Below are 243,793 nucleotides of genomic sequence, written 5' to 3'. Positions count from 1 at the left end.
ATAAAACTATATTATGAAATTTATAATTAACTAGCTTGAGACATGACTATTTTATTATTCATAAAATCATATAAAATAAAATAAAAAACTAAATACGATTATGAAAATAAATAAATAAAAGATATTTAAAAAAATGGGTTACAAAACAAAATTTATCAATCCATCGCACGTGTTAAATGGCCCAGGAACACGCTGCTATATGTAGGAGCCTCCCCAAATTTAATTTAATTGGAGCTATGTGATTGAATAGTTAGATTTATAGGCCGAATTTTAAAAAACTTTAAATTTAAAGCCTACCTTTAACGGTGGGATGTCATTTTGTAACGTTGGATCTCCACTCTACTCTATTAGTCATAAAAGTTGTAGGAATATGATCATTGCCCAATACCTTTTTCCTTTTGGTTAAGCCGGTGATTGTCTTTTAATTTTATACCGTTTAAATTCCCATGTTAAAATTTATTATTACTGTCTTCCTATTATATTACAATAATTTTTTTACTAATTAGTAATTATTATTTGACAAAATGTGTCTCAGAAAACATTGAAAACAATATTAGCACAAATAAAGGTATGATTAATTACACTTTGGCTAACAGTTTGATTGGATGATGAAATGAACAGTAAGTTACTGTTTAAAATGTTAATATTTGGCTCATTCTTAAACAAAGGTTGAAAATGAAAATGTTAATTCTAATTTAGGAAGAATTATAAAATATTAAAGAGTTGTGGGCCATTTTTGTAAAAAGGAATAAGTTCAAATTGAAAATGGGCGGTCTGGTTTCGAACTTTCAAGTTCAGCCGCTATTCTGTTAGCTTCAGCTTTCAAACTTTACTTGCTCTCGCAGATACTGTCTTCATCTCTCTCTTTTTCTTCTTTGGCTCCTCAGCGCAACAAAATCAAAAAAGCTATCTGTTTCATTTTTGTTGGAGACAAACCCATGAATTCCAGAATCTTAACCTTCTGCGCTTAGAACCACAGCTTGAGAATGTCGTCCAGTTCTCGAAATCCAAATCCACAAAATGAAGCAAATGAGAATCAATTTGAGAACTCGCAGAATTCAGCTCATTTGCCACCAACGAGAGCACCTCTAAACACAATTCCAGATCCATCTCAGTACCGCAGAGATATTTATGATTCCGATTTCGATTCTAAAGATAAACTCGAGACAGCTCCAGCTGGTAGGTTAATTGGAACTTATGGAACACCTAGGGTCTCAACGCGTCAAGGGAAACAGCTTTCAGCGAGGAGTGGGTCAAGAGCTTCTCTAGGTGGTTATTCTAGAAGTGCTACACATTTTACTAAGGGAAAAGATGCGAGCTCTACTCACAGGCTTTCAAGAGGGCTTGCTGTTGATTTTTCAGCTGAAACTCCGCATTTTGACCTTGATAAAGATCCCTCATTTTGGGCGGATCATAATGTACAGGTAGCTTTCTCCACTATTAATTTGTTTGAGGATTTGAAAATTTACATCACACATATATAATTGGGAGGAGGTCTTTTCTGCGTCAGGTTTTGATTAGAATTCGTCCACTCAGTAACATGGAGGCTGTTTCACAAGGTTATGGTCGCTGTTTGAAACAAGAAAGCTCACAGACCTTACTGTGGCTTGGTCATCCCGAGACTAGATTCACCTTTGATCACATAGCTTCCGAGACCATATCACAGGTTCTACCTTTCATGCCACTTAATAGTTCAAGCTTCTTCTTACATCAAGCCGGTCACACTAATGAAGAATCTAAAATCAGTATTGTTTTCTTTTATTTTCTTATGTTTTATTGATGCTAAAGCTAAAGATACTGATGGTGCATTTATTTTGATATAGGAGAAGTTATTCAGGGTTATTGGACTACCTATGGTGGAAAATTGCATGTCTGGGTACAATAGCTGTATGTTTGCTTATGGTCAGGTAAAGATTGTGTATACTTAGTGGGGCTTGAAATTTGGGCCAATCATAATTTTCGAGGTGTTTGTTGCAGACAGGTAGTGGCAAAACCTATACCATGATGGGTGAAATTAATCAGATAGAAGACAAACTCAGCGAAGATTGTGGGATTACCGCTCGTATATTTGAATATTTATTTTCAAGGATAAAAATGGTAGTTTATTAGGTTCCATGGTTCTTTTATTTTATTTCATTTTTATATATTTCGTGTTGAGTCAAGTGGGGTGGACGTTTATGTTAATATGACGCACTTTTTTAGGAAGAAGAAAGTAGGAGAAATGAGAAACTGAGGTTCAGTTGCAAATGTTCTTTTCTGGAGATATACAATGAGCAGATAACAGATCTGCTGGAGCCTTCATCGACCAATTTGCAAGTAATTCAAGTTTTTCAATTTATTTAACGTTTAGGTTTCTTAGTATGTTCGCATGCAATAAATTGTAATACTTTGATGCTTTATTATCATAGCTTAGAGAAGATTCAAGGAAAGGTGTATATGTTGAAAACCTTACAGAATATAACGTGAAGACTGTTAATGATGTCACCAAGCTTCTGTCACAGGTATGCAATATTTATGCTCTATTGATCGTCTACTATGAATTGTTTGGACTTCACTGATTGGTTTTGTTTCTATGTGTACAGGGTGCTGCGAACAGGAAAATGGCAGCAACCAACATGAACAGTGAGAGCAGCCGTTCGCACAGCGTGTTCACTTGTATCATTGAAAGCTGGTGGGAGAAAGATTCCATGACCCACTTTAGGTTTGCAAGGTTAAATTTAGTAGACTTGGCTGGTTCTGAAAGGTGAAGTTCTTTCGCTTTTACTATGACCAGTTCACATCTATGTTTTTCAAAGCTTGACTAAGTTTTTAATCAATCAGGCAGAAAAGCTCTGGTGCCGAAGGAGGTCGTCTAAAAGAAGCAGCAAATATTAACAAATCTTTATCAACTCTAGGGTAAGAACATGACATGCCTGTTCCTCAGAGATTGCTTTGAAGTGATAGCAGCATTTAGCACTCTGTGCTTTTGGCTTTCTTGATATGTAGTCATATTTTCTTTATAAAAGCAAGCATGCCTACTCCAGCTTGGAAAAAGAGAAGTATTGAAGATATGGACCATTATCAAAGTTTCAACTAATAATAATTTCAAGATAAATATTAAAAATGCAATTAGGTTATCATCATAAAATATAGGGAGTGGATTGAGGAAATCTTTAAATGACTGAGGAACATTTAAGTGATGCACCATATCAGACTTTTGTATGATTTAGTTACAGACATTAACTTTGCGCAAGTAATTGGAGCTATTATATGGTAAAAGTCTACAAAACTTCCAAAGCTTTTCCTAGACTTTCAGTTCTTAAATGTTCCTTGTAACTGATACTGTAATTATAAATGGTTGAGAAATTTATGCTGCCTTTTACTTGTTATCAAAAAGACTATGACGGGCTATCCTTGAGAATTAGACCTAGAAGGCATACTGAAAGCTAACAGGTGAAACCCTCCTTATTGTTGAGTAAGATGACAGGTTTTCTAGTTTACTTTTCCTCCTTTTCATATCTCATGCAATTATACTGAAGTTACAGACTTATGTTAACTTGAATTCTCTGCTTCAGATTGGTGATAATGTCTTTGGTTGATTTAGCACATGGAAAACATAGGCATGTTCCCTACAGAGATTCTCGGCTTACATTTCTACTTCAGGTTAAATATAGATATAATTTACAGATATCTATATGTTCAACATTTTTCTATTTAAAATTTTGCTATTTCACCATAAAAGACTTATACTTTTATGTTTCTATGCAGGATTCTCTGGGTGGCAACTCAAAAACGACAATTATAGCAAATATCAGCCCATCTATGTGGTGAGTGCCAACTTTAAATTTTCCTTGCATGAAATCCTTATAACTTTTTGTTAAACTTCTTTATGGTGGCATTGTTCCTTTCCTTGCAGCTCTGCTCATGAAACGCTAAGCACTTTGAAATTTGCCCAACGTGCCAAACTCATCCAAAATAATGTACTTAACCTTGAGCTTGGTCTATGTTTCAATTTTCATTTAAATTAACTTACGTTTTGTTCCTTTTATCTCTATTCATTGCATAGGCTAAAGTGAACGAAGATGCTTCAGGTGATGTCGGTACTCTTCAGCGACAAATTCAACTGTTGAAGGTAAATGCTAACTAACCTTTTGCTGGAAACCTGCTGGTTAGAACTGAAACATTATCCATACTCATGCAGGACCAACTGTCCTTTCTTAGAAAGCATCATAACCTCTCGATGCCTGTATCTAGTTGTGTGACAAATTTTGAAGAATCCAGTTTGGCTTGTAATCCCCAAATAATTAATTCAGCAAAAGAAGAAAGAGTAGCTGACAACCACAATTTAGCTAATATTGCATATGAGAAGGTAAGTCCTCCATGTTCTCCTTTGAATATTTCCAAGATTTGATTATCCAAGGAAGTCTGTGATATTTTCCTGGGGAAGGAGTTCTAATATCTACTTGTCAGATGAAATCCATGGAAGCTGCTTTAGTTGGTGCACTTAGGAGAGAAAAGATGGCACAAAAGGAACGCAAGAAGTTAGAGGCAGAAATTGAGCATGTAAACCAATTTGTATGTGGGCTTATAACTTGCAATTTTACATTTCTTTTGTGAAATTTTAGGAGAATATTTATCAAGTAACTTGCAGCTTTATAGGATTATAAGCAAAATGGTTGCTTGCAATGGGTTAATACGTAGTTGAGTCATCATTTGCAGGTTTGCCAAAGGGAGGAAGAGCTGCAGCGAACCAAAATGATGCTAAGACTTCGAGAGGCAAAAATCAAGCATCTGGAGTCTTTAGTGGATGGTTCATTGCCTGCTGATAATTTTCTCATGGACGAAAACAAAGCTTTAAAGGAAGAGATTATGTTACTTCAAGCAAGAATTGACAAAAATCCTGAATTGACCCGTTTTGCTTTGGAGAATTTAAGACTTCTTGAGCAGCTTCATGTGTAAATACCATGGATGATATGTTGATTTTCTAAATGAATTTCTCTTTATGCCCTTTCTGGGTTTTCATAACTCACTGTGCATATGATTTACTTCAGGTTCCAGAATTATTATGAGCAAGGAGAACGAGAGACATTAGTGGCTGAAACCTCAGAATTACGTGAGCAGGTTGTTCGAGTACCTTCTTCCTCTTTTTCTTCTTTTTGAAATGGCTTCATGGATCCTGTGGGGGAAGCCTTCAATTTTTGAATCTTTGATATGCAGCTCTTGGACATGCTTGAAAGAAAGCTTGAGTTCTCCTCCAGATATGAGAATCAGGTAGAAATAAATTTTTGAATATCTTTTGCAGCTTTTACTTTGTTAACGCTCACGTGTCTAATATGTATTACAATATTGAGAGAGCAGGATGATGCTATTCTAGAAGAGTTGGTGGAATGCAGAAAGATGAATTCCAAACTGATGAGGTAATATTTTTAATCAACTTGCTTTCCATTGCAATGTTTTGTCTCTTGGCAGCATAGTTTCTCCGTTCTCTCATTCTCCTTCTACAGGAGCAAGAAAAGGACTTTCTATTAATACTTCTTTGATGCCTTCTGAGACTTTCTCTTTGATAAATATAATTTAATACCATCATTGTACTTTAGAAATTTTCTTGCAAACTGCCCAAATAGGTTGATACGCTAATGATTATTTTTCCTTTGCCACCTATACATGAAAGGTGTTAGATGATAATTGCTTATTGATATTAGTCCAGTTAATGGATGTTGGCATGTCAGTCATATTGCAACCTTTTTCATAGGCTATTCATCACGATCATCTCAATGTTCTTTGCCAATATTCCTTGTATTCCTTCTTTGTGCTGTAACAATCTGAAAACCAACCTTAATTATGATTTCCATTTGAATGTTACTTTGGCTTATGCCTGCAGAGAAGTTGAAGACCTAAAAGCAGAACTGAAAAAGTACTCGAGCTGTACTCAAGCTGCTTTTGATACTGTAAGTATCCCTAATAAATTATTTGGACTGACTGATGCGATGGCTCGGCCCTCAGCACTATGTGGTTAATGTTTGACAACGTTGCAGGTAAGAGATTCTTTTTCAGAGGATGCCAAGGAAATTAGACATTCAGATAAAAACTCATTGGTGAGTATTCATGTTTTGCTTATACTTGGTATGCAAATTATTTGGAAAATGTTGTTTGCTGTTGGATATGATGCTGTGATAAGGTTTGGGTGGTGAAAGACAATAATAAGTATTGGCCTATTATTTTCCTTATTTTGGTGGTTGCCTATTGGTCACCGTTTTACAGGTCGACACTGTATACACTGAAAGCGACTCTGGAGATGAGCTGGCATCTGACAGCCAGGCATTTCAAGGCAAGCTGGAAAAACTGACTAAAGACCTTGAGCAGGCTAGGTTACTTAACTGCAAATATCAAGAGGATCAGGCATCACAGTTATCTCACCAGCATCAAGTCGAACTAATCCGTGAACAGGTTGAGACAGAGACCACAAGAACAATTCTTCATTTACATGAGGAGGTTACTAGTCTTCAATCAGAGCTTAATGGGAAATTATGTTGCATGACCCACGAAAACATGAAACTAAGAAACAGCATAGAAGCTAAAGAGGAAGAAATACAGATGCTTTGTGGGGAGTGGGAAAGGGCAACATTTGAGCTAACAAGTTTCCTTATAGAAGGTTCAAAATCCCTTGAAGATGCCTCAGGTCAGATTGAAAATATGGTTTTTTCATTTCCTCGAGTAAATGTTTTTATTAGAGAACATGTTGAGAGGGCTGCCAGAGCTTGCATTGACAAGGAAGAAACAATTTTACGGCTAGAGAAAAGTGTGGAAGATGCTCAGAAGATGGTGATGGAGATGGAGCTGAAGTTAAATTCTTTGAAGGAAGCAACAATAGCTTTGAATGAATTTCCACAATCAGATAGTGATCAAAGCATAGAAGAGACAATCAACTTACGCATGCTGTTGAAGGAGAAGATCAACATGATTAAGCTGCTAGAGCGTCAACTTAAATGCAAAGAGGATTGCATTTTGGAAGCAGAAAAACGTGCTGATGCTGCATTCCTGGTTGTGAAATGGCTATCTGGTTGTGACAAGGTTTCTCCTAGTAACAACTTTGGAAGAGGTACCCTCACTATGGAAGATATCAAGCTTCAAGTTGGATTGGAAAGTTTAATTATCGAGTCTGAAAATGCTATCAATGAAACTTGTATGGGTGTACAGGTGCATATAGCAGCAATGCAAAGAGATATTTTTGAAGCTTCTACGACATACATGAACTGCATTCACAACTTGGTGAATGAAATCCAAGAGATGAAGAGTAAGTGTATGGAATTAAAAGAGCATCGTATCAGCTCTCAGTCTTCTACATTCAAATTGCAAGCATTAGAATCACTTAGATTTCAACATTTTGAGAGCGAGCATATTCTGCATTCGTTAAGAGATGAGCTCGCTAAGGTGAATGACAGGCTTAAAATCATAGAGGATTCTATTAGCAGAAAAGTAAGAGCATATCGCTATCCGTTAACGGAAGAATATTTAGCAGAAGCAGATAATCGGAGTCCTGATAATTCTCTGTCAAGCTATTCCACATTAGATTCTGATTTTTCAAATGAAATTGTTTCTCCGGATAAGTTAAGTGGACTTTCACATACTTGCTGCTCTGAATTTTCTGGGGAGATAACTGAACAGATGGTTAACCTGAAATTTCAAATGGGCTCATCAGTTGAACCTGGATCAGAAGATTTGAAGGAGCTGTTGAAAAAGTCACATGGGGATGAAGCGTTGAAATTCTGCTTAAGAATGGAATTGAATTTGGCATTTGATGCTTTCAACAAACTCTATGCTCATTTAACCACAATTCTTGATGAGAATAATATTGTGGATATTTCCCATCCAGGAGGTACAGTTCTGATATAATTAATCTCAAACATTTATTAAGTATTGTTAAAGTAAACCTTAATCCACTAATGTGTGGCAGGGATGAAGAAATGTTTTGGGTTGATGATGGAGATTGCTGAAGCCTCCGATCCTAATAATGGAAAGGTACACATTGATTTTGACCAACAAACTTTTTGAATTTTATTTGTGGTTTTTATACTATTATCAAAATGGATATGTGCAAATATAGATTTTGTGCTTTGATAACTTTTAGAAGAATAGCAAAATCACTAACCTTTAATTATGGAATATCTTCAACTGTGTAGGTAGCTTCTAATGATAAGGTTAATCATGCGAGCACTTTCTTTTGCAAATTTGAGGAAGCTCGTGCAACAATGAAGGAAGCTGATCATATGTTGAATGCATTGCTAAAAGAAAATGAAAATGCAAAAGGATTGAATTATAAGTGGAAGCAGGCTAGTGAGCAACTGATGGTGGAGAAATCACACTTGATTGAAGAAAATGAGCAACTTAAGGCTTTAATAAATTTGAAAGAAGAAGAGAACAAATTACAGCTGGACGAGAACTTTCACGGTCTACTAGAAGTAGCAAAGTCTATTTCTACTATTGAGGGATGTTTTCTGCAAATGGAAAGAGAAGTGGATGACAATTATAAGGTCCTATATTCAGATCTCTTATGCATGGGAAAAGAGATGCTTCAATTCATTTGCAACTCAAGATCATTGTTAGAAGATATATTCTCTGAGATAATGGAGAAGGAATTTGCTCACTCTGTCGTATATCAATGTGTTGTAGGAGAGATTAATCACAAAATTCCAAGGTTTGGTGTACAATCTGAAATCCCGTCATTTGGACAACAAGAATGCCATATAAATATTTCACAGAACGTTTGCACTAGTAGTCAAGATGATATTATTATTACTAATAAGAAGGTTGCAGAGGCAGAGGAACTGATCTCAGACTTGGAAGAGGGAGGGCTGGGTCTATCATATGAAGATATGATGTATGAGAAATTATCCCTGAAGAAAGAACTAGAAAGGAAAGAAATTTTATTGAACGGTTTGCTTTTTGATTTTAGTTTGCTTCAAGAAGCAGCCTCGGAAAGAAAGGATATAAAAGATGAAACTGAAAAGCTAATTTTAGCTATGAGTGAAGTTCGACATGAGCTAGAGATGAAAACAAGTCAGTTTGATAACCTGTTGGTTCGGTATGGAAAAGTTGAAGGCCATCTGGCGGATACAGAAAATGCTTTGTCTATATCAAATTCTGATCTTGCGCATGCTAAGGAAAGAATAGATACTTTGTCAGACCAAAATGCTGAGTTAAGAATGCTTCTAAAAGATCTCTATCTCAAAAAATCTGAAGCTGAAGAACAACTGGAAGAACAAAAGGAGATTATTAGAGTTCTGGAAAAGGAAATCATTCACTTAACTTCATCTGTTGAGCAAAAAATATGTTCTTCAGTTGAAGACATGAAAGAAGAATTGAGGAATGCCACTAATGAGAGAGATCAACTCCAGGAAGAAATTTGTTCTTTGAATGATCAGCTTGAGATGGCCTATGCATTAGCTGATGAAAAAGAAGCTATCGCTGTTGAATCTCGACAGGTATGTACATAACAAGTCATTCTTTGCAAAGATCAAAGATGGATGTTGATGAATATTAAATGTACATCTTAAATTTTCTAGGAATCGGAGGCAAGTAAGATTTATGCTGAACAAAAGGAAGAGGAGGTCAAGATCTTAGAAAATTCTGTTGAAGAGCTTGAGTCTACCATCAATGTGTTGGAGAAAAAGGTTAGTGTATTTTTTTTCTTTTTAATTTTATGTTGGAAAGTAGCTGAATTCACAAATTTAAAACTTTACGTACATGATGTACAAACTAAACTAGTAAATATTGTGCTTAGTGAAATTCTGTTGCGCATTTGGATGTATAGGCTGCTGAAATGCGATGTTTCTTTCTATCAGGTGTATGAAATGGATGAGGAGGTAGAAAGACATCGAATGATTAGAGAGTCATTAGAACTGGAACTCCAAGATTTAAGACAGAGATTGTTGACGGTTGAAAACTTCACTGACATTGTGGATTCTGGAAATACAATTTCTGTACAGATCGAAGATCCCATATCTAGGTCCGGATTTCTGCTTTCTTTATCTACAACACTGTTTCTTGGTCGCCTATCGTAGGATTTTAATGTGTTCTTTTCAGGCATTTAAATACTAAATCATTGGAACTCCACGAGGCACATAATCAGATAAGACTTCTCAAGAGGGACATTGCAGAAAAGGATGAAGAGGTGTGGTCTTGATCAGCTGCTAATTTATAGCCTTCAATTAAATGATATGCTGGCTGCTATACCTTTATACAATCTATTAACCAAGTTTTCAGTAATGCAAATCTGTACATATTATGTAGATCAAGCAGTGCAAAGAGTACATCTCCGAGCTCGTATTGCATTCTGAAGCCCAGGCATCACAGTACCAAGAGAAGGTAGTTTTCCATCAACAGACCACATTAATTATGCATTAACATGGAAAATTGTGGAATAGGAAGCCTTAATATTGTCTAAGTTTGATCTGTGCCTTTCAACACGGTCTCAAGAACACCATTTGATTGGCTCTGGATTATGATAAACAGGAATTTATATAATTGAAATTCTGTTGATATCATTATCTTGACTTCTGTCACATAATTTGGGATTGGATATTCAATACATATCTCCTCGGTTTATGCTAAAAGTGAAACCAAATACCTGAAATACTTCATTTCAGAACACGGTGTCAGATTCCACATACTATAGGTTTAGAAGATGCTCTCGTACTAATGAAATACGTTTGGGAAGTTGATTGTAGTATTCTCATAAATGTGCCAACTATTAATATAAATAAATTTTGTCCACACACTTTGAACAGTACAAGAATTTGGAAGCCATGGTACATGAGGTTAGGACAAATTCGGTGAGTTCAGCATCAGCAGCAGCAACATTGGATAAAAGTGAGAAAAGCTCCGTGAGGACAAGGGGCTCAAGCTCACCATTCCGATGCATTTCAAATTTGGTCCAGCAGATGAATTTAGAGAAGGATCATGAATTATCAGTGGCAAAGCTTCGTGTAGAAGAGCTAGAAGCAATGCTGGCTAGTCGGCAAAAGGAGGTTAATTAGCTACTATCACGACTTTCTTTTATTAATTTATTTTTATGTGGTCCTAGTTATATAATGTGATTAAAGATAAGTATTTCTTAACCAAGTTTATAATGTAAGGTTGCAATTCTCATAGACAATCCAACCTTTAGGATTTCTAAAATATCATAATTATGACGTTATGAAAATCGTACGTGAACAAGATTCTCAAATGCGGTTCGTACTTGGGGCTTTGGCTACCTTCGTTTATTTGTCTTCAGGTTGATTCTTGATGCCAAGCCAGATTGATCCTGAATCCTGCTCTTTTGAACTGTTAACACGTGTGCATATACACACTCATTGATCCATTCTGACGCTATTAATACTGGATCAGGTATGCGTGCTACATGCAAGACTGGCTGCAGCAGAAAGCATGACACATGATGTCATTCGTGATTTACTCGGGGTCCAATTGGACATGAACAATTATGCAGTAAGGTTCTAGCCATCAACTTTAGAAGTTACAATATTTGATAGCTGCATTGCTTGACATTATTCATTCTTGTTTGCATATTCTAGAACATAATTGACCAGCTCCAAGTTCAAAAATTAGTGGAGGCAGCTCATCAGCATACAGAAGAGTTCAATGCAAAGGTATAATCACCTCTAGGATGTTATTGATATTTATTTGATCAAAATAGAATTTTGATTGTTTTTATTTTCATCATGTTAGGAGCAAGAAATCCTTAACTTAAGGAGACAAATTAATGATCTCATGGAGGAAAAAGAGAGGTCAGTCTTTCATCCACATTTTGAAACCAAGTTTAAGTGATCTTGTCTTCCATTTATTGCAATCACTTCATGAAAATATTAAAGATATAGAAATCTATTTTTATGAGATAAACATTTTAAAAAAGACGTTTAAAAAAATATTGTGAGTGAAGATACCCCGCAATCTTGCACTTCATTTGTCTCAACTGTCAGATGCAACTTGTGACTGCAGCTGCATATCAGAAACAAATGCGAAAGTAGCAGATCTACTTGCTGCTGAGATGAGACTGGAGCAACTTCAGGACCGGGATCAGTTGCTTTCTGCACAAAACGAAATGTTGAAGGTGTGGATAATTAAGACATATTCCTGTAAAAATAGGATGTTACTGAAGAGCAAGTAGCTTTTAGTGAAGTTCTATTCATGTTTTCTGCTATATTTTTTTCTTGTAGATGGACAAAACCAACCTTCTGAAGAGAGTTGCAGAGCTGGATGAAATGGTGAAAACCCTTTTAGGAACACAAAGTACCCGACAGCAAATTCAACGAACAAAAACTAAGGCATGTGACTATATTGCTGCTGATTTAGTGCATTGACTAGTTCCTGAGTTAAAAGAGTTTCTCATGATTTAACAGGAGAAGGGTACGCTGACGATGGAGAATGGCAATTTAACTAAGAGGCTAGCACACTCCGAAAAGCTTCTTTCCCTTGTTAATAATGAACTTGCGCAGTATCGCAAATCTGGTGGCAATTATCCACACTTCGACTATGGACACAGCTCCAGTTCTAGAAGATGATATTTACAGCAAGCAGAGGGGAGGGGTAAAACAAGAGAGACGAATGTTCTAAGGCCCGGGGTGGCATGTGAAAATCTTGCAACCGTCTGATAGCCAAAATACCAGAAAGCAACACAATATAATAACTGGATTCTTCCACTGCCTCCAGGTTTTCGTATGACAATCATAAATTCTGCACAACAATTTGTATAGTTGTTTCCTGTAAATGTTTTTACATTATTTTCTCTTGAAAGTTTGTCCACAAGTTGAGCTGTTAATTCCTGTTCGTAAATGTTTCCTCTTGACCGTACTATGGCAAAGCAACTTCATTGTTCTATACACGAAACTTTCTGCTTTAATTATTGGATCGTTACAAACAAAACTCGGAGAGCTTTTGGAAAACTACAAACAGCCCATTGATCAATCCAACCAATTAACACGCAAGAGTCATCATAGTTTCCAATGCAAAGCCCAGGATGAAAGCAGCAGAATGTACTTGCCATGGGCATGTTTAAATTGCAGACAATTTCAAGGCTGGAACAAGTGAAAAATAAAGGGGAATAACAGATCTCAAAGAATGAGACCTACAAAATATTTTCCATATACTTTGGTAGAAATCATGATAGTACCATTTGCAGGCTTCTAAACTGCTATGACCTTGTCACATTCGATAAAAGAAAAACCATTTTTTTTCCGCTACTCTATACCAGCTATTAAATATTGACTAGCGTTAAAAAGAAAACGACATTTACAGTGCAACTTTCCCACTCATTTGCCCCCCAACCATCCCGCCCCTATATAATATATGTTAGAATATAGTTATCAAATAATAATCACTTCTCCCTCTATGAACTATGCAGCTGCTTGATTCAATCTAATACTGACCAAAACAAATTGGATCTTTGATCAGGTATGAAGGCGTTCCCTATTCTCCCCTATTGTAAATATTCATCTTGCCGTGATATGCTAATCCCTTCATCACTCATCTGTTAAACACAATATAGCAGTGAATTTTCAAACAATCCATCAGATCAAACAAGAAAAATAAGAAGAGTGCGGCCCATAATTGCACGTGGGAGAGAAAAGAAGAGAGAACTGTTATGTCATGTATTAAATTACGATGTGAAATCTAGATGCTAGAGTTTTGCATATCAAACCTCATTATCTTATAATCCTTCTATAAGTTGGTACCAAAGATAGGAATGATAATGACAACTAATATGAGAGGTTGTTGCAGCTATATTGAAGTTTGATTCTGCAAGCACTGCAAAATTATCTTATTACCTTGAGTTTCTCAGATTTTGTAACTAGCCTCATGTATTGGTCACGTGCTGCAGGGTCACGAGCCATTGACTGGACCCTTGCTAGAGCCTTCTCAACTCCAGCATACTTCTGTTTGCGGCTTATTCTCAGAAACTCATATTCATCACTTCTGTCAGTTTCTGTTGTCACATCCCCAGTTGTCTTTTCCACATGAAATCCTCGCAGACCAGATCTTTTACGCCTCCAACGGAGTATTGCCTTTTCAACAATACTGACAGACCAAATAACTTTTTTATACTGCTTCCGTACTTTACGTCCCCTCACATGAGCCTGAAAGCAAAAGGCTCTATACTTGAGATGGGCACCACTGAGATTTCAACTCAATTGTTGATGTCAGAAGGGAAAAGGAGCTAAGTAAAAGAAAAGAGTTAAGGAAGAAAAAATGCAATTATGTAAATCAGGAATAGATCGACTAAACTAAAACTGCTAGAAAAAGATGACTTCACAAACTCAGACAAACACACATTTTAGGAACTATTGTCAAAACTTATGAAACTGCTGAAAGACACCATATATGTATCAGTACCTGAATTTTTACTATTCGATTTCGTATCTTCAGAAATTCTTTTCTTCCCTTCCAGCCACGATACTTTTGTTGGATCTTTACAGCTGCAGAGTGCAAATAATCTTCAAAATGACGACTCCTTTGATCTTTGTTCAAAGAACCTAGAGCAGCCAGGTCAAGTGAAACTTCAGAATCATCAGTTCCCTTAGGCAATTGCCTATACTGGAAGGAATATGACCGGAAGGTTGCTTGAATAAGAGCTGCTGCAAGAGCTGATTTTCGAACAGCAGCAAGAGATCCTTTCAAGGACAGCTGATCATCTACTCTCCCATTTGATGGAAGGGCAACAAGGGCTGCTGCAAGCTCAGTAGCCTGTTCTGCTGCAATGGTCGCATCAACACTATTTGTAGCATTTTCATTAATATTTAATGATGAAAGCTGCCTAGTTAAAAATGCCTCAGCCAAATATCCAGCTATTCCTTTATGCCCTTGATTTGATGCTAAATCAGCTGCAACTCTCCCACCAGGAAATGCTGGAGTCGGATCATCAACAGCAGTTGGATCCACCCCTAGGCTAACAAGTGCAATGACAGTCTCTTCTCTGAAAGGAGCAGAAATATACATAAAATAGAAATTTTAAATATATACTCATATAAGAACTTTTAACCATGTAAATAAAAATTAAGACTACCAAACACAAATTAAAATAAAAGGAACTCTCCATAATAAGATCTCCATGCTGTGTGAAGAAATCAGTACTCAGTAAAAAGAGTCTAGCAGGTTCAGGGATATAAGTTTGTAATGGCAGGAAAACCTAAGATAATCATTAAATCACAATGATCATTACAAACCAAAGTCAACTCAACTAAGTCTTAATCCCAAGCTAATTGGGGTTGGCTATATGAAATTTCTTTCTTCACTCCCAACAATTTTGGGTTACATCTCCCAAAAGATGTAAGACCACTAGATCATCTCATACGACTTATCTCCATGTTAGTTTAGGTCAACCTCTTCCTTGCTTCACTCCACCACCAACCTTAATATGGCTTAACTTTATAAAGTATAAATAAGTCTGCAGGTTACTCGCCCAAACCATCTCAATCTCTCAACTTCTCCTCAGTGGGAGCCATCACCACCTTTTCCTTAATACAGTCATACTGATGACTGAACAATTATTTCAACTTAAAGAAGAATCACGAAAAGAAGAGAACTCAGCATAGCAGTCTGACCTCCCAAAATATGATGCCCAGTGAAGTGCTGTTCTTCCTTGTGCATCCCTGAAATTGGGATTGTTACTGACAGCAACTATGAGGCCCATGGCCCATTCATAGCCAAGACTAGCAGCCAAGTGCATTACTCCTTGGCCTTCATCATCCAACACATCTAGCCCTTTACCTTCATGAACTTTACAGACCAGCCATTCACAAAGCTTGTCCTTTAGCAAACTATGGATCAATTCATCTCTAGAATTGGTACAATTAACTTCAGAAACTGTACAGTCCTCTCTGATCCTTGTATAATCTTTGTTGCTATAGTTTCTTATTGAATATAAGGTACTTCTGAGCCGCTTACATTTGTTGCACCCCTCAGAGGAGCAATTTAACCATTTTCTCTCAGGGCCCAAATATAACAACTTAGCTAGACGAACTTGAAGCTGCAGTTCCTCCTGTTGCACACTCCTGACAGACAGAGAAGCAATGCTTGAAGGATTGTCACGGTATTCAAATTCCCTCACCTCGCTGCATGCTAACCTGTTCCGGCAGGTGATGTAGAATGGGACTCTCCCAGAAACATGTAAAGGGGCTTGACATTTGACAACATTATTTGTAAGAACTTCAGCAGAAACTTCAATTTCACCAAACATACAGCCCCATTTTCTCTCACTAGAAAATTTCTTGCTTCCCAAGAATGTACCAATGATTAGAACCTAAAGAAAAAATTTTAAGAAAAAGAAAAGGCACAGCCATTAGATGTCAGTGTAATTTGAAGATCACAACTCCAACAAACAGCTTGCAGTAAGGAAATAGTGAAAAGCAGTTTATCACAAAAAAAAAAAAGAGAGAGCCCCAAGGAAACACACCTTTGTTTCTACACCAGAATAAGCCCAGTCTGGTGAAAAATCATGAATGCTAAATAACTGTTCCTGGGAAAGAGATGGACCCAATGATTCAATATCTAACTGCATGTGGTGTGATAAACTAGAAACTTCTTTTTCTTCATTCTCAGCACCCAGTGTATTCCAATAATTGCCAGAGTCAGACGCCATCAAAGAATCATCACAATCACCACCAATTTCTTTATCCATCCATCTACCAAAACTATCAAGTTTCTTTAGCTCTCCTAATTCACTATCGTTTGCACTGCCATCTTCAGGTTGGAGAAAATAATCATCATTCTGAGTGCCAGAAAAATTAAGAAAACGAGGAGGAATCAAGTTGAAATCATGCTCCTGCAATGCAAAAGAAGTTTAAGGCTACTAGTCCACCTCAAATTAAACTATATATGCTATGCCTTTAATATCTAGTTATATAACGAAAGTAATCAATGAAGAAACTGAACTACCAAAGATAAATGTTAGGAAAAATTAAATGAAACTAAAATGCGAACAACAGACCTGAATTATTTTCTGATGAACTGCTGCTACTGCATCATCATCCATGTTAGAGATCAATCTACCCCCAATAGTCACAGTATCTGGACCATTACTGTCTAATCTGGGATCTCTTAACTTATGAGTAATAAAGTCAGCTCCACTATGTTCCCCAACACACGATTTCTGGTCCTGCACATGATCCGCACTTTTGCTGGAGCTAGGAATTTCAGGCCACAGAGATGATTCAGTGCGTTGACCAAATTTAGATCCAATAAACCATGATTCAGGAGGATTCCTTGAAATCATAGGAAATCCTGAAACAACAAAAGCCGAATTAAATAGGTTAAGATGCAAAAATTACTTTGGAAAACACATCAATAAGAAGTAATAAATCGCCTTCTTGCATCAATAATGAAGTTTGACCTTACACATTAGATATAAATTATGCAAATATTGGGTTCACATCAAAAGAAAAGTAAAAACAGTAGCTCAAAGAACTGAAAGGGAGAAAATGCAGTCAACCCCAGGATAATATATGATAGAAGCTGAAAAACTATACTAACTACTTCAATTTAAACATGCTCATTCACACTTCACAAATGAAAGAAGAGATGACATCAATCTGCTCATAAAACCTTACACTTTTAAATAAATTTAGGACATATGTTTGGATTCAACAACTACAAATGAAGTATTGACACCATGAAATGCACCCTACCTTCTACATCAGTTCCAAGTAAAGAACCATAGACAGGTTCAGTGAGAGGAGAGGCTCGTAGATTATCCCTAGAGTCCACATCCTCAGACTCTGAAGATAATGTTTGGCCATTCCAGTCAACTCTGTTTGGACTTGATGCATAAGAAGTCTGACCTGTAAAAGCAGGTGAGGCTGTTTGTGCAAGGGAAGGAGCAGAACTGGGTTGAGAGCTATCAACCTGTGCACTTGGTTCTGAGAGCAAATGAGATACACCAGACCTGTATCCCTGCAGCATGTTATAGTAAGTATTATGATTATTCCAGTTATCCGTTATATGATTCACAAGTCCTGAGACCAACTAAACTCATTTCTAACACAACATTGTGCACAAAGCAGACCAAAATGAAATGTACATAACAAATTTTCGCTCATCATTCACACATCAGAGCTTTCATTTTAAAATTCCAAACTGCAATATCAGAGAATCTGCATACACCATAATTATATAATACATGTGTGCACACACAGATACACACATCTGCAGATAGAGAAGAATAGAAAGATGAAGAAGATAGATCAGTGCAAGGAATTACCTCTTTTACTTCTCTGTAGTGCACAAGTACAATATGCTCTAACTTCCTGAAAAGCCAGATTTAAATTACACAAAGTTACAAAGGAAAAGAAGATAAAGAATAAAAATGCAAGAATGCAAACAGGAAGTGTTTATCATTAAAAAAGTACATAAAAGAACACTCCTAGATTTTCAAGGCCATGAAAACTTCCTAAGCCTCAATATTACTATTGAGACAACTTGAGCAGATCCAAAGAAAAATTGAACTTTAAAAATCAGCAAATTTGATTGTGCCACTAACCCATCAAGCATCCAATAACAACGCCGCTGGAAATTGTTATTATCCTCCCCATGGGCATAGTAGCAATGAAGAACATCCACACTGCCAGCCTACAAAAGCGCTAAACAATTAAACAATTACCAAAAGCCAATCTAAGCAGCTCTGTCTATAGTGAAGGAAATACTAAAGCTTGAAAAGCAAGAGATTGAGACCAACATATTACAAGAATGCATGTAAAATGAACTTGATAGGGAATCTTAAACAGTACATCATATTACTACATAAAAAAGCCACAAAGATGGTAATCATTATTGTGTTATGCCATCTGAAGAAAAGATAGCCTCAAGATGACCTCAAGACAATTAATATAATTTATATTTACTGCTTTATAACTTTACATAACTTATATCAACACTCTCACTCAATCCAAATCAACCATTACATGTTGGAAAAAGTTAATAATCCATTTTTCCAAGTAGGAACTATTTATATTTTGTTACTTTGACGTGCACAGAATGCTACTGACATCTTGTATACCTGCTAAGGCAATTCATGAAAACAAGAGTTTCTGATTTTGACAAGAAAAAGAAAAAGACATTCCATCACATTTCCTATGTTTATAATAGCATTTATCAACATTATTCTTAATTCCTCAGTAACTAGCACCAATCTCCGTGGAACTTTCAGACATGTGCTGAGGTTTCTACTAGTGGCTTTCTATTAGGAAACCAGACATCTTAGAAAATGCTAGGATTCTAATATTCTAAAATTCAAATAGTTTCAGACTACATATAGTGAACCACATTCCCTAGAATCCTCAGCAGTAGAAGCTGATGCTTGGACACATAAAATCAAGTTGGAAAGTAAAAAATATTAACTCGACCCTTAAAATAGTATCGAGCAGCAGGTAGAAAAAATCAAAACTTTCTACAAAAGCAAATGAGTCTAGAAATAGATGGCCCTTGAAGACTCCCGAAATACAACACTTAGGACTAACAAACCAAAAAAAATATAGATGAACTTACAAATAACAAATTGAACAGCACACCTTCAACTTTTCATGAGCTTCTCTAACAGTTTTTCCATCTTTTTTCTTCCTCCAATTGTGCCCATCTTTACGAAAATATCGAAGTGCTTTTCGATCAAACAGGAACAACGAACCAGCTAAAAAACAAATATAATTCAGTTGCTGTTTGCATGTACGAACAGAAATAGTTGATATCATCTCTCTAAAAGGAATAGTTATCAACTAGTAATATATGATCACAAAGTAACAGATGTGCAAGTATAAGTAAGAGAGAGCAGCCCTTGTCTCCAGTTGACACCTTTCTAGAACGTGCAATCTATTTGAAAGAGCCACACATAAAGAATTGCCCTGTAAGAGTGGGTGATAATGCATCCTCAATCCTTGGTATCTTTTTTCTTAATTAAAAAGTCCATGGATAATCTGGCACCCTCAACGTGACTCTGGAAGATGTGGGATCTAAGCTATTTATACTCCGTTAAGAGTTCGAAACAAAATCCAATGCCCAGAATCTACTGCATGAGAACATAATAATGATATTCCTAAATACTGGATTAAGTCTGAACGTACTATCACGGTCCATTCCCCATTTTACAGTATAAGTTTAATTTTAATTATTTATTATTTATTTTTAGAAAGCTATATAACACCTCAAAGTTTGTCTCAGAAAAGTGAAAAAGGAGAATAACAATCAGGATCCAATTAAAAATATTCGTGCAAAAATATCCCCCAAAAGAAATAGGATTGCATAAGAAGTAAATGAAAACCTGATGGCCTAACAGGTGGCTCTGGAGATAACTTAAACAACTGGTAGTTGTTAAAAATTTCTAAGATTTCATTCGGCCGGAGCCAACGGTGTTTTGATTCCTCCAATATCTGCTTTAAGTCTGCTAAATTTCAAAAAAAAAAAAAATTCAAAAGTTGGAACTTACAACCATGGAAAACAAATATACTCACTACAGCAAAATACAAAACAATAACCAGGTCATCTTCACAATGAAGTGAAAGATAAGCTTCCATACAAAGTCAAAGTATATGTTTAAAAGCCACATTTGACAGCAATTACAACTACCTAACATGTCAAAGTCTTGTTCTTTTTTCCCCTTCTATAGGATAAACTCAAATGAAAAGATAACCCGTAAAGCAAGTCCATACATAAAAGATATTAAATTGTGCGTCCTACGGTATTCAAAATGCAAGTGAGCAGCTTTTACATATTAAAACTTTAGAGCCAATCACAGAACACAACACTCGAAAAAGATTTTTTTTTTTTTTAAAGAAAAGGAGAGAAAGAAGGCTTTTTGTTGTTCTACCATCAAATATTTTGGTTTTCAGGTTAAAATTCGTGCATGTGAAGCAACTGAGAACTGTGTGTTACAGGAGATACATTCTTGGTGACAAAATTTAAAGAGAAAAAAAAAACAAAGACTAATGATACAATACAATGCATCAAAAAGAAAAACAGAACAGCAGCATAAAAAGTTTAAAAAAAAAAAGGGAAAAAAGAAAGGGAGGGGAGCACTAACCAAGTGGTTGATTGGGAAGGTATCTTCTAGTATCAGCCATTAAAAATAAACCCTAAGTTTCTTGTCAATTGCATAGACGGGCGCATAAGAAAAGAAGAACCTGTATTTATAAAAAAATAGATACAGGGGAAGACAAATTTTTGGGAACAAAGGAAAGAAAGGAGAAAGAGGGAAAAAAAGAAAAAAAAGATGAAGAAAGAAAGGGAAGATTTTGGAGAATCAAAAGAAACCCTAAAAATCAGAACAATAGAATTGATTGATTCTTGTATAAGAGAAGAAAAGAGAAAGAGGAGAAACAACCTTGAAATGTGAGAGATTGGGAGCGTGAAATCACTAAATTAATTAATTAGTAAAAGAAATAAAAAGATATATTAGAAAAAAAAGGTCAAAGTCTGATAACTTGTGTCCACACTGGAACGAAGGGAAACAGAGACGGATGACAATGGCATAAGGAAAAGTTATGTTTCTTAAATCTTTCGATTCCTATATAATAAACATCCTAATTCTCCTGTTCCTTTTTTCTTGCCGTCAATATGTTTATGTAATAAGCATAAAATTTATATAATATAAATTAAATTTCTTTATATTCTTTGTACTTAATTTATGTATTAGTAGTTTAATATAATAGTTAATATAGGTCTGTAATTACATTTAATATAATTTATAAATTATGTGAATGTTTTAATATTATAAGTAATATAATATTCTTTTTAAATTTATAAGGAAATACATTATTAAATAGGTGAGTAAAAAAGCACTAATGACAAAAGAGGATTGAGTTTTTATAATATTATTGTATAAAATAATAGTAAATTAATTATTCTTTGATTTTTTTAAATTTTTAAATTTTATTAATATAATAATATAAAAATTATATTAAAAATATTTATTAAATAATTTTAGTTATTATATAATTTACTATTATAATTGATATTACTATTTTTAAAATTAAATATTTATCATATAATCAAAAAATAGATTAATTATTAAATATAATATTAAGAATATGATATAAAATATTATTTTATAGAATTATATAATTTTATTTAATTAAAATATAATATTAAAATATAATTAATATACTAATTTTATAATAAAAATTATAATTAAAAATTATTTATTAGTTAGTATAATATTAAAATATAATAAATATTTACTATTGTTTAATATGAAATACAATTTAATTAAGAAATTAATAAAAAATTATAAAATTAAACATAAATTTAAATCTTATACTAAAAAAGATTTAAGTTCTAAAAATATATATATATATATAGATTATTAGACTTATAGTAAGAATATATTTTTTTCATCTGACGTATGAATGACTCGCACAATCTACAATCATGTAATACCACTGGTGGGGTTGGCCCATGGATATTTAGGAGAAACCCATTCGTACAAATTAGCTTCTTCGTTGGATTGGTGTGGAGTAATGCCTAATTATTCTTAATAATGTTAAATTAGAAAGTTCCATTCGTCAACACAAACTGTCCTCCTCTTCGCAACTATTGTTACCTCTGAATGCTACCTTTTTTCTTTTCTTCTTCTTCTTCTTCTTCAAGTATGGCAGCATTTGGTGTAGAGAAAATCCCATCGAAGAGCAAACTAGCTAGCCCAACAACATCTCGTGAAAAAGCATGAATATGAATGAATGGAATGAATGAATGGAAAGGACACCCATTAGCAATTAACTATTGGTGAACTTATTAGGAAGAACTAAAACCTTATACAACAAACACACTTCACCAAGATAATGAGTAGGAGGAGTTCTTGTAAACCAATTTCAAACAACCATGAGCAACCCTTTTAAAAACACTGTTTCCTCTAAATATGCAGATGAAAAGAGAAAAAAAATAAAATAAAATCTCACATTCATCAATTGTACAGCTTTACTGGAACCTATTTGGAAAGCGCACTCATTATCTTGGATATCCATTTGAAGATCTGCATAACTGTCGAGAAAATGAAAAGCTCAACAACAACAATAAGACATTCATATAGAATTAAAAGAGACAGAAAAAGACTTTGGGATCAAATTGTGACATACAATTGAGGATGATCAAGATTAATACTTCTTTTGCAATACATCAGTATATAAAAGAATAAAAGCATAACATAAAAAGAAAATTAGCTGATAAAATAGCATCAGTAGTAATATGCATGGATGGAAAAGAAAACGAAAGAGAAAAAGAAATATGCTTATCCATGATGAGCAAACAATATACATTCAACGCAGTTCAACAGAAATAATAAGTGTAAGGAGAAACCTATAATACTACTTTTGCATCTAACCTTCTACCATGAAGCTGGTTCAGTAAATGAACAACTTCACTCATCACCGGTCTATCCATTTGTATTTCATTGGTACACATAGAAGCAATGCTAAAATACCCTTTCACGTTCTCTTCATTTAATCCTTGTTTACACATTTTAGAATCTAATATTTCCACATGTCTATCTTGCTCCAGCATTTTCCTTGCCCATACAATTAACCCCACTTCCCGTCCTTCTAAAACCACTGGCAAATTGGGCCTTTCACCTGTTGCGATTTCAATCATTAATATCCCAAAACTGAACACATCCGCCCTCACCGTGGCTACCGTCACTCCCTCCTTGTACTCCGGCGGCATATACCCCATGGTGCCGGCAACTTGGGTAGACACGTGCGAATGCGATGCGTCGATTGCACGTGCAAGTCCAAAGTCTGCAATATGGGCTTCAAACTCCCCATCCAATAAAACATTGCTGGCTTTGATATCTCTGTGTATGATAGGAGTGTCGAGCTGATGCAAATATGCAAGACCGTTAGCTATGCCCATTACGATTTTAATCCTCATCTCCCAAGATAATGGCGATTTAGTCAACGGTTCATTATCAGTCGACGTCTCATGCAACCACTGATCGAGGTTGCCTTTCTCAATAAATTCATAAATCAAGACTCTGTCCACACCCGAAATGCAGTAGCCGAGAATTCGCACGATGTTTGGGTGATGTAGCTTACCTAATGTTTCCATCTCGGCCCGGAATTCCCGAAAACCTTGAAAAGCGTCCGGGTCAAGTTTCTTGATGGCGACGGTGGTGCCATCAGATAGAGTAGCTTTGTAAACGAAACCAAAGCTGCCATCTCCGATGATCAAACCCGGGGAGAAGTTATTGGTAGCGAGTTTAAGCTCATCCATGGAGATCCGATTCAGATTAGGGTCGAAAGTGGCGCTTTCATCGATGGTAACAGAGGAGAGCTGAGGATTGGGTACGGTCCGATTACCGTTGAAACCGCGGATTTGGTGGTGGAGGCGTTGGTTATTGTTGTTGAAACGGCGATGCTTGGAGGACTTGGAAATGAGATAGATGAAAGCAAAGAGAAGTGTAACGAAGAAGAAACTAGCGGTTGCTGCAAGGACTAGTTGGACGGTGGAATTCATTTTGGAAAGTGAGGTTCTTTTGTAAGAGAGAAGGAAGGGGAAAATTAGAAATTGATTAAGAAGCCGCCATTAAAGGATGAGGAGGAGGATGCAAAGCCCTGCCCAAACCTAAATTTCTACATGTGGCGTAGAGTTTAATATTCATCAATTATTATTTTCATCTATGTATCAGTATAACAAGGTCTCAATTTTTAAATTAAATTAAATTAAATATGGATGTTACATTGTGGAAGAAGTCATACGTTGTATAGCTGAGTCAACGGGTAAATATCGTGTGGAGTGTGGTAGATGATGACAGGATCCAATCGTGACCGTTTGGGTAAGATAACGGGCTCCACAGTAATCGGCAGTCCATGATAATTTGGGTTATTAGTCAAAGTAGACGAAACAATTTGACTCTCATATCTTTAACAAAATGAAGAATGATGATGCGGTGCACCTACACGCACACACCACCATGATCATCAAGTCACATATATATTTATTATTATTAATTTTAATTAGTAATCTATATTAATTATTGAACATTAAAATATAAAATATTACTGATATAATTTATTTATTTTTGTTATATACAAGGAAAGTAAAAGTAAAAGGAAGGGAAAATCAATTTTAATTAATTGAAAACTAGTGGTAAATTAAAACCTGAAAAACTATTTATTGGAATGGAAATTGGTAGAACCATTTATCCAAAACTAGTGGAGGAAGCCGCATATAGTTTACAGACCCATCAATCAAGGTATCAGTTCAAAGACTAAAATATTGGTAGGCTAATTATTTCTCATTTGATCCATTTAGTATTGACCTAACAAGAAACAGAGGATGCATTTCAAAAGGTTTGGCCAGAGGCGATGCAGCAATAAAGTTACTTTAATGTGATCTGAATTCATGGTTTCCTTGAACCGCACGGAGTCTAGACTCCGAAGCCCACAACGCAGGAAGCTTGGTTCTGCAGACAACCTTGTCGAGAAATGCTGGACATCCTAGTATTTGTCACTAGACTTCCTCTTCAGGCTTTTGGCCTGCCTTCAATGATTCATCCTTGGTAAAAAGGAAAAGAATAACTTTTAGAGTATGACCATATTCAAAATATTCATCTGAGTCTTTTCTGAACCACACCACTCAATTTGAACTGGGCTATCCGTAAAATGACATTTCAGGCAACAGAATCTCCAACATTTTTAGCAACTATTGACAGAGAAGAACAGAAAACTAAAGAATAGAACTTCAACCAACCTTGGTACAAATATAAATATAATGAACATCAGGATTTTTTCCAAGTGCCGCTTCCACCGAGCTTCCATCATCATTAAGTGGAACAGGATTTGTCAACTCCCACACTGGATGTTCAGAGTCTCCCCCTGACAAAAGCTTTTCTGCACATTACTAGCAGCAACAAGATCATTACAAATTCTTGACTTGTTACTATTTAGAAGCCCAAACAAGAAAAAAAAAAAAGAAAAAAGAAAAGAAGGTCACCAGGACAAGCAACTAATTGGTCTGCCATATAATGATGAATGCAGTACACTTGGTGCATTATAATGTTTTCCTTTATTTTTTTTTAAAAGAATAATTTCTGTTCATTTGGAAGTTTTCTAAATGTAATCTGTTTTAAATGTCAAGGTTAGGTAGCAGTGAATTAAGTTGCATGTAAACAGAAAAATCCAAACCAGATCATTTTGGGTTTCTTTGGTCTATACTGTCATAAAGCGCATTATTCCATTACTTATTCAGTTTATAACCAACAAGAGGAATGTTGCATGTGGATAATGGTTTTAAACACCTAATACATAGGAAGGAGTATACTGAACCTATCACGTGAAGTTTAATCGTCCACAAGCATGATTCTTTCAACAAGCATAGGCGATAAACTGGAGCTCCATATGTAACCTGCAAATTATGGCAGACTAGTCAAGGGATGAAAGGAGAAAAGGCCAAAAAGCACATCATGTTTTCTTAGAGTAGTTCCACGGGGGAAGTCATTATATTTACCAGGATATATACTCCTTTATCCTTCAGGACCCTATAGTGTGTCATCAACTGCTTCAATATATGGTGAACAGATCAAGAAGAAAAACAAAAACAAAATTATGAAATAACTCGAGCAGTGGCGTTCATAGTGTATCATTTTACCTCCAAACGTCTTCAAGCATCAAGGTGGCATTTTGTCGTGAATTATTTCCACACTGGAAAAGTAAAGTGAGCTAAAAATAAGTATCTATTCAGACAAAACATAAATGACAGCTAAATTAATGCAACACTCACCAAGATAGAGTCTAGAGTTCCTGTAAAACCAATTTGAAACAAACATGAGCAACCGTGCTTCAAGATTATTTTCTGTACATAAAAGAGATAATGCCATCATTAGAGAAGGTACCTTTATCAATAACAGCATCAAAGGAACCTGTTTGAAAAGCACTCATCTCACGAACATCCATTTGAATATCTGCATAATTATTGAGAAAATTAAAAAAACAACAGCAACAAGAAGGAAATTCAATAATAATAATAATAATAATAATAATAATAATAATAATCATGGTTAAAATTGGATAATAATAGTCATGGTTAAAATTGGAAAGAGGAGCAAATACATTTTAGTTGAGGACGATTAGAATATTTGTTATTCATAGCTTCAATAACAACAGACGATATGTCAATGTTTACCACATCGTCATATCCATCGTCCACCATGCCGTCGCTAAATGCTGCAATCACAACATATTAATTTATTAATTTCAAATTACAGAACAATTAAACTATAACAGATCTCATTATATATATTATATATATATTTTCTTTTTCTTGAGAGAGCAAAAGAAAACCAAAAAGCAATTGAATAGAAAGGGAAAGAATTTAGAGAGAGAGATCTGAGAAAGGAGATGGTGATAGGAGGTGGGACCTGAGTTGCCGCATCCCACGACGAGGATTCGAGGATGGTGATGGCGAGGAATGTAGAGATTGATGAGAGGAGCCAAAGAAGAATATTTTTGGTACCAATCGAAGGGTCCTGATTCATTTGCGTATCTGTTGTCCCAGTACCATGATTCACCGTATGCCTGCGTCGATGTTCCCATTGTCATTTGCTGGCTATTGTCTTCTTCTTTTCCAAATTTTTAGAGAAAGAGAAGAGAGCTACTTACACTAATTGCTCATTAATTACTTCGTCCCTGTCAACTGAAAAAGCGTTTGAAGGATATTATGGTCATTTTCTTACTCTTATAAATAAGGCTACAAAGCGCTGTCGTTTCAATTGTTCATTTTTTAACGCTCAAAAATGAAAAAACAAAAACCTCTGCTGAAAATCGCAGATCCATACGTCGTCTGCGTGATTTGAAGCTACTGCAGTAGCAAAGTTTCAAAAGGTGAGTTTTGTTTATTTAATTATGTTATTGTTCTTGGATTTTGATGGTTTTCTTTGCTTACGATAGATAATGGGAAGTTGGTTTTGTAAAAGATTTAGGTCAGATGGATATAATCTCCCAATTACAAGAGCAAGTGGATACAATAGCATCTCTTGCATTCAATACGATTGGGACGCTGCAAAGAGATGCTCCTCCAGTGCGTCTCTCTCCAAATTACCCGGAACCACCGGCTAGTAATCCTGCTGAGGATATTGCTGACCAACCTAAGTTAATGAGTGCTGCTCTTGTCAAGGCTGCTAAGCAGGTACCAAATATTTTCTTACAACAATTACTCCCATTCCATTTCTAACTGCTATATATCGTCGATTAATATTCCTTATTATTTTCTTTTGTATACAATCAACCAACTCCCGAATGTTCCTTATGCAGTTTGACGCTCTGGTGGCGGCACTTCCATTGGCTGAAGGAGGCGAGGAAGCTCAACTGAAAAGGATTGCGGAACTGCAGGTGCGGAAGCTCTGCCTAATCCAAGGTTCCTCTAGTTTCTCTTCTTGTTTTAAAGGGTTTGTTTGTGATCCATTATCCAGGCTGAAAATGATGCTGTAGGCCAGGAACTCCAAAGGCAACTTGAAGCTGCAGGTAAATTTTCCAGAGCTCAATGTTATATTTATTTTACTTTTTCAATATCCTTTAGGGTATCTCTGATCATGAGATCAAATTTCATACCAAATATTTCTTCTAGTCCTAAAATAAGCAAACAACAAACAGACAAATAGATACAATAAATAGAAGGATGTCTTATCAGGCTCCAGTTATTGACAACCATGCATACACTTGCGCGCTTGCCCACATGCGTGAACATGCATGGTACTCTGTCACAAAGAATCTGCAAGACCATGGTTCCCCTATCATTGAACAAGAGAAGGCAAGGAGAAAAGCAAGGAAAAAAAAAAAAAAGAAATTGTAAGGGAGATTTTATATTTCACGGGTGCCATTGAATATTTGACATGATTTAAGTTTCTATTGCTTTAGGCATATGTGTTATTGAAGTGACAAAATGTTGAAAAAGTAATGACCCGTGCTAGTATTTCTTGCGTCTTAGCTTTTCTTCTGTTTACTTCTTCTCTTCATTCTATATCTGAGGAATCTATTATCTTGATGTGTTTTTTGGTGGTTCTAGAGAAGGAATTGAAGCAGGTCCAGGAGCTGTTTAGCCAAGCAACAGATAATTGCTTGAACTTGAAGAAGCCAGATTAATGATGGCGCATCACATTTCTCATTGTCGGGTATTTGGCAATCAAACAATTGGCACAGCTGGATAAATTTCGATTATTGCAGAAGTAGGCTGGTCCTGGAGATGGATCTATTTTTGGGCATCAAAGTAGTCTGTGTATTGCAGAATCATGTTAGATCACATAGGTTTATGTTTAGACCAGTTGATATATCATATATGAGTCAAAAGATTCAGCTTTTGCTATTATATCTTACTTCTCTTCTGGGAACCTTTTCTTATTGGTTCCTCTCTGAATCTCTCTTGTTTGTTCCTCCCCTTTTTGTTTATTTATTTATCTTTTTTTATAATTACTTTCTATTGAGCACAATATGCTAACCATTTGTCTTGAGATATGTGTGCCTTCTAGTGTAGGCAGTAAAGCCTTGGAACGCACTGTATTGTGAGGGCTAACATGACTTATTAGAAGACTTGGCTTATCAGAAGATTAAATGATAGGACTAATTTTGGCTTATTGATAGGAGGGTAGGAGCTGTATTATCCTGAAGGAAGTCAAATTTGTCTATTGTTGGCCAAACTCGCAGAGTACATTTGCTTCTTTTGAAGAATCTGATGTGTTAAAAAACTTGAATAAAAATTCCTCAAATGGGTGTGAAAAGGAGTAATGGAGTTCCAACACCCGCATGTAAACTAAAGACATTGCATTATCTGCAGAATTGAACTCGTTGAGAGTTTAAACCTATTACAAAGAAGCCTATTGTCATGGTCTGTCTTCCCTGAGCCCGTGATGCTATGCTAAGTTGCCAGAGAGATAATGGTCTCCGCATTTGCAATGTTGGAGCTACTATCTCTTCTTCTTCCCACCCTTCCCAGACTTGGATGTTCCAGCATTTGACGTAGAAGCAGACTCCTGCTTCTTAGTCCTCCCAGGGTGCCTGGGCACCAACTCAGCAACATGGAGCATTAGCTGTTTTCCTGCAATAAAACCAAAGCATTAATACATGTATATACATAGAGAGAGAGGTGTTCTCAGTGAGAATCCTTTACCATTCTTTCTTTTTAAGAAAATGCGCAACAAAACTAGGCATCTCATTTAATTCCCTTCCACTTTTCCTTCAAATGGAAGGAACAATATACCATGAACCATGAGTTGTTTGCGACCAAGTTTCTTAAACATAAGAAAGAAAGGCCAAAAGGAAACTAAAAGTGTAAATATCTAAAGGATTTATCATGAAAGATATGTAAAGATAATTTAGCAACTTCACACCCTTAAACTGTATATTTTTTGAATGATACTTGCAGTATATCACATATCAAATCTCAACCATTTTATACATACTAGAATAATCACTTCTACATCAGTTCAACTGGATGCGAATTAGAAACATAAAATAAAGACGTGTCTTCAATGGCCTAACAAATGGAAGCTCATGAACCAAGAAGCAACTTGCAAGAAGAACGAACAATTACTGTTCCTTGCAATGAAAAAATACTGTTCCATTGCTCTTCTTTTTCGCAGGAGAGCAATGAATTTGTCTTTGAAGGAACCTAATTGAAATTAAACAAGCGATTGCAGTCTATCCCAAGAAAAGATACTGGGAGAAGTAACAAGCAGAATTTATACTTGAGAATTAACAGATTAAGCTTCATAGTGTCAGTTACAACCTCAGGCAAAGGAAAACCAGCAGCAGATATTCCATCTCACAAAAATAAAATGGCTTTAGAAAAATTAATATTAGCCTAGTATAAATGGAAAAATAAACCAAAAGGACAATCACACGCAACATTACACTCTCATACAACAAAACTTCTAATATACTGATGTTTTCGGCTCCTCTCAGAAGTCTTGCGCATATCAACCATAATAGTGCAAACTAATTACTGGCAGACAACAATGTAGGCACCATAATACTTAAATAGCCAACAATTTCAAATTGGAAAACCTTCATAATAAGAAAAAGAATGATAAAAAAGTGTACTCACTGGTAGGAATGGCTGGATTATACAAAGTTCCATCTTCCCTTTTCAGCAACACTCTCACCCTCCCTATTTGCATGAAATCACGGGGATATGCTTTGTCAATCTAAAACATGACAATTACAGTCAGTATCTGAAAAAAAAGCCACTAGTTATTTAAAGCAAAGACATCGCCAAAATTAAAACCTCAATGGCAAAAGGGAGTTTGAGATGGCTGCAGCAATCACCAATCTCAACACAAGTAGGATTTTCGCAAGCTTTAGTAGTGCAAATTCGCCTGCCTTGAGCAATCGTTTTCTTGGAGTTGATGTAAACAGGATACAAAACTACCCATTTCTTTATATTGGGGATACTTCCATCCGCCATATCTACGATCGAATTCTTACGAAAAGAAAAAAGTAAAAATTAAGTCATTTATTCTTCATCACATCATAGAGATATCTTCTCATGTGCAATCATTCAAGTTTTGGCAATGGTAATTACATTAGAATTAAAATTAAGAGATGATTGTAATTTCAGTGACTAAATTCGTAAACAGAAATTTTGTGCGAGATCGGGGACCAGTAATTTGCGAGAGAAAACAAGTAAATATGAAGCTGCCAATATAAAATGATAAAAGAAAAAAAAAAAAAACCTAACTAAAAGACATACCTTAACTCTTGAATTCTCAAAAGAATGGATATCAGAAGAGAAGAAGAAAAAAAAAGACTTGCTCGAGGAGACGATGACTGACGTATTTTTGGTTGTTCTTGGGGTTGAAATTATAAACTCCGATCTACGGCTGTTAGTGACTATTTCTTCTTCTTTTTTTTTTTTTTTTTTTTCTGAAGGAGTTAGTGACTATTTAAATCGAAAAGGATATAGTACACAAAATAAAAATAAAAATAAAAATAAAAATAAAAATAAAGTAAGATATAGTCAGGGCATGAAACGGTGTGTTTTGAAGACTGACAGTGGAGGAAGAAACGAAAACAGCAAAAAAAGAAAAGAGAGAGAAACTTGTTGAAGTTGCAGAATTTCAATTCACCTAACGATCAATCTATTAGAAAAGACTGCTAGCTTAAAAAATGGAGATGAATTAGATGGATAATATTATTACGCTTATTTGCTCTTATCGTGTATATAGCGTGAGTAACAAACAACACGAATTTGATGATGGAGCAACACGCATGCTTCGATTGCCTTCAACACCGAATCAAATCCGATTTCTCGGACCACCTCCTCTTCTCTTATGGCCTATCTGATTCTCCTCTCCCTCTCGGCTCCTCTGCTGTTGTCCAGGTTTCTATATATTCCTCCTTTCCCTCCCTACCTCTGATTATGTATGAATTTTACTTTTAGTAATTTTGCGCTGAAATTGGAGCAGATTCCAAATTCTAATGGGGAGGCCTCCACTTCATCTTCTTACTTCATATTGGAGCAGTTACCGAGTCACCGATACCATTGCTTAGCTAAATACGTGTAAGTGATTCTTTTAGTAATGCATGATTAATATTATGCTAATGCTTAATGGCATTCCCGAGTATAAGCTTGATTTTATCTCACATATTTCTACTAACCTTTCTTTTCTTTTCTTTTCTTTTTTATAAAACCTCCGAGTATGGTTAGGTTTATGAATGTTTGCTTTTCTGAATGTCATTATCTCTTTGGCAGTGGTGAACTTATCGCACAAGATAATGAAGACAGTGACAGTCATGGGATTGGTGATATGTCTTTATCTCAAGTAAGCCAAGATCCTGCTAAGCTCAATAATCAAACTATGTCAGATTCTCCATTAGACCAATCTTCATTTTTGCTGAATGGTGATAGAAAAGCATCTATAGATACAGTTGGATCTGAAAATTCTACCTGTACGCATTCCAAGAGCTTTTCATGCTCCCGTATAATCAGTGCGTTGGCCCCAGTAGCTCATATTGCTACTTGCTCCAACAGTGTCTTTGAGAGGATTGCTTCTAATTTTTTGTCTGGCGATGTGGAAGACCATGTGATGCACTCACTTAATCTCTTGATTGAAGGAAAAGCTTCAGGGCGAGACTGTGTGAATTTTCTTCGTCTACTTGGGATACCATCTTTTGATGACAGTAGCATCCCTGGCTGCCTCAGGCATCCAAATATAGTTCCTATTCTTGGCTACCTTAAAACAGCCAGGAATGTTTACTCTGTGATGCCAAAAACTCCTTATACCTTGGAAAATATTTTATATTTCTGCCCAAGTGCCTTAAAGTCTGAGTGGCATATAAGATTTTTGGTGTATCAGCTGCTTTCTGCCCTTGTTTGCTTACATGGTTTAGGGGTTCATCATGGTAAGATACATCCATCTAATCTAATGCTAACTGATTTATGCTGGTTTTGGCTACGCATTTGTAATAAGCCAAAATCAGGATATACTTTAAGTTTAAATGAACGTGCTGCCTCAGCAAGAATATGTTGCTGCATGGATGACTGTTCCTCTCAAGGACTCTATGCAGATTTAAAGCTTTCTTTATCTCTGGACTGGCATTCACAATTTGATCTATGGTGGAAGGGAGAGCTGAGTAATTTTGAGTATCTACTTATCTTAAACAAATTGGCTGGTAGAAGATGGGGAGATCATGCATTTCATACGGTAGTGCCATGGGTAATAGACTTTAGCACAAAACCAGATGACAATTCTGATTTAGGATGGAGGGACTTGAGCAAAAGCAAATGGCGGTTGGCAAAAGGTGATGAACAGTTGGACTTCACCTATTTAACTTCTGAGATGCCACATCATGTATCAGATGAATGCCTTTCTGAGTTAGCTGTCTGCAGTTATAAAGCTAGGAGGTTACCCTTGAGTGTTCTACGTCTGGCTGTTCGTTCAGTCTATGAACCTAATGAATATCCTTCTAATATGTTAAGATTGTACCAGTGGACGCCTGATGAGTGCATCCCAGAGTTCTATTGTGATCCTCAAATTTTTTATTCTCTGCATTCTGGCATGACCGATCTGGCAGTACCATCATGGGCAGGTAGTCCAGAGGAGTTCATTAAACTGCATCGAGATGCCTTAGAAAGTGAGCATGTTTCAAGCCAAATTCATCACTGGATTGACATTACCTTTGGCTACAAAATGTCTGGACAGGCAGCTGTGGCTGCAAAGAACGTTATGCTGCCTTCATCAGAACCCATGATGCCAAGGTCAGTAGGACGTCGTCAGCTCTTTACTCGACCACATCCTGCACGTCTAGGTTCTGCAAGGAAGAAACATTATGGGGTGATAAATGAAGTAGAGGGTAAGACACCTCCTCTTTTTCAAGCTTCTTATTTAGAAAAATTAGAAGAAGCATCTGCTTTTTCTGAACATGCTACTCATTTGAGTCCTCAGTATTGCTATGATCCAAAAAGCATTAAGAAGGTTATCTGTTTTGCTGAAGAATCAGCAGTTGAGAGTAGTGATAAAAGCATCTATAAGCCACCCGAAACTATTAAAAGCCATGGATTGCCATCTGATGTTAATTTGAGTTATCTTCTTGAGCATATTGAGGTGGATATTGAAGGTTCCATAGGATACCAAGAGTTCTTGCTTTGGAGACAAAAACCATCATATTCAAGTAAATTTTCTGAAGATTTTGCGAAGGACATGTTTTCTGTTGGTTGTGTCTTGGCGGAACTTTATTTGAAGAAGCCACTCTTCAATTCAACCTCATTAGCTACATATACTGAAAGTGGTGTTTTACCTGAATCCATGCTGGAACTTCCTCCCCATGCTAAAGTTCTAGTTGAAGCCTGCATCCAGAAGGAATGGGATAGGTCTTTGTTTTTATTTTTTTCGTTTTTTATCATAATATTCTAATCTATACAGTTGAAGATATTTATTCTTAAATTGTTAATGGATTTCATTTCATTTGTCTTGTTTTATCAGCTTTTGTGTCTGAGTGTGCCTGAATGTTTTCTTCATCCTTCTAAATAATTAGGAGACCGTCGGCCAAATGTGTTCTGGAATCACCTTATTTTCCCGCAACAGTCAGATCGTCCTATTTGTTTATTGCACCGCTGCAGCTTCTAGCAAATGATGGATCTCGTCTTCAATATGCTGCAAATTTTGCAAAACAAGGAGCCCTGAAAGCAATGGGTGCATTTGCAGCTGAAATGTGTGCCCCCTTTTGTTTACCTCTTGTAGTAAACACTCAGTTTGATACTGAAGCTGAATGGGCTTATGTTCTGCTGAAAGAATTTATAAAATGTTTGACACCAAAGGCAGTGAAGAAATTGGTCTTGCCAGCCATCCAGAAGATTCTACAGGCTAGTTGCGAATTCCATCATTACTGTATATAATTATCATTTCTTTTACTTCTAACTAATTGAGACATTTAATTCAGGCCACAGGTTATTCACATTTAAAGGTATTGCTTCTCCAAGGTTCGTTTGTGCAAGAGATTTGGAATCTCATGGGTAAACAAGCATATTTGGAAACAATACATCCTTTAGTTATATCAAATCTGTATATTGCTCCTCATAAGAGTTCAGCTGCTGTTGCTTCTGTTCTGCTGATTGGTACAAGTGAAGAACTCGGTGTACCTATCACAGTCAGTCAGGTGAATTTTTTAATTTTTCAAAGAGGAAAGGTCAAATTATTAAAGTTTTGGATCTTGTGCTACGGTCAAGAAGGACCAAGTATTAAAATATTTGCATGCAGGTGCATGATCATGCATACTAAAGATAAGTCCAGCCAAATATTTAATTTCTTTTTGCAGTTATAACTTACCATTGTGTTTTGGTCTTGATCCAGACAATCTTGCCTTTGATTCACTGCTTTGGGAAAGGACTCTGTCCTGATGGAATTGATGTGCTGGTTAGAATTGGTATTTTCAGTTCATTAGTTGGTGGGACTAATGTCCTTTATGAAATTGACATGTTCGCTTTACTAAGCTATCTTTCTGCTTGATTTTTCAGGTGGCCTTTTAGGCGAGAGCTTCATTATCAGACAGGTGCTACCATTGCTTAAACAAGTTGTTCGTTCTTGTGTCAGTATTTCATTTATGAACAAGCCCGAGCCGGTTCAGAGTTGGAGTGCTTTAGCACTGATTGATTGCTTAAGCACGTTAGATGGTCTAGTTGCATTCTTGCCAAGCGAGGTGGTTGCAAAGGAACTGATTGAAGTATGGATATTGTTTTTAGTCTTCATTCACTGTGTTTACATTCTTAATGAAGACTTGGTCAACAACTTAAAAAATAACAGTACATCTTTGATCATTCAGGATAGGAGTTGTTTACATGTTACTGTTCTTATGCAGACCAACTTGGAAATTCCAGTGCTTCAGGTAGTCTACAATATTGTTCCCTTAATCATGCAGTTCTTCTTTCTTGTATTGTGAAGGCTGTTATAGCATATTTATTTGAAATGCCATGGAGTTATTCCCCAACTAAATATATTGGAATGATTTGTCTTGATTGTTTAATTTTATCTTTTTTACAATTTGATTTTAATTAAGTAATGATAAAATTCTTTCCCTCTTTAAATCAGGTTCTTTTGCTAATTTGTCTACTGGCATAACTTGTATTCATTCCTTTTCTATTCATGATATAGCATGCCAACTTTTGTTTTCTGCTACAATTACATTGAGCAATGCAATATATTCTTTGCCAGGTTGCCGCTACAACTCTCATGTCAGTTTGTCAGCAAATTGGACCAGAATTAACAGCATCACATGTTCTGCCGCAACTCAAAGAGCTATTTGATGAGCTTGCTTTCTCACAGGAAACATCAAGTGACTTTGGTTTTTTAAGAAAAAACTTAAGGACTTCCAAGTCCAAAGTAGAGGGGGAGGCTCAAGTTGAAAGCCGTATGGACCTTGTGTGGGTGCTATTCATATTGATTATTATGGCCTTGCAAAAACCTAACCTTGTCTAAAACTGCTTACACAAATAAATGCCATCATATGTCTTGCTTTTATCTTAACTTGTTTTCGTATTTCCTAATTTTCAGGTTACTTTTGTATCCTTCTTTTGCATCTCTCCTTGGGATTGAGAAACTTCGTCAGTGTTGTGCCACATGGTTGCTTCTCGAGCAATTTCTTTTACGATATCATAATTGGAAGGTATGATGCTGTCATGCTTCTAATATCAGTGTGAAATTGTTAGTGTTCAGGTCCATGTGTCGCAAACTGTTGCATATTATTTCACTCTTACATCATAACCTGGTATGGTTCAGTGGGAACATTCAGGAGAGTCATCTCGAAGTGGAGCTGAAAATATAACTGCTAAAAGGCCTTCTTTTAACAAGACCTCAACATCTGACTATAACCCTGCTAAGCTATTGCTTAATGGGGTAGGATGGTCGGTTCCACAATCCCAAGGAACTAAAGGTTCCAAAAACTTGATACTTCAGAGACGGTATGATGGCATCCATCATAGTTCAGCTAGAAGTCATTTAGCAGCCTCAAACCTTTCAAAGCGTGAACCCTGGTTTTGGTTTCCTAGTCCAGCCGGCAGCTGGGATGGGCCTGAATTCCTTGGGCGTGTTGGAGGTCTGAAAGATGAACTTCCCTGGAAGATTAGGGCATCTATTCTATATTCAATCCGTGCCCATCATGGAGCATTAAGATCTTTAGCTGTTAGCCAAGATGAGTGTATGGTCTTCACTGCAGGCATTGGCCCAGGTTTCAAAGGAACTGTTCAAAAGTGGGAACTTTCAAGAATAAATTGTATATCTGGCTATTATGGTCATGAGGAGGTTTGTATCTTATTATGTGCTTAAATTGTTGCTTTCATACTGTAAAATAAGCCATTGAATCACAAAAAAACTCATATGTATGCCTTTGCAATACATGCAATGTGCAGTAGGGAAAGTTACACACACATACATATACCCAAAAAGCTCATTTTTAAACTGATTCACTTAAAAGTATTGTGGTCCTTGTGTAACGTGGATGCCTCTGCATTGTATTTTGTCTGTGAAAGGCAGGTCTATAAAATACAAAAACAAGCCTGCTATCAATTCTTTTGCTCCCTTTTCAGATAGTGTCTCCAATCTTTTCTCGTTTTATGTCATAATTTTAGTTTCAATGTTCCTTGAATGTTCATTAACATTTGTTTAACTTTCAGCTTTTGACTGTTGTCTATCACTCCTAAAGCTGATATGTTTTTATTTTTTAAATAATTGTGCCATGGATATGACTCTAATATCTTGGATAACTCTTAGGTGGTGAACGACATTTGTGTATTGTCATCCAGTGGAAGGATAGCATCGTGTGATGGAACTATTCATGTCTGGAATAGCAGAACAGGGAAAGTGCTATCAGTTTTTGCTGAACCGTCAGCTGATTCCGCACATCTTGCAAGCCCTTCATCCTCTGCATCAAAGTTTAATGTTGATAATCCCAATATGCTGAATTCCAACACATTATCAGGAGGATTATTAACTAGTGCATTTGATGGGAGCTTATACACTTGTATGCACCATTTAGAATCTCTTGAAATGCTTGTAGTTGGCACTGGAAATGGTTCTCTCAGGTGAATTCCTACCTTTTTCCATTAAAATTTCATCTAGAGCTGATTCGAAAAGAAAAAAGAGGATCTTATTCTAATGCAGTTAAATTTTGTTGAAACATTATTCAATTATACAGGTTTATTGATGTTGCCCAGGGTCGAAATCTTCATCTATGGAGGGGTGAAACTATTGAATCTGCTTTTCCTTCTCTTGTCTCTGCCATATGCTCATGTGGATCTGACAAAACTCCAGCAGATGGAACTTTTGCATCATCATCGTGGATTGCATCTGGACTAAGTTCTGGTCATTGCAGAATATTTGATGTGAGAAGTGGAAATGTTGTTGCCTCTTGGAGGGCTCATGATGGATATGTTACAAAGGTATGCCTAAATTTCTAGTGAAAAAATGCTTTGAATTTGATGGGAAATTGTTTTCACATGTTGTGTGTATAGTTGGCTGCACCAGAGGACCATTTGCTTGTTTCCAGTTCTCTCGACAGGACTCTGCGAATTTGGGACCTTAGAAGGTAATTTGATTCTTTTTTATTTCAACATATGAAAGCTCTATAGTCCGTTCCTGTAAAATTATGTATTATTCTGGAGCTTAATTACTTCATTTCATGTCAATTCTTAGGACAATTTAAACTTCAAATGCGCTCGATGAAGGTTTAACAATATTAGTTAGGAGCTCTATGCCTTAGGATCTTTATGCATTAAGTGTTTCTTTTCCACATATACCTGCTATTAGAGCTTTATCCTATGTACCAAAGACACAAGTCTATGATCAGTTATTTGTGCTAGGCCTAGACATCTCCTACCTTTTTCGTGATAGCACTTGTGATGATTTATTTTTCTGCAAACTATGCTGCTTTTAATAGCCTGTTCTCGAATGTGCTATTTGTGTGATAAAATGTGCTGAAATTTTTCCAATCTAACTGTGTAATATAATTATGCAGGAATTGGCCACCACAGCCCACTGTATTTAAAGGTCATACAGATGGGGTATCTGGTTTCTGTGTATGGGGACAAGACGTTATTTCTATTTCCAAAAATAAGATCGGCCTTTCCACTTTGTCTAGATCTGCTGAAGAAGTATGTAATGAGTGTTTTCCTTTGAACCATGTTCCTTGTAAGCACATAACCTGCATAAGAACCATGAATACATATTGCTCACGGTGTTGGCCGCCAGGCCCTCTACTAACTAAAAGGAAAGGGGAATGTTAAAAATGATGGATAGTATTCGAGTAGAGTTAGTAATAAAGAATCACATGGACATATTCTTGACATCTATACAGTCATAGAAACATTCATACCATTGTTTCAGGGCTATTTCTGACTGAGACTTGAGTTCTTATGGGTCTCATCCGCCCATTTTCTGAGGGAAAAGAAATGTTCTGATCTTTTTAGTGGAAAGTATACTGTAATACTCTGCCTTTTCCAGGCTTTCTCTTTCTTCTTGAGTTGATTTTGATTACAGCTGTGTGAATACCATGTGGCAGGACGGGCAGCAGCAGGTTGTGCCGCAGAAACTCTATGCAGCTGATCATGGAATGAAAAATTTGTCAGTATTATCAAGTATAAGTATTCTACCGTTCTCAAGATTGTTTGTTGTTGGAACAGAAGATGGGTACTTGAGAATATGCTGCTAGATGTGCATTCAAGCCAAAAACAAGTTATAGCTTTTGTAATTAGGAGGCTTGAGTTTAAAATTGATTTTGTATATGAACAAGGTTCATTTGCATCTTCGGTTGATGTGATGAGAGAAGTAATTCAAAAATTAAAATACAAAGTGCAATTGTTTTGGCTCTGATTTTAAGGCACCTTTCCGGCATTGGCCATTCTCATCAGGCAAGAAATTCTAGAAGGCCATCAGCATCTATGACTGAAGTTTCCAAGATTTACCTTCTACTGCATTGGAGTGTCCTTTTGGGGGGCTGAGGAGAGCCATAGCGTTTTGATGGCATCAGCCATGGTGGAGTGGAGACTATATAGTCTTCTCTAGGCATGCTCGATGGAGATGAATATCTGGGATTTCTAAAGATTGATTCGGTAAGATATCTGTTGAACTTGGATAACAATCAGTATGCTTCCTGTTGTAATCAGTTAGCTGTTTGTAATTGGGTTCCGTCTTGAGCTTTTTATCCCAAACCAATAAAGCAGAATTTAATCTCTTAGAAAGAAACAAATGAAATGCTAAGTTTATTATTTGTTAGTAGTCCAATTAAATAACACCGTTAACGGTGCTTCATTTTCTATCAACCAGTTTTGGGACTCATTTTTCTCAAAAGAGTCTCCATTAAGATAATCATCACGTGGACTCCTTCATTTTCACATTTTGTATATATTTTAAAAAGAATAGTAAAATAAGAAAGGTGTTATTGGTCAACAAATTTGAATAGACCTCGCTATTATCAATTGGGTGTTTTTTGTACCTTTGAAAAGTGAAATTGAGCGAAATTAAAGTATGAAGACTTAATTATAGATCCCCAATTAATTCAGGGGTTTCACTGTTATTATTGACGATGAGCTAATTCAAAACGACTCGTAGTTTATCATCCAGCTCCAGCAAGAGTGTCGAATTCGAGACTGCCATTTGACTCCTGCTTGGCCTGACCTGACCTCAAAGTAACGTAAATTGATACCAGTATCTGTCTGTCTGTCTCATTCGAAAATCTAAAGCCTCTCAATGATGAGTGGTGAAAACTTGGAGTTTGATGCGTTAAGTGGCTCTTTAACTAATCTCAAAGTTGAAGCAGAAGAACATTCTTCTTCTTCTTCTTCTTCTTCTTCTTCTTCATCTCCCGCCCAACAGGTTGATGTTACTGCCGTCGATGGCGGCGGCTTGCAGATCAACTGTTTCACTGAAATCGTCGATGACGTTACTCTTCATTACCAAATCATACGCTTTCCCAAACAGGTTCGTACTTGATATTACTATTCTTCTCTCGCTCTATATCTCTCTGCTGTTGACCTCTATATACCTAAAATGAATAACAAGAGAAAGAAAAAAAAAAAACACTACTCTATTACTGATTGGTTTCGATTGTAGATGTATGCATGGATTAGCTGCAGTTCTGCTAAATTAGGCCACTTGTACGCTGCTGCTGCTACGCGGCCTGTAAGTTCCTTAAAAAAAATAAAATAATTCTTCTCCATTGTTAATTAATTATTTATTTTTTTAAGAGAATTAATTACTTTTAATGCATCTAAATTGATCATCCGTGGCAGAATAATACGGTGAGTGTTGCGTGCTTGCTTGGAGGAGCTTCTGATAATACAGGATCTGGCATTGCTCGACGATTAGGTAACGAGTGTCAATTTTAATCATTTGCATCAAATTTCACGGGCTTTGTTTTCTGAAATTAATTTCGTGCTCGTTTACAGTGTTAAAGACTGGCCTCAATGTAATCATCGCTTGCAATATTCCTAAGAACATTCCTATGCTTGAGGTTCTGCTCTCTCTTTCTTTATCTTTCTCTGTCACATTACGCACTCATACACTCACATGTGGCTTTATTTGAAGAAGCCTTTCTGTTGCTTAATTTGCCTAATTTTAGGTTCATTTCTTTTTCCGTTTCCGTTAGGTAAATGCTGAGAGAAAATTGGTGGAGAAGCTGACTTATCTGGGGTATACAAAGCCAAAATCCAAAGGATTATATGCTTAGTAGAGAGCTACACGGATCCTGCAAAATGATGAAACTTATAGCCCTTCTTACAGTGGTTCATGTTGCTAGATAGTCCAAGATAGATATCAAGTTAGTGAGCTGTGACAGATAAAGCTTCAATGTTTTGCTGCTGGTTTGAATAGTCCAGAACTAGATCATAGGAATCAAATACAATTCTTCTAATGTTACTTCAAGACATCTGTGGTTGATTTTCTGGAGGACTCTAGTTCTAGCTTTCTCAGCTTTCATTATGAGCATTATCTTACGAACTATCCTGTGCTAAATTTCCAAAATGCCAGGAGAAATTAAAATATAATACAATTTGTTTCGCTTTTGGTTCTCTGCTATTCATATGATTTGCTTTTCTGTTTGCGGGTGCCGTGTGTTACTGAATTGATGAAATGTCGCTGTCTAGAACGTTTGTAATTGATGCTGTACTTTGGGGGGCTAATATGTTAGAGGTTTGAGGTTGGACTTGGACGATCCATATTGAACCTCGATGCTTCAATAAAACTTGTGAGAATGGAAGTGGAATTTCAGTTTTAATTATGCTTGCTTCTGTTTGAGTGTAATTAGAGATGCATTAATTTGCTGCAGGGTATTCTCAGATTGCATGGTCTGCAAGGGAATGGTACAATAAAAATATATTCTCCATACTTCCTTAATAAACGTTGTATTTGCAAGCAGGGAATGGATTCTATTTCAAATTTCTACTGGCAAAGTTTCAAAGTTTGGAATAACTCTTCTCTCTGTTATACAAATAGGAAGATTGAATGTCCAGTTCTGTTGTGTTCGCTTTTCATTTGTACCCACACTTTTTGGAAAATTCGCTCCATGGCCGCCAATGCTGTCAGTATCTGTAGCGCCCTAGCCAGTATGCAAACTAACCTTCCCTGCCCCTTTCTCTCTGTTCCTCGCGTGGCTAAAATCTTCTTCTGTGACCAAACTTTTATCTAATAACCATGCATTCGCACCATTAAGGAAGCTTAGTTTTTCTCAATAGGAATTACCATATGTTTTGGCTGTTTTCTAGTCTTGAATGACGAATTGATCATAGTTTTACTAAAAATAAAGCTTTTCTTTAACTTCAGACAGTCAAACTCCTTTTTCTTTTACGGATGAACAGATGCACTGAAGCATATAAATCATTATGACTGCTAATATTAATTGTTCATTTGTTATCATATAGGAGTTTCTACCATGTCAGATGCATCTCCGACTCATTACACTGTCAAAATACAACTATTTTCATTACTTGCAGTGGAGAAATACGAATCAGGGAGTTTTGAAGCTGGAGGCTACAAATGGTACATTTTATTATTAAAACATTTTTAATCTAACTGTAGGTTTAGGAGTCAGCGGGTGTCTACAGAATGTTTCCTCCTTTTTCCTAGTTTAGCTGTATTAGACTACTTGTTTTCTGACAGGAAATTGGTTCTCTACCCAAAAGGAAATAAAAGCAAGAACGTGATGGAGCATCTCTCTCTTTATATAGCAATGGCAGATTCAAGTAATCTCCAACTTGGTTGGGAAGTTCATGTAGTATTTCGCTTGTTTTTGCTCGACCAGATCAGGGACAACTACTTGATACTTCCAGGCATTTTTCTTTCTGTATCATTATTTTTCAGATAGAAATTCTAGCAGTTGAGCGATTTTAGCATCATCAACGTTCTGAGCATTAATTACTCTCATAAATTGAATGGAAAATAAGAATTTGATGCTTTAAGTGATCAATATTTGGATTTTAGCAACTTACTGATTAGTTGATCTCATTTTTGAACTCAGATTCTTCAGGGAAGGAATGTCGCTTCCATGGGTTCAGGCTAGAATGGGGTTTTGATCAATTGATTCCGCTTGCCACATTAAAGGATACAAAAAATGGATACCTTGTTGAAGACACCTGTGTGTTTGGAGCAGAGGTTTTCGTCCGCAAGGAGAGTTGCACTGGGAAAGGGGAGTGCTTGTCAATGATAAAGTCATCTTCTACTTCCAAGAATCTCTGGAGGTTTGAAAACTTCTCAAAGCTGGATGCAGAATGTAACGACTCAAAAACATTCGTTGCTGGTGATCAAAGATGGTAACTTATGATGAAAGGAAACCCTAGTGCTCCCAAGTAAGAACATCTAGAATCATTAAAACTAAGCTTTTCTTATTGTTTCTTTTTTGGTTCAGGAAGATACAGCTCTATCCCAAGGGCAAAGGCCTTGGATCTGGAACCCACCTTTCTCTGTTTCTGGCCTTGGCAGATTTGACAGCCATTACTCCTGGCTTTAAAATACTGGCAGACTTCACTTTGCGCATCCTGGACCAAAGCAGAGGTTCTCACCTTTTTGGTAAAGGTATTGGCTAAATGATCTCGTTAACCATGTACCATTTTTATGCGTTCAAATACTGCTCCAAAATCCAAGCAGATACTGGATGGAAAGAGCTCTGAGTTTTCGTTTTTCTCTTGGCAGCAAATTTCTGGTTTAGTGCCTCAAGCTCGGTATGTGGGTGGTCAAGATTCTACCCACTTGATCAACTTTATGCGTCAAGTAATGCGTATCTCTTCAAGGACACTTGCTTAGGGGAAGCAGAGATCACTGTACTCGGAATCACAGATGAACTTTAAAGGGTCCCATTTGTTTTAGTTTCATTACTTGCAAAGGAATTGACTGGCATTATTAAATGCTTCATTGTTCAGATAGACAATTGGTAGACATTTCATGTAAGAGTGTGATATAAACAAGTGAATATCTCAAAATAAAAAATTTAAATTTAATTCGTTTATCTTTTAAAAGAATAAAACTCATTTCAAAACCTATATTGTCAATTCCGCAAATTGTACAAAACTTGAACTGAATTCTGATCAAATAGATTATTATCATAACCCAAAAAGCAATTGCTTCTTGTACAAAGCGATTGACGAGATGGCCAATTGGTGGTACTGTTCCAGAGAACACAAAATTCAGCAGGAATTCAATTAGAGGTTGATTCTGTTCCAGATTTTTCATCAATCGAAAAGCAATTGTTATATTTATTTGTTCAAGCAAAGATATGTATTCTCAGCAACTTTCAATAAGTTTGGAATAAAAACCTCTCTTGCTTCTTACTAATTAATAGGAAACTAGTTTTACATGTATGTACTTTCTTTTTTTTCTGGTGAAGTTGTGACCATGTCTGGTGATGTCGCCCGAGCTGGTGCGCCTCCTCTCTTTTTCTTTGATTTAGAACAAAACTCGCTTTTATTTTCTGTATATTTTCTCTGATAATCAATCTTTACTAACATTGTTCTCTTCCGCATTTCAGTTCTTATTGTAAAGTGCTGTAATATTGTTCTTGTTGTTATGATTTACGGTATTTTCTTTCTTTCTATATCAGATGAAGTATCATCCTATTACGGGTCCGAATACCAAATTTTTCGTTACTTGTAAACGCGAGAAGTAGATTTGAATTTGCAGAGTTTGAAGCTGAAGGCTTCAAATGGTACATTCTCTTGCTTGTACATTGTTGTTCTGAATTGCTTCCTGCCTTTGTCATTATCTTCAGATTCCCTGAAACTGTACTGCTCTATGGAAATGTGATCTTTGGCTTTCATTTTCCCTTTCGAGATCTATAGCTTGTTCTGTTTCTTTTTTAAAATGCATTAATTTTTAGTATATGCCTTGCTGACAGGAAATTGGTGCTCTACCCAATAGGAAACAAGAGCAAGGATGTGAAACGACACATCTCTCTCTACTTAGCACTGGCAGATAGACCTGTTCATGGGCTGGGCCTGACTTGATTTTGGACAAGCTCGAACCCGTCCAGGCCGAAATTTTTTTAATATCTCTGAGCCCAAGCCCGAGCCCGAAATTTTTTGAAAAGCCCGGCCCGGCCCGGCCAATTATTAAACCTGTCCAAAATTGCAGTTACATTTAGATTTAAGGTTTTGTTTTATTTAATATATTATTAATAACAATAAAATTATAAATAGAAATAATAGGTAGCTAAGTGGTATATAGCATTTAATTATAAGTTGAAGGTCACATGTTCGAGTGCTAGGTATGATATTTCTTCTTTTCCAACTAAACTAGACATTGGGCCGAGCCGGGCCGGGCTTGAATTTTTATATAAATCCTAAGCCCGACCCGAGGAGTACGGGCTTTTTATGGGTTCGGGCCAGGCCAGGCTTATACACAAAAATTATTGTCCAAGCTCGGCCCGAAGAGTGCGGGCTTGGGCGAGCCAGGTGGGTACCCAGGCCCATGAACAGGTATACTAGCAGACAACATTGAGCCTGATGACGCAATCCATGCGGTTTTTCGGTTGTATTTGCTTGATTAGAAAAATTGCAATGACCTGATACTTACAAGTAAGTAACTTCTATGCCATCACTTTGCAAAGAATTATTACTTTTTAGTTTCTTGTACTTTTGGAGCAAAGGTTGTATCTGTCGATAAAAAAAACAGAAAACTATAGGCAAAGTGGAGGCATTGTCGATCACGTGGATGGATAAACCCTCTATTGCTACTCATAAATGAAAGATTCACCAATTCATGGATAAGTTAAAGGAAAAACGTCCAAGCAATGCAGCAGCTGAAATCCATCATTGTCTGCAGCTAGATTGGTATTTTTTGTTTTCCTTTTTCTTCATCTAGATTGTTTATTTTTTTGAATACTTTATGTGTAAATAGGGCATATGCTCAACAAGTACCATTAAAAGTAGGCATTGCAAGAGCCAGCATACGTCTAATATGGTTTTTGGGTGCAAAACGATGTGCATTTCATCTGTGGTTTTTTTATTGTCAGGAATATACAGTTCTATACTAAGAAAAAATGAGGACAATGAGGTAATCGACCTTTCTCTGTATTTGACTTTGGCTAATACCATCAACTTCAATATATGCGCAGAGGTCACACTACACGTCCTGAATCTGTCAGACGGAAACTGATGTCCTACTAAAGGTGGAACATGAACTGCATCCTTGCTCCTTTACTAGGGTTTGCTCTTTCTTGGTCCCTGACTCGTAAAAAAGACATTGCCGACGTTATCCTTTGCCTCTTGCAGATAATTTCTGATTCAGTCCCTCCAACACTAAACAAGGATGGCCAACGTTTCATGATTTGGATTGGTTGGAAAAATATGAAGATTTTAAGAATTTGAGTATTTACTATATGATTGAAAATTCTGAAGATCTTTACAATTTGTTGGTTGTTATATACATGTAGAAATCCTACTCTAACGGTTGCATTAATGAATATTTCTCAATGTGGTAAAAGTAGAAATGACCTTTCCTGCTTTTGCAGGAAAGGTTGCTCCTTTTTCCCATGCAGGTCTGTGATGAGAAGTCTGCATAAGCAATCTGGCTTGTGCAGCCTCTGAGACCACTTTTTCTAACTTTTCTTTTCTTCTTTCAACACTCCCCGTGAAGTGGTATCATCTCCCCCTGAAGGAATTGACCTTGAGACTGAAGCAGACTCCCTTTGAGGTGAAAGATCTTGAACAGGACTGCTAAGATGAAAATTAGAGTTAGGCGGAAAAACTAGCGTGCATGGCCCATGAGAGTTTGGAAGGTCATGATGGGTTGGATTGGAATAGTAGGATCATAACACTTGTACCCTTTTTGAGTGGAAGAATATCCTAGAAAGAGGGTTTTAACAGAGCTTTTATCGAGTTTGTGATGATGTTTGATATGAACATAACATACACAGCTAAAAACCCTAATGTGCCTTAATTCGATTTTTCGACCTCTGAGAACTTCGAGAGGACTCATATGATTTAGCGTAGGTGTAGAAAGTCTGTTGATGAGATAAGCAGCAGTGAGGAGGGCATCCGACCAAAACATAAACGAAACATTTTTTTGAAAAAGGAGAGTGCGGAGACATTAAGAAGATGACAATTTTTACGTTCAGAAACACCATTTTGTTCAGGTGTATTAACACAGGTGGTTTGATGCACAATGCCTTTTTGTGTAAAAAATGCAGAAAAATTTTGGTTGATGTATTTTGTGTCGTTGTCAGAGCGGAAGATTTTTAAGTGGGCATTATATTGATTTTGAATGAAATGAAAGAATTCTTGGAATCGAGAAAAAATTTCATTTTTGCCTTTTAGTAAGTAGACCTAGGTAGTATGAGTATAATCATTAATAAATGTGACAAAGTATCGAAAATGATTATAAGAATCTACGAGGGCAGGTCCCCAAACATCAGAGTAAATTAAATCAAAAGGTTTTTCGGACTTACTTGAAGATAAAGAAAAAGATAAACGAGTATGTTTCAAAAATTTGCACACATCACAGTTGTTAGAATTTATTTTATAATAACACAGTTTGTTTAAAACATTATCGGAGGGATGTCCAAAACTCTGGTGCATAAGCATGCCTTGATTAGGATTGGTTGACAGAAGACAATTCTTTAGAGGATGATGAAGATAGTAGAGACCATTTTCTAGTTTTTCTTCACCAATCGTTATTCCGGAAACTCGATCCTAAAATATGAATGAGAAAGGTGAGAAAATGGCATTGCAGTTTAAATCACGAGTAATTTTTCCAACAGATAAAATTAGATTTAAAATCAGGCAAAAATAAAATATTTTTAATGTTTGAGTCAAGTAAATTAGAGGTGCCAAATCTATGAATTTTGACTTTGTCCCCATTTGCAACAGTTACATGATGGGAATTAGGAATAGAATTGAATTTGTTAAAATTTTTTGGATCCCAAGTCATGTGATCTATTGCTCCTGAGTCAATAATCTAAGCATTTTGACAGAGTTTAGAAAATTTTTGAAAAGAATTTAAGGCAGTTTGGACCGAACCTAACCCATTAGGTTGAGTGGACCCCAACCCATTGGGTTGGAGAACTAGGGCTTGAAGTTGGGCTAACATTTCTGCCATTTTGGCCTGGTGGGCCTGAGGAGCCTGGTGGGCCTGGTCCGTTTGAACTTGGTGGGCCTGATGGGAGCTCGCTCTAGAGGCATAGTGACCGGGTCGGGTCGGGTCGGATCAATGCATTCGGAGTCGGGTTGCTCCCTTGGGTCGGGTTGATGTAACCCTAGGGAGTCGAGTCGGGGCGTCATATAATTTCTCGCATATGACGCCCAACCCCCATATTCTCCTTTCTCCCTAGGGTTTTCTTCTACCCGTCTTCTCCCTCCTTTCTTCAGCCCGTCCGCGCCGCTCCCCTTTTCCCAGCCTCGAGCTGGCCGAAGATGTGGTTGTAGGTACCAGCACTGGGCACGATGGTGACCTTGCTTTTTACAGTGGTCACATCGATCGCCTGTGCCTGTTCCTCCCTGCGTCCGGCTTCCTTCGTTGGCATTGGGGCGATGCGAAGCAAAGGCTTGATTCTCTGCGAGTTCAAGAGAGGCCGAGGGATTCATTAGATTCCTTCGCGTCTCCTCGAGCTGCATAGTTGCAATAACAGTGTCGATATTTGGCAGTTCAGGGGACAGGAGGATTTAAGACCTCAAGCTCTTGTAGCTTGAGTCCAATCCTCCTAGGTAAGTAAATACGAGGTCATTCTCGGCTCTTTTTTGAATTTCTACTGCGTCTGTTGAAAGAAGTAAGTAATTGAAACTCTTCCCATCGCGTTAATATTTATGTGGCATATTGTGAGCTTGATTTTGTGCTTTGAGTGATTCTTGCCAGTTCCTGTTTAAGATTAAAAATATGGGCAAAGTTCTGTTGATGACCATATAGGCCCTTTACCTTGTCCCATATTGCTTTTGATGATTCCAGCAACATACAGAGCCTGGAAATTTGAGACTCCATAGTGCTGCTAAGCAACGACATGACCATGTGGTCTGTCGTTTGCCATTCTTCGATTTTTTCTACTTCTTCTTCTGTCGGGGCTTCTGGTCTTGTTGGTTTGGGTTTGAGTTTAGTCCCTGTTACAAACCCTAATCTCCTTCTGCCACTAGGCCTGATGTAAACAGACTTTGACCACTCGAAGTAATTTTGATTACCTCTCAAAATTATATTGGTTAATCTGTTATCATTTTGGGACATGATGAATTTCCAAAATGAATTCTGAGAAAAGACTGTGAATTTGGTTTTTGTTTGCTTTGGTTGTTACTTTACAGGTTTGAATCCTGCTCTGATACCATGAAGATTTTAAGAATCTGAGTATATACTATATGATTGAAAATTTTGAAGATCTTTACAATTTATTGGTTGCTATATACATGTAGAAATCCTACTCTAACGGTTGCATTAACGGATATTTTTCAATGTGGTAAAAGTAGAAGTGACCTTTCCTGCAAACTCCTTTTTCCCACGCAGGTCTGTGATGAGAAGTCTGCACAAGCAATCTGGCGACCACTTTTTCTGACTTCTTTTCTTCTTTCAACAAAATGCATTGTTCATAAGGAAGCAGATACTTGCATGGTGGAAGCACATGTCAAAATGCTAGCAACTGCTGAAGCAGGAATGCTATTTAAGTGCTCAAGCACAACCACAATAAGGAGAAACCCTCTCTCACAACATCGTATAGAGGAATTCAAGAAAAGTGACAAATTTCCTTTCCAATTAATAAAGAAAGAATAAACATTAAATTACTGCAGCACCCAGTGATAAAATACAGAGAATGGTGCAGTTTTGCTAACAGGAGCAATGTGAATTCTCTTGTGTCCATTAATGCACAAGGTGTGATTTACAGAATATTTCATAAATACATTTATTTACAGAATATAGTGTTGAGCCACCCAGACCCAGGCATGTCATGCCTAGAATTATTCACAGCGACAAAGACAGACACCAAATACTAAGGAGAAACGATGATTTAGTTCAGCCAAAGGTCTTCTCGCTGCTGTAATACATATAGAGGAACCCGTCATCATCCTTGTAAGATTCATACACTGAATCCATAAGGCTTGCTGTTATCAATTCACGTCACTTGTAAGCAAGCCACCAATATCCGACAGAAAATGATTGAGATGATGAATGGAATGGCAATTTTACCTGTTGGAGGCAATGTGTTCTTTACAAATACAAACAGAGCTTTTCCAGGAGCCAAATGCAGCCTACCACTTAAGATGTGGATGAATTGCCCGACAGACGTAGCTCGGGGAACTAGATATCTGTAAATAATAAGTGAGAGAACAAGATATATGTACCAAGAGAGAATTATGCCAATACCAAAACTAAAACTCAGACATCGCATGATTGGCGACCTTACATAATCAAACATGCAGTATGTTAAATGTATGACAGAAAGAAAGGACCTACTTTCTTTTCTCCATTTCAGGCAGGTCCGTCTTTGAATATCTTTCTATAATCACCTGCAATATTAACAATAAATATGCAATATTATTTATTTATTTTTTAAAAAGGGACATTAAGACAACCGTGATGAGGTGGAACAGGGAATCGATTAGGGTTGATATGAATTGCACTACAAAACACGCTGTTGAAGTCAAAATATTTGTGGTTGCTTCGTAAATCATAACGCCAAGTTGAATTTACAAAGTCAGCACATGCGATGGCGAAAGAAACAAGTTATGAAAAGAAAGTAAAATTCCCTAACTGCCAATTCCACGCTTTAAATTCTTATAAGAAGAATGATTTTGATCCTGGGCCAGAGGCAATTTGATATCCAAGTATTTCTAGAAAAACCAACAACAGATAATCATCATAACATAAATACCATAAAGAAAAACAAAAATTGAAATTTGAAAACCAATCAGGACAGACGGTATAAAATTAAAAGGAAAAAAGAAAAAGATTCCGACAGCAGCAATAGAACTAAGAGTAAAATGAGTCGTTATATAAAGATATTCAGGACTGGGTAAAAAATCTAAAAGTGGTAAAAGTGAAAAGACATTATTATGGTGTAATTGTAAAAGTATAAAAAAGAGAGGAGGAGGTTACAGGGACTCGGCCTGGGTATTTGGCAATGATAGTATTTGATTCTTGGAGTCTTTGCTCTGCATTCAGATAACGTAGTAATTAACAACCAGAGGTGGATAGATGAGAACAAACATATGCAGCGATAGAGAAAGAGGGGTACGAACCGAATGCTTGGAAAGACTTAGCTTTACCCATTGCAATTGAGAGTAGAAGAAAATTGGAGGGGGCGACAGAAAGCTTGGAAGATGAGAAATGTTTACTGATAGAAGGAGAAGAAATATTAAAAGTTTTAGTTGCAACCGGATATTTTCTGTTTGTTTCCTTCCTTCAAGCGGCGTGATGGACTTTTACTTGTTGGGCCTACAGCCCAATTGTTAAGAAAAATATGGGCCTCAGTGAAGTCTATTACTGATCTTAGTGTGTTACGTATTGTCTTGAAGAATAAACGTGGCTACCATTTAACACGTTTATAAGTAATAATAATAATAATAATCGTATTTAGGTTAAAATTAGTAATTTGGAAAGAGAAGCTGCCTGACCTGTGTTTTGAGGTTAATTTACAATTCACTCCTTCTCCTTTTCTTTTCTTCTTTAAATAAAAAAGAAAACCAACTTGAAATTAGACCACCGCCACCCACTGGCGACTGCCCCTCCCCCTCCAAAAACAAAACCCCGATTCGACGGCTAAGATTCAACACCAACCCCCAAATCTATCAACCATTAGCTAACTAATGGAAATGAATGTAGCCGATATTACGCATTTGGGGGTCCTTCTTCATTCTCCTATAAATTCTCCCCCTTCCCTTTTGAACTCACCGCCTCATTCTTCTCTCTCTCTCCCTTGTCTATAGTGTTCTTTATACGAGGTATCTTTCCTGTTGTTTGTTTGCATTTCCTGTTACATCTTTGTTCCCCTTCCTCAAATTTAATGTCTAATTTCTCTTTTACTTAGTCATTTCCATTGCTTTTTTCTTTTCTTTCTTTCTTTTCACTTTTTATTCCGAGATTTTTCTTTCTCTCTCCGCTTCTTTTCATTCTTTCGCTGTCTTAAAAGGGCTAATTTAATTTTGTTTTTGTCTTCTTTTTCACGAGCAGAGCAGCAGAAGTAATGGAGACCTTTCTATTCACATCTGAATCAGTGAACGAGGGACACCCGGACAAGCTCTGCGATCAGGTCTCCGACGCAATTCTCGATGCTTGTTTGGCTCAGGACCCTGACAGCAGGGTCGCTTGCGAAACTTGCACCAAGACCGACATGGTCATGGTTTTTGGAGAGATCACTGCCGAGGCTACTGTAGATTATGAGAAGATTGTTCGCGACACTTGCAGATCTATTGGATTTACTTCTGATGACGTCGGCCTTGACGCTGACAGTTGCAAGGTTCTCGTTAATATTGAGCAGCAGAGTCCTGATATTGCTCAGGGTGTCCACGGTCACCTCACTAAGCGTCCCGAGGAAATTGGTGCTGGTGATCAAGGTCATATGTTTGGTTATGCGACTGACGAGACTCCTGAATTGATGCCTTTGAGCCATGTTTTAGCTACCAAGCTTGGCGCCCGTCTCACTGAGGTTCGCAAGAATGGAACTTGCCCCTGGTTGAGGCCTGATGGCAAAACCCAAGTTACTGTTGAGTACTATAATGACCATGGTGCTATGGTTCCTGTACGAGTTCACACTGTCCTCATCTCTACTCAGCATGATGAGACTGTCACAAATGACGAGATTGCTGCTGATCTCAAGGAGCATGTCATCAAGCCTGTCATTCCTGAAGAGTATTTGGATGAAAAGAGTATCTTCCATCTTAACCCATCAGGACGTTTTGTCATTGGCGGTCCTCATGGTGATGCTGGTCTCACTGGCCGTAAGATCATTATTGACACCTATGGTGGATGGGGTGCCCATGGAGGTGGTGCTTTCTCCGGGAAAGATCCGACCAAGGTTGACAGGAGTGGAGCCTACATTGTCAGGCAGGCTGCAAAGAGCATTGTAGCTAATGGGCTCGCTAGAAGGTGCATTGTTCAGGTTTCTTATGCCATTGGCGTTCCTGAGCCTTTGTCTGTATTTGTAGACACTTATGGAACTGGAAAGATTCCTGACAAAGAGATTCTCAAGATCGTAAAGGAGAACTTTGATTTCAGGCCTGGTATGATTTCAATCAACCTTGATCTCAAGAGAGGTGGCAATGGCAGGTTTTTGAAGACAGCTGCATATGGACACTTTGGCAGGGATGATCCAGATTTCACTTGGGAGGTGGTCAAGCCCCTCAAGTGGGAAAAAACTGAAGCTTAATTCTGAGGTCTCTTTGCCAGTTCCTGATATATTATACCTTACTCATTTGCCGCTTCTCTATTATTAGAATTTACCAATCGAGTATTAGGATTTTTTTTTTTTCCCCTTTTGTGTTTGTTTGAGAGCAGTCATTAGAACAAATGAGAAAAGATACCTTCTTTCTGCCTCTGAGCTAGAGGTAGTAAAGACATGTAAAAGAGAAAGGATTGGCAGCAGAGCTGCAACATGTGAAATGCCGTTTAATACTTTGATATTAAAAGAAATTGTTTTGTTTAGCTTTTTGTATGTGGTGCCTCTGTTTACTGTTTTTCGGTTGAGATCCTTGAAGGAGATAATGGCTGGTTCTGTAAAGTTCATTTATTTAACACACTCGCGGTTGTGTTCAATTGTAGTTGATAACTTTCATTCACATTGCTCACCTGTTTGGAAAGGCATATGAAGTGTATTTTGCAATATCTTTTCACACAATCAACCATTTTAACTGTCTGAAAATCCTTCTTTAATGGAAACTAGCCCTGCTGTGTTGTCATGCCTGCTATAGAATGCAGGCTTGTCAAGCCTCATTTTGTTTCTGAAGCTGGTGATTTCTACAAAGTTGAAGCTACTAGCTGCTTCTTCAGAGTGTGCCAGTTTGATAATGCACAGGGATGAATCCAAGGGAGTCATTTTCTGATATTACAGTGATTTCTGTTTTGTCCGAATCTTTGGACTCTTACTTGCATGTGTCACAGAAGATATGTTTGAATGGCCCAGCCTCACAAAGAAGCTCATGATCTTTGTGACAGAATATTATAGACTGATGCACGTGTTGCCGAAAGGCAATGAAGCCTGCCACACAATTGTCGGTTATCAAATATTTGCTTTTATCATGCACATGGATGAAGGGGACCTTAAAGATGTAGAAATATATATGATGGCCACATGCAAATTAAGCTGTACACTGAGAAGGTAGCAATATGACTTGAAGATTTGTGCCCTGTCGATGTCAATTATGTTTTACCTTAAGAAGAAGAAAACCAACCAGCTGTCCTGAAAGACTCAAGTAGCACAGAGAAGCTTCTTGCTGTCTCTTTTTGTGTATAATGTGTATGAAGAGAACACCGCAGCAGAACTTGCAATGACCAACTTTATTCGCATATGAGCTTTAATGATGAGGTTTGCCCAGAGTTAAAATTGGGGATACCGTTTTCTAATTGTTATAATTATCTGCAGACATTAACTGAAAGCATTATGGCAGGTGTGCATCTGGCAATAATTTGATTGTTGTTAGAGCATTATTATAACATAAGATTTCCATACATGTATGATAGCCCACCTCCCTGCTCCTGTGGACTACCTACTGTACTACTAATGTGTAATCATAACTTATAGCACTACCTTTTTTATTATACATATTTATTTTAAGCAAGGGCTTTGCAAAGTTAAAAGGAAAAAAGGGTAGTGGGCTTTGAATTGCACTTCAAATGCCAGGGACTTACCTATTTGGTACTTGGGTCCTATGATGTTAGCAAGCATTGGCAACAACTGATCCGTATTGCAAAGCTGATAGACGCATGGGCCATGGGCAGGAATGTAGGATCTCAACACCTCTTCCCGCTATTATTATTCTATTATTGTTTAGCTAATTAAAACTCAAAACTCTTGAACAAAATTGTGCTGAAACCTCGGTAGTGTGAATAATAAATGAGGCTTGGTGATAGACCCCAAAAAGAAAGTCATGAGTGGACTAACCAACCAATTTTACATTCTGTATTTACATATGATATCTCAACTTTTAATCGCTATTTTGTTAAATTAAAATGATATTACATTTCTGTCCACTGCTATTATTTGGTTCCATATCTCTCTTTCTGCTTTAACGTTTTCACCTTTCCCTTAATTTTTCTTTTGTCGGAATTAGCTTCTTGTTTATTGAATAGATCTTTTGATTATTGGCTTTGATTATAGACTGATTATAGTTTTCTATATTGGCTGATTTAGTTTTCTATATATATTAATTTCTGTATAAGCTCATTGTTATTTCCTTATAATAGAATTGTTTCCTAATTTAACTCATGATTAGAAAGACGTAAATTGCTTCCTAATTTAGCTCATGATTAGGAAGATGTAAATGTGTACATATTTCTTCTTCTTTAGTGATAGAATATGACAATATATCATTTACAAAATTTCATTAGTTCAACACGGTATCAGAGCAGTGTTTGCTCCTGAATGTTGTATCTTCAAACCACTACCATTTTTTTTTCTTTCTTACTTGAAAAAAATATTCAGTAATCTAAATGGTTGAGATTACTACTAATCCCATTATTCCAGCTACATAAACTAACCGAACACCACCAATAATCATCCATCAAGATAATTTTATATTTCCTATTAGTATTATACTTGATGAAACGAACTACCCACTATGGTCTAAACTCATGGACATGCGTATTGGGTCTTGAAATAAGACTGGATATCTCATTGGAGAAACGAAGAAACCACCACTTGAAGATCCTAGTTATGCAACATGGATCATTGAAAATCACAAAGTGAAAAGCTGGCTTATTGAATCAATGAATCCATTATTGATGCAACGGTTTATTTGTCTCTCAACTGCTAAAAAAATCTAGGAAGCAATAGTTAAGACCTTCTATGACGGATCATATGAGACTTGTCTTTTTGAATTGAATATGAAGTTCTTCTCTACTATACAAAATGGTAGACCACTGTCCATATACTATAACAAACTTATTGCTATTTTTCAGGAAATAGATCATCGAATGATCTCTCAAGAAGGAATAATTGAAGGGCTGGTCCAAATGTATTCTGCAATGTCTAGGCTTCGGGTCTATATCTTTTTGAGTGGGCTTGATCCTGATTTTGATTAAGTTCGTGGCGAAATTCTACGAAAGGATCCCAAACTCGATCTAAAAAGTACTTATACATATGTCAGAAGAGATTGCCAGCAAAAACTTATAATGGGAGGATTTAGAATCATATCTGAAAGTTCAGCTATGGTTTCCAAAAGAACTCAACCAGCAATGTCACCTGGCTTAGTAAAAGATCGGAGTACCAAGTCTAATTTTTTTATTTGTAGTCATTATGGTGAAACAGGACATTCAAAATAAAAATGCTATGAGATTGTTGGCTATCCTGAATGGAGGGACTTCTCAAAGAAACCAAGAAAGAAGGTTGCAGCAAAGATTATGATGACAGACACATAAGTAGTCAAATAAAATCTAGAGAATAAATCACAACCAATAGCAAATGTCACTCACTCGGGTATTGTTGGTAAAATAAATGCTTTTTCTACAACTTCTAAGAATATTACTTGGATTATTGATACAGGTACATATGATCATATGACTAGAGATTCAAAACAATTAAAATGCATTCGCCCATCGCCTCAATCAGTTGTATCTATAGTTAATGGTGGTACTTCTCTAATTACTAACAAGGATCTGTCATCTTATTGACTACCCTTATTCTAGATACTGTCTCGATTGTTCCATCTCTTGAATATAATCTTTTATCAGTTAGCCAAATAACATGTTCTCTTGCTTGTACTATAATTTTCTGGCTTTCTTTTTGTGTTTTTCAAGATATTCTGACCCAGAGGATTCTTGGTTATGGTGTTAAAAGGAACATAATCTATTACTTAGATTTGACCAAAAAAAGAAAAGAAAAAATTAGTCATGCTTGTCAAACGAGTAGTAGAGATAAAGCTCAAGCAACTATTTGGTTATGGCATCGAAGATTGGAACATGTTTCACTTGGATATCTAAATAAATTGCAACTGCATATCTTTTCTAATTTGAATGTTTTAAATTTTATTTTTGATGTTTGTGAACTGGCCAAAAGTCATCGTATTTCTTATTTGCCGAGTTTGAATAAATGTTTTAAACCTTTTATGATTATACATTTTGATGAATGGGATCTTGTAAAGGTTCCTTTTTTTTCTAAAGCATATTATTTTGTTACATTCATTAATGAGTGCACTAGGGTGACATGGGTATCCCTACCTCATAAGAAAGGTGATGTATCTATAGCTTTTCAGGAATTCCATAATATGGTGAGCATTCAATATCAAAGGCAAATTCGTGTCTGGCAAATAGCCATTGCATTAGAATTCTTGGATACTGCTTGTGGAAAGTTCTTAAGCAAACAAGGGATTTGTCATCATACTTCGAATACCTATACTCTGTAACAAAATAGCTTGACAGAGAGAAAAAAATAAGCAGATTATGAAAATTGTTTGTGCCTCTCTCTTTAATATGAAGATGCTTCATTTTTACTGGGGGGAAGCAGTGAAATCTACTGTATATCTAATTAATCGATTTTCTTTTCGAGTAATTGATTTTCAAACTTCTCAACAAAAGATGCAAACTTTCTTCTTTCAGCCGCATGTCCCAAATCTTGAACCTAGGATATTTGGTTGTACAGTATATATAACGACCCGGAACCAGATCATATGAGATATTGTCTGCTTTGGCCCCCACTGGCCTCACGGTTTTATCCCTTTGGCGGGTTTGAGAACTCCCCAGAAGGTCCCCCATCCTAGAATTTCTCTGAACCAAGTACGTTTAACTTTGGAGTTCCTACAACTCCATGGCCAAACAACCAAAAGGTGCCTCATGTGATAAGTTCTAACTCTTTACATATATATGTTATCAATCATTTCCCACCCCATTTTGATGTGCAATTCGATTCATTCATGTACATTCGTACCTTAAAGTGTTGCCATCTTAGAAGTCTGCTAAAAGCCGCTCCTTGTCCAGGCATCCTATCTTTGCCCCAGCGTCCACTTCCTGCCCTCGTTGGACTGCCTCTCCAGGCGAAGCTATCATAGTATATATCCACATTCTAAAGGTACTACAAAACAAACTTGATCCCTGCACAAAAAGATGTGTATTTGTTAGTTACTCGGACTTTCAAAATGGTTATTGTTGCTATGATCCACTCACAGAAAGAATACATGTGACCTTGGATGTGTCCTTTTGTGAATCAGAACCATATTATTCTGAAATGGTCGATACTCAGTCTCAGGGGGAGATTCTTAACAAGGAAACTCTATCACAAGAAAATCTGATATATTTTCCACTTCTAGAAGAAATGAGTGAAAGTTTTTGGCATAATAATCAACAAGTTCTTGAAGAAGGGAGGGATGAAGAGTTATTAGTTTCTTTTGGAGACTCACAATTTCCAATATATTCTACAAAATTGCCACCATCTGAAGAGTCATTCATTTTAACACCATTGGCTGAAGAATCATCTCAAAATGTCTTGGATATAAATACTTCCATCAGGTAAACCCAAGTCCTATATTTGATGAGTTTAATGAAATAAACATCTCTACTGAAAATTTCCTTTCTAGATATCCAAGATCAAATAAAGGTATACCAAAGAAACATTATGAACCTGATCTTAGAACCAATGTTAGATATCCAATTGATAATTACCCTTCAACACATAGATTGTCTAGTTTATATGCACTTGTTACTAATCAATTATCCCAAGTATCTATTCCTAGTAGTTTTCAGGATGCCTTAACAGATCCAAAGTGGACAAAAACAATGAATGAAGAAATGGAGGCTTTAAAAAGAATTGTACATGGGATCTCGTTCCATTACCCAAAGGAAAAAAGACAGTTAGTTGCAGATGGGTTTACACCGTCAAACTCAAATCAGATGGAAGCATTGACAGATATAAGGCAAGGTTACTCGCGAAGGGTTTTACACAGAAGTACAGAGTATATTATCAAGAGACTTTCGCACCAGTGGCCAAACTCAACACAATTCGTATTCTAATTTCTGTATCAGCAAATCGAGATTGGCTTTTGCATCAATTTGATGTTAAAAATACTTTTCTTAATGGAGATTTAGAAGAAGAAGTCTACATGGAGCTACCACCAGGAGTAAAACATAATACTTCATATAAAGGTGAAGTTTGTAAGCTGAAAAAGGCATTGTACGACCTTAAACAATCACCTCGAGCTTGGTTTGCGAGGTTCACTTCAACAATGAAGACATTCGGTTACAAACAAAGTAATGCTGACCATACTTTATTTATCAAACATAAAAAAGGGAGGTAACAGCTTTAATAGTGTATGTTGATGATATGATCTTCACTAGAGATGATCCTTATGAAATGAAGTTGTTGCAGGAATATTTGGCTAGTGAATTTGAAATGAAGAATCTTGGGCATCTTAAATATTTCTTAAGAATTGAGATAATAAGATCAGAAAAAGGTTTTCCTTTCATAAAGGAAGTACGTTCTTGATTTGTTGACTGAAACCAGAATGCTTGATTGCAAACTAGTTGAAACGCCGATAGAGGTAAATTATAAACTCAGTTTGTTCTCAAAACAAGTTCCAACAGATGTGGGATGTTATCAACGACTGGTTGAAAGATTAATCTATTTGACTCACATAAGACCCGACATAGCATATGCTGTGAATGTTATGAGTCAATTCATGCATACACTTAGTGAAGAACATATGAACACAGTATACTGGATCTTGAGGTACCTAAAGGGGACTCCGGGCAAAGGGTTGTTATTCTCAAAAAATGGCAGCTTGTACATTGCAAGATTACACCGATGCTGATTCTGTCACGACCCACTCTGTGGACCCGTGACCGGCACTAAGGAATGGGTAGGCTTAAGGCCACCGAATCTCGTATTAAGACTGACACTCACTAACTCAAACCAACCTCAACTCAAATTTTACTATTATTAATACCACAATTTACAGTACATTAAATTTTACACAATTAAATCGGTCACTGAAGAATTAGGGCGAGACCCGGGCTATAGAAAATTACCAACGATATCCCTACTATTACTACTGCGGAGAATCTAAGATTTACCAATTTACATACCAAATCAAACACCACCCGATGATGAAGGAGTCGGGTTACTGAATAAGAGTCGCGGGAAGACTAACAGTCACGAAGAGTGAGTTAAAATCAAGTAATCTAGAGACTATTACAGTCTTCACAGAAAATATTAATTATTCGAATCAGTATATCAAACCATACACGTAAATATAACTCATATTATAATCATACCATAATAAATAAATAAATAAATAAATAAAATATATTTTTACTTTTACGGGACGAGTGGCTCAATAGAACCCTAACCCCAAATTCTAGTAGCCTTTCGGCTCTCTTAATCCAACAGGTTTGGCGCCCAGAGAGCAAGCTCGATCAGGGTCCTTACCTCCAGCCTGAACACTTGAATTCCAAATAAGCCAGCGCCCAGAGAGCGTTGCTCGATCAGGGACCTTAACTCCGGCAATCAACCGAACTCAGCCCAGAGAGCAATGCTCGATCAGGGCAAACAAATCCATAGTAATCTTATGTATGATCATTACTGGTGCGCACGCGGTCCTGATGTAACCCACCAGGTGGTATGTTCTATGAAAACCATATTTTCCAAAACGCAATCATCACATTTGATAAATATCATTGTCTAATGAAATCATTCGTGTCGAAAAATAAAGATTAAAAATCTAGGGTAAGGCAACATGCAATTCATGTCGAAAAATAATAGTATCTGTATTATTATAACGTTACTAATAATAATATTTATATTATATTTAATAATTAATAATCAAGTAAAATTCTTTATATTGCGATAATAATAATCATATTAAGCATAAATTTCTAAAATAGCATATTAAAATCAGACTTAGCAATAGTGCAATGATTAAATGACTCTAACTCACCGAATTGGGCGACCTCCTAGCTCTGCTCCGATGCCTCGATTGGAGCGAGCCGAACAGACAGATCATCTAATCACGGAAAACAATTTATCAAAATGCTGAAACAATCGATCATTAATCCTAGGTCTAGACTCCTAGGACTGACTATCTAAGAATCTCGACTCGGGAGAATTCTACCGAAAATCCGGCAGAATCTCCCCTACGACACGGACACTACCCCCCGTAAAAACGGGTCCAGGACCTGCCAGAAAAACACTTCAAATATTCAACAATTTAAACAACGGGAGTCGAGTCCCCAAACTTCACTATTTTCCGACAAAACACGAGGCGCAACCGAGGACAATTATTTTTCACTCATAAATATCATCAAATACTCAATATAAGCCAGTAGACACAATTCTAAATCAAAGAATTTCCAAGATCAACGACCAGAGAAAATTACCGAGACGCTCGATCTTTCGGTTGACTCGCCTCCGGCCGCTGGAGTCCGATCGACGATCCGAACACACCATCGGACTCACAATGACACGCTGATGACGATCCCCGCTTCTGATTTTTCGATCTGACACCCGATTGTCCGGAGAGATTTACGGACGATCTCGGCCGTCGATTTGCAAACGAAGTCCGATCGCCACGAAACCGGTGCCAATGCGAAGCTTGAGCTATGGAGAGTCGGGATATGTCCTCCGATCATCCATAGCTCGCTGGAGCTCGCCGGAAAAGCCCAAAAACCTCTGCTGCCTTCATTTTCTCTCTCCACCGTGAACCTCCGTTTTCGGCCACCATTATCGACACCGCCGCCGCCTAAACAAAGCTAAGGCCAAGAGGAGTCGATTGCCACCTGACTCGGCTGCCAACGCTGCCGGAAATGGCCGAAAACACGCCTGCCGCTCTTCCCGCCTCGCCTCGCCCGCCACACGCCGCTGGGCCTCTGGCCGCCACCGACCCCCTCCTTTTTCTTCTTCCGCTTCCTCTCTCTCTCTCTCCCCTTCCTTCTTCCCCGATTTTCTTTCCCTTCAATATCGACATTAGGCCCCCGAACTTTTCCTTATTACAATTTGGTCCCTCAACTTTCTTAATTACTTACAATTTCATCCAGCAGAACTCCAATTTAACCCCTAAACTTTCTTTTAGCCTTTCAATTTAGCCCCTAACTATTCAATTTGGGCCAAATTAGAATTATTGAAAATACATAATTACATAAATACCCCTGACCGACATATTTATTTATAAAAATACCAAACTCACAAATTTCCATTAGAACCCCATAAAAAAATAAAATTATACTTTTAATCCTTATCCAAAAATAATTCTCCAATTAAGTCCTAACACAAAATTAATTTAAATAATAAATTTCCAACTTAAAATTTAATAACACTAATCAATTAAAAAACCAATTTTTCCAAAATTCTTTATAAAAACATCCTTTACAATTTCTTCCAAAATTTTCCAATATATATTATTTTATTTATACATATACATATACCTATACATTGGGAAAAAATTAGAATAACCAAAAATATATTCTACCTTTCAAATAATTTACTTAATTAATTCTTAAAATTTCAACTAATTGGTTATAGAATAATAATTCATTTAATTGACTAATATTAAAATTTCCATTAAATTATTTCAAATTAAACCAAATAAAAATAAAATAAAATAAATTAAATAAATAAATACTCATTATTAAATATATAAAAATTCCGGGTATTACAAATTCGGCAGATGATCAATCAACAAGACGATATACTTCAGGCTACTTTACTTTTGTAGAAGGAAACCTGATTACTTGAAGAAGTAAGAAATAAAAAGTTGTGGCACGATCAAGTGCGGAAGCTAAATTCAGAGGAATGACATATGGTTTATGTGAGTTATCGTGGATTCAAACTATCCTACAATCTCTCGAGGTAGATAATGCAAATCTAATAAAACTTTATTGCAATAACAAGACTGCCTTTGAGATTGCCTAAAATCCCATACAACACGATCATACTAAACATGTTGAAGTTGATCGCCACTTCATCAAAGAAAAGCTTGACCAAAAAGATTATACAGTTTTGATTTCTATGCTCAAAACAACAACTAGCTGATATACTAACTAAAGCAGTATCTGGGAAGATTTTCCATGATATGGTTAACAAGTTGGGCATGATAGATATCTACACACCAACTTGTGGGGAAGTGTCGGAATTAGCTCCTTGATTATAGAATAAATCTCTTGATTATAAGCTGATTATAGTTTCATGTATTAACTGATTTAGTTTTCTGTATAGGCTGATTCCTGTATAAATTGATTTAGTTTTCTATATAAACTGATTCCTATATAGGCTGATTTAGTTTCCTGTATAAACTGATTGTTATTTTCTTAGAATAGAATTACTTTCTAATTTACCTCATGATTAGAAAGATATAAATTACTTCCTAATTTAACTCCTGATTAGAAAGATGTAAATGTATATATATTTTCTTTCCTTTACATATAGAATATGACACAAAATTCATTAGTTGAACATTTTCTTTCTAAAAATCTATATAATGTAACAGTCCCTTCAATTTCAGCTTCCACGCCAAAATCAATTATGACAGACACCCATCTCTTCTCAAAGTCCAGTACTCCACTTTCTTTTTTCACCTTTTCTTTTTCCTCCTTCCATGATAATCGTGGTTTCCTTTTTGTCTTTGTGTTTAAAGCGTAGTCCATTATGCTAAAGACTAATAGGTTTCATCTGCACCCATGCTCCCATCAATGACTCAAAAACGTTCCTTTATCTGCAGTCTGGAAAAAACAATAGCACCAAACGAGGACTTAAATTTAACAAGACCAAATAGTAAACAAAAAAAAATTACAGTTCAATGGTTACATTTTTTAAGTCCCTTCTCAGATACTAGAATTGTGATACCCACGAGGAGGTTATTTAGGCAAGCTCTTTGAAGGCCTGCTCAGAAAACAAATTAGCCAGCATATTAATACAGATAGAGCTAACAACTTTAGCAACTCCAAGTCATGATGATACGGATGTAGGTTCAGTTACAGAGGAGGATGAGGAACTTCACTTGCTGTGGGCTGCAATCGAGAGATTACCAACCTTTAAAAGGCTTAGGACTTCAATCTTTGATTTTAATCATGGCAATGAAGGAAGGAATGGAAAGGAAGTTGAAGGAAAGAGGACCAATGATGTTACTAAGCTTGGTGCAGTTGAAAGGCATCTCTTCATTGAAAAGCTCATCAATCACATTCAGAGTGATCATCTTCTGTTGCTGCAGAAACTTAGAGACAGGATTGACAGGTACTTCATTTTAACAACTTGTGGCAAGTAGTTTTGGAAAATGTTGGAGGCATATCGGACTCATGTTTATAATATTTTACTGCCAATACTTTTAACTATTAGCAGTTCCTCCACTACTTTGCGAGAACATTGATCTTTTACAGCCTAGCCTATGAACTAAAAAAAAATTGATTGTTTTCTTGTGATCAGGCCCTGGAGACAGCATCTTTTGAATTAAATTCATGCTATTGTTTTTTTTTTTTTTTTTTATTTCCTTTGTTAAGCCTAAAAGCATCACTCTGTGTAAGCTTGAGCTTCCTGCAAACTTCTACTGCAACCAAGCTCAGTATTGTTTTTCAATTTTTTAAAGTCCTCGACGGCCTTTCTGAACTAACATATGACTTTGTTTCCAGAGTGAATGTGAAATTACCTACTGTGGAGGTGAGATACAAGGATATGTCATTAGAAGGAGAATGCGAGATAGTTCAGGGGAAGCCTCTCCCTACACTATGGAACTGTGCTGTGAGCTTTCTATCAGTAAGTGAATTTTCTTACTGTTCTTAACATTTGAGACGTTCAGACCTTTCTATTCTAACAAGTCAATGAATGCAAAAATGACTTGGAACAGTTTTTCACAAAGGTCGTCAGGAGCAAGCCTCATGAAACCAACATAAGCATTCTGAAAGATGTTAGTGGCGTCATCAAACCGTCGAGGTAATACAAGTACATTCGTTTATCTTTCAGCAGTAGGTCTTATTGGATAGAGATATAAAACTATTCTTAGTTTTTCACCTAATACCTTAAACTTTTGGGTGGGTTCTGTTCTTTGACAGGGTATCAAAGCTTCTATGATCAAACAAGTTTAGAGTTTCATATTATATAATAAATATTTCACCACACCATCAAGGCCAAGTGTGAACTCGCGTACGGGGGTATATTAGGGTTGTAAAAACTACTCTTGGAGTCTTGCCTAACAGCTAAAATTTGTTGCTAGAATCGTTTTTGACATTATTTGGATTAGTCTCCCAGAATTCCGGGGCAATGGAACATTGTCCTTCTGAAAATATGCAACTATATGTATTGTTCGGAAGGAAATGACAACAGAAAGAACTCTTGATAAAAATATGTGCATATGCACTCAATCTAAAGTGTAACAGAAATCTCAAGTTATTATTTATGGGAAATGGATAAGAAATGTTGCTGATGGAAGGTTTGTTGTGCAGGCTTACCCTTCTTCTCGGTCCCCCTGGATCTGGAAAAACCACCTTATTATTGGCTCTTTCGGGAAACCTAGATCAGTCTCTCAAGGTCAGTGTTTCAGTTGTGAACTTGATAAATGTAATATTATCAACAAAACCTGAAAAAGAATCGGAATTCATGTAAACAAGAATCTGTCATAATCATGAGATCCCATGTGATGGGTCATAGATATAAGCTTTTTCCACGTAAAAGCTAAGAATCATGAGAAGAAGAGTAGAAAAAGATACAATATCTTGAAATGCAACTTCATGAAGTCCTTCACTGCTTTCTTACAGATCAAGGGGGAAATCTCCTATAATGGTTACAAGCTAGATCAGTTTGTCCCTCAGAAAAATCAGCCTACATAAGTCAATATGATTTACACATACCTGAGATGACCGTGAGGGAAACTATCGATTTTTCAGCTCGATGCCAGGGTGTTGGAAGCGGAGCAGGTAATGCACTTTTTTTCTTTTCCTCTACTTGTCCATTATCAGCACTTTTCTGCAATCATTTCATTACAAGTTAAGCTTCAACTTCCAATGCTGTCTATGAAGAAGTAATGATGGAGGTAAGCATTGAGAAAAAGAAGCAGGAATTGTTCCAGATCCAGATGTGGGTACCTATATGAAGGTAATCATGCATAGGTAACACTAGACCGATTATTCCATTAAAATTTTAGGTGGTTATTACAGAAGGTCATAATTCGGCAGGCAATTTCGGCTGAGGGACAGAAAAGAAACCTCCAGACAGACTATGTTTTGAAGGTAATCATTATAGTATGCATAATATAGATAATTAAGCAAGTTATATATTTTCCATATTGACACCAAAGCCAACATTCTGGTCTCTTAGATCCTTGGATTGGACGTTTGCGCTGATATAATGGTTGGTAGTGCACTGAGAGAAGAGGTATTTCAGGTGGTCAAAAGAAAAGACTAACAACAGGTAACTGTAATCACTGCTTTTGTTTGTTACTCTGTTCTTCTTAGACATCCACAAATACGGTGAAGCTTCCTCTCAGTCCACGTAAGGAAGATGGGGAAGAGGACTTACTATAGAAATTTAATTTGGCAGGAGAGATGATTGTTGGTCCCACAAAAGCCCCATTTATGGATGAAATATCGACTGGCTTAGACAGCTCCACAACTTTTCAGATAGTTACATGCCTTCAGCAATTGGTGCACATTACAGATTCAACTGCATTAATTTCACTTCTTTAGCCAGCACCTGAAACTTTCAATCTCTTTGATGATGTAATATTGATGGCTGCGGGGAAGATTGTTTATCATGGTCCACGCGGTCATGCACTTCAATTTTTTGAGGACTGTGGTTTCAAGTGCCCACAAAGAAAGGGTGCTGCAGACTTCCTTCAGCAGGTGGGGAAACCTCTGTTTATTTTGCCCTACTGTTTGCATATTTCTCATCTTAATTTCAACCATTTATAGGTTATCTCAAAGAAGGATCAAGAACAGTATTGGTGCCGGACTGACCTTCCTTACAGTAATGTTTCAGTAGATCAATTCTGTCAGATGTTCAGAGCAAGTTATCTAGAGGAGAAACTAGATGAGAACTCTCTAAACCATATGATAAATCCCATTTGGCATCTACTCCTTGAGCAAATTAGAGTTATTCAAAGCTTGCATGGCTAGGGAGCTGCTTTTCATGAAAAGGAACACATTTGTTTATGTTTTCAAAACTGCACAAGTTAGTATTTGCTCGAATGACTGCATTTTGTTGTGATTCTAGAGCTTAACTGTCAACTACTTGTAACTTGCACTGTCTGAATTGCCTCATCCAACAGCTCATTTTGGCAAGCGTTTATGACAATGACCGTATTTCTACGCACCCAGATGGCAGTGGACTTGATGAGTGCAAACTACTTGATGGCTTCTATGTACTATGCACTCGTCAGACTCTTCACCAATGGGGTTACAGAGCTGTCCTTGACTATTATTAGGCTTCCTGTGGTCTACAAACAAAGATCATTCTACTTGTACCCAGCATGGGCTTACTCCATTCCAGCTTCTATCGTAAGGATTCCATTTTCTCTTCTCGACTCTCTTCTCTGGACAAGTATTACTTACTATGTCACTGGGTATACCCCTGGAATAAGGAGGTGAGAATGCTTATCATTTGACTGTAACTGAGAATGCTAGATAATAATTTTCTTTAATACAGAGTAGTTCATAATCTCTTGTGGGGTTTTAGGTTTTTCTTTTCTTTCTGCTGTTTGCTCTGCATCTAGCGTCAACATCACTGTGTCGTTTCATTGCCTCTATTTTCCAGACTATGGTACTTGCAACAACTATTGGTTCTGTGACCTTTGTTCTAATGTTCTTGTTTGGAGGTTTCATTCTTCCACGACGTAAGCTAGTTCGCGACTCCTTTTTGTTGTTAATTTGAAGGGATACATAGTACACTACTTATATGTTCTTTCTGCAGCCGCTTTACCAGCTTGGTTAAGGTGGGGTTCCTGGATTTCCCCCATGACATATAGAGAAATTGGTATATCACTTAATGAATTCCTTGCTCCTCATTGGCAATAGGTGCACTATGAATGGAATGGCCCACCTTTTCTTGTCACTTGATACTGGACATGGATATTCTAATAGCTGTGCTTCATTCTTAATTGCAGGTATCCAAAGGAAACTGTACCTTGGGAAGGGAGGTTCTGATTAGCCATGGTTTGGACTTTGATGGCTACTTCTATTGGATATCACTTGGGGCATTGCTTGGCTTCACCGTGCTTTTTGATCTCGGATTTAGCTTAGCCTTGACTTACTTGAAACGTAAGCCTCATTAGTTAATAAAAATGGGTAAATTTAAGAGCTAAATGATAATCATAAGCTAAGGTTTAAGAATTTTACAAATACAGCTCCAAAGATGTCTGGAGCTATTATTTCAAGAAAGAAGCTTTCTCAACTGCTAGGAAGAGAAGGTCATAAGTGTAGCGCACAGCAAGGTAAAGAATCAGCTCCTTCTAGTATTGTACAGACAAACGCAGAGACAAGAAAACTGTTGAAGAAAATAGAATAGGGTCAGGGACATGGTCTCAAGACTGCACAAGCTGGATTGCTTGTGCAGGCTTCTCATCCCTGACCAAAGGTGAAAGGGAAAGGTCACTTCTACCTTCCCTTCTTAGAAAGTAGCCATTAGAACATGTACCAAGCATCAGTGTATATATTCTCATCTCACTTGTAAAATGAACTAAGAGTTCATAATCTTTTGTAATTAATCATCATAGTTCAACAATCCAAAATTCTACATGGTATCAGAGCTGGTATAGCCAGTCATCACCTACCAAGCCACAAATTTCACATTCCAGCATTCAAAAACAATGGCTCACAACAAAACCACCAAAATCACCAACATTGTGCTGCAAGGCAGTCACAACTATTTTGAGTGGTCAAAATCAATTTTCATTGCCCTCAGTGCTAGAAAAAAAATTGGATACATCACAGGTAGCAAACAAAAACCAAAATCAGTAATCCTAGAAGCACCAACAGAAGAAGAATTAGAGAAAATAGAGGAGTGGCAATCATCTGACCATTTGGTCATGTCCATGCTCACCAACGCAATGGAAAGTAAAATTGCTCGGCTGTGTATCCTTATGGAGACATCAAAAGCAATGTGGAAAAAAATAAAGACTCTCTAGGCCATCAAAATAACTTCGCAAACATTTTCAAGCTAAAGCAGGAATTGTCCCAGATCGCTTAAGGGACCAAAAATTCCATAGAATACTCGACAGAAATACTAACCAAGTAGGAGGAGTTACAAAACTACCTCCCACCATCAAATGATCCGAAAGAATTACAGAGAAGAGCGGAACATGATTTAATTTACACTTACCTGAGGGGTCTGGATTCAAGCTATGAGGGCTTGTTATCGCAGATCCTGCTTGCCCCTCAACTGCCCTCAATCGAAGCCGTAATATACGATTCAGCGTGAGGAAACCAGAAGGAACTCGATGAACGATGTTCCAGAAACTACCGATAATCAGGCCTACTCCACCCGCCGCGACCAAGATCGACAGAGGGGAGGAGTCAGCACCATCGAACGATGTGACCCTTTGTAAAGCGGGGTCACTGGCACCTCCACCCTCAACTGCGACCAGCACGGGGGTGGGAAGGTCCGGGAGCCTGAAAGAAATGAGGAAGAAGGTTCGGAGAAATGAGGGATGAAAACCCTAGGAGAAGGGGTGCGTTTCTGGGGCGTCATATGCCGAAAATTATATGACGCCCCGACCCGAAACCTGACCCGGCTACATAGGGCTCCACCGAGCCAAAACCCGACCCGACTCAGAAACCCGATCCAACCACTCAACCCGGCCTTAGCAACCCTTAGATCAGGTCCATTCATCTTCATCTGGGCTTGGCCCAGGTTTGCCCATGTATCTACAACTGGGCTGGGCCCTAGTTTGCTTTAGGCCCATCTGCCTTCTTCAATACAACCTGCCTACCAGGCCCATCCGACTCAGCAGGCCCGTCAGGCCTAAATACAGGACATTGTGTCCCAGCTCCAAGCCTTGGCCCAGCAACCACACGGGTTCGGACCCTCTCAACCCGATGGGTCAGGTTCGGTTCAATTTAATTTTCAATCGCTTAAAAATAATACTAGATCTAATCAAAATGTCTGGATTATTGACTCAGGTGCTACTGATCACATGACTTGGGATCCTGCAAAATTACAAAAAAATTGCTAGAGTAGAGATTCCCAGCATGTGACAGTGGCCAATGGAAATCAAGTTAAAATTCAAAGATATGGCACCTCAAACTTATTTAATTCCTCTCTTTCGAATATTTTACTTTTGCCTGATTTTAAATCTAATCTGTTATCTGTTGGTAAGATCACTCGCGACTTAAATTGTAATGTTATTTTCTCACCATCCTCAGTCATTTTTTAGGATCGAATTTCCGGGAAGACGGTTGGTGAAGGATACCTAGAAAATGGCCTATACTATTTTTCTGATCCTCCCCAGAAATGCTTAGCATCCACCAAAACCCCCAAGACATGCTCATGCATCGGAGGCTTGGGCATCCCTCCGATCATGTTCTCAACAAATTATTTTGTTTCAACTTGGATTCTAGCCATTGGGATATATGCAAATTTTCTAAGCACACTCGGCTACCATTTTCCTTGTCTTCAAGCATGTCTGAAAAAGCTTTTGAATTAATACATTCCGATGTTTGGGGACCTGCCCCTGTTACCTCATATAATCATTTTCAATATTTTGTTACCTTTATTGATGATTATTCTCGCACTACCTGGCTCTATTTATTAAAAGGCAAAAATGAAGCTTTTTCACAATTCCAAGAGTTTTACCATTTTATCAAAAACCAGTATAATGCACACTTAAAAAATTTTCTCTCCGATAATGGTACGGAGTACATAAATCAAAATTTCTCTACCTTTTTAAACAACATGGCATTACTCATCAAACCACCTGTGTTAATACTCCCGAGCAAAACGACATTTCTGAGCGAAAGAATCGCCATCTCCTCAATGTCACCCGTACTCTCTTGTTCCAATATAATGTTCCCTCTATTTTTTGGTCGGATGCCCTCCTAACTGCTACCTACCTTATTAATAGACTATCCTCTGTCACCTTAAATCATATGAGCCCCTTGGAGGTCCTTAAAGGTCGGAAGATTGACTTAGGTAACCTACGGGTCTTGGGGTGCGTGTGCTATGTCCACGTCACTCGCCAACACAAACTTGACAATAGCTCGGTTAAAACACTTTTCCTCGGATATTCCTCCACCCAAAAAGGATACAAGTGTTATGATCCGTTGACTCACAAAACCTATGTCTCTCGGGATGTCACCTTCCTCGAGACTGAGTCCTACTATATCAACCCCACCAGTGTTGACTTTTATTCCCTTTTTCTGCTTAACTCTGATATTTCTCTTAGTAGCTTTAATCAATGTCCCCTCCAGGAGCAGCCACCTGTCGTCTCAAGGCTAATTCCTTCAGGGGGAGATAGCCTCTCACAAGAAGCCCTATGTCACGAAGTCACAGAAGAAGCAATTGCCTTGAGACGCTCTAGTCGACAAACCAGACCGCCTGTGAAATTTAGAGACTTTGTGTCTCATACGGTGACGTATCCTATTCAGAATTTTATTTCATATAATGTTGTATCTAACCAATATCGCAATTATCTATGTCAGATCTCAAATCACTCTGAACCTACACGCTTCTACGAAGCTAATGCCGATCCTAAGTGGTGTAAGGCTATGGAAGAAGAACTTCTAGCCCTTGAAAAGAATGGCACATGGAGCATTGTATCCCTTCCATCAAATAAAAAACCAGTGGGATGCAAGTGGATATACAAGATCAAGTACAATAGTGATGGAACTATTGACAGATACAAGGCCAGACTTGTAGCCCAAGGCTTCACTCAAACCTATGGAGTTGATTATCAAGAGACTTTCGCTCCAGTGGCCAAGATGAACACAGTTAAGATCTTACTCTCAATAGCAATCAATCAAGGCTGGAACCTATTCCAAATGGATGTCAAGAACGCCTTTCTTTAAGAAAATTTAGCAAAAGAAGTTTACATGACTATTCCCCCTGGATATAAGTCAAACTCAGACTCCTCCCTGGTATATAAGCTCAAGAAAGCAATCTATGGCCTGAAATAATCTCCAAGGGCATGGTATGCTAAACTCAGCTATTTTTTGTTAAGCATTAATTTTAATAAGTGTGATTCTGATTCATCCATGTTTGTTAGACACACTCACACCTACACCGTTATTCTTTTGGTATATGTTGATAACATCATAATAACTGGGAACGATAATCAAGAGATAGAGAATGTCAAACAAAGTCTAAAAAAGGAATTTGACATTAAAAACCTAGGCCAGCTATCATACTTCCTAGGTATAGAAATAGCAAAATCCAGCAAAGGTTTATTCCTATCCCAAAGGAAATATACCCTTGATCTATTAAAGAAAACTGAAAAAATAGGAGCTAAACCTGCCATCACCCCAATGGAAAACAAAATTAAACTCAATTTAGAAGACGGAGAACCTCTGATCAACATAGGACACTATCAGCGTTTAGTAGGAAAATTGATTTATTTAACTGTCACTAGACCTGACATTTCTTTTGCAGTTAGTGTGATAAGTCAGTTTATGCATGCCCCTCGCACTAGCCATCTAGAAGCCATTGATCGGATCCTCAGATACCTTAAAGGAACACCCGGACAAAGAATCTGGATGAAGAGAAATAACTCTACTAATACAGTCGGTTTCTCGGATGCGGATTGGGCTGGAAGCTGTGATAGAAAGTCAACCACTGGATTCTGTGTATTCGTCGGAGAAAACTTGGTAACATGGAAAAGCAAAAAATAGAGCATAGTTGCTAGATCGAGTGCCGAAGCTGAATACCGTACAATGGCATCCACGGCTAGCGAACTCATTTGGATCAAGCAAGTTCTCAAGACATGAAAGTTGAAATCAAGGAGCCTATGAAAATATTTTGTGACAATCAAGCTGCCCGGCACATAGCTTCGAATCCAGTGTTTCACGAAAGGACCAAGCACATTGAAGTCAATTGTCATTTCATCAGAGCAAATGTTCAAAAAGGGGAAATTGAAACGCCTTATGTCAAGAGTCAAGATCAATTAGCAGACATATTTACAAAAGCTCTTGACAAACAGAATCATCAGTCAATTCTCAGCAAGATGGGTTCAATAAACCTATATGAACCCAGCTTGAGGGGGAGTGTTGAAGAAAATAGAATAGGGTCAGGGGACACGGTCTCAGAGACTGCACAAGTTGGATTGCTTGTGCAGGCTTCTCATCCCTGACCAAAGGTGAAAGGGAGCATTTGCAGGAAAGGTCACTTCTACCTTCCCTTCTCAGAAAGTAGCCGTTAGAACATGAACCAAGCATCAGTGTATATATTCTCATCTCACTTGTAAAATAAACTAAGAATTCCTAATCTTTTGTAATTAATCATCATAGTTCAACAATCCAAAATTCCACAAAAACCTAGTAAGACAGAACTCTATCTCAATCCAATTTCAAAGTAATGAGAAATAAGTTTCACATGCAATTAATATGCAGTTGGTTATATAGGTAGGATGGTTCTGCCATTTGAGCCATTAACAATGACCTTTAAGGACGTGCAGTATTTTGTTGATACCCCTCCAGTAAGTAAAACTACAGATCAACATCCATTTCTTAATAGGCTGTGCCTTGAAAGAAGAAGTTAATAAGCATTATCGACTTCCCTACTGCTCAGGAAATGAGAAAGCATGGCTTCCCCGAGAAGAAACTTCAATTACTTCGCGATATTACAGGAGCATTTAGGCCTGGAGTGCTCACAGCTTTGATGGGTATCAGCAGGGCGGGGAAAACAACTCTCATGGATGTTCTTTCTGGAAGGAAAACTGGAGGTACCGTTGAAGGAGAGATAAGAATAGGAGGGCATCCGAAAGTCCAGAACACCTTCGCAAGAATATCAGGTTACTGTGAGCAGAATGATATACATTCTCCACAGATCACTGTAGAATAATCCATAGTTTGTGATTGCCACCAGAAATTGGTGAAGACACAAAATCTTTATGCTATTCTCTTCACATATAGGAGCAATGCTCTCCTTTAACTTATGAACAGTACAAAAACAACTTGTTTTCTTTTTATCTCATTTGAGCATTAACATTGCACTCACGGCAGTCCCTACTTGTCCATCATGCAGAGATTTGTGGAAGAAGTCATTGAAGCAATCGAGTTAGAAGACATACGGGATTCTTTAGTAGGAATTCCAGGACAAAGTGGCCTCTCCACCGAAAAGCGTAAAGGACTAACAATTGTAGTGGAGCTTGTTTCTAATCCATCAATAATATTTATGGACGAACCAACATCAGGTTTAGATGCCAGAGAATCTGCTATTGTATTGCGGGCAGAGAAGAATGTAGTTGCCACTGGAAGGACAATTGTTTGTACCATCCTCCAGCCAAGCATTGATGTCTTTGAGGCCTTTGATGAGGTAGCTTAAGCAACAAATTCTGTCACGAGGAAGAACAAGATTTTTTTTAAATGCTGTATCACCAATTTAGATTTAGTCAGTGATTGACAAAGGAATTTGTTTAATCAGTTGATTCTAGTGAAAGGGGAGGATAGATTATTTATACTGGAATGCTTGGTCACCATTCAAGTAAGCTCATTGAATATTTTGAGGTATTGTCACTGTGACAGCTCTAAGCTTCTTTACAAATTCTAGTTGTTCTAATCATGTTATGCCTGTTCTTTTAATCTCTCTTTCCTTTGTTCTGGTTTGCATGTGTGCATAATACAATTGTAACTGGATTGACTGAGGCCTCACCTTTCTCTTTCACAAGTCCTTCGTCAATTTGCAGTCAGATTTGAAAAAAGTCGCTGATTTTGATGTCTTGATTACTAGCAGAGCATTCCAGGTGTATCAAAGATCAAAAACAATTATAATCCAGCAACATGGATGTTGGAAGTTACTTCTGCAGCAATGGAAGAAAAACTTGGTCTGGATTTTGGCAGGATTTACAAGGGATCACCTGAATACCAGTGAGTATATTTCATTCAGATAAATTCGATCTTTGGAAACTGATATTGCATGACAGATTTCAGCGGAATTTTGCTCCACAGGGTTTTACATGACAAGCGCCAAATGTCTAGATAATAATCACTAAACAGCTTCATACTTCTCTTTTCATGACAAGGAAACCATTGAGTTGGTAAAACAGCTAAGTGAACCGCCAATAGGTTCAAAAGACCTGCACTTTTCCACTCCTTTTCCGCAGAGCAGCTGGGTGCAGTTCATGGCATGCTTATGGAAGCAACGCCTGTCGTATTGGAGAAGTCCGGAATACAACGTGGTGCGGTTTATCTTTATGATTGTTGCATCACTAATATTTGCAATAGTCTCTTGGCAGAAGGGGCAGAAAATGTAAGTCTTATCTTTCCACAAGTTATAATCAGAAAGCCGCATGAATGACTTGAAGAGCTTAAAAGATTTTTTTCTTTTATTTTCTTTTATTCCTTATGTGAAGAGGCACCGAGCAAGATTTGATCAATATACTTGGATCCACGTACATTGCTGTCATATTTTTAGGGATAAACAACTGTTCAACAGTTTTACCATATGTGGCAACTGAGCGAACCGTACTGTACCGTGAAAAATTTGCTGGAGTGTACTCCGCATGGGCTTATTCATTTGCACAGGTTCAACCACAGTCCCATAATGTTGAAAGTGTTGCTTATTTTTCGTTGCTTAAAATTCTTACAGGTAAGCTTTCTGATTTTTGCAGGTGACAATTGAATTCCTTACGTAATATTGCAATCTGTTGTGTATGTTGTGGTCACATATCCAACAATTGGATATCACTTATCAGCTTACAAGGTATTTTGGTACTTGTATACAACGTTCTGTACCTTCCTATATTTTGTATATCTGGGGATGCTGCTAGTCTCAGTCACACCAAATGTACAAGTAGCATCTACATTGGCTTCTACATTCTACATGATAGGGCATAAATAATTATATTTATTGTATTTAATTCCTTTGCGATTTGGTTGAATAATTTACTTAATTGTGAAAATTCTGTTTATTCTCACTTAGGTGATGAAATATCAAGGATGGAACAAAATCCAGCCTAAAGACATGTTTTAAGTCATCATTTATAAAAAACCAAGTCTTTTGGAGGAAGTGCAGAAATCTGCATAGAAGATCACTGTCGACAAGGTGTGACCATGCCTTACAGCTAATGAGCTCTGCAGAAATCTGTGCAGAAGACTACTATCAACAAGGCGTGACCACGCCTTGCGTCCCATGAGCTGCTAAAAGATATGAAAGAGAGCTTCGAAATTTTCAAAGATTAATTTGTAGTGGACCTATCCGTAGTTAATTTCTTTTATTTTTGGAAGTGTTAGAATAATAGAACTTTCTTCCATGTATTTAGGGTTTTAATTTATTTAGATCACTCTTAATCTTATCCTTCCTTATAGGGATAAGATTAAATAGGAAGCATATTTCTTTTTGATAAGGATTCTACTATTAGGGTTTAGGGTTTTACTTCCTATATAAGGACGGCTAGATGTTTTGAGCTGAGAATTCATATTTTTATTCTTCTTCTACTCTCTACAATTCTTGTGAATTCTTACTCCACCATGAATGGCTAAGTTCTTAGTTTCTAATTCAAGAGTGAATAAATTCCAATTGTGATTTTGTGAGGCTTTGTACTTAACAGAAATCTTCTTTAATTCAAGTATTCTTTATTTCTTGTTCTTATTATTTATGAATTATTGATATTGATTGAACTGACGACTCAACTTTGATATTGATTTTTCTATTGCTAACTTTGAGTTTGTGATCCGTAATTGTCATAAACGATTGACACAAATAGCAAGGAGTTGGCTCATGTGTGTGTGATTACGGCTTATTCGAGTTACATAGCTTGCATGATAGGCTCTAGGGAAATAAAGGAACAAGATTATTTCAATTGCAGTTATCTCAATTAAATTAATGTTGGTTTAGTCATTCTCATTATTCTTAATGCTATCATTAAGTTGATATGGAACGCTATCGTGCCTAGTTGACTAATGGTAAGTTTTGATTTGGATGTTGGGTTCGAGTCAATTATATTAGGAGAATTACACTTGTTGCGGGTTTTTCGAATAAGTAGACTAAGTACTCGAATAGAAGAATTGATATTTTAGCCTATGATCATGATTACAATTGGATGAAATTAGCACTCTTGAATTGGAAATTTGTTAAGATTGATTTTATTTACTTTAATATTCAGCCTTCATCATTTTCTGCTTATTTATAATTTTCATTCAAACATTCGAAACCCCCTTTTTATTTTACTTTAAGAAGCTATTCACAGTGGTTCCCTTGGAATTCGACCTGGTTTCACTATTTCTACAAGTTAGTTTAGGAAAATCAGTAATTTATTTTGAAGGGCTTCGACAACCCGTTCAAATTTGGCGTCGTTGCCGGGGAGCCTATTTTAGTTTCTCATTGATTAATTTATTTGTTTATGACTCGTTCTTCTCAAGATATTGATTTGTAGTTTAATCCTGAAATTGAGAAGACAGCGCGTCGATTAAGAAAGGAGACTAAGTAAAGAAAAAGTTGTCTCATATAGGAGTTGGAGATAGATTTGGCTATTGGTGACACGTCTATCTTTCAATAAGTTACAGAAAACATGGCGAACAGAACTCTCAAAGAGCTAGCTGCACCGGATTTAAATCAACAACCTTTATGCATTACATTTCCTAATATTGCAGTTGATTTTGAATTAAAATCTGGTTTAATTCACTTACTCCTTTCTTTTCGTGGATGTGCAGGTGAAGATCCTCATAAACACTTGAAAGAATTCTATATTGTATGCTCCGGAATGAAACCACATGGTGTGACTGAAGAGCAAATAAATCTTAGAGCTTTTCCCTTTTCTTTGAAGGATAAAGCAAAAGATTGGCTCTATTATCTACCTTCCGGTTCAATAACAACATGGAACGAGATGAAAAGATTGTTCTTAGACAAGTTTTTCCCTGCAACAAGAGCTGCCAACATCAGAAAAGAAATTTGTGGCATAACACAGTTCACTGGAGAAACGTTGTATGAGTATTGGGAAAGGTTCAAGGAACTATGTGCTAAATGCCCACATCATCAAATCTCTCCGCAACTCCTAATCCAATATTTTTATGAAGGATTATTGCCAATGGATAGGAGCATGATTGATGCAGCAAGTGGTGGAGCTTTGGTAGATAAGACGCCTGAAGAAACCAAGCAATTAATTTCAAACATGGCCGAAAATACTCAGTAATTTGGTACAAGGGCTGATGGAGCTACAAGGCGAGTTAATGAGGTAAGCATTAAAAATCTTGAAAATCAAATTTCTGATTTAACTGCTTTGGTTCGTCAAATGGTTGTAGGGTAATTACAAATGGCAAAAGTCTGTGGAATATGTTCGTTGCAAGGACATCCAACCGATATGTGTCCAACATTGCAACAAGACTCCATGCAAGAAGCTAATCCTCTAGGTGGATTTACTCGTCAATCTCAAAGGAAGTATGACCCCTTTTTCTAATCATTACAATCCTAGATGGAGAGATCACCCGAATTTGAGCTGTGGGAACCAAGGAGGACAACAAAAGTATCCTTCCCAAAATTTCAATAGACAACCTCAAGCTTCTAATTCAGGTATGTCCTTGGAAGATATTGTTAAAAATCTTGCTAATAATAATCTTCAATTTCAATAGAAAACAAGGTCAAGCATTCAGAATTTAGGCAATCAAATAACTCAATTGGCTACGTCAGTTAGTAAATTAGAGGCCCAAAATTCTGAAAAACTACCTTCACAACCAGAAATAAATCCAAAGGAGAATATTAGTGCAATTTCTCTAAGAAGTGGAAAGGAGATTCCTTCAGGCTCGATTCCACTTAAGGAAAGTGAACTTAGCAAGGAAAATGAAGAAGAAGCTTCTTCCAAGACATCACGTAGGGTAAAATTTGATCCTCCCCTATCTCTTTCATCTCACACTCCATTGCCTCCTTTTCCTAGCAGATTAGCAAAACCAAAAGAAGATGAGCAAGAAAATGAGATCTTGGATACATTTAGGAAGGTGGAGATAAATATCCCATTATTGGATGCTATCAAACAAATCTCTAAATATGCAAAGTTCTTGAAGGAATTGTGCACCAACAAAAAAAGAATGAAGGAAAATGAGAAAGTAGTGGTAAGTAGGAATGTGTCAGCAATCTTGCAAAAGAATATGCCAGAAAAATGCAAAGATCTAGGTATGTTTTCATTACCTTGTGTTATTGGTAATACGAAAATTGAGCGTGCCATATTAAATTTGGGAGCTTCCATTAATGTCATGCCATTTTCTATTTATCAAGATTTAAAACTAAACGACTTGCAAAAAACTGGTGTAGTGATTCAATTAGCTGATCGTTCTTTCATTCATCCCCTTGGATTTGTTGAAGATGTTTTGGTGCAGGTTAATGAGCTCATATTTCCTGTCGACTTTTACATTTTGGAAATGAATGGTAATTCTTCATCAAAATCAGCTTCGATTTTGTTAGGACTACCATTCATGAAAACTACCAAGACAAAGATCAATGTAAATGAGGGTACTCTCTCCGTAGAGTTTGATAGAGAGATTGTTAAATTTAATATTTTTGATGCAATTAAATACCCTAATGATGTACATTCTCTTTTCCATATTGATGTAATTGATCCAATTGTGCAGGAAATTTTTGCAGAAGAAAGTGTTGGTGACAAACAGGAATTAGATGAAAATTCCAATTTTGAAGGAAATGATTATGAGATTGGTGAAGAAGAACTATTCTCAGCAACAATATCTGAACCCACAAATCTCAATGCTAAGATATCTAATACTAATGACAAAACGTTACCTTCAATTGTGCAGGCACCAAAACTAGAGCTGAAAGCCTTACCGGATCACCTAAAATACGTGTATTTAGGTGACAAGGAAAAATTACTTATTATCATCTCAAAAGGACTAACAATGAAACAGGAAAGAAGATTGATTGAAGCTTTGAAGGAATACAAGGTTGCAATTGGTTGGACGTTGGCTGACATAAAAGGCATTAGTCCATCAATTTGCATGCACAGGATTTTGCTAGAGGATAATGCTAAACCATCAAGGGAACCACAAAGGAGACTAAACCCAGCCATGAAAGAAGTTGTCATGAAAGAGATACTCAAGCTATTAGATGCAGGTATAATCTACCCAATCTCATATAGTAAATGGGTAAGTCCAATTCATGTTGTCCCTAAGAAAACTAGAATGACTGTGGTAAGGAATTCAGACAATAAACTTGTACCAATGCGTGTGCAAAATAGTTGGAGAATGTGTATAGATTTCAGGAAGCTTAATCAAGTAACTAGAAAAGATCATTTTCCCCTACCTTTCATTGATCAAATGTTAGAACGATTAGCGGGAAAATCTTTCTTCTGTTTTCTTGATGGCTTTTCAGGATTCTATCAAATTCCTATCGCACAGGAAGATCAAGAAAAAACAACATTCACTTATCCTTTCGGAACCTGTGCTTTTAGACGAATGCCTTTTGGCCTCTGTAATGCTCTAGGTACGTTTCAAAGATGCATGATGAGTAGTTTTTCTGAATATATTGAGAAATGCATTGAAGTGTTTATGGATGACTTTACTGTGTATGGGGATTCATTTGATGAATGCTTAGAAAATTTAACCAAAGTTTTAAGGAGATGTATAGAGACAAACTTGGTTTTAAATTATGAGAAATGTCATTTTATGGTCACCCAAGGCATTGTATTAGGGCATGTGGTCTCCTCTAAGGGTATAGAAGTTGATAAGGCAAAAGTAGACATAATTGCAAACTTACCATACCCTACCAATGTTAGGGAAGTGCGTTCTTTTTTAGGGCATGCAGGATTTTATCGCAGATTTATCAAGGATTTTTCCAAGATCGCTTTACCATTGACAAATTTACTACAAAAAGAAGTTCAATTCGAGTTTGGGAAAGAATGCAGAGAGGCATTTGTAAAACTCAAAGATTTGTTGACAAGCACACCTATTATTCAACACCTAGATGGGATTTGCCTTTTGAAATCATGTGCGACGCAAGCAATTATACAGTGGGAGCAGTTCTAGGACAGCGGATTGAGAGGAAAAGTCATGTCATCTATTATGCTTCCAGGACGTTAAATTTCGCACAATGCAATTACTCTACTACAGAAAATGAGCTTTTATCAATTGTCTTTACTTTAGATAAATTTCGATCTTATGTGCTTGGTTCTAAAGTTATTGTGTATTCTGATCATGCAGCTTTGAAGTATCTTTTAGCAAAGAAAGAATCAAAACCAAGGCTAATTTGATGGATTCTGCTTCTTCAAGAATTTAACTTGAACATCAAAGATGGAAAAGGAGAGGAAAATTCTGTTGCGGACCATTTGAGTAGGTTGATAAGGGAAGAAGATGACCTCCCTTCAATGACAATTTTCCTTATGAACATTTGTTCCAACTCAAAGGTATGATTCCTTGGTACGCAGACATGGTAAATTACTTAGTCACAAGAAATCTACCTCATTGTCTTAGTAAGTCTAGGAAGGCAAAGATAAAGAGTGAATCTAAGTATTATGTTTGGGATGAACCCTTCTTATGGAAATTTTGTTTCGATCAAGTGATTAGGAGATGTGTGCCTGAAAATGAATTCCAATCTATTTTAACCTTTAGCCATGATTATGCATGTGGCGGACACTTTGGACCTAAACGGACTGCTAGGAAAATCTTAGATTGTGGTTTATATTGGGAAACTTTGTTTAAAGATGCATATCAATTTTGCAAAAGTTGTGAGAGATGTCAAAAAGTAGGAGCACTAACTCGAAAGAATGAAATGCCTCAAATTCCGATTCTCATTTGTGAAATATTTAATGTGTGAGGGATCGATTTTATGGGTCCTCTACCCTCTTCTTGTGGTTTTTCATATATACTTTTGGCGGTAGATTATGTATCAAAATGGGTGGAAGCTAAAGCCACTAGAACTGATGATTCTCAAACTGTTGTAGGTTTTATCAAGGCTAACATCTTTAACAGGTTTGGAATTCCAAGAGCAATCGTTAGTGACCAGGGAACTCATTTTTGCAATAGATCGGTTGCAGCTTTGATGAAGAAGTATGGAGTAAATCATAGAACAGCCACCACATATCATCCTCAAACCAATGGACAAGCCGAAGTTTCCAATAGAGAAGTCAAATCCATCTTGGAAAAAACGGTGAATCCGGGAATAAAGGATTGGAGCCTTCGTTTAGATGATGCTCTTTGGGCATACCGCACAGCTTATAAAACTCCCATAGGAATGTTCCCTTATCGGATAGTCTTCGGAATAGCATGTCACTTACTGGTAAAAATTGAGCATAAGGCCTATTGGGCAGTTCGGCAATGCAACATGAACATGGATAAAGCAGGAATGTCTAGGCTACTACAATTGCAAGAATTAGAGAAGTTGTGATTAGATGCATATGAGAATTCGAGAATTTATAAAGAGAAGTCCAAATTACTCCACGACAATATTCTTATAAGGAAATAATTTAAGATTGGTCAAAAAGTATTGTTATATAATTCTTGATTGAAGCTTATGGCTGGTAAGTTTCGTTCTCGATGGCTCGGTCTATTTGTTGTTATTAATGTGTTCCCCTATGGTGCAGTGGAAATTAAAAGCTTGGATTTGAACAAAATTTTCAAAGTAAATGGTTATAGATTGAAAATATTCCAAGAGGGCGAAATTGTTCTATGTCTCGATAATTTTCCCCTGGATTACTCCACTTATCTAGATGACTAAGACGTTCCCTCACTCCGTCGAGCAAAACGACTTTAAACGAATTGCGCTATTGGGAGGCAACCCAAATTTCTTATTTATTTATTTTTTACTTTTTATTTTCTTTCATTTATTTTATTTTATTTTCTTTTTTTTAATGAAAAAGTTCATTTTTCTTGGCAGGAGGCAAAATTTGGATAAAGCGTGACCACGCCTTGTTTCCACACATCTTCTGTTCTATTTTATATACATATATATAAAATAAAAATCTACTGTTACTCATACAGAAGCTCGCTTCTTACAAGGCGTGACCACGCCTTGTTTCAAGCTGTCTTCTATTTCGTTTTAAAAAACTGCACCCAAAAAAAAAAAATACAGAAGCTCGCTCTTTACAAAACGTGACCACGCCTTACTTCACATAATCTTTTATCCATTTTTTTTAAAATTATTTTTTTTTTCAGAAAAAAAAGAGATAGTGCGAAGGTTCCCCAACAAATCCTATTGCTTCCCTTTATCTTTTTTCCTCTGTGTAGCAACAACGACTATTCACAAACCGATCATGGTACGCCTTAAGACTACCGCTTGAAAGAGAACCTCCACTCACCGGCGAAGTAAAGCGACATCCTCCAATTTCGGCGACGCGACTGCAGCTCCTCAAACAAAACATAGCGAAGCAGACCACCCTTTAAACGCGACCGCCATTCCTCAACCAAACCCTAACAATGTAGATCCACCTACGGAGATGATACCTTGAGAGTCTAACACGACAGTCTCGCCCGACATCAGCGAATCCACAGCCCCACCCACTGTCGACGCAAGAGTTCGTCCAGAAAAAGCAACGGCAGTCGCTCGGAACGACAGAAAAATCTCATTTAGGGGAACTCGCCTAGGGAAAGGGAAAGCTGTCCTACCACCATCGGAAGACGAATAACTAGATTTTTGAAATTCACTACTAAAGCGAGAAAGGACAGGTACGCCGATGTACGAAAGCGAGCGATTTACCCAGGTAAGTATGTCGACACCCATTCTCTTGAGACATTGGATATAAAACAGGATTTTGATACTTTGATAGCTAGTATGTGGTGGAAAGCCTTAGTGACTGTTAGATACCCCACATTTGTTGAATTGATTAGAGAATTTTACACAACCTTTCAGTTTGAGACACCAGAGATTTTCACATTTAATAGTCTTGGGGTTGTGTGATATAGACTCCTAGGCAATGAATTTAAGCAATCCATTACTGAATTCAATTTGACCCTAGGATTTATTGACACTGAATTTTCTCTAACCAGTCAATACAAAAGCTCTGCCATAGATTTTGTTGATAATTTTGATCAGGCAAAACTTTGGAAGACCATGTCTTCTGACCCAATGCATTACGATCCTAGCAACTCCAAAGGTGGGTATCTTAATAAACCTGAATGGGTTTACATGCAACGATTTTTAGCATTCAACTTTTCTGATAGAAAAGACACAGCCAATGTATGTACAAAAGTTGAACTTTATTTTATTTGGTCCATGTTGCATAATAACGCAATCAATTTGGGTTTTTGGTTGGCTTCACAGTTCAAATTTGTGCTGACTCGTAAAAAGTATTTATGCTTAGGCTTTTTAATTACTCATTTGGCTGTTCGCCTTCAATTGCTTGATCTCGATAATACTAACTTACATATTGCCTCCGAGATGGAACCATTGGACATCGCCTGCTTGATAAAGATGCACGTGCTTGTGGAGCATAATGGGGCGTACTCTTTCCAAAGGCCTTCTTCGCATGGTCAAGGCGATCCTCCAAGATCTAGGAAACGATATTGCCCAGCAAGCAGTCCTCGCGATCCAGAGGGTTCCACTGAACCAGATTTTGAAGCTCGATTGGACAAGATGGAATGACAAATTTCAAAGATGGAGAGAAATTTAAACGCCTTAATGAAACACTGGGGAGTTCAACCCCCCTGCCCTCCATCACTATAGATTACTCCACCCAAGTGGCTCGCAAATAAGGGGAGTTTCATATTTCTTTTCATTTCTTTTATGAGCCATTTTCTTTTTGATACATTGAGGACAATGTATAGTTTAGGTGTGGGGGAGGAATATGATAATTACATGATTTCCTTTTCTTTTTGAAAATATTTTTTTATGCTTATAATTAGGTATGCTTTAATTCATATGTGCTACTTTTTCTTTTGCAACCTTGAGTTTTATTTTGATAACCTGGAATACCATGTAAGTTAGAAATACATTTTTGGTTTGAATTTCAATGCATGAAAGGGGATAAGCATGATTAGTGTTTCTTTAAAACTATCTGAAGGTATCTCATTAGTTTATTGATTGAAAAATGCACAGGACTTGATACAAATATAAACATTCAAGTGATCTTTTGAGCCAAAGAGCAGTTCATTATATTTTGCTCTAATTATTTTTTTTATTGAGTGTTATCAAACTAGTATGATTATTCTAGAACTTGCTTCTGAATTTTTGTTGAGACCACATTTTTGGATTGATGCTTTAATATGATAAGGGCAATTAGGATTAACCTATTCTTAGACTCTTAAAATATATATCCTATTGATTTCTCTTTTAGTTAGCCACTTTGAGCCTATTTTTCATTTTTTTTATTTTTAACACATGTTGTTTAACCCAAGACCTTTCGTTTGCTACCTCTATTTTTCTACTCTTGTCAAAACAAGAAGGGAAGTGTTGCATGGTACAAATGAATCAAAAAAACAGAAGAGACAAAACAAACAAAAAAAGAGAAAAAGAAAAAAAAAAGAAGGAAAGAAAAGAAGAAAAAAAGTAAGAAAAGAAAGTTGATATTTATTCCTTTCATAAAAGAGGATAATTGGAGAATTTTTCATCAAATATATTGAATTGAATTATTACATGTTATTTCTTCAAGATTTTTAGTGCTAATATAAAATGTAGGAATAAATTTTTAAAGTTTTTGTAGTATGTTTCATGGATGTGGAATAAGTTATCATGCAAGAATCTAATCTTTTTGTCTTCATTATGAAACATCTCAGCTCTTCTTTTATCACACCCTTTTCTAAGCTCCATTACAACCCTTGTAAAATCCCTTTGATTTTTGCATCTAATTCATATATAGTGGTGGAGACTTTATTCATTAGCAAGCCTATGGTAATAACATGCTATGTTTTGATTCTGAGAGTAAATGCACCCTAAACACTTTGAGAGTATTGAGTGAAACCATGTGAGGGTGTTAAGTCTTGTTGCTTTGATTTTGATGAATTATTGAGATACTTGTTCTTTTTCCAAAATTTATCCTATGAGTGCTAATCTCTTGATTGTCATTATTATTCAGCTCATTAATGTATGTTTAACTTATTTGGTATTTGAGGAGATTAAAAGAGATGAAAGGAAGGTTAAAAGGAGAATTGGTATGTTGAATTGAGGTATGCTTGAGGATAAGCATAAATTAGGTGCGGGAGAATTTGATAGGTCATAAATAGTTATATTTATTGTGTTTAATTCCCTTGTGATTTGGTTGAATAATGTACTTAATTGTGGAAATTCTGTTTATTCTGACTTAGGTGATGAAATAACAAGGATGGAGCAAAATCCAGCCTAAAGACATGTTTTAAGTCATCATTTATCAAAAATCAAGTCTTTTGGAGGAAGTGCAGAAATCTGCATAGAAGAACATCACGACAAGGCAGTATGAGCTCTGCAGAAATCATGCAAAGACTCATCAACAAGGCGTGACCACGCCTTGCGTCTCATGAGCTGCTAAAAGATGTGAAAGAGAGCTTAGAAATATTCAGAGATTAATTTGTGGTGGACCTATCCCTAGTTAATTTCCTTTATTTTTGGAAGTGTTAGATTAATAAAACTTTGGAAGTGTTAGATTAATAAAACTTTCTTCTATGTATTTAGGGTTTTAATTTATTTAGATCACTCTTAATCTTATCCTTCCTTATAAGGATAAGATTAAATAGGAAGCATATTTCTTTTTGATAAGGATTCTACTATTAGGGTTTAAGGTTTTACTTCTTATATAAGGACGGCTAGATACTTTGAGCTGAGAATTCATATTCTTATTCTTCTTCTACTCTCTACATTCTTGTGAATTCTTACTTCACCATGAGTGGCTAAGTTCTTAGTTTCTAATTCAAGAGTGAATAAATTTCAATTGTGATTTTGTGAGGCTTTGTGCTTAACAGAATTCTTCTTTAATTCAAGTATTCTTTATTTCTTGTTCTTATTATTTATGAATTATTGATATTAATTGAACTGACGACTCAACTTTGATATTGATTTTTCTATTGCTAAACTTTGAGTTTGTGATCCGTAATTGTCATGAACGATTAACACAAATAGCAAGGAGCTAGCTCATGTGTGTGTGATTACGGCTTATTCGAATTATATAGCTTGCATGATAGGCTCTAAGGAAATAAAGGAACAAGATTATTTCAATTGCAGTTATTTCAATTAAATTAATGTTGGTTTAGTCATTCTCATTATTTTTAATGCTATCATTAAGTTGATATGGAACGTTATCGTGCCCAGTTGACTAATGGTAAGTTTTGATTTGGATGTTGGGTTCGAGTCAATTATATTAGGAAAATTACACTTGTTGCGGCTTTTTCGAATAAGTAGACTAAGTACTCGAATAAAAGAATTGATATTTTAATATATGATCATGATTACAATTGGATGAAATTAGCACTTTTGAATTGGAAATTTGTTAAGATTGATTTTATTTACTTTAATATTCAGCCTTCATCATTTTCCGCTTATTTATAATTTTGATTCAAACATTCGAAACCCCCTTTTTATTTTACTTTGAGAATTATTCACATTGGTTCCCTTGGGATTCGACCTGGTTTCACTATTTCTACAAGTTGGTTTAGGAAAATTAGTAATTTATTTTGAAGGGCTTCGACAACCCGTTCACTGCACTATAATAAATCAGTTTTCAGGCTTCCTTATACCTGGAAAGGTAAATCCTTTATAGTCTTCCTCAAACAGTCAAATAATTGAGGATTCAATGATAATCTTCTTATATTGATTTCATATGCAATTTCTGTGCACAGGAAATGCCAAAGTGGTGGATTTGGTGCTATTACCTTTGCCCACATCATGATCCCTAAATGGCCTTTCACACCACAGTATGGAGACGTAGACAAAGAGATAGTCATGTTTGGGGAGGTCAAGACAGTTAGTTCCTTTCTAAGAGATTATATGGTTTTGGGCATGATGATTTGGGTATAGTGGCTGTTGTTCTCGTTGCTTTTCTGGTAGCTCTTGCATCTCTCTTTGCATATTGCATAGGAAAATTAAATTACCAAAGGAGGTGAAAGGAAGAAATGGTAAGAACGGAACGTATTGCTTGTATGGTCATACAGCTGCATTTCTGAGACTTTCAGGAAAGGAATTACTAGATCAGACGACAGGAACTTAGGAGAAACAACAAGGTACTGTTCATGTTCGATTCGGTAAGCGCCTGAATAACTGCACCTCTCGAGCATATGCACAAAGTCCACAATCTTTCATTCTGAATTTTGCGGTTTCTCTGTTCTTTTTTGCAAAGAAATAGAGTTGCAAGGTTGCTTTCTTTAAACTGATGGTGTTTTGGTAGCAGAACCTGATGTTGCTTACTGAATGACCTTAATGCTTAACATGCCTATCTGTTTTAAATCAGACAAACATATATTGACTATTCTTTTCCACGTTTCTTTCTTTTCTGTTTCTATGCAAATATTAACCTGTAGAGATTGAAATGAAACCTGAAGGTCCCAGTTTCACCCCCAAAAAAAAAAAAAAAGAAAGCGAGCACAATTCATGATATAATAAACCAGATTGCACAATCCAAATATGTTGAGTACATGATTACAAGAAATTTACCTTCTCTGAAAGTTGATTTTTCCTATAAAATATGCAAACAAAGAAGCAAAAATAAAAGGGAAGATAATAAGTACAACACCAACAACGCCCAAAAGGTTGTGGTAAAAGCCGAAGTAATCTTCTAAAAATGCTGAAACAGTTTTGTTTTCGCCGAATGCTGATATCTCTTTGTTGACATCTCCAAATTGCGAGGTGAGCAGACCATTTAGCACCCAAGATGTAGGACACATGTAGTACAGCCAAATCCACCATTTTGGAATCCGCTGCGAAAACACAATCATTCAATCAGTTTCTTTAATCTTTAATTCTTTAAAGGTTGCTTCTCTACTTATATATTAGTCTTCCAGAAAGAAGTAGAAATTTGAAGCAGATGGAGTTCCCCTTACAAGTAGTATAAAAATAAATGAATTGGTTGCTTTAGTTTGAAGATGATTAGAAAGCTTACTGGTCTTGGTACAACCAAGCCGGAGAATAAAACCAGCACTGCGTATGAGAAGGATGCTAGAATTGAAGCCACTTGAATATTTGGTGTCAAAGATACTATAAGCCTTCCCATGTAGTTGAAAGATAGCAATGAACAGAACACGGCATAAAATGCCCAGAATATCTTGTAGGCAGACATGGAATAACCAACCATGGGATAAGTGATCACCACATAAATAATTGCTATAGCGAACATGTATGGTAACTCTACCAGCACCTAAAAAACCAACAACCAACAATACTGAAGCAATTAGACAAGTATAGATATTGACAACTAATTTCAGGTGATGACCGGAAAACGTTGAAAAGACTTTGTCAGGACTTAAACAAACCAGCATGAGAGTTATGCACCTGTGCAAATGAATATGCCCATGGAGAATACATTCCTGCAAACTTTTCCCGATACATAACAGTCCGCTCTGTAACAACATATGGTAAGGCTGTTGAGCAATTGTTTATACCAAAGAAGATTACTGCAGCGTACATTGAGCCAAATATAATGAGCAGGTCTTGCTGGTTGTTTCTGCAAAATATTTAACAACAAGAGTAACTGTTATATTAGAGGAAGAAGAAGAAGAAGAAAAAAGTAAAAAACCTTCATAAAATTGAGATTACAATTAGTGGGAACAAACAAAAAACAAGAAAGAAAAATAGGACAGTTAGACTTGAAGCTAATAAAGTTCAGAAGAAGGTAGAAAGAAACATGAATTATGGCTACAATTTCATGGTGTTCCTAGCAAAAACAAAAAAAAAAAAAAAAGAAATAAGAATGTATTGTCTAACATTTTCTTTCCCTGCTGCCAGAACAGCGCACCAAATATGATAGATCCAGCAATCATAAAAACAATGCGCGTCAGATTGTAGGAAGGATTTCTCCAATATGACAAGTGATGTTTCCACAAGCAAGCTTTAAATTGCTCCCAACCATTTTGTGGGAAACGAGTCGAAAATTGCAATTCCTTTGAACCAGGCATCGGTTTTTGCAGTTGCTTAATCAATTCTTTATTCTCCCTGCAGTCAAACAGCAATAGAGTTTCCATCACTCATGAGCTTCGAAGGAACTCAAAGCAGGCAAGACTTCTTAGACATGCTTCCAGTACTGGACCATCAAAGTGCATCATAGTCATTTGCACTTACTTGTATAAGGTGGACTCTTCATAAATTTGTGCAAAATCTACTCCCAGTTCAGCCTCTGCAGATTTAGAAGTAACCTCTAACATCCATGTTGCTGGATTATAGTTGTCCTTAATCTTTGGCACCCCAGGAACATTCTATGCAACAAAGAGAGAATTTTAATCAAGATTGAAATATAAGATTTCTATCAGTAACCAGAAAACAATAGTGTAAAAGACAAAGTATTAGGATAACCAACCTCAAAATATTCAATGACCCTGCTAGAACGTTGGCCCAATGGCCCAGAATAGATAATGCGGCCTCCAATTTTCAATAGAATCAACTGCAAGAGAATCAGATGCATCAATAGGTTGTACATTTATAACCAAAAGGAACTAAGGCGTATTGTTTACCTCATCAAATGCCTCGAAGATATCAATACTTGGCTGGTGGATGGTGCAAACAACTGTTCTTCCTGTTTCAACTACATTCTTCGCTGCTCTCATTACAATTGCAGCTGCTCTTGCATCTAAACCTGTAGTTGGCTCATCCATAAAGATGATAGATGGATTAGATACAAGCTCCACAGCTATAGTTAATCTTTTACGCTGCTCAGTAGATAATCCACTAATTCCTGGCATGCCTACTAGAGAATCCTTAATTTCATCAAGCTCAATAGTTTCAAGGACTTCATTGACAAATTCCTGAGAGAAGAGTTGCAAAAAATGTCAGTGCGATTTAGTCTTTTTTCTAACTAGGTCTAGGAAAGAATTACTACTTGAGCTCTGGAAAGATATCATACAGATTTAGTTTTTGGATCAGTCTCGGATGGGAGCCGTAACCATGCAGAATATATCACAGATTCTTCTACAGTTATTTGCGGGGAATGTATGTCGGTTTGCTCAACATAACCTGATATCCTAGCAAATGTATCCTGAACCTTCGGGTATCCACCTATTCTTATATCTCCATTAATAGTGCCACCCGTTTTCCTTCCACTAAGAACATCCATAAGAGTTGTCTTCCCAGCTCCACTAACACCCATCAATGCCGTGAGATTACCAGGTCTGAATGCACCAGTAATGTCAGTAAGAAGCTGGAGCTTCTTCTGTGCAAAACCTCGCTTTCTCATTGCCTAAGACAGAAGGATAGAAATTTGAATTATTTCTTCTTATGCTTCATGGATGCCAGGAATTTAACAGATTAAACTAAATATATCATGATTACCGAAGGCGTGTCAACATAGTACTGCAGATCCTGAAATGTCATAGCAAGGGGTTCAAAAGGTAAAACCATCCTGCCTGCAAAGTTTATGAATGGCGCCACTTAAAAAATGCATGTAACAAACATTTTATCTCTGCACCAAACTATTATACCACAAATAACCTGGAAAAAATCACCCGCTGTTCTAATGTTCTCTAAGAAAAATTTAAAATTTCCAACCAGATTATAAAGAGAATGCTCACCGTTTTTAGGTCCTGTATTAGGCATAATACGGGCATCACTGAGTCTCCTGTCTTTGTCAACGTGATTATTATCTACTTGTTCTTGCAGTTTATTGTACTTTTCATAAGAAATAATAGCACGAGTTCTTCCAGGAGCTGCATGAGTACCAATGACTTCAGTTAACAGGGATACATTACTCTGTAGATTTTTATTCAAAATGGCTAATAAGCAGTGAAGATGAACTTACGTTTCAAGAAGGTTAATGCTAATGTAAAACCAATGTTGAAAAGCACTGTCAATCCTAACAGGGCACCAACTGATATCCAGTAAAAGTAACCAAGATAGTTTAATCCATGACTTTCTAGTGTTTGTTGCCCTATGGTTGAGTTGGCGGACACAATCTGCGGTAGAATAGAAAAGGAAATGAAATGTGCAGCATATAATTACTTAACTATTGACTCCTGCAAGAGGACATTAAATTCCTAGTTCCAAGATATTAAATTTTACCTGTTGCCATCGAGGAGCAAGAAACTCATTCACACCCAATCCTATCTCTCCATATGCCAATGGGCAAATCCAAAATCCCCAGTCCAACCAAGGAGGCATAGAGGCTGAAACCGGATTAACAGGTAAGCAACATTGTCATTTAAGAAATCTGTTGGAACGAGAAAGAGCTAAAGAAATAAGGTACTTACGTTTTGGGATTATGTAACCACCAAATAGTACATTAATCACTATAAAGAGACTGCCAATCGTTACTGAAGCAACCCCGGTTTGGAAAATTGATGCAATAAGGCGAAACATGGATATTGATGTTAGATGTACCATGAAAAGAAGAAGCAACTGTCGAAAGAACCTAAAAGAAGACACAGCAAAAATGGGCATTAGAAGATAGTTAGCATGCTTAAAGAAAATCAGATTTCAATTCTTTGCAAATCCAAAAAGTGGCAGCAGCCACTTTTAACTTTACAACTGGGACGCACCTTCCAGCCTCAGGGCTGAAACCAATAACATAGTAAGTGAGAGATGTCCAAACAAAAGCTTCCAAGAATGAAAGTGGAAGTTTCAGAATAGTAGCAGGAATCACATAAGCCCAAGCAGGGTAAAAGCACAGCTCTTTCTGTTTATAGAAAACTGCAAGTCTTGAAACAGTCATCTGCAACTCTGGCAATCCATCAACAAGTAAAAGGAGGAGTGCATAGAATATAGCACCCATGTAATCATTTGCATGGAGCACATCAACACCCAATCTAGTACGTAATAGAACTGTCATTGTTATTGCTGAAATTGTCACTAGCTGCAAAAGAAAGAATAAAGATCGAAGTGAATTTAAATGAGAAGGGACTATACATAAGCTGATTGTTTATGGGTAGAGTGTAGTGGGTTCTCAAAAATAAAGGAAGCTACCTGTGCAGTTTTGAACACATATACAAAATAATTTCTCTTCATTAAAAGAAATTCCCTCCTGGTGCAAGCTTTAAACAGTTCCAGTTTTGGTAATGAGTATTTTTTGAAGGATAAAGCACTCTTGTGGCATTCAGATCTATCAAATGGCTTTGAAAGTTCCTCATTTAACTTCTGGCCGAAATGAGATTCTTTGAATTTCTTAACAAATAAGTCCACAGAAACATAATCGTACGCTTGGTCTGTCCGGCACCAATATTGTCCTTGATCTTTTCTGGAGATAACCTGGAGAAAAATAAAATGATAATGCAGCTTCTCTTACTAGTTAAATCTGAGCAAATGTGAAACTTCAGAAAGCGTACCTCTTGAAGGAAGTCAGCAACAGCTTTTCTTGGAGGGCACCTGAATCCACAGTCCTCAAAGAAATTACAAATACTACTGCGTGGGCCATTATATACAATCTTCCCTTCTGCCATCAGAATGACATCATCAAATAGATCAAAGGTCTCTGGTGCTGGCTGAAGAAGTGAAACCAAGGCTGTAGCATCAGTAATATGCACCAAATGCTGCAGACAAGATACAATCTGGAAAGTGGTGGAGCTGTCTAAGCCGTTTGATATTTCATCCATGAATAGTGCTTTTGTAGGTCCCACGATCATCTCGCCTGCAAACAGACTTGTATTCAGCATAACATCACCAACAGTATGCCTAATCTAGAAGATTTTCATAAACTACCTGTAGTCAATCTTTTCTTCTGACCACCAGAGATACCCCTTTTCATCGCATCCCCGACCATTGTGTCAGCACACATGTCAAGCCCAAGAATCTGAAAGAAATAGGATAGCAAATAAATCTCCAGACAATACATCTTCAACAAAAAGCCTGGACAGTAAACTTCAGACCTAGTAAACTACCTTCAAAATGTAATCTGTCTGAAGGTTACTTTTCAGTCCTTCAATTGATACTGCCTGTCATGGAGAGAGAAAATCATAAGATAGGCATGGAAGGTATGCAGTCGATTATGCATGGAGTATGATTTCTCCATAAACTCTCACTTAATTTCAGTTTCAAATAGAACAAATTTTTCTTTTTGACAATTTTGAGAACTTTTGACCTTATTAGGAAACAAAAGAAGAAAAATCTGAGACATGGTTAAATGGGTACCTTCATGTAAGCATCTACATCAGGATCTGGGACTATCCCTGCCTGCTTCTCTCTTCTACTGACTTCAGTCATGATCTCTTTCGTGCAAGAACAACAAATTGATGTCGGAAGATATTAATGGGGGAAGTAGATATTAACTCTAACAATTCACAATAAAGACACCAACTTCTGATTGAAACTACCCGTCCACTTTTTCTCACTGACTTAAAATGGGGCTTTACAAATTAAAGCAAGAAATTGCAGTTTGTTTTGCTTACCAGCTCGACTACCAATGCCCTGACATTGAGCAGAGAAATCAATTACTTCCCTGACAGTCATTTCTGGAATATGCAGATCATGTTGGCTGATATAAGCTGAGGTCTTCTGGGGAACGAACTCGTCCAATCTGTATCCATTGTAAGATATTTCTCCTCCGACCTGTTCGACAATTAATAGTAGTTTTGTGAAGAAGGCTTAATTGTTGTTTTAGTTCTTGCAGTAAAGTTTTTTCCTTCAATCATATGTAAAACTAAAGCAACCTTAAGAGAATGGCTCAATCTTCCAGAAAGGGCTAACAACAACGTGGTTTTGCCACAGCCTGGAGGACCAAGCAATAAAGTTATCCTGCAACCACGAAGAAGCAGCAGCAATTTGGTTAATAACCGTTTGTTATTCTGTAATTTTAGCATGCAATCAAATTTTTTTAAAAAAATAAAGAAATTCAACTCAGTAAAACTAATTGCAGGTGTAAGGTACCTTCTTGGCTTAATAATGCCATTGACATCTTTTAGGATGCTAATCTTGGCTTCTTGCCTTGACCAAGGTAGAGTGATAAACTCCTGTGACAAGCAGACAGCCCAAATGGAATTAGCACTTGATCAGTATGTGAAAGATATATTCACTTTCTATTGTTAAGTTAGAAACCAGTCACTTCAATGTAGAACTTTTTACTTGAAAGATCCAACGTGTTGTGACAAGGAAATTTTAATTTCTTTTAAAATTTTCTTGTTACTTACAGAAAGCACACTCCTAGCAGTGTTCCAAAGAGTTGGGAGAGGCCTTCCATGAACCACCTTGCACTCTGCTTCAACACACAGATTTCTGTATCTCACTTCCACAGTGGGCAACTGTACACCAACTCTAGAAAAAAGAAAAAAAGCAATTATACTGACTGTAATGTATAGCTAGTATCTGAATGCAGCAGGTTTCTAGCCCAGGAGTAGTGCAGTAATCAGTGTATGCATGAGACGACCCTTGTCCACACTTCATATTACTGACTATTTGTTGATAAACAGACTTTAAAATGACAGAAGAGAAGGGACATTACGTATTCTGCGAATTAAACATAGTTAATATGTAGAACTATACTATCTGCATATCTTTCAGAAAGGGTTAATAGGAAGATTACCTGTCAATCCTTTTTCTAAGTTTCTTCAATAATCGCAGATTATCATGATCAACGTGTTTGATGAGTTTCTCGATGAACATTTGGCGCTCTTGAGCCCCTAGTTTGGCAACATCCACAATTCTTTTCCCTTTACTATCTGAGCCATCTGTTTCCTCGAATAGAGCAGTAGTAATCCGTCTAAGAGTGGGTAATCTTTCAACAGCAGCCCATTGCAACTGAGTTTGTTCATCATTATCTTCAGCCACAGATGAAATACTGCGGAAACTTGAAACATGACTTCTGAATGATGATCTTATGCTTCTTCCCAACTCTGCTAACTCAATCCTGAATGACTCTATTTCATCAGGACCTACAAGCTGAGCCATTGTTGGAGAAGCTGATAGAATGATAGATACATGTGAATATGACTGACTGCAAGCCACCCCTTAAATACACTGAACTCTCTCAAGTTGATGAGGCAATGAAATGCATCATAAGTTCTTTGTTGTAGCAAGCAGGCAAGCAAGCAAATTGCAGCTAAGCATGCTGTCAGTAGGCATTTACTTTTTTGGGTTTTTTAAAAGAAAAATGAAGGCACTTAAGGCAATGGATCATGTTGAAAATTGTCAAACCCATTATTATATTAGATATAAGGCGGCAAGATCAGCCCAAAATACTAATTAATTAAAATAATGTGAATTTGTCAATTTCAATTATTTATTAACCAAGGGACTCCTCCTCTCTCATGCCATTCAATTCAATCATTATGTATGAACAGAAACAAACTATTACCCATGAAGAGCATCTTTTGGGTCTTTTAATTGTTAGGTATTAGATTTGACAAGAGGAATTTTGTTTATATTCTGTAATCAAAGTATATGACTTTATAATTGCACCACAAGCAAAAGATTTATTTATTTATTTTTTTCTGTTGTTTTTGAAGGAAAAGGAGACTCTGCAGCAAAAACAAACTGCAAAGTAATTTAATTGATGGAAATTAAAGCAGGCACATTGGGCTACAATTGCTAAACTATTTGCTCCATATGGGCCAGCCCTTTAAGGACTAAGGAGGGAGGCTGCTTCCAATTTCATTTTGATTTTAACAAGTTTTGTTTGAAAAAACTTAGGGTTTGCAGAATGAAGAAATTGGACACAGATATTACTTCATGGATTATGGAGCTCCTTGTACGAAAAGAACTACACGAGCCCCTAGTCAAAAAATTCCTTACGAATCCACATCTTCCCCTCGATAACGACAATCTCCGTTTGAAAAAGACTTTGCTTTTAAGGTCAATCGATTCCCAAATAAGTGATGGCTCTGTCTCCGAAACCATCCTGGACTCGCTTGAGGCTATCGAAGAACTGGACCGGGAGAATCATATTATAATCACTGATTCTATGAAAGCAGCTTATTGCGCGGTTGCTGTGGAATGCACCGTGAAGTACCTGTGGGGAAACCAACATAAGAGCCGCAGCCAAGGGAAGTATGTGGAGGCGGTGAAAAGGATTTGGAGAGATAGAATTCAGAATTTGGAGATGGCAAAGAAGAGCGACTTAGTTACCGATGAGTTGAGGAAGTCTAGACAGAAAATGGAGGCGGTGCTTTTGGATTCCCATAGGTACAAGTCGCTGAAGGAGCTTAATACACGAAATGTTGCTTTGCTTTTAACTGGAGATTATATACATGAGGCAATGGCCTTAATGGGACCTTCTTTTCTTGAATTGGTTGCCAGAACTGAGAGGGAAGCTAAAGAAAAGGAAGTGAGGGTTCAGAAGGAAAACAAAGAAAATGAGTTTATGGCTGAGGGCGAGATGGCTCAAAGGGAAAAAGAAGAAATGGAAGTTGGGGCTGAGAGAGAGAATAAAGAGAAGGAATTGAGGGCTGAGATGGCAAAAGAAAAGGATTTGAGAGCTGAAAGGAAGAAGAAAGATAATGAAGTACGGGAAGGAATGACTGCGATGGAAGAGAGACATAAGGAATTGATGGAAGCAAGTACCGAAATAAGGGAGAAAGAAAAGGAAGGCTGCAGCGCACAAGTAGTTGACTGCAGCTCTGATGCAGTTCCTGAATTCGATGCAGATGGTCTTGCCGGGCAGGAAATTCCAGCATTGGCTAACTCAAGTAGCACGCTGAGCATTGCTGATAAGCTAGGTGAGCTGTTCTTTAACATTTTTGGTTTTTAGTTTTTAGTTTGTCCATTTGTTGCTTTTTAACTGTTTGATACTTTGATAAATTTATTTGAGTATTGCTGGCTTTAATCATGCTTCGCTGGGGCTTCTATTAATTTATTAAGACTATGTAAGCATTAGGATCAAAGTTATGTGTTCATTGACATGAATTGGGGTCTGTTTTCTGTGAACCCAATTAAACGTCCACATTGAATTTTGTTGATTTTCTTTTATATTATGTGTTCAGATTTCTTGGACATTACATGTTGAACTTATACATATGGTTTGAAAACGCTATTGTTCATATCAATGAAATTAACTTTTTGAATTTGAATTTCAACCAAAGGAGCTTCTGAAACTGAAACTCTTGTGCCAAGAGGATTGGCACAGTACTTACTCTTCTCAAGAATTGTCTGATTATTGATGAGTAAGTTTGTTTCCATGTTCTCTTTCTTCATCCAGAAATTCAGAGGAAGATGGCGCTCCAAAAGCATAAACATATTGCTGTACGCCGGCGCAACAAAGGACAAGCTCGGATTACTGATTCCGACGAACTGGACTTGGAGGTTGCTTCTAGCAAATTTGATACTCTGTCTACTCCTGAAGTGAAGCGAACACAGGAAATGCTTAATTCTAGCTTTTCAGAATTGCAAGCAGCAGTGGACGACCCTCTCCCCAATGCTTTACATGTAGCTGATACTGTAATTGCTGAAATAGAGAGAAAAAACCCAACCAAGGAGGCTTTGGTAGAAACGCAAAAGGGTAAAGATGTAGACGCATCCAATCCATCTACAAATGCTGTAACAACTGAAATGTCAAGTCGAAATGTTATAGATGTAGATGCATGCAATCCGTCTACAAATGCTGTAACAACTGAAATGGCAAGTCAAAATGTTATAGATGTAGATGCATCCAATCTGTCTGCAAATGCTGTAACAACTGAAATGGCAAGTCGAATGACGAGTAATGAGCCACTGGTAGAAAACCTCAAGTTGAAAGACATACATAGACATGAGAAGGATGCTACAAAACCTAGCTTAATGGATCGCAACAATACTGCTCATACCTATGAGGTATCGGGTTTTTTCCTTCTATTTTTATCTTCAAATTCCATTGTAACTGAGACTAATTTTCTCTCACTGTATGAGGTTTGTCTTTGTGCATGTATTAATATCTGTATAATTGTTTGCTTCTAAATGATAAAAGAAGGGACACGACTTTGGTCTCTTGTAAAGAGTCACAAGAACTGAAACAAAATTTGTAATCTTATTGACTCCTCCCCCTTTGTTGTTTAAATTGTTCTTTTCTGATTTCATTGTGAAAAAGTTTGTTCTGGTTCATGCTTACAAGGATTACGAGGAAGCAAAATCTTCTCTTTCGAATACGGTCACTTCATATTTGTATTGCATACTTTGTAGGGCCTAATTGTGTCTTATTGTGAGTTTTGTACAGTGGAATGATTCAATTGATGACTCGTCAGAAGGAAGAATCAATCGCTCTATCCGCTTAGACAGCCCAAAGAGAAAAGATGTGTCTCCATTGAGAAAGTATGAGATCCAGCATTTTGCTAAAAGAAGGATAAAGAGAAGGTGGAGTGTGGAGGAGGAAGATGCCTTGAGAGAGGGTGTACAGAAGTATGCAATTAACTGTATTATTTCTAAAAATTTAGGAATCATCTTTCTTTTGTTATTTTTATCAATTTCCATTATTTTATAATGTAGGTATGGTAGAGGGAATTGGAAAGTGATATTGAGCTCCAAACGTGACATATTTGTGGGGAGAACAGAGGTAATATACTTAGTACTGTATGTGCAACTTCTCTACATGATTTGTAAAGTTTTGATCTATGCTCTAATATTCAACATTTTACAATAATTGTTGTAGGTTGATCTGAAAGATAAATGGAGAAACATGATGAGATGATGGAATGTGGATAATGGAGTATATAAACCCTGTACAGCTTTTGGTCATCTTCTCACCCATAGTTGCAGCCTGCATGTATATAGATGTATGCTTTTGAATGTCCACGTATGGTCTTGGGTATGTGAAATTACATGTCAATGAAACGCATGGACTCCATATTAAATCACTAACTGTAGTTTATGTTAGATTGGTATGTGAGGAGAAGAAACTGATGTTCTTTTTGTAAGCTTACATGGATTGTATGACAAATGTAAAAAGTAAATTATTTTGACAATGATTAGGTGCTGGATCGCACCTTCTATTCAGGTTGTTCTGAGTTTATTTTGTTGGCTGAATGTCATTGGAATCTCTAGTGATCGTGTTTGTCACCTTAACAAAATGAGCCCAGTTTACTCGATATAATTGTTAATGTTGTGAAGATCTGAGCTAAACAAGTAAACTCATTAGATGCCTCATTTTTTCGTTGAGATAATAATTTCAGAAACTGTTGATAATAATTTGAGAAAAGAAAAGAAGTTGAGTATTATCCTATCTTTAATTTGTAATAATTGATCAAAGTTTATGGTTGGCATTGGAATGTCTGAAGCAAGAACTCAATCTATTTTAACATGCAGAGGATGTTGATTTAATATTCTCTTGCAAGTTAAAAGAGAAGAAACTCCAAAACAGTTAACATCAAAAATGAAAAACTCGTAGCATATGTATGGACACTGTTGAATTATGTCTGGTACAACTCATCTTGATAACATCAATCTTATGCATAACAGACTTTTGAAGCAATTTACAAGGACATGCAATCAGAGAGGATACAGTAACCAAATGTTAAGCCTAGGGTTTAATCTACTCTTCCACAAAACAAGTTTGATAGTAGACAAGCAGTAGTTGTGCTAGAAGTTGTCAACCAGAAACAACCTGTTCAGTTAAAAGAGGCATCACATGAGCAACCATCCCCTGTTTCTCCTGCTCCAAATAATAGACCTTGTCATTCATGCCTTCCCTCTTGTATGCCTCCACCATGATAGAGTAGGTTGTTGAATCTGGTTGACATTGATTATCTTTCATTCGCTTAAAAACTCTCTCCATCTCCATCAAATCCTCTGCCTTGGCACATGCGGATATAATTGCATTATAGAATGTGGTATTCTCCGGTATTTCAAACTTTGTAGCCAACTGCACGCTGCTAATTACCTTGTGGAACAGACCTGCGTTGGCATATCCATTGATAAGGCAACAAAATGTCTTGGTGTCTGCTTTCATGCCCTCTGCTCGCATCTGATCAAATGTATACTCCATGTGTTTCACATCCCCCGCCACTGCAAAAGCTTCAATCACATTGTTGTAAGTTGAGGTCGTCCAGGGAAATTGAAGCTTGCGCATAAACTCCATCACCGATGACATCTTATCATACATCCGTTTCTTTCCATAAGCACCAATCAAAATGTTGAAAGTGCGAGTTTCCGGTTCAATTCCAAAACTACGGAACTTCTCATACCATTTCTCCATCAAATCAATCTGACCCTTGTTACCAAACACGCTGAGGATGATGTTCATAGTCCAAACATCAGGTTTGCACTCGGTACTCTCTAACATCCCAGAGAGCACCCGCTCCATCTGATCATACATCCCAGCCTTCCCATATCCACTTAAAACTATATTTTGTGTGACTGTATTAGGAGTGATCAATCTTTCACCCATTTCTTGATATAAAGCCTCAACCAACTCAAATCTCGAAGCATCAACACAAGCCTTGAGTAAGGTGCTATAGGTGTAAACATCAGGCAGGCAACGAGGGAGAGTTTTCATTTGTTGAAGAATGGAGAAAGCCTCATCAGTAAGATGGTTGCGGCAATAAGCTGCAAGCAATGCAGTGTAAAGTTCAGCTGTAGGTTCAATTCCTTCTTCGACCATTTCGTCGAAAAGTTGATGGGCACGTTGGGGCTGGCCAGTTCTGCCCAAGAGAACCAGGAGTTTCATGTAAGTTCCTTCTTTTGGATGATAGAAAGGTTGTTCTTTTAGCATCTCAAACACCTATAAAATCCAAATTGAGAGAAAAGATATCAACTTGGGAGTAAATTCATGTAATTGAACAAAAGTGAAGCACAAATTGAAATAAAGAACAGTTTTAAAAGAGAGATGGGGAACCTCGAGGGCTTGGAACCACTGCTTCTTGAGAATGCGGTCGGACAAGGCTTCAGTAACAGTGTTGACCCAGGCCTTAGCTTTGTTCTTGCGGTCCAGTTTCTTTTTAATATTTTTGATTGGGGTTCTTCTGGGAGGTGAAGTTTCGGTAAATCCAGGGAATTCACCTTGCTTCCAGTGCTTCTTTTTAGGTGAAGTAGAAGTTGGAGCATACGCGCATAGAACAAGAGTGTGTTTAGGTTGATGGGATCTGGGTTTAGTATTACAGTTGTTGTTGCTTTGAGCAAGTGTGGAAGGAAGGATAGAAGAAGAGAAGGAGAGGGACAGTGAGGATGATGATGATGCCATTTCTCTCTCTCTCTCTCTCTCTCTCAAGTCTCAGCTGAGTCACTCAGACAGACACTATGGAAGTGCACAAGTAGAATTTGTAAAATGACATCTCCATCCTTTTAACTTGATTAATTATTTTCTTAATCATTGTAAATAAATAATTCGTTTGGCCCTATTCCTTTTCTTTTTCAGTAACTGTTTTTTATACTTTAAAATGGTAAATTTTTAATATTTTTTAAGAAGATAGCAGTTATTAACTAAAAGAAATATACTTTTCTCAATCAAATTACATTTCAATCATCTCTTTATTGTTAGACTTGTATCAATTTGGATAATGAGGCTCCATTTAGTAATTGTGTAATGTTGGCCATTGCTCATGACAAATAATCTTTGATTTCTTCTTTCCCACTTTTAACTATGAACTTGCAATGTGAAAAGAAAGCACCTTTTTTCTAATACAAACAGTGGAAATGGGAAAATTTTGATAAGATAAAACGTTCCATCTACTTCTGCTGCATAACATTTCCCAGTGAAACTGATTTTAATACATTTACATTAACATGTAAATTCATACACATCATTAGCACTTCTACCTTATTTTTTCTCGGGAAAAAGAAAAGAAGAAAATTGTCCGACCTACACTAGACTAGTTTAGTAATGCTACCGCTGGGCAACTTAATACACACTCGTACACCTCAACTCGACCCGTACTTCACTAGCTCCCACCTGAAAGGCTGGAACACATATAGAACTTCAGGAGAGCTCTTGAAGAGCAGAGCCACACACACACACACAGCAGCAATGGCCACCATTGACAGCATTGCTGGCCTGTACACCAGCGATGTTCTTGACTGGCCACGGGCCAGCTTTTGTTCGCATAACCGGCAATGCCGCTTCGTTGTGTTCATTTCCATCCTGCCTATTTGCAAGCCATAAAACTTTGATGATTTAAGCCCATCTTTCTGTTTGGTGTTGCAATCCACGAGGGTTCTAGGGATATCAAGCACCACATGCCCATTTTCTGATTTTGTGTTGATCTTTCTCTGGATTAGATGGATATAAGAGTAGTGACCTCTAAGGCATGCATAATCATTTGGTGTCAAGCCTGTACTGTCACGAGCTCTTCTCCATGCTTCAATTCCCACCTAGACAAGGCACACCAATATCAGTAGGGCATAACATGCCCAAAAGAAGAGAGGGACAAAGATTTAGTGCAAAAACAATAGGATTCATTAAGAAACATTGTGCATACAAATCCAGGATCATCCGTTAAAGCATCCAGTATATTCTCTGATCCATCTCTGATGGCAGCAACATGAAGAGGAGTCAACCCACCAGGTCCGACATCATCAGGCTTAAATATAAAGCTTTTATAGCCCCCATCAACTTCTTGCCTTTGTTCTAGCCCTGATCTACCAAATTCTTTATCTGGGACGTATCTTAATAGTAACTCAACCATAGATCTGCAATTTCTCTGCACAGCTCGATGGAGCAGACCCATATCTAGCAATGCAAGCTCAATCGAAGAATGCTCTCCTGTATCTACAGTTCCATCAAACAGAATGGCGAGGAGTTTTTTCACCACAGCACACCAATCATGATCCATGGAAAACTCTATAAGCCACTTGTACCGTCTGAAAGGGAAAAGATCTAAGTTGGGATATAAATCACCCAGTCTAAACTTCAAGCGACTTCTATGCAGAAGCCAGCCCATTTCATTTACAAAGTCCAGTGCTTGATTCTTGGCTTCTATTCTCTCAGTGTTTTTATGCATGCCATCAGCAGTTTCAGGCACCTCAAGTGCCTCCTCCAGCAAACAGATCTCAGAACACACTTCTTTCTCTGCAACTATAAAGGGAAAGAAGCTGCTACTAAGACCATGGTCTTCAACCTGACAGGAATAAGTACCCACAAATTCTCAAAATGAGCATACAAAGACATGCATGCATAAAAGACTAAAAAGAAAAAGTGATAGTAACATTTATCTCTTGTTTGCTACTTAGCTTAAGCCTCTTCTATTACCTACATATACAAATTTTTTCTTGGTTGTAAACTATGTCATGGATTCCAAAATTGAGTTGGAATACACTGCTGAACAAGTTTTTGTGTGTATTTGATAAATGACAACATTTTACATTCATATCTAGCTTGCAAAAAGTACAGAGAGAGACAAACACTGGCAGGGCACATTAAAATTATACTAGTTACAAAACAAACAACCTACTTTCTTCAAGATGAGGGACTTCAGGTCCATTTAAAGTTTATGTTTAAAAGTATAAATAGGGCTTTGATAAAGGACAAAAAAGGAGTGGTAAATATTTTACCCAAATGAACATCCTACAAACGTGTAATTCATTCATTGCTAGAAGTTGATTTCCTGACATAATTCCTAATTAGCACCCATTATGCTTTTTAGCCTTTACGGATGGACCATGAAATTGTACAACCCGGGACCCCAAGATTTCAGATCAAAACAACTAAGCCAATAAATTGCACTGTATAGCACAAGTGATCAGGCATTGAGTTAAATCATAGTATTCATTTTATTAAAGAACTACAATACCTCAACGAAGCCTCTCCCAATTATGTTTGGTATAGAGCAAGGGAAGGTCAAGCATTGAAGCTTGTTATGCTCATTGGTTGTATCAGCACCGTCCATCAAGTCACGAGATGTTTCCTGCACCAGATACTTTCCTTCTAGAGCACACAATAACCTGGAGCCAGAAGTGAATTGACTTCATTGCATGGTAACATTAATAGTTCAAAGGATTTCTATCAATAAGTGTCTACTTTTTAGATTAGACAACAATAAATGCTTTTTTCAGAAACCAACAAGACAAAATGAGTCTTAGATTTTCCAAGAAAGAAAAAAAAAAAGGAAAGAGAAATACATAAAGAAGATTAGAAAACCTGGTCGAAGGCCGAAAAATATTGAAGCCCTTGACTGTAAAATCAGTTCTCTCAGATAAAGTCACTGCAATAGGTTTGATGCTTGAGATCCTGCAATGTTTATGGCTCTTTAGAGGTAAGGGTGTGTCCAAAACAACTTGACCTACAACACAGATATCGCAAATCAAAATGCCTCGTAAAAATATTGCCTCTTCCATTTCAAATGTCATACGCCAGAAACACTTGAACAAGCATGCACAAAGTGAGAAGGAACAGACCATTATAAATGAAGGATACACAATGCTGCACCCTAGCATAAACCCATCCTGTCCTCCAAAAAGAGTCGGTGGATCCATCAAGAAGCTTACTCAACCTGGCACCCAGATCAATGCAGATCTGCATGTGACAATGGTTACTAAAAAACCATCTGTAATGAGGATAAGCAATTCACATTTCTGGTGGTAGCATGGAAACATACCTCCTCCCATTCAGGTTTTCCCAAACGAAGATAGATTGTTAATATTATACACCCGGGCCGTATGTAGCTCTCTATGTCAGTAGGACTATGTGATAACCAATCAAGTATCTAGAGATGCACCCAAATTACAGAATTAAAACATACAAGGGGAAGACCATCTTAGAAATTTTAGCTGATAATTAGTTCAGGAAATACCTGAGTCCGCAGAGTGATAGGAAAATCATTTGGGTCTTTACCAAAGAGTTTGAAAACAATTCTGTCCGTGCAACTCTGACAATAGGTAAAAAAGAGAAGTCAATAGATGAGATCCTTGAGGCATATGTAACATTCAAAGCAATAAGCTTTACCACCTATTATTATTTCCATATCAAACACCTGTTTATAGATTCCTTTTAAAATCTCTAGAATCCACTCAGTGTTTTAATTAAGAAATTAGAAAAAATAAAATAAATAAAAATGCCATAACTCCACTTTTCACTACTGGGCTCACAACAGAGCATGAAGTAAAAACTTCCAAATATCGTTCAGTAAATCCAGAGTCATAGAAGGTCTTAATCATTGCCAAATGTGTTATAATTAAGTTGGCAGCAAATAATGCACAAAATCTAGAACGAAAAAATAGCAGATTTATGGCGATGAGATGTAACTTATTTGTTTTAGCATCTGTTCCATAATTATCTTCAAGAAAAACTTCAGATTCATATAAGAAAAGGCATTAAACACACAGAAGAAAGTTGAGCCTGTCGGTGTAATAAAACAACCATCAAAAGAGACCTTGTGCATGAGTGTAGAACCAGAAATCCACTACATGCTACAACTCAGAGAATCAAAGGATCCAGAAACACTTATGTGGAAAGATGTGCAATCTTGTAAAAAGAACATATACCTGAGCCTCTCCACTGGAACTAGATGGTGACTGGGAAGAAGTTGAGTCTGAGTTTCCACTCATCTGTGGCAGACTTCTCTTATGAAAGCCAGACTGTAGCCATAGAGGGCAATTGATAGACCCTGTCCCAGGAATTAAAGGGGCAGGAGACAGCTCTAGGTTCCCTGCAGAGTCTTGTGACCCATCATACACATTGTTCAAGTCAATGTTATTGAACTTTATCCTTCCAACTGCAGCCTTTGGTTCTTTTATTTTGGCTGGAAAATCGCATCTTGATGGGAAAAACTTTGTTGACGTTGAACTTGGCATAGGTTGCGGAGTTCCATCCCATACACTTTTCTGTGCCAAATCCGAAACTGGTACTGCCCCACCTTGGCCCAAAGGCCTCACTATGTCCTCAGAACTTTTACAAGCCATCGTAGAAGGCCCAGCAGATTCAAAACCAGTTGTAATCTTGTCTGACCCTTTTCCAAGAGTCCCAGCAGTTTTCCCAGCATTTTCTAAAGCTTGAGACTCCTGCAGGACTTTAGATATACTCCCTTCACTAGTTGCACCAGCAAGACTGGCTAGGTTCCTTAATAGATGAGAAAGCAGATCCTGATTCTTTTCTTGATCAGAGCTGTTTGCTGCAATTTATACAAGAAAGCACATGTGGGGTTAAACACAATTGATAATTATGATGCCAAGGAAAAAAAGGAGAACTTGCATAGAAATTAACCAACTACATTAATATATAACTTCATTACACGGTGCTAGACATCATCACGCTTTGTTTCAAGATCACAAGCCCTGCCCAGAGAGAAAGAAAGATAGTGCTTATATATTCATGCTATTCGCATATGTACAGTTGGATTTTACAACACCAAACTCCCAACTAATTTCAAGTTTTCATAATAAAGTTATCTCAACTTGCTAAGAGAAGAATCTACTTAGGTAAACCAAACTTTTTTTTTTTTTTTAAAAAAAAAGAAGGAAACAAGAATGCTGCAAGAGAAAAGAAATCATTAAGCGCCTGGAAAACCCTGAATTTGAATTTAATTATCATGCTTCCAAGTGGAATGGTATACTTGTCACACGATAATTAGAAGACCACATTAAGATGAACTTCTCCAATCAGCAGCAATACTTAAAAGGGGATATTTTAACAATGATAGAACCTATAAACCACCTCCTGAACTCCGATAGTTCCCGAAAAAGATGCAAGCCTATCTTGCTGATAATAAGAGAGCTTCAATTCAAAGAACTTAAAACTTGCAAACAAAGATTAAAATCATGAAGGCAAGATTTACTTCGTTAGAAAAAGCAGAGTTGAATCTCCAATGACTATTCCTCTCTCCAAAAATCCTTAGTTTCCAGCCATAAACACTAAATTAATGAAGCAGAACTTGCACTCCAAGTTACAGAATTTCTCCCCTTTCCTATAGTTAAAGAATGACCAAGAAGCAGGATAAAATGTGAACTTCTCATTTCTTCAAAAAGCAAACAACCGAAAGGAGGCACCATAGCTCTCAAATAAAAGCACAAAACAAGAGCATCAACACTTTCCCTACAACTCAACCTACTGACAACCAAATACTGTTAACCTCCCAATACTTAGTCATAAACTTACATCCTAAATTCACTGCATATATGACATCCAATCTTGATCATGAAGCTATTGTTAACTCCACATTGTGGAAACCAAAGGCATTTTGCTTAGCTTTCATCGTAATACTGAGAGAAGTTCGTGGATCTATGATCTCATACTATCATGTCAATAAACATTACTAGTATTAATATCTACTGAAGAGTGAACCAAAAGAGTCATGCCATAACAACTGCTTACAGAATCGAATTTCATAAGACAAGCATAAGTGCATAAATAAACCCAATACTTAAAGAAAGTCTTTTGAAGAAAAAGACCACTGTCATTTTAGCATCTTGGTAAAACGGTCAAACAAGTGAACCTGATTAAAGGTGTACGTACAGTGCAAATTGGAAAGAATCCTCAGAAGACTTATCAATAGATAGCTACTACCCTTTTCATCATTCAAGGAAGCTCCATTTACTACATTCTCAGGATGCGTCTTCCTCCTCCGTCTGTTGTGGCCAGCCAAACGCCTACGACAGCTTCTTTTCCCTTCATCAAACTCTTGAAGAACATGAAACCTGCCCATGAGTATAACCAAATTGCATCCAATTGGAACAGAAGAAATACATCTTTACCTAATGTAATTATATCCCAAAGGGCAACTAGTAGAAACAGAGCAACCAAATCGAGACGGAAAAAGAAACTACAAGCACTGTTATGTACGATTTTTTTTCCTTATGCACGTAGTGGGTAACTAAAGCTATTATAATGATCTGCTTCGAGATTTACAAGATTCAAAGATGTTAGATAACTGTACAGCCTACTGACCTGCTACATTGCTGGCAAAACCGCTGCATAACATTTCCTACCAGCGCTTTACTGGCCTTGGAATGCATGTCACAGACCTTGTGCCGTCGGTGATAATCCTTAGCATTACTGAGATCAGCACTACAGTCCTCCACCTGACAAACAGCACGATTTGAAGCATTCCCAATAAATTTTGTCTTCTTCCCACATTTTGCATCTTCATCCACAATTGGATAGGCTTGACCACCAAGCTTCAGAATAAGGGACCCAGCCTCATCAGCAGGCAAGTCTTCATCTTCAACAACCACAACCCTCCTTCTCTTCTCCAATTCTCTCTTTCCTTTCTCATTGTCCAAGTCATTATTATTGTCAGAACCAGAAGCTGAGGTGTTAAATAAACCTCCATTCTGGGGAATTTCGGCACCGACAGGAAACAACTGCTTGTTCCTACAGTCAGATGGCACGGAATTCAATGGACTAGCTGTAAAAAGATCGCCGTCCCATTTCCAGTCATTTAAATCCCAGTCTAGACTCTTTTTCCCAGCTGCCTTCATATCCGACACTACTGGCCCATAGAAATGGTGAGACTTTCCTCTTACTTTAGCTTCCATTTGTCGAAGGCCCAGAACATTAATTTTTTTCAGGAAAAAAATTAAAGAAAAAGAAGAAAATAGCAACGACCCAGTTCAACTAGATTAAGAAATAAGAACCCAGGGCAGTACAGAATCCGAATTTGAATATCAGCTTAAATGATTACTAAAATTAAATCTTAGCCATCCTCTCTATAGCACCCAGGAAATAAACGATAACAACCAGAACATCCATGAATCCACACGAGAGTTGCCCACAAGACATAGCCACTTGAATTACCTTTTTAACACCTCAAATTCAACGGAAAATCCAATCTTCGATTCCATCATCCCAAATTCCTTATTTAAGAAACCAAGACAACAGCTTCTTTAACTCCAGAAGTAGGATTACATAAATACAAACAAAGTGCAGAAAAAGAGAAGAGAGGAGCTGCAGAGAGAGGGTAAGTTGGTGAGATTGCGTCTGAGAGAGAGAGAACATAGAGTGGAAATTAGGCAAAAGTTAGGAAAGAGAGGGTAACCCGTAATGTAATGTGTGAAAGGAATGCGTTTTTCAATGTCAATAAGAAGAGTACACTTTTTGTAACCAAAATTAAAAGAAAAAAGAAAAAGAGTACACTTTCCATTTATTTTATTTAATGATGCCAATTTTCTTTCGGAATCTATAGCCCCCACACCCGTGTCTTTCGCTCTCACTGTAAAAATCCCACCATTTTTGTCGTTTGTTTACTTATGTGCCAAGAATCTATTCGTTCTAACATCTTTCACTCTCTTCTGTCTCTTTAATCTTACTGGTTCGGTGGTTCCTCGGAGCATATGGTCAGGATGAAACAATTAACGAATCTATTTCCCAACGCTTTCACTATAAAACATTTGACGGCAAAAGAAGTTAAAAGTAAGAAAAACAGAAAATTTACAGTGGGAAAGGTGAAAGCTTTATGCTCAGTAGCGAGTACTGCTACTACTACTAGTAGCAAACTTATTTTACCTGCACCTTCCAATTCAATTAGATAGCATCAGATAGGAATCTGGACAATTTGATTAAGACCATTCAATTACTGCAAATGGACCCTTGGGACCCTTCTTTTCTTTCTGACTATTCTTTTATTATTATCGGTTAAGTGGGTCCATTTGAGTTGGATGGATTCTTGAGTAAATGTGGTCTACTGTTGGCATACAAATGTACAGGTATGGACCTGAAGTTGAATTTGACCCTGTTTCTTTTTCAAGTTTTGACCAATTGAGAGAGGCAGATTATGGCCTTCTAGTATACTGTAGTAGTATAATTTCAAGCAAATGCTTTATACCGACTGAAAATGGAAGAGAAACACGGAAATAAATGACTTTTGAAGAATTCCAGAAGGAGGTTAGGTCAGGCACTGATTTTGGGCTTCTGTAGTTTGTTTTACTTGACACGTAAAGAGAGAGGCTTTTTGGCGATTTTGCAAAAACTAACTGTAGGTTAAGCTAAAGTCATATTTCATAAAATCAACCGACTTAATACTTATAATAACATCGTTAAGATTTGAGTGTCTATTTTCTTGATTATTTATTATTAATAATTTATATTTATATATACCCTTATTATTTTATATTGAAGGTGAAGGAATGCAGCTATAGGGAAAGAAACTGCCATTTTCCAATTCCATGACATTCTAACATATGTTTCTTTATCCTAGTTTTACGGGAAGATGTCAATTTTTAAGGTACAAACAAGAGAGAAGGTGAGTTGAAGAAGCATATCTATTGTCGGAATCGATGTTTGGTCACTGTAACAGTAGTAGTTTTGTTCTTACTCATTTCCTTTTCCTTGGCGGTTTACCTATTCCATTCAAACCTTCTAATCGGAGGTTAATGTTCATGGGCAATGATTAAGGAGACGCATGCATGGACTTGGACCAGGCGATATGTGAGTTCTTCTGTTCTTGATTAAACTGGTCAAAGGAATCCAACCGAACCATTGCTAATTTTCCTATAATTAATCCTTGCATTTATCAAAAGGATTTCAATTTCCAATTATAGATTGAATGGTGAAAAATTGAAAGTGATTACAGAGGTATAGTATGGCAAAATCAACTATTTAGAGACCCACCAATTGTGCACAGCAGAAACAGATTAGATAATTAATTAGTGATTGTGAATCTTGCATGGGGGGGAAGGCAAAAGAAAGATAGGAACGAACCCAAAAGTCACAAGTGCTGAAGAAGATTGAAAGTACAGCCATATACATGTCAAAATTGATGAACAGGGGTTGGAGTTGAAAAGGAGCACCGCGTGGACCCTTCATATCATATCATATTATATTTATATATTCATCACCTGAAGCACTGACTGAATGTGAAAAAGGAATTTATCATTATTTCTCGTATTAAACTAAACTACCATCATCGGTTTGCATGCGGCATAAACCTTCTTTACTAATGGTAATTATCTGAATCTAATATTGGATCATGATATGGTCCCGGGGCATCGATCGTGTGATACTGTATAGGTTTGAATTTGGATGGTGGTTGTTGCTAAATATGAACCAATTATTTAAAATTTTGAGTTATTTTCACTGCATATATATATGTTAATAGAATCTTATATTGGTGTACAGTGGTGACCATTCACTTTCGCACAAGTTCAATAAAAATGGTGCAGGTTCACCAGGTGATTCGCAAAACCTTGTTACTTTAGTATATCATGTCACAAACCCTACCCTACTAGAAACAAAGGGTGGTTTTTGCTAATGCTAATGGTTCATACAGCGACCCTCGAAAACAAACATATATACCGACCGACAGTTCCAAGTCTGACACGATCGAGTTGCATGCATTGCAAGAACAAATTCCTTCAATTTTTTATCATTCTAGTAATGCTACTGGAGCAAAACCAAACATGCATGCGAACCAAACAAATTCATTGTTTCCATGCCTCCATCTCTCTCAACCTCATCTATATATGATGCCAACAGAATTATACTGCAAGCAACTTCCCATGAAATTGGCAGGTTATTATGAGAATATATACCTTTCGCCCTGAAAATGGACCCGAAATTAAGTCTATTACATGTTCAAGGCACGTCTCCTTTGCGCTTTCTTCAATATCCCCTTTTTTTCTATTTTATATATATAGATATATTAGCCTCATTTTGATGCAGGACTTGGCTACTTGCCCTAAAGGCTATTCAATGAATTTTATACAATTTAGGGTAATCATCAGGTGAAGGTTCTATCTGGATAAATCTCTATCATTATTATTTCAACAACAGCTTCCATTCCTGTGATATAAATTTTTCAAAACAAAGTTGGAACAAGTAAATGAATGTGTGCTTAAAATATCTGTCTCTAATTTGTCTTCTTTGGCATTAGAATTTCAGCTAAATTCTCATCTGAATCTCCGACTCAGTTGTTTGTGCTCTTTCTTTTTTTGTCTGTGTGTGTGTGTGTGGAATGAATAAATTGCAGAATTTTAAACATAACCACATCAGCGCTTACGACCAGAAGAAACAAACAAAAAACCTGTCGCTAACAACAACAAACACCATTTCCAAATCCCTGAAATCTCCAAGTTTGATTGCAAAACCTCAACTATCAGGAGAAGCCTACTGAAAGCATGAACATTTCTAGCCTGCAACAGAAGGGTGTTCTCCTAACTTTGCTTTGCAAATTCCTGCCTGCAGCTTTCCTTGAGAATCAACAGACCCCTCTTGACAATTGCATAGCCCTTGTTCAAATATTGCGAGCCATCAATACCTCCTGCCAAACATACACTGAGAAATAGAAAAACTCAAAGAATAGGAGATTATTGTTTTAAACCCCAGTTCCACACCAGCACCATGCATTCTCATTATCATGTACAATCCCCCATTTCATAAATTTGTCCTCCGTTGCCAGCTAATTCTACATTGCCAACCAGCATATGAAACTATGTATTGGAGTGTGCATAGATCCCCACAGAAACTTGAACAAAGAAACACTCCCCTTTTCTCCTGATACGTTTCCAAGCACTGGTTAGAGGAAACACAGCACAAGGAGTAAGTTTCCATAAGATCTGATCCTCCACATGCTCCGGAATCTGCCATTACAAGCTCTCATTTGATCAGCGTACTCATCAAGGGCCTCAAGAATTTGCCAACCTTTGCTATTACACTAATGAGCAACCTTACTATTTATGTGAATATCAGCATCACTTTAAATTAATACTTGGACATCTGTCTAAAATAGCTGCATCATTGGCCAAGGTTCATGCCAAAAACACACAGAAGATATTGACTTAGCTAACCAACTGCAGTCATCATTGGGTTTTTAGTTATATCCCAGAAGATAAGTTGCATAATCTCGTCTTCCACAAGCCCATTTGACCCACAAAATTTCTCAATTATATTACTCAATCGTGCTTGTAGTTGTACTAAAAGGATTTCACCCAAAAGAGAAATAATTCATGAACATTGAGTAGAAACGTCCGGAAGCAGACAAATACATTCTCATTTACAAAAGGATATATAAATATATATAATGCATGCAAGTATGGGTATCGGCCGGACAGAGTGAGTGAGAGCAGGGCGCTGATGCTGCAGCTGCGACACCCAATCTTCTAAAGAAAAAAGGAGCCGTCCTGGCAAGCCTTCATTCTCATATCATCTGTTCAATGCGCCACCAAGAGTGGCTTACACTTTCTCATGTCTAACTGCTTCTGCTTTTGATTAGCTGCTACCTTTCTGTCGTAACATCAAACGCCAAATACACACTCACACCATGGAAACGACCAAGTGCCCTAATAACAAGTTGCTTGCTAGAAAGAACATTACTTTTGTATATTTTTTTCTCATGTAATCAACTGCTTTTCATTTTTCTTCTCATGTTTTTAATTTGTACTATTGATCAAGTACGATCCTTTTAAACTAAATCCCCATGACCCAAAAGAAAATTAGAGAAAAATTAACTCAAAAGTATAGAAACCAAAATCGCCAAGATCTGTACACACCACTCCTGGTTAGGGTGTCCTTTTACAAGCCAACTTTCAGACACAAACTAATCTTCTCTACACAATCTACAAGTAATCACTAATATGTAAAAAAAAAAAAAAAAAAAAGAAGTATTCAGAACGCCCCATCCTTCAAATGCCTTGGTTTAGCTTCCTCCCCTCAACTGCAGCTGATATGGACATCCCAAGGCTTTGGATGACCAAAAGAATTGTGTAATGAAATTCATTTACTTGTGCATATACGAATCACGTTCCATATCTACACCTGATTTCCCCTTCTACTTTCTGTCTTCAAATCTGGAATGTCACTCTTATCATTATCAGAATTCTCCTTTTGAGACTCTGCATCCATAATTGCTGACTGATTCTTTCGGCGTCTTCGATCCTGAAATTTCCATCCAGAAGGCATTTTAAGGTAATCTTATCACCATCTCATAAATTCAAATTCCACATCACACAGCATTCCATAGATGCAAGAATATCCATGTTTGACAAAAAAAACTGTGAAAGAAGGGATTTTTATTTAATTTTTAGTTGTCCAATAAAATCAGCAAGCTACTCTTATATATTTCCCATACTTAAGCTAAAATAGGTTAACTTGGTTTGAACAAAGTGAATTTCAGAACCAAACCTCTCTGGGTATAGTATATGCCTCTGATTCAAGCATTCGAACTGCTTGGCTCATCTTTGGTCTTTTTTCAGCATCTGGATCAACACATCTTAAAGCGGTTAGAAGAGCTCGCTTAAGAGCACTTGTTGATGGTCTTGTCTCAATCATTGGGTCTACAACCTCTTCTGAACGTCTTCTTGCAACCATCATCTTCAACCACTCGACCAAATTTACCTGAAAGATCCACTCAATAGTATCATTTCAACAAAGCCATTGTACATGTTTCACATTCATATATAAGCAGGACACACTACTGCGTGATTAAATAAATGGAGTTTATGAATACCGCAGAGGCATTATTTGTTCCACCAATGCATGGAAAGAGCAACCTAAAGTTTAAAGCATTTAGTCAAGCAAAGCTAATATGATATACCAGATTCAATTAATGAAAACGTGTGAATTGCTGCGCAGCAGAAAGAGGTCTAATCAATTACCTCATTCTCAGGGCGACCATAATCAACTGGATCTCTTCCAGTAATTGCTTCTAATAACACAACTCCAAAGCTATAAACATCACTTTTCTCATTCAGAAGACCAGAATTGGCATATTCAGGAGCAACATAACTGAACCATCATTCAATAAAATGAACATTAGCATATACATAACTGAATAAATATGAAAAGAGAAGATAAAGAAAAAAACCAACAGTGGTTGACTAGCTTCAGTTATGCAATAGACCTCAGACACAACAACCTGATATTAAAATGATTGGAAGAAAAGTACTTACCCAAATGTACCCATGACTCTAGTTGTTATATGACTTTTTCCAGCACCCAGCAATTTGGCCAGACCAAAATCAGATATCTTAGCTTCAAAATTGTTATCAATTAATATGTTGCTTGATTTTATGTCTCGGTGCACCACCTTTGGTTCAATGGCTTCATGCAAATAAGCCAGCCTGAAGCATGTAATCATGATTGAAAATGGATACAAAGCAACATAAGTTCAAAAAACTTAGGCTAATATGGATGAACTTACGCCTTAGCAGTGCCAAGTAGAATTTTCATGCGAGCCTCCCAAGTAAGATAGCCATGCTGGCGCATGCCCCCATGAAGCCATTGCTCTAAATTGCCATTGTTGACATACTCATATACCAACATCCTGAGATTTGTCCAGAAGAATAACAAATGAGTAAATGCAGAACATATAAACATGGTCCCCATAGAAAAAAGTTTCCAGATTGTTCTTTTTTAAACTACCAGTGAAAAGAACAGATTTTTTTTGGAGCTTCAATGATTAGATACATGCAGCCAAGTCAAAACATTTTTCTCTAGAGTTTCATGAGTAAGTAGTCCTTGGAAAAATGAAAGATATTCAACAACTTTTAAAAATCTTGGTCCTAGATGGTAAGTTTTAGAAAACAAATTTAAAGGATATGTGTGTATGCTTTGAGTAGAAGATCCAAGCTATCATCATAACTCCGTTGACTTAAACTCTTCTATAAAGAGGCCCAATCAAAAACTTGCTACTTTTGTTCCTAAATCTAAGAAAGAACATCAAAGGATATCAGACCTCTGGGTCCCTTCAATGCAATACCCCAGAAGTCGAACTAGGTTTTTATGTCGCACATGACCAATGGCCTCTACTTCCACTCTAAAATCTATATCAGCTTGTCCCCTGTAAGAAAATATAGCAAGAAAGAAAAAAGACTGTCAAACAAACTTGTCATATGGAGATGGTCGAAGCAGTACCCTTAAGAGATTAAGATATCATATAGCTTGAAGATAAACATGTATGCAACTTACGGATTGTTAAGGAGCTTCTTGACAGCCACAGGTGTACCATTCATCAGATGGCCCTGATATACAACTCCATATCCACCATCGCCTATGATATTATCCTTGGAAAACCGGTTTGTTGCGACTTGTAGATCTCTGAGGGTAAACCAATGACCCCAACCCAAGTGTGAAAATTCAGGCAGACCAGAAAGGGGTGAAGGGGCAGTCAAGGGATGTGAAGAAGGTCTGTAGGAAGAAGCTGTGCATGTGGCTCCCCCTTCTCCTAATTGAGACCCAACTCCATCTTTGTCAACGTGAGTGAAGGAACCTGACTGGCTGCTATCATCACCATTTTCTAATTGAATCAATACTTTTTCTGATTCTTTGTCACTAAATTTATCATTAAGGCTAAGAAAACCACCATTATTTGCTGAATTTTGATCAATACCAATCTCTTTAATTTCTTCTGAAACCTTGGGTCTTTGACTAACAGGAAGCATGCTGTTTCTCCGAGTTTTCTTTCTGAAAGTGAGCCACAGTGAAACCACCATGATCACCGCACAAACCACTCCTAGACAAATTACAAGTAATACCCACAACTGTATACCAACGTATTGTTTAGTTAGACTTTTCTTAAGATCGGATGCCATTTTCTGCTGATGCCAAATCAAACCTGCAGAGTAGAAAGCAAAAAAGAGAATTGAAAACACAGAAGTCCACATACCCACCAATTCAAAGACTCGCACTTTTTCTATATCTCAAAATAAGATAGTAGCAAATTATATTGCTCAAACTATAATCCAACTCCGAAATCAACATTTAAGCAATTAAAGCCTTTCTAACACCTGATTATGAGTTGTGAAACAAAACCCAGTACCAGAAAAAAGAAGCAGCAAACAACATATGAGAAAATGATGATCCCCGCAAGAAATGGCCCGTGCGGCAGGGATATAGAAAGGGAGAAAATAGAAGGAACACAGACACAATTACATGTAAATATTGAATGAATTGCATAAAGATCATGCTGAAAAAGGGAAAAGAATTAAATGTTGGAAAACGACATTATGAGTAATTCAAAAATATAGAAGAAAGCTCAAAGCAAGCAACAGAAAGTTGGTGAAAACATAATCAAGCGAGAAACCTGAATGTGAAGCGGTGCTTGGTCCTATATCAAGAGAGTCTTGTGCTCTGCAGACAATAAACAGAAAAAGCAAAAACTAAAGTAGAGAAGCGTGTAAAGAGGGAAAACGAAGAAGGGAAAAAAGAAGGGACATTGTGAAGAATGAGGAAAAGGAAGAGGGTGTTTTGGGGTTGGGCTGGGGGTTTATAAAAATTGGGAAAGAAGAAAGGTGGAGTTGTCAGGAGTAGGTGATGAGGAAAGACATGCTTTACATTACATACATATTTTTCTTATTACTGTTTGCTGCTACTATTTATAAATTCGGTGACACGAGAGAGAGAGAGAGAAGCATCATCATCATCATCATCATCAAATCAAATATCATTTTGTATTAGAAGAAGAAGCTTTCCTTGTTGCTTCTTCACTTGTTCTTTTTATTATTTAAGCAAAAACTCAATTAAAGTTATCATTGTGTTTTAAAGAGAATATAAAATGATAATTAATTTATGCTTGTTTTCTTTTGTTTGTTCAGTCAAACACTTGAGGAAAAAAAATTGTCAAAAAAAGAAAAAGGAGATGATGAATTGATGAGAAAGGGAATGGAAAGGAAGATGTATTTGGTAGTGAATTGAACAAAAAAATTAATCAGCAGAGCAGTGAAAGAAATGGAGTGGAGTGGACAGCATAATAACCTGGTTTTGCTTAAATTGGTGGGGAGGATGTCCCACTAACACTTGCAATGGTGGAAGGAATGTAATGGAGAATCAAAAAACAAAAAGGACCTTTGTAAAAATAGAAAATACATTAACAAAATGAGAAGGATGGCAATGTCAAATTTGTTACTGTGTATGTGAAAATAATAATAATAATAATTTATGTTATGTGTTAGGTGTGTTTTACAAGAATTAAACACATTAGAAAAGAAAATTCCTATTACTGATAGAAACGAATGGCACCAAAATAAGTCGGAAATAAATATTTTGAAATGGGTCCATTGCCTCCTCAACCGCATACAATACAAATTCAGATTTCATATTTTAGATTTCCAATCCTCTTTTTTTCCTTTTTTTTTAAGTGACATACTCTTACCCACTGCCCATTTAAGTTCTTTAACATCATATTAAGCCTTCATAATAATAAAATAATTTCTCCAATTTTATTGATAATAAACAATTGTGCATATTTCAAGTCTAATATATATTTTTGTATTTAAAATAATTAAATATGAGATAAAAATAAAAATTGATTAAAATCCAGTTTAAAAATTCTATAGAAAATAGAAGTGATGTCTTCTTTGTTATCAAAATATAAATATGATTAATAGGTCTCGCTAAAATCAAAAGGTAGACTTTACTTACTTTTCCTAAATGTTATAACCGTAGTCATGGAATTTCAGAAGAAAGAAAGAAAGAAGGAAGGAGGAAGAATAATATAGAAAAAAAAAATAGTAATGAAAAGAATAAGAAAGACCAGAGAATAATTTTTCATTTATAATCATAACATAAATACAACCAACTATTTATGCATTACAGAATATAAAATGTCTAATACAAAGATGACAAATATAATGTGCAGTTGTTCTCTCTTTCTAATTGTTATTCTTGAATTTCTTGCTCCAAACTTTGTATTGATTTCTCTCAATTCTGTTGCATAGTTGTCCTATTCTGTAGCACTTTTGCCACCTCATCGTTCTTATGATTGTCTGCTAATTAAGCTATATTAATCAATAATAAGCTGTAGTTTTGATCTTTTGTATGGGCCACAATCATAATATTACCCTCTTGTTGAAGATCTTTCTTGTCCTCAAGGTAGGATTCTAAAAATTGATTGGAAATAAATGACAAGTCTTCCTATGTAGTGTCTAATAGATCTAGGCTAGTCCATTACACCAAAACTTGATGAAATTATTATCTCTTGCGTCGAATGTCGTGATGCTGCAATATAGCTAAAGGAAAAATCTTCACTTGGCCTTGTTGGTCACATAAAGGAAGGTGTGGAGATACTGATGCATTGGGTTTGATAGCTAACTTAAGTAGTTAAACATGGAAGACCGAGTGGATACGTGAGTCATTAGGAAGCTCCAATTTATAAGCTACCGTACCCACCTTCTCAAAGATTGGATATGGACCATAATACTTGGCAGTTAACTTTAATAATTTACGAATAACAACTGATGATTACCTGTATGGTTGTAGCTTGAGATAAACTAAGTCACCTCGTGAAAATTCATGCTCCGTACGATGTTTATCTTCCATTTGCTTCATACGATTATGTGACAAGTACCAGCTGGTCACGAAGGAGGCTGACCATGTGTTGACGTTAAAGTAGGAATTCCTCAATAGTTGGAACCACATAATCTAAGTCTGGAACTTCTGAAAAATGGGAAGGAGAAAACCCGTACAAAGACTGAAATGGAGTAACACCTAAAGAAGAGTGAAAATTGATTTTGTACCACCATTCAGCCAAGCTTAACCATTTATGCCAATTCCCAGGTTTATGAAAACACATATAGCGTAAATATGTCTCCAGGTAGTGGTTAACACGCTCGATTTGACCGTCAGTTTTAGGATAGTATGTTGTGCTCCTATGCAGCTTGGTTCCCAACAATCTGAATAATTCCTGCCAAAAGATATTGATAAAAACCTTATCTTTATCAGAGACAATGTTGGTGGGCATTCCATGTAATCTGAAAATGTTATCAAGGAAGATTTTGACTATTTTTGGTGCAGCATAAGGGTGAGTAAGACTGATAAAATGAGTTGTCTTAGTGAAGCGATCCACCACCACCAAAATTGCATCTTTATTCTCAAATCGTGGTATTAATCAATAAAATCCATGGTTATGTGAGTCCATGTTTGGTGCAGCACCGGAAGAGGCTGTAGTAATCTCGGATATACAATTGATTCATTTTTGCACCTTTGACAAGTATCACATTGTTTAACCCAATCTTCTACACTTTGTTTCATACCACTCCAATAAAAGTGAGCCTTGAGGCGTTGATAAGTGGCATGTATACCCAAATGTCCCCAATAGGTAAGTCATGCATCGTTTGAAGGATTTTGCTACGAAGTTCATGCCTTTGCCCAATGATAATCTTGCCCTTATATCGAATAACTCTCCCATATAGAGAAAATGGTGGCTTAGCATTAGAATTGACTGTAAAACAGTGATAAGCTCTTGAGCCTTAGAATCACCTTCATAAGAATCTGTAATGTCCTTCAACCAATCTGGTACCACTACAAAAGTAATGCCATATGAAGAACCCAAGGAATGCTCTCTCTGAGATAAAGCATCACCGGCCTTGTTATCCATTCCTTTTTTTATAGCTGATAACATAATCCAACCAGAGCAATTTAATTATGCCTTTGTGTCTGCACATAGGTGTGAAGTTTATGCTAGAGAAGGTGTTTTATGCTTTCATGATCAGTCTTAATGATAAATTGAGCATGTTCAAGGTAATACGCCATTTAGTTACAGTAAATACAATGATCACTAACTCCTTCTCGTATATAGATTAGGCTTAGTTCCTTAGGCTAAGAGATTTGCTTATATAGGCAATGGGTCATCGTTGTTGCATGAGGATTGCCCCAATACCCTTATCACTTGCATCTGTCTCCACTTTAAATGGCAATGAAAAATTAACCATAGCCAACACTAGAGCTGTGGTCATGGCTTGCTTAAGGGCTTGAAAAACTTGTTGGGATTTTTTGGACCAGATAAAACAACACTTATGTAACAACTTCGTTAACAGTTTACTCATTAGACCATAGTTTTGAATAAATTTTTTGTAGTAGCCCGTAAGGCCCAACAAACCTCTTAAGGCCTTTAAAGTAGTTAAAGTTGGCCAATAGAGCATGGTTTCTATTTTGGCTGGGTCAGTTTGTACCCCTTTCTCCTGAAATAATATGGCCTAAATACTCTACTTGAGCTTGCCTAAAAACACACTTTGACATCTTTGCATAGAGTTGTTGCTCTCTTAGCAATTGAAACACAATAGACAATTGATGCAGGTGATCTAAAGTTGTTTTACTATAAACCAATATATCATCGAAAAACAGCAAGACAAAATCTCGTAAACAATGAGCAAAAACCCAGTTCATGAGAGCTTGAAAGGTAGCAAGAGTGTTTATGAAGCCAAATGGCATCACTATGAATTCGTAATGCCCAATGATGTGTCTTGAAAGCTATTTTAAAAGCATCATCCTTCTATATTTGGATTTGATGATAGCCTGCTCGTAAATCAATCTTCAAAAAATAATAAGCTTTATGAAGTTCATCAAGTAAATCTTCTATAATAGGAATTGAGAACTTGTCCTTGATGGTTCTGGTATTTAGTTATAGTAAACGTAAAAACACCATAACCCATCTTTCTCTTTAACAAAAAAGTAAATGGGATGTTGTTGTGGTTAATAATTCTCGTTTTAAGCATTTCATTAACTTGTTTTTCAATTTCGGTTTTCTAGAAATGTGGGTGCTGATAGGGTCTGAGGTTGATTAGTTCTGTGTTTGGTTTGAGGGGAATAATATGGTCTTGTAGTCTTGCGGGTGGTAGTTGGGTGGGTGTTTAGAATATATCAGTATATTGGTTCAGAAGGTTATGCAATTAAATTTTGAACTCTAACACTCCATGAGATTGCGAGCACTATAAATCATCACTTTCAACAACAACAGAGAACAAACAGCCCATTAGTTCATTAAAATGCTTAAAGAATTCAGTAAATTTCTTATAGCTCATCAACTCGAGTGAAGCTTCTTCGGTCACTCCTGTCAATTTCACTTGTTTCCCTTCTTTTTGGAAAGATAACTTAGGATGTTGAAAGTCAAAGATTATTAGGCTGTACTATTATATCCAGTCGACCCCCAAAACCATATTATGGCCACTTAGCTTAAGAACCCTCATGTCGGTATAAAACTTGTTTCCTTGCATCTCCCACATCAATTGAAGGCATTTGCCACAACTCTACATATGCTGTCCATTGGCAACTGTTACACTGAAAGATGAGGCCTTCACAATTCTAGCCTTTATATCCTTAGCCACACCATCATCGATAAGACTATGTATGCTGTCACTATCAATAAGAATCACTAATTATTTTATGCCAATGGTACCTTTAATTTTGATTGTATTGGCCGATGCACTTCCATCAACTGCGTGCATAGAAAGCTCCACATCCATGGTTTCCTTTAGTTCATCAACGCGTGAATACTTTTCGCATTCCTCCACATCATCACCTCCCATCATTAATAAGGTTTTATTTTTGCATTGATGGCCAGGAAAGAGTCGTTTACCCAACTATAGTTTTACTTTTTTTTTTTTTAATGAATTGCAAGTTAAGAGGGGATATGATAACTCACGTGCCTTTAAATGTAAATATGAAGCATATAGAGGTAATAAAGGAAAAGAAGAGAGTTTCGTTATTAGAAAGTTTGGATGAAAGAGAAAGTCTTTTTGTAAGTATTAATGCATTTTCATATTTGGAAAGAATTCATTGAAAATCGAAGTGCCATATATCATTAATTAATACTATTTCTTTGAAACATTCAAATACTTCCCTTCCATTGGAAACTAAATAACAATGTATATGTCATCCAACAAATTCTCCACAGAAGAGGATTAGGTCAAGTGAAACCTCCGACCATCATAAATAATTATGTTAGTCAATTAGTTTGGTTCTGCCAATTAATTATCATATTTTATTCCAGAGCTGTTGTTTAATGTATCAATATTGCCGGGGACCTCGCCGGCGGCCTTCTTTTTCTCTCATTCGGTTTGGGCTTAAATGCTCTAGCCCAACACGACGTGCCGTCCAGCCTAACCTAATCAAATCCAACAACCAAGTATCAGACTTTGGATTTCCTCTTTCTTTTTTTTTTTAACATCATAATAATAAATTGGAGCGGAAGCACACAGCATACACTCTCGCTCCCTCTCCCATTTTTCCAAATCAGAATCTCAATTGCTTCAACCCAACTTATTTGTTACTCTCTCTTTCCTTCCTTCCCATTATTACCCTTTCAGATTCCCACTGCTTCTTCAGTTGATCTGCAGGTTAACCTACCTCTTCTTCTTCTTCTTCTTCTTCCTACCTTTCCTTTATCATTAGATCCGATCAGTCTCTCTATCCTTTTTCTTTTAAAACATAGATTTATTCAAACATCTTACTTTCGTTTATTGGTCAACTGAGAGGTCCGTAGGTTTAGTTTTATTATTATTGGATTTGCTTGCCCGCAATGTCGGTGCTCTACTTGGTTTTTTAGTTATATTATATTATCGCATTTTTCTATTTTATTTTTAGCTGCTTTCAGTATTGTTTTCTACTTGTTTTAATCACTGATTTTTGGCTTTCGATTTCGTTTTCAGGTATCGCATTTCCGTCTCCTTATCTAATTTTGTCCTCAGGGACTGGGACTCAGCTGTGGCATACGTCTCTACTGGAGAAGCTTATTAAACTCGGTCCGTTTGGATTTAGATTAATACCATTGAAACTTGTGTGCTCTGTTTTATGAAGACATTGATACAGTATCTATAGCAAGGCTTTTGGTGTGTGTAAACAACAGCCAAAATGATCATCAACAAGCCTCTCGTTTTGACTTATCTCTACCTTTTGATCTACATTCTGCTCTCTTCCACCGTAATCTTGTATAACAAGGTCATTCTCTCACCTCGCCTTTCATTTTCTTTATTTCTTTTTTATATTGTCAATCTCTTGAGGTTCTCTAGTTTGTACTTGTAGTGATTTTGTGCATCAGCCATGAAACTGAATATGGTTGTATTGTTTGAGAATTCCTTCAATGTTGAGTCTCAAGCCTTCAATAGAAGCTAGGGAAGCTCTTTGTATAATCAGCCACTCGCTGATTCTTGATAGGAATTTAGGCTACTCATTTTTAATCTTACGATCAGTTGTTTGTTTCTTCACTACCTGACCCGCACCAGGAATTGGGTTCCTGCTTAAGTAAGACAGCAATTAATCTAGATTTTGTATTTCTTTAAATTTCCCCCCTTTTTTTTTAATGCAATCGTGTACTTTTCTGTGTGGTATGATGATTCGTATGGTGTTTAAGCTGTAACTTCTATGTTTAATTTTATATTGAACTGCTTCTTCACACTTGTCTTTTTAAATTTTGTTGCAGTGGGTCCTTTCACCAAAATATTTCAACTTTCCTTTACCCATCACTCTCACAATGATCCATATGGCGTTTTCAGGGGTAGTCGCCTTTTTTCTTGTTCGTGTATTCAAGGTTTGGCTTCTCTCATAATCTCAATACCTTGACTCATTCCTTTTATCACATGATGGTTTTTGCTCCAAGATATTTTCTATCAACTCGATTCATTTATAATCAAGGGAATCTCTTCCTTATCAAAGTACCTAGTTAAACTTCTCTTATGGTTTTTAGTGCTCCTACCTGTAGGATTTGAATCTTTTAAATGCAACAGTATGTTATTGTAATTAGTCGAATTTGTCTTAACAAAGTTCAGGGTGTCATGGTTTTGTCTTACAAAGTTCAGGTATTATAGTTCTTATTCCTCCATGAAATAACTAATGACTTTTAACAAATCAACAATATAACGCATGGCATTTGTTCTTGTTGTACTTTTTAGTAATGTGGAGATGAAAGCACTCTTTCCTATTTTCTTAACTTTTTCCTACATCAATGTTTTGAGAATAAATATCTACCGGATGTACTTGGTTGCTATAAAATGTGTTCCATTTAGCTATATATGCCGTTAAATTTTTGACATGGCTTGGAGGGTTACAGTACTGTCATATTGGACTCTGTCTGCAACCCGTGCTGCAAATGTACTGTTATATCTATGATGAACAATACTCCGCTGCCTGACCAAAGTAAAGTATTGAAAGCTATGTGCTTGCTCTATAGACTTTCTTTTGCTGTTCTTTATGTCTGTATACTGAAGTTTATGTTGTGCCTTCCCCCTTCCTTTTCATGAACAGGTCGTTGCACCAGTGAAGATGACTTTTGAAATGCAAGTGATGTCGTTTTTCCCCTTAAAAACGTTTGTTATTCTTATTTTGTTGTAACTTTCATTTGTTCAATTGCTCTTTCTTGAAACTCTTATCTTGTTGTTACAGATATGCAACATGTGTAGTACCAATAAGTGCCTTCTTTGCTGCAAGTCTTTGGTAAGAACTTAAACGTGGTAGAACTGGACTTTCTCTTATTGAAATTGGGAGAGGAGTGCTATAAAAAGTGCGTGTTTCTGATATCAGAATAATGGGTTCTACTGTGTCTTATTAGTTTCAACGATCTAGTATGTTAAATGAGGAAGCAACAAAGTGCTGAATGCCTTTATGAAGATAAGAGTAATTCTATTTGTTTAGGCAGTTATTCTACATGGTTTAGGCAGTTATTCTATATGGTTTAGGCAGATAGGTTATTGCTTTCCTGTCAGTCTTATGACAGCTTTGTGCTTCATGTGTCTGCATATATGAACAGGTGGACAGTAAGTGGTTCATAATGGTTTGTCTGGAGTTGGACCAAGCTTGGGCATTTCTCAGTTGTGATGACAGCCTTTGTCTAACATAATCCACAGGCTCCTGCCTTTTGCAAATACCTTCCTTTTCTTATAATGGGCTTTATGGAATTTGTAATCCATTGCCATGTAGTTTTGTCCATTGGAGAAAATGTGTGTGAAATTTGCAAAGGCATTCCTTTGGCACATGAAAGTGATTATTATTTGGTTTGGTTGTGGTGCTTTTTGCTTGTAATCACCTTTTCACTGTGGTCATTTTGGGGAATGTGAGGATAGCTATTCCATGAACAGTGGGTTGACTATTTGTTACTTATTTGTGGAATAGCTATCTTAGACCCATTCCACGTTGTATAGCTATCCTAGTCCCGTACAGTCCTATGAACCAAAGAAAGCATGTATATTTTGTTATTCATGAGTCAAAACCACATCAAATTGGCATTTTTATGATTTTAAATTACTTGTCTTTACAGGTTTGGTAACACTGCTTATTTGTACATTTCGGTGGCCTTCATCCAGATGCTTAAAGCTTTGAGTATGTTGATACAAAGGCAGAACAGTTTTCATTTTGTGATTCACTTCTTTAATATGCCAAGTAGGTACTTATAATTATTGAATTGGGATCTTGCAGTGCCAGTGGCGACTTTTATCATGGCTGTTATGTGTGGCACTGACAAAGCAAGATGTGATGTATTCTTAAACATGCTGCTGGTCAGTGTTGGAGTTGTCATCTCCTCATATGGGGAAATTCATTTTAATGTTGTTGGCACAGTTTACCAAGTCACTGGAATCTTTGCAGAAGCACTTAGGCTGGTTTTAACCCAAGTTCTTCTTCAGAAAAAAGGCTTGACCCTAAATCCTGTTACCAGCTTATATTACATAGCTCCATGCAGGTAATTTGCAATCGTTATTTTGTGATGTTTGTGGGTGATTAATTTCTGGGCATCATATTTGTTATACCAAGAGTTTACCCTCATCTCAAACCCTTTTTTTTTTTTTTTTCTCTTCTCTGTGCAGCTTTGTCTTTTTGTTTGTGCCTTGGTATTTATTGGAGAAGTCTGAGATGGAAGTTTCACAGATTCAGTTCAATTTCTGGATCTTCTTCTCCAATGCTCTTTCTGCACTGGCCTTGAACTTCTCAATATTTTTAGTGATTGGTAGAACTGGAGCAGTTACCATAAGGGTTGCTGGTGTTCTAAAAGACTGGATACTGATAGCCCTATCGACTATTATATTTCCAGAGTCCACAATAACGGGGCTAAATATAACTGGCTATGCAATTGGTATTTCTCTATTCATTTGGAACTTTAGAAGTTTTTCATCAGATTCCGGAAGTTTGATTTTAACTTCACTTCTTCTCTTCTTTCAGCGCTTTGTGGTGTTGTTATGTACAATTACTTGAAGGTTAAGGATGTACGTGCCTCTCAGCTGCCTGAAACTATTCCAGAAAGAATTACAAAGGTTAATCTTCTTGTTAGTTATTGATGTTTGAAACTTGCTTTGTTAATACTTCTCATAATTAGATGACTCTCTTGTAAGGTGTTCGTTAATTGACTCGTCTGAAAACTCCATAAAGGAAATATCAATGAGTTTAAGTTGGTAGTCTAGTAAAATTGCAATCATGCAATTGGACAATCGCCACCTTGCTCATTAAAATTCCAAACAACGTGCTGTAGCTGGTTTCATTGTGAAATGTGCCCCCATTTACCATTGCATCTTCTATTGACAATTATGACAACTGTATTGGTTATGACAGGATTGGAAGTTGGAGAAGAAGTCATCTGATATATTCACTCCTACCAACAACAGTGATAACAATGGAGTTGGTGGAGGTGGTATTTCTTCTGACTTAAAGGTTGACGAAGAAGCTCCTCTAATATCATCAAGGCTGTCGCACATCGGTCGTTCACAACTAAGCAACCATGCTGCATGATTTTTGGATGTCCAGTAAAAGATGTGGAACATTTTTATATCTTGAAAGAGAGAAGAAGCAAAACAGCAAAAGGAAGCCAGTTATAGCACGGTGTGCATCCTCATAACATCCAGAGATATATATATATATATATATATTTTTTTTTTCGATTACTTGTTGTCTCCTCCATTACACTATCATCTCCACCATGCAAAAGTGAATGGGCAAGTAAATTGTAACTATATATAGTACACGGACGCATCATTTTCTTGTTATAGTTGCAGATGGTAGCTTAGGACCCAATTTCTGGGTGAACAAGCTCACCTTGATGTAATCATTTGGATACTGTCTTTTTTTGGCTAGTCTATGACTATAGGTCTTTTGTCCAGCTGAACTAGAGTCGGATGTTGGGAGCAGCGGTTCATAACTTTGTTATTTTTCTTTTGCAATTAAAATTGCTCAATCTTAAGCGTTGGATTATTCGCTTCCATTTTAATTTATACATTAGATGTGCTCATGGTTCTTGCCCCACTCTTCCCAAGAGACTACCCTGCTTCAATGACCAAGTCTCTTTTATGGTTGTGTACTGTTATTTCAGCATATACATCTGTTTGCAAAATTGATCAATGTAGAGAAGCAGAAGGCCCTAAAACTATTCTGCCATACTTTAGCCATGCTTTTGCAATTGCTAATAAGACCTTACCTTGTATTGATGAATGCCACCCGGAACTTGCAAGACAGGTTGAGCTTTCAATCATCTATCATAGTTTAATTTCGCCAGCCAAACGGTCTGGCACAATAATAAGTTTTTTTTGGGCAAATGAGAATAAAATTAAAGAGAAGATAATTTCAATTTGACCAATCTAATGCCTCCACATGAACCTTAGATTATAGCACATCACTAGCAAATGAGAGTTCTGCGCATACATAAATTTCAAAGTGTGTAATAATCCCATAATAGGTAATGTACAGACTTTGGTTTCACATTTCACATCACAGTATATTATTACTACACTTTGTAGCTTTCCTCCTTAACACAGCAAGTCCAAAACATGCAATAGGTTTACACAAAGAACCATGGCATAACATTCAAATCAATGCAAAAAGCCTTCACATATGATTTACACAGATGATCACAAACGGGATATGCACATCTCAGGTGAGAAATGAATTGGAAAAAATAAAAAAAAAAAAAGAGGGAGAGATAGAAAACAAGGCCCGCAAGTAGCAATCTTCCCACTACTCCACAGAAAATCATAAAAATTTAGTGGGACAAACTACTTTCTCTTTGAAATGATATCCTATGCAACATGTTCCACATCCCTTAGATACAATAGCCTTCTTGAGGGGGCTGGAGGTGCCAATCCAGGAATGTCCCTTATATCTTTGTTGTTAGGGTTGACTATCTGGAGACAGTAACAAGAATGCAATTAGATAATATAACTTGTGCAGACATCACATTCCCAAAACGCAGTTAGACAAAGGCAAAAATTTGTAAATTGTATTGTGTCCACTGCCTTAAGTCATCTACCATCCTCGGGCAAATCGTAAGTCATCTACCACTGAACTCAAGTCTTCTATAATCCTTCATTTGCTCAATAGCTTCTATGATCCACCGCCAACAAGCACCATTAAGGTTTCTTCAGCATAAAAAATGACACTCCACCTTTTCTACAATCATTTATATGCTTGGACGCTTTACAGTTATTAACAACTTCAATACGAGCAAAACTTTTGCAAATGCTTGTACCTTCCACTGCTTGCAGCTAATTATTCCTGCACTTCTTTCATTTCATAATGCACAGCAGTCATACACACCCTTCCCCACCCACTTGCCCACCCAAAAGAGGATGTACAAATTTCAATGACATTCATTTAGTTTTCCATATTAAAGATATTACTGAAGAATAACTTTGGAAGAACTGTTAGAATTTGGTCCAGCAAGTCACAAGTCAAGGAAAAACTAAAGGCCTAAAAAACCTTAATATATGAAGTGAAGAGGATACCTTCACAACGATAATGGCTATAACACCACAGACAACGAGGAATAGAAATAGCATTATACATTTATCAGTGGCCACCTGAAGAAAAAGCCCAAAGAAAGAGAGGCTAGTGATGAATAAAATAAGAAGAAGAAAAAAAAAAGAAGCAGCAGCCTTGAGAGGACGTGGAAAAATCAACTAACCTGCCTCCCAATTTCCTTCACTAGCTGTGAGGCCTTCTTAATTGAGAACTGAATTGTATCCAGCTCATTAACAATGCGTCCCATTTGTTCAGTCTGTCATTTTGGATTAGCACACAGAATCCTACATTTATGAGGGAGAAAAGGGACGAGGCAACTAAGAAACACCAATGACTGATGGATGATACTTACTTGGCCTTTCAAGCTAACAGCAGTTTGAGTTCCCACTTCGATTGTTTGTTGAACAACCTAAGGACCAATTCTTCAGAACAAAATATAGATAGAAGGAATATTTAAAGAAAACATGTCCATGAAGCTATTTACCTTATTAGAGCGTTCAATAGCTTGATCTGTCTCGTCCATTGTCTTCATGCCAGCATCAATAAGCTCTTGATTTGACATTTCTATATAGAAGGAACATAGCATCATAAGGCTGATCTGACTGATCTGACTTTTTTTCTTTTGTTTATGAAATCAAGTACAAAAATTAGCATAAATGTGCTAGAATATAAGATGGATATATTCTTCATGACATTTTATCCTTATTTATCCATTTGAAGTTGGTGCAAACTTTTTGTATATAAACTGTTGAATTATAGTTTTGTTTGAGGTGTTCTGTGAGTAAGGGGCAACAAATTTAGGATTTTTCTAAAAGTCTTTTTGTAGCTGACTAAAGTGTGTATAACTCTCTTTCAAACATAATACCTTCCACTCATGCCTGACATTGATTATAGCTTTGGTCAAGAATCTTAACTACAAAAATACAAGTCTAAGAATTGGGCAGAGATAAGGTCGGCGTACGCAGGCAATCAAAATAATAGCTAAGTGGTTGACAGAAAACAAGTTAATCAGCTTGATGTGTTAGTAGCCTTACCACACCAACTAAACAATGTACAGAAACTGAATGCAATTGCAGAGGGAGCAAAAACACAGTTTTACCTGATGCCAATTGAACATTTTCTTCGGCTAAAGGTTCACTGGCCCCAGGTCCCACATCAAAAAGTTCAATTTTCTTGTTACCAAGGGTATTCATATAGCTGCAGTCCCACCATATAGAGTCAGGAATATGAAGTTCAAAAGCAGCCATAAGACATCATAAGCCCAATAAATTTCTCTTTCCTTCTCATTTTTGAAAAGTAAGCCAATTCAATATTGTGAATTAAATTCAAAATCGTACAAGTTTGTTACACTTCTGTAACTAAATTCAAAATCATCCTACACTAGTAAGAGCCAAATTCTTATATATATATAAAAAAGAGTGCTTCCTTCAAATGAAATCATTGGCATCATCATAGGACACAATTGCATTCTATATAAAATCAACATCCAACTAGGGACCTCCAATTGTTGGACTTACGTTTTCCTCAATGCCACATAGGAATTCAGGTCTTTTATCTGCACAAGATAAAGGAGAGGAATTGAATTTACAAAATATAAATGCAGAAACGGAAAAGTAAAATAATGTGATTAGAGAGAAAAATAAGGAGTGAAATAAGTGACCATGGATTGCTTCTCATCGTTGAGTTGCTTATTAACTTCAGGAGGATTTTTGCTCTCCTCATCTTTAATTTCACGATCAAACTCTTTAATCAATCTGATGGAGTTAATTGAATAAAAAAAAAGTACTGAGAAGAAAACTATAGAAAGCAAGAAATGTAGGAGATATGAAAGGAAAAGAAAAAAAAAAAAAGAGGAAGAAGAAGAAGCAAGGGATAAGAACCTTTTACACTCCCTCATTTTGGCAGTGAGTTCCTCAAGCTGCTTAGTTTGTCTGTTGGAATCTTTGATTTTATCCAGCCTCTGAAACCCATTTCTGAAGATATTGATCGAGCAGAGTTAGGGTAAAATACTGATCGAGGATACACGGCAAGTAATAAGGCGAAAAAAGAAGAAGAAAAGAGGCAGGTGAAAGATCTGGAGAAGTAAGAAAAAGAAAAAAAGAAAACATACGAAAGAGCTCGAAGATTGTCCTTAATTTCACCATGGATCTGCTCCAACTGGGGGCTCATCTGCAAGTCGGCAGCCATATCTGTTGGAGTTGGAAGTATTGCTGCTGAGATAAGGCAACGGATCTGGTTTCGTGAATCTGTAGTTCAAAACTCCATCATAGTTTTCTTTCAAAAGATATGCGATGATTGGGAGAAATCGGAGAGGGAACCCTAAGCAAAGAAAAGGTTGTAATAGAAAAGAGTTACAGAAGCAAAAAGAAAGTGAGAGAAATTGGGGGGAAATATAATTAGAAATAATTCAGAGAGAAAAGCTGGAAAAAGAGAAAGAACCGCTGTCTGTCTGGTAACACATACATACCTTCTTCATCATTATATTATTATTATTACTTTGTTGTTAACAAACAGTAACAGTTGCTTACTCCGATTTTAATTTTTTTTATTTTTATATGAAAAGAAAAAAAGAAATTCTTTTTGGTCATCGAATGTCTGAAAAAGGAGCCCTTAGAGCAAAGAGATTCTTTTTGGACTATTTTCCTACCTTTTCTTCTTCTTCTTCTTCTTTTAAATAATAATTGGTACGTTTTTCTAATTTACTAAAAAGAATTTCTTTTTTCTTTTCATATAAAAAAATAGCAGCAAAGCTCGTCATGCTTATGCTAAAATGGAAGTTCTACAAATACATGAAATTCTTTTCTTGCCATCTAAATTTCAATACCCATAGAAATCATATTACTTAATTATGCCTCATTTTTTGTTTCTTTATCTAACCAATGCATATAAATTATAAGGGCAAGAATGCACCTTTTTCTAAAAAAGAAAAGGGTTATTGGGATGATAATGAGTGAAACTTGAAAGATGAAGTTGGAAATGAAGTTAGAATATGGATCCTTCCTTCTTTACCATCAGGCAATTCCTTTTGCTGGTGTTGTTGAATACCGGGTGTAAACAGTGTTCCGTGTTCTATAATTGGTTGGTGGTTTTTAGGTTTAAGGTACATTGGTTTTATATTTGTAGAAAGAAAGAAGAAGTGGCATTTGGCTGTTATTGTAGAAGGAGAGAAGTAGTTAAGAAATGGGTGCTTTTTCTTTTTAGAATTGGAGCAAGCGGTAGGGAAATTGAAGGCAATGATATCTATGGTAGAAAATAAAGACCTCTTGTGCGCAACTGCGACTGCAACTGCAACTGGAACACATGCAAGTGAATTTGTGACTCACGCCCAAACCGCTCTTCTTTTGTCTGTTTCTCGCGCTGACGGTTTCCTATGTTTTTACACGTAACCTATTCCTTTGGATTGCGATTGCGATTGCCATTTGCCAACCACAGGGATTTCTCAGAACAATTGCTCTCTCTCTCTCTCTCTCTGCTTTTTCTTACGATTGTCATTGTCATTAATTAATCAGTAAATGCTTTTATTATTTTATCTGCCTCTGCTGCTAATATCCCAGCCAGGGTTAAAAAAAACTAACCCAACCCAACCCTTTAGGTTTAGACTTTAGAATCGGATAGCCCCAGCCCAAAGCAAGAAAATAGTAAAAGAAGCCTCCTCCCCTTCCCCCACTTGTCGTATTATTTATTTATACATCTATCTCTTCTGCCATGTCTGCTGTTTTATAATTATTATATGTACTTTGCCATTATCTAGCTTTGCATGCTGTTAGAGCTCGAGGAGGTGGTGGTGGAGGAAGCTCCCAGCAGCAGCTATGGCGGCTAAGAAGGCCTTTGAGTCTTTATCTAAGAGCTTTATACAAGAGGTTCAGAGATGGGGATGTATGAAGCAGACTGGGGTCAGTTTGAGGTACATGATGGAGTTTGGCTCCAGGCCTACTTCTAAGAATTTGTTGATTTCTGCTCAGTTTCTTCATAAGGAATTGCCTATTCGAATTGCTCGCCGAGTTATTGATCTCCAGTCTCTCCCTTATGGTTTATCTGATAAACCCGCTGTTTTAAAGGTACTTCCTTTTCTTTTCTTTTATTTTTTTCCCTTTTCCTTTTCCTGATGACTTATGATCTAACTATGTCTATTTATCTATTTTTTAATCATCGCAATTTTAGACCTTTCTTTCTCATATTCATGTGTGCATTCGGATTTTTCAATTTGGGATTTTTTGGAATTTGTTTCGGTAGACTTTTTGGGTTCTTACAGCTTAATATTATACTATTTTAACTCTGATTTTCTTATACCTCGCCATAATCCGGGCCTTGGAGAAACTAACAGCTCCTTTTCTTTTCTAATTAATATTTTAATTATTTTGACATGTGATATCGCTTGTTTTAAGAAATAAAGAAACAGAGAAAATCTGCATTTGGCTTTTTAATTTTCACTATTTAATTACTTCCTCCTCTTTTTATCTCCATTTACAAGGAGACTTTACTAAATAATGTGCATTTTTCTCCTGGTTTTTGTTCCCGTGTTATTGTTAGGTCTGGGTTTGGGAAGCACGTTACTCTCCTAGAGTTTCACTTGCTTGTTTAGCATTTTAAAAGTAGGACCTCTGTGCATTTGGAATTCAGAACTCAACTTCGCTCTTTTTGGGTTTCAGAAGCAGGGAACAACTAGTACTTTTGCCTCTACTTTAACGAGTTTCTTGGATTTATGTCCAGTCCTATAAAATTAACACTTTTTTTTTCTTTCTTGGAATATAATCATTAAACCTTAACTTATTATTCTAAGGTGCGAGATTGGTATCTGGATTCTTTCCGTGATCTTAGATCCTTTCCTGATATCAAGGACTCAAATGATGAGAAGGACTTTACTCAAATGATTAAGGCAATTAAGGTCAGACACAACAACGTGGTCCCTATGATGGCCTTAGGTGTTCAACAGTTGAAGAAAGGCATGGATCCTAAGATTGTTTATGAAGATCTTGATGAGATTCATAACTTTTTGGATAGGTTTTACATGTCTAGAATTGGAATCAGAATGCTCATTGGTTAGTATGACCCTTTTTTTTTTGTCTTGTACACAATTGTCACTCGTTGCTTAATTGTCCATGTTCACTTTGTTTATACTTTCTTATTGGTTTTCAGTGCTGTCCCTAAACTTCCTGTATAACTGCTTCCTTTAAAAACAATTCTATCAGGGCAGCATGTGGAGTTGCACAATCCCAACCCCCCTCCTCATTGCATAGGTTATATTCATACAAAAATGTCTCCTGTCGAGGTAGCCCGAAATGCCACTGAGGACGCCCGTGCTATCTGTCTGCGGGAATATGGTAGTGCTCCCAATGTTAGTATTTATGGTGATCCCAGCTTCACTTTCCCGTGAGTTGATTTTTCTCACTTAGTTTGAGCTTGCTCCTTGTAATCCCCACTGATTATTTTTCGTAATTCAAGAAAGGTATATTTCATTTCTAATTTCTTACCAGCACTTGCTTTCTCCAAAAATTATTCACTCCCCGCCTCTCATAAGTTCTGTGGGTATCACATACATTTAAAAGGGAGGGAGCGGAGTTGCTGTATTTGCCATAACTTTACACCACCCACCCCCTCTCAGAACATTTCTATTATTAATTTGCTATTGGCATTGTTTTTATACTTTGGGTTTCCTTTCAACAGACTGTTTCCTTGACACCAACCCCCACCCCCACCCCCCGCACCCACCCCCCTCAATCTCTTTTTTGCTTTATCTATCGATCTTCTTGTTGTAACAGGTATGTTCCAGCACACTTGCATCTTATGGTGTTTGAGTTGGTCAAGAATTCCTTGCGTGCTGTGCAAGAACGCTACATGGACTCTGACAAAGTAGCCCCTCCTGTACGATTAATAGTCGCTGAAGGAATTGAGGATGTCACTATCAAGGTATACCTGTCTTGTACTATATTTTATTAGTGAGTTTTCACATCTATCTGTCAGTTTTTTTCTGTGTGCCTCCACTTTTTATCCTTTTCTGCTCCACTGTTTGAATGCAACTGTGTAGGACCTGTGCTGCACAACGACCTTAATGCTTATATGTTAATAAGTTGGTCTTACTGGTTCTGTAGGTATCAGATGAAGGGGGTGGTATTCCAAGAAGTGGTCTTCCCAAAATTTTCACATACCTTTACAGTACCGCAAAAAACCCACTGGATGAGCATGCTGATCTTGGAACAGCTGATACAGTAACAATGGCTGGATATGGATATGGGCTACCAATTAGCCGCTTGTATGCTCGGTATTTTGGAGGCGATCTGCAAGTTATTTCTATGGAAGGATATGGTTAGTTGGCTAGTCTTTGATACTGCTTGGAGTGCTTAGGAACTTGTATGGCTGTTAATATTGAATCACAGATTATTCTATTATGTGTCTTTGTATGGTTGCATCTTAATGTTTAATAGGTGTAACAAGTTAAACAATGCTAGCTTATTCAATCCCAAAACAAGTAAGTCGGCGTTAAATTTTAGGTTCGATCGTATTATCTCAATGTCTTAGGATATATTCTCATCTAGAAATTATGGTTGTTTCCCAAAATTCAAGATTTAGTAGAACAGGGGGTCATTACCAAAGTAGGTGCTATATGAGAGCTTTTGTTATGAGAAAAGCACATGACTGAGTCATGACGTTTTGTGATGGTGCTGGAGATTAGGAAGTCTCCTGAAAATTTTGATAGCTAATAATCCTCGTGGTTGGATTGGGAGTTACCATTCATTATTAGAGCAGATGCGAAAAGAAGTTACGGCATACCTAAACCTATTTTTATTTTCTATTGTTTCCTTAGATGATTACCTTAACCCATGCTTAATTGGCATAAATGCAGTGCATTGGGAACTTGAAAAGCCTAAGAGGCATTTGATGAATATATACAAACCTCTAATTTGCAAGCCTATTATAGCCCATGAATTTGGAATTATTTCTACTTGTTAAAATGTGGAAAAGAAGATGCAACTGAGTTTGGAATATTAATGCAGCTTCATCCTGTAAAAGTTGGTGTTAATCTCATTTTTTATTTACCTGTTTGCTCACATAGGAAGTATACATATGTGAGGTATGCTTGTGTATCTTTATTCCTTGCTTTCAGTCGTTTCTTTCGCCCAGTCCACCAACTGTTTGTGTTGTATGCTTGCAGGTACTGATGCATATCTTCATTTGCTGCGACTGGGAGATTCACAAGAGCCCCTGCCATGAGTGTTCAACTTCAGAGTTGACCTTACCGAACTTCTCAGAATTGACCATGCAATTCTCTCTTCTCTCTCTTTCTTTTTTCCCTTCCTTTTCAATAGTAGGAGGAGTATCCGTCATTGATGAAATTTGAACCGCAGTATATATTTGAAGGATGCGACATGTTGATTCTTCAGTCTAACAAATTGGCAGTCCTTGAGCATACTTGAATTGCTCTTATATATCTAGTAGCTTCAGCAGTCGTTCATTTGTTTTATTTTACAAGCCCGATTATTCATGGCGTGTCTCACTACTTGCAACTTAGCAGAGGGTTTTAAAAAAAGCATTGACAGTAGGGTTCATAGCATGAAGATGATTGCAGCACACAACTTTCTGTCAGCGTTTAGATAAATTATGTTCTGCTATAAAAAATAATTTGCATATTATTAAGACAAGCAATGCTGTTATGGCTCATACCATATTATATTAATTATGTTCTGACAGTCGATTGAAATTTAACTAGATACACAAAACGGCAAAGGCAGATGCTGATAGATCAAAATCTGAGGTACCCCTGTTCGGTAGTGCTCTAAAAATGTAAACTCATTGAGACTGGTTAATGGTTTACTGATATATATCAGTGCCTTCTGTCCTTGGCTCGCTTCCTGGAATGACGACCCTTTATCTTCCACCTCTCATTTCCACCTGGTCCATCTTGTTCTTCAATCTCTCGAACCTTGCGCTTTCTGTAACATGATGCAGCACACAAAACAAGGTGACTAACACTGCTGTAGCGAAAATTAGCAAAATAGAAAAGAAAAACAATTACTGTAGCAATTACAACTATCAGCAGCAACCTAAAAAACGAACTATCTTCCAAAGAACCAAGATTCCCTTTTTTATTCCAATCGCATTTCTTAATAAAACAAAAAAACTAGCAGTGCCTTTTTTCCCCCCTAGTTGCTAATTCGGTAGTCCATTGTCACGATACTCCAAGCATTTCAGACTAATCATGCTTTCCTGGTGATATAATATATATATATTTTATGAAGCAAATACAATAAAGCACCATAGACTGTAACAAGTCCATCACACACTATCCATATCTCACCTGTAAGCCGCAAGAGTACGATCAGAAAGGATCTCCTCGGCAAGGGTTGGCTTCCTCTCCTTTTTAGTCAGCCTACCTGAGAAGTAATCTGTAGCTGACTCTACAACTGTGCCAACCTTGTGAAATGGGAAAGCAATCAAATGGGTTGGCAATTAAACCATTTGCCATTATTGGTTTAGATGATGGAGACCATAAAGCTACCTGAAAATACTTGGGCAGCGCTTTTGATTTAAGTTCAGACTTCTTGTAGTGTCTCTTTGGATCGAGAACGCTCCTCAGCTGTATCATCAAGCAAACAATTGAAGTTAATACTTGCCTGGTAGACTATCATGTAAATTAACAGGGTATTTAGATTCCTTAAAAGTCAAACAAACATGCTCTTGTAAAGCCAAACAAACACAAGAACAGTTATATATATATATATATATATATAAAACATGAATAGGAATAAAGCAGAGGAACTAAAGAAGGAGGAGCACAGCGAATAACAAAGAATAAGAATAATAAGAGTGGAGGGTATGGCACCTTGAGTAGTTGAAGATCTTTTTTCAGCTCTGGCGTCATAGTTGGTGCAGGCATATCAAACCTAATAGTAAAGAATTCAGAAATCAAAACTATAAATACCAAAATGTTAGAAAAGGAAAAATAAAAATAAAGAAAGGAAAGATACCAATTCTTGCCAAGAGTGTCTTTGGCTTGGGATTTGAGTAACTTATTGAACTTGGCAGGATTGTTTGGAGGGACAAAGAGTCCATCAATAAGCTCTGCATTGGATTTCCAAAGAGCGCTGCTTTCAGGTTGGTGTTTGGACTTTGTTTTGTTATTACTAAAATCAGTCGAAGATGAAAGAGACGGCAACTTTGGCTCCCAGGATAGCCCAATCACAGGTTTCTTCTCTTCCATTCGCATCGCGAAATCAACTTGCTTCTTTAATTCATACAAAATAGTGAACGACAGCCGGAGACAGAAAGAGAGGATTAAACTAGGGTTTACTAGGATTAGGGGTTTGGAGAAGGAAGGAAGCTCTCTGGAATTTAGATTGTTTTTTTTTTTTTTTTTAATTTAAAAAAAATGGAATGGGCTGCGAGTCCTTTAGTAGCCCAACCCAATTAGACTCATCAGGATGCTGTTTTGTTTGGCATTATTCTGAGTAAGGCCCAGTATCTGAAATTTTCTTTTTTTAGTTTATTAATTGTGAGATTTATCATTTTCTATTTCTTGATTTTAGTTTCTATTTGTGAAATTCAAAATGGTTTTTCTATAATTGTTTTAGTTGAAAAGAAAAAGTGAGAAAATTTAAGAAAGAACAACTTTCTTTTAATGAAATATCAAAAGAGATATAGATGTCTTAAAAAAAGTGGACAACAAAAACCATGTAGGGTTGACAAAGTAACAAGCTTTTTGAAACATGTTTTGTGGGTCAGCATTGGATATGGATCACAGCAATTCCCCAAAATAGATTCACAAGACAAAAAAAGGAGGACTACCAATTTTACAGTAAATTTTGACTATCAAATATTCAGTATAGTGTGGTATAGTAACTTCTTCTTTTCACGTAAAAATTCAGTCCTATAGACCTAATATTTAGTCACTCAAATTATCATCAAAAAAGTTGTGATCATCTTCCTCTTCGTCGTCATCATCCTCAGTGGTACCACCGCCATTAGCAGGATTAACATCCAACTGTTCCACATCTGCCATCGTCACCAGCTCAAGACTTCCCTTTTGAGGCTCCAGAATTGCATCATCGTAATCGATCAAATCATCTTCACATCTGCCTTCATACGTTCCTCCGTTTTCACTGTAATGGATTTCCTATAACGCAAATGAGCAAAATATGTCAAAAACCACACCCACTTCGTCTAAGCAAACAAATATTGATTCAAATTTCAAACATTCAACTTTTAGTAAAGAGTAAGACAACTCAAACTACACTCTTTCAAGCTCCAAGTAGAAAGCAAGAGGAATTTAACTTCTTTTTATCATTCAAACACATCGCATTGGACCCTGTGATAGATACCTCATCTTCTTGAAAGGAATGCTTTTCTGCTTCCACAATCCAGTCATTTAGCAAGCGTTCTGGTAGCAAACCATCCAGTGACATGGAGCTGCCATCAATGCCCCTCCTTTTCTTTAATTGGCATTCTCTAAGTCTCAGGTTGTAATGAACAAACACAAGGTCATCTAACTTTTTCTGGGCAAATCGATTCTGCCTCTGGCCATGGATCTGATCATATATGCTCCAAGAATGTTCACAACCAAAGGAGGAACATGTCTGACTCAGTACCCGCACAGCTATTCGCTGCAGCTCTAAGCAGCTTATTCCATGCTGTTGCCACCATGCAGCTGATATGATAGCACGAATAACCAGTTCAAAAATAGAGACCACATTAAGAGAGAGTATTACATCCATGATTTAAAGTATAAGTTTCTCAGTTACTCAAATTCCAACATGCCAATCTAATGAATCACCTGGGTCGAGCTCTGTTCTTGTGTTGACCGCCAAATCAGTTCCAAAATCGCCTTTTGCAGAATTATAATCAGAAATCTGAGATATCATGTGTCAGCATTGTTGGAAAAGGCAAACATCAAGTTATTAAATTAAGCAAATCAAATGTAACCTCAAGATTCTTACCTGCTTGGATGCAGAAATCTTTCTCATGTTGTCTGGCTCCAGCCGATGGATGCATTCATTTAGTCCTCGCATCACCTCTGAATGCTGCAGTTACAAGTGATCTTTTAGTTAGCCAAACCAAAAAAATATGAAAATTAAGAAAAAATGAATCATGATTCTCCCCTACTGCTAGAAAATCAGAACGATATCTGTATGATGGATTCAAGAAGTAAGCAGCCATGTATAAAGGGTGGTGCAACCATGAGCTCCAGTGATTCTCCAGCACACTCCAGAATGGTCCATACTTGCGTGCGTCATCTCCATGAATGGATTTAATTGCAAGCTTAACCCGACACATGTCATTATACATGTAGGGCATTGATGAATTTTCACCAGTATAAACCTTTTGAAGCACTTGCATGACTGGATCTACTGATTTGCTAACATATTGCACCTTCTTCCAAAATGTAGCATTTGCTACAATCTTTTCTACCTCTTTTCCCTCATCTGACTTGGAGAACCTAGAGGAAGTCCATTTACTTGATTGAAACAATCTTTTTAGGCTAGTCCTATGGTCCAGCAAACTTTGCAAAGTTGCAAAGCTAGAGGCACATCGAGTAGCAGCTGGCCTCAGAAGTTCCTGCCCCTGGGTAAATTCTTTCATAAAATTTAGCACCCAGGTACAATTGTAAATGAGCTTTGTAATCTTTTGGCCCTTCCCTATGCACTCTCCTACACACTTGATCTTAAGAAAGTCTTCAAGGATTTGATCAAGACAATAGGTGGCACATGGTGTCCAGAATAAATTGCTTCTCTTCTCCTGAAGCATCTTTCCAGCAGCTTTATAGCTGGGAGTATTCTCAGTGATTACCTACAAGAAGAGACGAGAGGGCAGAAAAAATGCAAGTTAGCCATGTGCATATCATTTTCAAGAATGACGAGCTACCTCAGAATTTGAATGAGCCAAGTCTGCTGTTACCTGCACTACATTTTCCTCGCCCATCTCTTCCACCACTTTATCCAATAGCTTAAACAGACTAGAAGCATCTTCTAGCATATTACTGGCATCAACTGAAGCAACAAAGTATACACCATGGGGGCAAGAAACTAAAAGATTGATCAATGTCCTATCCTCAACATCTACCCAACTATCAGCCAATATAGAACAACCAGTGACAGCCCAGGATGCCTTATACTCGAATAGGTAGTTTTTAATAGTTGCAATTTCCTCCTGTAGGAAGCGACCAGATATCACCTGGCTCCGAGGACCAACCAAACCCTGTCCGTATTGAGCAACCAATTCCAGCATCTTATGGAAGTACAGAGAGTTTGCTGCTTGCAAGGGAACTCCCGCATGGTAAAAGAATTTGCAAATTGCAGAAATTACCTCCTTGCGAGATTTTCTGCAGGACCTAGTTTTCACCTTTAATTGTTTGCAAGAAGATGGGATCAGACTATTTGGTGTATTTAGGAAAACGGAATCCAATCTTGACTTCTTACATAATGATTCAGAAGCATTGCTGGAAGACATCCCCTTGTAAGTTATTCTCAAGTCCTTGCCCAATCTTTTGTCCCCAATTACCATTCTTTCCTTGCTCTTATGAAAAAGAGCATCTTGTTCTGGCTCATCCTCTTCATCTTCGTTATCAGACTGCTTATAGAAAGTAGAAATGGGCTTGGTATCAGGTTGTCTCGGTCTCCTGCCCGTACGGTGCCATTTCATGTTTTCTTTTATTTTAAGGTATACCTCCTCAGGAGCATTTTTACAAGGTGCTACTTCTCCAGGAATTCTAGCTAGATGTTGTTTAAATCGGTTAATACCTCCACTAACTACTTTATCACAATAATTACACTTGACCTTTTTCTTCCTCTCATCCTGAGCAACACCGTGTTCCCAACCGGGATCAACATATCCTAGTGAGCGCACCGGTGTCAAATTTACCACCAAACTCCCATCACCTATCAATTGTTTCCCTTTGCTTTTGAAGCCAGGATGCTCCTCTTCATCATCATATTGGTAATTAAAGTAAGACTGTCCATCATCTTGAGAATGTTTTGCTCTTTTACTGGAACGACTTCCCTCCAAATTTGCTTTCATTCTAAGGTAGACTTCTTCTGGAGCCTTATCACAGTAAGTAACCTCACCAGAGACTCGAGCTAAATGTTGCTTTAACCTATATATCCCACCACTAACTACCTTTCCACAATAGTTGCATTTGACCTTCTTCTTCCTCTCATCTTGAGCAACACCATGCTCCCACCCCGGATCAACAATTGCACAGGAGCGGAGTGGGGCCATAGTTCAACCATTCATGAAATTTTGCTGCAATCAGATAAGTTCTGATCATGAGAAACGCTAAGGCTAGTAAAAATTAATATGAAATATAAACCTTGTCACGAAAATAACATGTCCTGTACAGCATTCAGCATTAAGAACCAGTTCTTTCTTTGACCTTCATAGGATAATGTACATTTAGTAAGGGAATATGCTAAAAACATTGAAAAAGAAAAACAAAAGGAAAAAACCTAACAGTAACGTGAAGGAGCTAGAGGTTATTCCACAGACGAAAATGAATAATTTAAGCATTGTGATAAGATCTTTGACAGTTCACTTGTAGCATAAAAAAGTTATCAACTTCACTGGTAAAGGAGAAAGTTAATAATTAATTGCGACAACAAAATGCTGACTAATAGAGCAAGAAAATAATTTCGGGTATTTTGATAAAATTAAGAAAAGCGAAAGAAAGAAACTTTCAGGTAGGAGGATGATAGCCATGGTTGCATACCAGCTGAAGAATCGAATCGAACGCCTAACTGTGAATTTGGGTCAAATTTTTTTTCTTGAACTTAAATTTGATAGGTCAAATGTGTGTTTATTTTTTCTTCTGGAAGGGGTGGGGAGTGGTTTCTAAAATTGATAAAAGAAAGAGAAAGGAGGGAAAATGGAGAAAGGAAATCGATGAGAGGTAAGTGATGAGAGATGAGCTGTGCCGAATCGCGATTCGCGAGTCGCGAGTGGGGTTGGCTCGTTCATATGCCTGCCTCAATTTTTCTGTTCAATCCTAAACCCAACTTCTTTTTTTACTTTTTCTTCTTTTATTAATTACAATTTACAAATGCATCCCAATAATAAAAAAAAAAAAAGTGCCCTTAACTTCAACGGTGCGCATTGCCCTTTTCTTTTCTTTTTCCTATTTAAAAGATATAATTTCCTTTTTTTTTTTCTTTTTCCTTCAGAATGTTTTCATCGATAAAAGTTTTTTGTGTTCGTCTCAGAATCGTCAAATAGACCGAGTTTGCCCAATGAGTCTGGCACCGCCTAAATCTCATGGCATTGACTCGGCAACTCATCTGTTATACAACTTTTGTGAATTGAAACTTGAAGAGGAGGTTCATTTACATTAATTTCATAGTTGAATTCAACAGCAAAGAGAGTGTTACTGTTATATACCCATTGTATGAATTTATGAGCACAATTCATGCTAAGCAGTACTCTTTTTCTCTATTATTACCAATAATCCTTACATGAACAGTCTCCCCTTTTAAAATGGTGAAACCTATGCCTATCTCTTATGATAATTTCTCTATCAAACACCTCTGATATAAGTTTGCTTGCTCTATGACAGTCTTTGCAGATGCGCAAATTTTTTGAGATGCGAAGAGTTTCTCCAGCTTTAGTCTTCAGCAATCCAAATGCAATCGCTAGTTTCTCACTGTGGTACTGCAAAGGGTTCTCCTTCTTCTCTTCATCAAGGTCATGCAGCACTTCATTCTTGTCAGACGTATAGCCTGCTGATTTTATACGTTCCAGCATCTCATCAACTTTGGCATATATTTCTTTAGATTCAGGATGACACCTTTCGCCAGCAGTGAATTCGTTTACAGTGCCTTCTAACTCGATGCTGGAAAAGCCTGGAGTCTTCTTCACTCCCCTATCATTCATCAGTTTTCTCACATTAGCGAGATCTTCCCATTTACCTGCATCGGCATACAAGTTAGCCAATAGCACATAGCGCCCACTATTTTCAGGTTCAAGTTCAACCACTCTTTTCCCTATTTCCTCTCCCAACTCCATGTTTCCATGATTCTTGCAGGCTCCGAATAGAGCACCTAGCACAGTTGCATCAGGACACATAGGCATCTCATTAATAGCCTTTCTTGCTTCGTCCAGCATGCCAGCTCTCCCAAGCAAGTCAATCATGCATCCGAAATGCTCAACTCTGGGCTCAATTCCATGAACCTCGGTCATGTAAGAAAAATAAAAACGTCCCTCCTCAACTAAACCTGAATGAGCACATGCACTAAGAAGATTCACAAAAGTGATTCTATCAGGAGCTAGCATCTCCTTCTCCATCTCCTTAAATAGCTCAATTGCAGCCTCTCCTTTACCATGCATTGCCAGTCCTCCAATCATGCAATTCCATGAAGAAATCCCTTTATGAGGCAACCCTTTGAAAACTTCAAGAGCCTTCTCCAAGCTACCACATTTGCAGTACATATCAATGATCGCGGTTGCAAGTTTTGAGTCCTTCTCGATTCCCTTCTTCTCAATGTAACCATGTATCCACTTTCCTTGCTCTAGAGCACCTAATCCTGTGCAAGCTGACAGCATGGTGGCTGCCACAAACTTGTCCAAGACGACCCCCTCTGCTCTCATTCTATCAAATAGAGCAAACGATTCGTGAAACCTGTTGCCCTGTACATATGCAGCAATCATCGCATTCCAAGAAGCAGAATTCCTTTCAGGCATAGACTGAAAAACTCGAAAAGCCTCGTCAACAAGTCCCCACTGAGAATACCCAGAAATCAAGGTAGTCCAAGAGATGAAATTTTGCTCAGGCATGCTATAAAGAACGCACCTTGCTTCCTCAAAAGCTTGAAACCGGGCATACATATGAATCAAATTGTTCAGAGAAATCACATGAGCTCCAAACCCCAATTTCAGAACATGGGCATGAATTTGCTTCCCTAGTTGAATATCATCATGGATGCAACAAGCTCTGATAACAGAAGGAAAAGTGAAGTCGTTGGGGAAAACGGAGTGTTGCAGCATATGAGAGTAAAGAAGAATGCTGTTTGTGGGTGACAGGTGTTGTAGGTAGGCTTTAATGATGGTGTTATAAAAGAATGCATCTGGATTAGGAATTGAGTCAAACAACTTGATGGCATAAGCCAAATCCCGATTGTTGGAGAGGGCAGAGAAGTTGATGAGTTGGGTCATGACATGTTTATCGGCGGAGAGGCCAAGTCGAATGATCTGGGAATGATATTGCCTGAGGTCAGGCATGGTCGAGCAATTTAGTTGAAGTGGCGAAGAGCTGCTGGGCGTGTATGAAGACAGGGGAGTAACTTGAAGGAGACGGGAGGCGGCGGTGACGTTCAGCATGTTTAGAGGGAGTGGCAGCAGTGACTCTTATCCTTGGTTCTCTGCCGCACATGCTCTGCTCAAAGAATATCTACTTAATTAGTATATAGTAACCCAAACTAAGAATATATAATCAGCGAGCACAAAGACAAAAGTATGTTCTTGAATCTTTGATAATCCTTTTTAACTGAGAAAAAACATACGTAAAAATAAACCATTTTATTTTAAGAAATAGATAGCAGCATTCTTTCTTCTTGTAACTAAAATTATTGTGCCTTTGATAAGGTTAATGTTTCATAAAGGAAGAAGCAAAATAAAAAGAAGTTGTCGACTCCCTCTCCCTCTTTTTTTTTTTTCTTTCTTTTTAATTATATTATCTACAGAGTGAGAGAGCCAAAAATAGCCTCTGGATTTTGACGAGTGAGAACTCATTTCGGGAAATTGTTGGACAGGCTACAAAAATAACTGTTATCTAACAACCATCAATTGTAACTTTTGTATTAAAAAACAAGTCAAACTGATATAAGATATAAAGACTATTTCCTTATCCTCCTTAATCATTCCCATCATCACTTGATTCAAGATTGTTATCAAGAATCAGATATAAGACTAAAAACAAAAATAAAAAAGGTTGTTAAATTAACATGACAATAGCGAAGGTTATAGTCGGAGGAATCTCCATTATCCTTGTTGTAGGCGTATGCATCGTTCTCATTGCAGGCTTAAGCAATAACACAGACACCTCTGCACCTGATGAGAATGACGACAACAAAATCCTGTCCGCCACCTCAATGGCTGTTGCTGCATTCTGTAACCAAACTGATCACAAGCACCGATGTGTTGACAGTGTCTTTTCCGTTGCCCGCAACCAAAGCGCCACCTTTAATGATTTTCTCAAAGCTGCCATTAGCTATACCATCGAACATGTCAAGTTGGCGATGGACACTGCTGCAACCATTGGCAAAGATGCAAAGGATTCCACCCAAAAAATGGCCGTGGAGGACTGCCAGGAACTATTGCAATTTGCCATTGGTGAGCTGCAAGACTCCCTCTTAACTGTGAAGAATAGCAGCTTCGACGCTGTCAAAGAAAGGGAGGCTGACCTTAAAAACTGGCTCAGTGCCGTCATGTCATACAAAGAAACATGCCTTGACGGCCTCAATGACACTAACCTTCACAAGCCCATGTCAGATGGCCTCGTCAATGCCACTGAGTTAACAAGCAACGCCTTGGCCATTGTTTCTGCTATTTCAGACATAGGAAATGCCTTCAGAATCCCATCCAACCTCAACGCAAGTGCAACTCGACGACTCATGGAAGCAGAGGATGATGGATTTCCATTTCCTACATGGATGCCAAATGCTGACAGGAAACTCTTGGGAAGCGCAACCAATGCCAATGTAAAGCCTAATGCCATCGTAGCTCAGGATGGCAGCGGCCAATATAAAACTATCGCTGCCGCCCTTGCTGCCTACCCAAAGGATCTCGTAGGAAGATACATTATTAATGTAAAAGCTGGGGTGTATGATGAGTATATTACAATCAACAAGGATCAAGTCAATGTGTTTATATATGGAGACGGGCCACGGAAGACAACCGTCACCGGAGATAAATGCAACAAAAAAGGGTTTAGCACCTTCAAGACTGCCTCCTTTTGTGAGTTTGATTTTTCCTTTCCTCTTTAGCAATTCACAGTTTTCCAATTCACTAGAATGACTTTGGATAAATACTTTACTATGCCGGCATACCATGCAGCGGCTGTTGGAGATGGGTTTATGGCCAAATCAATAGGTTTTCAGAACACAGCCGGAGCAAAAGGAGGCCAGGCGGTGGCTCTTCGCATCCAGTCAGACAGGGCAGCTTTGTATAATTGCAGAATGGATGGACATCAAGACACCTTGTATCAACATGCCCACCGCCAATTCTACCGAAACTGTGTGATTTCAGGAACGGTTGATTTCATCTTTGGTGATGCTACTGCCGTCATTCAGAACTCCTTGATCATTATCAGGACGCCCGATCCTGGACAGAGGAACGCAGTTACCGCTCATGGAAGAGCAGACAAGCGTGAATCCACTGGTTTAGTCATACAAAATTGCCGAATTCTTCCAGAGCAAAGTCTATTCCCTGTGATATCTGAGTTCCCATCATACTTGGGGAGGCCTTGGAAGCAGTATGCCAGAACAGTAATAATGGAATCTGAAATTGGGAGCGTAATCCAACCGGCTGGCTGGCTAGAATGGACAGGAAATTTGTATCTGGACACCTTGTTTTATGCGGAATATGGAAACCGGGGCCCAGGTGCCAACACAAATCTGAGAGTAAAATGGAAAGGATACCATGTGTTAACTGATAAAAGTGAAGTTACTCAGTTCACAGCTGGTCCATTTCTCCAAGGAGACCAGTGGTTGCAAGCAACTGGTTTTCCTTATTTACTTGGCCTTAAAAGCCCTTGAAAACAAAATTCTTGTAAGATAATGTGAGGGACGGTCTTTGATTGCCACCCCAACCCAACTCAGCAGTCATTATGATTAGAATAATTACTAGAGTCATCACCCGTTGTTATTAACAACACATAAAATGCAACTGAAAACAATAAAATCTCCCTATTTAAAGGGAAATCTCAATCAATACAAACATTTATTTATGATACTGAAGGACCCATGAAAGACCAATCAATTAAATACAATAGAAATTGCAGTCCTTCCTGACTAGTGTTCATTGATTTCATACTTAATATTACATATGGCATGAGGCAGTTTGAGTTGAAGGACAGTAAAGTTAAGATGGGGACCTAAACAAAAGCACCGGCTTTCTTTTTTCCTTTTTTTTTTTTTTCTTAAACCCGAGAAATAGTTTTTATATATTCTGGAAGAGAGAAACTCAGCAAGTTTTTATGGAATAGAAAGTGGTTATCTCGTCTACAGAAAGCAGCTTCCAAAGATCCCACACCAATTATATGTATATATATGCTTATGAATCAATTCAATGCAGCATCATTATGAAAGAAGAGAATATTAGCAATGAATGATGAAATAGAAATTCAGAAAAGAGAAAGGGGTTGAGAAAGAGACGGCCAGATTGAGTAGAGAATGAATATTTAAATCCTAATTCTAAAGACAAAAAGAAAAACAACTTGTTTTACAAGAACACTATGCAACCGATTGGGCCAAGCTTTCTTCAAAGAAAATTAACAGAAAACGGATTAGCAATTACAACCAAACCCCGAAGGAAGGCAGGCTTGTTGGGTTTGGGACTGATTTGTTGATTGATCTAAAAGGAGCACTCCATCCGCTTACTGAGTTTATGAGCAGAGTGTTTGAGTTTGTCTTGAGCAGACAAGAAGGCGAGTCTTTCCAGAGCTTCTCGAGCTCTCTTCTTAGCCAAAGTAGCCTCCTTCACTCTCCTCTCGGCTTCAAGCCTAGCCAAAGCAGCAGCTTTGGCCATGGAGACAGCAGCAATTTTGGCAGCAGCAACGAGGGCTCTAGCGGAGTCGATATCAATGGAAACGTCATCGTCGTGGGGGAGATTGAAGAAGGAAAAATTAGGGGAGGAGCAAGGAGGGCAGAGAAAGGGAGAGGTGTTATGAAATGGAGGAAGGCAGGAGAGGTGAGAGATGGAAGGGCATTTGAGGCACATGACGCGCTCCTCAGGAGCAGGAACAAGAAGAGAGTCGTGGTCGTAGACATGGAAGCAGAAGGGGCAGAAAAGGCCTTGGTGTGTCTTTAGGATGCAATTGGTGCAGAGGCGACGGTATGCTGCTCTGTGACGGACGTTGTGAAGTAGCCACCGGTTCTCCCCACCGCAACCCCCGCATTGGAGTCGCTGCTGCATAGTTTAGCCGATGCTGATGAGGAGGCCCACCACCAAAGAGGGAGAGATAGGTTAGGGTTTCGAACACAGAAAATAGGGTTTCCGATTCCGATGGAATGAATGGAAGGAGGACAATCGTCTAATAAACTAACAGTGGGGAAAATGAGAGAGAGCCTTCATTTCCTTCAACGCTTAACTATATTATTATTTTATTTACTAATTTCGGATCGGATATCTCAACGCCCTTTCCCTTCTATTTCATCCTTTCAATTATCACGTTTAGTCTTATTTATATTATATATTTCAAAATAATACCAAATGTTTTTATTAGATTAAATACTACTAAAATAAATTAAATTTTTTAATGTCTATAAAAATAAAAAAATTATTTTAATTTAAATAAAATATTTTTCTCTTTGCTTGCTCAGAGGGCATGGTGGCAGGGCAACCAAATTGCAGAATTTAACAGAGTTTGAGTTGAGATAGGCAAGGCAAGTTTGTGATTCAATTCACTCTGCTGCCGCTCAGTGAATGCATTCATTATGCGAAATTCAATCACATTCAAAAACCATGAATCACCAAAAATTATACTTTCAATAAATTAAAAAAAAGAAAAAAAAGAAACTGCCTACAGAATCATCCAACTTTTGAAGCTTCCCCTATTTATTTCAAACAGTAATAATGGTGAAAATAGGACATGCCTTCCAACCAAAATTAAAACGAAATATGCCTCACCAGCAGAAATACAAATTCTCTTTCATGCCTTTCAGGAATTCATTCTATAACTAACTGGAATCAACTGTTTTCTCTAGCAGCCCCCCCACCCCCCCATTAATCCGCTACCATAAATGGATCCATCTCTCCAAGATCAGCTATTAGAGGTTCTGTTGTCTCCTCATCTTCTGCCCTCAAGTACGTAGGAAAAGGAAGTTTTGAGATATCTGGCTTCTTGTACACTGCATCTTTTATAAACACGAAATTCCCTTCTGCACCAGGTACCTGTAAATCATTCATTCAACTCACAATAAAAACTTCCGTAATAACCACTGCACTACACTATTGCGTAATAAACCAATCCTTTCTTAAACAACCCCAGTTGAAAGCTCCTGCCTTTTGTTAATTTTTTCAACATCCCATCAAGAAATCTTCAAATTGCTCCTATAACATGATAATATAGTGAAATTACATTTGTGTTCTGAAAACATTTTACAGAAATTGCGTCCTCTCTTCTTTTAGAATTTTAAGCATGACTACAGGTTAAGTAAATTTGGTAAGAAACCACACCTGCCCTCTCACCCACATCATATTCCTTGTCGGATCTATTTTGTATACCCATACATTTTTAACCGTCCTCTGCACCCCACCCATGCGCCCAGGCATCTTTTTGCCTTTGAATACCTGCCAAAAGCCAAAATTCCACCTTCAGAGTTCCATCCAGATATACAAATAATGCAATACACTCGATGGAACTATAAGCACATGCTGTCCTGAACAAATTAAAATGAACAGTTTATGACATATGACTAGTGAAATACGTTGGTTAGTCCATACCAGAAATATTGCTTTGGCCAAATGCAAAGGAGGCAAGTGAGTGAAAGAAGTCCAGCAATATTTAAAATGTCGAACAATTAAAAGAATCAATGCTATCACTAGCAGTGATTGAAAAAATTCTATCCTAGATTGCAAGGAAATATAAAAGGGAAATGCGACACAACATAGAGACACGAGATTCTCTAAAAAAATTTTAGGACATGAAACACTAGGAAAACATTACATTAAATATGTAACAAAAGTATTATCATCAGTAATATAATATCATAACTCTAAAATAAAATAAAATAATTAAAAAAACAAATGCCTATAAGTCATACCAATATCCTTAAATATTAATTGAAATATAATTATCTATGAGAAATTAAAATCTAAAAGAAAAGTGACTTTCCTCATGCGAATTGCATTGCCATAGAACGTTTCCCCCTCCTTTTCCTATTTTCTTACCCTTGGTAACATATTTTCACAAGGGTTCAAATACATCTTCACTAAATGAGGACACAACAACTAGTACCATTATCATTGCACCAGCCATAAGCACCAATTAAGAAAATAAATACTTGCAAGCTAAGGATAGTAAATTCTTTAATATATATATATATATATACAAAGAGAGAGTTTTAAGATGTAAACTAACTAGGAATATGACCTTTTTTTCTGAAAAAAGCAAGACATAAACATTAAACAAAATGCACAGAGCATGCTAGAAACTCAAATCCACTCTTAAAAAGTTTGAACCTAAACTGCAAAAATAAATCACTCTATCCCATTAGTCTTCATCGCATCAAAGCATGGAAATGGTCAGAATCTATGCGAAAGTCATGTAACAGGCAATTTATGAGTTTAGAACCAGAACGAAAACAGATAGCATCTCATCAATAAGATAACAAGAAGCATAACCATTTAATGGTTCAGAAGTTTAAAGAAAGAGATACACACCTTACCAGGAGCATCCCTCTGACCAGTAGAACCGCCACTTCGATGTGACAATGAAGCACCATGAGTTGCTGGCATTCCTTTAAATCCATGTCTTTTCATACCACCCTGGACACAGAAAACAAAGCAATAAGATATGTCAAAGGCAATAAGAAAGCACGGTATTAGGAGTAAGAGGAAGAGGGAGGGGGACCTGAAAGCCTTTTCCTCGAGTGATTCCGGTGATATCAACGAATTGACCGGGAACAAAATGGCGAACGCCGAGGGAAGTACCAACAGGTATAAGAGCATCTTCAGTGACAGGAAACTCCCTCAGTTTTCTCTTCAAGGGAACATTATGAGCTCTGAAATGACCCACTTCAGGCTTTGTCAAATGCTTTGCCTTCTTATGCCCATAACCAATCTGACTAGCACCAGATAACAGTGATCATTCTAATGAAGCAGAAGATGAAATATAGAGAAAAAGATGACGTTTTTTTAAATACCTGGAGGGCAAAAATGCCTTCTTTTTCAACAGTTTTAACCTGAGTGACAATGTTATCGTCGACCCAAAGGACAGTGATGGGAACTCTCTCGCCCCATTTATCCCAAAGAGCAGTCATTCCACACTTGAGAGCAATAATTCCAGTTCGCTTAGAATGAGGGGTCATGATTCCGGGTTTCGCCTCAAGGATCCGAGCCTCTTCTTGGATCTGGGAGCCATCGATTAAAGAATCGATACTGAATCTTCTACTAAAGAAAAAGGGTGGGGATGGGGTTTTATTAGAGAGTGAAAGAAGCTGGTTAAAACGAGAAATGAGGCCTCTCGATAGGGCCGACGACATCGCTAAAATCTAATGAATTTTATGCGGAGGAAGAGACACTCTTCTGTTAGTAGTAATACAAATAACAGTGACGATAACAATAATCCTAAAAAGCAATGGGAAGGAAGAGAGAAAGAGAGCGGAGAAGTTCGTTTTTGTTTTTTGTTTTTTCTTTTCCTAGTGTCTCTAGGGTTTTAGAATCGCCTGCTGCAGCATTGGCAAAGGGAAAGACTAAAACGACGTCGTTCCTTTCAACTGAGAAAGAGCTGCTATCTCTTCAAGAAAACGACAACGTATTGGAAAAAACAAAAAAGAAAAACAAAAAAAAAAAAGAAAAATCTTACTGCCACTAACAGTTGGAGACAAAGACACGTAGGACGTTATCAACGAAAACTAGCAGTAGCAGGCAGTTGGACCGACCGGCCGGCGGACCAACTGTTTGAGTTGAGTGTGGGATTGATGATGGAGCTGAGTCCTCCCCAACCACCGCGCCTCTCGACGATTAATATAAAAAGTCAAAAAGAAAACGTAGTAAGGGTATGGGGAGTGAAGCAGAAGAGCAGCAGAAGAAGAAGAGAGAGACAGAGATGTGAATGTAAAGGTCAGATGGGGGGTGGGAAGATGGTAGTGGAGCTGGTTGGAGCTTTCAACGAGCTCACCGAGAGGATGAACGTGCTCTCAACCAGTTCCTCACGTTTACTCTTCAAGTCTCTCAAGCTCTCTATTCCTATTCTTCATCATTTGCCTCTCTTACCTGATGGTCGCTCTCCTCTTTCTAAGGCCTTGTCTGTTGCTCTTCTTCTCGCCCATCTTCAGGTACCTCCTCTCCAATTACTCTACTATTTCTATGTCTATCTCTTCCTCTATGATCTGTTTCTACCTTCTCATTGCTTCAATTTCAATCAACATATCAGCTCTTTTCACTTTCCATCACCAACTTATTTTCCTTTTAAAATCTACTTCAACACTCTGATTACCTGCTTGGGAAAGTTCAAACCTTCTTCTTCTTCTTCTTCTTCTTCCTTTCCTTTTTTTGGGCGTTTCTGTTCTTCTCCGTTGCTGCTCTTTTGAATTATTTAATTAAGCTTCTATGTTTTACATCATTTCTACAAATCTATAACTGGAGCATATGCCCATAGCCAAATCAAACGATTGGGTGACTCCTGTAGTCACAAATGAATTTTCCTTAGTTTTCTTTCTTCTTAGCTTACTTGCCGAATCATTTTAGCTTTTCCTTCTATTTCTCCTTTTCTTGATCTACTTTACTTCTTTGTTAGCTGCTATAATTAGGACTGTTAGAATAAACAAAATTTCAATGTTGCAGATGGATGCAGAAGTTATTTCGGCTAGCATCTTGATACAAGTTTTTGAGGCCGGTGCAATATCCATACGTGAAGTCAGAGAGCGCATAAGCACCGCTACTGCTCATCTCCTGAATGAGAGTTTACGCGTCAAGAGCATTCCTTCCAGAGTTGAAGTTTTGGATGATGAAGGGGCTGCTGCTTTAAGAAAGTTCTGTCTTACCTACTATGATATCCGAGCTGTAATTCTTGACTTGGCTCTCAAGCTTGATATGATGAGACATTTGGATTATCTCCCTAGATATCAGCAACAAATGCTGTCTCTCCAAGTCATGAAGATACACGCCCCCTTGGCTCATGCTGTGGGAATTAACTACTTGTCATTGGAGCTGGAGGACCTCTCATTCCGCTACCTCTTCCCATATTCCTACCTCTATGTCGATACATGGCTACGCAGCCACCAGACAGGAACTAAGTCTCTAATAGATATATATGTGGAAGAGCTCCACCAATCCCTTCAAGCTGATTCTATCTTAGCAGACATGGTGGACAACATCTCAGTTAAAGGCCGCTATAAAAGTCGGTTTAGCACAATGAAGAAGCTCTTGAAAGATGGTCGCAAACCAGAGGAAGTAAATGACGTTCTAGGTTTGCGAGTCATCTTGAAGCCCAAATCTGGAGTAGATATGTCAGAAGTAGGTGAGAAAGCATGCTATAGGACTTGCGAAATTATTCGATCTCTGTGGAAAGAAATGCCACACAGGACTAAAGATTATATTGCTCAGCCCAAAGCTAATGGATATAGGAGTTTACACATGGCAGTTGATATAAGTGACAATGGCAAGAACAGACCACCAATGGAAATTCAAATAAGAACTATGGAGATGGACATGCTGGCAGTTGATGGAACAGCATCCCATTCATTATATAAGGGCGGCCTTACTGATCCAGAAGAGGTGAGTGCTCTACTTGGGCGCCCCCCCGGCAAAAATAAGAAAAGGAAATGGACTATTTCATAGTGAATAATTGAACTCTGAGATTTTTTGACTCAATAAGGGAGAGTGCAGAAGCACTTAAGTCTGTACCATCTTGAAAATTCAAGTCTACTGAAACCCTTTTGCGCATTATGATTTAATATATTTTCAAATCAGCCATCCTTTTCTAAAGCTGATTTAATTGCTTATGCTGTCAGGCAAAGCGGCTCAAGGCTATAATGATGGCAGCAGCTGAACTTGCAGCATTGCGTCTTAGAGATCTTCCCTCAGCTAAAGGTATTGAGATTGACCGAAATGATCGTGTATTTTGTCTTTTTGACAAGAATGGTGATGGCCGGATCAGCATTGAGGAGCTTATGGAAGTGATGGAAGAGCTTGGTGCGCCAGGGGAAGATGCACGAGAGATGATGCAGCTTCTCGATTCAAATAGTGATGGTTCTCTAAGCTCTGATGAATTTGATACATTTCAGAAACAGGTATATGTTGATTATTTATTTGAATGAGGAACATGAATTAGAAAAATCCCATTTTCCTTTTCATTACAAGAGAACAGCTTGAAATAGGTATACGTTGATAATTGTTTATGAATGACTAATCATAAACTCAAAATTTTCCATTTTCCTTTCATTACAAGAGAAAGTCACAATTTTGGTTAGAGGGCAGCCCTGTCTCCTTCAAGTTGGAGCATTCGACCTTGTTTTGTGCTTGATTTATGCATTAGCTACAAAAAGTAGCCACATGCTAAGCATCCACCTGAGGAGGATATAATATTGTGTTGGAAATTTAAGTAAAAGGGCTTATATCTGGCATCAGATAATCATAATGCTTGAATTAAAATAAAGTGGTTACCACCATTGACAGTCCATGTTGGATTTGTTATACGTGTAATGTATTTGTAATGGTTGCATATGCATATTGTTTCTACAGGTTGAATTCATGAGGGCTTTAGAGGACAGAGATGATGAATACAAGAGCATGCTGAATGAGAAACTTAAAATGGCAGAAAATAGTGGGTTGATTCAGGTGTATAGCAAAGAGCTCGGCAACAGACTGGCAGGGTAGGAGCTGTTAAATGCATGGAAGGTTTATGTAGAAATACGCAGTCTGTAAATAATTTTGTTTAATTATGTATAGTGATGCTATGTTGCATTTTAGCAGTTAGTGTCTGGTTTAAAAAAGAGGGAAGGGGGAATGGAGCTCGAGACGCAAAGTCAAAGTCGAGATAACACTAGTAATGTTTCTGAACCGGGTTCTAGGCTTCTTTTTTCCTTTTCGCCTTAGAATTGCAACTATAAGATTGAAGTATTGAAAGTCTTTGTATTGTCTCTCAAGAAGACATATTGATCATATGGATAAACCAGTGGCGCCATGTGTTATTTTGTCTTTATTTATTTATTAGGATGAACATTTTACACATGAGTGAAACAGAGTGCTGAAAGTGATTAGGTCTCTTCTTAAAGCAATGATTATTTTTCAGAGATGAAAGTATGAAAGTTGTTTTATTGCCAGTGGGAAAGTTTGCTGGTATTTAGAATTCCCACAATTCACTCTGTGTTTGGATATGTATTATAAGTTTAATTGTAAGTAGAAATTGCTAAAAACATGTAAAAAAAACCTTAAAAAGAAAAAAGAAAAAAAAAAAATGAAGCAGTAGAATAATCTATATGATCATTGCTTTTGAAAATCTGAAAACAAAAGGTATTAAGACAGATTGGAAAAGAATAGGATGTTGTCAAATAAATAAATATACACAAAAAGGTGTGCATTCATATATATATATATACTGTGAGCTGCATCGCCTGTTCACGCTTGTGTACGCATCAGCAGTCCTTCGTCCGAGGGGAGCCTCAAATCATTTGATAACTTTTTACATAACTGCATCCAACACATTTGGGATTAATATCACACTACTCTCACGTGCTTCTGCAGGAACACAGTTTTTTTTCTTTACCTGTCTGTAAACTGAAGGATCTCCGTTAGATTTTTGTAATTCCACTACATGCAGCGACGGACTTATTTCAAATACCTGCGTTCATTCGATCATTCTCTGCAATCAAATTCCTATCTTTTAACAAATGCCACCTCATCCGCTTTTCAAAACTACTTCTTACCTCTGCTGCAACAGACAGACTGCCCAAACTTCTCTGCTCCTTGCGCTCTTGCACCACTTTCAACTGAATAAATCAATCATCATAAACGCTTCTATGTCAAGACCAATATAATATTCTTATCGAGCCATCTCTTCTGCCAAGAACTAAAAATAAATAGAATTTCATATTCAACCTCAGTATTTACCTTTCCATTTTTCTTTTGGATCCGAAATCCCATCTCAGTCGCAGTTTCTTCTATCTTCTGAAGCAGATCCTTCATAGAACGATTGGATGTAAATCTGATCTTCCTCTCAGAGACATCCTAAAATGATCCAAACCAAATACCCATTGCATAATACAATTAGACATGTGAACAGGTGGGAAAAAAAAAACTAAAAAAACAGGTAGAGGTGTCAAGCTACTGCTCTAATTTTTCTTCACCTCTTTCTCAAAGAAACCAGACAGGTCTAGGCATGACGACATTCCAATCAATTGGAAGGCATTAATAAGTGTAGGTGATCTGAGAATGCTCTCTCCTTCCGGTGGCTACAAGAGAAGAAAGAAAAATCCCCACAGTTTTGAGCGACATGAGAAAGCACTATCAATCAACACAAGCGGGTGGCGTGAAAAATTTCCAAAAGTTATACCAGTTCATGCATTGAGAAGCCCTCATTATCGATATGTATATCTTCTTCTGCAGGAGTATAGTCCTGCTTGAACCATTCATCAGATTTGATATCTGCCATGGTTATTCTGGTTACTGGATTTGGATCGAGGATCCTCCTTATCATGTTTTGGGCCCCTGATGATAGCCATTTAGGTATCTGAGCGTCCCCCTTAAATATCTGTTATTTGCGGAAACCATCAAACATGAAGGCTTTCCAAAACAAAAAGTTATACATGAAAGGAGAAGGTTCATAAGGAAGATTCTAAAATACCTTTTGATATAGAACTGCCAGGTTTCTATCATCGAAAGGGAGATATCCTGTGAGAATTACGTACAAAATAACACCGCACGACCATGTATCCGATGTGGCACCGTCATAACCTCTATTTGAGAGGATCTCAGGTGCGACGTAATTAGGACTTCCGCAGGTTGTATGCAATAATCCGTCATCCTAAAATATTTTGGAAATAAAAGATTTAACAAAGGAACGAGCGAGCAGAAATGAAAAGAAATCCCATGTATGGTTTAGAAAGGAAACGCACCCTAAAATGCTGGGGTAAAGCGCTGAGTCCAAAATCTGATATCTTTATGTTTCCTTTGGCATCAACAAGGACGTTCTCTAGCTGCAAGTGGAATAGATAAAATACATGTCAGAATGACAAGCAAGCATGTTTAAAGAAGACCAACATAAAAATATTGTAACTAAATGTCAACAAGAGCTAAAAAGATAACCTTGAGATCCCTATGGAAAACACCCTTATTGTGACAGTAACTGACACCATCAACCAGCTGCTGAAAGAGCTTCCTGCCCTGAGCTTCTGGGAGCTTCCCCTTGGATGCCTGCAAGACAAAAGCAGCTAAAGAATGTCAGAAAATTCGAAGTGAATATATCGAACAGAATGGCATGAAATTAGTGAGAAGTTAAGTGGGATCAAGATTCTCACTATTCTGTCAAATAATTCCCCTCCATTTACATATTCTAGGACCATGTAAATCTTTGATTTGCTGGCTAAGACCTGCACATTTGCCACAGCAAAGTAAATATTCAATTAGATTGATTCAAACAGAATGGATTTGTGGACACAGTAGACGCGGGTAATAGAGCAATTGTCAGAAGCAATATTAAAAGGAAAAAGGGTTTGTAATTGTCAGTCCCTGTGGAAAATGTGAGGAGTTCTGAGAGAGAAAATGGTGAAAGAAAAAAATAAAACTATATAACTGGAAAATAAACATTTAATGGTGGTGGCAACTCTTCTCATGTCGTACGTAGCATGTTTTTCATTCTTTTTCAATTTTTTTGAAATAAAACAGGGTTATGAATTCCGATTATATTGCAAGTGTTTCATGCAATTAACTAACTTGTTGGTGCTATTAACATAAAAAGAAGATAATACTTTTTTTTTTTTTTAATGTATTAGGATGGGTTTATGTATTATTGTGAATGCTAAAATTTAATAGAGTTAACCTTTAAGGAATTCTAGTGGGGGTGGGGGTGGGGGCAACAATAGATGAGAGGGGGTAAATAAGAAAGTGATGGAGAAGACTTGCTTTGATGTATCTGGCATTATTATTTGAAACACTAGCACCATCAGTGATGTATGGAGGTGGTTGGAACAGAGTCAAAATTATTAAGATTATGGGGTCCATCATATCGAAACTGCATGGCCCGGAAAGGAGAGATTCATAAATGGAAGTGCAACCTATATGAACCAAAGGCGGGGGCAGATAAAACCAAAGGATTTGTGGGACCCAACCCCCCTCCCAATCACTGTTTTAAAAACTCAACCACAGCCACAACAAAAAAAGAAAAAAGAAAAAAGGTATTTGTTGGAGGAGGGCAATGGGCGTGATGAAATCGATTAACAGATTATAGAGCGAATAAAACGCCAAATAAATCATGGCCCGTCCCGCACATGGGATCCGGATATCACCCAACAGTTCGCAAGGGGAAGGAGAAGTAGATCTTTGATCTGACGGTGGATCACGTCTATTAACACAGGGACGTACGCGTTGTAATTTATTTGACTTAAAAAAGAAAGAGAAAGCAACTAGGATTTGAAGAATATGTTTCGGCCATAATTATGCAAAGGGGATTACTTAATTTGAGATTACTAAAATTAAAAAAGAAAAAAAGAAAAAAGGATTTAAAAAGTAGGTGAGGGGGAGCAGTACAAAAACCATAAAAATAAGAATCAGAGCTGAAGCAGCAGCATGTTATTATGGTAAGGGAGGGATTTATGCTTATAATAATAATAATAATAAAAATAGAGAAAAGAAGAGGGAGAGAGAGAGATTAAGTAAAATAAAAGAAGAGATACCTCATGTAATCTAACAACGTTTGGATGCTTGAGGAGCTTCAAGGTGGCAATCTCCCTTTTTATCTGCGATTAATTAATTAATTAAGAAGAATAAAACAATGAAAAGAAAGGAAGGAAGAGTGTCGGGAAGAGAGAGGAGGCACCTGATCGGAGATGTTGAGATGGATGATCCTGTTCTTCTCGAGGATCTTGACAGCGAAAGGAAGGCCGGAGTCGATGTTCTTAGCTAATTTGACTTTTCCAAAATTACCTTCGCCCAGAGTCCGACCGAGCTCGTAGTTACCAAGTCGCATTCCGTTGTGGTGCTGGTGTGTCACCATTCACAGTTGGGGGTGTGGTGTTTAATAATAATTGTTATGTTGAATATAAGATATGATTTGGGATAATATGGAGATTGTATGGAGTTGTTGGGTTGGATAGAGAGAGAGAGAGAGAGAGTTGGATTATGTATAAGCTCTGGCTGTGGAGAGAAAACCAGATACCGTTGAAACAGTTAAAATCAATTAGAGATTGCTGATATTATTGTAATTTTGATTTATGAGAGAGAGAGAGATTTTGCCCACACGTTATGTCCATGTTGATGAGTATTTCTGCGTCATTATGTGTTTGTTAATTAATAGTTTTGGTATTAAATGATAATTATCCATATTCTTGGGTTTGCTTATTTTGAAGTTTCTTTCGTCATTCAATATCACACACAAACCCATTTATTTGACTCCATTTCTTTTATTTTTGTCTATTTATATTTAATTTAATAAAAAAATAAGAGGAGTCTTTATTAGTGTGGATCCCTTTACAAGCAAGCAAAGAGAGGTTCCTCATATTATTTGTGTGATTTACGTGACTCTTTCCCCAAGGGTGTATTAGTATAATAATACAAATATCAACCAATTATTTCAATGCTTTCCTCCACCCCATATGGAATTTATTATTATTATTATTATTACATAAAACCAAACATTCACGTGTTTAATATCTCAACAACCATCCTCTAAAACTCGTCGTCTAATAAATCTTATAAAAAAAGTACCGTGACCTACTCCAACAATAACTTCAATAAATGCCTTTCCTACTCAAATCACACAACATCTATCTTTAAATGTGATCTCTCTCTCCCGTAGGCTATAGGGGCTTTTGAATGACACAGAATTACGTATATATTTCCCTTAATGATACTTCCACCCACACTAATTGGGTACGAGTCTCATTATATTATGGGAACCACACACACAAAAAGCAATTACTCGTCTTCACATGCAAATACCAAAAGTTGCTGCTTGCTCCTAATGTTTTTTAAACTTCATCTTATTATTCATTCAACCCAGGCCCAGGCCCAGGCCCAACAACGCAAATCATCCAAACCCACAACTCTCTTTCTATTATAGCAAAAGGCTTTTGCTCCACTATCAACTCTCTGTATTATAATACAACAACAAACTATTCCAAATTCAAAACGCAACCCCAACTCTAAACTTGCAAATTACAAAACCCACCCGCTCACAGCTCTTCGTCCTTCAACTGCTCTGCTTTTTCCTTTGCACCTTCTCTCACTTCCTCCTCTCCTTCCTTCTCGCTTTCTTCCTTAATCCTGTTCCCCATTTCTTTAGCCTCTTCACTCGCCTTCCTTGCTGCTTCTTTCGCTTCTGCTGTTTTCTCCCACGCCGCACTCCTCGACCTCTCTCTTGCTTCCTCTGCCTTCTCCTCTGCCCTTCTCTTTGCTTCGTACGCCTTCTCTTTTGCTTCCTCTGTTGTCCCGCTCACCTTCTCCTTCGCTGCATTTGTCATTTCCCTCGCCTTCTCTTTAGCCGCTTTCGTCATTTCTTTCGCCTTCTCAGTTGCAGCATCCTTCATTTCTTCAGTTTTCTCTGAACATTCATGTCGAGCGAGTTACACTTATATCTATATGCAAATTTACTGTTAATACATGCATACATACATACAGAACAAAACAAAGCACAGCAAAGCATGCATGAAGTTATATATAGTGACCAGAAACTTTCTCTTTAGTCCTCTTAGCTGTATCAGCGGCTGTATCAGAGGCTTTCTTAGCAATCTCCTTGGCTTCATCTTGCTTGCGTCCAATCGTCTCAGAGATTTTCTCCTTAGCCCATTCCGTCCATGTCTCTGTATTTTCTCTAGCCTCTTTAGCTTTCTCTGCTGCCTTTTCCTCTGCTTCTTCACCCTTTCCTTTCACCTTCTGAAAATCTTCACTTTCCTCGCTTGTGGAGGGCATATGGTCGACGCTCGAGCAATTACAACTTGCAAAATACATAACCGCCATCACAATCCCCAGCCAAACCAACACCCGAGACTGTCTCTTAAATGCCATTATCATCATCTGCGGTCCTTGTGTTAATGCTGCTGCTGATCTACAGTGCTCCTAATTTTCAATGTGAGAGATGGCGACTATATCGTGCAGCACAAGTACGAGCAATAATAAGCGAATTGTGAAAACAACCGCAAACGAGTTTGCTGGGTTTTAAAGAGCTTGGGAAATGACAGGTAGCGAGCAACGTGTAATCCGCAGTGAGCCATCGGTCCTGAGAGGTCGACAGGTGTCATTTACAGGTTCAACAAGTGTCAGCTTCTCAGACACAGTTAACAAAATCACTACTTCTAGACCAAAGACGAGACCTTTCCATGTTCTTATTCATTTTGAACACTACTAATTTACTAAATATTAATAATAACCGATTCTCGCATTAGAATTCAGCTAGGTCACTGTGACGGTTTCGTGCCGTTATATTATAGCTTTAAGCTGCCGACTGCTGAAAGTGAATAAATCACTGAATCCTGTCAGTCCAAAAATGTTGCTTGGTTAACTTCATTTAGTATTTAAGGGTGACGATCCCCAGTGGCCATGTAGCAAGTCTGTTATTCATCCCGGAGAGATGAATAGAAACAAGAGTCCACAGGGTTATGTTTCTTTTCCTCAGTTCTTCACTTAATTAAGCAGCCAAAGCTAAAAATTATATTCCATTCCGCTGCAACATAGAGTTGAAGTTGGAGGCTTATTAAGGCTGTCCACTGCCTAAGGTACAAATACACCACAAAAAATGATCCAGAAGAACCTTAAATCAGCAATAGGCTTCAAGGCCCTAAACTTAAATATCTTCAACTAACCACTACTGCTCACTCATCTTCATCTTTACCGTAAAACAAAATAAAGGAGGTGTTTTTGTCTGTCTTTGTGTACAAAATTGCAAACACTGATATTAAAATCAGTAAAATACACTTGTAGATTCATCTCAGGCCGCAAGGCTAAGGGCAAAAAACCTATACAACTAGTATCGAAAATGATGTTAGCAGATGGCTCAAACTAAGCAATCACTAGCTCCTACACTCTACTGCTCATCTTCAACAATGATCAAATTAAATTACAACATAACCAGGCTGTCCTGATGATATTAAATGAATGATCTACATTTCAGAATATCATCCCCTGCGGTGCTTGATATTCATATTTACCTAGGAGAATCTTGCTCACTTCTGATCACGAACGACCATAAATCTTGGAAGATAAGAACATGCTGCTTCTTCTTTCTCCTGATTCCTACATCACCTCCAGCTTCTCTGGAAAAATCATAATATATGAATGTCAGCAGCTAATATACCTTATCGTTTACCAGTTTCTTTTGTAAACTCATTCATTAACCCAGTCTTCGCCAAACCACACACACAAGTCTACAGAAATAAAATTTGTAGCCGAGACATCTGCACACGAATATAACACTAAATGCACTGCGCTATGTAGTTATCTGAAGTACATTTGAGAATGAGAATACAAGCTTTTGTAATTTAAATATCCACACAATGGCTAGCTGCTAATCAATATCACTAACAACAGGATGCTGACGCCTCAGAAAATTATGGCACTTAACAGAGGACCTAAGATGTATAATGATAGTTATCAACATGAAATATATTCGCACGCATTCAGCTAGAATCCAAAAGAAACACAAGCCTGCATTGCCAATCAAAACTAAGCAGGAAACCCGTAAAAATTAGAATACTTACAACGTGCCGATGCCCTATCATCCACAGTACACTAGGAAACTTTGCACGTCTTCTTGTTGTGGCCAAGGCCCTTGCACTTGCTACATTGAAGCTGGCGCTTAATTATATCGATAGATTCAGCCTGCTTGATCTTTGGCCTGCCAGGTGGGCGTTTAGTTGGTGGAGGCGTGACTATAACTCCTGCATCATTGGATTCGCCCTGAAGTGGCCAGTCAACATTTGGAACAGGGTGAATCGCTTCGGCGTATGTTAAACGGTAACTCTCACTTGTGAAGTATCTGGAGCAATAATCATATGGACTTCTGTCAACACATTGAAAGACAGCAATAGCATGGCAGCAAGGCAAACCAGTTAGTTGCCATCCCTTGCAGCTGCAATCCCAGTGATCAATATCAATACTGTCAACAGATTCTCCACGAACCTCAAATGTGCTACCATGGGAAAGTAACACTTGAAGCGACCTTGCTACTAACATCTCCTTTTGCAATTTCTCCTCATTTATTGGAGTTAATTTTGTCGTCCATTGATTGGATTCTACCCGACAATTGTAAAAGGATTCCATCATTTTGCCTCTTAATGTATCAATCAGTTGCGTTATTGGCAACTCATGCGCTTCTGACACCCAACTGTAGAACTGTTGCCCAAAGTTTGATGTCATGTGGTTATACCTTGCTCCTCCAAAGAAGGCATTTGCCCAGTGCTCTGGCTCACTTTGTACGACCCAGTTATAAGCTTCAGGAGAAATACCTTTTATGTTCTCTACATAACGCTGGAATCCCTCAAGTCTGGGTGCATAGGCAGCAGCATAAAAATCATTTATCATGAAGCGCCTTGCTTCATGAGAAAATTGCCCTTTTAGGTCTCTATTGAGTCTTTCAGCAAGATGGCGCAAACAATAGCTATGGTAGCATTTATCAAATACCTCAGGCAATGACTTCTTTAAACCATTCTGAAAATCTGCAACAAATGTAATCTGGCGAGAAGCAGAGACAGCAGACTTAAGTTCCATTAAAAACCAATTCCAGTTGTCCTCTGTTTCAGCATCTACTACAGCAAAAGCCACAGGGAAAATACCATCATTCCCATCTACTGAAGTAGCAGCCAACAACATTCCTTGGTATTTTGAGTTTAAAGGGGCGCTATCCAGAAAAATGAGAGGGCGACAACCCTGTTCAAAACCAGTGATTGATGCATGAAAGGAGACAAAGAAACGATGGAAACTTGAGTCGTCCTTTGTGGAGAATGTTGCAATACTTCCTGGATTAGTTTCCCTTATTTTATCACAAAAAAAGGGCAACTGATTATATGCCTCTTTGTATGAGCCTTGAAGTTGCTCTCTTGCAATCTCTTTTGCACGCCATGCCTGAGAATAATTCAGTTGAATCCCATACTCCCTTTTGATATCATCTGCAATATCTTTTGGCCTGTAGTTTGGGGAAACTTTCAATTTCTCTTTTATGATGCTTCCCACCCAACCCCTCGTTGACCGATAACCAGCTTTCACAGCAGCTCCTTCACATGTATGTTCAGCATTCATTTTCTTAATACAAATTAATTGAGTGGTTGACAACCTGGAAGCATAAATCCGCCAAGGACAACCTTGGGATTTGCATTTGACAGTTACACGATGACTGTCATTTTTCTTATATCGATAAGCAAACCCATGAGCAATTGAGTACTTGTGCAAAGCTTCTCTGAATTCAGTAAAACTGTTAAACCTTTGATCAACACCAGTAATAGTGTTTTCCCACTGTAGTGCTGCTTTACGATGCTTCTCATCAGAGATTGCAATAGGAGTACAGGAGATAGGATTTTCATCAGGGACATCCAAATCTCTATCAAGATCGATATGAACATCAACAGGTGCAACGTTGACCAGAGCGACCCCAGCTTCCGACACAGTCGTCCTGCTTGACCTACTAGCAGGCATGTTGGACACATTCCTAGCAGCAACTTCCTCTGACAAGATGAAGACATCAACCGTTACCGTGTCCCCAAGAAAATTGAGCATGCGTTGTAGATCCTTGTCTTTAGAAATAGTGATAAGGGTCCTTTTGTTTCCTGGGAGGAAGTATTTGATAGACATTGTATCAGCAGTGCAATTGAACATTTCAGCTACTTCAGACTTGAAATCACTTAATTGTGTTTGTTCATCAATGTCAATTGCATAAGCCTCACCGCCATTGTAAGACAATGTTCCATCCTTATTAGTCACAAACTCACCACCTGACTGGCATATGGCTATTATTTTCTTTGAAGCCATGGCCTACCCAGAGAGGGTGAAAAGAAGGCAAATAGGTAAGTTCTAATTGAACAGAAATAATTAATGCATTACATACTAGGAAAGCAAGATAATGCAACTGAAGGCTCCGTATGATAGTCAATATCATAAAGACCGAAGCTTTCTTACAATGAGAAGTATGCAATAATGGCCCAATAGCATAAACCCAACTAAGGAAAGCAGAGAACAGAAACGAGAAGTGGTAGTTAAGGAGGTGAATTGTCAAAAGAGAAGCCTTTTAAGTCAGTGCTCAGAATCCCAAATATTCAAAAACAGAACCCAATTAAGAAATAGAATTTAGAAAAAAGAAAGAGGTACAGACGTAGTTCCTATTGGTATAAGCTTAAATGAAAGAAAACCTAACCTAGCATATAAAAAAGGAAAAAAGAAACAGGAGTTGAATTGATGATATGATTAAGAAAAAAGACCATACATAGGGCATTAGGAATTAGAATTTTACCTGCTAAGCAGACCCAAAAGATTGAGGTGAGTTGTGGCTAGTGTTGTGTTAGAGAGAGAGAGAGATGCCAAAAAGGTAGCAACTTGTTTTTGTATCCACAACCAGTAACGAGAGAGAGAGAGACAGAGAGGCGGAGGCCCCGGGAACTCGGAAGAGTTTAAAACGAATCGTATTGATCTTGTTTGCTTATTTCCGTACTTTATTGTTGCATATTTACTATAAACCAAAGAATAATCCCCAGGTTTTTGTAAGGATGGGCCCCCACAACAATCGAATAGAAAAATCTTGGCCGTCTAGTATTACATATGTATGTATATCTTTGTGATTTTGAAAATATAGGTGGCAAAGCAAACAAAACGACTTGTAGTTACTGAAAAATCTTACTTCCATCTGCTTTACGAAAACTGAACAGGAGTTCTGGTTCTGGAAGGTTGTGAATTTCACTTCCTCTCTGTTTGTGTGCAAAGGGGGACTTACAAACTGTAGTAAAGCAGGACCTTGTTGAGTTTGAGAGTGAGAGAAACTGATCAAGGTGCTTTATAAACAAGCAACAGCAATTGCTTTCATTTGGGTTTCTCTCCATTTTTTTCCATGGTGCTTTTGAAAGATTTTTCTGTTCCGTTTTTATGATGTTCTCAACTGTAAACTTTAGCCCTTTGTGATTATTCTTTTCTGGTACCCATAAAATACAAAAAATGAACCGTAATCTAATCAGAATCCCAATAGGAGAGGTTGCTAACTATGTGGACAAGAAGGTAAATTTGATAGGCATCGTTGTAGAATTCTCTTTCCCTAGAAAGAGTAATGGAACAGGTGATTTTCTCTATTTTCTTTTTTCCCATTTTTTTCTCCTTTCCACTGTTGACTGTTCCCTACTGCAGATTTTGTTTCCATATTGAAGATAGTGGATCAGTCACCGCAGTCTCCAGAACTGTCTGCTAATATTTTCACCGAGAAAGTGGAGCATCTCCCTGTCGTAAAGTCTCATGGAGACTTGATTTTCCTTCAAAACGTCACGGTTGTTGTTTCTCATTATCCTATCTTTGTTTCTATTGACCCAAAGTTCTTATTTTTAATTGCTAATTAACTTTTTCCTTTTTCTGTGAGCATTTTGAATCTCTTATATGGACCTTTTATCCTAAGTTCAAAGTTTGTACTTTCTTATTTATCATAGAACTATAGATGGGCATACTTGGAAAGCGTTTGGTTCCTGATATTTCTAAAATGCTTTGGCAGTATCATATGTCAGGCATTTATTGTTTGAATCATGATTTATCTTCAGAATATTGCTGTTCTTATGACAATGTGATTAGCTATTTCTAAATCTGGATTATGCTATTTGGTTAATGTGACAGCTTGAACGATGCAGATTGAGAAGTATGATGACGGTGGGGTGGTAAATGCCGTTTTCGACAAACGATTTTCATCATTTGGTTTATTTTGGGGAAGCTATGCCGATGATATCTTTTGTTATCAAACTTTCAGAAGTTTTTCCCTGTCATGGTCTGAAAGGAATGATTTAATAAATCTAAGAAATTGGTGGCCCAATGCTCACCTTGATTCGGGTAATTCTCAAGATTCTGCCAAACTGAATTGTATTGCTGTAGTTGTTGTATTGGCATAATCTTCCCCCATAAGTTATTGAACTTTTTTCTTATTTCTGTACATTGTTTTACAATGTTAAAACACAACTGATTTACAACTCTTTGAGTTTCTGTAACTGTTTTCCCCTTCGCTTACTGTCCTTTTCGTGCCAAGTTGCATCTGCATTTCTTGCTGAATTTGGCTATATAGTCTGCCTCACTTCTTTTATTTGTATTGCTTTATCTACCCATCTTTCCTGTTTAGCCACCCTGCAAATGCATTACTTCTTATGAGTTGTCTTTCTCATTACCCATCCGTCCTTTTAACAGGGTCTGCTGATATATTACCTGCAAAACATGTTCCATTAAATGGGGATTATGAGAATGATTTTTAAGCATCAATTGAGTTTATTTCTTTAGGTGCAAACCTTAAGTTACTTTTGTGGTTGTGTGCCTTGTGTTTTGCCAAGGGACTTCACCCGATTTCAATTTCTCTGGTCATGAATTGGTAGCATGGTGACATGATATATGTACTGCAGGAACAAATGAATACCTGGTATCAGTGAAAGACATCAACAAAGGTACCTATTTTGATCTAGTTTGCCAGGTAATTTGTTTCATTATGACATTTAAAGAACCTTTTTATCGATTCACTGTAAAGTGGTTTTTTTTTTTTAAATTTTTTTTATCTAACAGGGATATACAAATAATATGGTTTCCTTTTCTTATGAATGGATGAAAGGTTTTGCATGTTTCATATGATGTTTCCAGAGGCGTTTGGATTTTGTTTGTGTGGGATGGGACTGATGCCCCTTTGTTAAGCTTAGATCAAAAGTAAGTATATGTTAACATGTTCTTTGCTTTTCTGTTGTGGTTGTTCAGTCATGGTAGCTTAGTAAAAGAGGCCATGACCAGGAGAAAAACTACAGAGATATATGGCTTTTCTCACTGGTGCAAGCATCTTTTGGTTTTTAGTAAGGAACACATTGTGGTGTTAATGCTAGCAAGTATTTAATCTCTTAGCATTGTAAAAGAGTTGGCCTAGATGGAGTGAATTGGAGGAGAAAGATGTTTAGAAGTAAGTGGAACTAGAACATATTTCGGTTGTTATGGCTGAGATTATTGGTTGATGGGAAAGTGGTCAATTCTGATTTTCTTTTCTGTTCTGAAGCTTTGTTTACTTTCATTATACCGCACCCACTCTGGCTTATCTGTTGGGTTTTAGAAAGTGAACACCATTCCGGTTGCTTCCCCAATTCTGTGGTCTAAGGTTTGCGCTTTTATTTCTCTAGCACGTTAACACTTGTAAATGGCATTTTCCTTTTTGGTTTTACAGACTCAAGGATGAAGAGAAGGATCCACTTCCCCTGCAAGTTGAATCAGTCCCTTTAGGCCGAGATATCCTTTGCAACTTTCATCATATTGGAACAGTTTTAAGGGTGATGGCTGATGAATGCCATGAAAATCTTTGCCCACAGTTTCAAGGTATTGGCAAATGGGTGAGAATCCGCAACATGAGTGGTAAAGTGTGGGCAGGGATGTGGTATGGTGCTTTGAATCCTTCGTCTAAGGTTAGACTTCTCGCTGATAATGATGGAATTGTTGTGGATTACAAAAGGTAGTTCTGTTCTTCTTAGGTATCACTAAGAATTTAATTTCAATATTGGTGGAATGGGTTATATATCTTCATTATGCATTTTTAATATTAGGAAATTCAAAGAAAGAAAATCAGAACGTGATCGGTTGCCTTTATGGAGTCCGAATGACGACTTAACTGGTATCTTTTAGAAATCTCTCTCTCTCTCTCTCTCTTTTATATATATATATATATATATATATATATATATATATATATAGTCCGACCTCTCTAAATCAATATGCTCTGTTGCATAATATTTATTAATTAGTGGAGCTTATTGATTTATTTGCCACCTTCTGTCTTCTTTCTTTTTTGTGCTCAGAGATAGAATATGATGATGAGGGGGACAGCATTCAGTTTATGACATTGATGGATGTTCTTACTCGCAAAAAGGTTTGCATAGCAATCTCTACATGTCAATTTTGCAATTTTTTTTCGATTATAATTGTTACTTGGAAATTAAACAAGCGGGTCATTTTGAAATTCTTTTATGAGAAAGGAGAGTATTTTTGAATGTGGCAGCTCTACTAAACTAGGTTTTAAATAAAATGGAAGTATTCTTTTGTATGTTTGTTTGTATTGTGTAACATTTTGGTTTTTACAGGATGATGACTTATTTTACTGCATTGTTCGTGTGGTAGCAATCCATCCATATGAACTGAAAGTCTTATGTTCATCTGATGAAGGGGTGATGAGATTGACACTGGAGGACCCAACGGGGAGAATTCATGCGTATTTACTTGGGGAAGACTTGGTATTGACAATTAAATGATGTATTTGAATGAAAATGGGACAGATTGTGGTTTTAATGAAGATGGTTGATTTTGTGGAATGATGTTGTCAGGTGAAATTTGTGAATGGCATGGCTCCTGATGTGGTGAATGGGAAGATGAAGGAGTTACTGGGAGTGGCAGAGCATGAGAGAAGGATAGAAGATGGTGATTGTACAAGGTTTCCACCGTTTGTGAGATGTTGCATAGATTCAGCAAAAGATGATGACGACGGGGACATGTTTTATATATGTAGGACGAGGCTGAAGAAGTAGCAGCAGCAGGCGGTGTTTGGTTGTTGCTTTCATTTTGATATTGGCTGTCATGTCTTGATGTAGTAACAGCAAGGGAGGGGCATATTTTGTGAGCTCTAGGAATGTTGGGTGCTCTTCTTACTAATGCTTTTTTTGGTAGGAAGTGATCGTGATGTGGGAATTTCCATATCATAAAACTCTATTATGTTGTGTGTTTGTAGCTTCAGGAAAAGGAAGCCTTTCATGAGTTACTATTAGTGGTTTATGTTGATATCATATCATGTATTTCGTCAGGCACAAGTAATTATGGGGAAGGACATGTCTTTTTGTGATTTGGTACATGGAATTCAAATTTAAATAATGATAATATATGGTGAAATCACAATTAATTCTCTCCTTTGTTAAGAGATACAGACAGCAGTAGCAGCAGTAGTAAAGTCATAATCTTTCCCGGGAGGGAAGAGGTCAGGTCATTCACTTTTTAAAGTGAAGCTGCTGAAACGACAGGTCGTTTAAACAAAGAAAGAAAACGCTCGCCTCCTTCTCTCTGCTTGCTTTTAATCTATTTATCTAATTCTTACTAGCGCAGACTCGTGTTTATGCAACCCTGTTCCCAGTAGTCAGTCAGATGGATAACTGGAGCTTCTTTATCCATCGTCTCCTTGTCCTTTAAAACTCTCCGTTTCTAATACGAACCAAATGATGGGTTTCTTTTTCTTCTTCTATATGTTTCTTTAAGTTTCCTCTTTACTTTTACGGATTAGTAATCGTATTACTATGAATAAAAATGTGAGATTATGGAGGTAACGGTACTTATGGAAATGAGGAATTGTGGGATAGCTGTTCCTGTTCCCGTTTCTCTGCATCGAAGTGTGACCGTTCGTCTTTCATCTTCATCCAATAGCAGCAGCAGCTTGGTAACACCATGTTCCCCCAAATCCTACGACTTGGATGTGGGTAATGGAGATGTGGTAAAAAAGTGGACTGGTACTAGTACTGTTGATTGCTTTAAGTGGCGTTTGGTCATTGCTTATGATGGCACCCGTTATGCAGGTTCCTCTTTCTTTCCCTTGTTTGTTCCCCACCAATTTACTGATTTATGGTTTGCCTTGAATATAATTAAAATTCTCAGAACCATCCTCTCCCAACAACAATTTACTCTTTCTAAATGGGTTGGAAATCTCAGGTTGGCAATTTCAGCAATCCCCTCCGACTATTCAATGCTACTTGGAAAAAGCTTTAATTCAAGTTACCAAGCTTGATAGGAAGGATCTTCTTTTAGTAGGTGCCAGCAGGACTGATACTGGAGTTCATGCCTTCGGTCAGGTCTCACTTTAGATCCTTACTCTTGGTTTTTTCCTAATTCCATGATAATTGACAGTACACAAACTTACCTTTCACTTAAGCTTTCAGGTGGCCCACTTTGTTACACCTTTCAATTATCCCAGCTTGGACACCATTCATGCAGCTCTCAATGGTCTCCTTCCACCAGATATCCGTGTTAGGGAAATTAGCCCCGCAGTTCCTGAATTCCATGCTCGTTTCTCAACTATAAGCAAGCTTTACCACTACAAGATATACAATGACACCTTCATGGATCCTTTTCTTCGCCATTATGCTTATCATTCTACTTATAAACTCAATGCTGCAGCTATGAGACAAGCTGCCAAGTATTTTATTGGGAGCCATGATTTCTCTGCTTTTGCCAATGCATCTCGTGACGATCGAGTCCCAAATCCGGTGAAGACTATTTTTCGTTTTGATGTAATCGAAATGGTAAATCTCCAATCCAAATAATATTTTGTCGCTAGATGAAGGGGCAAAATTCGTTTTGAGTTAATTCAATGGTATTTTGTTTAGGGAGCTCTGCTACAGCTAGAAGTTGAAGGCACGGGTTTTTTGTATAGACAAGTGCGAAACATGGTAAATGACCTTGCAAAAGCACCGTTGTGAATTAATGTTTTCTGGTTTTAGCCAAACTTAACTTCCAGTCATTTGAAACTAAATCACTTTGCGCAGGTTGCTTTGCTTCTTCAAATTGGAAAGGAAGCAGTTCCTCCTGAGATTGTTCCAAAGATTTTGGCAGCTCGTGATCGGAGGGAGCTGGCCAAATATGCCTTGCCTACCCCGCCTCATGGACTCTGCCTTGTCTCTATCAAGTATAATGAAGAGCACCTCCGGCTTCCCTCTGGTTGTCCTACAACTAGCTTTGGAAGGTATCATACTATAAGAAAATGTAAACTTCCATTTTATTAAATGATTATTCAATGTAAAATGATAGATGGTTCACAGTTTGAGTTGAGTATGTGAAATGGCATTCTTGTTGTCGAAGAGTACTGATGTAGCATAAAGTTGAAAGCATTTTAAGTCGAACAGAAGCTTTTTGGTTCATCCACTTAGATAAGAAAAAAAAACAGCACCGTTCTTGACCCCATTTTGATTGAGCTACAGATCATTAGCTTTGCAGGTTTCATGTCTGCGGAAATAGAAGTTAGAAATTAGAAATTGCTACCACATAGTAGGTTAGTGGAGCGTTCCGGTACCCGATATTTACAGATTGAACAGACAAATTGATCATGCAAGTGCTGATGATGTCCAACAAGATAGGGAGGCACACCACACCGGTGCAACTACTCTAAAACGGACCTTATGATTGTCACTTGAATCAATTCCGTTGAATGCACCACTTGTTTAAACAAGTAGCGCTTTCACCAACAGTCAACTGCTCACTCTGGAGCTTTACTTATCACTTTCAACATTACATCATCTTCTTCTGCTGCACAATCGTCCAAGCAACCTTCTACTTTACTTTTTGGTAGAATAGGTATCCATCCAGAACAAGAAAAGAATTGTTGAACATACATTTTAATAAAGTTACGTCTTCTGTTTAATAAAAGATACAGAATTTATGTCTCAAAGAATCTTAGTTCTACCATGAATTCCTTTTGCTTTGGGCAATACCAAGCAATAGCCTTTGCTGAACCAAGGACCTGTAATGCATACTCGACGGCAAATACTGGATCATGCATGTGCATGTCCCAATCTTTTTTCCTCCGGTCAATTGCAACTCCAGAATCAACTCTAAAACTGAAAGGTCCAGCAATCTGCATCCAAGTACATATGATAAGGTTGCCACTACTTCCATGGGTATCTTTTTTTCTAAAAAATGAAGAAGCATTTATCATCATTTCTCAAGGTTGCAAGAAAACTTGGGAACAATGCAGCTATTAATATTCATTTCTGCATGATTATTCTAAACATTGTCTGAAATACAGTTTACATAACAAGCAGGTTTAAAGCTAATATTGACATAATGGAGATAAGCACAAATGACAAGACTACAATAAACTCATTTTAACAAGTAATCTTCACCGGTGCATATTTCTGTCTGTTTATGTGATGCACCTTAGACAGGATGGTGGTCATAATTAGGAAAGATGAACATTGGAAGATTGTGCGCAAGAAGCATGTACCTGCTGTTGAAGAGAAATAGTTGCGTTGGGGCAAATTGCCTTAATTGTTTCCATAGATGGCTGTTGAGAATTGAAAAAGTCTTGTGCTAATTTAGCAGCACCAGAAAGAAATTTGGAGCCAGAAGGAAAATCTAAACGTAGATGACATCGAGTAAGATCTAGAAATAGTCTTTGGAAGTTTCCATGCTGAGCCGTAAGTGAAACGGATGAAAACATATCAGCCAACAAGGCGGATTTTGGTGCAATAGCTCGAAGAGATAAGCCTGTGAAACTCTGAAAACGATCTACTTCTTGGCACCTAACTGAATTATCTCCAATATAGGCTGTCATGGTGGCACCTGGATGCGCTCATGTATTAGGCAAGGGGTCAATGGACATAAGTAGTTTAAAAGGGAATATGAGTTGAATCATATTTTTATTAATGCCAAGATGACAAAATAATTATCAGGGGACAGTAACTATAACTTTTGTAGCAGGTCCAACCCCGGAAGTGATATTCGACTTTACTAAAGGCTGCATGCAGAACCTGTACTTAAGCATGTAAGAATATTATTTTCTTCTTTCTAATGATGCAATTGGGAGTTTCAGGTTTTATTCAGCAGCACTAGAGGGTCGTTTCAAGGAGTAGGCTTGTAGCAACAACCCCCAGCCTGCTTTTATGATAATTCATATGGCACTAGTATATAGAGAAATTGATAAGAAAGTAGGAAGGTAGCATCATTACCAACGATCCCTGATGCTGAAATATGAGGATTTGAAATAAACAAATCAAAGGGTTGGACCATCTTCAATTTGGGAGCTTTGCTTCTCCAAATGTCAATATTTTTCTTGAAGGCAAAGGCGGATTTGAAAGAGAAACCAGGAAGCAGTGGGGCAGGAACAGCTAAGGTATGGCCACCTCCAAAAAGCTTTGGATCGCCAGCATTATGGTGCATGCAGAAATGGTAACTTGGACCAGAGTCAGAAGGAAGAGAAGCGAGGTCGATGGCCATGGAGAAAGGTACATCCCAATAATTATCAGAGCTGTCGATAAACAATGCAGGAGAAACTGCTTCCAGGGTCAAATTGTGATTAGGGAACTGCGAAACAAAGAGAAAGATGATGAAAAAGAAGAATGGATGGAAAAGGTAAAGGTGAAAAAGAGAAACACATAAACACATGCCTTGTGATGAAGAACAGCTTTCTTACGGGAATTTCTAGTAGCATCACCGTGAGTATTAAAATTGAAGAGGAGAGTATCATCAGGAGTGAACGAGAGCTCAGAAGAGAAACCAAGTGCGTATAGGGATGCATCGCAGAGTTGTCTACCAATTGTGTTGAGGGAGGAAGAAGAGGATCGCAAAGAAGCGCCACTCTCGGACACAAACTTTTGGAAATTGAATTGACCTAGCAACGTACCGAACCTGCATTATTATTATTATTATCACTTAAACCTGAATTTTATCTATCATCCAAAACATTAATCTAATTCAATACCCCTTTACCAGTCATGGAAAAGAAACTACAGCAGTTGATTAAAAAGAAAAGAAGAAAGAGAAATACCAATTTTGAGAGAAGGTGGGGAAAGCAAGAACGCTTTGGAGAGAAAAGCCATGTCCATGTCGATGAGAAGAAAAAGAGGGGATAAAGGGAGAAGACATGAAGCGCTGGAAGAAATGAAGCTGCTTTGGCCTGGAAAGCTTAGTTCCTCTGGAAATCCCAAGTGGAAGTGGGTCTCCGGGCACCGGACGAGCCACTCCTTCCAGGGTTACGGGTGTCGACACGTCCACATCCCAAAAACCACCATCCATTGCCCATCCCAGCTTCTTCATTTCGCTTCTCTTAGCGATTTTTCACTACTCAACATTCGGTTCCGAACTCAACTCCTTCCTGCTCCTGCTTCTCAATTACTCTTTTTTTTCCATTTTCAAAGTCCATTTGCTTCTCCTTCTTTTACCAGACAGACATATTATGAGAGACGCTGCCGTTTTATTCTTGGATAGGAGGATGAGGTCATCCTCCCGCTTCGCTCTTTGCTAACCCTCAAATTTAACTCGTAAATTTAGAAGCATTAAAGCGATTCTGGATTGACAATTAGCATGTTTTGTTTTTTATTCATTATTTAAAAAAGAAAAGAGGAAAGTAATTAGTTGCCATTACATTACAGAAGGAAGAAATGAAATGAAATATTCAATAAATCCTATATAACATGAAATAATTCTTTCATTATCATATACAAAAATTAAGAACTCGAATCTTTGAAAAAAAAGAGGAAAAAACACATATACAACGTAATAATCCCACTCGACAGCAATTGGAGATACCTAAGAATAACCAAATTCAATTTTCATTTTTCAACCCATCACTTTCACTTTCACTTAGTGGTGGGTGGTTCTCACTTCTCAGCCTTCCCATTCCATGTAAATGTAAACTGCAGCTGAAGCCTTCTCGTCCCATTAATCAGATCAGCAACCACACTGAATGCTAATGTCAACATGTTAACTCTGATCAGACTCTCTTTCTTCTAACAACTAAAACATTTAATCCCCTTCATTTTGCACCCATCTCAGAAGCTTTTTCCCCTCCTTTTTCATTTCATCCTCTCCCAAATTTCACTGTTGGATCAACTTTAAAAGAATGCAGCCATCCCTGGATACAAGACCCAGCTGTGCCCAAGCTGTTTAACGCTGATCCTGAATTTTCAATGATACCAATTCACCGTCTTGCGCTTGATTTCTCAATCTTGTACCATTAGGGAACCATCTTCTCAGCCTATCTGGCCACAGCCTGTCAAATAAATGCAATTGCCAAATCATTACAATAAAACAACAAAAAACTGAGCTTCTCTCCCTCCAATTTGGTTCGATGGACATTTAAAACAATCCATAACCGAACATATTCCATGCTTCTCCATGTCATGCTCTCATGACACATATAACAATTTTAACAACACCATTACAGTAATCTCTCTGAAATAGGGAGTAACCAAATCTCTGTTTAGTTCTTTCTTCCTCAAACAACAATAAAAATTAGAAAAATGAGAATCCGCATCATACGTCTCTCATTCTTTTCTATCTCGTGCACCTCTACAATCAATCGATAATCCATCAATTGATAACTTCAACCAACAATGCAACATATTTTAAGCATTTTGTATAGCTACAGGCTACAGCCACATATGTATGACAGCATTACTTCATGATCAGTGGATTAAGAGATCAAGCTTATATTGCATATAGAGATTGCACACATAATTAGGCAGATATTGAAATGGTTCCCCATCAATGACTTCAAATTTACTGAGATGTAACAACAAGGGACTTACAGATCCAATCTTTCATATATCGCTCGCCGCACTGAAGTATTCAGACCATATGCTATTGAGTTGAAAAGACCCTGAAATATAAGAACAAGCTAATTAACTTGCATTTCCTGAAAGTTAATCATTCCTCAGTCTTTCATAGGAGACAGATACTAACTGATAGAAGTCTTTCCATTTGATTGAGCGACTATATTCATACATAATTACATCAGCCCTTGGCAGCCCTTATTAAACAACCGACAATCATGCATTAGATATAGTGAAGTACAGGACTTTTTCAAGGCATCTGATTGTAGATCTGCCCCTAAGATATTAGCACTCTGGCTCCACCAAACTATTTATATTTATCAGACTCTGTGTACCTACTCCCTACTAAAGTGAAAAGGAGAAGTGAAAACAGCAGATTCGTTATCCTTGTACAATTAGAACCTAAGACAATACCATTATCAAAACTAATAAATTCTTTCAGTAGAAGTATTATACTAGAATAGAATTTGTGCCATCTACTACATGCTGAAACAAATATACTAAAATGTTTATCTCCACCTATTTTTGTTTCTCATTAGACAACAAAAAAATCTGAATACAAGTTTTTTAATTTTTTCTTATTATGTGTGTGGGGAGCGGTTGGGGGGATGAATGAAAATCCAAACGTACAGACATGTGATCAATCAATGTAACCATAATCTACCCAGATATTCTAGGGAAGACACCACCAAAAAAGAAAAAAGAAGCTAACATTCATTGGAATTACCATGAGTGCAGCTGTCCCAACATCAAGAACTGAAAGCCAAAGAATTTTGTGGCCTGGTGCTATGAAGTCATGGATGCGGTTGATTGTGCCAAAAGCCCATGATCCTATAAGGATGAGCGGATAGTATCCCCACCGGTTCAAAGCCTATACAATTAAAAAATTCAAGGCACTGATGTTAATATGAAAAAGATTTTTTTAATACCCTTACCTGACATTTAGCATTTAAATAAATTGTGAATTGCTAGCAGAAAGACATAAAGATTGCATAAAGGAAGTGCAAAAACAGGAAATTCCATTTCCACAATAGTGTAACAGAAGATCAGAGTTCTCCACTACATGAGGTGGTTTATGATATCTATTCATCCTCATTTAGAATAAAAGGAAAAAAAAAAAATCTAATGGTGTTATCCTAGACATACTGTTTATATCTTGAAGATTAAAATCCATTAAACTAGTTGCAAGGAACACACCTTCAAGTCGGGCCGTGAATCAAATTGATATGCTCGGTCTGACATGCCTACTGCCATCTGAAATTTCCAAAGTGGTGTAAGTTCCACCTCAACATGTAACAGCTAAAAGAAAACAGTTAAAAGTGATTGAAATTCATTACATACACGAGTCGCATTATTTAGCATGCGTATGACTTGAAAGTATGTAAACCCATTGTAAAGTATTGCACCCCAAAGCGGTGCATAAAATGTTATAAATTGAATGGCCTGCATAAGTAGATAGAACTACATAAGCATGAAGATTACATGAGACACAAAAAAAAGGTTTAAGGAGTGCTCAGGGAACTCTATGAAAACACAAGGAAAAAAGAAATGCAAAAAGAAGACATGAGCTTGCCTTTCTTGTTCTCCCGATTTCTGTCCAACACCAGGCACCTAAATGCCCATGATGGGAATTACCAATGGAGCGTAATACAGTCATAACTAATGAAGTTCCTGCAGGGAGTAGGAAAGCGCTGAAATCAATGTCCATATTCTTTAGGAAAGGGCCTGGCGTAATAATAAGGAACAAAAATGAAGGAAATGCAAGACAAATATGAGCTAGAATGATGAATGATAGCTACAGAAAGCAGGAAGCACAATAAACATTAAATAAAAATTCATATGACGGAGAATCTATATAAGTAATGATGAGTAAATCATACCCCAAACATACAAGTGGAAGATGGCCTCGAGGTCTTCAACGTCAGTTTTGTGCAGAACAACAGTACGATGAAGAGTAAAAGCAATAGTAGTAGTCCAGAGAAAAGAAGCGACGCAGAAGAAATGAGTGGTGTATCCCTGAGCAATACAAAAGAAACCTTTGGAAGGATCCCTGCAGGATGTTAGACCCATAAAAGAGTGTGTTATGTAATGTATACAATTGAGTGTAACAAGGGAGAGAAAGCACTAGAAATAGGAAGCATACCCAACAATGCTGAAGAAACTGCAGAGCATGTCCTGCAAGTAAATTAAATACAGATAGGATCATATCATATAGTTAGAAAGAAAACAAGTATCTCTAACATCAGTGGAAAAAGAAAAACATAAATCAAATGGTGGATAGCTGAGATCTAAGATAACAGGTGAAGGGAATCATAAGAGATTAAAAAGAAGCATCCAGTGGCTAAAGCTAATAATGATAATAATAAAGAAGCAGTTAGATCGATAAGGCATACAGAGAGGGCGAGGTAGAAGACAAGCTTGAAGGAGAACTTGCGGAGCTCTTTGAAGAGGACATAACAAAGAACAATGAAGCTGGACCCTACAAACGAAAGACTAGATGCCCCTGCGTTCACCGACGTCAATATCTGACGTTCATGAGCAGTCATATTACCGGCGACGTGCAGCGTCGCCATCTATCTCTTAATAATTCTTTTTTTTTTGATTCGGTAGTGACTGACTGTAATTAAAATTAGTAAAGTGGAGCCGAGAGATTCAGATCAAAACTAAATTTGCAAAGAGCCGAAGCAGTGAAAACCAACAAACAAACTGGTCTCAACTGTCAGACGATGCTATACTGTGTTACTTTTGTAAACTTGGCGAGAATATCAGCACAACGTCGCTTTGGCCGAGTGGTTAAGGCGCTTGCCTGCTAAGTAAGTGGGGTTTCCCCGCGTGAGTTCGAATCTCACAGGCGACGCTTGTTTTGATCATACTTCTTTTTCATGTTTGCTAATATGATCATGTCTTGAAATTATTATTACTTGCATACTAATTAATTCTTTTACTTTCTTTTTTGTTGTTTAATCATTAAAAGACATCAGCACCTTGTTTGTGTATAAACGTAATTCATGACCGTAAAGAAAAGTGGGACAAACATTAGTGTGGTGTAACGTAATGAGAGGAGGCTGATAACTTAAAATTGTTTTTTCAAGAGCCGCATAAAATTATTACATTTGGATCTTTAAAAGATGCTTCAGTTTATCCTCATTAACTCTGCATCTATAATACAGTCAGTTAGACATTTACAATGTTAAGTCTTCCTGCCTGTCAACAGCAGATCCATTCAGCAGCTGTGGCTGGTAGTATGAATATGAATCATGAGCTAGGGTCTGCATATGCAATCAAGATTCTCATTTCAGCTTTCAATCAATAGGCAAATGCCATATTTTTATATCATATATAATATAATGATGAAGCTTACCTGCTCCTGTGACTTGAAGTACATGAATGGTGTATAGTGTAGGAAATTCGACACCCTCGAGGTATATATATCTGCATACCTGCAGTTGCCAACACAATGTCTTAGACACAAATAATACCCACAACCAATGATTGCTATAATCAAGGCAAAAGTCTCTACTTCTCAATTTGTCTCATCAAGTGGCTTTTATCCCACAGACCTGCGCGAGAAAGAAATCCCCACCTGATGCCAAACAAAACAAAATCATTATTACTACAGCAGGTTGACCCGAATGTTTCCCGTTAGTGTCTAACACCAAAATGCACACAGACTGAACTGATCCATATAGTCAACATAACGCCAACCCATCTGTAACAAAATACTATCCATCTATCTTACATATGACAGCTTACACAAGAACAACTAAAATTACCGAGTAAATGTGACTACGCTACCTGTGCCAATGCAAAATCAAATAGAATTTCAACAAGATCACACTACATAATGCTTGACCTTTTTTCCTTTTTACGAGTAACCAGCGCCACAGTGCAAGTTTTCATTCCTAGTGTTACCTTTTGTTGAAAAGCTCCCCATCTGCCTCTAGCATGGGAGCAATTTTCTCATCCAGTCTTTGCATGACAATCAATAGCTTTTTCATGCTATCTGTGAGTTCTTGGTCATCCATGTTAGTTGCAGCAAGCGTCTGAATGTACAGAGACAGAAACACAAGAACTACAATATAATTAGCCGTTAATCTGAATTCAGTTTCAGTCAAGAGATTCAGTCTATACTTGGACACATGTTATGCTTCTTGGCTCTGTAAAGGCCGATTATGTTTCTTGATACTTCAAGATTACAAGTATCTACCTTATGCAACCAATCTAAAGCAACTGATAACCAGACTTTTAGATAGGGCACCCAGCTAAAACTACACTTTTGCTTGCTGTCCCACTTTGTTAGAGCAAGCAACTACTGAAAACAAAACTACATGGGACAGCTAGGCGTTAAAAAGCAATGCACAAGAAAACCACATGGAGGATATAAACACTGAATATAATGAGAAGAAACTTAAAGAAAACCACATAATGAGAAAACTATTGAACATATGAAAATTATAAAAGCCAAGCTCACCTGAGCTGGTCGCTCTTTATTTCGCCTTTGCAGGGCAAGCCGAAGTTGGTTAAAAAGATCCCCTACAACCTCCTTTTGATTAATAAGCTCAACTAGTACAGCTCGATGACCCCGACTACAAATCAAAGCAGTATACTGCAGTGCCAGAATTTAAAACCACAATTAAAGAGATCATGGTGAGCATAAGTTAACCTGGGATGTAAAAAGTCTCAAATACAAGAAAAAAAAACTCCTAAGCTCCTAAAATATAGACAAAAATAATTTACTTGCAGTAACAATCATTTTAGTCTGCCTTAACCCTTTTTAAGAATAATCTTGAATGAATTTCTAATAATTTACAAACCCCAATTATGTAACTTGTAAGTTTAGAATTTATTTTTTAAATATCCAACAAAGGGAAACATGTAAAGTGAGAAGTGATGTCCAAACCTCTTCCTCCAATTCTCGACAAATCAATGCAGTTCGCCATCGCAGATGGACCTTGGATTGACTTACATCAGTGTAGATATGATCACCTACATACAATATTTCATCCCCATGGATATTTAGGGAGTTCTCAATCATCTGAGCGCTCCCGCCTGAGTACAAACCTCCTACAGAATGAAAAGAAAATGTCATGCAAATTTCCTGAACAAGGACCACCAACTTGAGCAATTGTAAATGTCTTGGTCGTGCAACCAAGAGATTGAGAAGGCTTGAGAGTATTGTGCAAAAGGATTAATTTGTTATTAACTCTTTTTCCTTGGGTCTTAGTTCCTTGAGACCGTAAAAGGGTAAGAGCATTTTTTTTTTTTTTTTAAAAGAGACTGCTGAAGCCAACAACATAGAAAGCATAGGACTCAAAAGAAATCCACACTACATGCTGTAAAAACAAGCCCAGAAATAAAACATAGATCACCTGTACGAGCTTTGAAACATGGACGCATCAGGCCCTCACCGGTCACCACCTCATACAGTGGGTGTGACATTTGAAAGAACTCTGGCTTCCTTGCTGAGACTATCACCTATACAAGTCAAGGACAATAGTACATCACAATGAAGAGATAGTGTGTTCAATTTCAGTGTTTTAAATGCAAGTAATATAAGGACAAGTTAATGGGGTAAGAAAGCATCAGAATAAGGCTCCTAATTTTGGCTATGCTAAATATAAAAGGCCAGTACTGGGAGTTATTCCATGTCTTAAAATCATGGTAATGATATTGATAATATGCTTCCAGGAGAAAAGCTTAGACTAAGATTAATCTTTTGATCTTCAGTCATCATTTGATGGAGGCACAAACAAAAATACTTGCCCCCTGGAATGCAGTAAAATAGACAAATGATTACTGCTTACCATTTCAAATAGATCACGCCACCCCATATCATTTGGGAGGAATCTGTTAAAGGAATGCTTCATCATTTTGTCTGTGTAATGATAATCAGAGTTTGTAATGAGCAGAAGCTTTTTACCAGCCTGCCACCAGAAAGTCTCGGCTCGTTGAAATAGAAGACTACTTGACAGTTTCACATTCAACAAGGTTAAAAGTTCATAGGCATACCTCTCTTTGATCTAAAAGTGCTAAAGGCAGTTCTGGATCTGGCTCCACAAACATTTCAGGCTTTGACATTATCTCACTCTGTTATAGAGACATCAATTTAATACATTCTCACGAACAGAAACTCACAAACAAAATAGAACTCCCATAAATAAAGCTACCTTAAGCTGGCCTTCTACATGTGCCCGGAAAAGAGCCTTTCCAACAGCCTGAAATCATGTTGAGTGTCAAAAGAAAAGCACATAATACCCAACAACATTGATCTTTTCAATCAAATACTATGGATAGCATGCCTTGTAAAGTCCTCTATAATCAAGCGGACCAAGTTCTGCTGCTATAGCTCCTTCATCCAATCGGTCAACCATCTATGAGTGAAATCAAGAAAGATCAATATGCTGTTCAGTACACAATTAGCAAGATAAAGTTCACATTGTTTTCAAATAGATGGTCTAACTTTTACAAGATAAAAATATCACGACAACACCACAATTAGAATAATACTAGAAATGAAAAAGGACCTCCAATATATTTCAGAGAACTATGTGAAATTTAGCTGAAGAAAAAATGAGAAAAATGCAAGTCTATGCTACAATTAGAAGACTAAACATCTACTATTTGGGCAGTCAATGAGGACGGAGCATATAAACAGACTGAAAACACTATCAAGAATAATACCTTAAGAAACCATATTGCTCTAACATTGCACGAAAAGATGCCTACGCCTTGGTTAAAATGCTTTAAATTAATTGTGGAATAGTAAGTTCTAATTAATTCATATTAGATTCTTAAATACATACAACACCCCACCCCAAGCCCAAGTAAATTTCTCTTATGTTCATGTGTAATTCAAATTAATCAAAAGGAACCAAATACTTATTATTTTCATAAATTTTGACGAAAGCATTAGATTTTCAGCTTCCAAACAAAGGTCATTCTACATAATAACTAGAATATCTTGGCAACTAAATCATGAATATGGGAATGGTGTTCTATAAACTATTTAGAAAAATGTAGAATCAACAAATGCCCCCTCCAAAAATTTCGTTCTCATGCCAAACTAAAGGATATAGACAAACTCAGCCAAGAGCAATTGGATACCTAAAAGCCATCTGAATACATTACAAGAAAACCAAACCAGCAATAAGGTCAACGTGGACGGTAATTACTGAAGGCTAAACATTAATTAATGATAATAATCTTAGTAGTAATAATAAGATGTAATTATACAACTTCTTGTAGCTGATACTATGATGTTGCCTACCTGCATGTAAGCCACAGCTTCTGAAACAGAAAACAGTGTATTCAGGAACTCCCATCGATTCTCCTTCCGCAAATCTACCAGTTCCCTTCCATACATCTCACTTCCATGCACAAAAAGTTAAGCACCACTGTAGATATTATCACTCAGTTTTCCCAAACACCAGTTAAATGTTAAACATTAATAAAATTGAGATCTGAGTGTCTCTCTATGTGTGCAACATCAAAGCGTATATGATCTATCAAGCTAAAAAGAATCCCAGATATACAGCATTCATTATAGCAATATAAAGTCTCTGGGAATTCATATTTGTGTGGCATGGTTGTGTTTCTGGTTATTCTTTCTGCTTGCACCATAATTGAGAATTACACCCAAATGCCCCTAAGATACCCTACACATAATTATCATTAAACAAAATAAAAAGAGCCACAGTTCAATCCAAACCTGACAGCTTGAGTAGAGAGCATTTCTGTGCCATGCATGGCCCGCTTTACATAACCGAATCGATCAGCTTTAACAAGATTGCCTTTTTCTTTGTCTATGACAAGACCTCTAATTACCAGGTCTGGATCAAATGAAAGTCCATCAACGGGAAAACCCATGTTTCTTAGATTATCCATGCAATAATCATAAGCCCGTCCTTCCCAAGCCTGTGATAGTGTAATTAATAGCTGTCATTAATATTTTGTCTTGAATACATGTTAAAACATAACAAGGACCAATACTTACCATCACATTGTAATGCATCAAAGTGTAGTCCATGTCATAACCAATGGCACTGATAGACCGGAGATTTAAAGTACGGCTACAAAATATACCACGAGGTGAATTCCTAGCTGAAGAAGGACTCTGCACATTAAACTTAGAAGTTGTCAAAAAAGAGAAAGCATCATGGCTATATGATGAATCATCAGTGAAGTATTTCAAGCAAGGAAGAAGAAGAAAGAGAAAGAAAAAGGACACTAGGTAGAGGCACTTTAAAAAATTCAATCTGGTGGCTCTTGATCAGTACATCACTTTACTCAGCCAAAATTAGTATCAAAAATGAAAAGCTAGGAACTTGTACAGATACATATTAGTAGCATACAAAAGGCTGATAAAACAGCACAAAATGAGGCATGTTCAAGAATGAGTGTGCAGTGCAAATTGACAAAAGGGTGAAATGGCGACAGTAAAGTTAATAAGGTTGAAAAAAGAAGGAGCTTGTCCAGAGCACACTGCTCAGCTAACACCAACTCTTCGTATAATTTGCTTGGTGGACTTGTGATGCCCAAAGTCGTACTGCTAAAAGCATTGCAGGAGGTAAACTTGGAAGAAGAAATAGAAGACGAACAGTGGCCTCATACAGGTTATTAAGCTAGCACATTATGTAGCTGCTATGTGTAGAAAAAAGAAGATAGAAAATAAAATGCGAAAACAAGGATGGGCTCACAGCACCGGAATGCCCAAGTCTCTAAGCAAATCCTCAGCATCTTGAGCTTCCATCCTAGCCACCTCCTCTATTGGACCTTGGAAAGTTGATTGCTGATCAATCCCTGTATAGAGAAAGCAGGAGACAGTAGCAATTAAAAGCCAAAACCAGCTGATAATTCGCTAATAATCACTGACGAGTAGCAAAAGCTTGAAAGAGAAAATTTGAGGCACTAGCAGAAGCAGAGCAGAAAAGGACGGCGATTAAAGGCAAAAACTTTAGAGAGTAAATAATGAGAAAAACACAAGGGACACCCAAAATCGCATAGATTAAAGCGGAGTTGGTTAGCATACCAGTAGAGTCAAGAAGATCAAAATTGACATTCAAATCCCCTTTAGTGCTCTGGCCCAAGTAATCAAACTCAAATTTAGTGGAAGAAGTGACAGAAAACACTTCGTCTCCAAGGGCGGAGGAGGGGAGGCTGCAACGACACAGCATCATCGAAGCTCTAATGCTGATGGGTCTTACTGAAACAGGATAATTGATAGCCGCAGCCACTGGAACGCCACTAAGACCAAGGATGTCTCTGTTCATAGAGTGAAAGGATGCTTTGCCCAAAATCTTGGCTGCGACAGACATATCGGTCACTCTCTGTTGCGCAATTATGGATTATGAATGCTTCTGGTAGGAGCAAACACAAATCTGAATTATGAATGAAAAGGAAAGAGAAGCACAAGTATCTTAGTTTGGATAAAATTAAAAAGGAAAGAAACGTTGAGATTTTTTGGATGACCCTTTTTCAACTGTTTGTTGGATGTTTGTCCTTTTTCAAAGCTGCTGGTCCCTCTAACCTTACTGAGTTGTCGTCCGTGTAATGTTATTTTATGAATGATCAAATAAAGTAGAAAAGCAGGTGCAGTAATCCTCTTTCTCCAAACAAGGAAACAAAAGTGTTTTCCCTTTCTTTTTCTTCTCCATTCGTTCACTCTGGTTTAGTGAATTTGTGCTCCATCACCACACTAGCCCTGTTAATGTACAACAACATCCGTAGGATATGGGCTTAGGCTTGCGTAACATTTTTCAATAAGGATGTGGCCCATATCATATCCTTTGCCTTTCTCTTCTTCCGTCCCGTTTAGGAGGGAATTCTGTCAAAGCATTAATAATCTCAATGCAAACCATTCTTCTCCTGGAGTTTTTTTACTTCTGATTGAGCAGCCAAACCAAAAACCATCCTCTCCTCCCCAATCCCCATGCAAATGCATCACCACATTGCTTGTATCAAAGATAATTACAAAAATATTTATACACATACAACAAATATAACCACAAAACATAACAAGGACAAGAGGGTCCGAATGACAACCAAGTCGAAACAACAATTACATTGGATCTACCGGGTAACAATGCATTACATTACAAACATGAGAATCCGTTCTTCTGTTGGCATCTCTCTTTCCGCATTGCTTTCAACGGATTATTCCTGTCCCTATATATTCTTATATTTTCCGTTTGCTGGCTCACTCATGATTGCTACCACTACATTTCCGTCCTTCCCTTTTCTCCTCATTTCACCAATCTTCGCCAAGTTTCATCACCAGGTTTATTTTGCTATTATTTTCTTACAGCATAAGTTTACAGTCAACCATGTAAGATTTAAATAATGTATGATTTTCACAGTAGTCTCTTCCATGCTGACCCTTGATCGTTGATGCTGCTTTATATGCAGCTCTCTTTCTAATTTGATATCTTCTTTTATCTTTTTAAGGTCAATTCGACTTTTTTAGTATTGGTTAGTGCTTCATTCAAAACCCCGACGTCAATTGTTACCATGTAGATGATTTTTTTTTTCTTTTTCAATATACTTTTTAAAATAAGATAAAAGTTTTACATTTCTCGAGATTCCAATGAGACAATGGTTTTGTCTTCAATCAACGTTAACACTTTTGGTGATTTACCAAAAAAAAGAATAAACTAAAGATTAACTCTGTCGTCGTTGATCTTCTTCAACATTTCAACTGAATTTCCTGTTTCCTCCTTCTTGCAGTATGGTAATGTGGAGATAGGACTAGTAGTTATTAGTAGTTGAAAAAGTATCGCATCTATATGACATGGCTGATGAAAGCAATTGGAGTGAACATATGAACAAAGAAGAAACTACAGCACATTCGTCAGTATCAGAGGGTGAGAAGATCCCAGAATATATGAGCAACCAACAAGATACGGAAAAGGTCAATGACAAAGAGAAAGACATTCATACTGTACCTTATTACAAGTTATTCTCCTTTGCTGACTCGCTGGACATTCTATTAATAACTATTGGCACTGTTGCTGCTTTCGGAAATGGAATCTGTATGCCACTTATGACCATACTCTTAGGAGAACTAATTGATTCTATCGGCAAATCTGCAAGCACGTCTACTGTGGCACATAACGTTGCTCAGGTATCCCTGATACTGTACCCAAACTTCCTCACATTTGTTCATCTCTTTTGATCAACCCTGAACCATTAAATGCAAAGAAAGTTCATGAGTGTCCTTCTCATTCCTTTCATTGATTATCTCTTATTAATTACATATCCTTTCATCTGGGTTCCTTTCTTTTTTTTTCCATTATTAAGCTAACTCAACCACTAAAGGTTTTTGGCATTTTTACATCCTAGAAGTTCTGTTGGGTTGATCTTATAGTAACTGAATTTATGTGGTAATAGTTTAATGAATTGAATGTTCCAGGTGTCTCTGAAGTTTATCTATTTGGCTTTGGGATCTGGTTTTGCATCATTCTTTCGTAAGTAAATTTGGATCCTTATAAGATGCACTTTGATCTTTCTTTCCTTTTTCTTTTTTCTTTTTTTGAATCTTGCAGTTTGATCTTTCTGATAACATAAGTATAAGGCAGTTTTGAAGATATTAAAAACTAAGCTCTCAGGGAAGAAAAAAACAACTTAGAGCTCAGATGCTTTCAATTACAAAATTAATATCAATGGTCAACATGTTTGTTATATTGCAGAGGTGGCATGCTGGATGATCACAGGGGAAAGGCAGGCTGCTCGAATAAGAAGTTTATACTTGAAAGCTGTACTGAGGCAGGATATTAGTTTCTTTGATAAAGAAGCTAATACTGGAGAAGTTGTTGGGAGGATGTCAGGTGACACCATTCTGATTCAGGATGCTATGGGTGAAAAGGTATTGCTGCCATGCCACACGCAAAGAGCATAGAATTATTACCATCTACTTTATGTCTTCCAAAGTTTATTAGGCACCTGAAAACCATTGAAGATCCCCCCTCTATGTTTGATTTATTCATTGCAGGTTGGAAATTTTATTCAGCTGCTAGCTTCATTTGTAGGAGGTTTTCTGGTAGCTTTCCTTAAGGGGTGGCTTCTCACACTTGTCATGCTATCTTTAATTCCACCTATTGTTCTCTCTGGTGCAATCATGAATAAGCTTGTAGGCAAGCTGGCATCTCGTGGACAAACTTCCTATACAGTTGCAGCAAATATTCTTGAGCAAACAATTGGCTCAATAAGAACTGTATGATACTTGACATTAGAACGAAAGGTTTTCTTTTTCTGTTTCTTTAGAATTATGAATGTAATGGTCAGTTTCCACACAGGTTGCATCTTTTACTGGAGAGAAGCATGCTGTTGTTAGATACAACAAGTCCTTGAGCAGAGCTTATGACTCTGGTGTACAAGAAGGTTTGGCTGCTGGCGTAGGTTTTGGTACGCTAATGTTTATTTTGCTCTGCAGTTATGGATTTGCTGTGTGGTTTGGTGGGAGAATGGTACTTGAAAAAGGCTACACAGGAGGGAATGTTCTCAATGTGATTTTTTCTCTATTGACCGGATCCTTGTAAGTTGCAAGCAATCCCATTTATGTGTAGTCGAAAATGTTTTACTGTGTTCATTTAAACTTCTAGAGTTAGTGGAAGACCAACTGTAAGCATTTGCTTTTTTGGTCTTTTCTAATGTTCTTTGCAGCCATGTGGTGCTCCATACTCTGGAAAGATAAATAACGTTTCATTTGGAATTGTTACAGGTCTCTGGGGCAGGCATCTCCATGCATAAATGCATTTGCTGCTGGACAGGCTGCTGCAGTTAAGATATTTGAGGCAATCAATAGGAAGCCAGAGATTGATGCTTATGACACCAAAGGACTAAAATTGGAAGAAATCCATGGAGATATTGAATTAAGGAATGTTTATTTCAGCTACCCATCCAGGCCTCATGAGCAAATATTCTGTGGTTTCTGTCTCTCAGTACCCAGTGGTACAACCACAGCTTTAGTTGGACACAGTGGAAGCGGAAAATCAACAGTGATCAGTTTGATAGAGAGATTTTATGACCCACAAGCTGGTGAAGTTCTTATAGATGGCGTCAATCTTAAGGAGTTCCAACTAAAATGGATCAGAAAAAATATAGGCCTAGTGAGCCAGGAACCACTGTTGTTTACTTCAAGCATTAGAGAAAATATAGCCTATGGAAAGGAAGGTGCAACTATGGAAGAAATAAGAGCTGCTGCAGATCTTGCCAATGCTGCTAACGTCATAAACATGTTGCCCAAGGTTTTAGATTATTGAACCGTCATTGTATTTTGCATGATACATATTTTTCTTCATTGTGGCAAAGCCCTTATCGACAAAAGTTTAGTGATCCTAGTCAATTTGTTCATATCCTGCACAATTTTATTCATTGTGTTTCCAGGGACTAGACACAATGGTAGGGGAGCATGGAATTCAATTATCTGGGGGCCAGAAGCAAAGAATTGCCATAGCCAGAGCAGTTTTGAAGAATCCAAGAATCTTAATTTTAGATGAAGCCACTAGTGCTCTTGATGCAGAATCAGAAAGGATGGTGCAAGTGGCATTGGACAGGGTTATGATTAACCGAACTACACTCATGGTTGCCCATCGGTTGTCTACAGTGAGAAATGCAAATATGATAGCAGTTATGCAGAAAGGAAAGATTGTTCAAAAAGGTGAAATATTTCTGATTCTGAACTCTAGCCAAAATTACCAACATATGCACATATCTGCCATTAACTTCTGAAGTACTCATAAATGTTATCAATAGTTGAAATACTAATGGTTCTAAATTAACAGAGGGTCATACTCTTAATGCATTCCCTGCTCCCAAATGTACACTCTCTTGCTGTTATGATGACATATTCATTCTACCAGCTAAATTGACATTATTGCATTACTTGGAAGTTAAAGCGCAATGATTTAGTCAAATTACCTATATCATAGTCCTTTTCAAATGATTAGGTACACTTTCAGATCTACTCAAGGATCCCAATGGAGCATATGCTCAGCTCATACAGTACCAAGAATTTGTCGAGCCAGTACAGAATGTTCTAAAGAGTCCAGGGAGTAGCCATCATTCTATCTGGGCTTCAGTGGGGACATCTCCCAGAGTTAGTCTTTCTGAACAGGCAGCTCCAGAACCACTTAGCACTACCTCTTCAGAGACATCAAAAATGCCTCTAGAAAACCCTCTTCGTCGTCTTGCCCTTCTTAGCAGTCCAGAAATCCCTGTCTTGTTGGTTGGTGCTGTGGCTGCTGTGGTGAATGGAATTATAATGCCGATTTTTGGATTGCTCCTTGCGAATATAATCAAAACCTATTATGAAAAAGAAGATCAACTACGAAAAGATTCTAGATTTTGGGCACTTATATTTGTTCTAGTTGGTTTGGTGTCTCTAGTTACTACACCAATGAGCACATACTTTTTTTCTGTGGCAGGGTGTAGGTTAATAAAACGGATTCGATTAATGTTTTTTGAGAAAGTGGTCAACATGGAGATAGCTTGGTTTGATGAACCCGAGCATTCAAGTGGTGCAATTGGTGCAAGCCTCTCAGCAGATGCAGCTGCAATGCGAGGTTTAGTTGGAGACACATTTGCTTTGCTCATTCAAAACACCGCAACAGGTATTGCTGGTTTGGTCATTGCTTTTCACGCAAACTGGCAAATAGCTCTTGTAATCCTTGTGCTATTGCCACTTATGGGACTCAGCGGATATGTCCAGTTGAAGTCCATGAAAGGATTCAATGCAAATGCAAAGGTTAGCTTTTATCTTCACCAAAACATGCATTAGTGGTTGCTTCTTGCTAAAGATGCTCAGTTTAGCAAGGGACTGTAGGTGACTAGTGAAACTGTAAATTTCCCTTGAGAAATATAACAACATAAGAATTATAAGAGGGGGAGGGGTTGGAAATGGGTGGGAAATGTCTGATATATCACATCTTAAAAGAGCTCTCAGCATAATGACTTTTTTCACTTTTAAAGGAGAAAAATTGTTTAATTTTTGCAGAAAATGTATGAGAAAGCGAGTCAAGTTGCTAGTGATGCAGTTAGCAGTATCAGAACAGTTGCTTCTTTCTGTGCTGAAGAAAAGGTGATGCAGCTGTATCAGAAGAACTGCGATGGCCCCCTTAAGGCTGGAAAAATGCGAGCATTGATTAGCGGGATAGGATTTGGTCTATCTTTCTTCTTTCTTTTCTTTTTCTATGCAGTTAGTTTTTATGTTGGAGCTCATCTAGTTGATCACGGAAAGGCAACATTCACCGAGGTTTTTCGAGTAATTTCCTTTCTCCCATCTGCCAACACAGTCACTCTAAAATCTTTACCATTTTGGTTTTTCATTGACCTCGATTTGGTTAACTGCTGTTTTTAGGTCTTTTTTGCTCTTAGTATGGCAGCTCTTGGGATCTCTCAGTCCAACTCTCTGGCACCTGATGCAAATAAAGCCAGGAGTTCTGCAGCTTCTATATTCACAATTCTTGACCAGAAATCTAAAATAGATCCTAGTGACCCCTCTGGAACAATAATAGAAAATTTGAAGGGAGAAATTGAATTTCGCCATGTCGGTTTTCAGTATCCTTTGAGGCCTGACATTCAAATATTCCAAGATTTTAGCTTGGCTATTCAATCTGGCAAGGTGACTGAATAATTTTATTATGCATGTAAATTTTGTTCCTTTCCTACTCTAACTTTAAACTATACGTATATTTAACAAAAACCCACAGTCAATTTTATAGTGCTGGAACTAATAATCTTCATATCAGATAGTTGCCCTTGTTGGAGAAAGTGGGAGTGGAAAATCAACGGTGATTGCATTACTGCAAAGATTCTATAACCCAGATTCTGGAAAAATTACTCTAGATGGAATTGAGATTCAAAGACTGAGGTTGAAATGGTTAAGGCAGCAGATGGGACTGGTCAGTCAGGAGCCTGTATTATTCAATGATAGCATCCGCGCCAATATCGCATATGGAAGGGAAGCGAATGCGACGGAGGCAGAAATTATGGCTGCAGCAGAATTAGCCAATGCTCACTGCTTCATCAGTAGTCTAAAACAGGTTAAAAAACTGCAATCCTGAACTGAATGGCTATAACCCTATAGATCCGCCTTTCGGAATTTAAAAAGTATAAAACAAAAATCCATGGAAAACACGGCTGTTGATTGAAACTAATAAGTATTAGTGGCTTGGGAGAGTCTTTTATGAGTATGTTCTCCTTGAATTACATGTAAATAGACTAGAATCCAATGTACAGTAACACCTGGAGATGGTTGTGAATATGATGCTGTTAACTTTGAAAAATGCAGGGGTATGATACTATTGTCGGGGAACGAGGGGTGCAATTGTCTGGTGGACAGAAGCAAAGAGTAGCAATAGCACGGGCCATAGTGAAGGCTCCAAGAATTTTGCTTCTAGATGAAGCAACCAGTGCACTAGATGCAGAGTCTGAACGAGGGGTTCAAGATGCATTAGAAAGAGTAATGGTGGGAAGAACCACATTGGTTATTGCCCATCGCTTATCCACAATTAAGTGTGCAGACAAGATTGCAGTACTGAAAAATGGAGAAATAGTTGAGAAAGGAAAACATAAAACCTTGATCAACATCAAGAATGGCATTTACGCCTCCTTGATGGCTCCCCAGTCAACTGCTTCATCTTAAAAATGTAAGCGTATTTCTCTTCTGCATAATGGAGTGTAATTTTTGTTGATGTGCTAAATAAATGTCTATATGGCGGCACCTTAATATCTGGAAATACACATTAGTTGAATAGGAGTTGGTAGATATGAGAGTTGAATTTTGGATGGGGGACTCTCTCTCTTTGTTATAGTCAAATTCACTTCACCCTTCTTTAATTTTGAATCACATTCTTTCAAATTGCAAGTGGCTACATTGATCGACATTATATGGACGAGCTGCCACAGAGACAATATTGTTATTACAGACGACCATCCTCCACTATTACAAATTTTAAGCCTATTCACATACTCTAATACTATCATGAAATCCCCCGCTCCAAAAGAAATAATGTGAATAATTTAGCCACAATTATTAGCAATGACTTCATGGCTTCGCTGCTTCCATGAACTCTTTTATTTTCTTATTATAGCTACTGAAATTTCAGGACCACAATTAGGAAGAGCAAGGATTGACAATTCGTCACACAGGCCGGCCAGTGGGGGAGCTCTTGTTGATGTTTATGTTTTACTTACCGGAGCAATGATAGATGGTGATATAATATATAAAATTGTTGCTTTGTGGTTGGTGCAAAAATACATACACCCAACTTCATTTTATGAAGATTATTTATAAAAAAAAAAAAAAAAAAGTAAATAATTTTTTAATAGAGAATAAGCTTTCCACACAGAAACAGGAGGGATTGCAAGATATGAGAATTGTCAAGGTATTGGAATATGCCTCAGCCCTGAAAATATTAAAAGTTCAATGACCTGTCAATTTCGAATGCTCTCAATAATAGCTCCATTTTTTTATCAGAAATGCCTAACAATGTTCATCAGCATCTTGTCATCAAGTAATTCTGCCCAGACAATAATTAAAAAGCCAAAAGGAAAAGAAACAAAAAAACAAAAGGAAAATGGAAAATGGTAATATGATATGATTGCATTCCAGAAGATGTAATGTCAGTAAAATACCATACGAAAAGGTTTAAGCAGCACTTAAATGCGTAAAGATGACATCACAGGTTTATTTTCTGCTTGACCTCTGCTTCCGTACAAATTAGGAACCATTTCTAGTACTAGTACTATATTAATTAACCCATTTCTTTTATCCATCCAATTCATATTTGGAAGGAATTAACTGCCCACATAACCTGTGACTCGCTACTATATATATATATATATATATATATATATATTCCCTGCTGCTGCCCTCACTGCTTGCGCATTACATTGTATGCCTACTATATTCAGCATTTCTTGTCCCATTCGGTAGCATATGTTCTTGGATTTTTATCTTGTCGCAGTTATATAGAGTTTCCTGTTCGTTTTCGTAACCTTTAAACAGATTCTCTATCATTTCCAAGCCAATATATGAATCCAAAAATAAATAAACTATCTATCTACTTTAGCGTCAGCATACCAAGTTAGTAAGTCATTTGATATTAAACAGCTGTACTTTGAGTGAACTTGTCAGAATATTTTGTTAGAATATATCTGCCCTCCCACCTCTGATCTTCTGTTATAATGAGGCAGTGAGGCAGTTGATGTATCTTTTCTAACAGCACTCATCATGGTAAACACACAGCAGGCCGCAGCATCTATGCCACGTTCGCAAGCTGTGGATTTACAGGAAGCTCTACGGAAGAATGGCATCCAACAAGATTTACACAAGAGCAAGAAGAAAGATGAAAGCACAAATATATTGCCTTATTACAAGCTTTTCTCCTTTGCTGACTCTACAGATTACCTACTAATGTTTGTGGGTGCAATTGCTTCTGCTGGAAATGGAATCTGTATGCCCCTTATGACTGTTGTCTTTGGAGATGTAGTAAATGCATTTGGAGATAATAGTGTGAACACCAGTGCAGTGCTTCACGAAGTTTCCAAGGTAATCTGCGACTAATTTCTCTTCCATATTGAGCTTCTGTTTCAGGTATTCTGCAATTCTTCGTGGGCTTTCCTAATAAACATTGAATAATAGCTTGACCAACTTTATGTTCTCAGGTGTCTCTAAAGTTTGTATACTTGGCTCTAGGGTCAGGTGTTGCCGGATCTCTTCGTGAGTGCATCATGTTTCTTTCTCAGAAATAAAAAATAAAAATAAAAATTCACGGTCATTAGGTTCTGTTTGACATACTGAAAACTGAAATACCATGCTTGCTGTCCACCAGAAGTGGCTTGTTGGATGGTCACTGGCGAGAGACAGGCAGCACGAATTAGAAGTTTATACTTGAAGGCAATTCTGAGGCAAGAAATCGGCTTTTTTGACAAGGAAACTAACACTGGAGAAACTGTTGCGAGGATGTCGGGTGATGCTGTCCTTATCCAAGATGCCATGGGTGAGAAGGTACTTTCAAACTATTCAGATGCCTTACTTCTGCCATTTGGTAAAATGGAATTTGGAATATCTTTCTCACTTATTGATTTTCATTGCAGGTTGGAAAATTTCTGCAGCTAATTCTGACATTCATTTCAGGTTTTGTCATAGCTTTTATCAGGGGATGGAAACTTACCCTGATAATGTTATCTTCTATTCCTCCTCTGGTTTTTTCTGGTGCACTCATGGCCATTTATATATCGAAGCTGGCATCCCGTGGACAAACTGCTTATTCTCTTGCTGCAACTGTCGTGGACCAAACAATTGGTTCAATCAGAACTGTATGCAGAACCGGCCTAAATGTTGGTTTTTTCCTTTTGTTTCTTTTTCGGGACTATGGGTGTGATGGTTATAATCTTTGCAGGTTGCATCATTTACTGGGGAGAAACAGGCCATAGCTAGATACAACAATTGTTTGACCAAAGCTTGCAAGTCCGGTGTGCAAGAAAGCTTGGCTGCAGGGTTTGGTTTTGGTTTGGTTACATTTATTGTATTTTCCTACTATGCACTGGTTGTATGGTACGGAGCAAAACTGGTGCTTAATGAAGGATATAAAGGAGGGGACATCATTAATATTGTTTTTGTGGTGTTGACTGGATCTTTGTGAGTAGCACTCTTCCATTCTCCCATCTGCAAGCAAGCTTTTCACTAATTGTCAAAGTATCCATCCATAATAGAAGGATAAATAACCTTGTTTTGATGTTCATTCTCGTAATTTGTTTTCCAGGTCTCTAGGGCAGGCATCTCCTTGCTTGACTGCATTTGCCGCCGGACAAGCAGCAGCTTTTAAAATGTTTGAGATAATTGGTAGGAAGCCACTGATAGAATCTTGTGACACCAATGGGAGGACACTGGATGATATTCATGGAGACATAGAGTTAAAAGATATTTGTTTTAGTTATCCTGCTAGACCAGAAGAGCAGATATTGGGTGGATTTTCTCTGTATATACCTAGCGGCACAACTGCAGCTTTGGTTGGAGAGAGTGGAAGCGGGAAATCTACAGTTATCAGTTTGATTGAGAGATTTTATGATCCACTGGCTGGAGAAGTTCTAATTGATAGAATAAACCTTAAAGAGTTCCAGCTAAAATGGATCAGACAAAAAATTGGCCTCGTCAGCCAGGAACCTGCACTGCTCACTTGTAGCATTAAAGAGAACATTGCCTATGGTAAGGAGGGTGCAAGTACTGAGGAAGTCAGGGCTGCTGCTGAGCTTGCCAATGCTGCTAAGTTTATAGATAAACTACCTCAGGTATAACAGACACAACCCGTTGTATTTGGTTCCGAAATAAATAGTACTTCCTACCTTACCATTTGAACTTCTAATTCAGTTTTGATTTGTCAGGGGTTCGACACGATGGTCGGCGAGCATGGTACTCAGCTATCTGGGGGCCAGAAGCAGAGAGTTGCTTTAGCTAGAGCCATTCTTAAAAACCCAAGAATTCTACTTCTAGATGAAGCCACAAGTGCTCTTGATACAGAATCCGAAAGAATTGTGCAGGAGGCATTGGACAAGGTCATGGTCAATCGTACTACAGTTATTATAGCCCATAGATTAAGTACAGTAAGGAATGCAGACACAATTTCTGTTATCCACCGAGGGAAGATTGTTGAACAAGGTACAAATTTTGAGTCTTTTTTACTATAATAAATATTTGAGCTTCTGTTTTTGAAACTTTGCCTCCACTTGAGCTCTCAAGTTCACCTTGTTTTTTCGTTTTCTTAGATATACATAACTGCATTCTCAATCATTTCAATCCAATCAGGTTGCCACTCTGAGCTAACCAAGGATCCTGATGGAGCATATTCCCAGCTAATAAGAACGCAGGAAATTGGCAGAGTTTCAGAATGTAGTGGTCTGAATGAGCTAGAGAGGCCAGAAATCACGGTCGATTCTGGAAGACATTCTAGCCAACATTTTTCTTTCTTACGAACCTTAAGCCGTGGGTCATCTGGAATCGGAAACAGTAGCCGTCACTCTTTCTCAGTTCCAATTGGTTTGCCGCTTGGAATGAATGTCCCAGATTCATCACCAGCAGAACCCTATCCTCTTGCCTCAGCATCATTGCCACCGCCTTCAAAAATCCCACTTCATCGCTTAGCCCATCTTAATAGGCCAGAAATCCCAGTCTTACTGCTAGGTTCTGCGGCTGCAGCAGCCAACGGTGTGGTGATGCCCTTTTTTGGTGTACTGGTGTCCAGTATGATCAAAACTTTCTTTGAGCCAGCAGATAAACTCCAAAAGGATTCAAGACTTTGGGCATTCATGTTTCTTGGACTGGCTTCATTGTCTTTATTGGCTTATCCTTTGAGGTCATTCTTTTTTGCAGTGGCTGGGTGTAAATTGATTAAAAGGATCAGATCGATGTGCTTCGAAAAAGTTGTTTACATGGAAGTAAGCTGGTTTGATAAAGCTGAGCACTCAAGTGGTGCAATTGGAGCAAAGCTTTCAGCAGATGCTACTTCAGTGAGTAGTCTGGTTGGAGATACGCTTGGTCTGCTAGTTCAAAACATTGCGACAGCAATTGCTGGTTTAGTAATTGCTTTTGAAGCAAACTGGCAATTGGCTTGCATCATTCTTCTCTTGCTACCTCTTCTAGGACTCAATGGATATCTTCAGATGAAATTCATTGAAGGTTTCAGTGCAGATGCAAATGTTAGTTGTCAACTTGTCTGGCGCTGCATTCATTTTTTTTTTCTACCATATTTCATTGTGCTTCATTCTTCTGAACTTCAGACAAAAAAAAAAGTTAACTGTGTACTTATTGAGTTCAGATGGCTATTCTACTTTACTAGATCTTTAAATTCCATAATTGATCTTAAAATGGTTACAGAATATATACGAGGAAGCAAGTCAAGTTGCAAATGATGCAGTAGGGATTATTCGGACTGTCGCTTCTTTCTGTGCTGAAGAGAAGGTGATGGAACTTTACGAAAGGAAATGCCAAGGCCCTGTGAAGAGAGGAATAAGGGAAGGTTTGATAAGTGGGTTCGGGTTTGGACTGTCCTTCCTCTTGCTTTACTCTGTGTATGCTACCAGTTTTTATGCTGGAGCCCGACTTGTTGAGGCTGGAGATACAACATATGTTGAGGTTTTCCGAGTAAGTAATTTATTCCCTTCTCTATGTATGAATGAAGTAAGGCATGCAAAGTTTTACATTTTTTCTCGAATGAACATGCATGGTTTAATAGAAATTACTTATTTAATTTCTCAGTTATAACCATTTTTACATCTGTTCACTTTCAGGTGTTCTGTGCTCTCACCATGGCAGCTCTTGGAGTTTCTCAAACGAGCTCCCTTGCTCCTGATGCCAGCAAAGCAAACCGTGCTGCAGCTTCTGTGTTTGCGATTCTTGACCAGAAATCAAAAATAGACTCCAGTGATGATTCTGGAACGGTAATAGAACATCTTAAAGGAGATATTGAGCTTCGACACGTCAGTTTCAGATATCCCACAAGACCTGAAATACAAATTTTCAGGGATTTATCTTTGGCTATTCATGCTGGCAAGGTAACTTAATAGCGGTTTCTTGAAATTGTATTCATATTAATAGAAATTACAGTCAAGGTTCTGTAAGCCTACAACTATGTAAATCATTTTTACAAGACAGGGCATCTTATATTTATATAGTAAGAAGATGAGATTTGTTTTATCAGACAGTTGCTCTGGTTGGAGAAAGTGGTAGTGGGAAGTCAACGGTGATCTCGTTGTTGCAAAGGTTTTACGACCCAGATTCAGGATGCATAACACTAGATGGGATAGAAATTCAGAAGCTAAAACTGAAGTGGTTAAGACAGCAAATGGGGCTGGTCGGGCAGGAGCCTGTGTTATTCAATGACAGTATCAGAGCCAACATAGAATATGGAAAGGAAGGAAACGCAACAGAAGCTGAAATAGTAGCAGCATCAGTACTGGCAAATGCCCACGACTTCATAAGTGGGTTACAACAGGTAAATAATGCGAAGAACAGCAAGCAGGTAAATTGGAATGGTAATAAAGGTTATGTACGGGACTAATGAGTCTGGAAATGCAGGGGTATGATACGAGAGTGGGTGAAAGGGGGATCCAGTTGTCCGGTGGACAGAAGCAACGGGTGGCAATTGCAAGAGCTATAGTGAAGGCGCCAAAAATCCTACTGCTAGATGAAGCAACTAGTGCGCTGGATGCAGAATCTGAAAGAGTAGTGCAAGAAGCAGTAGATCGAGCTATGGTGAACAGGACGACAGTAGTGGTTGCGCATAGGATATCGACAATAAGAAATGCAGATGTAATTGCAGTTGTTAAGAATGGAGGGATTGCAGAGAAAGGCAAGCACGAGACGCTGATGAATATGAAGGATGGTATTTATGCTTCCATTGTGGCATTACACACACGTGACGGTGTCCATTGAGCTTCTAGGGAGCATTAGGGCTGGTTATGAATTGATGAGCTTGTAAAAATGTAAACAGGAGATTATGGTGGTGCCTCACACCATTCCCACAACTCGTCTTCTTCAGTTTATTCTCATTTTTATATGTTACACAATAATGCTTTAAAATTGGGCTGAGAAAATGTTGAAGTGGGAGGTACAGTTCTGTGACCGAGCCCAGCAACTGTGAATTAGGGAAGCGAACTCTTTATTTATTGTCATTGACCTTCAAGTGACTTCGCATGAAACCAACCGTAAATCCGTCTTCCTTCTTGAAAACTCAAAGCTTATGTTTCTCCTTAATTTGTTACAAAATGTATAAATGAAATAACACCCTACTGATACCATATCATAATGAAACACAAGAGATGAAGGATGTAAATAAATATAATATAAGTGATGCGAAGTAGCAACCAACAGAAACAGAAACGCCTAACCCTCTCTTGCCTTTTTTCTTTGTCATATAATATTTCTTTTCTTTTCAAGAATTACTTCAAAGGAAATCTCCCCACCTTTCACCCTTTCCATTTCCCACACACTTTTTTGTTTCTTTCTTTCCTCCCACTCCCACATCATATACATATATATTGTCAGCTTCATTCTTTTAACAGCCAACCCCATTCTTTAATTCTCTGCAACAGCCACCTGCTTGTCTGCTAATTTATATGTGCCAAATTCCAAAATCCGAGAAGAAGGACTGCTTTTCCGCACCCTGCAGGTACGGCTTCTAATTTCCTATAGCTCTCAGGTTTTTCTTCCAATTTTCTTATCTACTGCCAGGCTTACGCAGACAAATATACTAGCAGTACTGGCATAACTCATGATCTAGAACGAACATGGTACAGTATTAAGGTGGGGGGGTAGGATTAATAATGAAAAGAAACTGGGAAAATGGATTGATTAAATAGCAGAAGTGAAAGAGAGAGGAGTGGGAATGGGAACAATCATTTTCAAGAGGCTTTTAAGTTTCATGGCCTAGTCATACACATATTCACATGTTTTGGTTTTGGAATGCTTCTGCCTTCTCTTTTGACAGAAACCGCAAAGATCTATTGTATACCGTGCATGTAATTTTATGCAATACCGGTTAAGCCAGAATCTGATCATCATCTGCATATTTCTGCTTTTCCCAACCACTCTTTTTGACATAATAATATTCTGCTAATTGCATTTCACTCTACTCTACTGTTTCTTTTTTTTTGACATTAAAGCTCACTAATATGGAGGATTTGGGGTTTTAACTAGTAGGATACTGTGCTAATTAATTGCTATATATATATATAGAGAGAGAGAGAGAATTGAATTTTGCAACACAATTAATGACACAGTGAATGTGATTTGCCAACGTCAGATATCCACATTTACATCAAATAACATCACTCTATCTCTTACCTTTAATCTTAGTGTATCCATGCTGCAATTCTAAGTTTCCTTTTTCTTATAAAAAATATTGATAATTTTATAAGACTATTTTCCGTCCAAAAATATATAATTAAGAATTAAAATGATATGACCATGTTTAATGAAATTTGGTAGGCAGTTGGATTTTACCAACCATATAAAATAACTAAAGTAACGTGACTTGGAAACAACAATTGGGCGAGGCGACGAAGGAGATCAGACAAATTCCTTGTATACAAATGGGTCGGGCTGCTGCTGCTCAATGATTAAACGTCCTACATAAGATATATGAAATGCTGTGGCTGTCCCTTTTATAGAATTAGTATAAACTTAATTACGTGGACCTATCTCCTTATCAATTCACTTATCATTACCACCTGCAAATCAGTTAGGTTTAGGCCCTACCTCATGACGATTTTACCCTTAATTATTTTTTGTCCATGACTTCTAAAGCTTTACAAAACAGGGCACCAGTTCTTCTGATGTCTTATCATGGATTCATGTCGTTCAAATTAATAATAATTTCTTTAACAAAAAAGGGACTTTTGTAAACCTCCTACACTCCACCACCATCACTACAGCATCCCACGAACGAAGATGGTGCTGAAGAACACACAAATTAAACCAATTGCTATTTGAACACAGGAAGAACCAAACCAAGGGTACCCAACACACACTGCCTTTCTGTCTCAATTAGTAGGAAGGAAGCAAAGCGTTCAATTAAATACTTCACTAAACCCAGAAATTCAGCTTTGTCTTTATTCTTCGCCTTGGGCTGGGGCTCGCCTCATCCAGGAGGGGATGTCAATCGTGTCCCTTTTTGTTTCATTTTACCCCCACCGGTAATCACCTCCGACGAACAATAAATGTAACCCGCTTCTTAAAATAAAAAAGCGGATAATATTTTTACTTCAAAAGAGATACCAAGAAAAATAACTTCTTTTGATATAACTGAAATCCTTTCTAGAAAATAGAAAAAGGGTAATAAAGGTTGTAATTTATATCATTTGTTTAATGGAGGGAGAGGTGATCAGCAGGCAGTCAATGCACTGACACAGACACATCGGCCCACGCCACGGGTTTACTTATTCACACTCGCTCGCTTCCTCCCTCACTTTTTAGTGGTATTTGTCATGCACATGCCAGAATAAGACATGCAAAGCTGCAATCTTTGTTCTTATTCTTGCAGTGGGCACTGGTACTCACATTTATCATATTCGCCGCCCACTCCAATATCATCATCAACTTTATGATATCATATGATCAATTACAGAAGACCCACAAAAACAGAGCGTTCTATCATGTCACAACCCACCACTCCATCTCGCTTCAGACTCAACTCTAAAGCCCCCAAGCCTGAGCCACCGGCGAAGAAAGAAAGAGCACAATCAGTCCCCCCGGATTTTAAAAAGGACACTAAGTTGAGGAGGTCTGTGCTTGTCAACACTAAGCCTAAATCCCGAGACGAGTTGCTGGGATCTCAAATGGAAGTTGCCAGAGTGGTATCTCCCTCTCTCTCTGTCAATCGCCCCGTCCACGAGCAATTTTCTAAACCAAGAACCCAGCGTTCGGCGAGGAAAATTGAAGAGGACACCAAGAAGGAGTTGCTGGAGAGGATTGAATTGAATGACAATTTGATTCAGGATTTGAAGTCTCAAGTTTTATCTCTCAAGGCAGAGCTAGATAAAGCACAGAGCTTGAATGAGGAGCTTGAGTCTCAAAACAAGAAGCTCCAGCAGGATCTTGCCTCTGCTGAAGCCAAGGTTGCAGCAGCTCTTAATAACACTCCTCTTCCGGTAAGAAAGATTCTCACTTTTTTTTTTTTGCTCTCTTTATATATGCATATATATAATTATTTCCCTCACTTGGTTTAAGGGGTTGCTTTCCAGTCCTATATTAATTCATTTAGGGTGAAAAAACCGAGTTTGCCTCGAGTCAAGAGATTTATAAAACACTAGAGAGTTCTTTGTTTACAAGCTCAATGGCCATAAATATGATTCCAATTGCTCGTTTTGAATCAAGGAATCAATTGGAGGGTACCAGAGCCCCAAATTTAAGGACATTCAGAAACTCATTGCAAACAAATTGGAAAATTCAACAGTTAAAAAGGATGCAATGAATGGGCCAACTTCAGTTAAAACTCCAAGTCCCCCACCACCATCTAGGCCAATTCATCTCCTGTCCAAAGCAGAAACAAAGGCTCCATCTTGTCCCTCCTTGCCACCACCTCCACCACCCCCTCCCCCACTGCGGCCTCTAGCACGAGCAGCAACTGCTCCAAAGACTCCTGCAATTGTAGAATTCTATCAGTCATTGAGAAAGCATGGGGAGAAGAGACATGTTCAGGGACATGAGAATCAGTATAAACCTGTTGTGACAAGTGCACACAGCAGCGTAGTTGGAGAGATTCAGAATCGTTCAGCACATCTGTTAGCTGTAAGCATATGTTTAATAGCTTATTTTATTTCAGTTGGTTCTGCCTTATTTTTATTCCTTCAATCGTAATTTCCTATTGAACTCTTGCAGATAAAATCTGATATCGAAACAAAAGGTGATTTCATTAATGGACTTATCAAAAAAGTGCTGGCAGTGGCCTATACAGACATTGAAGATGTCCTGAAATTTGTGGATTGGCTTGATGGTGAACTTTCAACACTGGTAATTTCCAAGTGCTTTACAAGTGGTTTTATTAGCTAGTAAATGAGTTGCTGGTAGAGTTGTTGTATAATTTATTGCTGCTAGAGGGTCTGTAAAGTACATACATACTCTAGCCACCAGGAATAGTATTCTGGAAGATATTCCGAAACTAAAAAAAATTAAATAAGCACCAAAACAAGCTCATATTATATGTTATCAGACATTTTGATTTTGTTGCTATAACAGCACTTGTATAGCTCCAACTGTCAGTTTGCTTTAATTGTTCGGAGTGGCATTTTGGACCATCTTGTTTATGATATTTGTGAGTACAGACGTAGAAGTGCAATATATTTAATTATGTGGTTTAATCATAGCCCTCTGTTGTGAATTTTTTTTTTTTTCGGGAAGGCAAAACATAGTGGGGAGAAGTATCTAGCTTCTCTGAATCAGCAAAGTGGTTCTTAGGATTGATTTAAATGGGACTTCACTGAACACTGCTGGAGTATTGTTTTGTGAAAGATATGATGGGGTTTGGGTTAAGTTTTGTAGGAATAGGAAAGTTGTGAATAGGTCTCTAGAATCTCATGTTTATAGGTATTTAGACTCTGTTAATCTCGACAGGCAGATGAGCGGGCTGTGTTAAAGCACTTCAATTGGCCAGAGAGGAAAGCTGACGCCATCAGAGAAGCTGCTATTGAATATCGAAGCCTAAAGCAATTGGAAAATGAGATATCTTCTTTTAAGGATGATCCCAGCATTCCATGTGGGAGTGCCTTGAAAAAGATGGCTATATTACTTGACAAGTAAGGATTTTGCTTCATGAAACATAGTTGTTCAGCCGTCATTTTAAGCATAAGGATTGAAGTGGCATCATGTTGAGTTGCTGGTTTGTTTTCTGAATTTGCAAGGTCGGAGCGAGGAATTGGAAGGCTGGTTAAACTTCGAAACTCAGTGTTACGGTCATATCAGGAGTGGAAAATTCCAAGCAATTGGATGCTTGATTCTGGAATGATGAGCAAGGTATGGTTTTGTTGGGCGAGGTAGTTATGTGTTGAATGTAGTCAATTGTAGTAGTGGGGAGTAGAGATGATAGTGGATATTTGAGTAAGGCAGTTGTGATAAGTTAGTGATGATGTGATGTGATGCAGATAAAGCAGGCATCAATGAAGCTGGCGAAGATGTACATGAGGAGAGTGATAGAGGAGCTAGAAGTGGGGCGGAACACAGATAGGGAATCCAATCAAGAAGCATTGGTGCTTCAAGGAGTGAATTTTGCATATAGGGCTCACCAGGTAATCCATTTCAGATGATAGTGGTGTATACCTGTGAATGTAGTGCGGAATGCAACTTCTTAATATTGTTTTATGCCTGCAGTTTGCTGGAAGTCTTGATTCAGAGACAATGTGTGCGATTGAAGAGATAAGACAGCGGGTTCCAGGACACCAGGGTGGAGGATCTCGAGAATTATTAGCCGCCATAGCATCGTGCAGATGAGATCAGTTACACAAAGTCTTTTTTTTTTTTTTTTCTTTTTTGTTTTACTTTTGGCTTTGTAAGAATATATGTAAACAGAGCAGATATTAATATGTTTAATTATTTAGAACTTGCAATGAACTTTAAGTTTCAATTTTGGGATTCTTTCATAAATGTCACAAAATATAAAACGATTACAAAAATATTTAAAAAATTTCTCTGACAATAAAAATACCCAAAAACATATACTAAAATAGAACAGAAATACTTGATTTGGTCTTCTCATTGGATATACATAAATTTAAAACACATTAATTTTTGTAAAATATTGATGCATTTTGTTTAATTTTATAATATTAATAATAATTATAATATTAATAATAAATAAATAAATCTAAAAGAAAAACGTGTTGAAAATATTATATTTGAAAAATTAAATGACTTATTATAAAATAAAAAAGAAATATTAATATTCAATATATTATTAAAGAAAAAAGTATATATTTAGTATATTTTTAATGTAAATAAAAGTATAAATTAAAAATAGTATAAATTAAATATACAATATTTCAAATGAAATAAAATATAAACTTAAATAAAAATATACGATAAAAAATATATATTTACAGATAATAATATATTTTGAGTATTGAAATTTTTAAAATGAAACAAAATTTAACATAAATATTCAACGTTAAAAGAGTATATGTTTATTAAAATATAGCATACGTTTTATATATATATATATATATATATATATATATAATTCTGCTTTTTCTTAATTTACCCCAAAAATCATTTATATTAGTCAATATAATTCTGCTTTTTCTTTTTCAGGAGTCCACGTTTATGTGGCAATGCCATTTGGGTTATATCCTACGTGGCTAACGAGCTGTACCATCTTGATTAATCAGGACCGTGCAATTCCTATAATCTTATAAATGACGTCATCTACTTAAAGGATACACGTGCCCGGACGAAGACAAAGCGTGGCAAACCGATAACGGTCACGAGTCTCCCCAGCCAACAGACACGTCAGATTTCTCCAATGATAGTCGGACACGTGGACAAAATCAGTTACATGAAGGCGTTCCTTCCTTCCTTGTAATTGTATTGTATCATAAGAGAAAGTAACTCTCCATGTATATGATATATATGTTGCAGGACTCAGGAGGAGAGAGTTATCAGTTGGTTAGGATTCATTTTTGGAAATAGGCATATGGAAGTCTCAGGCCTGGGCTGCTTCTCCTCGGCTGCAACGCCATCTTTGTGTGGGGCGGTGGATTCAGGCGGAGTATCCTCTTTGAGACCGAGGAAGGCATTCCATAGGGTTTCTGATTCTTGTTTAGGGTTTAGAGATAATGGACATCTGCAGTATTATTGTCAAGGAGGATTTGTCAGGTGCGGAGGAGGGAACAAGAAATCTATCAAGAAAAAGTTGAAATTAGTGAAGTCCTTGTCTGAGGACTTTTCCATGTTTCCTCATAACAATGCTTTGCTCCATCAACCTCAATCCATCTCCCTCCAGGTATATAGCCCTTTTTGCTTTTATATTTATCTTTTATACTCATGCATCGCTCTATGTATATATATATATATATATATATATATACCCTGAATTGAATCATTTAGTTATTATCTTGTCAGAAACTTCTGCAGTCGTCATTTAAAATTGTCTGTAGGTGCTATAGGATGATTTCTTAAATCAGCTGCTTATAAAAATCAATGAAATCAGGATAGGATCAAATCAATGGATGAATCTACCTTTTTCTTTTCTTTTCTTTTTTTCTTTTACCTATCTAGATGGCTATTGCATGTTATATTATCTTTTACTAGTAATGAGGCCACCATAGGTACTTTAGGTTGGCATATGTCTGTGCTCAGTGATTTCCATGATATTGCAACACATTATCTATAAGTCACTATAGTGACTAAACTTCTCTTTCCTCCGCTCTCTGCAGGAAGCTGCACAAGGATTAATGAAACAGCTCCAAGAATTGCGAGCAAAGGAGAAGGAATTAAAGAGGCAGAAGAAACAAGAGAAAAAAGCCAAGCTAAAATCTGAATCATCCTCATCCTCATCCTCTGAATCCAGTAGTGATAGCGAACGTGGGGAGGTTATTCACATGAGCCGCTTCAGAGATGAAACTATTCCTGCCGCACTACCTCAATTGCACCCACTTACTCATCACCACCCAACTTCCACCCTACCAGTCTCCCCAACCCAAGAATGCAACCCGATGGATTACACTTCAACACATCATGAAAAACGATGCTGCGTTGGACCAAGCACCGGTGCCGATAACGCAGTCGGTGACTGTTGCAATGATAGGAATAGCTCGATGACAGAGGAATTGTCAGCAAACAGAATTGAGGTGTGCATGGGTAATAAGTGCAAGAAGTCGGGAGGTGCAGCGTTATTGGAGGAATTTCAGAGGGTTTTGGGTGTAGAGGCTGCAGTTGTTGGGTGCAAGTGCATGGGGAACTGCAGGGACGGTCCTAATGTAAGGGTCAGGAATTCTGTCCAAGACAGAAACACAGATGACTCTGTTCGAACCCCCTCCAATCCTCTCTGCATTGGTGTTGGTTTGGAGGATGTGGATGTTATTGTGGCCAATTTCTTTGGGTTGGGTCTGGCCCCTGCATCTTAAGAGTCTCTCCATTGGAATGGTTTCCTTAGGTCTGATTTGTATTCTGTTGTCTATTTTCGTTGGTGGAGGCAATCCTCTCCTCTCCTTGTACAACTCTGGATGTATATACTCGCAATCTGAATGGCGGTTTTAGTATAATTGCTTGACGTGATTTTGCATATACTTCTTCATTAATTGCTGGTCTTAAGAGTTGAGTTACCGATCTCAAGAATGATACATTTTTTGCGAAACACATTTTTAGCACGAGTGAGGAATACCCGGCAAAAGAACAAAGAAAAATGGATGGAACAAACAGCTTCTCAACCAATACACTACACTTTAGCTTTGCTTCTGACTGCATTAATTTAATATACACAGAGTGATTCCTTTACAGATAAGCCTACTGGAGACTACTTCCAACAAAATGCTTCAGAACTTATTTGAGAAGCATCCTCCAATTCCTGCAGTGACATCTATACTGAGAAAATCTAAACACAGAGCCAGTAGTTGCTCGTCTGATTCAGCACCAGAAGTTGTTCCTCGTGGATCCTCAAAAGGATATGCAAATACTCCACTGGCACCATCTCAACCTAATGTTAGATGACAAAATGAGAGACAACTCTTTATGGTCCAACAACACCAACACTAAATTATGTAACCTTTATAAACTGGTTCACATTGGTTGATATGGTGTCATCACAGGTTTTAAATATGACACCTGCAAAACTCTTTTTGTTTTATCAAAGAGGAAATCCAGGCAAGCACAAAACACCTGCAAGTCTCTCAGTGCCTAGGGCATTTGAGCTTGGTCTGCTGTTCCAACTCATCCATATTGCTACACCGCTTCAAAAACGAGTCAAGTGTTTTCTGCTTTGCAGGGCTGCTTCTCTGCTGGCTGGCTGAAACTTCTAAAGCATTCTCATGCCCATCAAGCATCTGATTGACAATAACTAGACTTCAGTTCATAGAATAAATGGGACATTATCATCATCACCCATCCTAAAATGCAAATTACCGCCAAATAAAATCTGACTACACCTTTCCTCTAAACAATTTGAATGTTAAATCGTCAATTCACACAATACATCCTGAGACAGGATTATCAAATGTGACCTACAAACACACACACACACACATGCTCAGTCAAAGCTAATTACCTGTCCCAAGTTTTCCAACTTGCTCTGAACAACATCCCTGTAGGAAAACAACATATCCTAGTTACTCATTGACCATTGTAATAGTCAACTTTAAACATCACAATCAATCCTCAAAGGCCACAGCCTCCTTCCCAGAATAGTTTTCAAGTATTTCACAACCAAAGATGAAGAGGAGCCAAAATGAACATACCATATGATGTCATCGACAGTGTCATTTGCTAGTAGGTAATATATATTGACTGAAGAAACCTAAAAGACAAGAATTAAACGAGTCAAAATGGTGGGTGGTAGCTATTTGCTCATAAAACAGTCGAACAAAAACAAATAAACAACAATGTGCAGCACATAACAATCACATTGGGAAAATTTAGCCCACACATGGCCAACTAATTGATTGCATCCATTTTCTAAAATGGTATAATTCTAGTTACTAGTAGGTGACCTGGCCAATCCTGTGAGCCCTATCTTCCGCTTGAATTAGATCACCTGGAGTCCAAGACAATTCGGCAAAAATAACTGTGCTTGCAGCTGTTAAAGTTAATCCAACACCTCCAGCTTTGATAGAAAGCTTCACAAAGATATTTAAACAAACAAAACTTAGACATAACACATAATGCACCTTAAAATAGTGAGTTTTCAAACATGATAGCAATGGCAGGAAAAAAAGGTTAAACAAAGAAATAAAAGACTCAAAATGCCATACCACTGCAGCCTTTATAGCATCCTTTTCCTGGAAATCAGTAACTAACGATTGCCTTGATACTGGAGGAGTTCTGCCATCAATTCGAATACAACCCACTTTCTTTTTCTGGAAATTTGCAAGATCCTATAAGAATGAGCCAATCTAAAGGAGGTCCCCAAAAAGTAAAAAGAAAATCAGTGGTCTTACAACAAGAAACTCATGTATAGAATCAATCATGGGTTGATGATGAGCAAAGATTAGAAATTTGCAGCCTGCCTGCAGGGAACAATGCAGCAACAATGGTTCATCCATTAGAAAACAACAATGTTATACTCAAATGAAGTCACAAGGTTAACAAAAGAGAAATGAAAAGGCCATTTGTGACTACCGATAGGTGCATGTAGAGCAAAGGTCGTGAGAAAATCCAAATTAATCTCAAGAGAAATACCGTGATTCAGAAAGGTATAACACGTAAATAATATTTTTATCATACATGATATAAATGATAAATTTGATTCAACAATTTTGACCAATAAAGCCCAAGGTTGATGCTTAAAAGGGCCTTCAAAATGGAAGCGTAGCAATATAAGCCACATATCATGTTCCCCATGACTTACTAGAGGCTTTACAATCAGTATTGAACTTCCAAGAAGGAATATAGAGTTTAGGTAGGACCACATGCTCGCCTTCCATGTTGATGAGCAATCATGAAAAGCCAGAGTGCAATAGAAAATGCAACCTAGTGGTAAGAACATGCAAGATGCCTTTCAAAAAATATTTTGACAAATAATGCACATATTAAGCAGATGTCTGTACATGAGTTTACAAATTGAAAAGCTATAGGAAAGAAAATACAAAAGCATGAAACTGAAACTAAAGCAGAGAGAAGGCTGAAAAAGTAAAAGTGGACAAATCAAGTACCTCAATGACAGTTGCCAGATAATCTAGGACCCCAGGGATCTTGGCTTCTGCAGAGTCGGTATATATCTGGAACCAAATAGAGAGTCGGTAACAAAATGAGGAAGGAAATTATTTAATACTGGGAGTCACCATGATCTTAAAACTTCAGTGATAGCATGCTTAGAAATTCCATAATGAAGTGAAAGAAAAGAAACTGTTTCTTTTCTTTCATTTAAAAGAGAAGGAAAAGAGGGTGCACGGATAATAATTATGATTTCAACAAATGTATGCATTATGCCTTAACTTCACGATAAGGGGAAAAAGCCAAAATTCATATATGACCTTTAAGCATATTACGGCACAAATGAGAAATTCGAAATGGCTAGAGATCTCAATTGAGAGGACTCAGGTTTGGATCCCACTGAGGTCGGGGTTGCGAGTTTATGAGAAAATCCATCAATGAGCTATTCAATAGATAAAATTATGGCTTCATATTTCTACCTTAATACCTTATTAATAATATTCTTCTCGGAAAATTTGAGTGATTCAACCTCCTCAGCAGATGAACACGCCTTAATTTTCCCTTTTACCACCTCCAACTATAAAATAGATCAATAATATGAGATGTATTCTTTTCCTTTTTAACATTCAAAATACTCAACTGACTTTTATAGAGCAAGGTCAAACAATAATCATCAAGTCAATTAGGTTACCTCCCGAAATAAAGCATTGATTTTTTTCATGTCCTTTTCAGCCAAATCTAAGAAGACCTGAGAATCAGTAAAGGAGATTGAAGATGTTAATATATTAAATTCCCAGTTTTTATCTTATATTATTCAATGATGCATATGTGTATGTACACATATATATGCATACACCACAAACAGAGACGGCACATCCACATGCAACCCGTGCACGTGCACACACACAGGCAAGTACTACAAACATACATCACTAAACCTATTTTTCTGAGTCTGCCAAATTAGCAATGATAAGTAAATTATTATTTGATTGCATGCCTAAGTGTGACAACATCCAAAAATAAAAATTAGCAGCATTTACTGTCCAGGCTTCATAAGAAGTTTTCCCACAAAATAACTATTCAATGTCCAAAAACTGTATATAGCAGGAAAAAAACACTCTCAAGGAGCTGGGCAGCAAAATATTTCTCTATATCTTTTATTCCAATTGTGCTTCAATGGTTCTAATAGTAACAGTCATACTGTTCAGTTACACTATAGGATATTTATTATGTTCATTAGTAACCGATAAATGGGTTTGGGTAGAACTCATTCCCAAAAGCTAGCTCAAAGGAAGAGGGTGCCCAATCCACTTATATACACTATAACAGCCCAGTAACCAAGTGATATGGGATAAATACAACTTCTAACACCCTCCCTCACACTTAGCGTGACATGCAAACGGGCCGGATCCAAACCCCACCATCGCAGACAAAAGGCTGGCTCTGATAGCATGATAAATGGGCTTGGGTAGAACTCATTCCCAAAAGCTAGCTTAAAGGAAGAGGGTGCCCAATCCACTTATATACACTATAATAGCCTAGTAACCAAGCAATATGGGTTAAATAGAACTTCTAACAGTAACATCTGCAGAGCACAAATATCTACTAAAAACTAAGCAAGAAAAACAGTTAGGACAGATATTTACTTGCTGCCGACGCTTTAGAGGGAGCTCCGCAAGAACATCCTTTTTAAGTCTGCGGATCATCACTGTTGCCTTCATCAAATTGTGCAACTCTTCATGGTTACTTGCACCTTGATATACTCCAAAAATTCCCTGGAAAAATAACATCAGGAACTGCAGTGTTGCTGACTTCGAACGACTAATTAATGAAGTAGGCTCACTAACAACATACAGAATTAACTTACCCCCCTGCAATATCGATTGCCATATTCATGAACATTCCTGTATACATCAGGATATAAAGCTTCCAGCTACAATGCATAAACACTTGATATAGAATCAATCAACAAAAACTTTCAAGAACTTCAAATGTACAAGTCCATGTGTAAGTACTTGTTTGAATAGCTCTATTGGTCTGGACAAAGCAGGAGTTCCGCTAAGCAATACGGCATATTGAGCTTTCTGAAATTTAAAAGCAGTGTCAATTTCATTCAGAGAATGTAACTGGCAAAGCTTCATGTATTTTTGCATGCATATACTTCACATATAGATGAACAGACCTCTGAATTAACATATGCAAGCATGTAGTTGTTTGTCACAAGAAAAAAACCTTTATAACAGGAAGAGAGGCAGTTGTCCTCTTCGCTTGAGCATTTTTCATAAAGTGTGACTCATCTGCAATCACAACCTAAACAAAAGCATATCAACATAAGGAGCAGAAGCAGCCAAGTCATAGATATGCAAACTAGAAAGTTGACAAGAACATGCATGTCTATGGCATAGACACACAGTTAGAGACAGACAGACAACCAGGTGCAATAATAAATTAGCAGCTCAATCTTTGTCCTTTAAGCACAGTACATTTAATTTTTGTAAGACAAGTACAATTTAGGATTGCTCTGGAGCACCATGTTATGCTCAACTTCTAAGAAGTTAAAAGAAAAAGGAACACTTCTTCCATAAATTTGGACATTTAAGTACAGCCTAGGATACCATCTACTATTATAATTGTAGTGAGATCCTACTTCTGAAGAAGATTGTATGTTTATCACCGTGAATGTGCAAATGCACCACCTCAATAATGGATAAATGATGTGCGAAATGGGAACGCTAAGTCGGGCCTGTCTTACGAAGGCAGAAAATGCTTCACAGTATAAATTCCAAACATAGAGTTGATTTTACATCTACCTTGAATTCTGATGCCATTAGAACATTCTGTAATTTTGGGACCACGTCATAAGAGATGATGTTGAATAGACCATCAAGATGAATACTGCCCTTGGTATTTGACGATACTATGGTGAATCCACCTCTGTTTGATCCACTCCATTGTGATAATACAACCTATTAAGGTTAACATATGAGGAAAAGGGAAACAAAAACAAACATAAAGGAGTCAAGTTCCTACTTAAATAACATTCGGAAATAAATTAAATGCAAAACAGAATAAGTTGAGAGGGCAGTGATACATTATTCTATTTTACTATGAATAGACAACATACACGTAAAAACTTAAAAGGAGAAATACAAAACATACAAGTATATCTGATGAAGGAATATGCAGCCATTGTTGAATCATCTGCGACAAAGCAGAAGTATACAGCCTCTCTAGGAAAAAGATGACTTCTTAAAAACTGAAATGAGAGTGCAGCAAGACTTACAGAAGCCCAATGCAGACGAAGGGAAGATGGAGTGAGAATAAGAACAGGCCAGAAATCACGAAGGCATGCAGTCACAGCAATAGCCTGGAAAACCATGAAAATTCCCATTGGCATATGTAAAATAGTATTCTATTGAAAAATACGAATTTCCAATTTAAATTTATTGTCTATCATGCTCAGACTCTTCATTGTAGAAGAGGTACCTCTGTCATCTCATGTCAATACAGGGAAGGGTATGGGATCCTCCCGGATCCTTCATATGAAAAGTAGATACAGCATTTTTGGTTTCTGCAGCAAGACCTTAAAACTAGGCCCGAGGAAGATAAAAACAATACAGAATTGCAACATGCAGGCCACCACAAGCATTTTCAAGGGACACTACAAATTATGTTTCTTTAAATATGAAACATACACATGTATCCATATCCAGATCTTGAATCTTTCAGCCATGTCCATGTATCCTACATTTTACAGGGTGAGAAGTCCTGCTCCTAAATATGTATTCATATCTGATACCCACACCTAAGTCCAAGCACCATAGGTTATTGCTTGGAGAATCTTCTTCAAATGAGCTGAATCTAACTGCTCCAAAAATTAATTATGCCTGATACTGAATTTTCCATGCTTTCTGGAAGTCATTTTCAAATTTCTTTTAAAGGAAAACTGTAGCATTAAACATCATAGTATCTACTAACCGCAACTATTTGCTTAACTTATATATCGAAATACAATGCAGAAAAGGATGACATGTAAAATGTGGATAACATAATTACACAACAGAATCAGAACATTTATACGACACATGCAGCTAGATGAATATTCTACAGAAATCTTGTCTGCAGAAGTAAGATGTTAATGCTGATTACAGTAAGCATATGTCAAGATACTCGGCAAACAAAGATTACTTATTGGGGCCCCTACACCACCAAACCCATCAGACAATTCATAAACAACCATTTAGCATAAAGTTATTACCAACACAATTCCTAAAATATCATAGTTTCCCACATAAGGTATTAAAAAGAAGTAAAAATTATAAAGAAAAACAAATTGCCTGTAAAGTCTTTCCTAGTCCCATTTCATCTGCTATGAGCGCACGACCTCCGTGCTGCAACACAAACCTGAAGGAGAAGATGAGAAAACAATTAAAAATGAAAGAAAAATGATTAAGTTTTCCACTATTACTGCCTCTAGAGAGGAATAATCCACACAAAAGGTCAAAAAATCCCCAAAAAAAGATGCATACCTAACACCATCCCGCTGAAAAGATAGAAGCTTTGACTCAATATAATCGGGTACCTTTACATACCAGTCTTGCAAAAACATTTGAAGGCAGCATGGCAAAACACAAAAAGTTTAGAAAACAGATACGTAAGATTATACTAGAAGAAAGCAGAAGTGAAAGCATCCATTGATGACCATGAAGCCTCATTGAGTTTGCTATGCTACTTATAGGATGTGAACATATAATTGCACTACCTTTGAATCTTCATTTACCCAAGCCTCAATCATTACAAGAGCTCCCACTAAATTTAATATTTCAAGAAAGAGATATATTCTTTTAGAACAGAAAAATTATAGAATAACTCAAAAACTATCAACATAGAGGCCATTTACAATGCATTGGTCAGAGATGATGTCAAACAAGCTAATCAGTTAATTACATTTTTCAATGTTCAGCTTTTACCTTGAAGATCTGGAACAGCAGAAGCAGCAGCCACAGCACGTTGCACCAAGGGATCTAAGTTTTCTACCTTGAAAGAGCACAAACATGATGCACTTGAGTCACAAGACAACCCAACAGAGAAAGCATAATATACTGGGCAATAAAAAAAGAACAGGTTAAGCAGGAACCCCTTTCATGAAAACATAAGTACAAATTAAGTAATTGATAAGGTTAAATAATAGATAACTGGAGAGATGGATATTCACATAACCCAGCAGCACAACAACCCAAGTAAACTTAAGAAAGAAGGGGAGGGGGGACAAAAGAGAAAAGCTCAAGTATCACCTCAACACTAAAACCAGAAGTTTCATTCAGAATTTTTTCTGCTGATGACAAAGAAGACATTGGAAAAATCCATAATCTGCAGGCTCAACAGTAATGAATCCAATTAAGGCTAAACTCTCGTAATAATTTCCATGTAGTAGTTGAAAGTATTCAGTGTAGTTATACACACGCAGAAGAGGACCTTTCTTTTGCATCCCAAGTGGCTTTAGGGACTTTGCGGATAGCAGCTACTAGTACCTAATATAATATGCATAACAAGTGAGAAAAGATTGAGTGACACAGAAGACTCAAATAGACCAAGAGAGACAAGAAAAAGAAGGTATTACCGGGTCATATGAAAATTTAGCAGCAATATTGCCAGTGGCATGAAGAATAAATTTGACAGAGAGTTTTGGTAAAATCTTTGAGCTTTCGTGTTCTCAAGAACGAGGCCATGAGAACATATGGAGAAAAAAAAAAAAAAAAAGGAAGAGGCAATAATTAGGTAGAATAGTTAAGAAAGCAAGAAGCAAACAAAAAGCCTAAATAGTTGGAAGAAGAGGCATTATTCTGGAAATAGTAAAACAGAAGACATTAAAAGTAGAGATATCTATGGATAAAAACATAGAAAGGTGATGTAGAGCAGATAGTAAATAAAGGAACTTACCAGGGTTTGCTTTTGGTGCAATTGGAGTAAGTAAGGTTGTGGGTTGGGAAGGCGAAGACTGCACCTGAAACAGGAGGGCGATACCCTAATTATTAATTGAAAAGAAAGCCCCGTGAAGTAAGTGGTGGACAAATCAATTGGAATGCAACACCAGTAAGTTGAAAAACATGTTTGATTTTCTTCTTCTTCTTCTTCTTCTTCTCTTTACCTTCTTAGAAAGAGAATGAAAATGTCGGTTTTGTTGTTGTCGTTGTTGTTGAGCGATTTTCATGTAAGCGTCCTTCTCGAGAGAGTCGAGCTCTTCGACACTTAAACCCCAGTCGTCTTCAAAATCCATTCTTTTCAGGCGCAGTTTCTCTATTTCGATTTTCCAATCATCTCTTTGGTGTTTGGAATAACAAAACTCTACAATCAGTTACTTCTTCATCTTCCTTCTCTCTCTTGTGATTGCGAGTGCCCGCCCTTTTCTTTCTTTTTCTTTTTCTGCTAAATAATAATATAAGAAAAAGAAAAAGATAATAAGACTTAATTATCAAATAAATATTGTATTTTATATTTATTTTTGAAATTACCATTTAGTTTTTATTTTTTATTAATATTATTTTATTTTATTTTTTAATAAAATTATGAATTAAAATTTATTTATATAATTATAGTTTTTGCAAAAAAGAAAATGATAATAGACACTTTAAAGAAATTTGTTCTCTTAGTACTTTTGTTTGAAATTCTAAAAATCTAATATTTATAATGTTCATAATCTTTGCAATAAACAAGTAAGAGAAAGAAAGAAAAAATAAAAGATATTTAAATTGTTAGTTTCTTTTGCTGAATTTTAATAAAAGATAATTAAAATATTAGAGAAAAATATATATTGTTAAATTAATTATTTATTTATTTATTTAAATGACACTAATTTATTTATGAAATAATTCAATAATTCTAATGTAAACATTAATAAATCTTAATTAATAATTCTGGAAGAGGCTAAAATTAAAATGTCAACGTCAGAGGCTACGGCTAGTATTTCTTTCTGAAAATACAGAGATGAAAGTGTTATGGGGGCAAACTTTGGGTATACAAATGCAACTATTCCCATTTAGTCTTATTACAATTCCTCTCAAGTTATCTGTAGGAGCTGCGCTGAGTCAATTTTCAAAGGAGATTGAGTTTGAGTGGTTTTAGCAAGAGAGATGTAGCCTGTAACTGGGAGCAAATAACATACAAGAAATTTACTTTTAAGCATTCCGTTTGTTTGGTTTTTTTGGTGGTGATTATGCATAAATGAAGAAGAAAGGTTCTTAAATCTGCATTGCAGACGAGACTATGATATCAGATAGCAATGGCATAGAAGAAGGACACCAGTAACAGAACCATGCCATACTTGCATCCTAATCTACCTGTAGCTGTCTTTATGAAATTTAGGACTCCTTCAAAACCAGGGCACGCATTTGAAGCTGCATTTCAAATTTCCGCATATTGCACGCCTCCTCTATTTTTGAGTCGAAGAAGAAGCTGCAAAGGCAAGGGTCTGCCAAACATTCTCAACTCTACTTGTGGGAGCTCTTTGAGTAGAGAGGGTTTTACTCCCTATGCGGCATATGTGGTCAAGCTTCTCATCAATAAGGAAACTACTCTGTCCTGTTGTCCACCATGATCATAATGGACCAACATCTTCTGTTAATTGATTTAGCCAAAGGGCAAAAATAGTAATAATAATAATACACCAGCGGCCAGCCAGTGTCTTCTGGTATTTTTATTATCTGGGCATCTATCATTTTCCTGTGAGAGTGAAAATAAGGCCGCGTAAGGGATGTCTATCCTACAGCTCTATTTGGGGAAATTACGCGGCGGCTTCCTCTACGGATGAACCCATCAAAGAATGTTGAGAGTACGGCCCGTCTGATTGAGTCGTAGATAAAGAAAGTTTTGTGCTTTAAATTTGAGAAATTTCCCCCGGTTGCGCAGCTTATGGTTTTGCTACCTCCTTCGAACACTTTTTCCAGGTATGTTACGTTGCTTCCAATCACCATGGCTTATCAGTTTTACGTTCAATTCTCAACTCCTTCATCAATCATTATATCTAGTTCTACGGGCCTCCATTTCTGCCTCAGGCTCAATTATTGACTTTTCTAATTGCATTTTTTGCAACTTGTAATTACCGTTCATAACAAGTTTGTGGGACCGTAGCTACCCTTTCTGTTAAAATTGATCAAACCTTTGGTGTTCCCATGTTTGGCCAACAGCTGAGACTTTCTCTGTGTCATGACTAGTATTGGGAGCATGGGTTTCAGATTTCTTCTAGTTGCACTCTGTCTCGGGGCGTGGCTGGGTGCATCTTCCTCTAGCAGACTAGTGAAAATTGGTCTAAAGAAGAGGCGTTTAGATCTTTACAGCATTAATGCTGCAAGGATCACCATAGCTGATGCTTCTGCTAGCTTCGGATGGCCAAAAGCAGATGTTGTTTACTTAAAGAATTACCTCGATACCCAATATTATGGAGAGGTTGCCATTGGATCACCCCCACAAACTTTCACTGTCGTCTTTGACACTGGCAGCTCCAATCTTTGGGTCCCGTCTTCAAAATGCGTTTTGTCAGTATGTACTGCTGCATTCTTTTAGTTTTCATTTATTTATTAACGGTTTTTATTTCCTGGATTCCTTCCATAATTTTGCAGCACATCCCTCTATTGCAGATAACTTGTTATTTTCATTCCAAGTTCAGGGCCAAGATGTCCCGCACTTATACAAAGATCGGTAATTTTGCCCCCGAACCTGCTTTTCTTTTGAATGTATCTTGATTATTGAACTAGATTATTGTGATAACATATCCAGGACTTATTTTAATCCATTGGTTGGATTCCTTATATATTCAGGATTACCTTGCAAAATTGATTATGGTTCTGGATCCATTTCTGGTTTCTTCAGCCAAGACTATGTCAAACTTGGGGATGCTACAGTTAGAGATCAGGTGCATGATTTTTTCCTTCAATAAAATTCTATAGCTTAGATTATTATTTGTAATTCAGCTGCAAGCCGTTATGACTTTTCAATATTCAGGAGTTCGTTGAGGTTACAAGAGAAGGACTTTTAGCTTTCTTAGGTACGCAGTTTGATGGGATACTTGGACTTGGATTTCAAGAAATCACTGTGGGGCAAGCTACACCTGTGTGGTACACTTCGTGTGCATTATTAGTTTATTCATTTACTGTATAGAGAGTCTCCAGAGAAGGGGAGACAGTTTACGTGTATTGCTCCTTTGGCTGCACTGGTCCTAGTGTCGATGCATTTGAACTCAACAATGATCCATCTGCAGGTATAATATGGTACGGCAGGGTCATGTCAACCAGAAACTCTTCTCTCTCTGGCTAAATCGGGATCCAACAGCAGGAATGGGTGGTGAGATTGTCTTTGGAGGTCTTGACTGGAGGCACTTCAGAGGTGAACATACATATGTTCCGGTAACTGAAAAGGGCTACTGGCAGGTACAATGGCATTAAAAGTTGTTGATTCCTTCCAACCATTTTCTTTTCAACTAGCTAACTAATGTTGAACTTCCTAGATTGAAGTGGGAGATGTATTTATTGCCAAGAAATCAACAGGTGATGCCCTAGCATATTGTCAAAGTGGTGCTTATAACTTTCAGATAACATTTTATTTTAAAATGTAAGGTTGACAGAAGATCTTTTTAAGTTATAATCGAACCTGAATGAATGCCTTTCTTGCTCGCCCAGTATGCTCTCTTATGAACTTTGTCCTTTTAAGTTACCAGGGAACCTATAATTGTCTTTCTTGCTCGCCAATGAATGCTCTCTATGCACTATCACCAGCTCTAAATCAATGATCCAAATTCTCAGGAATGTGCGAATATGGCTGTGCTGCCATTGTGGACTCGGGAACTTCATTTATTGCTGGTCCAACTGTAACTGTTTCCTACCTTTAAGATTTATTGTTTGTTCTTTTTTTCTTCTTCTTCAAGAGTGCTTTTCTTTTTAACTACTCTCACCAGCTCCAGTTTTCAGACTATTGTGACTCAAATTAACCATGCAATTGGAGCACAAGGGATTGTAAGCTTGGAATGTAAAAGTGTTGTCACCAAGTTTGGAGATTTGATATGGGAATCACTAATTTCAGGGGTTTGTTAAGTGTTGTTAGTTCAGTTCATGGGAAGTAAAGTAAGGAGATTTATCTTACAATAAATGTCCCATCTTTGCAGTTACGACCTGAAATTGTATGTGTGGATATTGGACTCTGTGTCTATAACAATAATTCCAGGTATTTGAACATTAGTCAAGTTTTTTCTTCTTTGTGTTCTCTTGCTTTCAGTTCCCGAATAAAAATCTGTACCGAGTGCTGCAGGACTGTTATTAAGACTAAAGCGGACGATAGGGACGGAGATAAATCATCTTCTTTAGATGAGAGTGCCCTGTGTACTTTCTGTGAAATGATTGTTTTCTGGATTCAAGTACAACTTAAACAACAGAAAGCAGAAGAAAAAATATTCAAATATGTAGATGAGGTCCATATCCCTGAACTTTCATTTCCAATGATGAATATTTGAGCATCCAACTAGTTATTGATGTCCTGATTTTGAACCCAAGACTTGTTTTCTTTTTTTGTTAAAAAGCTGTGTGAGAAGCTTCCAGATCCAATGGGGAAATCATTCATCGACTGCGGTGACATCACAAACATGCCTTATGTTACATTCATCATTGGGAATAAATCGTTTCCTCTGTCTCCAGAACAGGTTTTGTTGTAATTTAGTTAGTTGATCATTCGTTGTTCATCGCTGTAATACATAACCGACACTGCAACAATGAATGATTTCAATACAAGTAACTTGTGTGGGGTTTTTTCCTTTTCTTGGTTCAGTATGTAGTTAAAGTGGAAGAGAAGTATGGTACAATCTGCCTGAGTGGGTTTACTGCTTTGGATGTGCCTCCTCCGCAAGGTCCCCTTTGGTATGCAACAGCTCAATCGTTTATGATAATGGAATTATATGTGCGTACGAAGGTATTACCCTATTCTGTAATAATCTTGTGCAGGATTCTTGGAGATGTCTTCTTGGGAGCATATCACACTGTATTCGACTTTGGTAATCTTCGGATAGGCTTTGCTAGAGCTGCCTAGTACTCTTCTACTCTTCTTGATGATAACAAACTTTGGTGCCAAATTGCCAGCTTTAGCTATTGGCTTACATCAACAAAACCTTTTGTCGCTATCCAGACTTAACATTGATGCATATATAAGTTATTTCCCATTTTCTTGCAAACCAAATTTTTTGGAATCTATTTAAAAATTGTCCTAACTCAAACTGACCTGCAAAAAGGAAGAACAAAAAACAAACACCTGCACCAGCCGGGAATCGAACCCGGGTCTGTACCGTGGCAGGGTACTATTCTACCACTAGACCACTGGTGCTTGTGGTGTTGATTGTTCATTCTAATTTAATTAATATCAAAGTCCTCAGTGGTCTCCTCTTTTGCAATATCATTCGCTAATTTCTTTATTTTTCAGCATCTTAGTAGGATTTAGAAAAATTGGATCACTCTATCTAAAAACTCATTGCTTTTATTTATATCCTTTGTTCGTTTGTAAGATTTTTATGTTTAGAATTCAGAATAAACTCTGAATACAGAGAAGAAAAGGGAGGCAGCACTATTGTGATTAAGAGCAGATGAGAAATTAGGGTCAGTGGAGATAGCTGGAACAACTGAATCCGGTAAGTTGCTAGGGGGGAGGGGCACAGGTGAAGCATATATAGTTTGGCAGGCTCAAAGGATGAACATATACGGCTGGTTAAGTAAGTCGAGTGGAATATGTCATATCCAAGGATCCGTTTTTCTTTCTATTAGTGTTGTTTTTTCCTTTTGGAAGACTGGGGTGGGATCTAAATTAGACAAGCTAAAACCAAAGACAATCCTCTGATCTGTTTAAAAGATTCTTTTTCTTGTCATTTCTTTTATTATGATCTTACAAAGTTTGGCTATTTCTGTCCACCCAGGAACGTTATCTTATCTCTCTCTCTGCCCTCCATAAGGCCCAACTACCCCCCTGCATTTCCTTATTTTCCCATATCATATGCCTCTCTGCTATAGCTTTTACTATAATCACCATGTAACTTGCGAACATTTTCGTTCAATCAATCCTCAAGCAAACACAAATCCAATTTGACTAGGCAAATGTAAAATTTAATTCATTAGATTAGTCGGTGTGGTGCGCATCAGCAGCATATACAAATCTATATATATAATGGAACGGAAATTATCTGCAACAGTGGAGTCATTGTATTAATTACATACTAGTGGGATTGAATTCATAGTTTAGCATACTTTTTGAGGTTGTCAGCAGCGTCTTTAGCATATTCAGGGACAGGCATATTGCATAGAAGAGTGACCCTGGATGATGAAACCAAGGATTTGCTCTGCCCCTGTGTGTTTGAAGGATCCACCTTCCAGAGCTGCACTTCCCAAACCTGTTTTTGGATGAGCAGCCTAATTACCCCGTCAAATATATATATATAGAGAGAGAGATAAAAGAGGATTGCCTCTGGTGTGGTGGTGAGTAATTGGAGAGTTTTGTTTTCTTTACCTGAATGGTTTTGCCAAGATTGAGAGGAACAGCTTCAGCGAAGACAAGGTCACCAAGCTCGGCGCGCTTAAGATGACTAATGGTAAGGTGAATACCGGCCACCCTTTGAAATCCTGATGCGATGTGGGCCCCCATGCTAGCCAGTGCCTCCGATATCAGGGCTGATACTCCCCCGTGCAATACCTTGAACGGCTGCTCTTGTTTTCGGTTTTCAGTCCCAATTTAAAAAAATAAAAAAATGACATCAAAGATACATATATTACAATTGTAAGAGAGGAGGAGAGATGAGAGAAAAATGAAAGACCTGAACGCACTTGTCGGAAACGAAAAGGCGGCCAGTGACTTTATGGGGAGACAAATCTTGTATTTCGAAGCCAACAGCATGGAGTAGAGAGTCCAGATTTGCTGTTTTGGATGATGATTGCTCCATAAATTGCTTTTACAAACAACTTGGATGGGAATTAGTTGGTGAATGTTTTTGAATGAATCTGGGGAAGTTTTGTTTTTTTCTTTGGCTTTTGGTGTTAAAAGATTATCCTATTTCTTGGGGAGAGTGTGATTGAAAGGTAAAAGGAGGAGGGCAGGGTTGGTGGGGTGGGGTGGGGTGGGGTGGGGAGTAGCTGGTTTCGTTAAGTTAGGTGTGATGCGAGTGAGAGGCTCATGCAAAAGCCATTTGGTGATTCATTCATTTGTTCCTGGTGGACCAACTATGGCCATTGGGCCTCGTCCTTCCTTTCCCTTTCAATTTCCCACAACTTAACTACTACCGCTGCCGTCCAATTGTTATAACATCGACCACTCTAATCCTAATTCTATAAAATCCATCAACACGTATAGTAGTAGGGGGAGAATAAAAGGGTTAATTGTAACGCTGGTACCAAATCTTTGTACTTTTTTTTTAAATGGTACCAAATTTTCAATTTGTTTCTTTTTGGTACCACTCATATTATTTCTGTATCTTTCGCCAGTACCAAAGAGGAATTTGACACTTATTTGCTGATGTGGCTGCCGGATTTTGAATTGATAACACACCACTTGCCACATTTGTTGCTGACTCAACAGCTTAATTCCTAGTCAGCAATTAACTAATTACTTTAAATTTGAGCTAAAAAATTGAGAGAAATTGTAATGAAATTGATTTCTTCCTCTAAGCTAACCCAAAAGTAACCGTTAGTACCAAACCTCCAAAATCAACGCAAACCACTCGACTTCCACCTCCATTGTCAAGAATCTCTGAATCTTTCATTTCTCGTCTCTGACCTTCTTCTTCGTACCTGGACTTTGCGACATTGTAGAACAATAACACTCAAATGGCGAGTAAGGCAGAAAGCCGAAGATCCACCACTATACTATAAGTAGAAGCGGACCGATAGTTATTCTGTAGTTATTGAAAGCTATTTTGCATCTTTCATTGAGTAATGCATGCTGCATTTATTTGGAAGTTAACAATGCAGGGGCTAGGTTTTCCCTAATTCCTTTTTAAAAATGCAAAGAATGTTGATGATGTTTGTTTATAAACACTGCTTGTGTGTGGTTGTTTCACATTTGTTTAATTTATTTATTTTTCAATGCCTAATTCCGAATACTTCACTTTGTATTGGCATGATTATAGAGTTGATGTTAGAGGTGAACCTAAGCTATGGGATATAGGAGCTGTAGATTTTTATAGTTTAGATAAGATATCCAGGATAGAAATTAATTCAATGGCTAGAGAGCTAGGTCTGAATCCTGAACCAATGCTGATTATGTGGAAGGATCCTACAAAGAGTATAAGTGATAGGTTGAGAAGCCTTGAAACTGATAAGGATGCTTTAGAAATGGCAATGGTTGTGGAGGGTTCTCAATTAATGCATATATTTAGTAGGGATAAGTGGAAAATAAAAGAAAAAGCTAAGGAAGAAGTTTCGGGAGGTGTGAAAAATAAGGATGATGGCAGCTGTAAGGATAGTGATGTAGATTCAGAGGACAGTGAGTTTGTGGACTCTGATTATGACCTGAGGGATGAAGATGTTGATGATGATGCCATGTTTGATGAGTTTGTTGATAAGGAGCTTGAGATGGACAGACCATCTGGTTGTACAAGTGCTAGGCAACCTGCTGAGGAGTTGTCTGAAGAAATATGTCACGACCCCACCCGTGGGCCCGTGACCGGCACTAGGGAATGGGTAGGCTTAAGGCCACCGAAACCCGTAATAAGCTTGACACTCATTGATTTAAACAAATCTCATCTCAAATTTATATTATTAAAACCATAAATTATCTTAATAGCTACATTCTACATAAATACTTCGGTCTACCAGAAAAACTAGGCGAGACCTGAAACTCAGAAAATTTACAACTGATACATCTACTATTACTACTGCGGAGAATCTAAGATTTACCAATTTACATACCAAATCAAATACATCACCCGATGATGAAGGAGTCGGGTTACTGAATAAGAGTCACGAGAGGACTAACAGTCACGAATCAAAATAAGAAAATGAGGATCGGTCTCGAGAGTGAGTTAAAATCAAATAATCTAGGGACTATTGCTTCTTCTCAGAAAACATAGATTATTCAAATCAGTATATCAAACCATACTATAATCATACCCTACTATTTCCTTCACATAAAATATTAATCATTCGAATCAAAATATCAACCATGCACGTAAATACAATCCATATTATAATCATACCACAATAAATTAATAAATAAATAAAAATATATTTTTACTTTTACGGGACGAGTGGCTCGGTAGAACCCTAAACCCCAAAATCTAGTAGCCATTCGGCTCTCTTAATCCAATAAGGTAGCAATGCTCGACCAGGGACCTTACCTCCACCGGTCACTTAAGTATCCAAATAAGAAATTTAGTAGCCATTCGGCTCTCTTAATCCAATAAGGCCCCGAGAGCAATGCTCGACCGGGGACCTTACCTCTAGTCCGGTCACTTAAGTATCCAAATAAGGCGCCGAGAGCAATGCTCGACCGGACCTTACCCATAAAAATCCGATTACATGTCCATGATCATTCTGGGGTGATGTAACCCATCAAAGTGGCATGTTCTACAAAAGCCACATTTCCCAATTCTCAATCATCACAAATAATAAATATCATTATCTAATGAACTCACCCAACACATATCGAAATAAAGATTAACGATTTAGGGTAAAACAACGTGCAATTCGTGAGGGGGAAAAATAATAACGCTTGTATTATTAATCAAGTGAAATCATTTATTTTGTGATACTAATAATCATGTTAAGCATGAATTCTAAAATAGCGTATTAAAATCGGACCTAGCAATAGTGCAAAGATTAAATGACTTTAACTCACAGAATTGGGCGACCTCCTAGCTCGCTCCGGTGCTTGATTGGAGCGAGCCGAATGACAGATCATCTAATCACGGAAAACAATTTATCAAAACGCTGAAACAATCGATCATTAATCCTAGGTCTAGACTCGCCTAAGAATCTCGACTCGGGAGAATTCTACCGAAAATCCGTGAGAACCTCCCCTACAACACGAACATTACCCCCCGTAAAAGCGGGTCCAGGACTGCCGGAAAAACACTCTAAATATCCAACAATTTAAACAACGGGAGTCGGGTCCCCAAACTTCACTATTTCCCGACTCCGCCATACGGCACAAAATACGAGGCAAGCAAATTGACAGACAATTATTTTTGACTCACAAATATCATCAAATACTCAATATAACCCAATAAACACAAATTTAAAATCAAAGGATTTCTAAGACCAACGGCCAGAGAAAATTACCGGACGGCCGAGTCCGATCGACGATCCGAACACACCATCGGACTCACAACGACGCTACCGATGACGATCCTCGCCCGATTTTCCGATCCGCACCCGATCATCCGGGAGATTTGCGGACGATCTTGACCGTCGATTTGCAAACGAAGCCCGATCGCCCACGAAACCAGTGCCATCGCGAAGCTTGGTGAGGAGAGTCGGGATATGCCCTCCGATCGTCCATCCTCACGGAGCTCGGCCGGAAAAACTAGAAAACACGGCTGCCACCACTTCGCTGAACTCTCTCCTCCGGCCACCAAAAGGAAGCTCTGTGCCACCGAGATCGGGGAAGGCCGGGCTGGAATGGCGCCGGAAGCTTCTGGCTGCCTGGCTCGCTCGCTGCCCGGCGTCCCTTTCTCTCTTCTCTCTCTCTCTCCTCCTTTCTTCTTCCCCGATTTTCTTTCCTTTCAATATCGACATTAGGCCCCCGAACTTTTCCTTATTACAATTTGGTCCCTCAACTTTCTTAATTACTTACAATTCCATCCATCAAAATTCTAATTTAACCCCCAAACTTTCCTTTAGCCTTTCAATTAAGCCCTTAACTAATTAATTTGTGCCAAATCCGAATTATTGAAAATACACAATTAAATTAAATAATCAATTTCCAACTCAAAATTTAATACTACTAATCAATTATAATACCAATTTTCCCAAAATTCTTTTATAAAAACATCCCTTACAATTTCTATCATAATTTTTCAATATATAATTTTACTTATATAAATATGCATTTGGGAAAAATTTTGAATAACCAAAATATAATCATTTCTCAAATAATTTACTTGAATAATTTCTTAAAATTTCAAACTAATTGGGTAGAGAAAATAACTCATTTATTTGATTAATATTAAATTTTTCATTAAATCATTTCAAATTAAACCCAATAATAATGAAGCTAAAATTAACTTAAATAAAAACTCATTATTAAATATATAAAAATTTCGGGTGTTACAAAATAGATACAACAGTTTATGGTCCATCATATGAGCTGGTGTCATGCTCCTCATCTGAACACAACGATGCAGAATTAAGGAAGCAGAGATGGCATGTGTTTAATGAGGAGACTGACATGGAAAATCCCTGGGTCAAGATTGGAATGCTCTTCAGTTCTTTCAAACAATTCAAGGATGCTGTGAAGAGCTCATCAATCAAAAGCAGAAACCAGGTTATATTTGGGCCAAATACAAGGCAGAAATGCAAGGCAAAATGTAAGAAAGGATGTCAGTTTTTCATTTAGGCCTACCTGCTGAACTCAGACAAACAAAGGCGTATAAAGTCACCAATTTCACTTTCGAGAGGCGTCTGATAGGCATGTTAATGCCAATTGGATAGCTGAACAATATGTTGAAAGGTTCAGAGCTGATCCCGGTTGGGCAATTCAAGGGATCATACAAGCTGTAAAAGAAGATTCTGGCATTGAAGTGTCCAGATTGAAAGCATGGAGAGCAAGAAATGCTGCTTTGACATTTAACAATGGTGATGAGACAGAACAACTTTCTAGCCTTCATGATTACAAGCTAGAACTCTTGAGAAGTAATCCAGGAAGCACAATAGTTTTTGGTTTGAATGAAGGTGTTTTTAACAGCATGTATGTGTGCTTTGCTGCATTGAGGGAAGGATTTAAGTTTTGTAGGCCTTTCATATCTTTGGATGGCTGTTGGCTGAAAGGAGTATTTGGAGGACAGTTTCTCACAGCTGTTGGTTTAGATGCAAATGACTGCATCTACCCAATTGCATGGTGTGTTGTGCAAAAAGAAAACAAGGAGAACTGGAAATGGTTTTTGGAGCTGCTGGCTCAAGATGTGGGGATAACAAACAGTTATCAATGGGTGTTTATGACTGACAGGCAGAAGGTAAATACTCTTCACAATTTGTTTTTCTATTCCTTCATATATTTTGGCATAATGGTATTAATTGTGTATTGTTCTTTTGGAATAGGGTCTTATTCCTGCCATTGAAGAACTATTCCCTAATTCTGAACATAGATTTTGTGTTAGACATGTGCATAATAATTTTAGGAAGAAATTTAATAGTCTAAGGTTAAAAAAACTTGTTTGGGGTGCTGCTAAGGCAAGTTATGTCCAGATTTTTCAAAGGATAATGGAGAAGTTTGCAGCAGCATCACATCATGGACATAATTACATGAATAGCATCCCTCCTCATCACTGGTCTAGATCTCATTTTAGGACTGATGCTAAGTGTGACATGTTGTTAAACAACTTATGTGAGTGTTTTAACAGTTTTATCTTAGATGCTAGAAGCAAGGGTGTGATAGCTATGAATGAGGTTATAAGAACAAAATTAATGAAGAGGATACATAAGAACAGGGATGCTATGAAAAGAGTGGCATCTGCTTACTGCCCTAGGATATTGAAAAAACTAGAAAAGAATAAAGAATTTTGCTGGATGTTTACAACAGAGTGGTCTGGAGGTGAGAGATTTCAAGTGGTTGGCCCAGGGGGATAGTTTGTAGTTGACAAATAAAAAATAACATGCACATGTAGGAGGTGGAATCTAACTGGAATACCTTGTTGTCATGTTGTATGTGCAATTTGGTATAACAATGAGAACCCTGAATTTTATATACATGACTTCTACAAGGTTGAAACATACCTAAAATGCTATAGCCATTTGATTAACCCAACCACCAGTAAAGAATTTTGGCCCAAGGCAACTGCCCCACCAGTCTTACCCCCCAAACCAATAAAACATAGAAAAGGCAGACCTGCTAGAAAGAGAAGGTTAGAGGAAGAAAGGATGGAGGGTCTGATCATAAATACTAAGGTCACCAAGAAGGGCTTTATGATGACATGCACAGTTTGTGGTGCTAAGGGCCACAACAAGAGGTTTCATGGTACTAGTGCTTCTATAAGGAGGGAAAAACTGCATGTAAGTATGCCATTCTTCTCATTTACTTATGCCTGTAGGTATACCCAATTGGTACCAAACATTGGTAACTTATATCAAATTGGTACCAAACATTAGTAAATTATATCAAATTGGTATCAAACATTAGTAACTTATATCAAATTGATACCAAACATTGGTTACTTATATCCAATTGGTTTAAAAGACCCCTTCAATTTCTTTCTTTCTTATTGTAGGTGAAGAGGAAGATAAAAAAATAGCAAAAGGAAAAGGAATCAAATGCTGCAACTACTGCTGCACAGAATATAGATGACCAACCTGATAATGTAGCTCCTACAGACACAGCTCCTTTAGGGACATCTTCAACATTTGATAATTTGTCACCGTTAATACCATTGTCACGGGTAAGTAATATGTCACTTATAATATTTATTCAGTAATGTCAACTGTTTGCTAACTTGAGACTTTATTATACAGTTATTCAATGTAACACCATCAGCAAAAGAATCAGAAAAACCTCCAGTTCAGTCTACTACATCACCTTCAAAACCTACCAGCAAGAAGAGTAAAAGCATTAATGATTTGTTGAGTGAGCTGCCACCAGATCTGGCCATTGGAAGACTTTCAGAAACACAGAAAGGAGGGACTGAAGCTAAGGGAAAAAAGACTTTCAAACCCCCAGGGTTGTTGAGCAAAGATCTTATGGATGAAGGAGTTACCACAAGAACAAAATAAGACAAAGAAAAACAGAAGATTGATGAAAGTGTTTCAACAAAGAAGAGAGCTTGGGTGCCTCCAGGAAATGCAAAGAACAAAGAAATTACAATTGGAAACCTTAAAAAATAAAATTTATTTTGGTTGTTGTGTTGTTAATATGTTAAAATATGTATGGACCTAACATGTGGTCCTTTGACAGAATTTCAATTTTTGTAATGGCTTTTGACAGCCTTGGGTGTAAGGTTCATGTGGACAGAATTTTCACATCCATTCACTTTTTGTTTAAACATTTCATTATTTAAAGTAATCAACAGAGTACAATTATTTTCTCTCAATTTGTCTGTTGCGAGGATTGCTCTATATAGGACATGTCTGTGCATATTTATCATAACAGTAACATTCATATGAAGCAATATTAATCAACTACTGTAAAAACCAAATACTCATTTATCATTTCATTCATTAATCAGTAAATTACATAACTAATAGTAGTTGTAAATACTACTACTGAATCCATAATACATCTTTAAGTAAAGCTATATCTTAAAAATAATAATCCATAACAGCCAAGCTTAGATAGGTCCATTCTGCACTTCATGCTCCTTCTTTCTTCTTTCATTTGCTGCAGCTTTGAATTTAGCAAATTAATCCATTCTTGTACTCATTCAGCAGCTCAATTGTAAGGTCAGATTTACCACTGTCCATTTTTAAGTTAATAAAATGACAAATGAAGAATAACAACTCAAAATATATCAATGTAAGCTAAGACAGCATCCCCAAAACTTACTATAACAGAGCATAACCAAACTTGCGCTCGGATTTCCTTTCTGTTCAAGAGACGAAGCTTCACTTTCAGTTGTTTTTGGCAAAGCTTCACTTTCAGTTCGACAGACGAAGTCACCATGCACATATAGATCCAACACTAAACACACTGTAATCCAATACGACACGATGAAGAACAAGGAAGCTACAGAATCGATTATTACAGAAAGTAAATCGATCGATATAATAAAAACTAGGTTTCATAATTTGAGAATTTTTCTGATTTAGGATTTTTTATTTGGGGTTTAGAGTTATAAATTGGGAATAAAAACTATATGTTTTTAATTGCTGAGTTGGATAACTATTTGTTGAGTCAGCAACAGATGTGGCAGGTGGTGTGTTATCAATTCAAAATCCGGCAGCCACATCAGTAAATAAGTGTCGAATTTCTCTTTGGTACTGGTGGAAGATACAAAAGTAATAGGAGTGATACCAAAAAGAAACAAATTGAAGGTTTGATACCATTTGGAAAAAAGTGCGAAGATTTGGTACCAGCGGTGCAATTAACCCGAGAATAAAACAAGTGATGATTTCGTGTGAAATTTTATAAAATTATTTTTAAATTGTATAAATTAATAAATATTATATTTATAAATAATGAAGATTTACATCAATTATAAAAAATTATATCCATTAATCTATTCAAATTAATATATATAATATAAATATAACTTAAATCATCATTACACAGTTATTAAACAAAAAGAATATCAAGATAAAGTTATACTATAAATATTTATATTATAGTGCATTTTCTTTCTAAAATTTGTGCATTCTACTTCTACAGTGTAAAATGCAGGGACTTTTGTCCTCGTTTTTCATTATTTTTAAATTTTTTAAAAATTATTTTAAAATAAATCTATAAAAATTAATATTATATTAAAAATTATACATAAATTTGAATTTTACATATCAATAATAAGTACGCATGTCAAAATTTAAAATCATATATGTCACAACATAGTAACACATATCAAAAAAAATTTATTAGACCATATACATATTAATATTTATCAATATTTTTTATTCATTTACATGTACTAAAATATTTATTTTCTATATGTATAATATCCATTAGATGTAATATTTTATAATAATTAATTTTTTTATATTGAAATATTTATTATCTATGAACTTAATATTCATTATGATTAATGTTCATGTTCATTTTCTTTGATGTATTATTTGTCAATGTTAATATTAATATTTATTATCTGGTACTGCAATATTCATTGTTTGTATATATAATGTTTATCAATATTCTCAAATAAAAATATTACTTATTTATAAAAGCTTTTATTATTTTTGTGATGCATGTTAAAAAAAATTTATGATTCATATAAACATTCATTATTTATAGGTATAATACTCATTAATTTGTCAATAGATATTTGTCATTAATGAAAATCATACTACTAATTCATTCAAATGTACATATAAGATATAAGTATAACATAAATTGTCCTTACACAGTTGATAAATAAGAAAAATCAAGCTAAAGTTATACTACAAATATTTATATTGTAGTACACATATCTTTTCAATAAAATTAAATTAACAAACAATGAATATTTTACATTTAAACAATAAATATAAGTTAATGAATATTTAATACAAAATCAATTGATATAAATTATTTAAAAATAATAATACGTCAGTGTCTAATGTACATGTCAGTATCTAATGCACACATCAGTGTTTGACACACGTGTCAGACACTAATAAAAAAAATTTTACCAATTAAACAACACCAAATAAATCCCTAAGTCACATAAAATTATATGGACCGTAATCCATCTTACATATTAAGAGTACCACCATATACTAACTAATGTGATGTAACCAACCAACCCTTACCCGCGACGACTAAAATGTTATTTTTCCCTTTGCATTTGGAGTCAATGTACAAATTACCTCAAATTTGAACTTTCTAGCTAATTTACTCAATCACTTACGTAATAGATTTAAAAAATTTATGATAAAATATTTCAAGTAAGTTTTGGCATATTAAACTATATAATTTAGTGATTGAACAATTAACCCACTAGTTGAATCAATAACTTATGGATTAAAATTTGAATCGATCGAGTTTGAAATTTTAAAAAAAATTATTAACCTATTCTTATTAGAAAGTAAGCTCACTCCTTGAAAGAAAAACAGATAAATGAACTCCCCGCCCTAGAGATATCAATAGATCACGAAATAATAAATTAAGAGAGAAAGTATTTAGATAAAGTAATATTAAAATAAAAATATTTTTTATTATTTTGAAGAAATGTTTAAAAGGAAAAAGGTAATGAGGCATATAAATGAAAAAAAAGGAGTGGACGTGAAACAAGAAAGAATAAATGAGAGAAGAGGAGCAAAGAAAGATGTGATTATGCCTGCCTGAAAGTGTTAGATGAAAAATGGAGTGAATTTCTGGCTCCGCTCAGATGTCCAAAAGGTAGACAGCTTGAATGCACTGCCAACAAAGTACTAATACACAGTACATAACCCTTCATTAAGACCCAATACTTTCTGCCCTAACTATCTATTACTTTAAATAATGGAATTAGTTCAAAAAAGGAGAGATCAAACACAGACACAAAAGAGAGACTAATCAGACATATACATACATATATATATACAGAAGCTTGCTTTTGCGTGTGAGTTTTATTTTGTTCCATATTCAATGTTTAGCGATTGTGCTTTTCCTGGGGGAGGTCTCAAGTACGAAGGTACGCGGCCCAACTTTATACTGCCTATATTCAAGACGTAGTTGTCAAGTATATATACTATCTGTGCAATGTAAACAAAAGCAAAAGTTGCTTCCTAACAACAAATTTGTGATACTTTACATATATATATACATGCTCTCCTCACTTTCTTTTTTGAAAAAGAAAGGCTGAAGGGGTGGGGAGGGCTTGAGTTAGGCAAGTATAGCACCACCACCATTACCAAAGTGTTAGGGTCAAATGGAAAGGAGAGGACAATAATTATTGTGCTTGGGGCCTTACTTTTACAACCATAATATTAATATTAATATGTCTTTTCGACGAATCTCTACAACTAAATATTACCCCTAATTAATATTATATAGTTATACAGTCCCTGGAGTCTATTCTATTACTGTTATGTTGTACTTATAAAAGCTGACTTTTTCCTAGCTGGCCTCTTTCCTTTCCTTATATAAATCGAAGTGAGATATTTGTGTAGCCAGTGCATATCAGTAGTCATATTAACTGAAACACCCCCCCAGCCAAAAGGAAGAAGAAGAAGAAGAAGAAAGAAAGAGAGAAATAAAAGAAAGGTCCATTTAAATAGTAGGTAATGGCAAGGCAGAGGAGATCATCATGTTTGTCGGTATTGAAGATATTCAAGGGATGGTGTTCCAACATTGGGAGAGATGATACAAGCGAAGATGGTTTGTATGTTAGAAGAATATGTGCCAGCGACGAAGATGGAAGACGTTGGATTGCAGATCCATGGATTGACGGCAGAGCCTCTGCATTTATTGCCAGGTTCTACGAGACTCGTGTTTCTGATCCTGACCGCCAGACTCTCGCTCTCTGATCCATTTCAAATATATGATATATAATATAGCTAGCTAGGATATTATACATATATATGTAATATTGTTGGATCATCCATCCATGCATGCCTTCTTCCCATTATATTATTTTGTTCTACTCTCTCTCTCTCTCTCTCTCTTGATCGTATTATATAGTTTTGTTAGCTGGTAGCCTCATCATGCATGATTTCAGGCTACCCTGCCTTGATCCATTCTCCTACCTACCTGTAACTCACAATAGTATTAATAATTCATCTTCCTTCATTTAAAGACATCTTAGCCAGCTTGTCAAGCAATTAATTTAAAGGAAAAATCATCTTGGAGGACTTACTTCACAACATATATATATATGGTAACATTTGTCTTTTGTCTTAAAACTTGCAATTGTACGTATCTCATGCTGCGACACATTAGAGATAATACGACTAATATGAAATTAATAAGCTCCTTTTGACAGTAAGTGCAACCATATACAGTTCATACATGATTATGTCTGAAAGCAGCACAATGTTGCTAGCTCTTAAATTTATATATATTTTCCTTTTTAAGTCATATCTCTCTCCTTTTTTGGCATTCAAATGCTCTTGGTTCCTTTTATTCATCTAATCTCTTTTTGTATCTTTGGAGACAATAACATATATTTTAACATAAAATTCGATACATTAATTCACTCTTTAAATTTAATCAAACAAGAAGTTAAAATAGTTGACTTCTCATCGTATATTGGGTCCAATCTTGTAACAGATTTTAATTGCTTAATATTTAGATCACGAGAATGACATATATTTTGTAACTAGTTTATGCTCATCACTTATTCAATCTTAAGATGCAATACATCAGAAAAAGTTGAACGAAAAAAAGAATGAACAGCTTTTCCTTATTAAATAATTGTGTTAAAACCACAAAAGGTAGAGTGTTTCGGTGTTCCATCAGGGGATTATGCATGTTGAAAATCACGAGTGCTATATATATATGTATATATATGAAGAAAGAACAGTGCTGTCATCAAGGTTTAGAATGGCAAAGGAACCTAATGCTTATACATGGTTTCCAACTCAGGACTACACCCACCAAAGAAAGCAAAATATATAAGCACCTCAAAATTAAAGTGGACCTAAACCCTAAGATCAAAAAGAAGATTAATTTTCAAGGGTTCATTGTTGTGGTGAAGGATCAGTATCATATATACAGCTAGCTAGCTGGCTAGTTTTAGTTCTTTTATTATTTTATTAAGGATATAAGAATAGGAATATGACCTTCTTCTCTCTTTTGGCTTTGGTTTTCTTTTCAGTTAAGGGTTAAGCCAAGCGGTTCATATGCGTTTGTGTGTGTGCGCCAGGCTAGAAAGGTAATTCTCACTCTGAGAGGTTCTTTCTCTCTTTTAAAGCTCTATAAGTACATGTATGTCTTTCTATCTTCTGCCTTTTTTCAGATCTCTTCTCTTCATTTTAATTTGTGTTTTCTCGCATGTACAGCGGTATTTCCCCTATCTTTGCCTCCTTTTCCTTTTCCTTTTTAGCGTTTGCGCTGAAAAAATGAGTTCCGGTGCTCAGAACACCTTAAATGGCATAAAGTCCTAATTATAAATTGAAAAAAAAAAAAAAAAACTATAGAAGTTAGAAGTACTCCTCTAAAGTTATAAAGTAAATACGTAAAAGCTTCCAAAATGAATAGTGGTTAAGAAAGGGAAGTATATATTGTAATAAAAATAACACTTGTAATAGTATGAAGAGTGAACAAGTATGTATCTATCAACCAAAAGCTTGCTGCCAATTAGATCAACAGAAGAAAAAATAAAACAAACTTGAATATTACTTGTATGTTGTGTGGTCTCTTTAGATATATATATATATATACATATACATATTACGAGTTAAGGCAGGCAGGTACAAATTTTGGCGCACAAGTTTGTTGATTGTGAATGAATTCACTAAGCTCCCACCGAAGGGGCTTCAAAACTTGAAGGGAACCGTCTAAGGGTCTGATCAAGAATAATAATCTTTGGACCACATATATATATATATATATAATATGATCGTGTGATCACTCATTCGTTATAATTTATATTTACCTGCCATGCCTATCAATTTTCTTCCCTTTAATCTATCACTTATTGCTTGCGTTGCGTACGGTTTTAAGCTTGAATATTATTCGCCTATGCCAATTGATTGCTGCTTTATGGTTCAAATGTGAATGGCTCATATAACACATTATAGTTGGCACACACTACTTGACAGATTCTCCTTTACTGCAAGCTACTCACTTCACATACGAGCTTGGGTCGTGTGCATTTATTTTATACTTACAATACAATTAGTATACTATTTGATTACATTATTGTGTTTACACATACAAATTAGCTTTTGCTCGAGTTTAACTATTTTCGTTTTGGATCCAGTCTAGAAACCCATCTATAGTCAAATAATAAACTCCTAGCCCACGACCCAATTCTACCTATATTATACTTTTTTTGACTCATTATAGTTTTGAACGAAAAAAATTCCTTAAGATAGATAGCCACATGGTGAAGAGTGCTACAGCAGAGAGCTAAGGAAGATTCTTGAATAAATTAAGATTGCCAATAATTGAAAATATTGTACATGAAAGCTATGTGAAGAAAGTGAGAATGTGGAACGAGAATGAAACCATTAGAAGCACGTTCAATACATATACATATATATTTCTCGTCAAACACATTACGCATGTAAATTATTATTATAAAAATTATAATATAAAAATATTTATTAAATATATGTAAATTGGTATTTGGTTTGAAGTGAGAGAAAAAAATTGAAAAAATTTACTCTTTTGTATTGAATGAATTAGTTTGTTACAAAAAAAATTAATGAGCTAATATAAATATGAGATAAATAATATAATAGCTAACATCCCCTCAAGTTGGATCTCGATGAGAAACAATAAGATGCAACTTGAAAAGTAATTTTTGATGTATTGCTGCTCCCAAAGGCTCAGTGAAGAGATCTATAACTTAAACTTTCGAAGGAATAAAATCAGGAGCCAAAAAACCTTTCTTATATTACTCCTTAACCACATGACAGTTAATATCTAGATGTTTAGTGCGCTCATAAAAAACGAGATTACTTGCAATATGTAGAGCAACCTTGTTATCACATTGAAATGGAATAGAAAAAGGGATGATAACATGCAAATCTTGTAACATATAAGATAACCATAAAAGCTCACAAGTAGTTATTGCCATAGATCTATATTCTGCGAAGATTTAAAGGTAGTGTGCTGCTTTTTACTCTTTCAGGATATGAGAGATTAACCAAAGAAAATGCAGAAATTAGTAACAAATTTCCTAGTGTCAACACAAGCACCCCAATCAGATTCACAATAAGCATGCAATATGTGATCACTATGAACAGGGTAAAAAAGTCCTAAATTAGGACAGTGCTTCAAATACTTAAGAAGATGCATAGTTGCCTCCCAATGAGCAATAAGAGGAGTTTGCATGAATTAGGATAAAAGTTGAACAGAAAAGCTGATGTCTATCCTAGTGATACCTAAATACAATAGTCTACCAATCAATCTTCTGTATCTAGATCAGGAAGTGGAGTACTTAAACTGTAGGATAATTTCAAACTAGTGGGCAAGGGAAAAAGACTTGGCTTGGCCCCTGCAACACGTGCATCAACCAAAATATTCAGGATATACTTCTTCTGATTAAGAGTAATGCGACTTGTGGACTTGTGAACCTCCAAACCTAATAAATACTTCAAAGGTCCTAAATCTTTTATTGTAAACTTTTCATCAAGAAAATTCTTAACTAGATTTATCTCAAAAATGTCATCTCCTGCCAGTAAGACATCATCCATATAAACAACTAAAACAGTGAAATGACCAGCTATAACTTTAGTAAACAAACAATAATCATGCATAAATTGAATAAACCCAAAACCAACCAATAAAGTAGTGAACTCAATCTTCCACTACGTAGAGGCTTGTTTAAGCCCATAGAGTGAACGAAGTAATTTACAAACCTCATTACACTTTGCTTTAGTATACCCTTGAAAAGGTAACAAGTAAACTTTCTCTTCTAGGCTTCCATGAAGGAAAGCATTATTGACATCTAGCTGCTCCAAATACCAGTTCTTACTTACTGTAAGAGCAATTAATAACCTTACTAACTTTGTTACGTGAGAAAATCTCTTTTTGTAATCAAGCCCTTCTATTTGATTATATCCCTTGGCTACTAACCTTGCCTTAAATCTTTCTACACTTCCATCAGCCATATGCTTAACTTTGTAAACCCATTTTGACCCAATGGCTTTCCTGTGCGCAAGTAAGGAAGTAAGAATCCATATGCCATTTTTCTTAAGGGCTTCTAACTCTAGCTGCATAGCAGTGACCCACCTGGGATCTTTTTATGCTTGAACATATGAAAAAGGTTCCGTGACATTATAATGATAGCAATTGGATCACAAACACTTGTGTTTGGTTTAGTAGTAATAAAATTGGCTAAGGGGTATAGTTGACCAAAAGAGGTTTTAGTAACATATGCCGGTATATGAAATCTTTAAACCAAAAAGGTTTTTTTATGTATTCTAAAAGACTATCTGGTGGAAATAGGAATAGGATGTTCCACTAGTGGTGGTGGTGAATCAGAATCAGTATGAAGTAAAGCATTAGGTAAAGAAGTATGAAAAGTGGCAAGAGAAGTATTTGGAAGTGGAATAGAATAAGAAATGGTGGGTGGAAAGGATGGAGAATGATGTAAAGGTGAGACATTGAAATTGGAAACATCATCAAGAGTAATAGAAACTGAAGGCAAAAGTAGAATTGTCAAATTCAATATTATTTGAAGCATAAGGGAAAACATGTTCAAAAAAATACACATCTCTACTAGTATATTTGTGTGTATTTAGATCAAAGAGTCGATAACCTTTCTAATAAGTGGCATAGCCTAAGAAGAGAAATTTAACAGTTATGCTATCAAATTTGTCTTTGTATGGCTGGTTATTGATGGCATGACAAAAGCAACTAAAAACCTTTAGATGTCGGTAATTTGGTGGTTTAAGATAAAAGGGTTCATATAGTGTTTTTTAAAAGAAGAACTTTCATAGGCATACGGTTAATAAGGTAGATGGCATTTAAGATGTAATTCCCCCAGAATTCTTTAGGCAAATGAGCATTAAACCTTAAGGCTCTAGCAACAGAAAGAAAATGTTTATGCTTTCTTTCCACTACCCCATTCTGTTGAGGAGTGTAGGGATAGGTTCTATGGTGTATTATCCCATGCTCATTGAGAAAAGAAGTCAAGGTTTAATTTAGAAACTCTAGACCATTGTTTGTTCTA

At 37.2% G+C, this 243,793-nt stretch overlaps 41 protein-coding genes, 3 non-coding genes and 1 pseudogene across 79 annotated transcripts; 21 read left to right on the top strand and 24 right to left on the bottom strand.

Moving 5' to 3' along the window:
- Positions 1–803: 803 nt before the first annotated feature.
- LOC8261324 (kinesin-like protein KIN-12C) lies at positions 804–12,877 on the top strand. Its single transcript, XM_015719253.3, has 34 exons — positions 804–1,424; positions 1,511–1,666; positions 1,824–1,907; positions 1,978–2,097; positions 2,203–2,316; positions 2,409–2,501; positions 2,583–2,743; positions 2,821–2,895; positions 3,555–3,642; positions 3,748–3,806; positions 3,896–3,959; positions 4,046–4,111; positions 4,181–4,348; positions 4,450–4,554; positions 4,699–4,934; positions 5,031–5,100; positions 5,197–5,250; positions 5,338–5,396; positions 5,861–5,927; positions 6,015–6,074; positions 6,241–7,855; positions 7,934–7,998; positions 8,160–9,461; positions 9,543–9,650; positions 9,822–9,985; positions 10,063–10,150; positions 10,270–10,344; positions 10,767–11,006; positions 11,368–11,466; positions 11,553–11,627; positions 11,707–11,765; positions 11,977–12,088; positions 12,195–12,302; positions 12,378–12,877. The coding sequence occupies exons 1-34, from the start codon at positions 987–989 to the stop codon at positions 12,537–12,539; spliced, it is 6,609 nt and encodes a 2,202-aa protein (XP_015574739.1). The 5' UTR covers positions 804–986; the 3' UTR covers positions 12,540–12,877.
- A 192-nt stretch (positions 12,878–13,069) lies between these two features.
- LOC8261325 (calmodulin-binding transcription activator 3) lies at positions 13,070–24,639 on the bottom strand. Of its 11 annotated transcripts, none has more exons than XM_015719239.3 (12): positions 21,038–21,521; positions 20,279–20,401; positions 19,536–19,651; positions 18,509–18,597; positions 18,230–18,275; positions 17,658–17,922; positions 16,961–17,253; positions 16,427–16,795; positions 15,576–16,273; positions 14,368–14,947; positions 13,803–14,111; positions 13,070–13,504 (listed from the first exon to the last, which is right to left on the bottom strand). In XM_015719239.3, the coding sequence occupies exons 1-12, from the start codon at positions 21,075–21,077 to the stop codon at positions 13,454–13,456; spliced, it is 2,979 nt and encodes a 992-aa protein (XP_015574725.1). In that variant the 5' UTR covers positions 21,078–21,521; the 3' UTR covers positions 13,070–13,453. The 11 variants fall into 11 exon arrangements, 8 of the variants coding, with proteins under 8 accessions (XP_015574725.1, XP_015574726.1, XP_048235346.1 ...); XM_015719240.3 differs by having other exon boundaries at positions 20,279–20,398; positions 21,038–21,520; XM_048379389.1 differs by lacking the exon at positions 20,279–20,401 and having other exon boundaries at positions 21,038–21,520.
- A 457-nt stretch (positions 24,640–25,096) lies between these two features.
- LOC8261327 (EEF1A lysine methyltransferase 4) lies at positions 25,097–27,678 on the bottom strand. Of its 2 annotated transcripts, XM_002519256.4 has the most exons (9): positions 27,365–27,678; positions 27,057–27,170; positions 26,840–26,908; positions 26,728–26,747; positions 26,596–26,648; positions 26,455–26,485; positions 26,274–26,352; positions 25,699–25,838; positions 25,097–25,503 (listed from the first exon to the last, which is right to left on the bottom strand). In XM_002519256.4, the coding sequence occupies exons 1-9, from the start codon at positions 27,543–27,545 to the stop codon at positions 25,459–25,461; spliced, it is 732 nt and encodes a 243-aa protein (XP_002519302.1). In that variant the 5' UTR covers positions 27,546–27,678; the 3' UTR covers positions 25,097–25,458. The 2 variants fall into 2 exon arrangements, with proteins under 2 accessions (XP_002519302.1, XP_015574704.1); XM_015719218.3 differs by lacking the exon at positions 26,840–26,908 and having other exon boundaries at positions 26,728–26,799; positions 27,130–27,170.
- A 1-nt stretch (position 27,679) lies between these two features.
- LOC8261328 (mediator of RNA polymerase II transcription subunit 21) lies at positions 27,680–29,355 on the top strand. Of its 2 annotated transcripts, none has more exons than XM_002519257.4 (5): positions 27,680–27,827; positions 27,920–28,131; positions 28,257–28,334; positions 28,415–28,466; positions 29,008–29,355. In XM_002519257.4, exons 2-5 carry the CDS (start codon positions 27,931–27,933, stop codon positions 29,082–29,084), a joined length of 408 nt encoding a protein of 135 aa, XP_002519303.1. In that variant the 5' UTR covers positions 27,680–27,827; positions 27,920–27,930; the 3' UTR covers positions 29,085–29,355. The 2 variants fall into 2 exon arrangements, with proteins under 2 accessions (XP_002519303.1, XP_015574706.1); XM_015719220.3 differs by having other exon boundaries at positions 27,699–27,827; positions 27,926–28,131.
- Positions 29,356–29,595: 240 nt separating this feature from the next.
- LOC8261329 (signal recognition particle 19 kDa protein) lies at positions 29,596–31,843 on the bottom strand. Its single transcript, XM_002519258.4, has 4 exons — positions 31,687–31,843; positions 31,222–31,416; positions 31,042–31,141; positions 29,596–30,033 (listed from the first exon to the last, which is right to left on the bottom strand). The coding sequence occupies exons 2-4, from the start codon at positions 31,399–31,401 to the stop codon at positions 29,903–29,905; spliced, it is 411 nt and encodes a 136-aa protein (XP_002519304.1). The 5' UTR covers positions 31,402–31,416; positions 31,687–31,843; the 3' UTR covers positions 29,596–29,902.
- Positions 31,844–31,995: 152 nt separating this feature from the next.
- LOC8261330 (protein GFS12) lies at positions 31,996–40,689 on the top strand. Of its 2 annotated transcripts, XM_048379388.1 has the most exons (16): positions 32,001–32,316; positions 32,402–32,496; positions 32,689–34,806; positions 34,971–35,298; positions 35,376–35,591; positions 35,786–35,858; positions 35,950–36,155; positions 36,255–36,317; positions 36,644–36,852; positions 36,983–37,094; positions 37,208–37,729; positions 38,198–38,508; positions 38,622–38,865; positions 38,938–39,011; positions 39,441–39,576; positions 39,984–40,689. In XM_048379388.1, the coding sequence occupies exons 1-16, from the start codon at positions 32,188–32,190 to the stop codon at positions 40,131–40,133; spliced, it is 4,986 nt and encodes a 1,661-aa protein (XP_048235345.1). In that variant the 5' UTR covers positions 32,001–32,187; the 3' UTR covers positions 40,134–40,689. The 2 variants fall into 2 exon arrangements, 1 of the variants encoding a protein (XP_048235345.1); XR_007217365.1 differs by lacking the exon at positions 39,984–40,689 and having other exon boundaries at positions 31,996–32,316; positions 38,641–38,865; positions 39,441–39,508.
- Positions 40,690–40,912: 223 nt separating this feature from the next.
- Positions 40,913–42,496, top strand: LOC107261257. The gene is made up of 5 exons (XM_015719219.3): positions 40,913–41,401; positions 41,534–41,602; positions 41,713–41,788; positions 41,869–41,933; positions 42,069–42,496. Exons 1-5 carry the CDS (start codon positions 41,171–41,173, stop codon positions 42,147–42,149), a joined length of 522 nt encoding a protein of 173 aa, XP_015574705.1. The 5' UTR covers positions 40,913–41,170; the 3' UTR covers positions 42,150–42,496.
- A 127-nt stretch (positions 42,497–42,623) lies between these two features.
- On the top strand, positions 42,624–44,948 carry LOC8261331 (protein RESTRICTED TEV MOVEMENT 3). Its single transcript, XM_015719217.3, has 6 exons — positions 42,624–43,023; positions 43,339–43,456; positions 43,577–43,746; positions 43,935–44,226; positions 44,322–44,488; positions 44,606–44,948. Exons 1-6 carry the CDS (start codon positions 42,840–42,842, stop codon positions 44,758–44,760), a joined length of 1,086 nt encoding a protein of 361 aa, XP_015574703.1. The 5' UTR covers positions 42,624–42,839; the 3' UTR covers positions 44,761–44,948.
- Positions 44,949–50,616: 5,668 nt separating this feature from the next.
- Positions 50,617–52,265, bottom strand: LOC8261333 (autophagy-related protein 8i). The gene is made up of 5 exons (XM_002519262.4): positions 52,120–52,265; positions 51,977–52,032; positions 51,335–51,387; positions 51,068–51,186; positions 50,617–50,982 (listed from the first exon to the last, which is right to left on the bottom strand). Exons 1-5 carry the CDS (start codon positions 52,148–52,150, stop codon positions 50,894–50,896), a joined length of 348 nt encoding a protein of 115 aa, XP_002519308.1. The 5' UTR covers positions 52,151–52,265; the 3' UTR covers positions 50,617–50,893.
- Positions 52,266–52,563: 298 nt separating this feature from the next.
- Positions 52,564–54,520, top strand: LOC8261334 (S-adenosylmethionine synthase 2). Its single transcript, XM_002519263.4, has 2 exons — positions 52,564–52,821; positions 53,051–54,520. The coding sequence occupies exon 2, from the start codon at positions 53,064–53,066 to the stop codon at positions 54,243–54,245; it is 1,182 nt and encodes a 393-aa protein (XP_002519309.1). The 5' UTR covers positions 52,564–52,821; positions 53,051–53,063; the 3' UTR covers positions 54,246–54,520.
- A 4,732-nt stretch (positions 54,521–59,252) lies between these two features.
- Positions 59,253–77,592, top strand: LOC8261335 (annotated as a pseudogene).
- A 1,422-nt stretch (positions 77,593–79,014) lies between these two features.
- LOC112534853 lies at positions 79,015–79,121 on the bottom strand. The gene has a single exon (XR_003079095.1). It is a non-coding gene; the product is annotated as a small nucleolar RNA R71 (small nucleolar RNA).
- A 10,444-nt stretch (positions 79,122–89,565) lies between these two features.
- LOC8261338 (pleiotropic drug resistance protein 3-like) lies at positions 89,566–97,178 on the bottom strand. The gene is made up of 24 exons (XM_015719199.3): positions 96,625–97,178; positions 96,233–96,356; positions 95,973–96,055; positions 95,756–95,840; positions 95,495–95,654; positions 95,238–95,314; positions 94,988–95,041; positions 94,809–94,899; positions 94,436–94,737; positions 94,077–94,358; positions 93,653–93,966; positions 93,365–93,525; positions 93,177–93,280; positions 92,917–93,070; positions 92,690–92,824; positions 92,451–92,524; positions 92,026–92,358; positions 91,637–91,927; positions 91,483–91,566; positions 91,248–91,381; positions 90,894–91,121; positions 90,462–90,633; positions 90,073–90,327; positions 89,566–89,890 (listed from the first exon to the last, which is right to left on the bottom strand). Exons 1-24 carry the CDS (start codon positions 96,987–96,989, stop codon positions 89,624–89,626), a joined length of 4,329 nt encoding a protein of 1,442 aa, XP_015574685.2. The 5' UTR covers positions 96,990–97,178; the 3' UTR covers positions 89,566–89,623.
- Positions 97,179–97,740: 562 nt separating this feature from the next.
- Positions 97,741–101,000, top strand: LOC8261339. Its single transcript, XM_002519268.4, has 5 exons — positions 97,741–98,755; positions 99,235–99,845; positions 100,225–100,406; positions 100,494–100,560; positions 100,657–101,000. The coding sequence occupies exons 1-5, from the start codon at positions 97,741–97,743 to the stop codon at positions 100,693–100,695; spliced, it is 1,914 nt and encodes a 637-aa protein (XP_002519314.1). The 3' UTR covers positions 100,696–101,000.
- A 364-nt stretch (positions 101,001–101,364) lies between these two features.
- On the bottom strand, positions 101,365–103,264 carry LOC8261340 (pentatricopeptide repeat-containing protein At3g06430, chloroplastic). Its single transcript, XM_002519269.4, has 2 exons — positions 102,838–103,264; positions 101,365–102,723 (listed from the first exon to the last, which is right to left on the bottom strand). The coding sequence occupies exons 1-2, from the start codon at positions 103,180–103,182 to the stop codon at positions 101,593–101,595; spliced, it is 1,476 nt and encodes a 491-aa protein (XP_002519315.1). The 5' UTR covers positions 103,183–103,264; the 3' UTR covers positions 101,365–101,592.
- A 385-nt stretch (positions 103,265–103,649) lies between these two features.
- Positions 103,650–110,941, bottom strand: LOC8261341 (squamosa promoter-binding-like protein 1). Of its 2 annotated transcripts, none has more exons than XM_002519270.4 (10): positions 109,816–110,941; positions 109,384–109,565; positions 107,418–108,043; positions 106,727–106,801; positions 106,532–106,639; positions 106,332–106,449; positions 106,075–106,216; positions 105,728–105,878; positions 104,417–105,055; positions 103,650–104,309 (listed from the first exon to the last, which is right to left on the bottom strand). In XM_002519270.4, exons 1-10 carry the CDS (start codon positions 110,403–110,405, stop codon positions 103,860–103,862), a joined length of 3,081 nt encoding a protein of 1,026 aa, XP_002519316.1. In that variant the 5' UTR covers positions 110,406–110,941; the 3' UTR covers positions 103,650–103,859. The 2 variants fall into 2 exon arrangements, with proteins under 2 accessions (XP_002519316.1, XP_015574731.1); XM_015719245.3 differs by having other exon boundaries at positions 109,384–109,548; positions 109,816–109,983.
- A 4,354-nt stretch (positions 110,942–115,295) lies between these two features.
- Positions 115,296–119,271, bottom strand: LOC8261342 (probable receptor-like protein kinase At5g18500). The gene is made up of 8 exons (XM_015719229.3): positions 118,883–119,271; positions 117,769–118,414; positions 117,536–117,640; positions 117,002–117,124; positions 116,751–116,921; positions 116,457–116,586; positions 115,984–116,196; positions 115,296–115,737 (listed from the first exon to the last, which is right to left on the bottom strand). The coding sequence occupies exons 2-8, from the start codon at positions 118,389–118,391 to the stop codon at positions 115,612–115,614; spliced, it is 1,491 nt and encodes a 496-aa protein (XP_015574715.1). The 5' UTR covers positions 118,392–118,414; positions 118,883–119,271; the 3' UTR covers positions 115,296–115,611.
- A 5,318-nt stretch (positions 119,272–124,589) lies between these two features.
- LOC8261343 (probable sugar phosphate/phosphate translocator At3g17430) lies at positions 124,590–129,741 on the top strand. 3 transcript variants are annotated; one of them, XM_015719230.3, is made up of 10 exons: positions 124,590–124,910; positions 125,223–125,511; positions 125,993–126,100; positions 126,814–126,845; positions 126,952–127,002; positions 127,823–127,884; positions 127,981–128,242; positions 128,367–128,632; positions 128,719–128,810; positions 129,106–129,741. In XM_015719230.3, the coding sequence occupies exons 2-10, from the start codon at positions 125,425–125,427 to the stop codon at positions 129,280–129,282; spliced, it is 1,137 nt and encodes a 378-aa protein (XP_015574716.1). In that variant the 5' UTR covers positions 124,590–124,910; positions 125,223–125,424; the 3' UTR covers positions 129,283–129,741. The 3 variants fall into 3 exon arrangements, with proteins under 3 accessions (XP_015574716.1, XP_002519318.2, XP_048235310.1); XM_002519272.4 differs by having other exon boundaries at positions 124,590–125,048; XM_048379353.1 differs by lacking the exons at positions 124,590–124,910; positions 125,223–125,511 and adding an exon at positions 126,620–126,705.
- A 582-nt stretch (positions 129,742–130,323) lies between these two features.
- On the bottom strand, positions 130,324–134,519 carry LOC8261344 (novel plant SNARE 13). 3 transcript variants are annotated; one of them, XM_015719250.3, is made up of 11 exons: positions 134,194–134,519; positions 133,394–133,602; positions 133,164–133,256; positions 132,944–133,037; positions 132,801–132,838; positions 132,383–132,480; positions 131,768–131,847; positions 131,636–131,692; positions 131,447–131,539; positions 131,268–131,342; positions 130,324–130,667 (listed from the first exon to the last, which is right to left on the bottom strand). In XM_015719250.3, the coding sequence occupies exons 2-11, from the start codon at positions 133,468–133,470 to the stop codon at positions 130,563–130,565; spliced, it is 810 nt and encodes a 269-aa protein (XP_015574736.1). In that variant the 5' UTR covers positions 133,471–133,602; positions 134,194–134,519; the 3' UTR covers positions 130,324–130,562. The 3 variants fall into 3 exon arrangements, with proteins under 3 accessions (XP_015574736.1, XP_002519319.1, XP_025013114.1); XM_002519273.4 differs by lacking the exon at positions 134,194–134,519 and adding an exon at positions 133,751–133,903; XM_025157346.2 differs by lacking the exon at positions 134,194–134,519 and having other exon boundaries at positions 133,394–133,733.
- Positions 134,520–134,711: 192 nt separating this feature from the next.
- LOC8261345 (pyruvate dehydrogenase (acetyl-transferring) kinase, mitochondrial) lies at positions 134,712–138,742 on the top strand. Its single transcript, XM_048379354.1, has 6 exons — positions 134,712–135,341; positions 136,064–136,322; positions 136,473–136,653; positions 137,043–137,190; positions 137,373–137,586; positions 138,434–138,742. The coding sequence occupies exons 1-6, from the start codon at positions 135,093–135,095 to the stop codon at positions 138,490–138,492; spliced, it is 1,110 nt and encodes a 369-aa protein (XP_048235311.1). The 5' UTR covers positions 134,712–135,092; the 3' UTR covers positions 138,493–138,742.
- A 143-nt stretch (positions 138,743–138,885) lies between these two features.
- LOC8261346 (rRNA-processing protein fcf2) lies at positions 138,886–140,630 on the bottom strand. Its single transcript, XM_002519275.4, has 5 exons — positions 140,247–140,630; positions 140,102–140,162; positions 139,778–139,855; positions 139,577–139,692; positions 138,886–139,211 (listed from the first exon to the last, which is right to left on the bottom strand). The coding sequence occupies exons 1-5, from the start codon at positions 140,483–140,485 to the stop codon at positions 139,103–139,105; spliced, it is 603 nt and encodes a 200-aa protein (XP_002519321.1). The 5' UTR covers positions 140,486–140,630; the 3' UTR covers positions 138,886–139,102.
- A 383-nt stretch (positions 140,631–141,013) lies between these two features.
- On the bottom strand, positions 141,014–145,258 carry LOC8261347. The gene is made up of 7 exons (XM_002519276.4): positions 144,977–145,258; positions 143,170–144,513; positions 142,378–143,061; positions 142,212–142,295; positions 142,049–142,124; positions 141,597–141,922; positions 141,014–141,391 (listed from the first exon to the last, which is right to left on the bottom strand). Exons 2-7 carry the CDS (start codon positions 144,487–144,489, stop codon positions 141,161–141,163), a joined length of 2,721 nt encoding a protein of 906 aa, XP_002519322.1. The 5' UTR covers positions 144,490–144,513; positions 144,977–145,258; the 3' UTR covers positions 141,014–141,160.
- Positions 145,259–145,655: 397 nt separating this feature from the next.
- On the bottom strand, positions 145,656–147,576 carry LOC8261348 (pentatricopeptide repeat-containing protein At5g66520). Its single transcript, XM_015719283.3, has one exon. The coding sequence runs from the start codon at positions 147,574–147,576 to the stop codon at positions 145,699–145,701; it is 1,878 nt and encodes a 625-aa protein (XP_015574769.2). The 3' UTR covers positions 145,656–145,698.
- A 623-nt stretch (positions 147,577–148,199) lies between these two features.
- LOC8261349 (pectinesterase) lies at positions 148,200–150,404 on the top strand. Its single transcript, XM_002519278.3, has 2 exons — positions 148,200–149,211; positions 149,311–150,404. Exons 1-2 carry the CDS (start codon positions 148,200–148,202, stop codon positions 150,009–150,011), a joined length of 1,713 nt encoding a protein of 570 aa, XP_002519324.1. The 3' UTR covers positions 150,012–150,404.
- A 166-nt stretch (positions 150,405–150,570) lies between these two features.
- LOC8261350 lies at positions 150,571–151,613 on the bottom strand. Its single transcript, XM_002519279.4, has one exon. The coding sequence runs from the start codon at positions 151,387–151,389 to the stop codon at positions 150,829–150,831; it is 561 nt and encodes a 186-aa protein (XP_002519325.1). The 5' UTR covers positions 151,390–151,613; the 3' UTR covers positions 150,571–150,828.
- Positions 151,614–151,943: 330 nt separating this feature from the next.
- LOC8261351 (50S ribosomal protein L3-2, mitochondrial) lies at positions 151,944–154,828 on the bottom strand. The gene is made up of 5 exons (XM_002519280.4): positions 154,341–154,828; positions 154,049–154,258; positions 153,859–153,963; positions 152,653–152,766; positions 151,944–152,367 (listed from the first exon to the last, which is right to left on the bottom strand). The coding sequence occupies exons 1-5, from the start codon at positions 154,677–154,679 to the stop codon at positions 152,200–152,202; spliced, it is 936 nt and encodes a 311-aa protein (XP_002519326.1). The 5' UTR covers positions 154,680–154,828; the 3' UTR covers positions 151,944–152,199.
- Positions 154,829–154,966: 138 nt separating this feature from the next.
- On the top strand, positions 154,967–158,368 carry LOC8261352 (probable GTP diphosphokinase CRSH, chloroplastic). Its single transcript, XM_025157365.2, has 4 exons — positions 154,967–155,474; positions 155,983–156,915; positions 157,152–157,430; positions 157,882–158,368. Exons 1-4 carry the CDS (start codon positions 155,118–155,120, stop codon positions 158,014–158,016), a joined length of 1,704 nt encoding a protein of 567 aa, XP_025013133.1. The 5' UTR covers positions 154,967–155,117; the 3' UTR covers positions 158,017–158,368.
- Positions 158,369–158,597: 229 nt separating this feature from the next.
- On the bottom strand, positions 158,598–162,359 carry LOC8261353 (CBL-interacting serine/threonine-protein kinase 1). 2 transcript variants are annotated; one of them, XM_002519282.4, is made up of 12 exons: positions 162,173–162,359; positions 162,030–162,092; positions 160,656–160,727; positions 160,444–160,551; positions 160,254–160,334; positions 159,983–160,162; positions 159,692–159,889; positions 159,486–159,590; positions 159,250–159,366; positions 159,066–159,128; positions 158,906–158,980; positions 158,598–158,829 (listed from the first exon to the last, which is right to left on the bottom strand). In XM_002519282.4, exons 1-12 carry the CDS (start codon positions 162,347–162,349, stop codon positions 158,758–158,760), a joined length of 1,311 nt encoding a protein of 436 aa, XP_002519328.1. In that variant the 5' UTR covers positions 162,350–162,359; the 3' UTR covers positions 158,598–158,757. The 2 variants fall into 2 exon arrangements, 1 of the variants encoding a protein (XP_002519328.1); XR_007217362.1 differs by having other exon boundaries at positions 158,666–158,829; positions 158,906–159,001.
- On the bottom strand, positions 162,173–164,486 carry LOC8261354 (late embryogenesis abundant protein D-29). Its single transcript, XM_002519283.4, has 2 exons — positions 164,019–164,486; positions 162,173–163,894 (listed from the first exon to the last, which is right to left on the bottom strand). Exons 1-2 carry the CDS (start codon positions 164,365–164,367, stop codon positions 163,527–163,529), a joined length of 717 nt encoding a protein of 238 aa, XP_002519329.1. The 5' UTR covers positions 164,368–164,486; the 3' UTR covers positions 162,173–163,526.
- LOC107261246 lies at positions 164,179–168,952 on the bottom strand. Of its 3 annotated transcripts, XR_007217360.1 has the most exons (4): positions 168,788–168,952; positions 166,047–168,312; positions 165,498–165,602; positions 164,179–164,569 (listed from the first exon to the last, which is right to left on the bottom strand). XR_007217360.1 is itself a non-coding variant. In XM_015719176.3 (3 exons), the coding sequence occupies exon 2, from the start codon at positions 168,307–168,309 to the stop codon at positions 166,078–166,080; it is 2,232 nt and encodes a 743-aa protein (XP_015574662.1). In that variant the 5' UTR covers positions 168,310–168,312; positions 168,788–168,952; the 3' UTR covers positions 165,107–165,602; positions 166,047–166,077. The 3 variants fall into 3 exon arrangements, 2 of the variants coding, with proteins under 2 accessions (XP_015574662.1, XP_025013121.1); XM_015719176.3 differs by lacking the exon at positions 164,179–164,569 and having other exon boundaries at positions 165,107–165,602; XM_025157353.2 differs by lacking the exon at positions 164,179–164,569 and having other exon boundaries at positions 165,107–165,602; positions 166,047–168,107.
- A 261-nt stretch (positions 168,953–169,213) lies between these two features.
- On the top strand, positions 169,214–173,326 carry LOC8261355 (protection of telomeres protein 1a). Of its 2 annotated transcripts, XM_002519284.4 has the most exons (10): positions 169,214–169,600; positions 169,669–169,805; positions 170,157–170,352; positions 170,910–170,977; positions 171,113–171,204; positions 171,707–171,988; positions 172,080–172,147; positions 172,332–172,402; positions 172,614–172,763; positions 172,854–173,326. In XM_002519284.4, exons 1-10 carry the CDS (start codon positions 169,483–169,485, stop codon positions 173,052–173,054), a joined length of 1,383 nt encoding a protein of 460 aa, XP_002519330.1. In that variant the 5' UTR covers positions 169,214–169,482; the 3' UTR covers positions 173,055–173,326. The 2 variants fall into 2 exon arrangements, with proteins under 2 accessions (XP_002519330.1, XP_015574667.1); XM_015719181.3 differs by lacking the exon at positions 169,214–169,600 and having other exon boundaries at positions 169,666–169,805; positions 170,143–170,352.
- A 190-nt stretch (positions 173,327–173,516) lies between these two features.
- LOC8261356 (tRNA pseudouridine synthase A 1) lies at positions 173,517–175,690 on the top strand. Of its 2 annotated transcripts, none has more exons than XM_015719246.3 (6): positions 173,517–174,086; positions 174,220–174,359; positions 174,447–174,809; positions 174,894–174,956; positions 175,053–175,249; positions 175,493–175,690. In XM_015719246.3, exons 1-6 carry the CDS (start codon positions 173,831–173,833, stop codon positions 175,533–175,535), a joined length of 1,062 nt encoding a protein of 353 aa, XP_015574732.2. In that variant the 5' UTR covers positions 173,517–173,830; the 3' UTR covers positions 175,536–175,690. The 2 variants fall into 2 exon arrangements, with proteins under 2 accessions (XP_015574732.2, XP_015574733.1); XM_015719247.3 differs by having other exon boundaries at positions 175,485–175,669.
- Positions 175,691–175,820: 130 nt separating this feature from the next.
- LOC8261357 (protein TRIGALACTOSYLDIACYLGLYCEROL 4, chloroplastic) lies at positions 175,821–178,529 on the bottom strand. 2 transcript variants are annotated; one of them, XM_002519286.4, is made up of 5 exons: positions 178,049–178,529; positions 177,669–177,909; positions 177,231–177,585; positions 176,507–176,844; positions 175,821–176,137 (listed from the first exon to the last, which is right to left on the bottom strand). In XM_002519286.4, the coding sequence occupies exons 1-5, from the start codon at positions 178,315–178,317 to the stop codon at positions 175,940–175,942; spliced, it is 1,401 nt and encodes a 466-aa protein (XP_002519332.1). In that variant the 5' UTR covers positions 178,318–178,529; the 3' UTR covers positions 175,821–175,939. The 2 variants fall into 2 exon arrangements, with proteins under 2 accessions (XP_002519332.1, XP_048235307.1); XM_048379350.1 differs by having other exon boundaries at positions 176,059–176,192.
- Positions 178,530–178,662: 133 nt separating this feature from the next.
- Positions 178,663–182,633, bottom strand: LOC8261358 (G-protein coupled receptor 1). Its single transcript, XM_002519287.4, has 9 exons — positions 182,228–182,633; positions 181,978–182,009; positions 181,715–181,884; positions 181,408–181,505; positions 181,176–181,277; positions 181,032–181,088; positions 180,562–180,705; positions 179,811–179,881; positions 178,663–179,272 (listed from the first exon to the last, which is right to left on the bottom strand). The coding sequence occupies exons 1-9, from the start codon at positions 182,405–182,407 to the stop codon at positions 179,167–179,169; spliced, it is 960 nt and encodes a 319-aa protein (XP_002519333.1). The 5' UTR covers positions 182,408–182,633; the 3' UTR covers positions 178,663–179,166.
- Positions 182,610–182,691, top strand: TRNAS-GCU. The gene has a single exon. It is a non-coding gene; the product is annotated as a tRNA-Ser (tRNA).
- A 209-nt stretch (positions 182,692–182,900) lies between these two features.
- On the bottom strand, positions 182,901–189,485 carry LOC8262610 (5'-nucleotidase domain-containing protein 4). Of its 4 annotated transcripts, XM_002519288.4 has the most exons (17): positions 189,303–189,485; positions 188,863–189,190; positions 188,536–188,633; positions 187,828–187,947; positions 187,543–187,748; positions 187,102–187,201; positions 186,134–186,205; positions 186,002–186,049; positions 185,844–185,921; positions 185,639–185,758; positions 185,204–185,309; positions 184,735–184,898; positions 184,306–184,440; positions 183,747–183,877; positions 183,355–183,417; positions 183,196–183,274; positions 182,901–183,103 (listed from the first exon to the last, which is right to left on the bottom strand). In XM_002519288.4, exons 2-17 carry the CDS (start codon positions 189,146–189,148, stop codon positions 183,017–183,019), a joined length of 1,893 nt encoding a protein of 630 aa, XP_002519334.1. In that variant the 5' UTR covers positions 189,149–189,190; positions 189,303–189,485; the 3' UTR covers positions 182,901–183,016. The 4 variants fall into 4 exon arrangements, 2 of the variants coding, with proteins under 2 accessions (XP_002519334.1, XP_025013129.1); XM_025157361.2 differs by having other exon boundaries at positions 188,863–189,484; XR_007217361.1 differs by lacking the exon at positions 183,747–183,877 and having other exon boundaries at positions 188,863–189,484.
- Positions 189,486–189,619: 134 nt separating this feature from the next.
- On the top strand, positions 189,620–197,199 carry LOC8261361 (ABC transporter B family member 21). 4 transcript variants are annotated; one of them, XM_002519290.4, is made up of 14 exons: positions 189,620–190,110; positions 190,557–190,953; positions 191,242–191,296; positions 191,519–191,694; positions 191,821–192,042; positions 192,125–192,363; positions 192,550–193,075; positions 193,215–193,488; positions 193,778–194,574; positions 194,824–195,090; positions 195,187–195,450; positions 195,578–195,871; positions 196,120–196,477; positions 196,937–197,199. In XM_002519290.4, the coding sequence occupies exons 2-13, from the start codon at positions 190,621–190,623 to the stop codon at positions 196,471–196,473; spliced, it is 3,801 nt and encodes a 1,266-aa protein (XP_002519336.1). In that variant the 5' UTR covers positions 189,620–190,110; positions 190,557–190,620; the 3' UTR covers positions 196,474–196,477; positions 196,937–197,199. The 4 variants fall into 4 exon arrangements, with proteins under 4 accessions (XP_002519336.1, XP_048235306.1, XP_025013137.1 ...); XM_048379349.1 differs by lacking the exon at positions 196,937–197,199 and having other exon boundaries at positions 189,620–189,909; positions 196,120–196,584; XM_025157369.2 differs by lacking the exon at positions 196,937–197,199 and having other exon boundaries at positions 194,255–194,574; positions 196,120–196,584.
- A 663-nt stretch (positions 197,200–197,862) lies between these two features.
- LOC8261362 (ABC transporter B family member 11) lies at positions 197,863–203,539 on the top strand. Its single transcript, XM_048379348.1, has 12 exons — positions 197,863–198,381; positions 198,498–198,552; positions 198,665–198,840; positions 198,930–199,151; positions 199,235–199,473; positions 199,598–200,123; positions 200,217–200,490; positions 200,638–201,527; positions 201,706–201,972; positions 202,119–202,382; positions 202,529–202,822; positions 202,906–203,539. The coding sequence occupies exons 1-12, from the start codon at positions 198,064–198,066 to the stop codon at positions 203,260–203,262; spliced, it is 3,882 nt and encodes a 1,293-aa protein (XP_048235305.1). The 5' UTR covers positions 197,863–198,063; the 3' UTR covers positions 203,263–203,539.
- Positions 203,540–203,840: 301 nt separating this feature from the next.
- Positions 203,841–208,945, top strand: LOC8261363 (protein CHUP1, chloroplastic). The gene is made up of 8 exons (XM_002519292.3): positions 203,841–203,998; positions 205,955–206,477; positions 206,704–207,117; positions 207,208–207,339; positions 207,940–208,121; positions 208,227–208,338; positions 208,467–208,610; positions 208,693–208,945. Exons 1-8 carry the CDS (start codon positions 203,946–203,948, stop codon positions 208,810–208,812), a joined length of 1,680 nt encoding a protein of 559 aa, XP_002519338.3. The 5' UTR covers positions 203,841–203,945; the 3' UTR covers positions 208,813–208,945.
- A 954-nt stretch (positions 208,946–209,899) lies between these two features.
- On the top strand, positions 209,900–211,600 carry LOC8261364 (diacylglycerol O-acyltransferase 3). Its single transcript, XM_002519293.4, has 2 exons — positions 209,900–210,319; positions 210,753–211,600. The coding sequence occupies exons 1-2, from the start codon at positions 210,011–210,013 to the stop codon at positions 211,440–211,442; spliced, it is 999 nt and encodes a 332-aa protein (XP_002519339.1). The 5' UTR covers positions 209,900–210,010; the 3' UTR covers positions 211,443–211,600.
- A 138-nt stretch (positions 211,601–211,738) lies between these two features.
- LOC8261366 (SWI/SNF-related matrix-associated actin-dependent regulator of chromatin subfamily A-like protein 1) lies at positions 211,739–220,624 on the bottom strand. Of its 5 annotated transcripts, none has more exons than XM_025157344.2 (24): positions 220,331–220,623; positions 220,123–220,186; positions 219,803–219,894; positions 219,646–219,713; positions 219,477–219,552; positions 219,153–219,219; positions 218,712–218,778; positions 218,520–218,586; positions 217,466–217,549; positions 217,342–217,383; positions 216,993–217,148; positions 216,415–216,492; positions 216,198–216,266; positions 216,050–216,115; positions 215,829–215,957; positions 214,874–214,930; positions 214,670–214,759; positions 214,182–214,247; positions 213,468–213,536; positions 213,282–213,386; positions 213,021–213,146; positions 212,769–212,827; positions 212,579–212,615; positions 211,739–212,357 (listed from the first exon to the last, which is right to left on the bottom strand). In XM_025157344.2, exons 1-24 carry the CDS (start codon positions 220,457–220,459, stop codon positions 212,205–212,207), a joined length of 2,016 nt encoding a protein of 671 aa, XP_025013112.1. In that variant the 5' UTR covers positions 220,460–220,623; the 3' UTR covers positions 211,739–212,204. The 5 variants fall into 5 exon arrangements, 4 of the variants coding, with proteins under 4 accessions (XP_025013112.1, XP_015574734.1, XP_048235752.1 ...); XM_015719248.3 differs by having other exon boundaries at positions 219,658–219,713; XR_003079092.2 differs by having other exon boundaries at positions 212,253–212,357; positions 212,769–212,817; positions 220,331–220,624.
- A 555-nt stretch (positions 220,625–221,179) lies between these two features.
- LOC8261920 (cyprosin) lies at positions 221,180–225,396 on the top strand. Of its 2 annotated transcripts, none has more exons than XM_002519296.4 (14): positions 221,180–222,125; positions 222,393–222,717; positions 222,816–222,876; positions 222,996–223,090; positions 223,180–223,292; positions 223,436–223,604; positions 223,682–223,721; positions 223,977–224,041; positions 224,142–224,255; positions 224,336–224,394; positions 224,479–224,638; positions 224,747–224,866; positions 224,992–225,080; positions 225,165–225,396. In XM_002519296.4, exons 1-14 carry the CDS (start codon positions 222,091–222,093, stop codon positions 225,247–225,249), a joined length of 1,530 nt encoding a protein of 509 aa, XP_002519342.2. In that variant the 5' UTR covers positions 221,180–222,090; the 3' UTR covers positions 225,250–225,396. The 2 variants fall into 2 exon arrangements, with proteins under 2 accessions (XP_002519342.2, XP_015574688.1); XM_015719202.3 differs by having other exon boundaries at positions 221,182–222,125; positions 222,366–222,717.
- A 73-nt stretch (positions 225,397–225,469) lies between these two features.
- TRNAG-GCC lies at positions 225,470–225,540 on the bottom strand. The gene has a single exon. It is a non-coding gene; the product is annotated as a tRNA-Gly (tRNA).
- Positions 225,541–226,302: 762 nt separating this feature from the next.
- Positions 226,303–227,321, bottom strand: LOC8262609 (1,4-dihydroxy-2-naphthoyl-CoA thioesterase 1). Its single transcript, XM_002519297.4, has 3 exons — positions 227,015–227,321; positions 226,711–226,902; positions 226,303–226,594 (listed from the first exon to the last, which is right to left on the bottom strand). Exons 1-3 carry the CDS (start codon positions 227,138–227,140, stop codon positions 226,436–226,438), a joined length of 477 nt encoding a protein of 158 aa, XP_002519343.1. The 5' UTR covers positions 227,141–227,321; the 3' UTR covers positions 226,303–226,435.
- Positions 227,322–228,278: 957 nt separating this feature from the next.
- LOC107261254 lies at positions 228,279–234,418 on the top strand. Its single transcript, XM_048379241.1, has 6 exons — positions 228,279–228,831; positions 231,473–231,714; positions 231,812–232,366; positions 232,452–233,402; positions 233,618–233,785; positions 233,859–234,418. Exons 1-4 carry the CDS (start codon positions 228,279–228,281, stop codon positions 232,977–232,979), a joined length of 1,878 nt encoding a protein of 625 aa, XP_048235198.1. The 3' UTR covers positions 232,980–233,402; positions 233,618–233,785; positions 233,859–234,418.
- Positions 234,419–243,793: the final 9,375 nt, after the last annotated feature.

This window comes from Ricinus communis, chromosome 9, assembly GCF_019578655.1.
Source record: "Ricinus communis isolate WT05 ecotype wild-type chromosome 9, ASM1957865v1, whole genome shotgun sequence".
Classification (NCBI taxonomy): Eukaryota; Viridiplantae; Streptophyta; class Magnoliopsida; order Malpighiales; family Euphorbiaceae; genus Ricinus; species Ricinus communis.
The sequence above is the reverse complement of the archived record's forward strand: the minus strand, read 5'-3'. Positions and strand labels throughout refer to the sequence as shown.

Excerpts from the sequence above, each read along its gene's own strand:
- LOC8261324 (XM_015719253.3), top strand. The coding sequence starts at position 987 with ATGTCGTCCAGTTCTCGAAATCCAAATCCACAAAATGAAGCAAATGAG. Across the intron at positions 4,112-4,180 it reads GACAAATTCAACTGTTGAAG|GACCAACTGTCCTTTCTTAG; the intron begins GTAAATGCTAAC and ends ATACTCATGCAG. Across the intron at positions 12,089-12,194 it reads CACAAAACGAAATGTTGAAG|ATGGACAAAACCAACCTTCT; the intron begins GTGTGGATAATT and ends TTTTTCTTGTAG.
- LOC8261325 (XM_015719239.3), bottom strand. The coding sequence starts at position 21,077 with ATGGCTGATACTAGAAGATACCTTCCCAATCAACCACTTG. Across the intron at positions 20,402-21,037 it reads CCTTCCCAATCAACCACTTG|CAGACTTAAAGCAGATATTG; the intron begins GTTAGTGCTCCC and ends TTTGAAATTTAG. Across the intron at positions 14,948-15,575 it reads TGGGCATCATATTTTGGGAG|AGAAGAGACTGTCATTGCAC; the intron begins GTCAGACTGCTA and ends TGCTCCTTTCAG.
- LOC8261327 (XM_002519256.4), bottom strand. The coding sequence starts at position 27,545 with ATGACAATGGGAACATCGACGCAGGCATACGGTGAATCATGGTACTGG. Across the intron at positions 26,909-27,056 it reads TAATCGTCCTCAACTAAAAT|ATATTCAAATGGATGTTCGT; the intron begins GTATTTGCTCCT and ends ATAATTATGCAG. Across the intron at positions 26,649-26,727 it reads GAACTCTAGACTCTATCTTG|TGTGGAAATAATTCACGACA; the intron begins GTGAGTGTTGCA and ends TTACTTTTCCAG.
- LOC8261328 (XM_002519257.4), top strand. The coding sequence starts at position 27,931 with ATGGATATAATCTCCCAATTACAAGAGCAAGTGGATACAATAGCATCT. Across the intron at positions 28,132-28,256 it reads TTGTCAAGGCTGCTAAGCAG|TTTGACGCTCTGGTGGCGGC; the intron begins GTACCAAATATT and ends TTCCTTATGCAG. Across the intron at positions 28,335-28,414 it reads AAAGGATTGCGGAACTGCAG|GCTGAAAATGATGCTGTAGG; the intron begins GTGCGGAAGCTC and ends TCCATTATCCAG.
- LOC8261329 (XM_002519258.4), bottom strand. The coding sequence starts at position 31,401 with ATGGCGGATGGAAGTATCCCCAATATAAAGAAATGGGTAGTTTTGTAT. Across the intron at positions 31,142-31,221 it reads AACTCCCTTTTGCCATTGAG|ATTGACAAAGCATATCCCCG; the intron begins GTTTTAATTTTG and ends GTCATGTTTTAG. Across the intron at positions 30,034-31,041 it reads TAATCCAGCCATTCCTACCA|GAAAACAGCTAATGCTCCAT; the intron begins GTGAGTACACTT and ends GTTTTATTGCAG.
- LOC8261330 (XM_048379388.1), top strand. The coding sequence starts at position 32,188 with ATGATGGAGCAACACGCATGCTTCGATTGCCTTCAACACCGAATCAAA. Across the intron at positions 36,156-36,254 it reads TTGCAAAGGAACTGATTGAA|GATAGGAGTTGTTTACATGT; the intron begins GTATGGATATTG and ends TTGATCATTCAG. Across the intron at positions 38,509-38,621 it reads ACTGGAAATGGTTCTCTCAG|GTTTATTGATGTTGCCCAGG; the intron begins GTGAATTCCTAC and ends TCAATTATACAG.
- LOC107261257 (XM_015719219.3), top strand. The coding sequence starts at position 41,171 with ATGATGAGTGGTGAAAACTTGGAGTTTGATGCGTTAAGTGGCTCTTTA. Across the intron at positions 41,789-41,868 it reads TGGCATTGCTCGACGATTAG|TGTTAAAGACTGGCCTCAAT; the intron begins GTAACGAGTGTC and ends GCTCGTTTACAG. Across the intron at positions 41,934-42,068 it reads AGAACATTCCTATGCTTGAG|GTAAATGCTGAGAGAAAATT; the intron begins GTTCTGCTCTCT and ends CGTTTCCGTTAG.
- LOC8261331 (XM_015719217.3), top strand. The coding sequence starts at position 42,840 with ATGGATTCTATTTCAAATTTCTACTGGCAAAGTTTCAAAGTTTGGAAT. Across the intron at positions 43,024-43,338 it reads TATCTGTAGCGCCCTAGCCA|GAGTTTCTACCATGTCAGAT; the intron begins GTATGCAAACTA and ends GTTATCATATAG. Across the intron at positions 44,489-44,605 it reads TTCTCACCTTTTTGGTAAAG|CAAATTTCTGGTTTAGTGCC; the intron begins GTATTGGCTAAA and ends TTCTCTTGGCAG.
- LOC8261333 (XM_002519262.4), bottom strand. The coding sequence starts at position 52,150 with ATGGGTAAAGCTAAGTCTTTCCAAGCATTCG. Across the intron at positions 52,033-52,119 it reads TAAGTCTTTCCAAGCATTCG|AGCAAAGACTCCAAGAATCA; the intron begins GTTCGTACCCCT and ends ATCTGAATGCAG. Across the intron at positions 51,388-51,976 it reads AATACCCAGGCCGAGTCCCT|GTGATTATAGAAAGATATTC; the intron begins GTAACCTCCTCC and ends TTAATATTGCAG.
- LOC8261334 (XM_002519263.4), top strand. The coding sequence starts at position 53,064 with ATGGAGACCTTTCTATTCACATCTGAATCAGTGAACGAGGGACACCCG.
- LOC8261338 (XM_015719199.3), bottom strand. The coding sequence starts at position 96,989 with ATGGCTCAGCTTGTAGGTCCTGATGAAATAGAGTCATTCAGGATTGAG. Across the intron at positions 93,071-93,176 it reads TTGCTCCTCGATGGCAACAG|ATTGTGTCCGCCAACTCAAC; the intron begins GTAAAATTTAAT and ends ATTCTACCGCAG. Across the intron at positions 89,891-90,072 it reads GCTTGGTTGTACCAAGACCA|CGGATTCCAAAATGGTGGAT; the intron begins GTAAGCTTTCTA and ends GTGTTTTCGCAG.
- LOC8261339 (XM_002519268.4), top strand. The coding sequence starts at position 97,741 with ATGAAGAAATTGGACACAGATATTACTTCATGGATTATGGAGCTCCTT. Across the intron at positions 99,846-100,224 it reads ATACTGCTCATACCTATGAG|TGGAATGATTCAATTGATGA; the intron begins GTATCGGGTTTT and ends AGTTTTGTACAG. Across the intron at positions 100,561-100,656 it reads TATTTGTGGGGAGAACAGAG|GTTGATCTGAAAGATAAATG; the intron begins GTAATATACTTA and ends TAATTGTTGTAG.
- LOC8261340 (XM_002519269.4), bottom strand. The coding sequence starts at position 103,182 with ATGGCATCATCATCATCCTCACTGTCCCTCTCCTTCTCTTCTTCTATC. Across the intron at positions 102,724-102,837 it reads AGTGGTTCCAAGCCCTCGAG|GTGTTTGAGATGCTAAAAGA; the intron begins GTTCCCCATCTC and ends TGGATTTTATAG.
- LOC8261341 (XM_002519270.4), bottom strand. The coding sequence starts at position 110,405 with ATGGAAGCTAAAGTAAGAGGAAAGTCTCACCATTTCTATGGGCCAGTA. Across the intron at positions 108,044-109,383 it reads GATTCTTTCCAATTTGCACT|CAAACAGCTCTGATCAAGAA; the intron begins GTACGTACACCT and ends TATAAATTGCAG. Across the intron at positions 106,802-107,417 it reads GTTCCAGTGGAGAGGCTCAG|AGTTGCACGGACAGAATTGT; the intron begins GTATATGTTCTT and ends ACCTATTGTCAG.
- LOC8261342 (XM_015719229.3), bottom strand. The coding sequence starts at position 118,391 with ATGGCATCCGATCTTAAGAAAAGTCTAACTAAACAATACGTTGGTATA. Across the intron at positions 117,641-117,768 it reads AAGAAGCTCCTTAACAATCC|GGGACAAGCTGATATAGATT; the intron begins GTAAGTTGCATA and ends ATTTTCTTACAG. Across the intron at positions 116,922-117,001 it reads CTACTTGGCACTGCTAAGGC|GCTGGCTTATTTGCATGAAG; the intron begins GTAAGTTCATCC and ends TACATGCTTCAG.
- LOC8261343 (XM_015719230.3), top strand. The coding sequence starts at position 125,425 with ATGATCATCAACAAGCCTCTCGTTTTGACTTATCTCTACCTTTTGATC. Across the intron at positions 125,512-125,992 it reads CCGTAATCTTGTATAACAAG|TGGGTCCTTTCACCAAAATA; the intron begins GTCATTCTCTCA and ends ATTTTGTTGCAG. Across the intron at positions 127,885-127,980 it reads CCAGATGCTTAAAGCTTTGA|TGCCAGTGGCGACTTTTATC; the intron begins GTATGTTGATAC and ends GGGATCTTGCAG.
- LOC8261344 (XM_015719250.3), bottom strand. The coding sequence starts at position 133,470 with ATGGCTGCCGACTTGCAGATGAGCCCCCAGTTGGAGCAGATCCATGGT. Across the intron at positions 133,038-133,163 it reads AAAATGAGGGAGTGTAAAAG|ATTGATTAAAGAGTTTGATC; the intron begins GTTCTTATCCCT and ends TAACTCCATCAG. Across the intron at positions 130,668-131,267 it reads TAGCCATTATCGTTGTGAAG|ATAGTCAACCCTAACAACAA; the intron begins GTATCCTCTTCA and ends TACTGTCTCCAG.
- LOC8261345 (XM_048379354.1), top strand. The coding sequence starts at position 135,093 with ATGGCGGCTAAGAAGGCCTTTGAGTCTTTATCTAAGAGCTTTATACAA. Across the intron at positions 135,342-136,063 it reads ATAAACCCGCTGTTTTAAAG|GTGCGAGATTGGTATCTGGA; the intron begins GTACTTCCTTTT and ends TATTATTCTAAG. Across the intron at positions 136,654-137,042 it reads GATCCCAGCTTCACTTTCCC|GTATGTTCCAGCACACTTGC; the intron begins GTGAGTTGATTT and ends TTGTTGTAACAG.
- LOC8261346 (XM_002519275.4), bottom strand. The coding sequence starts at position 140,485 with ATGCGAATGGAAGAGAAGAAACCTGTGATTGGGCTATCCTGGGAGCCA. Across the intron at positions 140,163-140,246 it reads GACACTCTTGGCAAGAATTG|GTTTGATATGCCTGCACCAA; the intron begins GTATCTTTCCTT and ends CTTTACTATTAG. Across the intron at positions 139,856-140,101 it reads AAGATCTTCAACTACTCAAG|CTGAGGAGCGTTCTCGATCC; the intron begins GTGCCATACCCT and ends TTGATGATACAG.
- LOC8261347 (XM_002519276.4), bottom strand. The coding sequence starts at position 144,489 with ATGGCCCCACTCCGCTCCTGTGCAATTGTTGATCCGGGGTGGGAGCAT. Across the intron at positions 141,923-142,048 it reads AAGAACAGAGCTCGACCCAG|CTGCATGGTGGCAACAGCAT; the intron begins GTGATTCATTAG and ends CTATCATATCAG. Across the intron at positions 141,392-141,596 it reads ATTCCTTTCAAGAAGATGAG|GAAATCCATTACAGTGAAAA; the intron begins GTATCTATCACA and ends TTTGCGTTATAG.
- LOC8261348 (XM_015719283.3), bottom strand. The coding sequence starts at position 147,576 with ATGCTGAACGTCACCGCCGCCTCCCGTCTCCTTCAAGTTACTCCCCTG.
- LOC8261349 (XM_002519278.3), top strand. The coding sequence starts at position 148,200 with ATGACAATAGCGAAGGTTATAGTCGGAGGAATCTCCATTATCCTTGTT. Across the intron at positions 149,212-149,310 it reads CTTCAAGACTGCCTCCTTTT|CGGCTGTTGGAGATGGGTTT; the intron begins GTGAGTTTGATT and ends CATACCATGCAG.
- LOC8261350 (XM_002519279.4), bottom strand. The coding sequence starts at position 151,389 with ATGCAGCAGCGACTCCAATGCGGGGGTTGCGGTGGGGAGAACCGGTGG.
- LOC8261351 (XM_002519280.4), bottom strand. The coding sequence starts at position 154,679 with ATGTCGTCGGCCCTATCGAGAGGCCTCATTTCTCGTTTTAACCAGCTT. Across the intron at positions 153,964-154,048 it reads CTCGAGGAAAAGGCTTTCAG|GGTGGTATGAAAAGACATGG; the intron begins GTCCCCCTCCCT and ends TTCTGTGTCCAG. Across the intron at positions 152,767-153,858 it reads AGAGGGATGCTCCTGGTAAG|GTATTCAAAGGCAAAAAGAT; the intron begins GTGTGTATCTCT and ends GGCTTTTGGCAG.
- LOC8261352 (XM_025157365.2), top strand. The coding sequence starts at position 155,118 with ATGATGGAGCTGAGTCCTCCCCAACCACCGCGCCTCTCGACGATTAAT. Across the intron at positions 156,916-157,151 it reads GCCTTACTGATCCAGAAGAG|GCAAAGCGGCTCAAGGCTAT; the intron begins GTGAGTGCTCTA and ends TTATGCTGTCAG. Across the intron at positions 157,431-157,881 it reads TTGATACATTTCAGAAACAG|GTTGAATTCATGAGGGCTTT; the intron begins GTATATGTTGAT and ends TTGTTTCTACAG.
- LOC8261353 (XM_002519282.4), bottom strand. The coding sequence starts at position 162,349 with ATGGTGACACACCAGCACCACAACGGAATGCGACTTGGTAACTACGAG. Across the intron at positions 160,552-160,655 it reads GGGAATTATTTGACAGAATA|GCATCCAAGGGGAAGCTCCC; the intron begins GTGAGAATCTTG and ends TTTGTCTTGCAG. Across the intron at positions 159,129-159,249 it reads TCCAAAAGAAAAATGGAAAG|TTGAAAGTGGTGCAAGAGCG; the intron begins GTAAATACTGAG and ends TGATTTATTCAG.
- LOC8261354 (XM_002519283.4), bottom strand. The coding sequence starts at position 164,367 with ATGATGATAATGGCATTTAAGAGACAGTCTCGGGTGTTGGTTTGGCTG. Across the intron at positions 163,895-164,018 it reads GACTAAAGAGAAAGTTTCTG|AGAAAACTGAAGAAATGAAG; the intron begins GTCACTATATAT and ends ATGAATGTTCAG.
- LOC107261246 (XM_015719176.3), bottom strand. The coding sequence starts at position 168,309 with ATGGCTTCAAAGAAAATAATAGCCATATGCCAGTCAGGTGGTGAGTTT.
- LOC8261355 (XM_002519284.4), top strand. The coding sequence starts at position 169,483 with ATGAACCGTAATCTAATCAGAATCCCAATAGGAGAGGTTGCTAACTAT. Across the intron at positions 169,601-169,668 it reads TAGAAAGAGTAATGGAACAG|ATTTTGTTTCCATATTGAAG; the intron begins GTGATTTTCTCT and ends TCCCTACTGCAG. Across the intron at positions 170,353-170,909 it reads CAATGCTCACCTTGATTCGG|GAACAAATGAATACCTGGTA; the intron begins GTAATTCTCAAG and ends TATGTACTGCAG.
- LOC8261356 (XM_015719246.3), top strand. The coding sequence starts at position 173,831 with ATGGAGGTAACGGTACTTATGGAAATGAGGAATTGTGGGATAGCTGTT. Across the intron at positions 174,957-175,052 it reads ATAGACAAGTGCGAAACATG|GTTGCTTTGCTTCTTCAAAT; the intron begins GTAAATGACCTT and ends CACTTTGCGCAG. Across the intron at positions 175,250-175,492 it reads CCTACAACTAGCTTTGGAAG|CTTTGCAGGTTTCATGTCTG; the intron begins GTATCATACTAT and ends ACAGATCATTAG.
- LOC8261357 (XM_002519286.4), bottom strand. The coding sequence starts at position 178,317 with ATGAAGAAGCTGGGATGGGCAATGGATGGTGGTTTTTGGGATGTGGAC. Across the intron at positions 177,910-178,048 it reads CCCACCTTCTCTCAAAATTG|GTTCGGTACGTTGCTAGGTC; the intron begins GTATTTCTCTTT and ends ATAATAATGCAG. Across the intron at positions 176,845-177,230 it reads TTCAGCATCAGGGATCGTTG|GTGCCACCATGACAGCCTAT; the intron begins GTAATGATGCTA and ends GAGCGCATCCAG.
- LOC8261358 (XM_002519287.4), bottom strand. The coding sequence starts at position 182,407 with ATGGCGACGCTGCACGTCGCCGGTAATATGACTGCTCATGAACGTCAG. Across the intron at positions 181,885-181,977 it reads AGTTTCTTCAGCATTGTTGG|GGATCCTTCCAAAGGTTTCT; the intron begins GTATGCTTCCTA and ends AACATCCTGCAG. Across the intron at positions 181,278-181,407 it reads AAATCGGGAGAACAAGAAAG|GCCATTCAATTTATAACATT; the intron begins GCAAGCTCATGT and ends CTACTTATGCAG.
- LOC8262610 (XM_002519288.4), bottom strand. The coding sequence starts at position 189,148 with ATGTCTGTCGCAGCCAAGATTTTGGGCAAAGCATCCTTTCACTCTATG. Across the intron at positions 188,634-188,862 it reads TGATCTTCTTGACTCTACTG|GGATTGATCAGCAATCAACT; the intron begins GTATGCTAACCA and ends TTCTCTATACAG. Across the intron at positions 185,759-185,843 it reads CACTTTTAGATCAAAGAGAG|GCTGGTAAAAAGCTTCTGCT; the intron begins GTATGCCTATGA and ends TTCTGGTGGCAG.
- LOC8261361 (XM_002519290.4), top strand. The coding sequence starts at position 190,621 with ATGGCTGATGAAAGCAATTGGAGTGAACATATGAACAAAGAAGAAACT. Across the intron at positions 191,297-191,518 it reads TGGTTTTGCATCATTCTTTC|AGGTGGCATGCTGGATGATC; the intron begins GTAAGTAAATTT and ends GTTATATTGCAG. Across the intron at positions 193,076-193,214 it reads TCATAAACATGTTGCCCAAG|GGACTAGACACAATGGTAGG; the intron begins GTTTTAGATTAT and ends TTGTGTTTCCAG.
- LOC8261362 (XM_048379348.1), top strand. The coding sequence starts at position 198,064 with ATGGTAAACACACAGCAGGCCGCAGCATCTATGCCACGTTCGCAAGCT. Across the intron at positions 199,152-199,234 it reads CAATTGGTTCAATCAGAACT|GTTGCATCATTTACTGGGGA; the intron begins GTATGCAGAACC and ends TAATCTTTGCAG. Across the intron at positions 202,383-202,528 it reads TGGCTATTCATGCTGGCAAG|ACAGTTGCTCTGGTTGGAGA; the intron begins GTAACTTAATAG and ends TTGTTTTATCAG.
- LOC8261363 (XM_002519292.3), top strand. The coding sequence starts at position 203,946 with ATGTGCCAAATTCCAAAATCCGAGAAGAAGGACTGCTTTTCCGCACCC. Across the intron at positions 203,999-205,954 it reads TGCTTTTCCGCACCCTGCAG|AAGACCCACAAAAACAGAGC; the intron begins GTACGGCTTCTA and ends GATCAATTACAG. Across the intron at positions 208,611-208,692 it reads TTGCATATAGGGCTCACCAG|TTTGCTGGAAGTCTTGATTC; the intron begins GTAATCCATTTC and ends TTATGCCTGCAG.
- LOC8261364 (XM_002519293.4), top strand. The coding sequence starts at position 210,011 with ATGGAAGTCTCAGGCCTGGGCTGCTTCTCCTCGGCTGCAACGCCATCT. Across the intron at positions 210,320-210,752 it reads CTCAATCCATCTCCCTCCAG|GAAGCTGCACAAGGATTAAT; the intron begins GTATATAGCCCT and ends CGCTCTCTGCAG.
- LOC8261366 (XM_025157344.2), bottom strand. The coding sequence starts at position 220,459 with ATGGATTTTGAAGACGACTGGGGTTTAAGTGTCGAAGAGCTCGACTCT. Across the intron at positions 217,550-218,519 it reads GACTAGGAAAGACTTTACAG|GCTATTGCTGTGACTGCATG; the intron begins GCAATTTGTTTT and ends ATGGTTTTCCAG. Across the intron at positions 212,828-213,020 it reads GGGCTCACAGGATTGGCCAG|GTTTCTTCAGTCAATATATA; the intron begins GTCACCTACTAG and ends CTTGTCTTTTAG.
- LOC8261920 (XM_002519296.4), top strand. The coding sequence starts at position 222,091 with ATGGTTTTGCTACCTCCTTCGAACACTTTTTCCAG. Across the intron at positions 222,126-222,392 it reads CCTTCGAACACTTTTTCCAG|TATTGGGAGCATGGGTTTCA; the intron begins GTATGTTACGTT and ends TGTCATGACTAG. Across the intron at positions 223,293-223,435 it reads GGGCAAGCTACACCTGTGTG|GTATAATATGGTACGGCAGG; the intron begins GTACACTTCGTG and ends ATCCATCTGCAG.
- LOC8262609 (XM_002519297.4), bottom strand. The coding sequence starts at position 227,140 with ATGGAGCAATCATCATCCAAAACAGCAAATCTGGACTCTCTACTCCAT. Across the intron at positions 226,903-227,014 it reads TTTCCGACAAGTGCGTTCAG|CCGTTCAAGGTATTGCACGG; the intron begins GTCTTTCATTTT and ends AAACAAGAGCAG. Across the intron at positions 226,595-226,710 it reads ATCTTGGCAAAACCATTCAG|GTTTGGGAAGTGCAGCTCTG; the intron begins GTAAAGAAAACA and ends ATCCAAAAACAG.
- LOC107261254 (XM_048379241.1), top strand. The coding sequence starts at position 228,279 with ATGCCTAATTCCGAATACTTCACTTTGTATTGGCATGATTATAGAGTT. Across the intron at positions 228,832-231,472 it reads GGAGTTGTCTGAAGAAATAT|ATACAACAGTTTATGGTCCA; the intron begins GTCACGACCCCA and ends GTTACAAAATAG. Across the intron at positions 231,715-231,811 it reads ATACAAGGCAGAAATGCAAG|GCGTCTGATAGGCATGTTAA; the intron begins GCAAAATGTAAG and ends CACTTTCGAGAG.